The 219,558-nt window shown below is 42.5% G+C and overlaps 3 protein-coding genes across 9 annotated transcripts; 1 reads left to right on the forward strand and 2 right to left on the reverse strand.

Annotated features, from left to right (window-relative positions):
* The first annotated feature begins 21,273 nt into the window (after positions 1 to 21,273).
* On the forward strand, positions 21,274 to 79,798 carry LOC134322991 (SH3 and multiple ankyrin repeat domains protein 2-like). The gene is made up of 22 exons (XM_063004395.1): positions 21,274 to 21,477; positions 22,614 to 22,817; positions 24,009 to 24,080; positions 25,483 to 25,591; positions 27,274 to 27,425; positions 27,921 to 28,088; positions 33,384 to 33,500; positions 35,317 to 35,394; positions 37,109 to 37,175; positions 39,772 to 40,030; positions 41,680 to 41,819; positions 42,976 to 43,089; positions 44,432 to 44,513; positions 50,720 to 50,802; positions 56,077 to 56,201; positions 67,608 to 67,743; positions 68,326 to 68,406; positions 70,387 to 70,511; positions 72,020 to 72,131; positions 74,492 to 75,301; positions 75,341 to 76,826; positions 79,288 to 79,798. The coding sequence occupies exons 1-22, from the start codon at positions 21,274 to 21,276 to the stop codon at positions 79,760 to 79,762; spliced, it is 5,199 nt and encodes a 1,732-aa protein (XP_062860465.1). The 3' UTR covers positions 79,763 to 79,798.
* Positions 79,799 to 95,086: 15,288 nt separating this feature from the next.
* LOC134322992 (src substrate cortactin-like) lies at positions 95,087 to 113,402 on the reverse strand. Of its 2 annotated transcripts, XM_063004396.1 has the most exons (18): positions 113,321 to 113,402; positions 111,290 to 111,373; positions 110,560 to 110,633; positions 110,014 to 110,143; positions 108,331 to 108,441; positions 106,563 to 106,617; positions 105,717 to 105,827; positions 103,796 to 103,906; positions 103,093 to 103,203; positions 102,431 to 102,541; positions 101,132 to 101,187; positions 100,972 to 101,041; positions 100,093 to 100,241; positions 99,924 to 99,989; positions 98,796 to 98,861; positions 98,219 to 98,396; positions 96,620 to 96,688; positions 95,087 to 96,268 (listed from the first exon to the last, which is right to left on the reverse strand). In XM_063004396.1, the coding sequence occupies exons 2-18, from the start codon at positions 111,371 to 111,373 to the stop codon at positions 96,132 to 96,134; spliced, it is 1,689 nt and encodes a 562-aa protein (XP_062860466.1). In that variant the 5' UTR covers positions 113,321 to 113,402; the 3' UTR covers positions 95,087 to 96,131. The 2 variants fall into 2 exon arrangements, with proteins under 2 accessions (XP_062860466.1, XP_062860467.1); XM_063004397.1 differs by lacking the exon at positions 102,431 to 102,541.
* A 1,714-nt stretch (positions 113,403 to 115,116) lies between these two features.
* ppfia1 (PTPRF interacting protein alpha 1) lies at positions 115,117 to 212,118 on the reverse strand. 6 transcript variants are annotated; one of them, XM_063005059.1, is made up of 30 exons: positions 211,988 to 212,118; positions 196,692 to 196,952; positions 178,946 to 179,047; positions 175,668 to 175,832; positions 175,453 to 175,527; positions 173,529 to 173,621; positions 172,404 to 172,625; positions 167,578 to 167,724; positions 161,910 to 162,044; positions 160,834 to 160,863; positions 156,876 to 156,959; positions 156,600 to 156,731; positions 154,806 to 154,868; positions 152,681 to 152,763; positions 152,091 to 152,241; positions 148,357 to 148,580; positions 147,705 to 147,942; positions 143,014 to 143,043; positions 141,469 to 141,581; positions 139,823 to 139,995; positions 138,350 to 138,437; positions 134,789 to 134,870; positions 133,013 to 133,213; positions 129,670 to 129,845; positions 128,588 to 128,685; positions 128,267 to 128,442; positions 127,369 to 127,437; positions 125,856 to 126,015; positions 119,945 to 120,015; positions 115,117 to 117,582 (listed from the first exon to the last, which is right to left on the reverse strand). In XM_063005059.1, exons 2-29 carry the CDS (start codon positions 196,950 to 196,952, stop codon positions 119,957 to 119,959), a joined length of 3,630 nt encoding a protein of 1,209 aa, XP_062861129.1. In that variant the 5' UTR covers positions 211,988 to 212,118; the 3' UTR covers positions 115,117 to 117,582; positions 119,945 to 119,956. The 6 variants fall into 6 exon arrangements, with proteins under 6 accessions (XP_062861129.1, XP_062861127.1, XP_062861126.1 ...); XM_063005057.1 differs by having other exon boundaries at positions 115,117 to 117,560; positions 160,834 to 160,893; XM_063005056.1 differs by having other exon boundaries at positions 160,834 to 160,893.
* Between the last annotated feature and the right edge of the window lie 7,440 nt (positions 212,119 to 219,558).

The raw sequence follows: 219,558 nt of genomic DNA on the forward strand, positions 1-219,558 counted from the left end.
TGACCAGGCACTTGTTGGACGTCTTTCACAAGGATTTCCACAAGATCTGTGGGAATTTTAGCCCATTTAGTCAAAAAATCATTTGCAGGTTGAGGCGCTGAAGTCGTAGAAGAAGGCCTCGCTCAAATACAGGGTTCCAATTTATCCCAAACGTGATCAGTAGAGTTTAGGGCTCTGTGCAACCATCAAACAAACTGGTCAAACTGGTCAAACTGGTCATGTCTTTCCAGATCTCATTTTGTACAAAGCGGAACAATCATGCTGGAACATCTAAAGAACTTCCCCAAACTGTTGTCACAAAGATGGAAGCATATTTAAATGATATAATTGATTGTATACACCTGTAAGCTGGGTGTGGCTAAAACACCTGAAGTTTATAATTAGAAGAGGTGTCCACATACAGCTTGAAAGGTTCTCATGGCACTGACGGTAGGTTCTGATAGTACTGATGTTTCTCATGGTTCTGATGCTTCTCGTGGTTTTGATGGTTCTGATGGTACTGATGTTTCTCATGGTTCTGATGGTTCTGATGCTTTTCGTGGTTCTGATGGTTCTGATGGTACTGATGTTTCTCATGGTTCTTATGGTTCTGATGGTACTGATGTTTCTCATGGTTCTTATGGTTCTGATGGTACTGATGTTTCTCATGGTTCTTATGGTTCTGATGGTACTGATGTTTCTCATGGTTCTGATGGTTCTGATGCTTCTCGTGGTTCTGATGGTTCTGATGGTACTGATGTTTCTCATGGTCCTAATGCTTCTTGTGGTTCTGATGGTACTGACCGGTGGTTCTAATGATACTGATGTTTCTCGTGTTTCTGATGGTTCTGATGGTACTGACAGTACTGAATGGTGGTTCTGATGGTTTTGATGGTACTGACAATACTGAATGGTGGTTCTAATGGTTCTGATGTTTCTTGTGTTTCTGATGGTTCTAATGGTACTGACAGTACTGAATGGTGGTTCTGATGGTTCTGATGTTTCTCGTGGTTCTGATGGTTCTGATGGTACTGACGGTACTGCTGGTGGTTCTAATGATACTGATGTTTCTCATGGTTCTGATGGTTCTGATGTTTCTCGTGGTTCTGATGGTTCAGATGGTACTGACGGTACTGACGGTGGTTCTAATGATACGGATGCTTCTCGTGGTTCTAATGGTTCTGATGCCACTGACAATACTGACCGGTGGTTCTATTGATACTGATGTTTCTCATGCTTCTGATGGTTCTGATGTTTCTGATGGTACCAATTATTCTAATGGTTCTGATGTTTTTGATGTTTCTGATGGCACTGATGGTACTAAACAGTGGTTCCGGTGGTTCTGATGTTTCTGATGCCACTGACGGTACTTACCGGTGGTTCTATTGATACTGATGTTTCTTGTGGTTCTGATGGTTCTGATGTTTCTGATGGTACTAATTATTCTAATGGTTCTGATGTTTTTCATGCTTCTGATGTTACTGATGTTTCTTATGGTTCCTTATGGTTCTGATGTTACTGATGTTTCTTATGGTTCTGATGTTACTGATGTTTCTTATGGTTCTGATGTTACTGATGTTTCTTATGGTTCTGATGTTACTGATGTTTCTTATGGTTCTGATGTTACTGATGTTTCTTATGGTTCTGATGTTACTGATGTTTCTTATGGTTCTGATGTTTTTCATGCTTCTGATGTTACTGATGTTTCTTATGGTTCTGATGTTACTGATGTTTCTTATGGTTCTGATGTTACTGATGTTTCTTATGGTTCTGATGGCACTGACGCTACTGACCAAATGTTTTGATGGTACTGATGTTTTTTCTTGGTTTTGATGGTTCTGATGTTTTTGATGCCTCTGATGGTTGCAATGGCTGATGGTACTGATAATCCTGTACTGAAGGTTCTGAAGAGTTTGATGGTACTGATTGTTCTGATTGTACTAATAACACTGATGTTTCTAATTGTTCTGATGGTACTGATTATTTTAATGGTACTGACTGTACTGATGGTGATTCCAATTGTTCAGATAATTCTGATGCTACTAATGCTACTGTTGACTTCTATGGTTCTGATTATTCTGATGGTACTAAAGTCTGTGTTTCTAGTGAACTGGATGTAAAATGTGATGATCTTTTATAAAACCGTTAGTAGAATACTGTTATTTATTCTAGAGATCTAATTATTTACTAAAATGAACTTTTCTGTAGTCTGTAGTGCTTAACATGTTGGTCTCACGTTCGGATTCATGTAGCAGCACAACGTCAACACTTAGGCTATAAATAACCGTGTTATTAGCGTATGAACACCAACAGTTAGTGAACATTAATGCTGGCATAAAAAAGAATTTCAAACTCAAAACAAGTTTTGCTTTCCCAAAATAATTTGGGATTGTTTTCCAGCATCACCAGAAGAGGGGAACCACCGTGCTTTTATGTTCTAGAACTTCTAACATTTAATATTTCCTTTGCATTTCTGCAAAACCATGGAACCTGGAACCATTTGGCAGATATAACAGTCTTAGCTTTTTTGGGAGGATTTTCACAAGATTTTGGCTCGTTTGGTACTGAAAACATTTCCAGGCACTGATGTTGGACGAGAAGTTTTCGCTGTCAGTCAGGGTTCCTGTTCATCCAACACGTCTTTTTTGGGGTTGAGTTCGAGGTTCCGTGCAGGTCACTGAGGTTCTTTCACACCAGACTTGTCCAACCAAATCATTTAATTATGGACAGACATATGGAACAGGAAAGGACCTTCCCCAAACTGCTACAAAACTAGAAGCAAATTATTTGATTTACTGGTGTGGATGAAAATCATGAACACTTCTCACTGGCTTTTTTCTACACATTCTGGTGACCTCTGCTTGCCCCAGGAACCTCCTGCTGACCAAGAGGGCAACAGACTGGCACCCGGTCCTGGACTAGTACAACAACCAGCTGTGGATACGCACAGTGAGCACAGTGAGTACAGAGGAACACGCTTTACTTTGTATTCCTCCACCGCTTGTGACAGCACTTTGACCAGACAGTAGGGGTCACTGTTGCTGCTTAAAGGAGATAAATACCACGTCTGGCCTCCTCTGCCTCAGACGTCACCAGTTGTGTCTGTTGAAGACCCGTCCACTTCTTTCTGAAGTGAGGCAGATGCTGAGATTAGTACTAAATCTTCTGATGTCTTTTTACTTTCTGGATGGTAGTTTTGGGGGCAGATGGACGTTGAGATGAAGGAACGTTGCTCGAGGAGCAGCAGCAGGATCTCGGATTAGCTGAGCGACAGAGAAATCGTAAAAGCAAAGATAACGTAAGAATGAAAGAGAGTAGAACGAGTGATGCCACCCAGCTACCAATCAGAATTTACCTGGTTATACCCATGAAGCTGTGCCAGTGTGAGTGCCAGTGTGGGTCAAACAGAGAAAAGCACTTCTGTTTTGGGAATAACTGGAATGTCTGACGATCTACTGTGGCATTTGATTTTTTTCTCTCTGGCATTATGAGACATTTTCAGAACGGGGCGGCATGGTGGTGCAGCTGGTAGAGCCTTGGGAACATAGGCTCAATCCTTGTGGTCAAACTATGGAGTTTAGCATGTTCTTCTCGTGACTGAGCAGGTTTTTTTTTTCTCCAGGTATTCATTCCAGTTTCCTTCCAAAATATGCAGAAGGTAGATTGATGGATAAATTACCCTTAAGTGAGTAAGTGTAGCACTGTGATTAGTTGGCATCATGTCCAATGTGTATCCCTGGCTTCTAGATGTTCTCTTGGAATGTGTTTCAAAAAGGTTTTGGAGTATGTCTGTGGGAATTTGTAGCCATATAGTCAAAAGTGCATTTGCTCTTTTGGTCAGACACTTATGTTAGATGAAAAGGACTGGCTTGTGGCTTGCAGTCAACATTCTAATTCACTCCCACACTGTCTTAACCACTTATCCAATTAGGGTCGTGGGGGTGTGTGTGTGTGTGCTGGAGCCTATCCCAGCTTTTCAATGGGCGCAAGGCACACAGTAACACCCTGGACGGGACGCCAGTCCATCGCAGGGCAGACACACACACACACACACATACACACCCGCTCACCTATAGCGCAAATCGAACCCAGGACCTTCTTGCTGTGAGGCGACAGTGCTACCCACCGAGCCACCGTGCCGCCCCTTTCCGATTCATTTTCTGGACCTTGGTTTTGTTCATCATGCTGTAACAGAAAACCTAAAGGACACCTAAAGTTAATAAATACGAGGGGTATCCATATATTTTTGCTCTTATAATTTATCGTGTTTGCTGATCTACTTCTGGTTTCTCATGTTTTTGCATGTTTGGTTCTGAGGTGTGAAATCATTAGGAGCAGTTAGCTACAACATAATGAGCCACTGGACTTTTAATCAAGCTAATTATCCTTAATGAGCTACATGGTTGTCGTTTGATCTCTGGATTTAACGTAGGAATAAAAAACTGTACCAGGCGCTTATTCATGAACCCAACAGGAAAAATGTTTCATGTTTTTAAATAACGTTCCTGCCCCTCGGAAAACTCATTTTACGCCCTGAAACCTTCAGATGCTCCTGCGCCTCGTTTCCTTTTCTTTCTTGATCAGGAACCGTTTGTTAAATTAGGAACTGTGATTCGGTGAGAACATTTTGTGAGGAACCTATTAAGGTCTAAAGGGTTTGTCAGGTAGTCGAGGTGCTCATGAGTCGAGGTGTGATTTGTTTCTTTAGAGAAGGTGGATGAAAATGGATGACATGGACACAGATGTAATATAAATGCTAATGCTGGAGGTGTGATGGTCAGTCAGCGTGCTGGACGGAATAATGAAGGTGAGGACGAACCGCGTCTCCTGAGACGTTGATTAAAACGTAGTGTTGGGGTTGAGGTGTGCAGTCGGTTCCTGGATACAGTACAGAGAAACGTTCTCTAATTAGAGATTAATGATTAGCTGGATAGTTGATAGGATTACACCCAGAGTCATGAGCTTGTTGGACATCTCATTTTAAAAACAGGTATTAAACGAGACTGACCTCTATATCTGTTGAAGCATGTCTGTGGGAATTCATGCCTATTTAGTCAAAATAGCATTTGTATGGCTGGACACTAAGCCTCAGTTCATGTTCCAGTTTATTCCAGAGCAGCTCAGTAGGGCTGTGGTCAGGACTCTGTGCAGGACACTGGAGTTTCTTTACACCGAGATTTTCTTCATGTCTTTATAGAACTTGCTTTGTGCACAGTCATGCTGGAACAGGAAAGGACCTTCCCTAAACTGTTGCTGCAAAGATGGAAGCTTTTATTTTCATTTATATAATTAATTTAATATACATATTAGCAGATATTGTGTCTAAAACACATGAATTCAGTCATTAGAAGGGGTGTCCCAATACTTTTGTCTAAATTTTCAAATAAATTCCCTAAATATGCTGTATGGCCAAAAGTATGTGGACACCTTTTCAACTCAAGGACATTCACAGACTTTCTCCAAAGCCACTCCTTTGTTCTCTTGGTTCTGTGCTTAGGGTCGTTGTCATGTTGGAAGGTAAACCTTCACCACAGTCTGGGGTCCAGAGCGCTCTGAAGCAGGTTTTCTTCAAGGATCTCGGTGTACTTAGCTGCATTCATCTTTCCTTCTATCAGGACTAGTCACCCCAGTCCCGCCGCTAAAAAACATCCCCATATCATGATGCTGCCACCGCCATGCTTCACTGTAGGGATGACATTAGCCAGGTGATGAGCGGTGCCTGGTTTTCTTCTAGACCAGAGAATCTTGTTTCTCATGGTTTGAGTAAGTCCACTAGGACTTTTGGCTAACTTGGCAAACTCCAGTTGGGCTGTCATGTGCCTTTTACTGAGGAGTGGTTTGTTGAGTGCTGCCTGGATGGTTGATCTTCTGATCTTCTGGTTCTCCCATCTCCACAAGGATACGCTGGAGCTCTGTCAGAGTGACCCTCGGGTTCCTGCTCACCTCCCTGGCCAAGGCCCGTCTTCCCCGATCGCTCAGGAAGAGTCCTGGTGGTTCCAATCAAGTTGTAGAAACATCTGAAGGATGATCAGTGGAAACAGGAAGCACCTGAGCTCAATTTTGGGGCCAGTGATAGCTCAGTGGTTAAGGTACTGGACTAGTAAACAGAAGGTTGCCGGTTCAAGCCCTGCCACCACCAAGTTGCCACTGTTGGGTCCCTGAGCAAGGCCCTTAACCCTCAATTGCTCATCGTGTTCAGCTCATTGTGTAAGTCACTTTGGATAAAAGCGTCCGCTAAATGCTGAAAATGTAAATGTAATTTTGAGTGTCATGGCAAAGGCTCTGAAAACTTATGTACGTTATAGTTTTGTGTTTTATTTTTAATACATTTACAAAAATTTCAAACAAACTTTCTTCACTTTGTCATCACGGGGTTTTGTGTGTGTGTGTGTGTGTGTGTGTGTGTAGAATTTTGACAGAAAAAATAACTTTAATCCATTTTGGAATAAGGCTGTAACATAACAAAATGTGGAAAAAAAGTGCTGTGAATACTTAACGGATGCACTGAACACTGACAAATAAAGGCATTGAAGTCTATTCTAGAAAAGAAATTACATGCTTTCAAATTTGTGCCACCAGTTTGGGGAAGGCCCTTTTCAGTTCCAGCACGACAGTCCCTGTCGTTACCTTCATTACACTGGGATGAACTGGAACGTTAATTCTTAAACACGCCTTCTCACATATGTGCTGACTAAATGGACACAAATTCCCACAGACACACTTGACAAATCTTGTGTAAAGCCCTCACAGAATGTTAAAGGAGTGTGTGTGTGTGTGTGTGTGTGTGTGCGTGTGCGTGTGCGTGTGCGTGTGCGTGCGTGTGCGTGTGCGTGTGTGTGTGTGTGTGTGTGTGTGTGTGTGTGTGTGTGTGTGTGATTAACAGAAGCTGTTGGATGGGTTTTGTGCTGCTTCATTGTGACCACTGATGGATGCAGGAGGTTTTCTTATCAGGAAACTGTGAGGGAGTCAAAAGACAGAAGCTCAGGAGATGGTGAATACAAGACTTTATCATTTATCAACACACACACACACACACACATGAATGATTCAGAAATAGGTTTATTGTTTGATTCAGTTCTCTGAAGAGTTTCTGAACTTCATGGTGATGAATGAAGCTGTTCATTCATTTAAAAGCAGATTTACTGGGTCTGTATTCACCACGTCATTCTCATCATTCACCACGTCATTCTCATCATTCACCACGTCATCCTCATCATTCACCACTTCATCCTCATCATTCACCACGTCATCCTCATCATTCACCACGTCATCCTCATCATTCACCATGTCATCCTCATCATTCACCACGTCATCCTCATCATTCACCACGTCATCCTCATCATTCACCACGCCATCCTCATCATTCACCACGTCATCACTTCATCCTCACCATTCACCACTTCATACTCACCATTCACCGCCTTATACAAACTATTCACCACTTCATCCTCACCATTCACCACGTCATCCTCATCATTCACCACTTCATCCTCACCATTCACCACTTCATCCTCACCATTCACCACTTCATCCTCACCATTCACCACTTCATCCTCATCATTCACCACTTCATCCTCACCATTCACCACTTCATCCTCACCATTCACCACTTTATACTCACCATTCACCACATCATCATCATCATTCACCACGTCATCCTCATCATTCACCACGTCATCCTCACCATTCACCACGTCATCCTCATCATTCACCACTTCATCCTCACCATTCACCACTTTATACTCACCATTCACCACGTCATCATCATCATTCACCACGTCATCATCATCATTCACCACGTCATCCTCATCATTCACCACGTCATCCTCATCATTCACCACGTCATCCTCACCATTCACCACTTCATCCTCATCATTCACCACTTTATACTCACCATTCACCACTTCATCATCCTCATCATTCACCACGTCATCCTCATCATTCAGCACTTCATCCTCACCATTCACCACTTCATACTCACCATTCACCGCCTTACACAAACTATTCACCACTTCATCCTCACCATTCACCACGTCATCCTTATCATTCACCACTTCATCCTCATCATTCACCACTTCATCCTCATCATTTACCACTTCACTCTCACCATCAGTCACTCTAGATAGATGTCCATGGTTTTTTGAGAAGTGATGTCCAACAACCTAATGGTCAGTTTTACAGGTGGTCACGGTGTAGGTTAGCTGATGGTGTGATTATTTTTCGGAGTCATGATCCTTTATTCTCAGTAAGAACTGGAATCAGGATTTGATGTGGTTGGAGGTAAAAGGAAAGAAGGAGGATGGGGAGGAGCAGTGCAGTGTTCCATTTAGACGCTCTTTATTTAGCATGTGTCCTAAATTGTCTGACCACAGAGCTGAGTTTAACCTGAACGTGTAGAGAGTTCCAATTATTTTTTACGTTTACTACAATTCGTTTTGGTTATGCATAAGGTCACTAGAAATGTGGGGTCCGTGTAGCAGAAGGGCAAAGAGGTGTGTACACACACCAGGGGTACCAAAGTGCACCAGCCTTAGTTTTTGGAACAGGAGAGTGCTAGAACCTCTGGATGAATGACACACTCCCTTGAATATAATTGCATAGTTACTTTTTGTAACACCGCTTTGGCAGCGAAATTTGAAATTGCTTGTGGGAGTGATTTTATTTTAGAAATAAAATTAAAGTTTGCTGCTATTAACCAGGTTTTTTTTTTTGCCTGGTACCATTTTTGAACCATTAGCTGACACTTGTCATTCATTTTTTCAGCCTCTCAAAGATGGAAAACAAGTTCATAACACTTCTGATAAGCACGTCTTGAGTTGATGTCATACCAGAATCATTTAGTATTTGAGGAAGTGTCATTTTTAGCCTTTGCTGTGCGTTCCAGCACACAGGGTCCTGTTGTTAAAGCTTGTGATGTTTCGTGGCTGAGCTGTTTTTGCCCCTAAATGATCCACTTGACAATAACAGGACTTAGATTAGCTCAGCAGGGCACAAGTTCAATCAGTTGATTACACAAAAAGGAGACGTCTTAAAACACGGCCATGCTGAATCTCTCTGCACTCTTTAATACGACTCATTATAATGCAGCAACGTCTACAGAGCTAAAAGTGTGGCTGAAATAGAAGCCAAAGAGAGAGTGTCCACATACTTTTGAACCTGTAGTTATTTGTTTGATTGATCATCACACTGATCTTTCCTTCTCGTTTTATCATTTTCAGAAAATCTACCCAATCTCATCCTAATGTATAGAGCTAAATTATAACTAGGTCCTACAGTAAATGTCTAATGAAAAAAGTATTTTTACACACAGTAAGTGCACTTTTTGAATAGAAGTTTGTAGATGTGTGAAGAGAATATCAAGTGAACATGATAGCTGTTATTTTTCATTATATCCCAGTGTAATAGACCCACCACCTCCCTCTGATTCTGTATTATAAGAAATTTTCTCCCTTTGACCTGGTTAGGTTCAGTAGTTCTGTGGGGTCTGTGTGATCTTCAGATCTTTCAGTTTATGAGCCGGCTCTGAGATATAATCTCTATAGAGTGTGTGTTCGAATACCTAGTGATCTCTGGACATAGATGCATTTTACATAATTTTACACTCTCCCGAGAAGAAGGCATGTCTAAATTCTTAGATGCCTTAAAATGCTCCTACTGAGGCACCTTAATTCTAAGCGATAATCTGACTGAATAAGGAGGGAGCGTCCGATGCTGCCTTAGCGGTGAAGGCAATCCCAGCATTCAGTGCGGCACAACTTTTCTCACAAAAAATGACAAACATGGCGGACAATGCAGAGAAACGAACAAGTTATTTTCAAACATAAATAAATTATTATTGATTTTTAAATTGAATAAACATGCACAAGGGTCATTTATTTGCGAATTCTGGCTTGTCAGCGAATTTAACCGTTTTTAGTACACGGAGGGAGACGTTCCTACAGCAGGGGTGTCCAGTCTAATCCACAAAGTGCGAGTGTGACCACAGCTTTTTATACCGGTCAGGAAGGAGCTTCACTTGATCGAAAGGTTAGGTGTTTAGAGACCAGAACTGATTTTACAGGTGGAATCAGGTGTGCTTGCTTTTGGCTGGTATGAAAACCTGCGGCCACACAGACACTTTGTGAATGAGATTGGGCGCCCCTGTTCTACACTCCCAGAAAGTGAGGAACCAAAATGTTACTTAAGGGATCGTCTGTGAAATTCCTGGATTTTGGATGCAAATGGATGTTCCAGCAGGATAATGAGCCACAACCCACAAAAAACCCCAAGTGTGTGTATTTAATTTTGACCACAGAAGAATGCAGCTGCAGCAAATTAAATTCCCAATTACAAAATAAAGGTCCAGTTCAGTACTTTATTTATTTGTTGCACATTTCACCTTTTCCTCCCAGTTTAGATATATCCGATTCCCCTGCGCATTCTGTGCCACTTGCACAACAGCCTTACGCATTTATGTTTACATTTCTGGCATTTAGCAGATCCAAAGCGACTTACAGAACTGTGACTGTATACAGTCTAAGCAATCGAGGGTTAAGGGCCTCGCTCAAGGACTTAACAGTGGCAACCTGGCAGTGGTGGGGCTTGAACCGGCAGGCTTTTGATTACTAGTCCAGTACCTTAACCACTAACTGCCCTACACACTCAGCACGTGTGTAAACCTGACAGCTTCTGATTTTAATAGAGCGTTAGGAGATCCACGCTGTCTTGACTCTCTGTATTCTTACATTTCCTGGGTCTGCATGAGAACTTGACAGAGGAACTTGCTACATAAAACAAATCTAAACTTGCTGACATTCAATCCCTCCCTCAGACACAGCACTTGTTACTTGCTCCTCTGAGTCTGGAACTCGGGTCTCTGCAGTGGTGAGATTGTATGTTAGACCTCTGTGCCACATTTTTAGCATCAAAGGTACAAATAAAAACACAGTAAATAAAACCACGCTGGTTTTAGGGGGGTGGATGTTTTAATCGTTCCAACTCTGTGTTTGACGGGAACGTTACTTATTAAATATCTATAGCTGAAATGCAGTCCGGGAGTGAGCACGATGCTCTGGTAGACTTCAGCTTTATCGAGGGTTCCTCAGAGCGTCTGTGGTAGGATCTGGAGTTTGCAGAGTTAATCTGGGAGCGGCTGGGAGCTTCAGTGCAGATAAAATCAGAATCTCACCGATTACACTTCATTTTCTCTTCTGCCACTGTCCTAAATCTTAAAATTCATTTCTGTCTGATATGATACACAACATGATCAGTAGCTTGTAGGGCAGCACTTGTGTGTAGGATGCGACCTGAAACCTTTCGAGCTACACAATATGGTCAAAAGTATGAAGACATCTGAGCGTCTTCTTAAATCACTTCATTCCAAAACCAAAGCTATGGAGTTGCACAAACATTGGGGTTATAACAGCCTCCATTCTTTTAGAAAGGCTTTCCACAAGATTTTGTCGTGTATGTGTGGGGATTTGTGTCCATTCAGTCAGAAGAGAATTTAAAAGGTTCCAATTCATCCCAAAGTTGTTCAGTAGTGTTGAGGCTAAGGCTTTGTGCAATCTATCGGAGTTTCTCTACACCAAACCATGTCACATTTATGCTGGAAGGTGGCTTCCCCAAACTTTAAGTTGTATATAAAAAGTTGAAAGCATTATTAATACACCTGTGGGAATTACAGTCTGAAATGTTCATTCATATATGTACAACACACAAACTGATTCAAGGTGTGTTGTGTAAAATGTAGCTCTTACATAGTAAAACTTCACTTTGAATCCTATAATGCTGGTTTTATAGCCCAGAAGTCTGTCATGTTTGGGTTTGAGAAAAGCAGGGCACTTTCAGGGGTTGTCCACATCATGACTTTGTTGGAGGAATCGTAAACAAAGCAAAAAGTAAGACCCGGACGGTGTACAATGCACTTGGTTTGATCAAAAAGTTTCAACAAGTATATTTTATTGTTCTTCAGATTTTTCTATAAAAATATTGACCAGATCAGCAAACCTCTGATTTTGGGTCAAACCGAGATGTAATCCGAGAACCTCCAATTGTCCCTCCAGCAGACAGGTGTCATGGAAAAATGTTCTCCGTGCTATTAACCATTAAGAACCAGACCTGACCAGTTCGCCTTAGGAATGAAGAACACCCTTTATTCTAAATAACGTCAAGCAAGCGGGAAGGCCTTTCCCGAAATGTTAACTGTCTCTTTTTATACCCCCAGAAGCACGTTTCCCCATGAAATGCACACAGTTCATGAGGTATGTGACCTGTCCCATGAAGTAATCTTATTGCAACTAGTATCTGAGTGCCCCAACCCATACACCTCACAAAACACAAAAATAAAAGGTCATGACAAATAACATGAGTTAAAGCTTAACAAACATGAAATGAAACATACGTATATATATACAGTGTATCACAAAAGTGAGTACACCCCTCACATTTCTGCAGATATTTAAGTATATCTTTTCATGGGACAACACTGACAAAATGACACTTTGACACAATGAAAAGTAGTCTGTGTGCAGCTTATATAACAGTGTAAATTTATTCTTCCCTCAAAATAACTCAATATACAGCCATTAATGTCTAAACCACCGGCAACAAAAGTGAGTACACCCCTTAGTGAAAGTTCCTGAAGTGTCAATATTTTGTGTGGCCACCATTATTTCCCAGAACTGCCTTAACTCTCCTGGGCATGGAGTTTACCAGAGCTTCACAGGTTGCCACTGGAATGCTTTTCCACTCCTCCATGACGACATCACGGAGCTGGCGGATATTCGAGACTTTGCGCTCCTCCACCTTCCGCTTGAGGATGCCCCAAAGATGTTCTATTGGGTTTAGGTCTGGAGACATGCTTGGCCAGTCTATCACCTTTACCCTCAGCCTCTTCAATAAAGCAGTGGTCGTCTTAGAGGTGTGTTTGGGGTCATTATCATGCTGGAACACTGCCCTGCGACCCAGTTTCCGGAGGGAGGGGATCATGCTCTGCTTCAGTATTTCACAGTACATATTGGAGTTCATGTGTCCCTCAATGAAATGTAACTCCCCAACACCTGCTGCACTCATGCAGCCCCAGACCATGGCATTCCCACCACCATGCTTGACTGTAGGCATGACACACTTATCTTTGTACTCCTCACCTGATTGCCGCCACACATGCTTGAGACCATCTGAACCAAACAAATTAATCTTGGTCTCATCAGACCATAGGACATGGTTCCAGTAATCCATGTCCTTTGTTGACATGTCTTCAGCAAACTGTTTGCGGGCTTTCTTTTGTAGAGACTTCAGAAGAGGCTTCCTTCTGGGGTGACAGCTATGCAGACCAATTTGATGTAGTGTGCGGCGTATGGTCTGAGCACTGACAGGCTGACCCCCCACCTTTTCAATCTCTGCAGCAATGCTGACAGCACTCCTGCGCCTATCTTTCAAAGACAGCAGTTGGATGTGACGCTGAGCACGTGCGCTCAGCTTCTTTGGACGACCGACGCGAGGTCTGTTCTGAGTGGACCCTGCTCTTTTAAAACGCTGGATGATCTTGGCCACTGTGCTGCAGCTCAGTTTCAGGGTGTTGGCAATCTTCTTGTAGCCTTGGCCATCTTCATGTAGCGCAACAATTCGTCTTTTAAGATCCTCAGAGAGTTCTTTGCCATGAGGTGCCATGTTGGAACTTTCAGTGACCAGTATGAGAGAGTGTGAGAGCTGTACTACTAAATTGAACACACCTGCTCCCTATGCACACCTGAGACCTAGTAACACTAACAAATCACATGACATTTTGGAGGGAAAATGACAAGCAGTGCTCAATTTGGACATTTAGGGGTGTAGTCTCTTAGGGGTGTACTCACTTTTGTTGCCGGTGGTTTAGACATTAATGGCTGTATATTGAGTTATTTTGAGGGAAGAATAAATTTACACTGTTATATAAGCTGCACACAGACTACTTTTCATTGTGTCAAAGTGTCATTTTGTCAGTGTTGTCCCATGAAAAGATATACTTAAATATCTGCAGAAATGTAAGGGGTGTACTCACTTTTGTGATACACTGTATATATATATATATATATATATATATATATATATACTGATCAGCCATAATATTAAAACCACCTCCTTGTTTCTACACTCACTGTCCATTTTATCAGCTCCACTTACCATATAGAAGCACTTTGTAGTTCTACAATTACTGACTGTAGTCCATCTGTTTCTCTACATGCCTTTTTAGCCTGCTTTCACCCTGTTCTTCAATGGTCAGGACCCCCACAGGACCACTACAGAGCAGGTATTATTTAGGTGGTGGATCATTCTCAGCACTGCAGTGACACTGACATGGTGGTGGTGTGTTAGTGTGTGTTGTGCTGGTATGAGTGGATCAGACACAGCAGCGCTGCTGGAGTTTTTAAATACCGTGTCCACTTACTGTCCACTCTATTAGACACTCCCACCTAGCTGGTCCACCTTGTAGATACGATCCCTCATCTATTGCAGCTGTTTGAGTTGGTCATCTTCTAGACCTTCATCAGTGGTCACAGGACGCTGCCCACGGGGCGTTGTTAGCTGGATATTTTTGGTTGGTGGACTATTCTCAGTCCAGCAGTAACAGTGAGGTGTTTAAAAACTCCATCAGCGCTGCTGTGTCTGATCCACTCATACCAGCACAACACACACTAACACACCACCACCATGTCAGTGTCACTGCAGTGCTGAGAATGATCCACCACCTAAATAATACCTGCTCTGTAGTGGTCCTGTGGGGGTCCTGACCATTGAAAAACAGGGTGAAAGCAGGTTAAAAAGTATGTAGAGAAACATATGGACTATAGTCAGTAATTGTAAAACTACAAAGTGCTTCTTGATAGTAAGTGGAGCTGATAAAATGGACAGTGAGTGTAAAAACAAGGAGGTACGAGGGGTAAATTTTCACCCTTCCCAAAGTTTGTCTTCATCCTCTCGTGTGATTAATGTAAACACATCATGAGAGCAGGCCAGGCAACAAGTTTCATTTTTGGGTTTTTGATGCAAAGTGACACATTCAGACTCATCATAGAATAACAACCCCCCCTGCGGTGCAAAGCATTGTGGGATGCCACCCTCTGAGCTCTTGACTAATCAGTGAGTTACCGACAACACTCGAGTTTTTCTTCTTTAGCTCAAACTTTCTGCTCTTTTTATATCTTCTGCACTGAAACTGAAATTTTTACCAGTCACATCCTGGTCAGTTTGTGGGTCAGGTGGGTCTGTTCCAACTTTTTTAAGTGAATTGCAGGCAAAATATGTTTGTTATTTTTTACAGATTCATTACAGATGAATTACTGTTTATTTTTAATGCATTTTACATCCCGACTTTTCTTATAACGGGTTTTGTAAGTAAAACTCATGTCTTTATACTTTTGTCCGTATGGTGAATACGCTTGTAAGATTTGGTCAGGTGTTTTTTTTTTTTTCCATCTCATTCGTTCATGTTTAAGGTGGAACTGAGTCGGCTCTTGTCCTGATTGAAGAACACGGGGTGTACGGGTGGAATCAGGATTGTTGTCGGGGGGTGAGGGGACTGAAGAAGCTCTGATTAAATGGGACACAGTGTGATTGTTTTTTTTGTCTCGGTCTGGTTTGATTGGGAAGCTCAGATAAAAGAGCAGCCAAAAATAGACAAAGAACGTTTTTAAAGAAGGATGTTAGAACCTGGTGCAAGTAGGTGGACGTTATACATTGTACATTGTGATGCATAACATTATGACCACCTCCTTGTTTCTACACTTACTGTCCATTTTATCAGCTCCACTTTGTAGTTCTACAATTACTGACTGTAGTCCATCTGTTTCTCTGCATGCTTTGTTAGCCCCCTTTCATGCTGTTATTCGATGTTCAGGACCCCCACAGAGCAGGTATTATTTAGGTGGTGGATCATTCTCAGCACTGCAGTGACACTGACATGGTGGTGGTGTGTTAGTGTGTGTTGTGCTGGTATGAGTGGATCAGACACAGCAGCGCTGCTGGAGTTTTTAAATACCGTGTCCACTCACTGTCCACTCTATTAGACACTCCTACCTAGTTGGTTCACCTTGTAGATGTAAAGTCAGTCAACTACGAAGTGCTTCTATATGGTAAGTGGAGCTGACAAAATGGACAGTGAGTGTAGAAACAAGGAGGTGGTCATAATGTTATGCCTAATCGGTGTAAAGTGCATGAAGTTGTTGATTTATTATCACACCTGGGGCCAACCCACCTCCTGCATGTTTTTAAGTGTAAACTAGAGTGCTTAAGAGAAACTCACATTGACATGAAAAGATCAGTCATGGACGTGAGAGGAGCAACAGTTTAAATACACAGTTCAATCTAATAATATCATTTTCTTAATCAATCTAATTTTTATGTACCACTGCCAGTTTATCGTGGTCAGGGCTGCAGAGGGTCCATTTCCCCAGAATCATTAGATTTTATGTCCTGGTTGTCCTTGTTGATTCATTGGCATGGACCTGAATTCCAGAAGATTCCACGTGTTCTTTACAGGGTCAGTAAAATGTGATCATTTGACTTTAACTGCACACACACATACACACATTTAATATGGGTGTAAAGTACACCAACAGTGGACTCTGGAGCAATGGAAACATTGTTTTAAACATTTAGACTTTACTATCGTACCATGGCAGCCTGACTGATTAATCTGATTTTGGTGAATCCCAGGAGGTTTGAATACATATTGCCAGCTCTGAAGTTTGGTGAAGGAGGAAAAATGATCTAGAGATGTTTATAAGCACATGTGAACATACACTATATGGCCAAAAGTATTTGGACACCTGATCATGAGCTTGTCAGACATCCCATTTCAAAAACCTATGACTTAGAGCAGCGGTAGCTCAGTGGTTAGGGTACTAGACTAGTAATAAGAAGGTCGCTGGTTCAAACCCCACCTTCTCCATATTGCCACTGTTGGGCCCCTGAGCAAGACCCCTAAGACTCAATTGCTCAAATTGTGTTCAGTCATAATTGAAAGTCGCTTTAGATAAAAGTGTCTGCCAAATGCAGCAAATGTAAATGTATTACAAACAAATGGTAGTATTTTTCAGCTATAACAACAGCCACTCTTCTGAGAAGGCTGCTCACAAGGCTTTGAAGTATGTCTGTGGGAATTTGTGCCCATTTAGTCAAAAAAGCATGTATGGCTGGACGCTAAGCCTCAGTTGATGTTCCAGTTAATTCCAAAGCTGTTCAGTGAGGCTGAGGTCAGGACTCTGTGCAGGATACTGGAGTTTCTTTGAACTGATCTTTTCTTGTCATGCTGGAACAGGAAAGGTCCTTCCCTAAACTAATACTGCAAAGTTGGAAGCATAGAAATTCCTTTATATAATTTATGTATTACACCTGTTACCAATTAATAATTAGAAGTAATTAGAAGGAGTGTCTAATACGTTTGACTGTTTACAGGTTGGTTTTTGGAGACTCACTGTCATCTCTCCATCCGCCCCTCCTCTGTCTCTGCAGGGTCACTAAAGTAAAGTTTTAGCATTTACAGTAACCGCTCTACCTCAGACAGTTTTGTTTCAGCCACTGATTAAAAGTCACGTGGTGTAAAAGGAAACAATCGTCTGTGTTTGTAAAACCTGCTGAATGGAATGAACAGAAGCCGCAGACCTCCGGACGCCGTTTACGGTCCTCTATAAACACACGTTGCCTAGCAATCCCAAAACCGAATGTCAGACAGTGACCTGTGACCTTTGTTCAGACGTCTTAGTCACAGATTCACCCAGCAGGACGTCCAGAAGTATGTGGACGCCTGACCAAGCGCCTGTTGGACATCCCGTTCTGAAATCATGAAAGGAGAACGGGATTCTGTGACTATTACAGCCTTTCTGTGGGAATTTGTGCCCATTTAGTTAAATTAGCATCTGTAAGATTGGACACTGGTTCACAGTAGATGTTCCAATTCCTTCCAAGAGTGTCTTAATGTGACTTTATACACCCTGTTGGGACTGGGTCTGGCTGAAACACCTAAACTCAGTAATTATTAGGGGTGTCCACATAATTTAGGCCACAGATCAGAAATGACCAGGGTGTAAAATTATTAGATTTTTTGTTTATCTTTAGTAACTGCTTCATCTTGATCAAGGTCACAGTGGGTATGAAGCCAACCCACATGTTAAAGGTTTAAGGATTGAAATGAAATGTTCACACTGGTCAGGTTGGGTTTATGGATTCCTTCTGATTATGCCAAATTCTTATCAAAAACTTATCATCTTCATCTCACAGCAGAAATCAAGATTCTCCAAGAAAGGTTTTTCTTTTAGGTCAAAGTCACTCAGATCAGATTTTCTGTCCATTCTGATGTCTGATGTAAAGATGAACTGAAGTTCTTCATCCATGCTTGTATGATTTTATACTTTGTGCTGTACAGGTGTACAGGTGTCCCTAATAAAGTGGTTAGTGGATACTTTATTAATCTCAAAGGAAATTAAGGAGTAGATATGATCATTTTTTCTTTAAATACATTTTATGAAACAGTCGTATTGAGACACAGTAAGAGGCTGTAAGCTCCACATTCATCTTTATCCGTTTACATTTTCAGCATTTAACAGACACCTGATAGTGGTGACCAGGAAACCTAATTACTAGTCCAGTACCTTAACCACTAGGCTACAACTGCCTTCAGTTATCCTCAGTTTCATTCATCACTCCATCATCATTCTCTTCTTTCAATTTCACCATTTAAATCATATCAGTGATGATGAGAACAGAGAGAAAATGAGATTTTTTTCCAGCTAAAAATAGTCCAGATGTGAACCTAAACTAATCTGATCCATTTAGTTTTGGTGTCTACAGTTCACCTGTACAGAGGATCTCAAGCTTGTGGTCGGGACTCCATGTGTGGTTGCATGATATACAGATGAGCTTTAAAGAGCTCAGGAGATTTTTACTAAATGTTTGTATAAAGTTTAACGCTAAGAAATCCAACTTAATTAAATTATCATTATTAATAATAATAATGATAATAACAATAATAATTACTATAATAATAATAATAATAATAGTTTAACAGTAATAATAATTATAATAATAAAAATAATAATAAAAACAGTACCAACAACAATAATAATTACTGTATAATAATAATACAACAATATTAATAATTACTATAATAATAATAATAACATTAATAATAAAAATAACAATAGTAATAATAATATTAGAAATAATAATAACAGTAATAGTTATATCAATACTACTAATAATAATTTAATATGATAAAAAGTTAAAGTAGTTACAATAATAATAACAGTTATAACAATAATAATAGAACTAATACTTTTAAAATTAATATAATATAATAATACTTTTTTGACATTTTAAATCCGTTAAATTGTAAAAAAAAATAAAAAGGCTGAGAATCACTGACTGATAAATAAAACAAACATGAACATTTTATTTGCAGAATAAAAGCACTCATCTGTATAAACGACTGATCGGCGTGTTTAAGTGTTTTTACATAATTTCTATCCTGGTTCCACCATTTATGAGGTTTGTTTTCAGGATGTTTGTGTTTGTGTATTTCTGTTAATCAGCAGCTCCGTGTTGTTCATCACTGACGAGCAGATTTAATCAGAGCTCATTGTTTTAATTCAATTTCCTGCTCATAAAGTTTTGTATCTTTCATCAAATAACTGGCATGAATCGGTACCCTGTTCAGGCTGTGTGTTACAGCAATTAATTCATCATATGGCCAAAAATATATAGACATCTGACCATGAGCTTTTGGACATCACATTTTAATAACAATGATGAACATTAATATGGAGTTTAACAGGCTCCACTTTATTAGAAAATCTTCCCATGAGATTTTGGTGTGTGTCTGTGGGGATTTGTGCTCATTTAGTCAAAACAGCACTTGTGAGGTCAGGCACAAGAACAAAAGAAGACGAGAAGGCCTGGCCTGCAATCAAACCAGGCTTTTATGGATCTTGCTTTGTGTATGGTGGCACAGATATGTTGAAACATGAAAGGACCTTCCCTAAACTGTCACCGCAATGTTTAAGCATTTCATTGATTTATCTCGTCTCGGTATCTGCATCCATGTAAAAGCTCTTATGGGGTGTTGACGCGTTGTAAAAGTGTGATGAATCAGCCGTGTGAGGATCAGAATAGATGCCGGTGCTGGTCATGGTGGTGGTGGTCTCAGGTGCTGCTGCAGGACAGATGTGGACATCTGGACACTTCATTAACCCAGGCTGATTGATGTTTTGTCTGAGCTGAATGATCTGGGACTGGATGACCCTGTGCATCATCATTTCCCATGAGTCTGTGCTGCGTGCGTACTACCTGCTGCGGCTAGTTTGGGCTTTCAGAGTCGTGCTACATGATCAGATTAAAGTGGCGAGTCTTTGAGGACTCCAGTTAGTTGTTTTAACTTCTTGTGGGTCTTGCTCGAAGTCAGCATTCTAATTCATCTCGACTGTGGTTGAGCTTAAGGTTCTGCGCACACTAGTAAAGCTTCATGATAAAATGTTGGCGTGTGAGTGTATGAATCCCAGTGTGAGTGTATGAATCCCTAGCTCCCCGCCCAGGGTTCATTTCTGCCCAGTCACTCTAAAAGTGGGTTGGCTGCATTAAAATATACTACATGGCCGGAAATATGTGGACACCCCTGCAGGAGTATATGTGCTTTTAATTTTGTGGCAACTGTTTGGGGAAGGACCTTTCCTGTTCCAGCATGACTGTTCCCCTGTGCACAAAGTAAGGTTTACATTTACATCTTTGGCATTTAGCAGATGCTTTTATCCAAAGTGACTTACAGTACTGTGACAGTATACAATCTAAGCAATCAAGGGTTAGGGGCCTTGCTCAAGGGCCCAACAGTGGCAACCTGGCAGTGTAGGGCTTGAACCAGCGACCTTTCTATTACTATTCCAGTACCTTAACCACTAGGCTACAACTAGATAAGTTTGGTGTAAAGGATTTCCAGTGGCCTGCACAGAGCCCTGATCTCCACCCTGCCCAGAGGAGTGGACGCTCCAAAGAGTATGGTGGGAGTGTCCACATTGTTTCGGCCAGATAGTGTACCACCTGTTTGTGAGCCGTGTGATTGTCCATGGTATATTTCTGCCTTTCAGTGTGGCCCACCTGGACCCTGATCAGGATTTAATGGTTAAAAAAATGAATAAACACATGAATGTAAATTCTGTTTTGATTATTTTTTTCTCTTCTGATTATGAAGCCTGGAGCAACCCCCCCCCCCCCCCCCCCCATACATACTAAAACCCCACTGTGTTGTGTTTAACCCTCAGGTGACTCAGAGTGTGAGCGGTGTATACTATGCCCCGGAGTCCAACGTCAAGTGAGGATGAAATGGCTCAAAGTTTTTCGGAGTATTCGGACGAGTCGGTTTCCGAGAGCTCTAAGGAGGAAGCTGTGTACGAGAGTATAAAACTGATGAACGATCGACCGTTGAGCTTCATGGACGATCTTCAGGCCAACACCATCGTCATCCGGGTCGTCATTCCAGACCTGCAGCAGACGGTGCGATTGATTTTTCTTTTCATTAAATATTCACCCAATTAAACTGAGGTTTGTATGTACAAACATGCTTTTTGGTGCTAAGTTGGATTTTACATTGTGTACATTACATTACTTTGCATCACCTGACCAGCTGAAGCCTGCACCCTTGTCAACTAGGGATTTGAGGACCCCTCTGGTAGAAATGTGTTACTGCAAGTGGTTCATAGAACAACAACTGCAAAATTTTCTTGTTAGAGTGATAAATTTTTTACCAGCTACATTAGAGATTTAGATCAGAATCATGTCGTTGTAGAACATTTATCACCACCTGACCAATCAGAATTGAGAATTTGTCAGCATATAAGGTATAATGCTAGTTATTCATGATGTGTAAAGCAGAAAGCCTAGACCGGGTATGGACACACATACTAATTTTAATACTTAGCCACTTAATGGGGTAAAACAGCTAATCCACCTTTGCATGATTTTGGGTGGTAAAAGTACCTGGAAGAAACACGAATGCAGGAGTGTTAGTCATCGTAAGATAAACTGGCACCTGGTCTGTGGGTTCTTCCTTCCTTCTGAATTTCTTTCCTTCCCTTTTCCCTCCTTCCTTTTTCCTGAACGTCCTTCTGAATTTCCTTCCTTCCTTCAGAACTTCCCTCCCTTCTTCCTTCCTTACTTCTCTCCTTCCTTTTTTCCTTTTTCCTGAACTTCCTTCTGAACTTCCTTCCTTTCTTTTTTCATTCTTTCCTTCTGAACTTCCTTCCTTTCTGTTTTCATTCTTTCCTTCTGAACTTCCTTCCCACCTTCTGAACTTCCTTCCTTCTGAACTTCTGAACTTCTCTCCTTCCCTCTGAACTTCCTTCTGAACTTCCCTCCTTCTTTCTGAACTTCTCTCCTTCCCTCCTTTCTTCCTTCCTTCCTTCCTTCCTTCCTTCCTTCCTTCCTTCCTTCCTTCTGAACTTCCCTCCCTCCTTCCTTTCTTTCTTCCTTCCTTTTTTCTGAACTTCCAAAACACACTATGGTTTAATTTGTAACGTGTTCTTATTTACAAAAAATAAAAGTCTGAATTCTACTGAGAGAGAGGGAGAGAGAGAAATAGTAAATATTTATTAGTGCTAGATTATAGAAACCTTTTCTTTGTTTTTTTGTAGAAATGTATGAGTTTCGATGGAGACTTGACCATTTGGGAGGTGAAACAGATGATCCTGTGCACTCTCAATCAAAGCTTGAAGGACGTACTGAACTACGGACTCTTCCAGCCGGCCAACAACGGCAGAGACGGAAAGTTCCTGGATGAAGAACGTCAGCTCAGTGATTATCCACAACCTCTCAGTAAAGGTGTCCCATCTCTGGAGGTGAACACTCAATTTCCTGTTTCAGCAAACTAATCACTCTGAAAGAACAGTGAGAGACCAACATCATGTTTTTGTACCTGTTATAGTTTCATTCAGTTTTTAATTCATGTGTTTCAGCTACAACAGTTGCAAACAAGTGTTAAAGTAATTATATATGACAAGTGCAAATTAATTTTGACTAAATGGGCACAAATTCCCACAGACATAATTCAACATCTTGTTAGAAGCTTTCTCAGAAGAGTGCACTCAATTTGTCTTCTGCTGCTGAGGAATACCCGATTGCATCCACGGAGGGCATGTCACTGCCCACGCCTCTTCCGACACATGCATTTTGCACAGGCGTCTCTTCTGCCAATCGGGGTCCTTACACAGCGTATGAAGACCCACCCACAAATGGTCCGGTCGTCCCACCCTAGCAGATGCGGTGGCCAATTAGTATCTGCTGCAGGCACTGCCAGTTATGCCCGCCAGATGGCGCCCAGCAGACCGATGGCAACGCAGTTTCAAAACAAGGAGTTCAGAATCGTGGCGCTGGTACGCCACCTGGGTGTTCCGTGCAATTTATTTTTGAAATGGAATGTCCAACAAGCTCATGGTCAGGTGTCAATTGCCTGTGGGAATTTATGGCCATTCTGACAAAAGTGCATTTGTTTGGCTGGGCACTGATGTTGGTCAAGAGAGTCTCAGTAGATGTTCCAATTCATTCCAGAGCTGTTCAGTGAGGCTGAGTTTCTTTAAACCGAGCTTTACTTCATGTCTTCATGTTCAGATGCTGGAACAGGAAAGGGACTTCCCTAAACTGCAAAGTTGAACCATATAATTTCTTTAATATAATTGATTTATTACACCTGTTAGCAATTATTGTGGCTGAAACACATGACTTTAATAATTAGATGGTGTGTCTCAATACTTTTGTTCATTTAGTGTATAGTGCAGGGTTCTCTACAGCTGTTTTATATCATCAGTTTTATGTTAAATAAGGCTGAAGCTTTTCTTGTAGTTGGACTATAAAGAGCAAATGAGACTAAATGATGTCACTAACGCTTACATGTAAAAACATTGTAATAAAATGTTAGAGTTTATATTAATAAAGACCTCTTCATTGATCCCTTATTTAAAAGAATAGTAGAACTGTTCTGTAGATAAACTGTTTTTATTAAACCTATAAAACATTTTTCTTTTCTTTTATAGTTCCGCTATAAAAGCCGAGTGTACAAACAACCCAATACAGACGAGAAACAAATCACCAAATTACACACAAAGGTAAGAAAACTAACCTGTTTTATTCTAATGTAAGATTTAGATCTACCTTCACTGTCTGTAAACTTTGTTCTGCTGAGGTTCGGACATCACTCTGTTGATTTCCTAAAGAGAAAAAGAACTAAAATTAATTCTCTTTGGGGGTGGCACCTAACAAGCAAAAGTGGAGTTTGCATGTTCTCCCTGTGTCTGTGTGGGTTTGCTTCAAAAAGTCCAAAGACATGCAGTTAGGTCAATTAAGGTTACTTAAAATTCGCCCTAAGTGTGTGTGTGTGTGTGTGTGTGTGCGTGCGTGTGTGTGTGTGTGGAGCAGTCTGGGTCCTTTCTGTGTGGAGTCTGCACGTTCCTCCTGTGTGTGTGTGGACCGTGTCAATATGTGTGTGTGTATATGTGTGTGTCTGTGTGTGTGTGTGTGGAGCAGTCCTATCTGTGTGGAGTTTGCATGTTCTCCCTGTTTGTGTGTGGATTTCCTACCACGGTCTAAAGACGTGTCAAAATGTGTGTGTGTGTGTGTGTGTGTGTGTGTGTGTGTGTGTGTGTGCATATGCCCTGTGATTGACTGGCAACCTGTCCCAGGTGTTTCCTACCTTTTGCCCAATGAATCAGACCCACCATGACCCTGACCATGATAGAGCAGTGGCAAAACACACAGTGAATGAATGAATGAATTTACTTTGATGAATTATTGCACACATTAATGCATAATTACTCTTAATGTACCGAACTCAACATATTATTGTATATATTTTTTAAATAAATAATAAATAAAGTATCAGGATCCACTTGTCAGGGTCTCAGTGGATCCGGTTCTCCCAATCCATCGCGGGGCCTCGGCCAGTCCAGCCCTGAGACATAGCCAAGCATGTCCTTATGTAGATGCACCTGAGCACCTAATTTCACATATTTTAATTACACATAAACAATATACACTTTAATGTTTGATTTACGGGTGTCTAAACTTTTGCTGTGTTATCTATTACATTTACAACAAAAACTACATTATTTTGGGGTGATTAAAGCTCACTAGGGTGAAATGTCAAAACTTGAACTACCTACTACTACAGAGCGTTCGTTTTACTATTGAGGCTGCTAACAAGCTAGTGTAAGTGATTTTTCAGTAGAGAGGTGGTAATGTAACTATATGTTTAGCTAAATTATGTATAAAAATATGATTTAGAAAGAATACAGTGAATCATATGTGCTATAGCTGTAAATCTGTGCTGATAAATGACCTTCCTGACCTTCATCTGCTCTCCCTTTTTCAGCTTTTGCTCATTTTTATAAATGTGTACGGGGAGCTGCTCTGTTACCTATTAATAACTGACCTGAAAATGCTGGATCTCTCTCTCCTTCTCTCTCTCTCTCTCTCTCTCTCTCTCTTTCTCTCTCTCTCTCTCTCTCCCAGGCTAATCTGAGAAAGTTTATGGAGTACATCCAAAATCACCAGGTAGAGAAAATCTCCAAGATGTTAGATAAAGGACTCGACCCAAACTACCACGATCTAGACACAGGGGGTATAAACACAAAAACACGTGCACATGCCAAAAACATACAGGAACCGAACAAATGCTTCATACGTTTACTATCATGAGACATTGAGGTATTCAGCCATGTCCTTGTTCATTACGACTGTGACCTTCAATGTATTACATATCCCATCATCCTCTTTTTCCAGGGCGGTGTAGAGGGGGCAGTTTGTTTCAATTACACTGCATGCTACCCAGTATATACTGCATACTACATACTGTCATAGTATATACTACATATTGCACAATACATATTGCATACTACATACTGTCCTAGCATACACTCCATACCACATACTGCATACTACATACTACATGCTGTCCTACTACTGTATATACTACATACTACATACTGCATACTACATACTGTCCTAGCATATACTCCATACTACATACTGCCACTGTATATAAAGCACACAACATACTGCAAACTATATGCTGTTCTAGTATATACTCCATACCCCGTACTACATACTGCACAATACAAACTGCCACTGTATATAATGCACACTACATACTGCCTTAGTATATACTCAATACTTCATACTAAACAGTGTACTAGTATATAATCCATACTCCATATGGCATACTATATACTGTCCTAGTATATACTCCATGCTACATACTGGACAATACATACTGCCACTGTATGTAATCACACTACATACTGCATAATGTCCTGGTATATACCCCATACTGCATACTACATACTGCACAATACACACTGCCACTGTATATAATGCACACTACATACTGCATACTCTATAATGTCCTAGTATATACTCCATACTACATATCGCACAATACATACTGCCACTGTATATAATGCACACTACATACTCTATACTGTCCTGGTATATACTGCATACTACATACTGCACAATACATACTGCCACTGTATATAATGCACAATACATACTGCATACTATTTAGTGTCCTAGTATATACTCCATACTGCATACTACATACTGCACAATACATACTGCCACTGTATGTAATCACACTACATACTGTCCTAGCGTATACTACCTACTACATACTGCACAATACAAACTGCCACTTTATATCATTCACACTACATACTGCATACTACATACTGTCCTAGCATATACTCCATATTACATATTGCACAATGCACACTGCCACTGTATATAATGCACAATACATGCTGCATACTATAGTGTCCTAGTATATACTACATACTGCACAATACATACTGCATACTACATTCTGTGTACTAAATACTGCATACGACATACTCTCCTAGTATATAAAGTATGACATAACTCATACTACATACAGTCCCAGTATATACTGCATATTACATACTGCATACTACCTACTGTCCCTGTATACACAGCATATTACATACTGCATTCGACCTACTGTCCCAGTATATACTGCACATTACATGCTGCATACTACATGCTGTAGCAGTATATGAAGCACAACATAACTCATACTACATACTGTCCAAGTACATACTACATGCTGTCGCAGTATATACTGCATTCTACATACTTCATATACTACACACTGTCCCAGTTTATACTACAGTTTTACATACAGTATAAACATTTAATGTGGACGCGTCTGAGTGCCTCTGATTGTTTCATGCAGCGTTAGTCAGAATTTAGCTTAATTAAAGTGCATTTCTGTTTTTCCTCCAGAGACACCACTAACGTCCGCTGCTAAACTGGAGAACGTAGCTGAGATCATTAAGGTGTTGAAGAACGGAGGAGCTCATCTGGACTTCAGGGCTAAAGACGGAATGACAGCCTTACACAGAGCAGCCTGCGCTAACAACAAACACTCACTGAAGGTAAGAGGAGCGGGCGGGGACCAGGAGGAGCTGAGAATGTACTGAATACAAAAGGAAGGAGAATTTTTGTTAAATATTGTTAAATACACTACATGGCCAAAAGTATTGGGACAACTGACCATGAGTTTCAAAAACAAATAGAATTATAAATAGAGCCACTCTTCTGAGAAAGCTTCTCACACGATATTGACGTTTGTCTGTGGGGATTCGTGCCCATTCAGTCAAAAGAGCATTTGTATGGCTGGGCATTGATATTGGTTAGGAAAGCCTCAATTGCTTTGTGCACAGGGGCACAGTCATGCTGGAACAAGAGAAGGGACTTCCCTAAAGTGTTCCTGAAAAGTTGGAAGTGGCAATTGTTGTGGCTGAATTAAAAAAATAAACTAAAGACTAAAAATAAAGGAGTGTCCCAATACTTTTGTCCCTATAGTGTATAAATCATGGCATACATTTTTTTTTTATGAACCACCTGGCATTGTGATATTTTCCCATCAGACTTTGCTTGACTTGGGGGCGTCGCCAGACTATAAGGACAGTCGTGGTTTGACGTCGCTGTATCACACAACCATGGTGGGCGGAGACTCTGGCTGCTGTGAGCTTCTCCTCCACGAACACGCCAGTATCAGCTGCCAGGATGAAAACGGCTGGCACGAAATTCATCAGGTGACCTTTTAACCTCTGGTACAGTCCAACCCCAAATCAGAAAATGTTGGGACAGTATAAAAAAAATGTTTCTTACATTTATTTTGACTTTTATTTTACTACAGACAGGATGAACCTGAGATATTTCATGTTTTGTCTGGTCAACTTTATTTCATTTTTTAATATGCATCCATACCTACATTTTAGCCTGAAACACATTTCAAAAAGTTGGAACTGGGGCAATTTAGGGCTAGTAATAAAAAAACTAAATAATGATGTGATTTCAAACAGGTGTTTCCTCCTGCAGACACACAAGTCTCAGCTCGCATCTCAGCATGTCTGCGAGATATCTCACTATGGATGTTAGTGCATCATCTAAAACTCAAACCTAGTAAGACAGAGCTGTTACTCTTCCAAAATGCAATCTTTACTAAACACTTAAGCTGACATGTACTTACTAACGCTCTTATTTATTTCTTGAAAAAAAAACCCACCTTTGGTTTTAACAGGTTTTCAGCAGATTTGTGTTGTCTTCTTAAATTAGAGTAAGGTAATGTTTACTATGGAAGCTCTTCTGTAGGTCGCTCTGGATAAGAGCATCTGCTAAATGCCGAATATGTAAATGTAAACAGGTGATTGTAAGCACAACAAATAAAAATTTGACCAGACAAAACATGAAATATCTTGGGTTTATACAGTCAGCGATGAAACAAAAGTCAGTGTCCCAACTGTTTTTGATTTGAGTTTGTAGTACCAAGCTCTGTTTTTATGAAGTTACCAATAATGAATGTCAAATAACCAGTTCTAATATATATTTTTACTAAACATCTTGCTAAAGCACCTAATTAGGTCCAAGATTGAAGAATTCAGATAGCAAGACATGCAAATAATCTACAACAAGGAGGTTGGGATCGACCCACATGCAGTATCAACCCAAACACCAACCTAATCCCATCTGGGTTTGAGAGATTTTCATGACCTTACTTTTCACCCTAATTCTGAATATATCCAAATATGTACCGGTCAACGAGGAACTCTGTTTCAGCCACTGTCCCTCCCCTACAAAAGCTATTTTTACCCTTGTGTTCTGTTGACATTTACTTTACTGCCTCATTCTTTCGGGTCCCAGAGACCCCAGTGTTGTGTGGGTCAAATACAATTACATTGAGTTCAAAGTTAAACCAATTAATAAAGCAAATCAACTGGGGAAGAGGGAGAGGCAGCTCCCGCTTCACCTTTGTAAAGGTTTGTGTATATAGGTGTGTGTGTCTAGTTGTGTGTAAGAGAGTCAGCTGTGCCCCTAACAGACCTTCATAAAGAAACTACACACACATAGAAATCAGTTTTCTTTAATCTTGTATTCTAGTGGTGGGTCTCTGAGACCCCAAACAGAAGTGGAACACAATGCCAGTATTAAAATGTTGTTTATTTGCATTTTCTTTTTATATATACAGTGTATCACAAAAGTGAGTACACCCCTCACATTTCTGCAGATATTTAAGTATATCTTTTCATGGGACAACACTGACAAAATGACACTTTGACACAATGAAAAGTAGTCTGTGTGCAGCTTATATAACAGTGTAAATTTATTCTTCCCTCAAAATAACTCAATATACAGCCATTAATGTCTAAACAACCGGCAACAAAAGTGAGTACACCCCTTAGTGAAAGTTCCTGAAGTGTCAATATTTTGTGTGGCCACCATGATTTCCCAGAACTGCCTTAACTCTCCTGGGCATGGAGTTTACCAGAGCTTCACAGGTTGCCACTGGAATGCTTTTCCACTCCTCCATGACGACATCACAGAGCTGGCGGATATTCGAGACTTTGCGCTCCTCCACCTTCCGCTTGAGGATGCCCCAAAGATGTTCTATTGGGTTTAGGTCTGGAGACATGCTTGGCCAGTCCATCACCTTTACCCTCAGCCTCTTCAATAAAGCAGTGGTCGTCTTAGAGGTGTGTTTGGGGTCATTATCATGCTGGAACACTGCCCTGCGACCCAGTTTCCGGAGGGAGGGGATCATGCTCTGCTTCAGTATTTCACAGTACATATTGGAGTTCATGTGTCCCTCAATGAAATGTAACTCCCCAACACCTGCTGCACTCATGCAGCCCCAGACCATGGCATTCCCACCACCATGCTTGACTGTAGGCATGACACACTTATCTTTGTACTCCTCACCTGATTGCCGCCACACATGCTTGAGACCATCTGAACCAAACAAATTAATCTTGGTCTCATCAGACTATAGGACATGGTTCCAGTAATCCATGTCCTTTGTTGACATGTCTTCAGCAAACTGCTTGCAGGCTTTCTTGTGTAGAGACTTCAGAAGAGGCTTCCTTCTGGGGTGACAGCCATGCAGACCAATTTGATGTAGTGTGCGGCGTATGGTCTGAGCACTGACAGACTGACCCCCCACCTTTTCAATCTCTGCAGCAATGCTGACAGCACTCCTGCGCCTATCTTTCAAAGACAGCAGTTGGATGTGACGCTGAGCACGTGCACTCAGCTTCTTTGGACGACCAACGCGAGGTCTGTTCTGAGTGGACCCTGCTCTTTTAAAACGCTGGATGATCTTGGCCACTGTGCTGAAGCTCAGTTTCAGGGTGTTGGCAATCTTCTTGTAGCCTTGGCCATCTTCATGTAGCGCAACAATTCGTCTTTTAAGATCCTCAGAGAGTTCTTTGCCATGAGGTGCCATGTTGGAACTTTCAGTGACCAGTATGAGAGAGTGTGAGAGCTGTACTACTAAATTGAACACACCTGCTCCCTATGCACACCTGAGACCTAGTAACACTAACGAGTCACATGACATTTTGGAGGGAAAATGACAAGCAGTGCTCAATTTGGACATTTAGGGGTGTAGTCTCTTAGGGGTGTACTCACTTTTGTTGCCGGTGGTTTAGACATTAATGGCTGTATATTGAGTTATTTTGAGGGAAGAATAAATTTACACTGTTATATAAGCTGCACACAGACTACTTTTCATTGTGTCAAAGTGTCATTTTGTCAGTGTTGTCCCATGAAAAGATATACTTAAATATCTGCAGAAATGTGAGGGGTGTACTCACTTTTGTGATACACTGTATATATATTTTTTGTTTATGCATTTTCTCCCCTTTTCCAATTGCCCAATTGCGTCATGCTTCCTCTCCACCAATGCCGATCATACACTTATACACTTTGACGAGTGCATATGTGGATCAGCGTTGTGTACGGAGAGACTCACCCTGACAGCACTCTTTTCCCGTCTCTGTGCAGGCGCCATCAATCAACCAGCAGAGGTCGTAATTGGATTAGTTATGAGAGAGTCCCTATCCAGCTTAATATCCCACCCCTAACTGAACAACAGGCCGATCGTTGTTCATGCGGCTGCTCAGCCCAGCCAGCAGGCAGAGCTGAGACTCGATACGATGTATTCGAGATTCCAGCTCTGGTTCCAGTGTGTGTTTTTACCGCTGCGCCACCTGAGCGGCCTTTCTTTGCATTTTCCATAAAATTAGGAAATGTCATGAAGTATCGAGCTGATTTAAAAGGGTCAGCATATTTTGTGATCTGTTGAGGAGGCGCTGGGGTCTGAGGTATGCCAAACAGAACACAAGGGTGAACCTCCCTGGTTCCTTCTCCCCTGGTGTTGATAACCTTTTGCTGTGAGATACCAGCTGTCTTCCATGTCTACTGTCTGACTTCAATTAAGTGTGTGTGTGTGTGTGTGTGTGTGTGTGTGTGTAAGAGAGCTCCATAAACATTCATACCCAGACTGACATTTATAGATGCTCCTTTGTGATTACCGACACTTTGCAGCTCATTGTCCAAATACAAAAGATGTACATTAATGACTACACTCCATTAACATCAACAGCACCAACACACCTACCAGAATTAGGGATACACTGCTCCTTTGTTAAAAAAATTACTTTATTTAATTAGATTTTCTCTCCACTTTCCATTATCTCAAAGTCTGTACCTACTCTTATTACCCTGTGCACTTTGTCGACCTCTGCTGGTTCTGAGACGCTATTGCTGGCCAAACAGGGCTGCAAACTACTACCCACCTCCTTTTTTCTTGAGCTTTAATACCTGTGGACGGGTGGCACGGTGGCTTGGTGGGTAGCACTGTCACCTCACAGCAAGAAGGTTCTGTGTTTTTGAATCCCAGGTGGGGTGGTCCAGGTCCTTTCTGTGTGGAGTTTGCATGTTCTCCCCGTGTCTGTGTGTGTTTCCTCCGGGAGCACCGTTTTCCCCCACAGTCCAAAGACACACAAGTGAGGTGAATTAGAGATACAAAACTGTCCATGACTGTGTTTATCATTAAACTTGTGAACTGATGAATCTTGTACTGAGTAACTACCGTTTCTGTCATGAATGTAACCAAAGTGTGTAAAACATGAGGTTACAATCCTAATAAATAAATAATACCTGTGGTGGACCACACTCCTGTTTTAATATTCCTCACTATAACTTAAAGTGGAGACTCGGGTCTTAGAGCGATGCACTGGTTTTCCACTAAGGAAGATCAGGGTCCATACTGGCCTAAAAAACTGGAGTAGTGTCTAATTTAATTTCACACATGGCAGTGGAAGCTCAGTGGTTCGAGTACTAGACTAGTAATTGAATGGTCGCTGGTTTGAGCGCCAGGTTGCCACTGCTGGGCCCTTAACCCTCAATTACTCGGATTATATTTGATTATTGGTGTAAATGTAAACATCCGTTTATCACCAGTAGTTTGATATTCGTGTGTAGCCAACATTCATTCAATCATTCACTGTCTGTTTAATCACTGCTTTATCCTGGTCAGGGTCACAGTGGGTCCGGAAAGTTAGGGGGAGAGATCTTTGTGTTTGAATTTGGTTTGACAAGTTTGGTGTGGAGGAACTTCAGTGACCTGCACAGAGCCCTGACCTCGTCTGCACTGAACAGATTTGGGATGAATTGGAACACTGACTGTGTACCAGGCCTTCTTGACTATCATTAGAATCTGACCTCACAAATGCTCCTTAGATGGAATGTGCACAAATTCCTTCAGACATGCTCCCAAATCTAGAATATTTTATATTGTAAATTTTTGTGTTTTGCTTTTGAAATGGGAGGTCCAATTGTAGCCTAGTGGTTAAGGTACTGGACTAGTAATCAAAACGCTGGTTCAAGCCTAACCACTGCCAAGTTACCACCTTGAGCGAGGCCCTTAACCCTTAATTGCTTAGACAATATACTGTCACAGTACTGTAAGTCGCTTTGGATAAATGTCCGACACGCTCATGTTCAGGTGTTCAGGTGTTCTAATCGTGTGTGTGTGTGTGTGTGTGTAGGCATGTCGACATGGTCACGTCCAGCATCTTGAGCACCTGCTGTTTTATGGAGCTGATATGAGCGCCCAAAACGCATCAGGGAACACGGCGCTGCACATCTGCGCTCTCTACAACCAGGTGAGTGGATGTGAAGCTACAGTCCAGGTAAACGTTTACACACACACACGTGTGGGACCTGTGTGTGCTCTATGAGAGGAATCGGGATTATTTCTGCATCTGTTCTTTTTCTGTGACTGAATGATAAAAGTGTAACCTAATTAAAAGTTTTCTTATAGATGTATTGTTTATTTACCACCGCTTTATCCTGATCAGGGTCACAGTGGGTCTGATTCACTGGGTGAAAGAAATGTAGGAAACACCCCGGACAGGTCACCAGTCTATATTGACACACACAGGGCATCTTTGGTATCTCCAGTTCACTTCACTTAAATGTCTTTGGACTGCCACACACAAGGGGAGAACATGCAAACTCCACACTGGACCACCTGGGAATCGAACCCAGAACCTTCTTGGTGTGAGATGTACAGTGCTACCCACTGTGCTGCTCTGTTTTCAAATAAATTGCTGCCTCAGAATATACAGACAGCAACTTGCATTAACAATTTGGTTTAATAGAAATTCCTAGAATTTTCTTAAACTTTACAGGACTAGTTTTACTGCACCTGTTATAAAGCATGTGGAACAGTGGTCTGTTGCCAAGGTTGCAAAGAAAACCCATACACTCACCTTATGCAGGGACGGTCATGTGTAATTCTAAAACTTCCAAAGAACACCGGGTCTTTCATGACTACTATGCAGCTGTACCATGGCCCAGACTTTCCACAGTCAAGCAAGCTTTACATTTCCATGGGACTAGATGTTGCCTAGCAAGAAACCAAAACCTGCTTTAGAATCAGCACATGAAAGCTTGACTGTGGTTAGTTTTTGAAGCTTGCTTGACTGTGACAGTGTCATCTGTGCATTAGCAGCTTGTAATTTGTAGCAGACCTTTTTAATAGTGCTTAGATTACACCCAACCATACAAATATAGATTGCATACAACCTTGCCCAAGGACTACTGTTCCACGTGAAAGTGTGAGGAGTGTGTGTTCAGTCACAGAAAAAGAACAGTTGCAGAAATCATTGCAATTTCACTCACTCGCTTTCTTAACCGCTTATCCAATCAGGAGCCTATCCCAGCTTTTTAATGGGTGCAAGGCACACAGTAACACCCTGGACGGGGCGCCAGTCCATCGCAGGGCAGACACACTTACACACACACACACTCACACACACCTATAGGGCAATTCAGTGTCTCCAATTAGCCTGGCTGCATGTTTTAGGATTGTGGGAGGAAACCGGAGCTCCCGGAGGAAACCCACACAGACACAGGGAGAACATGCAAACTCCACACAGAAAGGAGCCGGACCACCCCACTTTTAGACTGAACCCAGGACCTTTTTGTTGTGAGGCGACAGTGCTACCTACCGAGCCTCCTTGCCACCCTCATTGCAATCTCAAGACATGAAATGAAGCCATTAAATACACGCCTTCTACAAGTGTAAGGTTTTAACTCTGACAATACTCATCTTTTCCACAAGGTGGCACTGTGGTACAGCTGGTAGAGCAGGTGCATTATGAATTCAACATCGGTCCTCGATCTTCGTTAGTGTCTGTAAAGAGTTTTGCATGTTCTCTTCATATCCATTTGGGCTTCCTTTGGGTACTCTGGATTCCTGCAGAAGACTGATTGGCTGCTTTAAGATGCCCCCTAGTTGTGATGAGGGAGTAAAATGTGTGTGTGTGATAGATAACTTGTTGCACCCATTGTTATTGGGTGGTACTGGACCCACCCCGAGTCTGACCAGGACAAAATGTGCCATGCAATTGCATAAGTGGATGTCCTTCCCTCTTTTATCAGCGGCTCTTTGAACTTTGATGTGTGTTTTTGCAGGATAAATGTGCTCATGTGCTGCTGGTTCGTGGAGCTGATAAAGAAGTGAAGAACTACAACAGCCAGAGTTCATATCAGGTAAATCTACTTCCTGTTCCTCTAGCATGAGCTCTGCAGAAGAAAGGGGGTGCTCAAAGTAAATTAGGGGTCACACACCATCAGGATGCATCCATATTTACATTTTCGGCCAGAAGCGACTTACAGTACTGTGACAGTGTACAGTCTAAGCAATTAAGGGTTAAGGGCCTTGCTCATGGGCCCAACAGGGGCAGCCTGGGAGTTGTGGTGGGGCTTGAACCAGTGATGTTTTGATTACTAGTCCAGCATTTTAACAGCTGGGCTACAACTGTCTATATCATAAACAACCTTGCAAGTTTTAAACCAAATCACGTTTATGAATTAAATCCAAAGCTTCAAATGGTCGACTTTTCTTTTTCTTTCCCTTTTGCTTCCAATTTAGACAAAACCAATTCCCCACTGTACTCTCCACCTCTGCAGCGTACACAATCCCAGTGCTGGTCTAGGAGGGCTGCAAGCTAGCAGCCGCTGGTCTTTAGTTTCACTAGTCTTGCACTTTTTCTAAGTACGAGGGATCTTCAAACGGTTTCTGCACTGTTATATTTTGGTTGGGAGTGGTGAGGGTGGGAGGAGGAGGAATCGGTCGTGTCTTATAGTCCGGATGTAGCGCCATCTGATTTCCACCTTTGTGGACGCTCAAAGAAGCTTTAAGGGGAAGAAGATTTTCATGTGATGATGATGTGAAAGCAGCAGTGCATCAGTGACTACACGCTCAACCAAAAACGTTTTTTTGCTGATGGCATTAAAACTTTGGTACGATGCTGGAAAAATGCATCGGAAGGCGACTGTATGTAAGTGATGTTGATGAATAAATGAATAAATAGAGTTTTAAAAGTGTGGAAACTTTTTGAAGAACGCTCGTAGAATAGACGTAGAGTAGCACACAATGCTCTCTATATGCCTGTTCCTGTACACCAAAAGGTACGCCAGTTACGCCTGCAGAGCACCTGACCTGACCAGTGGTGCCACATGAGCGCTCATATATAATTCGTGTACACAGCTAATTCATTAAAATTATGGTAATAATGACGCCTGTTCCAAACCTCACTTGTGCTGTCAACCTCACAACTTCTTCTTATAGGAGAGCCTCACAGACACAGGGAGAACATGCAAACTCACTCACTAACTTTCTTAACCGCTTATCCAGTTAGGGTTGCGGGGGGGTGCTGGAGGCTATCCCAGCTTTTCAATGGGCTCAAGGGACACAGTAACACCCTGGACGGGGCACCAGTCCATCACAGGGCAGACACACATACACACACACACACATTCACCTATAGGGCGATTTAGTGTCTGCAATTACCCTGAATGCATGTTTTTGTACTGTGGGAGGAAACCGGAGCTCCCGGAGGAAACCCACGCAGACACGGGGAGAACCCTGCAAACCCTGCACAGAAAATACCACTCCCAGGCGGTTCCACCTGGGGATCAAATCTAGGACATTCCTGCTGTGAGGCAACAGTGCTACCCACCGTGTTGCCCCCATTTTTATTCAGTTCAGTACATCTGCTGGTGTGACATACAATGCTGCATAAAAATGGCTCTGGCAACCACAGTCTGGTGGAACATTTGAAGCTTCTATCTGTATACATTTAGTAAAATTACAGAACTTTGTTTATGTGTCTTCTCTGTATTTGTAAGTAAATGTGAAGTATAATCATACATCACTACTGGTATGAATCTAAAGCAGCTTTACTGTGGTTGTGTGTGTCAGGTGGCCATCATTGCAGGAAACTTTGAGCTTGCTGAGCTGATCAAGAACCACAGAGAGAGTGACGTAGGTGAGACCTGCTGATTTATTTCATTAATCATGTCTCAATTCAGTGGTTTTCCAAGTACACTACATGGTCAAAATTATATGTACACCTGACCATGAGCATGTTGGACATCCAATTTTAAAAACAAATAGTATTAAAATAGAGTGACCTCTATGAAACAAGAACCACTCTTCTGAGAAGGCTTTAAAGTGTGTCTGTGGGAATTTGTGCCCATTCCATCAAAAGAGCTGACTTGTATGACACAAAAAGGGCACTGATGTTAGTCAAGAAAGCCTCAGTTGACGTTCCAGTTCATTCCAAAGCTGTTCATTGGGGTTGAGGTCAGGGCTCTGTACAGGTCACTGGAGTTTCGTTAAACTGATCTTTTCTTCATGTATTTATAGATAGATACGTACATGTATTTATTATCACTGTCCACTCTATTAGACACTCCTACCTAGTTGATCCACCTTGTAGATGTAAAGTCAGAGACGATCGCTCATCTATTGCTGCTGTTTGAGTCGGTCATCTTCTAGACCTTCATCAGTGGTCACAGGACGCTGCCCACGGGGCGCTGTTGGCTGGATATTTTTGGTTGGTGGACTACAGTCAGTAATTGTAGAACTACAAAGTGCTTCTATATGGTAAGTGGAGCTGATAACATAGACAGTGAGTGTAGAAACAAAGAGGTGGTTTTAATGTTATGGCTGATCGGTGTGATTTCTCTTTGATTTTATAAACCTGTCAGCAATCGTGTGGAAACGTGAATACAAAAATCAGAAGAGGCGTCCCAATACTTTTGTCCACACTGTGTACACAGACCGAGGGAGAAGAAATAAATAAGTCTGAGTTAATCCGAGCTCCACAGCTGTGCTGCGGGTGAAATTAAACCAAACCACAGCGTAAGAGATTTAAATTCTGATCATGCTGTCCATCAGGACGTCCATCTCCATCAGGGCTGCACTTCTACCTCTCGGTTTGTCCTCATTCTCTTTACTTCCCTACTTTCCTACCCTTAAATTCTACTGCTGTCTATAGATATTGGCTAATCTGCCATGAGAATTTACAGTAATCGCGATGGGCTCTGCCTGCTGCACGGACAAAGGTGCGTTCACTGACTCTTATTGCCAGATTATGTTTCAGATGATTATATTATATGATGTGTAGGTGAGTGTAGTGACGGAGTGAATATCAGGTGTTCAGAGTGATCATGTGTTTTTGTTACAGCTTCATTGTGAATCTTTGGTGAATGTTTAGTGTCTCTTAAGAGGCCGTAGCCATGAACTGAACATTAAAATCAGTCTTGTCATCTTAACAACTGATAAGAACACTGTCAGATCCAAATATTATTCAAAGCTATTGAGTGGAATGTGTTTATTTATTATTTTTATACCAGTATATGTGATTACAGCCTCGGCTTCTTTAAATCAGGGGTGTCAGACTCATTTTCACCGAGGGCCACATCTGCATTATGGTGGCCCTCAAAGGGCTGATTGTAACGTATCCTGCTGTGATTGCAGTCGCCTTTTAAGTCTTGGACAATTTGTTGTTTTTCTTGGAGGCTAAATTCTGTGTTTGGTGTCAAAATACCAAATTCATACCTATATGTATATTTACAATGTATATCTACATTTATATTGTTCTCCTTTACCACAGACACGGCCTCATAACACAAGAGACGTACCGGTTTCTCTTCTTGAAGCACAAACTTGTTTTCACTTTCCCAACTTTCATTAAATTTCCTCTTTCTGCTTCAATTTTCTCTTCTTGTACATTTTGGGATTATTTGTAAATATTTCTCAACATCAGTTGTTGGAAAACTGCCTCAGTTAAACGCTGATGTGGAAACACTGCCATCTAGTGGTGGGATGCGGTCACAAAATCTGCACAAAATGGGTAACAAAATCAGCATGCATTGTGGAAGATGCAGTTTATGTATGATTTTACAGTGTATTTTAAGACAATCATACGTCTTCTAAGCTCTCGCCCACGGGCCTTGAGTTTGACACGTGCTTTAAATGATTCTTCATTAATAATCATAACACACATCAGCTCTACTTGACTAATATGCCTTCAGATCAGATCTAATCCCCCAAGACATGAACTCCATAACACGTTATCAGCAGGTCCTTCAGATGAGGTCATGAGTTGATAGTGAGCTAGGCTTTCTTGACCAACATCAATGCCGGTGTCTTCAATTCACCTGACTACATGTTTTTGGACTGTGGGAAGAAACCGGAGCTCCCGGAGGAAACCCACGCAGACACGGGGAGAACATGCAAACTCCGCACAGAAAGGACCCGGACCACTTCACCTGGGAATCGAACCCAGGACCTTCTTGCTGTGAGGCGACAGTGTTACCCACTTAGCCGGTACAGATACAGTTCAGTTAAAAAATTTGCTAAATCCGCATTAAAAGTCATAATACGGCTCTGCTCACAGTTAGTGTTCCAATTCATTCCTAAGGTGTTCAGTAGTTAGCTATAGGTGTGGCTGAAACTCCTGAACTGGATGATTAGGAGGGGTGTCCACATACATTTGACCATATAGTGTTCAAGTCAGAAACACAGATGAATATAATAATAATAATTCATCTTTATTCTGTGTGTGTGTGTGTCAGTGCCTTTTTGTGAGACCCCTGCGTACTCTAGACGGCGACGCCCTCCTCATCACTTGACGCCTCCACGTGTGCTGCTTCGCTCCAACAGCGATAACAACCTCCAACTGCCTCTACAACAAACACACACCAACACAAACACACAACCCTACACACAGACCCACACCAGTCCCAACGGCCGGGTGAGGAACAGAACCACGCCCCGGAGTCGCTCACCCTCACTCGGTCACCTCGGAGAGGAACATCAACGACTACAGCACAGGTAACACCAACCAACTACCCTTTATAATCTTATAATCTTAGTCTGTGCCTGGAGGGGGTTTGAGGGGCCGCTGGATTTACATGCTGCTTTTTAGAACTGCATGGGTTAGAATTTGAACTCTGGTACTGCGAATAGGAACTACAGCTTAATTTGTTATCATAGGAACAAATTAAATCAAATATTGATCAGTACAAATTAATAGTACTAATTGATTTTTAATGTTACCTCCCCACCCATTTTTTCCTCCCAATCTAGTCGTGTCCAATTACTCGACTGCATTTCGCTTCCTCTACTGCTTCAGAACTCCACTCCTGACCAAGGAGAGTCGTGACTGACACACACCCACTACTGTAGCAGAGTCACACACTGATCTCCATTATCCCCCGTGCCATCAATCAGCCAGCAGAGGTCGTAAAAGACGCCCAGCCTGCCGGTAGCAGAGCTGAGATTCGAACCTTACTAAATCATGAGCTGCACTTCCAAAGCTAAATAATCTTTACCATGTTTTGACTCTTTCGTACCATTTGTATGAAGTGCAGAGGTGCAGCTTTCATCCCGTCATAAGTGTGGCATGGAAAGTTCACGTTAAATAACACAAACAGTTTTTGTTTTCTTCAGAATACGACTGAATTGCACAGCTTAGTACATCTGACCCACTGTTTGTGTGTGTGTGTGTGTGTGTAATACTTGAGTAACGATGTCAGATCAACCTGAACTCTGTATACGTCATTATTCAAGAGGATTACAATTCAAGTGTGTGTGTGTGTGTGTGTGTGTGTGTGTGTGTGTGTGTCGATATGAAGGGCTTTATGTACTGATGATGCCTCAGAAGTGATTAAGACTTGACTTTCTGATCTCCATGTAGATTAAAAACAGACATATGGTGCTGTTTCACACACACACACACACACACACAGAGAGCAGCAAAAAGTTACAGTAAGTAATAAACTGCACCATCTGCAATCATGTCTGTTTATTCACCCCAGACAAAACTGCTCTGTATAAAAAAAACACAAAGATGCTAAAACATCTAACGTTTGCACAGTGTCTGGGGGGTGACTGGGGTCTTGCGATGGATTGGCGTCCTCTACCACTGTAACCCTGACAAGTATATAGTTCACTTATTTATATGTTTATAGGTTTTGGAGCGCAGGTGGCACAGCGGCCTAGTATGTCAGTGCACTGTGTCTACACAGACACAGACATCACTGCCCACGACTGTTGTTTGGCCAAAGCCCTGTAATGGATTGGTGTTCTGTCCTGCACACATTTTCCCAGTGGAACTGGACCCGCTGAGACCCTAACCAGAATGACACGGCTCATGAAAATGAATTGATTGGGTTATCTTTATATTATTTGGTATAAAATAAAAAAGACAAATTGATTGTAAAGGATGTATGTCAAGTGCCTTTCAGGGCAACCTGGCAGTGAACCAGCTAGTCCTGTACCCAAAAGTGTGTTTACAGATGAGTTCCATGAGATGGCGCTGTTGCATCTTTTTCCAATACAAATAAATTCAAACCGTGTGAACCGTGTGAGTTCTGTCCAAAACTGTTTGTTACCCAGTAAACATGCGTGCACATTATTTATATACATTTATAATAGAATTAATTTTATAATCAAATTTCATCTTTTTTTCTCTGCCTCAGACCCACAGTGAGTTTTGATGTTTCTGGACCGAGGAGGAAGCTTTACAGTGCTGTGCCCGGCCGGCATTTTGTGGCAGTGCGTCCTTATCAGCCCCAAGCAGAGGGAGAAATCACACTGTACAAAAATGACAGGGTCAAAGGTACACACACACACACACACACACACACACACACACACACACACACACACACACACACACTGAAAACCTGGCCTGCAGCTTCTAGTCATTTTGAAGTCTGGGAATGGTCAGGCACATCATAACCCTCATCATCAAAGTGCCAAAACTTGCTCCGGTCAACTTCCAGATCATCCACCAGCCTGACTGACCCACAACAGTGGTTTTGTTTACTTCAGAATTAAGTCAGCTGTTTCTTGATGATTCAACTACTAGTAGTGCATGGAAATACAAAAAATCCAAGTTTTGAAGGTTTTGAAGGTGCTTTCGAAAGGCTTTTGTAATAACAGGCACATGTTAGAAGACAAAAGCAAAATTTTTGAGGGCTTTACTGTTCCAAATGCTGCTATCAAGCAATGCTAACAAAAACACAATAATAAACTACATGAACACAACTTTATCATCTTCTTGTGACTACTGACTGTGAAGCGTTACACCGTGGGATCCACACTTACATATTCTCATTGGAAACGGTGAGGGTGGGAGGAGTAGTAATCGGTCGTGTCTGAGAGACTGAGAGACGCTTATAGTCCGGATTTAGCTCCATCTGATTTCCACCTTTTTGGACGCTCAAAGAAACTTTATGGGGAAGAAGATTTTTATGTGATGATGATGTGAAAGCAGCATTGCATCAGTGGCTACGCGTTCAACCTATGCGCTTTTGCTATGTAGATGGTGGGTAATATTGTAAACAATCTCAGACACGCCTTCCTGCACCTCTGCATTGTAGTTCCACTGCCTCAACCAGACAGTAGGATTCGCTGTTGCAGCAACTGAGGTGTGACTCCTATTCTGGCCTGTCTTTTCTCCTGCTTTCCTTTCATTCGAACCAGGATTACTGCAGACATTATACCACTGTTACACTCAAGCGCTCTCTTACATAGTTACACTGACCAGCACACAATCATGTGAGGTTTATCAGGATGATTTGTAATGTACGTTGTTCATTATGTTTCTCGGCAAACACAGTAAAAAAGTCACATTGTAGTGGACTAGCCGTTTGTATTTACGATCTTACTGTGATCATAAGAGTGTAAGAATAAAACGCCGTGCTAGTAGTGCACATGGTTCAACAATAGGGGATGAGAATAAATGTTGGCTTGGCTCTTGTGTCTCTCAGTGCTCAGTATTGGTGAGGGTGGATACTGGGAAGGCAGCGCTCGAGGTCGTGTCGGCTGGTTCCCTTCAAACTGTGTGGAGGAAATTCCTGGCAAAGCCAATGAGGGCCGACCACGTAAGTCCATAAACATGGAAGAGAGACTGTGTGTGTGCGGGGAGTTTAAAATAGGGATTGATGTCTAATTAGGGAGTAAATGAAGTCAAATGTGTAATAAACGTAAAAACAGAAACAAGGTCGCGTCACACTGAGCTGTCACAGCATGTGTCATAAATAGGATGAATGTTCATACCAAGTCTCACTGTACTCCTGTATTTTTAACAAATACAATCCAAGCAATTAGGGTTAAGGGCCTTGCACAAGGGCCCAACAGTAACAATCTGACAATGGTGAGGCGACTACCAGTAACCTGGTGCAGCCACTAATCTATAACAGATAGACAGGAGGGTGGCACGGTGGCTCGGTGGGTAGCACTGTTGCCTCACAGCAGAAAGGTCCTGGGTTCGATCCCCAGGTGAAGCGGTCCGGGTCCTTTCTGTGTGGAGTTTGCATGTTCTCCCCATGTCTGTGTGGGTTTCCTCTGGGAGCTCCAGTTTTCTCCCACAGTCCAAAGATGTGCAAGTGAGGTGAACTAGAGATACTAAATTGTCCTTGACTGTCAATATAACCTTGTGAACTGATGAATCTTGTGTAACCAGTAACTACCGTTCTTGTCATGAATGTAACCAAAGTGTAAAACATGACGGTAACATCTTAATAAACAAACAAACAAAACACTCATAAATTGAACCATAAAATAAATTGAAGCTACAATACACTGCACAGCCACCTTAATAGTTGAATGTAAACCTACAACATTCAGCGACGGTGCGAGGCTTCATGTTCTGTCTCAAAAAGGAAAATTATTCCCCATGAGTCCACAGATTTGGTTGGAGGTTTTTCAAACTCAGTTACCCAAGTCGTGTTTTTTGCTGCTTTACACTTCGACATCTTGGACATTTGGACTAACCGATTGCTAACTGAATTGCCGTAGGATTGCTAGGACACCTCATAGTGCAGATTAACCAGAAAATGTGAGGCATTTGAAACCTACATGAATGTAAAATCACTAAACCTTAATTCGTAGCTCAATTCACAGTTTGTGGCGTGATTTTCACGGCCGTGAATCAGGTAGGGCCTTATTTATGGATGAATATGTAGGGAGTTCCCCCCACACGGCTGGCTGAAAGATTTCGGAGCGGTCCACAAGATAGAAAATGGTTAACACAACGTAAACATAAACTGTATCATTCATAACCTTTCTTTCATATTTGTTACTGTACAGGCTGTAATCACTAAAATGAAACCCTTTTGTCTTATAGTGATTTAATCGAATATGTGGCTTACTGTTCTGTTTGTGATGATGAAGTGCTTTTTTTAATGGTTCCCTGATAATTTGACCTGGTTGTATTTTCTCCAGAGAGCCGAGCAGATCGTAAAGATAAGAAGAAACTGTTCAGGCATTACACAGTGGGATCATACGACAGCTTCGACGCCTCCAGGTGAGCGTTACGGTCTTGTACAGAAAACAACAGTCTGTCATGTATTAGATAAATCATACATACAATACATACATACAAAAGTATTGGGACACCTGACCATGAGCTGGTTGAACATCTCACTCATTCCTTTTCTTAACTTTCTTAACCGCTTATCCAATCAGGGTCACGGGGGGGTGCTGGAGTCTATCCCAGCTTTTCAATGGGCACAAGGCACACAGTAACACCCTGGACGGGGCACAAGTCCATCGTAGGGCGGACACACATACACATACCCATTCACCTATAGGGCAATTCAGTGTCTTCAATGAACCTGACAGCATGTTTTTGGACTGTGGGAGGAAACCGACGCAGACACGGGGAGAACATGCAAACTCCACAAAGAAAGGACCCGGACCACCCCACCTTGGGATCGAACCCAGGACCTTCTTGCTGTGAGGCGACAGTGCTACCCTTTTAGCCACCGTGCCGCCCCTGGTTAAACATCAAATTTTAAAAACATGGGTGTTTATATACTGAATTGCGCACTCTTTTTGTATGTTTAATATCATCCACTATTCTAGGGGGGCTTCCTACAAGACTTTGGAGTGTTTCTGTGGGACTTTGTGCTTTTTCGATCAAGAGTCAGTGAGATCAGGCATTGATTTTGGGAGAGCACGCTCTGTTAGCAACGGATATCGTAGAAACAACTAAATTTAATCGTTATATGGAGTGTCCACATACTTTTGGCCTTGGAGTATCTACATCCACTGAGCACTTTATTAGGAACACATATGCCGTCGTCCCGCTGCAGAAAACAGACGAGCGACGTGAGGATTTGAAAACGCTGAGGAGCCGGCGTGGCATCTCTGATGCAGACGCTCCTGATGTTTCTTCCTCTGCAGCGCTGACCTGAATGTGCTGCTGCAGTGAGATTGGATTTTAATGAGATAATTCAGCCTGCTTTCTCTCAAACTCCCGCTGAATTTCCCCCGGGGGGCTGAAACACCACGAGTCCTCGCCGCCGTGAAACATTCAGCGGGTTTTTCTCCTGCTTTCCACCCCGACAGAAGCTGCTGAACGTTCTGTATGAACTGCAAACTGCTCACGACTCCAGTGAGAGTGGAAACGGAGACACCTGAGAACGAATCGAATACACTTACAGGCAAGAAGTGTCTGGACACGCCTACAGTCATTCACTTCAGTGGTTTTAACCACAGGGTGGCACGGTGGCATAGTGGGTAGTTCAGTTGTTTTAGCCACGGGGCGGCACGGTGGCGCAGTAAGTAGCGCTGTCACCTCACAGCAAGACGGACATGGGTTTGATTCTCTGGCCGGGCAGCTAGAGTCTATTCTGTGTGGAGTTTGCATGTTCTCCCTGTATCCATGTTGGTTTCCTCCAGGTGCTCTGGTTGTCTTTTATCGTGCAAACACATGCAGAGGCTGTTTGGCTGCACTTTTATTGCTCCCGGGTGTGAGTGATTGAATGATTGAATAAATAACTGAGTGATTGAATGATTACATGAATGAGTGACTGAATGAGTGAGTGACTGAATGAGTGAGTGAGTGAAGAGTGATTGAAATAGTGACTGAATGAGTGAGTGAGTGATTGAATGAATGAATAAGTGAGTGAGTGATTGAATGAGTGACTAAATGAATGAATAAGTGAGTGAATGATTAAATGAATGAGTGATTGAATGAATGAATAAGTGAGTGAATGATTAAATGAATGAGTGATTGAATGAATGAATAAATGAGTGATTGGATGATTACCTGAATGAGTTAATGAATGAATAGGTGAATGAGCAATTGAATGTTTAAATGAATGAGTGAATGGATGAGTGATTGAATGAATGAGTGAGTGAGTGATTAAATGAATGAATGAGTGATTGAATGAATGATTGAACGAGTGTTAGGATGAATACATGAATGAATTAATGAATGAATAGATGAGTGAGCAATTGAATGTTTAAATGAATGAGTGAATGGATGAGTGATTGAATGAGTGAGTGAGTGATTAAATGAATGAATGAGTGATTGAATGATTAAATAAATGAGTGATTGAATGAATGAATAAATGAGTGATTGAATGAATGAATAAATGAGTGATTGGATGAATAGATTGAGTGAGCAATTGAATGTTTAAATGAATAAGTGAAGGGATGAGTGATTGAATGAATGAGTGATTGAATGAATGAGCCAGTAATTGAATAAATAATTGTACGAGTGAGTTAATGAATGAGTGATTGAACGAATAAATGAGTAAGAGAGAGTGCTTGAACCCAGTGCGTGATTAAGAGAGTGCGTAATTAATTGAATGAATGAATGAATAATTGGGTGAGTGCGTGATTAATTGAATGAATGAGTGATTAAATGATTAAATTAATGAATTAATGAATGAATGAGTAACTGAGTGATTAAATAAATGAATGAGGGAGGGAGTGTGCAAGTAATTAAATGATTAAATGAATGAGTGATTGAATGAATGAGTGAGTGATTGTGCCCTGCCTTGTACCCAGTGTTTTTGGATGGCACTGGGCACCACACAGTGTCCTGAAGACCTGGGTTCAAATCTTATCACTAATTGCTGTGAGTGAGTGAGGGAATGAATGAATGAATGAATGAGACGTACCTGCAGAATTTACCTGTGCACTCGTTTCACCTGTGTGTGTCAGTTGAGATCACATGATCACCTGCTCTTTAATCAGCACATTCTCTTCAAATACAGACTCGGTTACCAAGGCAACTAAGCATCCGCTGTGCTGTTGCTAGGACTGCAGAAGTCTTTCATTTACACTCATACACACACAATGACACACACACACGCACACGTCACAACACACACACGCATCACAACACACACACACACACACACACATTACAACACAGACACAGCATACAGACATCCCAAATACACACACACACACATAGACACATAACATACACATCACAACACACTCATTACGACACAATATACGCACAACACACATCACAACAGTGATGAGACAGTAGAGAGAGAGAATAATAGAGAGGAAGTGAGAGAGTAGTAGAGAGAGAGAATAATAGAGAGGAAGTGAGAGAGTCGTAGAGAGAGAGAATGTTCTTTATTTGCTGTGTTTTATTTGATGTTGTTTATTATAGTTTGTAACTGCTTTGTTAATAATGCACCATCATCATTCATGCCAGGAAAGTTCTTTTGAGCTTGAACCTGAGTGGTAGAGCGAGAGGGAGAGAGAGAGAGATTATTATTGTTATTATTATTATTATTATTATTATTAGTGATGGAGATAGTGGAACAGGTAATAAAGATTATTTGAGTATTGCTGTTGCAGTATACTGTATTTTATTGCTGTAGAGGTATTAGTGCTGTTGTTATTTATTTTTATATTATCTTTTGTTTACCATGTTAATATTTCTATCAGAGCTTTGGCAATACAAGCATAAATATTTGTCATGCCAATAAAGCACCATTCAATTGAAATTGAGTGCTAGAGAGAGTGGGAGAGAGAGAGAGTGGTAGAGAGAGAGAGAAAGAGAGAGAGAGAGATCTTCCAAAAGAAAGCCAGATCTCAGGATAGCAGATACGCTTTCAATCTAGGAGACACCGCCCTAGACCACACCCTTTCATATGATTACCTGGGGCTCAAAATAAGCGCCTCAGGAGGCTTCAGTCTGGCAGTGGATGCACTGAAAGAGAATCCACAAAGTTGAATCAGTTCATCTGGACACAAGTTTGTTGTAGAGATACGTTTCGTCACTCAATCCGAATGACTTCTTCAGTCTGAGCTGGTGGTGGATACCCCAACCTTATATGCAGTTGATTTGCATAACGACCGATCACCGCCCATTGCATAACAATGGAACTGGTGATATGGTCTATATGAAATTCACAATGACCATTAATTACAATGGCCATGTGTGTCTTTCACACATGATTGGGGTAATGCTCCAATGACGGCGTTGTATGATGGTGAGAGATGTACTCTCAGGCCCCCTCCCCGGTTCAGAGATGGTCGTTCCCTCTTCACGTAAATGGCCTCTTTGACTCCACGTTCAAACCAGCGTTCCTCCTTGTCAAGGATCTGCACAGCTTCATCATTAAATGAGTGGCCGCTGGCTTGCAGGTGAGTGTAAACCGCAGAGTCCTGGCCAGAAGAGGTCGATCTTCTATGTTGGGCCATCCGTTTCGCCAGTGGCTGTTTAGTTTCCCCGATGTACAGCATTTTCCCCGCTTTTACGAATGCCCAGTTGGGATAACCACATTCACCCAGGGCCTTCTTGACATGAGATTTCTCTCTATCCTTGGCCGTAGTGTCTGTGGGGATGCTGTTCGCCCGGTGGTGCAGCGTCCTGATGACTCCTAGTTTGTGCTCCAAAGGATGATGGGAGTCAAACCTTAAGTACTGGTCCGTGTGCGTTGGTTTGCGGTAAACATTTACTTTCAACCGTCCCCCATCTTTACTAGCAATTTCACAGTCTAAGAAGGCTAAAACGTTGTTGCTTGCATCCTCCCTTGTGAACTTGATGTGTTTGTCCACCGAGTTGATGTGGTCCGTGAAATGTGGTACTTCCTCTGATATTATTTTCACCCAGGTGTCGTCCACATATCTGAACCAATGACTCGGTGGTGTCCCTGAGTAGGTCCTTAGTGACTTCCTTCTAGTGGCCAAAATACACAACAATCAGAAACAAATATTTTAATTAGATTGAAAGAGAAGTGAGCGGCTTCAGAACACTGACAGAGTATCTCTCTCTACCACTCTCTCTAGCACTCAATTTCAATTGAATGGTGCTTTATTGGCATGACAAATATTTACGCTTGTATTGCCAAATACAAGATAATATATATATGAATGCTTTGACAATACAAATATGTGAATTTGTCATGTCAGTAAAGCTAATTGAATTGAATTGAATTGACAGAGAGAAAGTGTTATAGATAGAAACCAGTGAGGCAGACCACAAATTATTATTGATTATTATTGGTATTACAGTGTTTTTTTTTATTTATTTATTTATTTATTTATTTTTTCTTTGACCCTCTTTATTGATCACTAATAATCCTATAAAGAACTTAAATTCTAAAGTTGTATTCTAATCTGTTTTATTTATTTACTTTTTATATATATTTATATTTATTTATTATTATTTATTTTTTTAAATCTTCTTTTCTCATTTCTGTTTATTGTTTACTGCTTTGGCAACAGTGTATCTAATTACATTCATGCCAATAAAGCACCACTGAACTAAACTGAACTACAAAGTGATAAAGGTATAGATAGAGTGGTAGAGAGAGTGAGAGAGAGTGGTAGAGAGCGAGTGGTTGAGAGAGAAAGTGGTATAGAAAAATAGAGAGGGAGAGAGAGGTAGAGAGAGTGAAAGTGAGTGGTTGCGAGAGAGAGAGACTGGTATAGATAAAGAGGTTTTGAAGATAGAAAGTGGTATAAGGAAATAGAGAGAGTGAGTGGTAGAAAGAGAGAGAGAGAGAAATGTAGAGAGAGTGGTTGAGAAAGAGAGTGGTAGAGAGAGAGTGGTTTTGAGAGAGTGGTAGAGAGAGAGTAGTTTTGAGGGAGAGTGGTAGAGTAGTTTTGAGAGAGTGGTTTTGAGAGAGAATAGTATAGATAGAAAGTGGTATAAGAAAATCGAGAGAGTGAGTGATAGAAAGAGAGAGAGAAATATAGAGAGAGTGTGGTGAAGAGAGTGGTTGAGAGAGAGAGTGGTTGAGAGAGTGTTAGCGGCTCTTGCACACATTTTTTTTCTCGCTGCCAAAGCCATTGGAGGAATGAAAATGTCACTCCTGCTTCTTGGCCGCCGATGACACTGGCACACACGCACTCGCACACATAATCCTGGCTCTCGCGTGCTGCTACCGCTGGCTCTCTGCACTCGCGTCTCGCGTCTCGGCTTTCTCTGGCTCCCGCGCTGCCGCTCTTCATCGTTTGTTTCATCATTTATTCATCGAGTCAGTGATGGTTGTTTTTAGCGACGAGGTCTCGGCGGGCGACTCGCTCTCCGAGGCACGGAGAGAAAAAGGGGATGCATTCACCCCTCCATTAATTTGAGAGAGCCCCACTTCCATTCATCCCTCCTCTCTTCCCGTCCCTTCTCTCCATCCGTCCTCCGTCTCGATCCGCCACCATGATGAACGCGCACTCGGGCCGGAAGGCGGTGGCCATGATGAGGATGATGGGATGCAATAACGGACGATATGTTCGCAATTTCCTCCGCAGCGACTGCGCCATCGATGAAAAGACGGTGGTGCTGCACAAGAAGGAGAACGAGGGCTTCGGCTTCGTGCTGCGAGGAGCCAAAGGTAAGCAAAAAAGTTCTCACCATCCTCCTCCTCCTCATCATCATCATCACTGTCCTCATCGTCCATCTCAAACACCTACACTGATACCCTGATCTAGATCATGTTATCCTAATTTATACCATCAGCATCTTCTTCTTTATCCTCTGTCTCACTAATGTGTTTTAGAAACCCACATGATCTCCGCCATCCAGATCTTCTCAGCCCTGCTCATTAGTGTGGTCCTCAGATCTCATCCACTGGTCATCAAGTTCATCTATTAATGTAATTTCACTTCTAACTTCCAACATCATCACCATCGCTATCATAGAAAATCTGCTCCCAAATCCACATGATCTCTTTCATCCAGATCTTCTCAGCCCTGTATATTAGTGTGGTCCTCAAAGCTCATGGTCTAGCCATGAAGTTTATTTATTAATGTAATTTCACTTCTAACTTCATCATCACCATCGCTATTATAGAATATCTTCTCCCAATCCCACATGATCTCCTCGATCCAGATCTTCTCAGTCCCGCTCATTAGTGTGGTCCTCAGATCTCATGTTCTGGTCATCAAGTTTATTTATTAATGTCATTTTACTTCTAACTTTGAACATCATTATCAATCATCACAATCGCTGTAAAAGATCTGCTTCCAAACTCCCAAACCATCTTCCCAATCCAGATGTGTTTAGCCCCGCTCATTAGTGTGGTCCTCAGATCTCATCCACTGGTCATCAAGTTCATCTGTTAATATCATTGCACTTCTAACTTCCAACATCATCACCATCGCTATCATAGAAAATCTGCTCCCAAACCCACATGATCTCCTCCATCCAGATCTTCTCAGTCCCGCTCATTAGTGTGGTCCTCAGATCTCATGGACTGGACATCAAGTTTATTTATTAATGTCATTTCACTTCTAACTTCATCATCACCACCACTATCACAGAAGATCTGCTCCCAAACCCACATAATCTCCTCCATCCAGATCTTCTTAACCCTGCTCATTAGTGTGGTCCTCAGATTTCATGGACTGGTCGTCAAGTTCATCTGTTGATGTAATTGCACTTCTAACTTCCAACATCATCACCATCGCTATCATAGAAAATCTGCTCCCAAACCCTCACCATCTCCTCCATCCAGATCTTCTCAGTCCCGCTCATTAGTGTGGTCCTCAGATCTCATCCACTGGTCATCAAGTTCATCTATTAATGTCATTTCACCTCTAACTTCATCATTACCATCACTGTGGAAGATCTGCTCCCAAACTCCACCATCTCCTCAATCCAGATCTTCTCAGCCCTGTATATTAGTGTGGTCCTCAAAGCTCATGGTCCGGTCATCAAGTTCATTTGTTTATGTCATTTCACTTCAAATTCATCATCACTATCGCTGTAAAAGCTTTGCTCCCAAACCATCTCCCCAATCCAGATTTTCTCAGCCCTCCTTATAAGTGTGGTCCTCATATCTTATCCACTGGTCATCAAGTTCATCTATTAATCTCATTTCACTTCTAACTTCCAACATCATTACCATCGCTATCACAGAAGATCTGCTCCCAAACCCACATGATCTCCTCCATCCAGATCTTCTCAGACCTGCTCATTAGTGTGGTCCATGAATCTCATGGTCTAGTCATCAAGTTCATGAAGTTCAACTTCATCATCACCATCGCTATCACAGAAGATCTTCTCCCAAACTCCCAAACCATCTCCCCAAAGCAGATCCAGTACCGCCAATACACACCATTATCACCACCATGACCAGAACCAAACACTTCAGAGTGTAAGATCATGTTTTAGGCACCTTGATGGTGATGCTGATGAACATATAATGATGAGCATCAAACACAACAAACTACAACTATCAACTTTTTACTAGCCTCCAAGCTTCAATGGCTTCACATCCATTTACCCCATCACACCCAACACACCTCATCTGTCCAGGGCTGCTCAAACTTTTGCACACGACTGTACGTCATTAATCGAGTTCTTGGTGGCACGTGGGCTCGGTGAATAGCACTATCGGCTCACAACAAGATGGTCCTGGGTTTGCTTCCCAAGTGGAGCAATTCAGGTCCGTTCTGTGCGGAGTTTGCATGTTCTCCCCGTGTCTGCGGGGGTTTTCTTCGGTTTCCTCCCACAGTCCATGATGTTCATAATCAAGTTCTTTATCTAGTTCTCAGAAACCTATGTCCATGTTTTCATTTCACTTCACCGTGTCCTGCTCTCAAACATCTAAATGTCTTCACCTGTTCTCAGTCCAGCATTTACAGAGCCTGAAACCAGTCAGTACAATCATCATCATCATCATCCTTGCCATCATCAGAGATCGAGATCTGGATTAACAGACTGTATTAAGATTGTTTGCCAATCCAGTCTTTAGTTGTGCTCTATTTTTGGTCCAGTTTCATCATCATCATCACTATGCTAATAATTAGCACCAAAACTCTATCCAGAGATTAAGATATTAGAGTGGATTAGTAATCAAACCAGGATCATATGTTCATCCAGTCTAGTCTTATAGTCTGTCTTAACCTGCCACTTTATCCTTCCACACGTAAAACCTTCAGTCTTGTCCAAATTTTTATTTATTTTGTTGACGTTCACACCTTCATTGTCGTCCTCACATCTGCTCATATGCACCACAACACCCAGATTATTCCATTAATCCACACAGATTCCGGATTAATAACCTGGATTGAAATAAGGTTAATCCAGTCCACATGTTCATTCTATGACATTCTATCCTTTACCAATTCCCATCATCCTTCTTTCCCTACATCACCTTATGATGTCACTTTCTCAATTTCAGTCCTGTGTGTGTATCTATAGAACAATCCCCGCTGGCTACGTAGCCAAATCCACTCAGATTCATTTATTTTTTCTCCTTGATTTTACACTGCACATCAGCGCACAAACTTTGATCGCTCGCTACTTGTTGACGTGCATTTTTGGACGTGGTATCATTAAACCCCTCGTCACTTCTCACGTTTGTTTTCATGTAGTGTAGTGTGAACTGTACAGCGACCTGACGACTTGGAAAGTCATGTAGTGTGAACTTGGCATGAGTGGTGTTCAGGTTCAGTCACCATCAATCACATAGCCATGAACAGCCAGGAGTCCAGGAGAGATTCAAAAAGCACCAGCATTCCTGTGCCCTTACTAACCCAAACGACACCAGGCAGCCTCAGGCATCAGTGAGTCCACGTGTACGTGTACAGGAGGGGGCCGTTAGCGCCTCCTCCAGATGTGATCATCTGTGCTGACCTCACATCAGCTACAGTAGGAAGACTTGGTGGCATCAGTTCTTGTTGTGGAAGCACCAGTTTGTTTTGTCTAAATAAGATTATTGTGTCCACTCTAGTCCACTGGAGTTACCTTCACCAATTCCCATCATCCTTTTTTCCCTACATCCCCTCATGATGTCACTTTCTCAATTCCAGTCCTGTGTGTGTATCAGACATCATTATTAAACATTCCTGTGTCTTTACTAATCCAAACGACACCAGGCAGCCTCATGCATCAGTGAGTCCACAGGTACGTGTACAGAAGGGGGCCGTTAGCGCCTCCTCCAGATGTGATCATCTGTGCTTACCTCACATGTACTACAGATGCCGTATTGAATGCTGTACAGAATTGAGTAAAATAAAACCAAGAACAGATCTGCATCACTCCAGTCCACTGTTTCATTCCACTTCAGCTTCTACTTTTATCAGAGTCGCTGATATCACCATGAGATCTGGAACACCAGACACGCCAAAATACCAACATTTGGTCAGTAACCTAGAGATTAGAGATGACAGAAGTCTGGATTAGAGATCTGGATTAATATCATGTGTCAGTCTAGTCTACATCCACCATTATTACATCCCACCAAAACCAGTTTTTCTTTTTTCTCTTATTTCTACAGACTCTCAATCCAGTCCATTTTCAGTTCTTCTTCACCATCATCATCATCATCAACACCATCATCGTTTTGCTTATTTTAATCCAAACAGCGACTCTGTTTTGGGACTTTTTATGATTTCAGTCTAGAGCTCAAATCTCTGTGGTGTTCATTAAATTGGTGCTAATTACTAGAGATGAAATGTGTTGATTACAACATAGATGATGATGATGATGATGATGATAATGATAATGATGACCCAGAAAGGGTCTGACTGTGCTCCAGTACACAAAATGGTTTAACCAGTTTGGTGTGGAAACACTCCAGTGACCTGCACAAACACTATTCTATACACTATACACTCCACATACATTATATAGACAAAAGTATTGGGACACCCAGTCTAATTTTTTGTTAATTTATGTGTTTTAGCCCCAACAATTGCTAACAGGTGTAATAAGGCAATGATATAAGGGAAATTAGGCTTTTATCTTTGCAGCAACAGTTTAGGGAAGGTCCTTTCCTGTTTCAGCATGACTATAAAGACGTGAAGAAAAGTTAAGTTTAGTACTGCACGGAGCCCTGACCTCAACAGCTTTGAAATGAACTGGAACTTCGACTGAGGCTTTCTTGACTAACATCAGTGCCCATCCATATTAAGTCTCTTTTGACTGAATGAGCTTAAATGCCTACATGGTGGCACAGAGGCTCAGTGGTTAGCACTGTCACCTCACAGCAAGAAGGTCCTTGGTTCGTTCCCCAGGTGAAGCAGTGTCTGCGTGGGTTTCCTCCGGGAGCTCCGGTTTCCTCCCACAGTTTAAAGACATGCAAGTGAGGTGAATTGGAGATATAAAATTGTCCATGACTTTTTGAGATTACGAACTTGATCTGATGAATCTTGTGTAACCAGTAACTACCTGTCCTGTCATGAATGTAATAAATTCATGCACACAGATATATTTCAAAGTCTTGTGAGAAGCCTACTTAAAAGAGTGCCTGTTGTTATAGCTGAAAGAATCACATAGAGGTCACCTTTTGAAATAGGATGCCCACCAAGCTCATGGTCAGGTGTCCAAATAATTTTGGCCATATAGTGTACTTAACTAAACTTAATAACAAGGAGTGTCTACAAACGTTTTGCTAAACAGGGTACCTATCAAGGATTTTGCATACTGTGACACTGTTAAACTTCACAGACGCTTTTATCCAAAGCAACTTATAACAGGGACTAAATACAATGTGAGCAACTGAGGGTTAAGGGCCTTGCTAAGGGACCCAATAGTGGCAACCTGGCTGGCAGTGGTAGGGCCTAAACCGTGCCCTTCTGATTACTAGTACATTACCTTAACCACTCAGCTACCTCTGCTTCTGACTTAAATTGTCTCATCTCTTTTCCATGCACGAAAGCGGACACGCCCATCGAGGAGTTCACGCCCACTCCTGCTTTTCCTGCCCTTCAGTATCTGGAGTCTGTGGACGAGGGCGGAGTCGCATGGGAGGCGGGGCTTCGGACTGGAGATTTTCTCATTGAGGTAAGATGCGTTTCCAGCGTTTCTGCAGACTTTTGTGTCTAGAATGTGTTTCTGTTGGAACCTCAGCCGATTAGACTCGTTCTGTGGTACAACACACACACCCACAGTCCTAAAGTGCAGCGTCCACGTGGTACCGAGTGTTCTCCTCTGTGTTTGTAGTAAGAAGAAATTGGAATAAAACTCAACATTGTGTTACAAGTGCAGGGGGAAAATGTCACACACACACACACACACCAGCCACACACACACCAGCCATGCTGGAGAAACAGGGTCACACGTCTAACACTGATGATGAACGACCAGGTTTCATCCCCACCATCACCCAGCTGCCACTGTTGGACCCTTGAGCAAGGAACTGTACACAGTCACAGCTGTAGGTGTGGCACTATGTGGCCAAAAGTATTTGGACACCCGACCATGAGCCTGTTGGTCATCTGACTTCAATAACAAACCATATTAAAATAGAGTGACCGCTAAGCGATCCTTTCAGCTATGACAACAGCCACTCTTCTGAGAAGGCTTCTTACAAGACTTTGAATTATGTCTGTGGGAATTTATGCTCATTCAGTCAAAAGAGGATTTGTATGGCTGGGCACTGATGTTGGTCAAGAAAGCCTCAGTTGATGTTTCAGTTCAATCTAGAGCTGTTCAGTGAGGCTGAGGTCAGGACTCTGTGAAGGACACTGGAGTTTCTTTCATGTCTTTAGAGGGACACAGTCATGCTAGAAGAGGAAATGACCTTCCCTAAACTGTTGCTGCATAGCTGGAGGCATATCATTTCCTTTATATGATTGATTTGTTACACCTGTTAGCAATTGTTTTGGCTGAAACACAAGAATTCAATAGTTAGAAGAGGTGTCCCAATACTTTTGTCCATATTAGTGTAAAGACACACTTTGGCTGGCACCTGGATCAGACAGTAGAAGACACCCATCACCATTCGTCCTCTCCTCCCTCAGACATGGCAAATCATACCCGGTGAGGGCCCAACCAGGCCGGTGGCACCACTAAGACTCCACGTTGGTGGTGGAGTAGCTGCTCCACAACCCCGAGCGCCCTATACTGATGTATTATTGATGGAAAATATGATTTAATTATAATACAGAATTAGTGTTTGAACACTTACATGAGTGTTTGAGGACCAGCTGTGTTTGTGCTACGCGAAGTTCGTTTCCTTTAACCTCTCAGACACACAAACACACACACACACACACTCAGTGTTGGGCTGCAGTGTTTATCTCTGGTCTCATTAGCCAAATGGAGCAATAAATGAGACGAAGCCGGAGCTTTCTCCTCACGATTGTTCTCTTCATCTTTCTGACGTTCTCCATCTGTCCATCCTTTATACTCTGATCTCAGAACTCTCTCTGTTCTTCTCACCCTCCTTCACTCTCAGTCTGGCTGTCCGGCTCCTGTATGCATTCCATTATTTTATCTAAGCTTTGTGTTCGTCATATACACCGATCAGCCATAACATTAAAGCCACCTCCTTGTTTCTACACTCACTGTCCATTTTATCAGCTCCACTTACTATATAAAAGCACTTTGTGGTTCTACAATTACTGACTGTAGTCCATCTGTTTCTGTTCATGCTTTGTTAGCCCCCTTTCATGCTGTTCTTCAATGGTCAGGACCCCCACAGGACCACTACAGAGCAGGTATTATTTAGGTGGTGGATCATTCTCAGCACTGCAGTGACACTGACATGGTGGTGGTGTGTTAGTGTGTGTTGTGCTGGTATGAGTGGATCAGACACAGCAGCGCTGCTGTAGTTTTTAAACACCTCACTGTCACTGCTGGACTGAGAATAGTCCACCAACCAAAAACATCCAGCCAACAGCGCCCCGTGGGCAGCGTCCTGTGACCACTGATGAAGGTCTAGAAGATGACCAACTCAAACAGCAGCAATAGATGAGCGATCATCTCTGACTTTACGTCTACAAGGTGGACCAACTAGGTAGGAGTGTCTAATAGAGTGGACAGTGAGTGGACGCGCTATTTAAAAACTCCAGCAGCACTGTTGTGTCTGATCCACTCATACCAGCACAACACACACTAACGCACCACCACCATGTCAGTGTCACTGCAGTGCTGAGAATGATCCACCACCTAAATAATACCTGCTCTGTGGTGGTCCTGTGGGGGTTCTGACCATTGAAGAACAGGGTGAAAGCAGGCTAGCAAAGCATTCAGAGAAACAGATGGACTACAGTCAGTAATTGTAGAACTACAAAGTGCTTCTATATGGTAAGTGAAGCTGATAAAATGGACAGTGAGTGTAAAAAAAAAGGAGGTGGTTTTAATGTTATGACTGATCGGTGTAATTTCCATCCATCCGTTCGTCCGTGTATCTATCCATACCCACCCAGAACATCAGGACCACCCGCCTAATTTGCTGTCAAAACATCTCTGACCTGCCGAGACATCTGAAGGAGTCCTGTGTTGTGTCCATCCTGGTGCCTCTGTTGGAGAAAACAGAATTTGTCTGACCAGTTGACCTCCATTGCTCCGATGCTTATGTTCTTCTGTGACTGTGCAGCCCTTATCTTAGTTTTTCAGGTCTTTATGCTGATCAGATCTGCTGCATTAGCCTGAGATCTACTAGATCCCTCACCCTCACATGCACCAGCGCTATAGAATAGGTGTTACCGTGCTCATTTTGGGTGGAGGGTGGTCCTAATGATTTGGCTCATGAGTGAATATTCCACTGTCTGTATGTCAATAAGTTAGATCTTGCTGAACTTCCAAACTATATTCCAAAACCATGGGCATTAACATAGCCACACCTTGCAGCTATAACAGTCTCCACTCTTCCATTCTGTTCACATTAATTCAAAAAAGAAGGTGGTTAGGGTGCTCTGTGTAGTTCTTCCACACTAAAAGGGGCGATGGAATAAGAAAGGCCCCCCATTCTTACTGTAACACCCCCCATAATACTCTACATAATGCACATGAGTTTTACTCTTGTTGTCTAGCTGTGCTTTTGTTCTCTCTCATCTCTCTCATCTGTCCGGTGTAATCTTTCTCTCACTGACTGTTTTCTCCCTCAAGCCTCTCCACTGTCACTTTCACTCATTTGTATGTTCAGGCCATTCCTTATAGTCACACACACACACACACACAGGGTTGCATGCGAATGTGATGATACTGCAGTTCAGATCATGGCACTTTTGTGGTCTCGAACATTTTCAACTTTTTGCGTGTGTGTGTGTGTGTGTGTGTGTGACCTGCAGTGTCGACTGCATGCATGATTTAAGACCTCCCACAGCTTAGCATAAAACTTTCATGATTAGACCATGTGTGTGTGTGTGTGTGTGTGTGTGTGTGTGTGTGTGTGTGTTTGTGTGTGTGTGTGTGTATGTAATTGTGTGTGTTTATGCAAATTCAACAAATATTAACAATCCAACTTCCAAATTTTCTGCAGTTGCTGCTCTACACTCACATAGAAATAATCTTACTCTTACTGTAGACATTCAGATAAAGTGTACAACCCACAATTCCAAAAAATATTGGGACAGGATGTGAAATGCTAATGAAACAGAAAACAGTCATTCGTAAATTCAATATAAATTCTCATTCCAAATACGAGGCCTTTAACATGATGCAAAAAAAGTTGGGACAGGATCATGTTTACCACTGTGTTGCGACACTCTTCCTTTTAACGACACCAAAACCAAAAATAAAGGTTTTGGAACTGAAGGCATTTGAAGTGATTCCATAAAAATCCTCGACTAGATACAGAAAGAACAAAGTTTTAGTTGTGGATACATGTTGTATTATTTATTTATTTATTAGGATTTTAACATCATGGTTACATTCATTTCAATGATTGCAGCGTGTTTTCTCTGGTTCCTTCTGTGTTTTTATTTTTATTTTGGACTAATATGAAGAAGTGCATGTCCAGAATCCCATCAAGACATGGCAGTCCAAACTGCTGAATAAAAATATAATACAATAGTCATATAATAACAGTCCAGTCAGTTGTTGTGATATAAACATGTAATATCTGCATTCAGATCATGCTATATCTATCTATCTATCTATCTATCTATCTAGTGGTGGCACGGTGGGTAGCACTGTCACCTCACAGCAAGAGGATCCTGAGTTCGATCCCCAGGTGGAGCAGCCCAGGCCCTTTCTGTGCGGAGTTTGCATGTTCTCCCCATGTTTGTGTGGGTTTCCTCTGGGTGCGCCGGTTTCCTCCCGCAGTCCAAAGACATGCAAGTGAGGTGAACTGGAGATACAAAATTGTCCGTGTTTGATATTAAACCTGAACTGATGAATCTTGTGTAATGAGTAACTATAGTTTCTGTCATGAATGTAACCAAAGTGTGTAAAACATGACGTTAAAATCCTAATAAATAAATAACACAAAAATTTAATTAATCTTATGCTATCAACCTTATGGCACCATGACTGTGCTCCTACGCATAAAGGATGATTCAATGATTCAATTCATAAAAAAATGATTCAATTTCCCTCGGGATAAATAAAGTATCTATTTGTGAAGAACACTGAAGTTCCTCCACACCACACTTGAAAATAGATGGATGGATGGATGGATAGACAGACAGACAGACAGGTAGGTAGGTAGACAGACAGACAGACAGACAGACAGACAGACAGACAGACAGACAGACAGACAGATAGATAGATAGATAGATAGGCAGGCAGGCAGGCAGACAGACAGACAGATAGACAGAGAGACAGACAGGTAGATAGATACACACACACATGCACATACACACACACATATACACACACACTGCTGTTCTTTACAATGGTATGTAGCGTATCAGTGACATCAGTCTCCCGGCCTGTTGCCTTGGTTACGCAGGACTGTGATTCCACTGCTTAGCTCATACACACACACACAATCACACACACACACACACACACACACAATCACACACAATCACACATTCATCATCATGTGAAGCACTCCGTCTGCTAACCCAGTTTTGTGCAGCTGAAGGGCAGCAGAGCATTTGTGTGTGTGTGTGTGTGTGTGTGTGCGTGCGTGTGTGTGTGCAGCCCTTATGTCACAATGCATTCTGGGCCATCCTCATGCTGCAAATACTGCAGGCATTTTTTGCACTAAAGCACTTTTGGTTCATTCATGCACCAGTTAATAGATGAAGCTTTTGATTCGTCTTCCTCTCCCTTCATCTTCCTTTGTCACCACATATTTATACCCCAAAAGGTGATACCACCCTGATACTGTATTACCAGGGTAAATCAGAGCTAAACAATCCCATAGCATCACTTTATTAGAAACCTCTGTCTGCTACCTACATTCATTGATTGTTTTATAAGCTACACCTGCCATACAGATAAACCTTATGGGTGTACAATTACTAACAGTAGCCCATCTGCTTTTCTGTACACTTTCTTACCCCCTGTACCTTGTTCATCAATCGCTTTGGCCCCCTAGGACCCCACTGACCAGATGATGTTTGACTGGTGGATCATTCTCAGCACTTGGTTGTGTGTGTTGTTCTGGTATGAGTGTAGCATGTGCAGCAGTGTTGTTGGGATTTTTTAAAAATGCATTTTCTCCCAATTTTCCTCCTGATGCTACCAGAGATACCAGATTGCATCCGAGGAGAGCACGTCTCTGTACACACCTCTTCCGACACGTGCACAGCCCTCCTCTTCTTGCCCATGCACTCTGCACAGGCGTCTCTTCTGCCAGTCAGGGTCCTTACACAACGTATGAAGACCCACCCACCCACCCAGACGTAGTCCGGCCCCCACCCTGCAGATATAATGGCCAGTTAGTATCTGCTGCAGGCACTGCCAATTACGCCGCTGTAGATGCCCGCTAGATGGTGCCCAGCTGACCGGAGACCGGAGAGTTTCGAACCGAGGAGTTCAGAATCTCGGTGTTGGTGTGCTAGCGGAATATCCCGCTGCGCCACCTGGGCGCCTGTGTTGTTGGGATTTTAACCAAAAATATAAAGCCAGCAGCGTCCTGTGATCAAAAAGTGTCCACTAAGAATGGTTCACCACTCAAACATCAATCATCTGGTCACCATCATCATATGAGGTTTCTTTCTACTGATGAATGGGGTGGGGTGGGGGTGACGAATAAACTTCTAGGTGGGATTATTATAGGACATGTTCTGTCAAAATCATACATTTATTTCTGGATTTGATGTAACCAGGGCTTTTTCTAGAAGATCTACTAGATTGAAGACCTAAACAGAAACCTTCTGCTAGCTGTCGTTCTACTTAGTTAAACATACTGGTGCATGGTAAGATGTGGTTTGAAACACAGCCTGTTCCCGTCACTGCTTTGAGTCAAAATCTCTCACAAGTTTCTCCAGACTTTTAATCTTACACTGTAGGTTCTAAATTATGTGGACACCCTATAATAAGCTTGTTGGACATCCTGAACTAAAGCCATGGGCATAAATATGGATTTTTGCCCCGTTTTTTGCATTTATAACAGCCTCCACTCTTTTGAGAAGGCTTTCCATAAGATTTGGTGGTTTGTCTGTGGGAATTTCACTTACTCACTCACTTTCTTAACTGCTTGTCAAATTAGTCATGTGGGGGTGCTGGAGCCTATCCCAGCTTTTCAATGGGCGCAAGGCACACAGTAACACCCTGGACGGGGCGCCAGTCCATCGCAGGGCAGACACACATACACATTCACCTATAGGGCAATTCAGTGTCTTCAGTTAACATTACTGCATGTTTTTGGACTGTGGGAGGAAACCGGAGCTCCCGGAGGGAACCCACGCAGACACAGGGAGAAGATGCAAACTCTGCACAGAAAGGACCCGGACCTTCTTGCTGTGAGGTGACAGTGCTACCCACCGAGCCACCGTGCTGCCCCTGTGGGAATTTGCGCTTGTTAATTTGTGAGGTCAGGCATTAGCATTGTAAAAGAAGGGTTAGCTTGGGTTAGGGTTAAAGCTCAAGGTCAGGGCTTTGTGAGGGCCACATCTTCTCAAACTGTGTCCACATACTTTTGGCCAAATAATGAATATTTTAAGTCACACACACATTGTCAGTAGTACAAAGTCTTGCTTGTTTTGTGTTTTTTGTTATCGAGGGTTTGAGCAGTCATTAGCTCTACTGCAGTGTGTGTGTGTGTGTGTGTGTGTGTGTGTGTGTTATAGCTAGCAGTAATGATTCATGCTACTGCAGACGTCACTGAGATAGAAAGGACACTAGACACTACAAAGCAGAAACATCAACACACACACACCATCAGCTCATATGGCTTATCTGACTATAGAAACTACACACCATACACACTGCTGTCTTCACTCTATAGCCAAAAGTATGTGGACACCTGACCATGAGCTTGTTGGACATGGGAGCTGCAGCACATTTGCAGCTATAAAATCATTTACATATCTAAGAAGGCTTTCAAACAGATTTTAGAGCGTGTCTGTGTCTGGGTCTCGGTTCAGGGGGACTTGCCTGAAACACCTCCGATGGGATTCGACCAGGGAGTGTTCTTGTGAGCTGCTTCTGTTGATTCAGAAGAGCAACAGCTCTAGTCAGAGGTTTTCTAGGAGGATTAAAGTTATCCAGCTGGAAAAGGAACCTTATTTATGTCCCTTGTACCCACGACCTTATTTTAGCAAGGCTTCACCTGCAGACTAGGTTCCTGATACGAAACCACGAAATGATCCAGTGATCACAAAACTGCTGCCACTGATCCGATCCACGTTGATCTAGTGCTTTCTTTTTATATCAAACAGATTTAATAGCGTGTCTGTGTCTGGACTCATTAACTAAAAGCAGTGTCCACATACTTCTGGCCAAACAGTGTATATGGTTTCTAAAGTCCAGGCACAGACACGATTCAAAATTTATTGCAGATCTTTTCTGGATATTGGAGGATTTTACAGCTGCTTATTCGCATGGATTTGGAATGGTATTTGGAATGGTATCTCCAACAAGCTCATTGTCACATATCCACATATTGATTGCAGTTTATTCTGGGGGTCCCATCTCTCCAGTGGCTCCTGGGTCTTGGTTCAGTTGAACTTGCCTGAAACATCTCCGATGGGATTCGACCAGGGTATGTTCTTGTGTTCTGGCTTCTTTTGATTCAGAGGAGGATTAAAGTTAGCCAGCTGGGAAAGGAACCTTATTTATGTCCCCTTGCATCCACGACCTTATTTTATCCGTTATTACTCACAGGCCGTGATTATAGATGAAGAAATTGACTGGTGCACAGAAGGCTTTACCTGCAAATTAGGTTCCTGACATGAAACGAAACCACAAAATGATCCAGTGATCGCAAAACTGCTGCCACTGATCCGATCCACGTTGATCTAGTGCTTTATTTTTATATCAAACAGATTTTAGAGCGTGTCTGTGTCTGGACTCATTAACTTAAAGCATACTTCTGGCCAAACAGTGTATATGGTTTCTAAAGTCCAGGCACAGACACGATTCAAAATTTATTGCAAAGCTTTCCTAGACATTTTCCCATGGATTTGGAATGGTATCTCCAACAAGCTCATTGTGACATGTCCACATACTTTTGACACATAGGTCTAGTGTACTAATATTTACATAGTACACAAACACATGCTAGAGAAGCACACTTATGCTTTCATACCCATTTTCATACTTTTCACACCTGTGGGGCTGAAACTCCTGAATCCAGTCAATGGGAGGGCTGTCCAAATACTTTTGGTCAGATAGTGTAGGTCTAGTGTCTGTCAGATGGTCTGTCGATATCAGTTCAAATGTACAAAGTTGTAGCCTAGCGGGTAAGTACTGGTACTGGACTAGTAATCGAAAGGTTGCTGGTTCAAGCCCCACCACTGCCAGGTTGCCACTGTTGGACCCTTGAGCAAGACCCTTAACCCTCAATTGCTTAGCCAGTATACTGTCTCCGTACTGTAAGTCACTTTGGATAAAAGCGTCCACTAAATGCTGAAAATGTAAATGTAAATTTACATCTCATCTTCATCAGAATGCTGATGCTGTGTGCGTTGATACCAAACGTGTTCCTTGCGTTAGCTGCGTTAGCCTTATAGCTTTGTACACTAACAGAATCCTGGCAGATTGACTACCAGGTACGAATCAGACTCTCCACGTCTCAGATCTAGTGTCTGTATGTGTGATGCTCGTTGCCATGGTGACTGTTGCATGTATCCCAGAGGAGGCGGGAGGAAAGAGGTTGCAGCCTCTGTGTTTACAGGCGGTTCCATCAGTCACATCCCAGCTCAGTTGTGTTGATATAAACTGTACAGGAAATACATTTAGCTCTGCGTAACACACACGTTGGGGCGGGAGTGGGAATGCCAGTGGTGGTGAAGAGGGCGGGCAGAGGGTAGAAACTACACATTTACATACGTCATGTCTTTTTAACTTTGTACCTGAGAATATACACCGGTCAGGCATAACATTATGACCATAATATTGTGTCGGTCCCCCTTTTGCTGCCAAAACAGCCCTGGCTCGTTGAGACATGGACTCCACTAGACCTCTGAAGGTGTGCTGTGGTATCTGGCACCAAGATGTCAGCAGCAGATCCTTTAACTCCTGTAAGTTGTGAGGTGGGGCCTCCATGGATCAGACTTGTTTGTCCAGCACATCCTACAGACGCTTGATTGGATTGAGATCTAGGAAATTTGGAGGCCAAGTTGACACCTCAAACTGGTTATTGTGCTCCTCAAACCGTTCCTGAAGCATTTTTGCTTTGTGGCAGGGAGCATCATCCTGCTGAAAGAGGCCACAGCCATCAGGGAATACCGTTAACATGAAAGGGTGCACATGGTCTGCAACAATGCTTAGGTAGGTGCTACGTGTCAAAGTAACATCCACATGGATGGCAGGACCCAAGGTTTCCCAGCAGAACATCGCCCAAAGCATCACACTGCCTCCGCCAGCTTGCTTTCTTCCCATAGTGCATCCTGGTGCCATGTGTTCCCCAGGTAAGCGACGCACACGCACCTGGCCGTCCACGTGATGTAAAAGAAAACGTGATTCATCAGACCAGGCCACCTTCTTCCATTGCTCCATGGTCCAGTTCAGAACCAGCATTAATTCCTTCAGCAATCTGAGCTACAGTAGCTCGTCTGTTGGATCGGACCACACAGGCCAGTCTTCTCTCCCCACCTACATCAATGAGCCTTGGCTGCCCATGACCCTGTCGCTGGTTTATCACTGTTCCCTCCTTGGATCACTTTTGATAGATACTGACCACTGCAGACCGGGACCACCCCACAAGAGCTGCAGTTTTGGAGATGCTCTGACCCAGTCGTCTAGCCATCACCATTTTTCCTGCTTCTAACATCAACTTTGAGGATAAAATGTTCACCTGCTGCCTAATATATCCCCCCCACTAACAGGTGCCGTGATAAAGAGATAATCAGTGTCACCTATCAGTGCTCATAATGTTATGCCTGGTCGATGTATGCTGTCAGTAATAAATAAGGTCCCAACGTACTTGAAAACCTTCACTTCGAGAAAATTCTCCCTTCTACCTCTATTGCAGAAAATCATTCACTCAGAACTTAAAGATGCTAATTTATTGACTCGCTCTTCTGTTTTCACTAGTGTGTGTGTGTAGCTACTACATCAAAGCCTCTTTGAACAAAAGTGACTCCATAAAGGGCAGCTCTCGAGCACACACACTCTTTCATCATTTCATAAAACACACTAGCCCACCAGTGTTGAGATCAGTGCTGCGCTCTCCAGTTTAAATCTCAGCTCTGCTATCAGCCAGCTGGGCGTCTACACAGACACGCGATTGGCTGTGTGTCTGTAGCGGGCGGGACGATAGCTGAAACGTTGGTACAACGAACAGTAGACCAATAGCACACAATGGGGCGGGACTACCGGAACACACGAGAACATCTCAAACTCAACACACAGGAGAAAGCACGTGCAGACAATGCTGACAGCATGCATACACTGTTGTACTACACTATATGGCCAACAGTATTCAGACACCTGATCATGAGCTTGTTCAGCTGTAACAACAGCTACTCTTCTGAGAAAGCTTCTCACGAGGCTTTGAAGTATGTCTGTGGGAATTTGTGCCATTCAGTCAAAAGAGCGTTTGACTGATCTGGGCACTGATGTTGGTCCACAAAGCCTCAACTGATGTTCCAGTTCATTCCAAAGCTGTTCAGCGTGACTGAGGTCAGCTTGGCATCTAAACAGACATTGTTGACTGTGTCTGAAGGGAAGGTAACTGAAGCCCTGCGATTTATTGATGCCCTATCCAGGGTATTTCTGCCCAGTGTTTCCCAGTCAAACCAGACCCGCCACAGCCAGACCCCTGACCAGGATAAAGAGGTTGATAAAAAAGAAACAAAAATAACATGAATATTGTCTAGACTGCACAAAGAGGATGGGCATTTTGGGTCTTGTTTGACCTAATGTTGATCTAGTGTGTGTGTGTGTGTGTGTGTGTTACAGGTGAACCAGGAGAACGTAGTGAAGGTGGGTCACAGGCAGGTGGTGAACATGATCCGACAGGGAGGAAACAGACTCGTCATTAAAGTGGTGACCGTCACCAGGAACCTGGATCAGGACGATTCAGCCAGGAAAAAAGGTACAGCGCCACCAACAGGACACACCCACCACCACCAACTGTATTTTATCAGCGGTTTTATGTGAGGTGGATTTAGACACCAAGTAGCGTCCTGTGTTTTTGGATTTTGGACTTTTGGCTGCTCCCGTTTACATATTAGGCATCACCACAGTGGATCATGGATCATTCTGGTCTGCATACCTGATCTGGCAACATTTTCAGTGTGGAATCCCTTCCTGGTGTGACCCTTCGTACTTTATCCGAGCTTGGGACCAGCACTGAGCAAACTGACAAGTGCACCTCCCAATGGTTGAGCTGTTCAGCCACCCAATCATATCAGCTTCCCAATCATAGCCAATCCTGTCAGTCTGAGGCCTAACTGGCTAATAGCACTACTGAGATTCAAACCCCAGATCTCAGCAATAGTGGGCTTATGCAATTTACTACTGTGCCACCCGGGCATTGTTTATATTCAATTTGTTTGGACATTCACTATATGACTAAAAAGAATGTGATTACATTCTAAAATGATTCTGTTTACTCACAGAAAATCTAATTTGTGTGTGTGTGTGTGTGTGTGTGTGTGTGTGTGTGTGTGTTTAGCCCCGCCCCCTCCAAAGCGAGCACCAACCACAGCCCTCTCCATGCGCTCCAAATCAATGACATCAGAACTGGAGGACATGGGTAAGACACACACACACACACACACATTGACACACGTACACACAATCATACACACGACGGGTGGGGTGTTTTCTCTTTCTTTTGTTTCGGACCATTTGATCCTGATTTCTGGTCTGAATGAAAACGAGAGTCAAGGATTCAACATAAGCAAACTTAGGACTGCACTAAATGTTACATTATATGGGCAAAAGTATGTAGACGCCTGACCATAAACTTGTTGGCCACCCAATACCAAATCTACAGGCGTTATTATAGAGTTTAAGTTTGACATTAGAGTTTGTTAGGTGTGTCAAAGTCCTATACACACATAGTGTGTGTGTGTGGTGTGTGTATAAACTAAACTTTGTGCATTGTTTGTGTTTAGTGATATTTAATTGTCTATTGTGTTTGTAAATGTGTGTTTGAATGTATACTGTGAGTTTGATTGGGCACATGGAACAGGAAATGGCATAATCGTTGTTTTATAATTAATTTATTACATTATTTTGTCCATATACTGTGTGATAAATGTAGTATTGTATATACTGTGTGTGTTTGTTCTGTATGTGTGTATCTGTGTATCTGTGTTTTGTATAGTGTGTGTGTTGTGTGTATCTGTGTATTTGTATAGTGTGTGTGTTATGTGCATGTGTGTATCTGTGTATTGTGTGTGTTTGTTGTGCATGTGTGTATCTGTGTATTGTGTGTGTTGTGTGCATGTGTGTATTGTGTTGTGTGTGTTTGTTGTGTGTTTATTGCACATGTGTGTATTTGTATAACGTGTTGTGTGTGTTTATTGCACATGTGTGTATTTGTATAACGTGTTGTGTGTGTTGTGCATGTGTGTATTTGTATAACGTGTTGTGTGTTGTGCATGTGTGTATTTGTATAACGTGTTGTGTGTGTTGTGCATGTATGTATTTGTATAACGTGTTGTGTGTGTTGTGCATGTGTGTATTTGTATAACGTGTTGTGTGTGTTGTGCATGTGTGTATTTGTATAACGTGTTGTGTGTGTTGTGCATGTGTGTATTTGTATAACGTGTTGTGTGTGTTTATTGCACATGTGTGTATTTGTATAACGTGTTGTGTGTGTTGTGCATGTGTGTATTTGTATAACGTGTTGTGTGTGTTGTGCATGTGTGTATTTGTATAACGTGTTGTGTGTGTTGTGCATGTGTGTATTTGTATAACGTGTTGTGTGTGTTGTGCATGTGTGTATTTGTATAACGTGTTGTGTGTGTTGTGCATGTGTGTATTTGTATAACGTGTTGTGTGTGTTGTGCATGTGTGTATTTGTATAACGTGTGTTTATTGTACATGTGTGTATTTGTATAGTGTGTTGTGTGTGTGCTGTTTTGCATATGTGTATCTGTGTGTTGTATAGTGTGTATGTTGTATGTGTTTATTGAACATGTGTGTATTTGTATCTTCGTATCCGTGTTTTGCACAGTGTGTTTATTGTACGTGTGTATTTGTAGTGTGTGTTTATTGTATGTGTGTATTTGTATATTGTGTTGTGTATTTGTGTTGTGTGTTAAGTGTGTATAGAAAGCGTAGAGTGTTTTGGTGTGTTAGGGTGCTAAATGCTTCTCTCTCGTCTCTGTGTAGATGCTCACTCTTCTAATGTCGGTCTGAAGAAGAGGATTGTTTTTCAAGTCACACTAAGTAATCACTCAGAAATGCATGAAGAACAAAAATACGATCATTAGAACAAACAAAGCAGATACAGAAGAACATTTAATCATCAGCCAATCGCTCGCATGCAGCTCTCGCACCGCTGCCTGAAGCATAGACAGATAACTGCTGCTGTTTGCACGGCTTTGACGGCTGAACCTTTTCTTATTTCATTTATATATAGATGTATAATTTCCTCCTGAATCTCATCATGAGCTTTTTATTCTATGATGAGAAGGAAGATTGAATTTATATGAACGTAATTAGCTGCCTCGTAATAACCTCGTCCTGCTCTTCACTGTGTAATCTCTTTATATTTGTACAGATAAAGTGGATGAAGCGTCTCCGTCCCAGAAACACGTCAGAGACAACGGAGCGCCGGACATGAAAGTGGCTACGATAAAGCCCCGCCCCTCCAGTCGCGGCATGGTCGTGCCCAGCGATTATAATGTAACTTTTCTTCTTTATTTCCACCACTGAGCTGCTTTATCATGAATAAGTTTGTGCAGATATACGAGGGTTCTGTTTTAACTTATTTATTAAGAATTTTAAACATAAATCACATCACTTTTCTCCATAGTCGCCTTCGGATCCATTTTTTCAGCATTGTACCAACTCTAATGCCATCAGCAAAAAAATTTTTTGGTTAAGCTTGTAGCAACTGATGCAGCGCTGCTTTCACATCATCATCACATGAAAATCTTCCTCCCCTTAAAGCTTCTCTGAGCATCCAAAAAGGTGGAAATCAGATGGCGCTAAATCCGGACTATAAGCGTCTCTCATTCTCTTAGACACGACCGATTACGTCTCCTCCCACCCTCACCGCTTCCAAGCAAAATATAAAAGTGTGGAAACTTTATGAAGATCCCTCATAGAATCGGATCAGTGGGTGCTCTGGTGGCACAGCTGTAAAACAAGCCAGCCCACCACTGCTGAGATTTTAAGCTCTCAAGTTTCAATCTCAGATCTGATGGGCTGGGGTTGATTGGCTGTGTCTGTAGGGGGAGGGACAATGATTGAAACAGAGTTTCTCATCGCTGAGGCAATTGGGGTGAAAAAAGAATAAATAAAACTTTAAAATGAAATTAGGTCAGCAATCAGATAATTCAGTGGTTGTAACGTATTGTAATGGTTGTAATGAAGCGCTGCTGGTTTGCTTTGGGCTGCAATTAATCCAGTTTTATGTAGAGCACTATACAGTGCATATAATATGTATAAGATGTGGCAAATTTACTGACACACTGCATAGTGCATTACTATGTGATTTCGGATGCAGCATCAGCTTCAAAATTAAAAAAGCTTTAACATTATGCATCAGCAGGAATGTAACGATACATTCTACCCACAGTGTGATGCGATTTACGATACTGGGTTCCCGATTTTTTTAAACAAAATTAAATTGAAGACAAATGATGACAAAGTTTCCTTTTATTATTTACCTTTAAAACAATAAAATAAAATAAAATACTGTATTTGTGCTTATCTTTAATTTATGTAAATAATGAATGTTCTTTTATTTCTGAGGTAGGTACAAACTGCGAAACAATGCTGCACATTTCCCTTTTTGTGTAAAAAAACTGAAATGAAATTTTAAAACAAATCCCACATTAAATAAATTAATGAATGATACAAATAAAGAAAGTATTCTCACATCAATAAATTTGGCTGGAAAATTCCGAACCTGGCAACCCTGTAGACGTCAACCAGGCGAGGTGAATAGCACCAGCGCCCTCTGCTGTTTAAAGTGAATATCGATTGATTATACATGTAAACCAATTTGAATTGTTTCACATGTGAACCGATTTGTAATTGTCTTGTGGTGCATCATTACATTTCTAATCAACAGTGGCACCATTAATGTAAAAAAAACAGACAATTAAACATCAATTATATAAGATGAAAATGAAAGAATTTGTTTCACCAATCATTGAGTGTTTTGTATACTCTGTATTTTGCAGTCCATGTACGAGCGACAAGGTGTAGCAATCGTTCCTCCCACTGTTCCCAGTGGCCCACAGGGGCCGTACCTGGGCATACCCAAGGGCACAATGAAGAGACAGAAGTCCATAGGTAAGCAAAACAATGATTGTCTAACCTTTTATTGTGGTGGTCTATATGCATGCCTGCTTCATGGCCTGCTTCCTTAGCAGTTTGGAACGGTCTTGTGGAAGCTGATTTTAACATGCTGCTCTATTTTTACGCTCGTGTGATGGCTATTCCCAGTGTCCATTACGCTTTCATTATACAGCAAGTTCTGACTCGCCAGCTGAGCCCAGTTCATTAAGTTACTAATAAATTAGGACAGTCAGCTTGCCCATCCAAAATCCTCTGCCGGAACCATTAGGAGTAATTGAACATTAAATGCAGCAATTAAATTACTGCATTTATGACATTATTATTTAATTATTTATAGGCATTAAAGTGCTTTTTGCTGCTCTGTCCTCATGGTCTGTGGCAGGGAAATTTGGGATTGATGGATTGATGACCAGACTCATTCAGTCTAAGCCAAGAGCAGATGTGTATTTGGACACGACTCACAAAACAGAACCTAACTAGATTGAGTTCCACTTACCCTTAATTAATTCTGTGCCTGAATCAAGCTGGATGTTTGAGTGGTCTTATTATAAATTTGGGCTTTCCCTGTGGTCAGTTGAAGCAGAGGTCTAATACAGTAGCTCACTACTGTGGAGGGCTCAAGCTCTTAAGTATAAATCTCAGCTGGGCGTCCAACAGGCACAACTGGCTGTGTCTTGGGGAGGTAGGTTGGTAGGGTTTCATTGACACTGCAGAATTGCCACCTCTGCTGTCTGGTTGAGGCATGTGCACTTGTGTTAAATGATTTGTGTAGCTCATGGCTTGACCTTCTGTGAGACCCCACCACTGGCAGGTGAAAAAGATGCTTCTGGTGACTACACATGTGACAGTCTCAGTTTTCCTCAGCCAGCGTGGGGTTGATGCAAGCGGTGAGATGTACTATGGGTGTGTTCGAAAACCTAGTGAGCTCTCTACATAGACGCATTTTACATCATCCTACACACGCTCCCGAGAAGAAGGCTGTTCGAAATCCTAGATGCCCTAATATGCTCACTAGTAAGGTACCTTAAAATTTCAACGCTATTTTGACTCAAGAACGAGTGAGCAACCGATGCTGCCTTAGCGGTGAAGGGAATCCCAGCAGTCAGTGCGGCACAACTTTTCTCACAGAAAAATACAAAATTATTGTCAAACGTAAATAAATAATTATTGATTTTTAATTTGTATAAAGGTGCACAAGTGTATTTATTTGCAAATTCAGGCTTGTCAGCAAATGTAACCGTTTTCGGTACACGGAGGGAGATGTTAGTTGACATGCTAGCGCGTTGTGCCACCCCATCCCATTGGCTTGAATGGCATGATGTTAACTGTATTAACTTAGTAAGCAAAAACTGATGGAATCGCTGTCTGAGTAGTGCATTCGAATAAACCTGCCTTATAAGACGATGACTTATTAGAATCCTCTCTACTTAGTAGCTGCCTATGTAGGCAGTAAGACAGCAAGGCAGCTCATTAGGTTTTCGAACACACCCTATATGACCAAAAGTATTTGGACACCTGACCATAAGCTCACTGGACATTTCATTAAAAAACAAGTGGTATTAGAATAAAGTGATCTTTTCAGCTAGAACAATAGCAACTTTTCTAAGAAAGGCTTCTCACAAGATGTTGAAATATGTCTGTGGGAGTTTGTGCCCATTCAATCAAATGGCTGAGCACTGATGTTGGTCATGAAAACTTCAGTTGATGTTCCAGTTCATTCCAGAGCTGTTCAGTTGGGCTGAGGTCAGGGCCCTTTGCAGGACGCTGGGGTTTCTTTAAATGAAGCTTTTCTTCATGTCTTTAGGACAGGAATGGAATGGCCTTCAGTTAACTGTTGCTGCAACTGTGGCTGAAACACATGAATTTAATAATTACAAGAGGTGTCCTAATACTTTTGTCCATATAGTGTATTTGCTATAGGTAAATTGGAAATTGATTCCACTGGCACCATCTAGCGGGCACAATTGGCAGTGCCTGCAGCAGACACTGATTGGCCACCGTGTCTGCTTGGGGGCGGGATGACCGGACTATGTGGGTGGGGTCTTCAAACTGTGCAAAGACCCTGGATAGCAGATAGAGGCGCCTGTGTAGAATGCATGGGTGAAAAGAAGGGGTCCATTAGGACTGCGCATGTGTCGGAGGAGCCTTGAGCAGCAATATACACTCCTCGACTGCAATCAGGGATCCCCAGCAGCGGAAGACAAATTGACTACACTAAATTAGGAGACAATGCATATATATATATATATATATATATATATATATATATATATATATATATATATATATATATATATATATATATATATGTGGTGGACTACTTTATCAATAATCTAAAGCTTTGCTCTGTGTAGGAATCACAGAGGAGGAGAAGCAGTTCCTGACTCCTCCATTATTAAAATTCACCCGCAGCCTTTCTATGCCTGATACATCAGAAGACATCCCACCTCCACCTGGCGTCTCTCCTCCATCGCCACCTTTTAGCCCTAATGCCCCCAGAACCTACAGCAACAACCAGCCTGGCCTTCCCCAAGCAGGCCGAGGATACGCGAACACAGGCACCATCCACAGAGTCGGCTTCCTGTGTCAAAACTCGGATCAGTACGACCCTCAGAACTCTATAGTGACCCAGCAGAATTCTCGAACTCGAAACAGAGCCCCGGTTCCTGAGAACCCGTATTCTGAGGTCGGAAACAAGGCACTGTACGTCCCGGCTAAACCAGCGCGGAGGAAGGGAGTTTTAGTGAAGCAGCCGAATGTTGAGGACAGTCCCGAAAAGACCTGCTCAATCCCCATCCCTACCATAATCATAAAGGAACCTTCGACTAGTAGCAGTGGGAAAAGTAGCCAGGGAAGCAGCATGGAGATTGACACAAGCACTCCTGATCATCCTGGTCAGCTGAGGCCTGAGGACAGCTTTAGTGTTAATAATCCCTTCGCTGCAGCGATCGCCGGGGCGGTAAGAGATCGAGAGAAGCGACTCGAGGCACGGAGAAACTCGCCCGCCTTTATTTCCACAGATTTAGGAGATGAGGACGTACCCATATGCGCTCCAACTCCTCGCTTGCGACAATCAAAGTCTATTGATGAAGGAATGTTTGCTAATGATCAAGGTCTTCGAACATTTATGGCACCCCCTTCTTCGCTGCTAAAACTGTCACAAGGTGGTAAAGATGAGGGTGGTGATAGTAGTGATGGTGGAGGTGGGGGCAACGTGAATGACTCCGAAGAACTCATGATTGTACGTGAACCTCTTAACACAAGAACAAGAAACTGCCCCGATCTGGATAGTCCAGTCAGCCTCCCAACAACAATGAAGACCTTCATCTCTAATGGTGCAGAGTACCTACACCCGGTTACAGGAAAAGCTCTTGATCCTAATTCCCCATTAGCCCTGGCGCTGGCTGCCCGAGACAGAGCAATCAAAGAGCAAGCACAGCCTCCTCAACCACCGCCAAAGGTGGAACCCCAAAAACCAGACATTAATCAACCCCTTTTTATTGATACCAAGCTCCGTTCAAGTATCGAGGCCAGCTTTAACGCCTCTGTGAGAGCAGGACGTGTTGGTCTTCAGAGGCAGAAGACAGAGTCCAAATATGAACCAGAGAGTATTAAAGAGGTCAAGCAAGTTGAGGAGAAGAAGAACATGGTGATTGATATTGTTGATACATCGCAGCAGAAGCCTGCAGGATTGTTAATGGTGCACACGCTGGATGGGGTAAAGCTTGAGGAAAATAACGTGGATGGAAGTAAGGATGAAACGGGGCATTCACAGGACACAAAACTGAGAGACTCTGAGCCTCCTTTGGCCCTTCACTCACAGACCTCTGTGCCATGCCGGACAAAAAGCATCACTGCAGGCGGATCTGTAGATGAACCTATCAAACTGCCTTTCCGTATCCCGCCTCCACCTTTCGCCTCGGTGGATATCGATGAGGAATTTGTATTTGCAGAGCCTTTACCTCCTCCGCTGGAATTTGCCAATAGTATTGACATTCCTGAAGACCAGGTAGCAGAGATTCTTAAGCAGAGAAAAAACAGCATACCAGGAGGACTTTTGCCTCCGTACCACCCCCACGCTCCTCCACCCATTAACGCAGAACATATACGTCCTGTCAGAATCTCGAACTGCATCCCTCTCCCCAGCTACCCTCCACCACCTCCTGAAAACTTCGAGCCAATCTTAGACTCTGGAATCGAAATGGACAGTCGGAGTAGCGGAGACCCCCACCTAGAGACCACCAGCACCATCTCCACAGTGTCCAGCATCTCGACTCTGTCTTCAGAGGGCAGCGAGCCCTTGGACACCTGCACAGTCTATGCAGATGGGCAGGTCTTCCTGGTGGATCGGCCCCCTGTGCCACCCAAGCCAAAAATGAAGCCTATTATCAACAAAAGCAATGCACTTTACAGGGACCCCCTGATTGAGGAAAGCCCCGAATCCTTCAGTCAACCCCCACCTGCACCTCCTCCACCCCAGTCCGAGTCCCACAAAACACCCACTCAAAGAGGTTCTAAACTCTGGAGGGAGTCTCCTGAGCTCCGGAGTCCGCCCTCGTCCATTCCGGATCCTAAGGCCAATGTGATTAGCGAGTTGAGCTCCATCCTGCAGCACATGAACCGGGAAAAGTACCCGAAACAGGGGGATTCTCTGGATTCTCCCACAGGGCCGAGGAGCTTCACTAACAGGTGAGCATCTGTAGTCCAGAACTGACTGTAGATGAAGTGCTATTCAGTGTTGGGGAACATTTAATGAAGGAAGTGCTTTTGCTTGGTTGAATTTACTAAAGTAGAGAAATCCATAAGGAAAGCACTCAGGAATAAGCACAAGTGTATCTCCAGTGTACTCAAGCAACTGTTTGTTTATTTGTTTGTTGTATTTGGTGCTGTGTTAGTCAGGCGTCCATATATTTTGCCCATGGGTGTACAGTATAATGTTGGCTGTCATTGAGTCAAGCCGAAACACGTTGTAGCAGCTCCCTCTAGTGCTTACTAGTGCAAATTACAACTGAGGGACCTCAATTTAATTTTTTTAGTTATTAGGATTTTAACGTCATGTTTTACACTATGGTTTCATTCATGCCAGGACCGGTAGTTACTGCTTACACAAGATTCATCAGTCCAAGTTTAATATTAAACACAGACATGAACAATTTTGCATCTCCAATTCATCTCACCTGCACGTCTTTGTACTGTGGGAGGAAACCGGAGCTCCCAGAGGAAACCCACACAGACATGGAGAGAACATGCAAACTCCACACACTTGGATTGCTCCATCTGGAAATCGAACCCAGGACCTTCTTGCTGTGAGGCAACAGTGCTACCCAGTGCTAATCTCTGGCTGCCCGAAGTAGCAGTATTACAATAACTCATGAGGGATCTACATCAGCGCTGTGAAAAAGTATTTGTTGTGTTTGCTGTATTTGCCGTTGTTTTAGTCAGGTGTCCACATATACACCGATCAACCATAACATTAAAACCACCTCCTTGTTTCTACACTCACTGTCCATTTTATCAGCTCCACTTACCATATAGAAGCACTTTGTAGTTCTACAATTACTGACTGTAGTCCATCTGTTTCTCTTCATGCTTTGTTAGCCCTCTTTCATGCTGTTCTTCAATGGTCAGGACCCCCACAGGACCACCACAGAGCAGTTATTATTTAGGTGGTGGATCATTCTCAGCACTGCAGTGACACTGACATGGTGGTGGTGTGTTAGTGTGTGTTGTGCTGGTATGAGTGGATCAGACACAGCAGCGCTGCTGGAGTTTTTAAACGCCTCACTGTCACTGCTGGACTGAGAATAGTCCACCAACCAAAAATATATCCAGCCAACAGCGCCCCGTGGGCAGCGTCCTGTGACCACTGATGAAGGTCTAGAAGATGACCGACTCAAACAGCAGCAATAGATGAGCGATCGTCTCTGACTTTACATCTACAAGGTGGACCAACTAGGTAGGAGTGTCTAATAGAGTGGACAGTGAGTGGACACGGTATTTAAAAACTCCAGCAGCGCTGCTGTGTCTGATCCACTCATACCAGCACAACTCACACTAACACACCACCACCATGTCAGTGTCACTGCAGTGCTGAGAATGATCCACCACCTAAATAATAACTGCTCTGTGGGGGTCCTGACCATTGAAGAACCGGGTGAAAGCAGGCCAAAAAAGTATGTAGAGAAACAGATGGACTACAGTCAGTAATTGTAGAACTTCAAAGTGCTTCTATAGGGTAAGTGGAGCTGATAAAATGGACAGTGAGTGTAGAAACAAGGAGGTGGTTTTAATGTAATGGCTGATCGGTGTATGTTGGCTGCATGTGAGTGAGTCAGTGGAAACATGTTATAGCGGCCCCCTCTAGTGCCTATTGGTGGAAATTACAACTCAGAATGTCTCAACTATCAGGATGTAAAATTCGAATAAAAAACAGAAATCAAGGATTTATTAAGTTGAAAACCATAAAAATATGCACTTACCAGAAATATCTTACTTGCAACTTGTTCCAAAAAAGTTGGAAAATGGGTTATGTTTACCACTTTATTACATCAATGTTCATTTTAACAATGAGGCCCCACACAGAGTGTAACTGCATCATGCCCAGTGATTCCGAGGAAACCGGACCCACCATGACCCTGACCAGGATAAAACTGTGATGAAAAACAAAAATTAAATAAAACACACAAACACACACACAAACTGACACATATAACATGTACACTATGAGGACAGCAGTATCGGGACACCCCTTCTAATTTTTGAATTCATGTGTTTAAGCCACAACAGTTACTAACAGCTGTAATAAATGAATTATATAGGAAATCATATGCTTCTTTTGACTGAATGGGCACAAACTCTTACAGACATACTTCAAAGTCTAGTGAAGCCTTCCTAGAAGAGTGGCTGTTGTTATAGCTGAAAACATCACACAGAGATCACTGTTTTAATACCATTTGTTTTTAGAATGGGCTGTCCAACCATCTCATGGTCAGGTGTCCAAATACTTTAGGCCTCATGGTGTAAAATGATTGAGATGAACGTTAAAGATAGTGTAACCAGTTCAGTTAAGGGGGCAAATACTTTTTCACAACAATGACGCTGGTGTCAGTGAATGAATATGAATTAATGTTGTTTCCTTCTGATCCTTTAGGGACTCTGTGGTTCCCTCTGTCTCAGGTACCCCCCGCTCCACCTCTCTGACCTTCACCACACCGTCCACTCCTCCCTCCATCCTCCCCTCGTCCATCACCTCTCCTCCTGCATCCAGCCCCACGCCCTTCACGCCGGGCCCCGTCTCTTCTCCGGCCCCGACTCCGCCCCTCTGCTCGTTCGGCAGCCGCTCGGCGTCTCCTTCGTCCTTGCTGCACTCGTCCTCGTCGTCCTCGTCTTCGTCCAACGCCAAGCCGTTCTCCGGCAAACCCGTGCTGCTGTGGACCAAGCACGACGTGGCGGACTGGCTGGAGAGCCTGAACATGGCCGAGCACAGGGACGCCTTCATGGAGAACGAGATCGAGGGCTCTCACCTGCCTAACCTGCAGAAAGACGACCTGATCGACCTGGGCGTGACCCGAGTCGGACATCGCATGAACATCGAGCGGGCGCTCAAGCTGTTGATGGACAGATAAAGGAGGGACGAGTCACTTCCTCCGTCGCCTTCGTTCCTGAACAGTTGGAGGAATTCCGGCTCTTCGCTGACTTCTCTTCTGACCCGGCGTGTGAGCTGGACAAAACGATTTCGGACAATTTAGACTTTTTTTCAGATCGCCAGCTGAGCTGGAGGCTCCTTTTGTAATCTTTGCTAGAAAAAATATTTCTTCACTACAAAAAATATTCGGAGGTTTTTGTTTGGGACGCAGCCAACACAAGAGCAACTGTCAGAGTGTCACTTTGTGTTTTCCTTTTCTTTACTCTGTGTGTGTGTGAGACCCATATCAAAAACTTTCACACACAAAAGTAAGTCACGATTAGGTACGGTTGTATGCAAAAGTTTGTGCACCCCTGACCAAATAACATATACAGTGTATCACAAAAGTGAGTACACCCCTCACATTTCTGCAAATATTTCATTATATCTTTTCATGGGACAACACTATAGAAATAAAACTTGGATATAACTTAGAGTAGTCAGTGTACAACTTGTATAGCAGTGTAGATTTACTGTCTTCTGAAAATAACTCAACACACAGCCATTAATGTCTAAATGGCTGGCAACATAAGTGAGTACACCCCACAGTGAACATGTCCAAATTGTGCCCAAAGTGTCAATATTTTGTGTGATCACCATTATTTTCCAGCACTGCCTTAACCCTCCTGGGCATGGAATTCACCAGAGCTGCACAGGTTGCTACTGGAATCCTCTTCCACTCCTCCATGATGACATCACGGAGCTGGTGGATGTTAGACACCTTGAACTCCTCCACCTTCCACTTGAGGATGCGCCACAGGTGCTCAATTGGGTTTAGTCCATCACCTTTACCTTCAGCTTCCTCAGCAAGGCAGTTGTCATCTTGGAGGTTGTGTTTGGGGTCGTTGTCCTGTTGGAAAACTGCCATGAGGCCCAGTTTTCGAAGGGAGGGGATCATGCTCTGTTTCAGAATGTCACAGTACATGTTGAAATTCATGTTTCCCTCAATGAACTGCAGCTCCCCAGTGCCAGCAACACTCATGCAGCCCAAGACCATGATGCTACCACCACCATGCTTGACTGTAGGCAAGATACAGTTGTCTTGGTACTTCTCACCAGGGCGCCGCCACACATGCTGGACACCATCTGAGCCAAACAAGTTTATCTTGGTCACGTCAGACCACAGGGCATTCCAGTAATCCATGTTCTTGGACTGCTTGTCTTCAGCAAACTGTTTGCTGGCTTTCTTGTGCGTCAGCTTCCTTCTGGGATGACGACCATGCAGACCGAGTTGATGCAGTGTGCGGCGTATGGTCTGAGCACTGACAGGCTGACCTCCCACGTCTTCAACCTCTGCAGCAATGCTGGCAGCACTCATGTGTCTATTTTTTAAAGCCAACCTCTGGATATGACGCCGAACACGTGGACTCAACTTCTTTGGTCGACCCTGGCGAAGCCTGTTCCGAGTGGAACCTGTCCTGGAAAACCGCTGTATGACCTTGGCCACCATGCTGTAGCTCAGTTTCAGGGTGTTAGCAATCTTCTTATAGCCCAGGCCATCTTTGTGGAGTGCAACAATTCTATTTCTCACATCCTCAGAGAGTTCTTTGCCATGAGGTGCCATGTTGAATATCCAGTGGCCAGTATGAGAGAATTGTACCCAAAACACCAAATTTAACAGCCCTGCTCCCCATTTACACCTGGGACCTTGACACATGACACCAGGGAGGGACAACGACACATTTGGGCACAATTTGGACATGTTCACTGTGGGGTGTACTCACTTATGTTGCCATCTATTTAGACATTAATGGCTGTGTGTTGAGTTATTTTCAGAAGACAGTAAATCTACACTGCTATACAAGCTGTACACTGACTACTCTAAGTTATATCCAAGTTTCATGTCTATAGTGTTGTCCCATGAAAAGATATAATGAAATATTTGCAGAAATGTGAGGGGTGTACTCACTTTTGTGATACACTGTATATAAAATATAATATTTTGTTGATTGAAAAATACATGTCCACTGCTCGGCTGGGCGCCATCTAGTGGGCACAATTGACAGTGCCTGCTGCAGACACTGATTGGCCACCATGGCTGCTAGGGTGGGATGACCGGACTATGTAGGTAGGGTCTTGTGCGCTGTGCAAGGACCCTGATTAGCAGATAGAGGTGAAAACAGGGGTCCGCTAGGACTGCGCACATGTCGGAGGAGGCGCCAGAAAAATACCCTCCTCAAACGCAATCGGGGATCCACCAGCAGTGGAAGACAAATTGACTACGCTAAACTGGGAAAAATGGGAGAAAATGCATAAACATATAGGAAAAAACCCATGACATCACACTGGTTCCACTGGTGTAACTTCCTCCACTTCAGATCTAAACCCTGACTGAGCGGAGTCGAGCAAAGTCTCTTCACTGTTCAAAGATAAAATCTGACAGTGAGCAGTATCACGTACAGAGATTTTTCCCCATCCCTCCTGCGGGCACCACTATTAATCAGCCAGTAGAGGTCGCTATTACAGCTGCTCTGAGGAAACCTATTGGACCCTCCTTCCCGCCCCTCCCTCAGACGCAGCCATTCATCGACGGCACAGCCGAGATTCAAACCCAGATTAGGTTGCAGCTAGGAGTTGTTTTCTCCCGCTCTTCCTTTAAGAACGCTTCTGGTTCTTTTTCTCTCTTTTTATATTTTCTATTTTTCCAACCGTTTTCCCACAATTTTCTCCCCTAATCTAGTCGTGTCCAATCACCCTGATTACATCCTCCACTGATTCAACCCTCCACTGCTGACTGAGGACGCCCCTTCCAACACGTGCTCAGTACAGACTGCATTTTTCACCTGCACAAGTCGAGTTCATATATACTGATCAGCACTGTGCATGGAGAGCCACACCCTGATCAGCATTATTCCTCAGCCCTGTGCAGGTGCCATCAATCAGCTAGCAGGGGTCGAAATTGCACCAGATATAAGGACCCATGATCTGGCCGGGTGGTAGAGCTGAGTTTTGATACGATGTATTCAAGATCCCAGCTCTGGTGTGCTAGCTCTCCTGAGCGGCTATCGCTTCTGGTTCTTATGTCGTCTTTCATGCTGAGCATGTTTATGGACCTACGGATTTCTGGTGATGCTCAGCGCGGTCCTGTGAGGACCTTCCCACTGCCATTTCTTAATGACATTCCGAACAGTGGAAATTCCCAGTTGGAAGCTGGAACATTCCTCAGGTTTGTGGGCATCAGGTAGCTGCTTAAAGGAGCCCATGGTTGTTGAACAAGAGTTTACAATTCCGATAGACAATCCCCAACCTGCATAATGAGGACTAACGGGTTCATTAATGACTAATTAGCACATACATTATCGATTTTGGCATTTAGCGGACACTTTTATCCATACAATCCAAGCAATGGAGGGTCAAGGGCCTTGCTCAAGGGTCCAAACTAACGTGATGGGGACTGAGCCCACAATTGCTAATTAACCGCTGAGCAGAACGTTTGTGTTTTATTCAACAAATGATGTCATTTGGCTTTGGGGTGCAAACAACATGTTCATGATGCAGTAGCTCCCAAATATTCCGTCATGGTTCACAACATCACGTTGCACTTGTAGTGTAGTTTGAAGTCTGTTTTGTAGATAAGGCAGCATTTTTGTGTCGCATTAGTGCTCCTGGATCAGTTCTGTACTACTCGAAAGGCAGCTGCTTTTTAGATGTGTCCATTTCCCCTATGCAATGTGACGGTGGCAAATTCCTACAGATGAGGAACACACTACTCTCTTGTGTTTTTCCACCAGTCAGACTAAAACCTCTACTAGTCAGTAGGGGGCACTGCTGCAGCTGCAATGAGGTTATTCCCAATTCAGCCTGTGCTTGCATATCAGACAGCTGCTTGTGTGTGTGTGTGTGTGTGTGTGTGTGTCCATCATCATCGTCTTCCTCGTGACTACAGGGTGGAATCATCAAAACTTGTATTTATATAGTGCCACACCCTTTTGCCATTCCTCACTCATGTTTTTCTTGTTACTAGCATGACCTCTCTCACTCACAAAAGTATTTGGATGCCTCATTCATACCAGCAGGGATTTTTTTGACCTTATTGAGATGATCAGTAACATGTTAGACGAATCGTACCCACACCAAGCCTTCATTACACATTCATCAGCATGAAGCATGTACACAACAGGGCCAAATGTATGTGGACACCCCTCTTAATAATTGAGTTCAAGTGCTTCAGTCACACCTGTTGCTAACAGGTAAACTTCTAACTTTCTAGCAACAGTTTAGGGAAGTTCTGTTTCAGTGTGACTCTGTGCACAAAGCTGGTGTGGAGGAAATCCAGTGACCTGCACAAAGCCCTGACCTCAATACCTGTGGGATGAATTAGAACGTTTAATGTGGTTCCACGAGAAAAAACTGATTACCATCACTGACATCCACTTAATGTGCTGTGTCTCAAACTACATAATCAAGTGCTGACACTTTACATCGTTACCAATCTGACACTGTGGTTTACTTTTGGTGGGATTGAGACACAGTCATGATGCTTTAAGAGAACTACGCTACATGGCCAAATGTACGTGGACGCCTGACTGATGCTGTGAATGTGTTTTTTCTTCGACATCTTCCATTTGTCTTTGTTTATTGTTTCTCATCTCTATTAGTCCCATATTTGATTTCTCCTTTTCTCTACATTTGTCTCGACTTCTCTCTCAGATATTTCAAACTGATTGTATTTTTGGAAATTGTAAGAGTGAGAGAAATGCACTTGATCACATACTGAAGAGATTATAGAGGGTCCGGGAGGGCTTATATTCAGATACTTTTAACAGTGGAACTATATTTACTTTAGAAATGTTTTACAAAGAGATGATTATGCCGAATATAAACAGAAAACATATTTATAAGATATTAATTAGAGCAAATGTAGATCTTTATTTCTTCTGATGTGTAAAAAGATGTGCTGATAATCAGTTTCAGATCAGTCTGACCGCCTAAAATGTTACTCATGAGTATCTCATGTTGCTAATGATGAGCAGCCTTCAGAAACACGTTGCCTACACAGGCAGCCCCATCCTGAACATGGACAGAATGAGTTTCCGACACATACACTCGTGCTGATTATCACGATACACGGTGTGACTGATTATCGACACAGATATAATCCAGAGTCCAGCCATGAGGAGACGAACCACTAGAGCACTTCTTCCTTTTTAATTCAGATTTTAACCTATTTAATACTTTTGTATTTGTATTTTTCTTTCTGCAGTTGTTCTGACCTGGTAACCTGACAAGGCTACTGTGTGTGTGTGTGTGTGTGTGTGTGTGTGTGTGGAGAGAGATTTCTGATTATTATTCATTATGATATAATGATATTATGAATTATTATTGTTATTATTAGATGAGAGTTGGATGCTGCCCGAGACTCGCTGCTTGGTGTCGACCCTTTTTAAATAAGAGATTATTTTACACTATAGAGGAGCGCCAGAAAAAATAAATAAATAAAGCACAGTATTTTTAACGATCTATATAATTGTATTGAATTTTATAAATATACAGGACTGAACATGAAGCAGTTTGCCAAATATAGTTTTAGTAACATTTAAAGCAGATAAAATGTCCATATTTATTAGATTCCTTAAGAAGCAATATTTATATTATATATCTCTTTGGTTTCACTGATACAAAAAGAATTTAATTTTATAAATTCTTATTTTTTTCTGATCCCCCCCCCCCATTTTCTCCCCTAATCCAGTCGTATCCAATTACTGATTGTGTTACGCTTCACCTCTGCTGATACAACCCTCCACTGCTGACTGAGGAGCTTTGCCACTAACACACGCCTCCGACACGTGTGCAGTAGCCGACCTCATTTTTTCACCTGCACAAGGCAAGTTCATGAGAATCAGCCTTGTGCATGGAGAGCCACACCCTGATCAGCATTATTCTCTCTGCACAGGTGCCATCAATCAACCAGCAGAGGTCATAATTGCACCAGTTATGAGGAACCCTGGTCGGCTCCTCCCACCCTATGAACAACAGCCAATCGCTGTTCATGTAGCTGCCCAGCCAGTTGGCAGTTTGTTTGTTTGTTTATTAGGATTTTAACATCATGTTTTACACACTGTGGTTACATTCATGACAGGAACGGTAGTTACTCATTACACAAGATTCATCAGTTCACAAGGTTATATCGAACACAGTCATGGACAATTTAGTGTCTCCAATTCACCTCACTTGCACGTCTTTGTACTGTGGGAGGAAACCGGAGCACCCGGAGGAAACCCACTCAGACACAGGGAGAACATGCAAACACCACACAGAAAGGACCCGGACCGCCCCACCTGGGGATCGAACCCAGGACCTTCTTCGTGCTACTGACTCAGCCACCCGTGCCCAAGTTCGTGTAGAATAACGTGGCCGTCATATTGTAAATGTTTACACACATACGGCCACTTCAACACCACTTTCTATCTATTGGGTGACCATATGTCCTCTTTTTCCCGGACATGTCCTCTTTTTTTGACCTAAAAAATGTATCCTGCTGGGATTTTTAAATCACCAAAAATGTCCAGGATTCAGCTTTTGTAGTCTGTGTGCTTTTGCACTGATTTCACTTTTCTCTTTAGGTCCCACCTTCTTGCACTTCTTTTAAAAATGCCCAAGCGTAAAAGATAATTCAAAGACGAATTACAGAAAAAAAATCTGTGTTTTTGTCTCGGTTGGGATCCTTGCAAAGATAGAGATTAATGTAACACCATGATAGTGCCATATTCTGTTGAAATAGCTATAGTGAGGAGCTATTTTGTGTGTTGTTTTTAATGTTTAGGGCTAAACGCTGATTTAAAAGGAATAAGATTATCTGACCATAAATACATTTGTTAGTTGTCTTGTTAAAAAGTAGCTGTTTATTTATTAAAGTTCAATAACACAGTTGCATTATTGATGCATTCGTCAAATATTTAAACCTCTACTTTACACACATGGTGCCACCAAATACACGAAATTACTTTGCCAATCCAACCTCCAAAGCGTCCTCTTTTTTTGAAACCCATAATATGGTCACCCTAGTATTTAGGAAAGTTGAAAATCTAGATTATTAAACAAAACACCGAGACCTCACATCCCTGATATTCAGCCACTGATACTGAGATGAAGCCGTTGCGCTTTCTACTCTGTGTCCATGTCCTCTACGTTGCTGTTATTGTGCAGATTTATTTAGAAATTAACGGATTTATTCGAACACAAACACGCACAGAAATATACAAGAGGTTCCCGTGACTGCACTCCACCCAAAAACGCTCTTGTAAGGCGACCGAAACTGTAATAAATGAATGAATTCAGACCAACGTTTCCATGCGTGTTCACTAACTAGTTTGTCTATCATACAGGGTTGCCAGGTCCAGCAAAAATATTCGGTCGAAAGTCTGTCCTTCAGAAGAAATTAGCACACATTTTTTACAGTAGTGTGCTTTTCTGTATATTGTTTTCATTCTTGCTGCTAAACAGTGGCGGCTCCTGCCAAATCTCTCAGGGGGGCAACTGTTGCGATGATGGCCAAGGTGACCCGTTCAATGGGTAAATTAAAGCTTAAATAATTAACATCTTAAGTCATCTGTCAGTTTGCCCTTACAAATAACTTTGAACATGGAGAGAAAGCAGCTTACCATTAATCATAAAATGAAGTAAAGCCTTCACACCAACAATTTAATTTAGTCTTCATCAGATAGCATTTTATTTTAGGTGCAGCAGATCCAGATTAAAGATTGGCATCGGGGCTGATGTGCAATGAAGTACAATTAAACAATTGGGGAGATAAAATAAGTGCAATCACAATTCACAATTTAAAAATTACTTTACTTACTTGTAATTTACTTGTTACTTATATGATTTTCCCCCCTTTGTTGATACTTGCTTGATGTTTAAACCAGGTTACATGTGACGCAAGCACGTAAGTGCAAGCCCTCCTGGAACCCATTCAGGTTGTATTGCAGTGCCTCCAGTTCCAAAAAAAGAGCCTTAACATGATAGTCTATGAGAGCAATCCGGGGCGATTTTCAGTTAGACTGAAATCGCCCAAAAAGGGGCGGTACTGTACGGAACACAACTCGACGCTGATTGGACTACGATATTCGCAGGCAAGACAGACTGTCCAGAACAGTCACAGCTGTGACTATGGTGGTGCGTCGCCCGATCGCCCTAAGGAACGAGCCGCCCCTGCTGCTAAAACAATGCAAATCACCCGTTGTGGGATAATAAAAGACTATCTTATCTTAAACCCGACCTTCAAAAGCTAAAACTAGCCCAAAATTTAAGGTGTCCCAGATGTTCGAAAAAAAAGGCTATAAATGGCAAAAGAACGACCAGTGTACTACTCCTAAATCTGTCAATCTTACTTTGTTTTCTTATTTTATGGTATTATTATATTATATTATATTAATATATTATATTATATTAATGTCATTTTATCATTATAATAATAATAATAATAATATAATATTTTATAATAATTTATTTTTTTTACAAAAGTTCAGAGAGGACGTGTTATTGTTTTCTATCTCATAATCTCAAAATATCAAACGTTGTTTTCTTGTGATCAAACTTTTCTGCTGATCAAATACATAATCTGCCTCCGTTTTATACATCAGCGATACCAAACCAGCTGCACCACGGACAGGTTTCATAAAAATGTTTAATTTTCTTATACAACCAGCATAGATGTATATGGTGGCTCAGTGGGTAGCACTGTCGCCTCACAGCAAGAAGGTCCTGGGTTAGATCCCCAGGTCCGGGTCCTTTCTGTGTGGAGTTTGCATGTTCTCCCCGTGTCTGCGTGGGTTTCCTCCGGGAGCTCTGGTTTCCTTCCACAGTACAAAGATGTGAAAGTTAAGTGAATTGGAGATGCAAAATTGTCCATGACTGTGTTTGATATTAAACTTGTGAACTGATAAATCTTGTGTAACCAGTAGCTACCTGTCCTGTCATGAATGTCACCAAAGTGTGTAAAACATGACGTTAATCCTAATAAATAAAATTATACGACCAGCATAATAAAAAAAACACAGTGCATAACAATACTACTCACCAATGATGGAAAATCAGTGGGAATCCTGAGCTCTCCCACCTAGGGGATCTCTAACCATTTATTCTTTCTGTGCAGCCCGGTAATAAATAACCCACAGACCGGTACCAGTCCATGGCCCACTGGTTGGGGACCACTGCTATATCATCACATCATGGATTCGTACAGAAGTCCAGAAAGGCCACGATTTGTTATTGTGAAAACAAATGTTGCGTTACCAAAGCTGGCAAATGCTATTAAGTGATGAACACTAATTTGGAAATGGTCTAATACTGATAAACAAGGTTATTTACTCGTGTCAGTCCCTGATCAATTATATATTTTATTTATTTATTAGGATTTTAACGTCATGTTTTACACTTTGGTTACATTTATGACAGGACAGGTAAATACTGGTTACAAAGATTTATCAGTTCACAGTCATGGACAATTTTGTATCTCCAATTCACCTCACTTGCGTGTCTTTGGACTGTGGGAGGAAACCAGAGCACCTGGAGGAAACCCACGCAGACAAGGGGAGAACATGCAAACTCCACACAGAAAGGACCCAGACTGCTCTACCTGGGAATCGAACCCAATACCTTTTTGCTGTGAGGTGACAGTGCTACCCACCGAGCCACCGTCCCACCCCCCAGTCCCTGATCAAAGTAAAAATGAATGTGTGGATCCATGATGTGATGATGTACAAAACAGAGGCAGCCAATGCTTTTGATTACCAGAAAAGTTGTGATCACAGGAAAACAACTTTTGTAGTCTTTGGATCACAAGATAAAAAATAACAGATTCTCTTTCTGGACTTAAAATTTCAGATCCTAGTCAAGAACATCTAATAGAAACACAAGACTAATAGGACTGAATTAGACTCGTACCAATTGTAATTCATCTTCTCTAGTGTTGACTTACACAGGTTTGCCCAACTTCCAAATTAAGCAAAAACTCATGATAAAGATAGATTTTATTTGCGAGTGGTTACGTCTTCGTGTTTCTGAGCTAAAAACAGAACCTGAACCTTTTTTTAACAGACGAATAAATGAAAATGAAATCAAGCATCACTAAGATCAAATCTGTCCAGAAACAGAGTGACAGACGCAAATAAAAAATAATAATACGTTTCATAGATGAATACAAAAACAAAAATATGAATTAATGTAAACCCACAAACACACTGCCAAACATAACACTAAAATTATGAAGAACCATCAGCCAGGATGTGGACAATATAAGGACTTGATATCCAATCCACCCACTTTCTCTCTCCTCTCCTTCTATCAGCTGTAGCTTACTAAATATATTTTACAGTGGGGCCAAAAAGTATTTAGTCAGCCACTGATTGTGCAGGCTCTCCTACTTAGAAAGATGAGAGAGGTCTGTAATTTTCATCATAGGTACACTTCAACTATGAGAGACAAAATGAGAAAAAAAAATCCAGGAAATCACATTGCAGGATTTTTAAAGAATTTTTTTGTAAATTATGGTGGAAAATAAGTATTTGGTCAATAACAAAAGTTCAACTCAATACTTTGTAACATAACCTTTGTTGGCAATGACAGAGGTCAAACGTTTCCTGTAAGTCTTCACCAGGTTTGCACACACTGTAGCTGGTATTTTGGCCCATTCCTCCATGCAGATCTCCTCTAGAGCAGTGATGTTTTGGGGCTGTCGCTGGGCAACACGGACTCCACAAATTTTCTATGGGGTTGAGGTCTGGAGACTGGCTAGGCCACTCCAGGACCTTGAAATGCTTTTTACGGAGCCACTCCTTCGTTGCCCGAGCGGTGTGTTTGGGATCATTGTCATGCTGGAAGACCCAGCCACGTTCCATCTTCAATGCTCTCACTGATGGAAGGAGGTTTTGGCTTAAAATCTCATGATACATGGCCCTGTTCATTCTTCCCTTAACACGGATCAGTCGTCCTGTCCCCTTTGCAGAAAAACAGCCCCAAAGCATGATGTTTCCACCCCCATGCTTCACAGTAGGTATGGTGTTCTTGGGTTTTTCTTCTTCCTCCAAACACGACTAGTTGAGTTTTTACCAAAAAGTTCCATTTTGGTTTCATCTGACCACATGATATTCTCCCAATCCTCTTCTGGATCATCCATATGCTCTCTGGCAAACATCAGACGGGCCTGGACATGTACTGGTTTAAGCAGGGGGACACGCCTGGCACTGCAGGATTTGAGTCCCTCTCGGCGTAGTGTGTTACTGATGGTAGCCTTTGTTACTTTGGTCCCAGCTCTCTGCAGGTCATTCATCAGGTTCCTCCGTGTAGTTCTGGGATTTTTGCTCACCGTTCTCATGATCATTTTGACCCCACGGGATGAGATCTTGACCCCAAAGGGAGATTATCAATGGTCTTGTATGTCTTCCATTTTCTTACAATTGTTCCCACAGTGGATTTATTCACACCAACCTGGTTGCCTATTGTAGATTTACTCTTCCCAGCCTGGTGCAGGTCTACAATTTTCTTCCTGGTGTCCTTCGACAGCTCTTTGGTCTTGGCCATGGTTGAGTTTGGAGTCTGACTGTTTGAGGCTGTGGACAGGTGTCTTTTATACAGATAACGATGTCAAACAGGTGCCATTAATACAGGTAACGAGTGGAGGACAGAAGAGCTTCTTAAAGAAGAAGTTACAGGTCTGTGAGAGCCAGAAATCTTGCTTGTTTGTTATTGACCAAATACTTATTTTCCACCATAATTTACGAATAAATTCTTTAAAAATCCTACAATGTGATCTCTGTGCACCGCTGATGAACTGGAACCCTAAAATGCCCGTGAGCCTATCCTTGACCTCATTTATGTTCTTATGGGTTAATAAAAGTAAATTACAGCAGTCATGTATGTTTCAAAACCAAGTGGAGAGCTGTGTAATGTTTATTATTCAGGTGTCTCCTTTGTCTATTTAATTTATTAGGATTTTAACGTCATGTTTTACACACTTTGGTTACATTCATGACAGGACAGGTTCATCAGTTCAAGGTTTTAATGTCAAACAGTCATGGACAATTTTGTATCTCCAATTCACCTGTGGGAGGAAACCGACACGAGAGAACATGCAAACTCCACACAGACCGTTCCACCTGGGAATTGAACCCAGGACCTTCTTGCTGTGAGGCGACAGTGCTACCCACGGGGCCACCGCGCCGCCCTCTTCGTCTATTAATCCACCGCTTTTCACTTCACCTTGTGAATTCAGTAAAAATTTTAAGCTCTTTTACAAACAAACCACAAACATCCAGCCCGTTACTTTCAACTATTCATGGTTTATTAATAGAAACTTTATTTAATAAAAAAGACACATGTGATGAGATCAAAGCTAGAAACATAAAAATAATCATCAGATCTGAAAAGGACACTTATAAAAAACCCAAACCCAAAAAAAGCCGTGATTAGCCGGTGCTACTTAGCCGTACAAGCTTCGGTCTTCGCTAATGAATCCCCATGTGGTATAACAACAGCTCCGTAAAGCGGCCTTGTCCCAAACCACCTTACTGTCATTGTTCTAACATCAAGACATTTCTCTGAGTGCAGATGAATAATACTGAGAAGCAGATGAAGCTTTTAGTGTTTCTGTGCCACGTGACTACTAGAATCTTTATACTGTAGTGTTTAGCCATTTATATAATGTAAAGAAGATACATAACGTTATACATTAAAAATCTTTTTTTAGATGTACAATAAGGGTGGGGATCAAGTTATATGGTCAGCCAATCACAGGCTACGTCATATGACATCACGTTAGGTAGTTTGTGAGCCTACACAGATGCTGGTTTTAATTCCATGATATAATAATGATTACCTTAACGTCGCTAGCAAATTAGATTTATAGCATAGCTGCGGTTAGCTAGCTTGACTACCTTCTTGTTCCTTGTTACACAAGATAAAGCGATAATGCCACGTTTTAGCTAGTAGACTAACTCAACTCTGTGTTGTATTGCTCAATCACGTGTTTCACATTAAATGAGTGGCTAGACCTATAGTGTTAGCATTATTACACAAGCAACATAACTTCCTAATGCTTTTGAATAATGGATACTATTCATTCAATTGAAAAGCAAATTGACATGATTAGAGATGGACGATCATAACGTGCGTTTGGGACAGAGCCGATACTAAACCAATAGTGCGGTTGTTCCAACAGTTTAACGTCGTGTTGGTCATGATGAACATTGCAATGGCCCAAATTTTATGATTATACACAGCGACACAGACACACGAACAACAAAAACACGACACACAGTTGAACATGCGTTTAATCTACACGTGATGAAGCTCGTCTGATTACGGCAAAACTCCGGATTCTTTTTCATACGCGGCGCACAGTAAGAACTGCTAGCGCTCGATGGTTGATGGTATTTTAGTGTTCTGGTTTTTGGTTGATACACTGGCATGTTCATTTAGTGTTAAGTGCAGTGTAGCAATGCTGCGCTAAATATTTATTACAGCGAACATTTCAGACGAGGATTGAATAAGCAAAAGAAAAAAATGTGAATAAACGTTCAGCAACGTAGCGAATCGAAATTTTAGGAATATTTATCATCAGATTTCAGCCTCAAGTTACATCTTTAAAAGCTTCTCAGAGTGTAATTTAACCGTGATGAGCAAAAACGTATAATGATTCATATATACAGTATATATATATTTATATATACAGTGTATCACAAAAGTGAGTACACCCCTCACATTTCTGCAAATATTTCATTATATCTTTTCATGGGACAACACTATAGACATGAAACTTGGATATAACTTAGAGTAGTCAGTGTACAGCTTGTATAGCAGTGTAGATTTACTGTCTTCTGAAAATAACTCAACACACAGCCATTAATGTCTAAATAGCTGGCAACATAAGTGAGTACACCCCACAGTGAACATGTCCAAATTGTGCCCAAATGTGTCGTTGTCCCTCCCTGGTGTCATGTGTCAAGGTCCCAGGTGTAAATGGGGAGCAGGGCTGTTAAATTTGGTGTTTTGGGTACAATTCTCTCATACTGGCCACTGGATATTCAACATGGCACCTCATGGCAAAGAACTCTCTGAGGATGTGAGAAATAGAATTGTTGCTCTCCACAAAGATGGCCTGGGCTATAAGAAGATTGCTAACACCCTGAAACTGAGCTACAGCATGGTGGCCAAGGTCATACAGCGGTTTTCCAGGACAGGTTCCACTCGGAACAGGCTTCGCCAGGGTCGACCAAAGAAGTTGAGTCCACGTGTTCGGCGTCATATCCAGAGGTTGGCTTTAAAAAATAGACACATGAGTGCTGCCAGCATTGCTGCAGAGGTTGAAGACGTGGGAGGTCAGCCTGTCAGTGCTCAGACCATACGCCGCACACTGCATCAACTCGGTCTGCATGGTCGTCATCCCAGAAGGAAGCTGACGCACAAGAAAGCCCGCAAACAGTTTGCTGAAGACAAGCAGTCCAAGAACATGGATTACTGGAATGCCCTGTGGTCTGACGAGACCAAGATAAACTTGTTTGGCTCAGATGGTGTCCAGCATGTGTGGCGGCGCCCTGGTGAGAAGTACCAAGACAACTGTATCTTGCCTACAGTCAAGCATGGTGGTGGTAGCATCATGGTCTTGGGCTGCATGAGTGTTGCTGGCACTGGGGAGCTGCAGTTCATTGAGGGAAACATGAATTCCAACATGTACTGTGACATTCTGAAACAGAGCATGATCCCCTCCCTTCGAAAACTGGGCCTCATGGCAGTTTTCCAACAGGATAACGACCCCAAACACAACCTCCAAGATGACAACTGCCTTGCTGAGGAAGCTGAAGGTAAAGGTGATGGACTAAACCCAATTGAGCACCTGTGGCGCATCCTCAAGTGGAAGGTGGAGGAGTTCAAGGTGTCTAACATCCACCAGCTCCGTGATGTCATCATGGAGGAGTGGAAGAGGATTCCAGTAGCAACCTGTGCAGCTCTGGTGAATTCCATGCCCAGGAGGGTTAAGGCAGTGCTGGATAATAATGGTGCTCACACAAAATATTGACACTTTGGGCACAATTTGGACATGTTCACTGTGGGGTGTACTCACTTATGTTGCCAGCCATTTAGACAATAATGGCTGTGTGTTGAGTTATTTTCAGAAGACAGTAAATCTACACTGCTATACAAGCTGTACACTGACTACTCTAAGTTATATCCAAGTTTCATGTCTATAGTGTTGTCCCATGAAAAGATATAATGAAATATTTGCAGAAATGTGAGGGGTGTACTCACTTTTGTGATACACTGTATATATATATATATATTATACATTTTCTCACATTTTTCTCCCAATTTATTGTAGTCAATTTGTCTTCTGGGGATCCCCGATTTTTTGCAGTTGAGGACAGTATACTGCTGCTCACGCTTCCTCCTACCCACACGTAGCCCTTAATGGAACCCCACCCACATATTCCGGTCATCCTTCCAGTCATCCCAATTATGCGCGCTAGATGGCGCCCAGCCGACTTGTGGCAACGCCGAGTTTCGACCCGAGGAGTTCAGAATCTCAGCGCTGGTGTGCTAGCGGAATATCCCGTCGTGCCACCTGGGCGCCCCAATAATGATTAATTTTATTTGTGAGCGGTTACGTCTTCGTATATCTGAGCTAAAAACAAAACCTGAAGCTTTTTCTTTAACTGATGAATAAATAAAACTGAAATCGAGCATCGCTACGATCAAACCAACAAATACAGTGCAGAAGCGATTAGAAACAGATGAGCGACAGATGCAAACAAAAATAATAATACATTTTATAGATGAATACAAAAACAGGAATTAATGTAAACCCACAAACCCACCGCTGAATATTACACTTACAAATGGAAATAAAAAATAAACATACAAAAACAAGATGAGTGCGAGTGATGATCTAATAATAATTGGTTACTGCCATTTTTAACTTTAACCTTTTACTCCTTTTATATATATTTGATATATTTGTAATCGCAGATCTAAATGATTAAAATCAGATTAATTTTTATAATTTTTCTGTTTCATGCATTTCTTTCTTTCTAATCGTGATTTTAATTTTCTGTCTCCGAATGTACGAAGCCCATCTTCTGTCGTCTCACTAAATCATCCTTTAATTGTCCCTACTGCGCTAACCTAATCTAGGATTTAGCTCTATGCTAAAGCTAATGCTAACACGAAGTAACGCTGAAGAGAGCGATGTAGAGACCTGAGAACGCCGAAAGCACCGCCAAGAGGGAAACAAAAGAACGGACAAGAAAAATGTGCAAAAGAAAACGAAACAGCCTCTCTTCTCCTCCTGGACCGTAGGCATGGCCAGTGGGAGTGGCCTATTGCCGGACTTCGACATAATTGGCGGGGAAAAGTCCGTAAGCGCCCCTGCACACGCCCCTCCACCAGCCCTCATCGATCATCTCGATGTTGGTGATGATGTCATCAGGATCGAAGGAGATCTCGTCGTCACCGGCTGTAAAAGTGATTTATTTATTTATTAGGATTTTAACATCATGTTTTACACTCTGGTTACATTCATGACAGAACAGGTAGTTACTGCTTACACAAGATTCATCAGTTCAAGTTTTATATCAAACACAGTCATGGACAATTTAGTGTCTCCACTTCACCTCACTTGCACGTCTTTGGACTGTGGGAGGAAACCAGAGCTCCCATAAGAAACCCACACAGACACGGGGAGAACATGCAAACTCCACACAGAAAGGACCCGGACCGCCCCACCTGGGGATCGAACCCAGGACCTTCTTGCTGTGAGGCGACAGCTGTGTGAAAAGTTTGTGCACCCCACAACCCTTTTACTTACCGGCCTGGTAATCGTACAGAGCCACCGCGGTCACTCCCAAATCCTCCCCGTAATCATAGGACTGAGTATCTATACACACACACACACACACACACACACAAACACACATGCAGCATTATAAATCAACTACAAACCTCTAAAAAGTGAAAAGTGATGCACAATCTGCAGTTGATGATACAATTAATGTGATTATAGATGCGGATTCTTGTCCTGGTGGCCTACAGAGATTTTAACAGTGCAGGAACCCCGCTCTCCCGCAACGCTGTCCCAATACAGAGCGCCTGCATGAAACCTTGCGTAATCCAAGAACCAATTATCATTAATACATATAACAGTGGTACCTAGTAACCCAACGTCCCCTAAACTCAAAATCTTTGAAACTCAACACCCTCCGTCAAGAAATTTGTACCCCATTTTTTTTTCGTTTTTATTTATTTAATTTCAAATAAACAATGAACAGCCGCTTTGTTCAGCGCTCGGCTTGAGCGGTGCGGTAAAACGTCATCAAAATGTGAATATGAGACGAATCTGCATTTGTGTGGAATAACCATCAGATTCAGTCTGAAAGCTCCACATGTATCTGTGTTTATCTGGATTTTCCTCACTGTTTCACTTTTAAACTTGTTACAGATCGAGGTTCTGAGAAATTGTAAGAATCAGCTGTTTTTTTCATATTATATTTGCGTTTTTTTCAGTGTATAAGTGTCATAAACAACATTATTTTACATCAGCCTAAAATATATGCAGTTCCACAGGACCACGGAACGCATTAACAGGTTTCCCAAACATCCTTAAAACTCAACACCTTTTAAAATTAACGCCACTCCCAGAACCAACTGACGTTGAGTTTCAAGGTACCGCTGTATGAAAAAAATTGGAGCATTTACAGACCCAAAGAGTAAAAAAAAAAAATTTCAGGCAGGTTTACATAGGAACCAGTATTATGTACAGAGTCACACACCGACCTCCATTATTCACCATCTCTGTGTAGAGGCTGCAATTGCAGCAGTAATAAGGAATCCCTTCATCCGGTCCACCCTCAGACACAGCCAATCGTGTCTGTGTAAGCATCTGCCCGGCCAACAGCAGAGCATTGCATACATTTCGCTAATATTTTTTTGTATTTATCTTTTACTGATGGTTTTTTTTTTTTATGTGAAACTGAAATACTGTTTGGGCTTTCAATCAAATGGACGGACGGACAGACGGATACTTTTTTTATCCCGAAGAAAATCATTGAAGGCGGAGGACTTGCACTCTTCATTAACATCAGATGATGCAACCCAGGACATGTAACCAATGTCATAAATCACTTACGACATCCGTACTTTCCCAGACTCCTCCCAAATAAACCCACAAAAAGTCTGGGAATACACCCCAAAAAAGTTCTCAGTTCTCTGGGAAGACGATTCTTGATTGATTGTTGGAATTTGTTCCAGTTTGAGATCAGTATTGTATTTGTAAGAACAGCAATCACAATCAACGTTCCAATTCATCCCAATGTACTGAGTATGACTTTACGGATCTCACACTGAATAAACCACGAGTATTCACTGAAAGTAGAAGAAATCTAATCACTATTGATACGTTTGTGTTTACCTGCAGCCTGGTACTGGTTCTTTGGTTCCTTTTCTTCGCTCTGATAGAGATCCTCCTCCTCCTCCACAGTCGATTCCACCTCGTACACGCTTTCTGCTTTCTTCTCGGCCTTCTCATACACGTTTTTTGCTTTCTCCTCGGCCTTCTCATACACGTTTTTTGCTTTCTCCTCGGCCTTCTGATACACGAACATGATAAAATAGAGCCGTTACACACACAGAACCAATCACAAAGTTCTGTTTACAAATATGTTCCTCAAAATGAGAACATGATGGAGGAGGGGGAAAGATTTCAGACTATGTAAGAACCTATCAGACCATTTAAGAACACATCAGAACATATCAGACTATGTAGGAATCTATCAGAATTTAAGAACACATTAGAAAATATCAGACTGTAAGAATCTATCAGAACATTTCAGAACATATTAAACTATGTAAGAACCTATCAGAACATATCAGACTATGTAAGAATCTATCAGAACACATCAGACTATCTTAGAATCTATCAGAACATTTAAGAACACATCAGAACATATCAGACTACACTGGAATCTATCAGACCATTTCAAAGTTACCTGGTAGCGTGGAGCAGTGGTGGTGGGGCTCGGTTCAGGGGACGGGGCTTGAGCTCTGGTCCTCTCCTAAAAATATATCAGACCATTTAAGAACACATTAGAACATATCTGACTATGAAAGAAATTATCAGACAATTTAAGAACACATCAGAACATATCTGACTATGTAAGAACCTATCAGACCATTTAAGAACACATCAGAACATATCAGACTATGTAAGAACCTATCAGACTATGTAAGAACCTATCAGACTATGTAAGAACACATCAAAACAGATCAGACTTTAAAAGAATCTATCAGATCATTCAAGAACACATCAGAACAGATCAGACTTTGTAAGAATATATCAGACCATTTAAGAACGCATAACATATCAGACTATGTAAGAACACATCAGAATATATCAGACTATGTAAGAACACATCAGAACATATCAGACTATGTAAGAATCTATCAGAACATTTAAGAACACATAAGAACATGTCAGACTACACTAGAATCTATCAGAACACATCAAACATATCAGACTATGTAAGAATCTATCAGAACACATCAGAACGTATCAGACTATGTAAGAATCTATCAGAACATTTAAGAACACATAAGAACATATCAGACTACACTAGAATCGATCAGAACACATCAAACATATCAGACTATGTAAGAATCTATCAGAACACATCAGAACATATTAGACTATGTAAGAACCTATCAGAACACATCAGAACGTATCAGAAAATATCAGACTATGTAAGAATCTATCAGAACATTTAAGAACACATAACACATAAGAACATGTCAGACTACACTAGAATCTATCAGAACACATCAGAACATATCAGACTATGTAAGAACCTATCAGAACACATCAGAACGTATCAGAAAATATCAGAACACATCAGAACATATCAGACTAAGTAAGAATTTATCAGAACATTTAAGAACACATAAGAACATGTCAGACTACACTAGAATCTATCAGAACACATCAAACATATCAGACTATGTAAGAATCTATCAGAACACATCAGAACGTATCAGACTATGTAAGAATCTATCAGAACATTTAAGAACACATCAGAACATATCAGACTACACTGGAATCTATCAGACCATTTCAAAGTTACCTGGTAGCGTGGAGCAGCGGTGGTGCGGCTCGGTTCAGGGGACGGGGCTTGAGCTCTGGTCCTCTCCTAAAACCAATTAAAGACAACATGTTTACATATGCGGCACACACACACGTACACACACACGCACACATATACATATACATATACATATATATATATTACCCACCTCAGCTTTTATACGAGCTTCCTCCTGCTCCTGTTTCTCCTTGGTTTGTCGTCGAGCTCTCTCCTCCTGTGCTCGTTTCTTATCCTCTTCTTCATTCTGCTTCGCCAGGTTCTCAAAGCGAGCTTTAATATTTCCTGTTCCACTTCCAACTAAACACACGGTCAGATCTCAGTCATACAGAACACTTCAGAACACTGCGGCATCTGATCTCAGTCATAAAGAACACTATAGAACACTGGGGCGTCTGATCTCCGTCATAAAGAACACTATAGAACACTGGGGCGTCTGATCTCAGTCATAAAGAACACTACAGAACACTGGGGCGTCTGATCTCAGTCATACAGAACACTATAGAACACTGGGGCGTCTGATCTCAGTCATACCGAACACTACAGAACACTGGGGCGTCTGATCTCAGTCATAAAGAACACTACAGAACACTGGGGCGTCTGATCTCAGTCATACAGAACACTATAGAACACTGGGGCGTCTGATCTCAGTCATAAAGAACACTATAGAACACTGGGGCGTCTGATCTCAGTCATAAAGAACACTATAGAACACTGGGGCGTCTGATCTCAGTCATACAGAACACTATAGAACACTGGGGCGTCTGATCTCAGTCATAAAGAACACTATAGAACACTGGGGCGTCTGATCTCAGTCATAAAGAACACTACAGAACACTGGGGCGTCTGATCTCAGTCATACAGAACACTATAGAACACTGGGGCGTCTGATCTCAGTCATACCGAACACTACAGAACACTGGGGCGTCTGATCTCAGTCATACAGAACACTAGAACACTGGGGCGTCTGATCTCAGTCATACCGAACACTACAGAACACTGGGTTTCATCTGTGTTGAATTGTTCGTACCTGCTTCGACAGGTTTGGTCCTCTGATAAGTAGTGCTGGGCCTCTCCACCTCATCAAACGTTCCAGCGCTCTGAAACACACCGACACCAGTTACTAACACCAACGACAAAACTAATCCAGCACACAAACAAAACACAGAAGGTGTCACAGCAGGACACACCTTGTCCATTCGGTCCTTCTGCACTCCAAACTTTCCTCCAAACCCTTTTGCGTAATCTAGAACATCAGAACAGAGCAAAATATAAAAGATCAGTGAACTGGTCACAGCGTGGCATTTTGGGTAAAATACGCCGGTCAGCAACTCAAAAAAGCAAGCTGAAGCTGAACATGAAGAACATCAGCCATGTTCATCCATCAGAGAGTTTCTACACATCTGCAGCATTCAGACAGGAACAGGTGGAGCTCTGCACTGTGTGTGTGTGTGAGTGGAGTGTGTAAGTATTGTGTGTAGTTTCTGCACTGTGTGTATATTGTGGGTGAAGTGTGTATATTGTGTATGTTGTGTTTTATATTGTGTGTGTAGTGTCTTTATTATGTGTGTGGTGTGTGTATATTGTGTGTTTTATATTGGATGTGTGTAGTGTGTGTATATTGTGTGTTTTATATTGTATGTGTAGTGTGTGTATATTATGTTTTATATTGTGTCTGTGTGTATATTGTGTATGTTTGTGTGTACTGTGTGTTTTATATTGTCTGTGTGTATATTGTGTGTGCATATTGTGTATTTTACATTGTATGTGTGTACTGTGTGTATATTGTGTGTGTATGAGTGAAGTGTGAAGGTATTTCAGTGTTTCTGCACTGAGTGTATATTGTGTGTGAAGTGTGTATGTTGTGTGTTTTATATTGTGTGTGTAGTGTCTTTATTATGTGTGTGGTGTGTGTATATTGTGTGTTTTATATTGTATGTGTAGTGTGTGTACATTATGTTTTATATTGTGTCTGTGTGTATATTGTGTGTGTATATTGTGTATGTTTGTGTGTGTACTGTGTGTTTTATATTGTGTCTGTGTGTATATTGTGTGTGCATATTGTGTATTTTACATTGTATGTGTGTACTGTGTGTATATTGTGTTTTATATTGTGTCTGTGTGTAAAATCTGTGTGTTTGTGTGTATATTGTGTTTGTGTCTGTGTGTATATTAAGTATGTTTGTGTGTGTATTGTGTGTTTTATATTGTGTGTGTGTGTTTATTGTGTATGTGTATATTGTGTGTGTGTGTGTGTGTGTGTTTGAAGGTTTGAAGCGGAACATGCAGACTGAAGCATCAGTTGTGTGTAAAAAGGCTGCATGGTGATGCAGACGCTCAGCTTGTTTGGGTTGGGGGGGTCGGTGTGGGGTTGGGGTTTCGAGGGAGTTGAGCAGAACAGCAGGAGAAACACTGAAAATTAAATCAACATAAAAGAGCAAAGAGCAAAAATAAAAGCTGAGGAGGGAGAAGATGGTGGAGACGTTTGCCTTGTTGAGACTCGTGCTTAGCCAGACTCTCTTTGTGGTCAAAGCCAAGTGCGGATTTATCCTGCTTCTCAGCCTCCACCCCGTATTTCCCTCCAAACCCACGCTTATAATCTGTAACAAACATACACACAACATGACAGAACAGATGACACACGACACGGTTCACAGCGTTCAGAAAAAGCCCTCTCACCCAGCAGGAAACACCGGGAAGCTGCAGATACACCAACATTAAAGCTACAGTGCTTAACCCATCGCCTCCGCCCCTAAACGTTACCGTTTTCACAACGGTCAGACAAAATCTTACAGAGGAATCATCAACAGGTCATGTGACTGCAACCATTACAGGTGGTGGGTTTGCAGGTTCATTAGAAACATGGTTTAACTGGTTTGCTGTGAAGAATTTTAATTATTTCAGAGTAGTTAAAAGTTCAGAAAAATAATTTCTCACACACACACTCACACACATTCACACACACAAGCATGTGGTTCTGCTGTTAGAAACTATGATCATGTTTCAAATCCTCACATTGACTTCAACTTCCACCTTTAATCCAGAGGAACTGTATAAAAGGAAAAGGTGTGTGAGTGTGTGTGTGTGTGTGTGAGTGTGTGTGTGTGTGTGTGTGAGTGTGTAGGTGTGTGAGTGTGTGATTGTGCGTTACCCTTCTGAGATTCATGAAGCTGCAGTTTCTCCTGATGGTCCCAACCCATAGCAGATTTATCCTGACGATCCGCCTGCACCCCGAACTTCCCTCCGAATCCCTTGACATAGTCTACAACACACACACGCACACGCGCGCGCACGCACGCACGCACGCACACACACTTTTAAACTCTCTGTTTTCACTTCAGGACAGTCTAATGAATCCTGATGCAGCGTCTTCAAAAACCTGCTGAAACACAACAGAGCCTGCATCTCCACCACAGCTCACAGTTAAGCGGACGGACATCATGGTGTGGGAACTGGTGAGCTGCTTCATGGTAAAAAGTTCATGTCATTAAATGATGGAAGCGATACCGTAATTAGAAGATACTAAGGTTATTTTTTAAATATATTTTATGCTGTTTTTTTCCCATTTTAGTGTAGTAAATTTGTCTTCCGCTGCTGTCTTTGTCTGCAAAAGAGACAGGATGCTTGTTGTCATGGTAACATGTACACTAAAAGCAGTACTCTACACATGTGCATCATTTTGGATGGGATTACATGTAGCGTGCAACTAAACTGAGATTCTGATCAGACTGGATAAAATATTTGGATATAAACTGAGCCAGTGAAAATTTAACACCAAACACGAATGACGTGGGCATGCACCGCCCCCCAAAATACTTTCTATATACTGGTATGGAAAGATGAAGCGAACAAACCTTTCTGTGACTCGTGTTTCTCGGTTTTGCCCTGATACTCAAATCCCACCGCACTTTTATCCACTTTATCAGTTTCAACTCCGAACTTTCCACCGAATCCTTTGGTGTAATCTGGAAATAAACACGTAGAGAAACACAGATGAATAGTTCTGCTAAAATAAAAGCTGTTTAGGGCTCACACACCCACATCCTAAAAGCACACAGGTACAGTAAAGCTCCCTGAACAATAAACAACCCAGTAATTACTCATATAGAAGAACGACTTTATCTGTCATCTATACATATACAGGTGTATAGTTCAACAGATTTTTTTCCCACAGGTCAGAGCGCAGGGTCAGCTATCGTACGGCACCCCTGGAGTGGACAGGGTAAAGGGCCTTGCTCAAGAGTCCAACAGTGGATACATAACAGAGATGGGATTTAAACTCTCAATTGATGGCCCAAAGCTCTACCCACTAGGCTACAACTGGCCCTAATATGTGGGCGTATCAGGAACGTACCGATACCACTTCCTCTTCCCCCAGTATTGATAACGATACCAGATTCTCAAGCATCATCCCACACTGGGGAACGCAGTTCTCGCTCAGCTGGTGTAATCCAACCCCCAAATAGTCACTCATTACATTTTAACCTGGTCAGGTTCATAATAAGTCCAGTATTATAATACAGGGTAATTTACAGCATGCCTTTAAAAGAATAACCATGCAGATATAACAAGACAGGAGGTGACCGACTGGACCCAGGTCTCTGGGACCTGCTGCTGCACCCTCTCCAGATCATCTAATGTAATACATGCATAGAGAAATTATGACTATCAGACAATATGTCAGAATTGGCATCAGATGCCAGTATTAACAGAGTGTTAATGCAAATTTGTATTTGTTTTATTTGTTGTTTAACGCCATGTTTACACATTGGTCATTCTCATGGCAAGATAGGTGTCTAGATTATGTACAGGTTATTAATTCATGTTCTTTGTCTAGTGTCCTTTCTGTGTTTAGTTCTAGATGTGTATCATCAGTCTTGTATTTTTCAAAAAATTTATCAGTCTCTGTTTTGGTTTTGTTAAAAATGTTAACCGTTGTATTTGGTATTGCAAGTTTTTGACTTTCTATGTTTTATTTTGTGCACTTTGTTAATAAATGTTCAATGGTCATTTGTGTATTACAGTGGTCACGTATCGGTGGGCACTCTCCCTTCACCAGGTGTGTATGCGTTAGGCGAGAGTGCCCAATACGACATCTTGTATATGTCGTCCGTTCCAATCGCTTTCCAGTCAGGAGTTTTGGTCGTGCTTGGATGTTGGGATGGATGTTGGGGTGGATGTTGTAGAGTTTGTTCTGTGTTTGCTTTTTCCATTCTTTCTTGTTAATGCAAATAGTCCAATTATTTTTGGAATGCAGGTCACTCTGCAAATTAATTCTGAAATGTGATGGTGGTTTTTCTTTTGTCAGTTCAAAGCCATCAGAAGGACATGGATGTGTCACTAAGCAATGGCTTTTAGTCAGAAGTCCTTGTCTATCTGGAGCTGGACACAAATTATGGACCTGTTGTCAAATTTGGCAATTTCGTTACATTACTTTCGAGCGGTGCAGGCGCCTCTACTTGCCAGCAGAGGTCGTAATTGCAGCTGCAATGAGAAACCCTGCTTTGACCACTGTCCCCCACCCTCACAGACACACATCATGGTGCCCGGCCGGTTGACAGCACCTCTAGAATTCAAGCAAGGTAACTGCTGTGCCACCCCGAACGCCGTAAGACGCTGATCTTTGTGCAGGGAGCTTAAATTAAATTGCTTATCAACATGATTAACACAAGCATGCAGTTTAAACACAAACCTGAGCAGCTAAAAAAAAAAAGAAAAAACAATACAATACAATCACCAGTGGAAGCAGGGCATCATGGGAAATGGGGAACAAACCTTTTTGGGATTCGTGTTTCTCAGTTTTGCCCTGATAATCAAAGCCTACAGCGCTCTCGTCCACGCGGTCAGTCTGTACACCGTAACGACCCCCAAACCCGGTGGTGTAATCTACACACACACACACACACACACCCGTAGCCAAACACGTGGACCATGGGGGTTGTGTGCAGGGGGGAAAAACAAACAGAAATGACACAGAGCAGAAAACAGCTGGAAGAAGAAGGTGGTTTCCATCCAGACACTGATACTGATTCTCCTCATCATCAGAACAGCAGCAGTAATGAGATGATGAGTAATGAGAAGTCTGGATGGAAACAATCAAACAAGAGAAAGAGCAGTGCAACACCCACACAGCTCCAGCTCAGAGCCATTAATACAGGCTTAAGTTTGAAAAAGCTGTTGAAATGACAGGTTTTGTTAATAATCAGTAAAAATGTACAGCCATGGAGTCTTTCAGAGAGCTTTAACACATTCGGAGGAGCACACTACACTCTGTATTCCTCCATCATTCATAATAATACATCAGTCAGTCAGCAGGAGGCACTGTTGCAGCAGCAAGGAGGAGATTCGATTTAGGGCAGCCAATCCATAATATGCAACCGCTCTGACATGCTAGCCCTCCACCGCTGAGATCTGAAGCTCTCGGGTTTAAATCCCAGGCGGTCCGGTCAGGGCGACTCTCTTCGTGACCGCATGCACATCGGAGGATTGATAGCCTCAGCTCTCCTCAGCCAGTGTGGGTGGTGAAAGCGGCAACAGAAATTACCAGTAACACCACAGTGGCATCCTCTCCAGACAATGTATAATAAAAGGAAGAGTGAAGATGAATGAGAGGTACCGTACCCTTCTGGGAGGCGTGTTTCTCCGTCCGCCCTGCATACTCGAACCCTACAGCCGACTGAAAACAACAACAAAATCAAGAAAAAACGTCAATCAGAACACAAACGTTCATCATCGTATGTTATATATGATATAAAATTGGGTAGGACTGTTGGAACACATTTCAGTACAAATCTTCACTTAACATTTACACACACAATGCAATTTAATTTTTCTTCAACAGATCAGGGTCACTGTGTATCAGGTTCCACCAGGAAACACTGGGCGCAAAGCAAGAATACCTTAGGGCTTACAGGGCTTTTGCCACCACCCCCAGACATTTTTTTTAAGGCAAACTGTCTTCCATAATCTTCCATAAATTTAACAGTAATGAAGTCAGAAAGCAGTTCTAGGTTATAGTGGGTTGTTGTCTTGCTGAAACGTCCAGAATTCATTTTTTTCCTTTAATATGTCCCAATACTGTCGCTCCATTAACGGTTCTGACCATAACGTAAAACTCTCCAGTAGCATTTACAAAGGAGCAGATCCATATTATAATTCTCCCACCATCATACTTCACTGTGGGTTTGGTGTTCCTGGGATCACATTCCTCCAAACAAGCAGTAGGTCTGAAATCCTAGTGAGCTGCCTTGCTGCCTACCTGGGAAGCTGCCTCAGTACAGAGGATTCTAATAAGACATCGAACTCATAACTCAGATTATTTAGACGCACTACTTAGACAGAGATTACGGCGATTACGTCACTGCAGGTTTTGCTTATCAAGTTAACACGTCTAGCCTCAGGCCATTCAAACCAATAGGCTGAGGCGGCACAACCCTCTAGCATGCCGGCTAACATCTCCCTCCGTGTACCGACAACGGTTAAATTGTCACTGGGGAGCGTGAATTTGCAAATAAACGACACTAAAAATCTATCAGAATTTATTCACATTTAAAAATAAATCGTTCGTTTCTCCACATTCGTCCATCATATTTGTAATTTTTTGTGAGAAAAGGTGTGCTGCACTGAATGCTGGGATTGCCTTCACCGCTAAAAAAGCATTGGATGCTCCCTCGCTATTCAGTCAGAATATCGCTTAGAATTAAGGCACCTCAGTAGGAGCATTTTAAGGTATCTAAGAATTTAGACATGCCTTCTTCTCAGGAGTGTAGGATGATGTAAATAATGCATCTATATAGAGAGATCAGTAGGTTTTCAGACAGACCCCTCTTATTGTATTTTGGTTTCATCTGGACGTTGTTCTGATTGGTCTAAATGCTGACATGGTAATTTTAGCTGTGTTAGCATAGCTTAGCATGGGCTGTAGAAACAGAGGCGATTGTAGATGGTTCAGTTCATTGCTTAGGGATCTCTGTGTAACTGTTGTTCCTGCTGCTTTCAGCTCATCCTATCGGACTTTCCTCACGAGTCTGAGGAGCACGGTGTGGAATCTCGTGTGGTGCTCCTGTCCGGGGACGACTTGTGGTTCTATGAACTTTCTATTTGTGGATGATGGGACCGGTTGTACTGACAGAGATGTTGAAGGTGTTTGGTTGGGAAGATTCCACACAGCGAGAATCCATCATACTGAAGGTGAAGGAGCTTCCTAATGAAAAAAGTTACAGAGCCGCAGCAATCACAGAGCACCGATCCCTTTTCCTCCGGTCACTTTGGTCTTAAGGTCATATAAGCTTATAAAGACAAGCGTATCAGCACAGAGATGAAAGTCGTGTGTGGAAATGTGGAGTGGAGATTATCTGTACAGATGATTAATGAGGTTTGGAAGATGTACCTCGTCGACACGGTCAGTCTGAACTCCAAATTTCCCTCCGAATCCCTTGGACGTGTCGGTCTGGGAGCAGTGCTTCGATAGTTTACTCTGATACTCGTGACCCACAGCAGACTGAAACACAACAAAAATAATACATGAAAACATTCAACATCTGGCCACAAACAACCAAACAAAACACACACACACATCGATCAGTCATAACATTAAAACCACCTCCTTGTTTCTACACTCACTGTCCATTTTATCAGCTCCACTTATCATATAGAAGCACTTTGTAGTTCTACAATTACTGACTGTAGTCTATCTGTTTCTCTGCATACTTTTTTAGCCCCCTTTCACCCTGTTCTTCAATAGTCAGGACCCCCACAGAGCAGGTATTATTTAGGTGGTGGATCATTCTCAGCACTGCAGTGACACTGACATGGTGGTGGTGTGTTAGTGTGTGTTGTGCTGGTATGAGTGGATCAGACACAGCAGCGCTGCTGGAGTTTTTAAACACTGTGTCCACTCACTGTCCACTCTATTAGACACTCCTACCTAGTTGGTCCACCTTGTAGATGTAAAGTCAGAGACGATCGCTCATCTATTGCTGCTGTTTGAGTCGGTCATCTTCTAGACCTTCATCAGTGGTCACAGGACACTGCCCACATGGTGTTGTTAGCTGGATATTTTTGGTTGGTGGACTATTCGCAGTCCACCAGTGACAGTGAGGTGTTTAAAAACTCCAGCAGCGCTGCTGTGTCTGATCCACTCATACGAGCACAACACACACTAACACACCACCACCATATCAGTGTCACTGCAGTGCTGAGAATGGTCCACCACCTAAATAATACCTGCTCTGTGGTGGTCCTGACCATTGAAGAACAGGGTGAATGCAGGCTAAAAAAGTATGTAGAGAAACAGATGGAATACAGTCAGTAATTGTAGAACTACAAAGTGCTTCTATATGGTAAGTGGAGCTGATAAAATGGACAGTGAGTGCAGAAACAAGGAGGTGGTTTTAATGTTATGCCTGATCTGTGTATATATGTGTCTCTGTTGCTCTGATGTCCAGTTCTTACGCCTGCGTCTCCATTGTAGGAGCTTTGGGACGGTGGACATGAGTTAGCATGGGCACTTTGACTGGCACAGACGGGTTCGATGCCCTGCGTGTTGTGACACAATCACATCATCACCAGGATTAAAACCATCTACAGTTTGGTCCACAGTAGATCTTCTGTTAGTCAGTACTAGACACCACAGCCTTCATGTCCTCAGCCATCAGTGAGACTCGGACGCCCAACAACCTGTCGGCGGATTGTACTCACCACGGCTGGCTGTGACACCCCTTGCTTTCCGGGAGACACTTCAACCCAGTCGTCTGATCATAACAATCTGGTCCTTAACAAAGTCCCTCAGGTCTTTATGCTGATCAGATCTGCTGAGGACCCACCATCAGCCTGAGATCTAATATTTTTGGGTCATGGTTCTTCTGTTTTGGCTCATTAGTGTATATAATCCATATCAAAAACTAACAACAATTTGGATACATATTTTCTCTAGTCAGACTTTGCATAATTGTGTACATTTTTATCATCACCAGTATAAATAATCCACATCCCCTCCCACTGTGTGAGAAATGAGGAACCGGAGAAGAGGAAGTGGATCAGAGAGAGCCGAAAAGGATGCGAGCATTCTCACCTTGTCCATTCTGTCCTGCTGAACTCCAAATTTGCCCCCGTAGCCATGTGAAGCCTTGGGCATGTCATCCAGCTCCTTCTGCTTCAGATCACTGTGCTCAGTCGACACCGTCTCTCTCAGCTTGTGGATACTGATGATACAAAAAACACCCCACACTCTTCACTTCATCAATATTAATGCTTTCATTCCAAAAATATGTGGACACCGCTCCAATGTTCAAGTGTTTTAGCCACACTCATTTAACAGGTGAATAAAGTTTGAATTATATAGATATCAAATAGATGATATGCTTCTAACTTTCTGACCATAGTTAAGGGAAGGACCGTTCCTGTTTCAGCCTGACATGCTTTGGTTTGAAACTCCAGAGCCCTCCACTGAACCGTTTTGGGATGAACTGGAATGCAGCTTGTGAGCCAAACCTTCTCATTCAACAAAAGACACTCCAAATTCTTGTGGAAAGCCTTACAATAGGACTGTGTGACCAACAAGCTAATGGTCATGTGTCCACATAATTTTGGCCATTTAAAAAAAAGGTGTCGGACTTACTTGATGTGCTCCTGATGTCCTGAACCTTGCACTGTTTTGGCACCCCAGCGCTGCTCCTTCTCTGTCACATCATTCTGCACAAAATAGGAGAAGGAAGCCGGTCAGTGTGAGTATGAGGCCGGTCAGTGTGAGTATGAAGCCGGCCGGTCGGTGTGAGTATGAAGCTGATCGGTCAGTGTGAGTATAAAGCTGGTCAGTGTGAGTATGAAGCCGGTCGGTCAGTGTGACTGTGAAGCCGGTCAGTGTGAGTATGAAGCTGGTCGGTCAGTGTATGAAGCCGGTTGGTCAGTATGAGTATGAAGCTGGTCAGTCAGTGTGAGTATGAAGCCGGTTGGTCAGTGTGAGTATGAAGCCAGTTGGTCAGTGTGAGTATGAAGCCGGTTGGTGTGAGTATGAAACCGGTCAGTTAGTGTGAGTATGAAGCTGGTCGGTCAGCGTGAGTATGAAGCTGGTCGGTCATTGTGAGTATGAAGCCAGTTGGTCAGTGTGAGTATGAAGCTGGTCAGTCAGTGTGAGTATGAAGTTGGTCAGTGTGAGTATAAAGCCGGTCAGTGTGAGTATGAAGCTGGTCAGTCAGTGTGAGTATGATCTGGTCAGTCAGTGTGAGTATGATCTGGTCAGTCAGTGTGAGTATGATCTGGTCAGTGTGAGTATGAAGCCGGTCAGTGTGAGTATAAGCCGGTCAGTGTGAGTATGAGTTTATATTCTAATGAAGAAGGTTTTTTTTTACCTCGAAGTCGGGATCAGTTTCCCAGTCATCAGTGTTCTCATCCACAGTGACGGAGACAGAACGACCTGCTGCTGCTTTCCACATCTGACAAACACACCAAAACCATCAGGACACGAATATTTCAGGCAGTTCTGATACAAAACACTCATGTAATGATGCACTGGGGATGATAAATGTGCATCAAGTCTTTTTAATTCCACTGTTCAAACACTAGGTCACAATCATTGTAATTGGCCTAATTGAAAAATAAATTCCTACTTCCTACAGACAACCAAGGTCAGATGTTTACACACATCTGGAATTGTGAGGTTTTAACACGTACTCATAAGTAAACACAGAGCTCCATCTGACACGTCTGATAACCATCAACAAGCTTTTAATACAATTCTGGTTAAATTCTGACCCACTTGGTACATTTCAACCAAATTTGTTGGCTTTTTGGAACAGGTCATGCCCAAACTTGAGGTAATTTAAAAACACCTGATCCACTTTTTCACAAGTTTTTTTTTTACTCTTCAACCTTAGTCATAATGTAAAAACATGTTTTCACTATTAGACAGAAGTCTGCACTGCAGGCAGGTCAGTCTAGCACATGATCAACATGCTGTTGGAACACGAGCGGCGAGTGGCCTGGCAATATCATGCTGAAATCAGCAAGCCTCTGAAAAGGTATGCATGTTTCAGAGTTAATGATGCCCTTACAAACATCCATGAGCACTATCACACACCCATTCCATGACAGGCTTTCCTCTCCACCAATGCCGATCCCTGCTCTGACTGAGGAGAACGAAGCTGACCCACGCCCCCTCCGACACGTGGGCAGCATGCCGTATGCATCTTATCACCTACACTTTGATGAGTGCAGTGCAGCTCAGCGTTGTGTACAGAGAGACACACCCTGAGAGCACTCTTGTCTCCTTATATTAAAAAATTTATGTTCTTCTATTTCTATGTGTGTGTATTTGTACTGGAGTAAGGAAATGTTTATTGAAGAAGCTCTTCTGGATAAGAGCGTCTGCTAAATGCTAGAAACCTAAAAAAAAAAAAAAGTTATATTAAAATGAGACCTGTTCTGACCTCTAGAAGCCATGTTGTACACATCAACTACAGATTAAACATAAATACAACACATACAAGAAAAGATTAGTACAAATTAGTAAGATCCATTACATTTATATACTTAATCTTGTTACTCATTGTGGATTTACAAATTACTGCTTCCTGTTTAAAATGCATTTCACATCATGTTCCAACATTTTCTGGGATTGATGTTTAGACTTCAGTTGTATGTCCAGAAACTTTATTCATCAAATGGAGAATCAACAAAACACTTCCAAATTAATTTTGTAAAATGCTTTTTGTTTTGTTTTTCTGCTCTGTATTCCAATCTCTTAATCCTGAACCACACCCAGTCTATTGCAAACTGCTTTATCCAGTAATCACCTAGTATTTCTAACACCTAGCAAACAAATCACACATTCATTTTTCTGTTCATGCATTCACACCTCACAGGATCCTTCATTCATTCATTCATTCATCCATTCATTACATCAGGACAATACTATTACAACAGGCCAGCTGAGTTCTGATATGATTTAAAGCTTTATTAAAGCTGATAAAACACGTTTATGCAATGATAATTTTATTTATTGATTGGAAATATTAATAAAATGTAAGAATGATGAAAATATATGAATATTATTATGATTAATGTTATTTCTAATACTAATACATTCAAGTCTACATGAGTCTTAAAGCTAAATCCTGCATTACAGATGAAAAAACACTTATATTACATTATAAAGAACAAAACCTTTAAACTGAGGCTTTATTTATAACCCAGCTGCTCTTATTTAATAAATGCAAATATTAAATCAGGTGAAAAGACACATTTTGAGACCCTGTGCGTGTAAATACTGACATTATTTCCTGCTCTGCTTTACTGACTCGTTTTATTTCCATCTTTTCCCCAAATTCCACCCAGTGCATCACAAAAACCCCCCGTTTACATCCAGCTCGTCTTTAACTCACCGTTACGCTTCACTTCCCTGCAGATCTGAGCGAAGACGAAATAAAAACAAATCTGATAAAACCCTGAAAATGGTCGAAGCCTCAGTCTAGTAGACCTGATAATTTTCCCTACCTGTATTCAGTACAAGTCCCGCCTTACTGACATACGATTGGTGAAAGTGTCTGACTTTCAGAGCTACTATTGGTTAATAACTATAACACACCAACATTTGTCTAATTAGACAGCTGACTCAGCCAATAGCAATGTATGAAGAGTTGGCAATCCGAAAACGGGTAGGGAAAAAAATAACGCCTGCTTGGAAACATTCCCGCAGTTTCGGCTCTTCCGGTTTTCCCACTTTAATTCCAGAGTTGTTCAACAGCGCCACCAGCGGTCAAAACGTGTAATTACAACAATCACACGTTATAACTTATTATTTTTGTTTAATTAAAAACATATTTGTTTTAATGAAAACCTGTTTTATGTTTTTATATATTTTATTATTATTATTTAGTATTTTTATTAATATAAATGCTCAAAAGTGTTTAACTATACACAAAAAGCACACACATACACCCCTCCTCAGGAAACACGTTAGCAAGAGTGCTAAGTCAGTTGACTTATTTTTTATTAGGATTTTAACGTCATGTTTTACACTTTGGTTACATTCATGACAGAAACGGTAGTTACTCATTACACAAGATTCATTAGTTATATTCACAAGTTTATATCAAACACAGTCATGGACAATTTTGTATCTCCAATTCACCTCATTTGCATGTCTTTGGACTGTGGGAGGAAACCGGAGCACCCGGAGGAAACCCACAGACACGGGGAGAACATGCAAACTCCACACAGAAAGGACTAGGACCGCCCCACCTGGAAATCGAACCCAGGACCTTCTTGCTGTAAGGTGACAGTGCTATCCACTGAGCCGCCCAAATAAGTAGTACATGCTACACTGGCTACCCACTGTGAGAGAAAGGGATAAACTAGGGAATAAACTTTTTCAAACCACAGGGGAGGGAAACGGTCGTGCTGGAACAGGAAAGAGCCTTCCCTAAACTGTTGTTACAAAGATGAAAGCATATTATTTTATTTGAATGATTTTTTTTTTTTACACCTGTTTGTTTATTAGGATTTTAACGTCATGTTTTACACTTTGGTTACATTCATGACAGAAACAGTAGCCACTCGTTACATAAGATTCATCAGTTCACAAGTTTAATATCAAACACAGTCCTGGACAATTTTGTATCTCCAATTAACCTCACTTGCACGTCTTTGGACTGTGGGAGGAAGCCAGAGCTCCCAGAGGAAACCCATGCAGACACAGGGAAAACATGCAAACTACCCAAACTGCCCCACCTGGGGATCGAACCCAGCCCCTGTGCCACCCCCTCAATCAGTCTTTCTAATCCCACAGAGCACAAATAAGTAGTACAAGCTATTATACCACACTGGCCATAGTGGCTACCCACTGTGAGAGACAGGGATAACCTAAGGTCTTTTTTAAACCACAGCCTAGATTTGTGCTCAAGGAAAGTGCTGAAACAGGAAAGAGCCTTCCCTAAACTGTTATCACAAAGATGAAAGCATATTTTATTTATAAAATAAAATTTATTTATATATATATATATATATATATATATATATATATATATATATATATATAAATAAATAAAACACCTTTTAGAAACAAGTGTGAAACTAAAACTGAACTCACACAGGATGATAAATGGATGTTCAGGCCCTTCAAAAAGTATCTGGACTGATTAGCAAAACATTAAATAAAAGAAGACAGAAGGACACACTGCAGTGTTTAAACACAAAGACTTAGTCTTTTTATTGGCAGTGAAAAATAAGGATCAGTATTTTTATTGAAAGGAAGCAATAAATAATACTGTGATATAAAATAGTTATAAGTATTCAGACTGTACAGCTTTTTAATATAAGATCAGCAAAATAAGGAAGAAAGAAAGAGAACAAGATTGGAATTGTGCATTGAGACTGAAATAAAATCGAGATAAAAGAAAAAAAACAGGCCGTAGCCGAGAGTCTCGGGTCAAAAATACGACATTAAAATAATAATAATAACAATAACAATAATAATACAGTCCAGCTTTAATTTCTGACTCCATTCTTTAAAACCATGTGATTCATAAAATCAAGCAGAGATCAAAGAATACCGAATAAATAAAAACACAGAGTGTGTTTGTGTGTGAGGGTGGGGGGTCAGTGTGACGTTTCAAATTGAAGCTATCGGAAGCAGAATTTCTTTACTCTCATATATACAGCCATCATACGCCGCCAGTCAGGCTTCAAACCCCCAACTTTACCACTGATGGTTTGAATTCCAGCAACTGTTGGGCCCTTGAACAAAGTTGTTTTGTAAAAGCAAGAACATGAAATGTTTTCTTATTTTTCTAAACAAGCTTCTTGCTTGTGTTAGTCTTATAGCTCCAGTATAAAACCTATACAGCATTTAGGCTCCAGTTTAGCATCATGAACAGTCAGTGCGGGTCTCAATCACACAGCCGCTTTATTACAGAATTCGCTCAAATTCATGTTTTTCCTGTGTTTTCCAATTTCCTTTAGATCAGTTTTATTGTTTTAAAGTTTTGAAATAGCTTTGAAATATTTTGTGCTTCTGTTTTTACATTTCAATTCTATGTATTTTAATATTTGAATGTTGTTTTATAGGTAAAGTTTAAGTGAAAATGTGATCAGACTGAGGACCTGGGTTTAATTCTTCCCACCGGTCCACATGGGCCACCATGAGGTTACTCCAGTTTTATACCAGCTCCCAGGTGTGGCGGGATAACGTACTGGATTGGTGGAATAGAGGTGGTCTCAGGCCAACTGTGATCCTGACCAGAATAAAAAAAAACTGACTCTGATAAAAACAGTCACTGGAATTAAAAACTGATTTATTGTTTTTGTTGTTTTGAACTTAATCAGTACATATGATTCAAATGTTTAAACTGAAGCTGAGGAACTCAAAGCTGTTGGCCTGAAAATATCAACATGGATCTACAAGCGCTTCCAACTTCCAGCTTTTGTGTTTGAAATGTATTAAGAAATCAGATGCATTTAGAGTCGCCTAATGCGCTAGCACAACACTGCAACGTGTTGGAACTCACAGGGGCCATCGACCTGACCGGGTGTCCACACAAACACAATTGCCCACGTTTCTCATTCTGCTGCCGTCGGGATATATGATCTCCGGACTGGTCCGGGAGCCTCCGTATTCAATACAGCTCTGTGTGGGAACCAAACACTAGCAGGTGATAAGAAGCGGCAGCAGATTAGACACGTGTCAGGGGGGATATGTGGTGTTCCACCTCTATTTAGTGAAATGGGGGGTTGTGCAAACACAGCGTATATTTAGCATTAAATGTAATAATCCTGGCGTGATGAGTCTGACGTTCATTATTATGATGGCATGATGCTAAACTGACACATTAGCCAACTGGTTTGTCTCCGCTGTTAAAATACATCTAAAGAACGTGGCGATTATAAATGTCATTTTCTTCATTGAATGCCGCTTCAGGTTATCTGGGATTAAAATCGTGGCAATTTTGAGGTGAAGGCCACAGTGGGGTTGGTCCAGCGAAGCAACATACCACACACACACACAAACACACATCATACACTCGTTATCAAACACGTTCCACACGTCACTGATGTGCCTGACGTGCAGAATAACAGGAATGAAGGGTTTCAGCACATGGAAAGACGGGCTGAAAGATGCGTCCGGCGGTAGCCCTCGTCATCGCTACGTTATGGCTTATGGACAGTCTGGTATCACAGAGCATGAGGACAACGGAAGGGGAAACATTAATATATACGCAAAAGAAATAAAAGCTCTGTATGATACGCACCAGTTCTGATATTCACATAATACGTCATGAAACGGACAGCGAGACGCGTCCGGCCAAATTAAATCACAAGTCAGTCACGCCAGCTCACGTCTCGCCGTCACACAAACACTCCGAAGATAAAAGATTATAAAAGGGATTAGATAGAAATGTACAAACTTGAGATCTGTAATACATTCAGTCTGACCTGAAAGATTAAACATGATACGTAAGAAGAGAGAAGAAAAAAAACAGCTCAACGATACGTCAACTAATTACTGAAAAGTCCCATAAATAGATGAGATCTAAAACGGCGTCCGGCGGATCAGACGGCGGCTGGATCCTCAGAGTTCTGCTGGATTCCACTGGCAGCCTGGAGGGGGCGCTGCGTCTTCTTCACCTATAGAGATAATGAGCATAAACTGAGAGAATGGAGAACAGATGAGTGATGGAGAGAAAAGTGGATAAAAAAAGAAAGAAAAGTAACACGTTCATTCATCACATCAGCACTGAAGCATCAACGTAGTCATGAGCACGTGAATGAGCAATTAGTCGTGAGTCCAGCAAACATTAAGAATTACACAGATCAGCCAGAACATTAAAACCACCTCCTTGATTCTACACTCACTGTCCATTTTATCAGCTCCACTTACCATATAGAAGCACTTTGTAGTTCTACAATTACTGACTGTAGTCCATCTGTTTCTCTGCATGCTTTGTTAGCCCCCTTTCATGCTGTTCTTCAATGGTCAGGACCCCCACAGGACCCCCACAGAGCAGGTATTATTTAGGTGGTGGATCATTCTCAGCACTGCAGTGACACTGACATGGTGGTGGTGTGTTAGTGTGTGTTGTGCTGGTATGAGTGGATCAGACACAGCAGCGCTGCTGGAGTTTTTAAACACCTCACTGTCACTGCTGGACTGAGAATAGTCCACCAACCAAAAATATCCAGCCAACAGCACTCCATGGGCAGCGTCCTGTGACCACTGATGAAGGTCTAGAAGATGACCGACTCAAACAGCAGCAATAGATGAGCGATCGTCTCTGACTTTACATCTACAAGGTGGACCGACTAGATAGGAGTGTCTAATAGAGTGGACAGTGAGTGGACACGGTATTTAAAAACTCCAGCAGCGCTGCTGTGTCTGATCCACTCATACCAGCACAACACACACTAACACACCACCACCATGTCGTTGTCACTGCAGTGCTGAGAATGATCCGCCACCTAAATAATACCTGCTCTGTGGGGGTCCTGTGGGGGTCCTGACCATTGAAGAACAGGGTGAAAGAAGGCTAACAAAGCATGCAGAGAAACAGATGGACTACAGTCAGTAATTGTAGGACTACAAAGTGCTTCTATATGGTAAGTGGAGCTGATAAAATGGACAGTGAGTGTAGAAACCAGGAGGTGGTTTTAATGTTATGGCTGATCGGTGTACGGCCAAAAGTATGTGGACACCTGACCGTAAGTTTGTGTGCCATTTCAAAACTATGGGTATTAATATAAACAGCCTCCACTTATTCAGTTCCTCTGTTCAGTTATGCCAGCCCATCACCACTGAGGACTGGGTTTAAGTCTCGGTGGTGCCACCAGACGGGTTGGGCACTCTTGGCTGTGTTAAGTCATAAATACTTGAGTATAGCGAGTTTATCTGTGGGTTATGTGAATTCGTACATAAATTATAAAGACTCAAATTATGTACGAGTCGGACGGGGCGTGTGCTACTCTGGGGTCCTTCCTGACCAGTTGGGATATTGTGCATTAGGACGAGGTTGACTGAACAGCAGTGGCGATTTCTCTAAAACTGCAAGGGAAGCTCAGCTTCCCCTAAAATGTCAAAAATTAAATGGTCAAATATGTACAGTTGTGTTAACATTTCATTGTTTACAAATGCGTTAGAACACGTTCATCTCGAAGACGAGTTCGTTCAGAATCAGCTACTTATCACAAATCGACTGACTCGATTTTGTTAACTCCCGTAGCGCCGATGCATTTGCCCGCAGAAGCTGAGCGTCTATTCACTTCAATGGGGCTGCATGGAAAAGTTTTTTTTCATTGCTTCGAAACTCGCCGGTCATTGGATAAATGCCACGATTTTGTCCCGCCCCCGGACGCTGAGCGTCTCTGGGGGTGAATGGAGCTGTGGGCGGGTCTGGACGCGGAGCTTCTGCAAGATGATTGGAGGATCAGTCGAAAGGCTGAATCCCGTTTTGATTGACAGCTATTTTGAGATCTACACCATCACTTAATCACTGGGAGCTTCAGTCCCATCGCGGATTTTACGAGTGAAGTCGAAAGACAAACTGCTGCAACCCATTTCTTGGTATTTGCTTGGTGAAATTACTCGACCATTTCCATTGTTCACTGTGTAAATAAAACACACTCATAGTATTTGTTTCAGGACACTGGTCAAGTCCCTGGAAAAGACGCCTACTTGGTACGATAGGATCACAGGCCAAATTCTTGAAAAGGAACGGAGGGCAGAATTTATGAATAAATAAATTGACAAATTTTATGACGTAAGCCGACAATGAGCTTCCCCTCTTTGAAAGACCAGCAGCCGCCACTGCTGAACATGTCTAAATGATGTATGTAGATGCATGTGACAGCTTCATGCTAGTAATGAGGTTTTTGGCTCTATTCCGCCCCCTAGCGAGAGCTAACTGAAATCCTGCAGATGTACAGAAGGAAAGCATGTGAGTGCCGTCGACACTAAAGCTGCATGCACGTGGTATAACCCAGACCTGAGTGTTTGATGTCGGGGTGTTATAACTCACCCTGGCGTTGGGTTAGCAGGAGTACGTTCTGATAGTAGCAGAGTCGAGTCTCTGTGAACCACTCACACTCCCTACAGCGCCAACACATGCACAAGCAAGAACACACACACACACACACACACACACACACACAAACACACATACATTACATTCACATTGCAAGCGTTTAGCTGTAAGATTCAGTCAGTTAATAGTGAGCAGATGTTAGATGTTAATTGAAGGTCATTCTTAACAAACATCTCACAGCTAGCATAGAGCAAGTAATTAGCATGCATGTCATGTCCAGATATTTACAAATTGCTTATATTTGCAGTAAAAAAAAAAAAAAAAAAAGCAAACATGCACTTCGTTGGACGGAGAATGCTGGTGTTGGACAGAGAACGCTGGTGTTGGATGGTGAACGCTGGTGTTGGATGGAGAATGCTGGTGTTGGATGGTGAACGCTGGTGTTGGATGGAGAATGCTGGTGTTGGATGGTGAACGCTGGTGTTGGATGGAGAATGCTGGTGTTGGATGGTGTTGGATGGTGAACGCTGGTGTTGGATGGAGAATGCTGGTGTTGGATGGTGTTGGATGGTGAACGCTGGTGTTGGATGGAGAACACTGGTGTAGGATGGAGAGCGCTGGTGTTGGATGGTGTTGGATGGTAAACGCTGGTGTTGGATGGAGAATGCTGATGTTGGATGGTGTTGGATGGTGAACGCTGGTGTTGGATGGTGTTGGATGGAGAATGCTGGTGTTGGATGGTGTTGGATGGTGAACGCTGGTGTTGGATGGTGAACGCTGGTGTTGGATGGAGAATGCTGATGTTGGATGGTGTTGGATGGTGAACGCTGGTGTTGGATGGTGTTGGATGGAGAATGCTGGTGTTGGATGGTGTTGGATGGTGAACGCTGGTGTTGGATGGTGAACGCTGGTGTTGGATGGAGAATGCTGGTGTTGGATGGAGAATGCTGGTGTTGGATGGAGTTGGATGGAGAATGCTGGTGTTGGATGGTGTTGGATGGAGAATGCTGATGTTGGATGGAGAATGCTGATGTTGGATGGTGTTGGATGGAGAATGCTGGTGTTGGATGGTGTTGGATGGAGAATGCTGATGTTGGATGGAGAATGCTGGTGTTGGATGGTGAACGCTGGTGTTGGATGGAGAATGCTGATGTTGGATGGAGAATGCTGGTGTAGAATGGAGAATGCTGGTGTTGGATGGTGTTGGATGGAGAATGCTGGTGTTGGATGGTGTTGGATGGAGAATGCTGGTGTTGGATGGAGAATGCTGGTGTTGGATGGTGTTGGATGGAGAATGCTGGTGTTGGATGGTGTTGGATGGAGAATGCTGGTGTTGGATGGAGAATGCTGGTGTTGGATGGTGTTGGATGGAGAATGCTGGTGTTGGATGGTGTTGGATGGAGAATGCTGGTGTTGGATGGAGAATGCTGGTGTTGGATGGTGTTGGATGGAGAATGCTGGTGTTGGATGGAGAATGCTGGTGTTGGATGGAGTTGGATGGAGAATGCTGGTGTTGGATGGAGTTGGATGGAGAATGCTGGTGTTGGATAGAGAGTGCTGGTGTTGGATGGTGTTGGATGGAGAATGCTGGTGTTGGATGGAGAATGCTGGTGTTGGATGGTGTTGGATGGAGAATGCTGGTGTTGGATGGTGTTGGATGGAGAATGCTGGTGTTGGATGGTGTTGGATAGAGAGTGCTGGTGTTGGATGGAGAATGCTGGTGTTGGATGGAGAATGCTGGTGTTGGATGGAGAATGCTGGTGTTGGATGGAGAATGCTGGTGTTGGATGGTGTTGGATGGAGAATGCTGGTGTTGGATGGAGAATGCTGGTGTTGGATGGAGAACACTGGTGTAGGATGGAGAGCGCTGGTGTTGGATGGTGTAGGATGGAGAGCACTGGTGTTGGATGGAGAGCGCTGGTGTTGGATGGTGTTGGATAGAGAATGCTGGTGTTGGATGGAGTTGGACGGAGAATGCTGGTGTTGGATGGAGAATGCTGGTGTTGGATGGAGAGCGCTGGTGTTGGATGGAGAATGCTGGTGTTGGATGGTGTTGGATGGAGAATGCTGGTGTTGGATGGTGTTGGATGGAGAGTGCTGGTGTTGGATGGAGAATGCTGGTGTTGGATGGAGAACACTGGTGTAGGATGGAGAGCGCTGGTGTTGGATAGTGTAGGATGGAGAACACTGGTGTTGGATGGAGAGTGCTGGTGTTGGATGGAGAATGCTGGTGTTGGATGGAGAACACTGGTGTTGGATGGAGAGCGCTGGTGTTGGATAGTGTAGGATGGAGAACACTGGTGTTGGATGGAGAGTGCTGGTGTTGGATGGAGAATGCTGGTGTTGGATGGAGAACACTGGTGTAGGATGGAGAGCGCTGGTGTTGGATAGTGTAGGATGGAGAACACTGGTGTTGGATGGAGAGTGCTGGTGTTGGATGGAGAATGCTGGTGTTGGATGGAGAACACTGGTGTTGGATGGAGAGCGCTGGTGTTGGATAGTGTAGGATGGAGAACACTGGTGTTGGATGGTGTAGGATGGAGAACACTGGTGTTGGATGGAGAGCGCTGGTGTTGGATGGAGAGCGCTGGTGTTGGATGGTGAATGCTGGTGTTGGATGGAGAGCGCTGGTGTTGGGTGGAGAGCGCTGGTGTTGGGTGGTGTTGGATGGAGAGCGCTGGTGTTGGATGGAGAGCGCTGGTGTTGGATGGTGTTGGATGGTGAATGCTGGTGTTGGATGGAGAGCGCTGGTGTTGGATGGTGTTGGATGGTGAATGCTGGTGTTGGATGGAGAGTGCTGGTGTTGGATGGAGAGCGCTGGTGTTGGATGGAGAGCGCTGGTGTTGGATGGTGTTGGATGGTGAATGCTTGTGTTGGATGGAGAGCGCTGGTGTTGGATGGAGAGCGCTGGTGTTGGATGGAGAGCGCTGGTGTTGGATGGAGAGCGCTGGTGTTGGGTGGTGTTGGATGGAGAACGCTGGTGTTGGATGGAGAGCGCTGGTGTTGGGTGGTGTTGGATGGAGAATGCTGGTGTTGGATGGAGAGCGCTGGTGTTGGGTGGTGTTGGATGGAGAGCGCTGGTGTTGGATGTAGAGCGCTGGTGTTGGGTGGTGTTGGATGGAGAGCGCTGGTGTTGGGTGGTGTTGGATGGAGAATGCTGGTGTTGGATGGTGTTGGATGGAGAATGCTGGTGTTGGATGGAGAGCGCTGGTGTTGGATGGAGAGCGCTGGTGTTGGGTGGTGTTGGATGGAGAGCGCTGGTGTTGGGTGGTGTTGGATGGAGAGCGCTGGTGTTGGATGGAGAGCGCTGGTGTTGGATGGAGAGCGCTGGTGTTGGGTGGTGTTGGATGGTGTTGGATGGAGAATGCTGGTGTTGGATGGAGAGCGCTGGTGTTGGGTGGTGTTGGATGGAGAGCGCTGGTGTTGGATGGAGAGCGCTGGTGTTGGGTGGTGTTGGATGGAGAGCGCTGGTGTTGGATGGAGAATGCTGGTGTTGGATGGAGAGCGCTGGTGTTGGGTGGTGTTGGATGGAGAGCGCTGGTGTTGGGTGGTGTTGGATGGAGAATGCTGGTGTTGGATGGAGAGCGCTGGTGTTGGATGGAGAGCGCTGGTGTTGGGTGGTGTTGGATGGAGAGCGCTGGTGTTGGATGGAGAGCGCTGGTGTTGGGTGGTGTTGGATGGAGAGCGCTGGTGTTGGATGGAGAGCGCTGGTGTTGGGTGGTGTTGGATGGAGAATGCTGGTGTTGGATGGAGAGCGCTGGTGTTGGGTGGTGTTGGATGGAGAATGCTGGTGTTGGATGGAGAATGCTGGTGTTGGATGGAGAGCGCTGGTGTTAGGTGGTGTTGGATGGAGAATGCTGGTGTTGGATGGAGAATGCTGGTGTTGGATGGAGAGCGCTGGTGTTGGGTGGTGTTGGATGGAGAACACTGGTGTTGGATGGAGAGCGCTGGTGTTGAATGGAGAGCGCTGGTGTTGAATGGAGAGCGCTGGTGTTGGGTGGTGTTGGATGGAGAACACTGGTGTTGGATGGAGAGCGCTGGTGTTGGGTGGTGTTGGATGGAGAACACTGGTGTTGGATGGAGAGCGCTGGTGTTGGATGGAGAGCGCTGGTGTTGGATGGAGAGCGCTGGAGTTGGATGGAGAGCGCTGGTGTTGGGTGGTGTTGGATGGAGAGCGCTGGTGTTGGATGGAGAGCGCTGGTGTTGGATGGAGAACACTGGTGTTGGATGGAGAGCGCTGGTGTTGGGTGGTGTTGGATGGAGAACACTGGTGTTGGATGGAGAGCGCTGGTGTTGGATGGAGTATGCTGGTGTTGGATGGAGAGCGCTGGTGTTGGGTGGAGAGCGCTGGTGTTGGATGGAGAGCGCTGGTGTTGGATGGAGAGCGCTGGTGTTGGATGGAGAATGCTGGTGTTGGATGGAGAGCGCTGGTGTTGGGTGGAGAGCGCTGGTGTTGGGTGGTGTTGGATGGAGAATGCTGGTGTTGGATGGAGAGCGCTGGTGTTGGGTGGTGTTGGATGGACAGCGCTGGTGTTGGATGGAGAATGCTGGTGTTGGGTGGTGTTGGATGGAGAGCGCTGGTGTTGGATGGAGAGCGCTGGTGTTGGGTGGTGTTGGATGGAGAATGCTGGTGTTGGATGGAGAGCGCTGGTGTTGGGTGGTGTTGGATGGAGAGCGCTGGTGTTGGGTGGTGTTGGATGGAGAGCGCTGGTGTTGGGTGGAGAGCGCTGGTGTTGGGTGGAGAGCGCTGGTGTTGGGTGGTGTTGGATGGAGAATGCTGGTGTTGGATGGAGAGCGCTGGTGTTGGGTGGTGTTGGATGGACAGCGCTGTTGTTGGATGGAGAATGCTGGTGTTGGATGGTGTTGGATAGAGAATGCTGGTGTTGGATGGTGTTGGATGGAGAGCGCTGGTGTTGGATGGTGTTGGATAGAGAATGCTGGTGTTGGATGGTGTTGGATGGAGAGCGCTGGTGTTGGATGGTGTTGGATGGAGAATGCTGGTGTTGGATGGTGTTGGATGGACAGCGCTGGTGTTGGATGGTGTTGGATAGAGAATGCTGGTGTTGGATGGTGTTGGATGGAGAGCGCTGGTGTTGGATGGTGTTGGATGGAGAATGCTGGTGTTGGATGGTGTTGGATGGACAGCGCTGGTGTTGGATGGTGTTGGATGGAGAATGCTGGTGTTGGATGGTGTTGGATGGACAGCGCTGGTGTTGGATGGAGAATGCTGGTGTTGGATGGTGTTGGATGGAGAATGCTGGTGTTGGATGGTGTTGGATGGAGAGCGCTGGTGTTGGATGGTGTTGGATGGAGAATGCTGGTGTTGGATGGTGTTGGATGGAGAGCGCTGGTGTTGGATGGTGTTGGATGGAGAATGCTGGTGTTGGATGGTGTTGGATGGACAGCGCTGGTGTTGGATGGTGTTGGATGGAGAATGCTGGTGTTGGATGGTGTTGGATGGAGAGCGCTGGTGTTGGATGGTGTTGGATGGAGAATGCTGGTGTTGGATGGTGTTGGATGGACAGCGCTGGTGTTGGATGGTGTTGGATGGAGAATGCTGGTGTTGGATGGTGTTGGATAGAGAATGCTGGTGTTGGATGGTGTTGGATGGAGAGCGCTGGTGTTGGATGGTGTTGGATAGAGAATGCTGGTGTTGGATGGTGTTGGATGGAGAGCGCTGGTGTTGGATGGTGTTGGATGGAGAATGCTGGTGTTGGATGGTGTTGGATGGACAGCGCTGGTGTTGGATGGTGTTGGATGGAGAATGCTGGTGTTGGATGGTGTTGGATGGACAGCGCTGGTGTTGGATGGAGAATGCTGGTGTTGGATGGTGTTGGATGGAGAGCGCTGGTGTTTGCTATATAAAGTCAGCATGTCCTATATTAAACCCTGAGGATTTACGTACCGTCCAGCTGGTGTTTCTTTGGCTGCATGGCCGGAGAAGCAGACGTGCTGTTGGACACTCTGAATTCAGCAGGGAGGGTATCGGCGCTGTAACCACGGACGTCTTTGGGTCGAAACTTCTTCCTCCAAGACGGAGCTCTGCGAAAGTTCTTATCATCGTCCTGCAGGAGAGGAAGAGGAGAGGTGAAGAGAACCTACAGGAACAGACCTTGTGTGTTTGGGTTTTTTATTCTGTATAGGAGCTTATGCTAGCTCATCCCAGAGAATGGTGAGATGCATTAATGTGCTTAACTCAAACCGGTGTGGAAACAAATGTTCATTTATACTAGAAGTATTAATACATACTCAGGTACTACTGTGAAGGAGTGTGGTAGGTTTTTACCAAGTGTTGGAGGCTTGTAAGGAGGACAACAACCAAGTCCAAGTTTTATAGTTTTATTCACACACACAAGAAATATTGACACAATGAGTCGAAAACCCTACTGACTACAGTCAATAAAAGGCCGTGACTCATAAGATGAGACCATGGCAGCCTCACGAATAGGCGGTAGCTGTGAAGCTACAGAAGACTTTCCGCCATCCTTTTTTTTTGTTCCCTCCTCACTCCCTCCTGCTTTAACTATGAGGCCCCTCCCCTCTAGGACCTGGCGGCCAATCCTCAAGCAGGAGAGACTAGAGCGGGCATTCAAACACACACAACAAGATACATTCCTATGGCCATAACATTCAGTCTACACCTTCCCCACATAATTCATAATGCATATACAGCATTCAGCTAGCTTTATTCCTTACTGTGTTCTTTTCTGGTATCTTCAGGTACCTTACCCACAACGGAGTCCCGGACCAACTCCGACCTCCGCCGACACCGGGATCATCTCCCAACAACAGGTAAGTACTTATTTATTTATTTACACTACTTCCATTGGATACTTAAATCTAGTCTTTGTGATGTGTAAGGAGTACAATAGTACTTACATCATCACAACTACTTAGAATGTGTAGATATGCTTAGGGAATGATTGCCAGTAATCCTATTCCAATATTCCAGGTATACTGCTACAATGGAATGTTACTGGTGTACGTGAAAAGAAGTGCGTCAATGACATTGTATGACGCCCAAAATCCAGTTCTAGCTGGTTTACACCAGTTCCTGTGTTCTAGCTAAGAAATCTTAGTTAACGGTGGAATCTTCCAGTCCTACAGGGTCAGTGATGGAGGTATAAAAGGTGATTCTTTTGTTTATGTTTTATAGCATTTGCAGAGCTTCCATGTGAGACTCTGTCGGTTTGATCCAAGTTATTTCATTATGGGTTCTTCCAACACACTGGGTACCAACATGACATAATGCAGAGCACTGTGCATAAGTTTAGACACCCCAAATGTACTGCCCAGGGTACCAGATACCAAAGACTCCTCCTAATGTCTTCTGAATTCTAGGTCTGTGGGGTGAGATCTGTTTTGACAGAACATTATCAAGAATAAGAACAAAGTAAATGAAGAAACGTGAATCTGACCTCCTCTAGTCTCCTCTCTGTTCCCGAAGCTAGCAGGTTGTTGTACTCTCTCTCCAGAACTGATCGAGCCTACAGAGGAGGAAATACACAGAATAAGATCAAACATTTCATGACAAAAAAGTGAATACTGATAATATACAGAAGGCTGAACAACAGCTATGTGAACACATGACCATGAGCTTGCTGGGGGCATTAATAATGAGTCGCCAACCTCTACACCCCCGTCACAAGATTTTAGTCAAAAGAGAATTCTTATGGTCAGACACTTTGCCAAAATGTTTCATTTATTAGGATTTTAACGTCATGTTTTACACATGCTTTGGTTACATTCATAACAGGAACGGTAGTTACTGCTTACACAAGATTCATCAGTTCAAGTTCAATATCAAACACAGTCATGGACAATTTAGTATCGCCAGTTCACCTCACTTGCACATCTTTGTACTGTGGGAGGAAACCGGAGCTCCCGGAGGAAATCCACGCAAACACGGGGAGAACATGCAAACTCCCACACAGAAAGGACCCCGACCGCTCCACCTGGGGATAGAACCAAGGACCTTCTTGCTGTATGGCGACAGTGCTACCCACTGAGCCACCTTGGCGCCCGCCAAAATGTTTCAACCGAAGATTATTTGTGTACAAAACTGTAGCCACAAACTGGAGTCTTGCCATTCTAAAACCTTCATTTCAATAACTGATAGGAACACTGATGGATCTATAAAATTATTATAATTCTATAAATTATAAGTTAGTGGAATACGTTCATAATTTTTACATTGTCAGCATATCTGAACATTGGCAGGACATTTCCCTTCACCCGACCAAATACATATATAGTGATTATGGCCCTGTTGGTGTAGAAGATTAGAGCAGGTGAGAGCGGGTTGAAGGACCTGACCTGTGTGTTCTGAGTTGGGATCTGCAGCAGCAGGGCGAGGGTGTTGTAATCGAAGGTTTCGTCGAGAGCCATCATCGCTCCGTGGATGCCGTTCTCCAGCAGGTTATGAGCGTACTCTTTCAACCCGATGGACTCCACCCATTTAATCACTCGCTCGTTACTCCACACCAGAACATCTGGACAGAGTGAAGACGGGAGAACAATCAAATTCTATCGTTAATAACCACGGCTTGTGAGAAAACGTTTTCTCTCGTTAATACTTTTCAGAATACTTTCGGCCATATAGTGTATTTGGGCGCTGGTGTTTGATTCCACGCTGACCTTTACCCTCGCTCTGGGATTCCTCTCGCCTTTTCTCCAGCTCTTTCCTGTCGTAGTTCAGCCGCCTCAAGCACATCATGCCGCACTGGAAACTGTTTCTGTTACACAACACAAACAAACACCACCATGTTCAATATCGGGCACTTAAAAACACCAAATGCATTACGCATTTTACATCATCCTACGCCTATCTAAATTCTTAGATACCTTAAAATGCTCCAACTGAGGTGCCTTATTTCTAAACTACAATCTGACTGAATAATGAGGGAGCATTCGATGCTTCCTTAGCAGTGAAGGCAATTCCAGCATTCAGTGTGGCACAACTTTTCTTGCCAAAGATTTCAAATATGGCGGAAGAATGTGGAGCTCTTCTCAATGTAAATAAATTCTCATTGATGTTTAATCTGTATAAAGGTGTAATTGCAATTGCAAATTCAGGCTTGTCAGGGACAATTTAAACGTTTTCGGTACACGGAGAGAGACGTTAGCTGGCGTGTTAGCGGGCTATGCCGTTTTAGCCCATTGGTTTGAACGGCCTGAGGCTAACTGTGCTAGCTAAGTAAACAAAAACTGCAGAGACACAATCACCATAATCGCTGTCAAAGTCGTGCATCTAAACAATCTGCCCTATGAGTTACGTGTCTTATTAGAATCCTCTCTACTTAGGCAGCTGCCCATGTAAGATGTAGACAGCAAAGCAGCTCACTAGGTTTAATTATATTACACACCGAGGAGGGTAAAATACCAACAATCCCTGTGATCACTCATGTAAAGAATGTAGGTTTTAAACTTGTTTAAACTCATGTTTATACAATTTTTCTAGTGTTGAATTGCTCCTGTCCCAACTTTTCTGGAGTTCAGGTTTGTATTTTGTAGTTTCCTTATGTACCTGCTCACTAGGTTTAATTATATTACACACCGAGGAGGGTAAAATACCAACAATCCCTGTGATCACTCATGTCAAGAATGTAGGTTTTAAACTGTTGTTTAAAATCATGTTTATACAATTTTTCTAGTGTTGAATTGCTCCTGTCCCAACTTTTCTGGAGTTCAGGTTTGTATTTTGTAGTGTCCTAGTGTACCTGTGGAAGCTGTCCACCATCTTTAGCTGGCCACGCAGGTCCTTCTTGGTCAGATGGTCCAGCATCCGAGCATCAACCAGAGACTCCATGAAGTAACTGCGGTACTGAGGTAAACCCAAACTGGGCAGCCACTCGTTCCCAATCCACTCATGGTTCATGTCTCCATATGCTAAAGTCTAGACACACAGAGCAATTGCATTTATGTATTTATAAACACTATCACAATGACTGACCCCATAATATTCCTGGAATCCAAATGCAACAGAGGCATGAGCAGCCTCTGCCTAAAACAACGATTTTGTTTTACTGGGGTATGAATATGAGGTGACCGAGCAAATCCTCTTAGTCATTCATCAACAAGGGGAAGATCAGCTTCATTCACTGGGAAACTGGGTTCATATTACTGCTTACCGCTGCATTTACATGATTCACAGCAGACGGTCTCTCTATAATCGGTACCACGGAGCTCTGGGCTTGAAAACAATCCACACTCATGACTCACAATATGGACGGTTAATTTATGAGCAGTTTGGCATGAAATATATGGATATTTTTAGATAATACATAAAACAGGAATGCTCTGCAGCATTGTCATTAAAAGATGTGTGAAAATAATAAAGCGGACATGTGTTCATAAGCCTTTATTGCTTCATTAAAACGCAGCATTTAATCTCATCAAAGAGCTACGAAGCTACAACCAGCCACTCCAGGATCAGGAAACGTGCGACTGCTACCTATAATGCAAACCCGCTCTCACTGTTTCTCACCGTCCATGGGATTTTGTTCTGGGTTTTTTGTGCAGCAGTGGCGACACTTTTAAAAAGTCAGCGGCAAACTGGGTCAAAGTTCAATCTATAGCAAAGTGGAGACACCTTATCCCACCCTCCCTCCCACAGACATGTCCGACCATGCCTGTTGAGTACCCGGCCAGCCCATTAGTTACACAGGAACCTGAACTGGAGGTGAGTTTCTTCTATATTAGTTTTGCTTTCAGACGAGGGAAAAAGAAGCAAGAGGTTCAAACCTGAGCCCAGCTACCCTCGTCATCCTCCTGGTGTTAGCATGGTTAGCGTTAGCGTGAGAGAAAGCCAGAGAGCAAGTAAGGTATTAACAGTGTTTAACAGGTTAAGTTTGAGACAACAGTCACAAGTTGTCAAGGGAACACAATACCACAATAAAAAAAAAAATACTAAAGTGATGCATGCACACAGACATGCAACGTGCAATTCAGCACTCAAACAAAACAAACGAAAGACGTTCTCATTTCTCACGAAAGGAACAGTCGGATATTATTTAAAATTAGAATCGTTTGTTTGACGTCATAGCCTACATTTCTTTCCATCAGAACCATTTTTTGAGAAAACAACCAGAGCAATGACATGATCGTTTCTAGGGATGTAACGATGCACCACAAGACAGTTAAACATCGGTGCACACGTGCCACGATTCGAATCGGTTATTTATTTAAGATGAATCGATATTCACTTTAAACAGCAGAGGGCGCTGAAACTATTCACCTCACCTGGTTGACGGCACTTCACTAAGCTGCCAGGTAGGGGATCTTCCAGCCAAATTTATTTATGTGAGGATACTTTCTGTATTTGTATTATTTATTTATTTATTTATTTGTTTTAAATTTTCATTTCAGTTTTTTTTACACAATAAGCATTATTTGGCATAGTTTGTACCTATCTCAGAAATAAAAGGGCATTCATTATTTTATTTTAAAAAGTCGTGAGCACAGTATCGTGAATCGTATCACATCGTGGGTAGAGTGTATCATTACATCCCTAATCGTTTCTGTAGTGAGCAGGAGGACGACTCGACTTCCAGGAATCAACGTGGCAGCAAAAGCTAGCAGGAGGAACCCAGTCACGTTCTCTCACTATTCTCAGAAATGGTGAAGAAGAAAATGTAAACCGGACTGTTCCCCTTTAATCACTCATGTACTTTTTCTGCTCATTTTTTTTCTCTCTCACAAATAAAAAAATAAACACGAAAAACAAGAAACTAAAAACAGGAAACAAATCTAGACAAAGTTTGGGGCGAACTGTTCCGGATCGGATGACTAACCGTGGGTGGCGTAGCTGCCAGGCTCTCCATCTCCTCATGCGTAACCCATACATTCCCCGTGGACTAACCACACCCGATCACATGACCCAGCACGAGTGAATCCGTGAGTGAGGAAGGCATTAAGTGAACAGATCAGAAAATTATTATTCATGCACCAAGCATCCTGGTTATTAGTACATTTACATTAATGTGTGTGTGTGTGTGTGTGTGTGTGTGTGTGTGTGTGTGTGTGTGTGTGTGTGTGTGGAGAGAAAGAGGAACATGCTCCAATGAGATGAGAAACAGTGCAGCAGGACAGAAACTGAAATGCTTTGCTCATTGAGAAAAGTTAATTATAAATGTCAGTGATGCAAATGCTGTGTCCTAAATCACATCATGTTCACCACCATAGAGCACTACTTAGAGGAGCATTATTTTGTAGTCATATCTTAAATAACATTTAGACTCCCAACGGACTGAGAACGATGTTCTCGTGCACTATGTAGTAAACAGAGCGTTTGGTTTGGAACACAACCATGGTGGACTAATGCTGGTGTTTAGGTACACCATGCAATAAACAGGCTGTGTGGTTTGTGACACAACCAAGGTGGACTAAAGATATTTATGTGCACTTTGAAGTGAATAGTGTGTTTGGTTTGGAACACATCCATAGTGGACCAACGATATTCATGATGTTTATGTGCACTTTGTAGTAATTGTGTGGTTTGGGACACGTCCATAGTATACTGATGATTTACATTTACATTTGTAATGATGTTTATGTGCACTTTGTAGTGAATAAAGTGTGTGGTTTGGGACACATCCATAGTGGACTGATAATATTTATGTGCACTTTGTAGTAATTAAAGTGTATGTGGTTTGGGACACATCCATATATGACTGATGATGTTTATGTACACTTTGTAGTGTACATGCTGTGTAATTTGAGACAAGCCCACAGAGGACTGATAGCGCTTACAAGCACTTTGTAGTGAACAGTGTGTGAGGTTTGGGACAAGCCCATAAAGGACTGATGCAGTGTGTGATACACTATGTAGTTAGTCAGTTAGGCATGATTTGAGACATGTCCACAGTAAATTGCTGACTTGATTATATGCACCATGTAGTGAATAGGTTGTGTGGTTTGGGACACACCCATATTGGAATTCTGCATGTAATTATTGTGAAAACATACTCAGCATAAACCAAGATAAACAATATAAAGCTCTGTGTGTGTGTGTGTGTGTGTGTGTGTGTGTGTGTGTGTGTGTGTGTGTGTGTGTGTGTGTACCGTTCTGGAAGTGGGCGGGGCTGAAGGGCTGGTTAATGACATGATTTCCTGGATGGCGAGGCGCAGTTTGAGTCGATGGAGGGGGTTACTGATGCCGATCTCTCTCTGGATCTCCGTGTCTGATAAAGCCGACATGATGGCTCCACTCTTCACGTTGGCACGGCACGCTGCCACGTACCACGCGGGCATCCCCACCCACAGCTGCAACAGGGAGAGCAAATTAAAGATTACAGTTATTTTGGGGTTTTTTTTCCTGTAAGGCTACAAATATAATTTTGTTTCTTTAATCTGTAAGTAGGGAAGGCTTCAGAACAGTCCCGTCCGATAGGTTCGACCTGGCCTGGCTCGGTCCCAGGGGTGGATCCTGGTAACCGTAATTCAGCAGGGTGGTTCTGGTCTGTACTTTTCATGTTTTTTTTGTTGTTTTTTTTTATCATACTCTTTTTATTTCCTCTCAGAACTGTTCAAGGCTCTGAGGACCACTGATTCACATAAGCAGGTAGCTTGGAAAGGTCTGGGGACCCCCAAGAGGAGCTGGAATGTGTGGCTGGGGATGTGACCTGACTATCACCAGGAAAAAGCGAATAGACACTGATTCAATGTTTAAAATCTCAAATTCATGACAGCAACAGCAAGTGGAACAGCGGGTGCAACAGTGGGACGCTTACTGACAGTAACAGGCACTTTATAGGGTCGTTACTGAATTCATCCAGTAAACACACTGAAGGAGCAGCTCTATGGGTCTGTCTGAAAATCTAGATCTCTCTACATAGACCATTTTACGTTGTCCTACATTCGCTGTCTAAATTCTTAGATCCCTTAAATGCTGCCTAGATCCCATCCAATGCTTCTTTAGCGGTAAAGGCAATCCCAGCATTCAATGTGGCACAACATTTCTTACAAAAATTACAATCTCATTTATTTTTAATGTGTATAAAGGTGCACAAGTGTCGTTTATTTGCAAATTCAGACTCGTCAGGGACAGTTTAACAGTTTTCAGTGCACGGAGGGAGATGTTAGCTGGTGTGCTAGCAGGTTGTGTCTCGTCATCCCATTGGATTGAATGGCCTGAGGCTAGATGTGTTAGTTTAGTAATCTAAAACTGCTGTGATGTAATCACAGTCTAAGTAGTGCGTCTAAATAATCTGCCTTATGAGTTCCATGTCTTATTAGAATCCTCTCTACTGTGGCAGCTGCCCAGGTAGGCAGTAGACAGCAAGGCAGCTCACTAGGTTTTTAGACAGACCCAATGATCCAGTCTCTACAAAAACTGGGCATGGTGGAGCTTCACAAGACTAGCAGCGTCTCCATACAAAAGGTTTGAATCAAAGGCTAATGTGCGTAAAAACCTGGACCCCTCAGTGATGCCAAAAATACTACGGTGTGATACATGAACTTTAACCAAATTGTCTCTGGCTGGGTGGGTTTTCGTTTGCTATCAGCTGATGGAAATGATTCAGCCTAATAATTGCTTTGTAGAACTTGGTGCACCCTGTGGTGCAAAGACTCTTTCCTGCTTAAAATTGATGACTGAAGCTTTATAGGACTTTCTGACAGACTGTAAAGTAGATCTGCAACATCAACCCTCAAAGAACTGAAATACTTTTTTCTTTACAGAAGCTCCTACAAGCCAGCACAAACCCTCCAGGACCTGAATGAGAACATTTTAGAAAGGAATAAAGCTGAATCCAGTCCTAATCAGCTCTGTGAACTGAATCTGTTGTTATCGCCTGTATACAGAAGCAGTGAATTTAAAGGACTGCCGTGCGTTTGTACCTCCAGCCAGACGACAACAGTAGGACCGTCCCACTGGGCGAAGGGAAGCCCCTGCCGACGAGCCTCCTCCAGCAGCTCATGCCTAAAGCACACAATCACAATTATATCATACACACACACTCAAATGTACCCCCTGTACCTTACACACACACACACACACACACACACACACACACACACACACACACACACACACCCACACACACCCACACACACACCCACACACACACCCACACACACACCCAGAAACACCCCACACATGCCTACACACTAGAGAGGTGAAACACACAACCATCATTCATCCACACATGCTGCTGCAGAAGTTTATTTGAACAGGCGCTTCCAAGAAAACCAGATCATGCACGAAAACCAAATTCAGCATCAGATCCAGAAACCACAGCAGGACAGAAAGCAAAGGGAAAATACTCCTAGCAACAAGAGTCCACAAACAATCTGATCTAATCTGATCTATAATCTGTAATCTTTACCTTAGAATTACCTTCAATTCTTTTAAACTTCTAACGTTCCTTGTTTACACCAGGGTTTTTCCTTTTTTATTAAGCGACCCAGGCAACACAAACAATGCACCTTAATCTTTCTGCTCTGTAATCTGGTCCCACTGGGGTTTACAAGATGTAACATAAAGCTTCCAAAAAAGGGCGTTCACGTACAAGTGGGCGTTTGTGTACAAGTTGACCATGTATGTGACAAATAAACCTTGACTTGAAGTTGTTTATTTAATTATAATTCTTTTTTTTGTGACCTATTTTTTTGGCTTGCGACCCATCTATGGGTTGCGACCCAGGGTTTCTTCCTGTGCCCATGTGGGTTTCCTCCGGGTGCTCCGGTTTCTTCCCACAAGTCCAAAGACGTGCAGTCAGGTTAACTGGAGCTACTTATTTATTTATTAGGATTTTTACGTCAAGTTTTACACACTTTGGTTACATGCATGACAGAAACGGTAGTTAAGGTTAATGTCAAACACAGTCATGGACAATTCTGTGTCTCCACTTCACCTCACTTGCACGTATTTGGACTGTGGGAGGAAACCAGAGCTCCCGGAGGAAAACCCACACAGGCACGGAAAGAACATGCAAACTCCACACAGAAAGGACCCGGACCGTTCCACCTGGGAATCAAACCCAGGACCTTCTTGCTGTGAGGCGACACTGCTACCCACCAAAGCCGCCCCCAATTGGAGCTACTAGAAATTGCCCTGTACTGGACTAGCAACCTGTCTGGGGTGTTTCCTGCTCTTTGCTCAATGAATAAAACCCTCTGCGACACCGACCAGGGTAAAAGATAAAACAGACAATGAATGAATGACCGAATGTCCCGTTTGGTTAAATACGGACCCCACTGAAACTCAAACGCTGGACATGCTGTGTTTATGTCTGAGTGAGATAAGGTGTTTTATTTATTTTTTTATTTGGGTTTTTACACCATGTTTAACACATAGCTGAGGTTAGTTTGTTTGTGTATTAGGATTTTACCATCATGTTTTACACTTTTTGGTTAGATTCATGACAGGAACAGTAGTTACTCATTACACAAGATTCATCAGTCCACAAACTTATATCGAACACAGTCATGGACAATTTCGTATCTCCAGTTCACCTCACTTGCACGTCTTTGGACGGTGGGAGGAAACCGGAAGCTGAGGTTAGTAAAAGCACAGGCAGGTGAAAAGTTCTGGTCAGCGTGCAAAACCTCAGAACTTCCGTGCTCATAACACTGGGATGAAACTGAAGTGAGAAAGAGAATGAAACCAAATTAAAAAAAGAAGCCACTTACCCTGTTTTCAGACTAAAATTATGATGGAACGAGAAAAACGGAGAAACAAAATGAGCAACTGAAGTGTGACGTGAAGCAAAAATCAAAGAAGGTGAGCCAGACAAACACAAATCAAGCTTCAAAATGATCAACACATTCTGATGTGGTGCAGGTGGACACAGCAGCATTAAAAGAGATGATCACAAATACAGAACAGAGTGGAGAAGCGATGATGGATGCACGTGATGATCTGAATGGTGCTTTATTTTGCTGCGCTGTCAATGCCGGAGCCGTTCAGATTCCACACACCTGTACAGGTGAGGATCAGGTTCTACCTGCAGCCTATCAGGTTCCTGTATCGTCTATTGTTTATTCATGCTACAGCAGATACGGACTCGAATTACAGCCAGTAACACTAACAGATTTCTCACCATACAACATTGTGCAACACACACTCTGTAGCCAGAAGTATGTGGACGCCTGACCTGACCGGGAGCTACTGGACATCTCGATACGCAGCTATAAAAGGTTTCTTCTTGTTGTACAAGAAGGCCTGAGGTGTTCTTATTCATCTTAAAAGTTTCACACTGGGCACCCAGGTGGTGCAGCGGGATATTCCGCTAGCACACCAGCGCAGAGATTCTGAACTCCTCGGTTCGAAACTCGGCGTTGTCACCAGTCATCTGGGCGTTATCGAACGGGCATAATTGCCAGTGCCTGCAGGGCGGGATGGCCGGACTATGTAGGTGGGGTCTTCAAATGCTGTGTAAGGACTCTGATTAGCAGATAGAGAGGAGTCTGTGCAGAATGCATGGGTGAAAAAGGGTTCCGCTAGGGCTGCACGTGGATCAGAGGAGGCGTGAGCAGCAATATACCCACCTTGACTGCAATCTGGGATCCTCCTGCAGCATAAGACAAACTGACTTACGCTAAAATGGGAGAGAATAGGAAATCCCTTTTCCTCCTGATTTTAGCATAGTCAATTTGTCCTCTGCTGGGGATCCCTGATTGCATTCGAGGAGGTTATACCGCTGCTCACGTGCCCTCTAATGCGTGTGCAGTACTAGCAGATTCCTTCTTTATGGAGCCTTTATCCGCTAAGGGTCCTTACATAGCGTCTGAAAACCCCACCCACTTAGTCCGGTCATTTCCCCACTCAGCAGACACAGTGGCCAATATGTGTCTGCTGCAGGCAGTGCCAATTGTGCCCGCTAGATGGTGCTCAGTCAACCGGTAGAGCAGAGATTCGAACCGAGGTGTTCAGAATATCCTGCTGCACCACCTGGGCACCCAGACAACATTTTTGAATATATTTTCCTATATCTTTACATTTCTGTTTTTTAATATTATGTATAAGCACTTTTGTATCTCTATATTATTAAAAGCTGATGTAACGTTGTAAACGCTATCTTATCCTAAAAAGGCCCAAAACTCTTGCCACATAGTTGGATTTTATACCCCTGTTAATAATGGGTTGTGGGGTACACAGGGGTCCAAATACTTCTATACTGTATATTTAGGCCAGGGGTTCACAGCCTGACCTATTTTAAGGTCTTTATATAGCGTCTTTATTTAGACTCATTTGAGAACAGCATTACTCCTTCCTATATTACTCCTGTGCTGTGCCGCCGTGTGTCATGAGCGGTATTAGGACGCAGACGTTTCCGTCTCAGCCGTCACGCTCACGTCTCATCTATCAAATCCAGCAGCATCGAAATCCTTCGGCATTTGATCAACACAAACCGAGGAGTAAAGTCACGCCTCATTATCGCAGTGAGATTAACTTACTTTTTCTGCAGCTTCCGGTTCTTCTCACCATGACTGCCGAGTTTACCAAGCCCCATTGCATCCTGGGAAGCATCTCCCTCTGAAGCACCTGCCATAGGCATAACATAGCATAGCAATCATGAAATAAAGCACGAAAAGAAACACAATCAATATTGCTTCAGTTTATTTTCTGTTAAAAATATTCCTTGTGTCTAATTTTGGGCGTTGCACCAATTTGGATCTACTCGATTTCCCTGAGCACTCTGGCGACCTCTTCTGGCAGATGAGGGCCACAGGAGCTTTAACTCAGAGAGAGAACCACGCTACTCTGTCTGTATTCTGAATACGTTTTGTACCCGTGTCCTCAAGGATCTGATTGTAATTACACAATGTGTTCCCCCCATAAGGAATGACCAGGCAGGTGGAATCCAGCTCATGACTTGGATCCTGGCAGTGATGGGCTGGCATACAGACTGCTACCCGGTCAGAATGAGCAGTAACCTTTACAGCCCGTCGTATCTGTCTAGTATTGGGCCCGCTGCACCACCGGAGCGTCCAGACAGGAGGACCTGGCCTGGGTGGTAAGCAGACCTGGACTCAGTGTATGCTGGCTGCCTCCAAAAGAAAGCCAGCAACATCACTACAGATCCCACCCACCCAGGGGACAGACGGTTTGTCCCTCTGCCTTCAAGATGGAGATACAGGACAATACAGACTCAGACTAGCAGGCTTAGGAACAGCTTCTTCCCCAGAGCTGTGACCTCTATCACTCCCTGTGTACACCCCCACCCAAACACTCACATATTGTTGCACCTCATTTTTGCCACTTTGTACCTCAATCTTTATATGATGCTATGATTATTGACTGTATGGTTTTATGTCTGTGTGTCATCAAGTGTTGTTTTCCCTTGTTGCTGTTGTTTTTCTTTCTTTGTACGATATATTTATGTTGAGAAGTACCGCACAGTATTACGTTGTAACATGTACAATGACAAAGTTTCTATTCTATTCTATTCTGTGTCGAGCACATTTGATTATATTAAGCAAGAAAATACACTTTGCGTTCGGGTGGAGCAGCGGTCAAACATGCTTTTCCACCAGCGCTGAGACTTTGGTTTGAATCTCAGCTCTGCTATTAGCAGTCCAGTGCCTACACAGACACGCTATTGGCTGTGTGGCTGTAATGAAACCAGTGGCTGAAACCATGTTGCTGGTACAAGTGTGTCATCTGACCAGTCGAGGTGCCTGCTTGGGATACTGCTCTCTGTAAGACCCCGCCCTGGCAGGTGAAAAGAAGCGATCAAAGGGGACATGTTTCGGGGGGGCACGTGGCAGCCTTAACCCCCCTGAACAGCAGTAAGAGAGAGAGAGATAGGGTCCAATTGGTCACAACTAGTTTGGGTGCAAAAAAGATAAAAAAATTTAAAAATGCATATATAAAACAGAAATGAATTAAGTGACTTGAAATATTAAGAATGAAACAGAATTTGAAACCTTGGCTGGAAGAATCTTTTCCCGGGAGGCTCGGTCGTCCTTTCTCCTTTTTACCGAAGAACCTTCCGATGGAAGACTTGATGCTTTTCTTCTTGGCGGTTTTATTAAGGGAATCCTGACTGCTGTTACTACTGCTGGGATTACTGCCCTGTCCGTCTTGTAACGCCGAGATACTAGCACACACACACACACACATTTTCATTAATATAGATCCAATCAGACTGACAACCGAGGAATTTCTCATTTTGTTCATATATCAGAGAAAGTGTCAAATGTACTCTGTTTACAATCATACACCATGGCCATAAGTATGTGGACAGCCTTTCTTACTATTGACCAGGTATTTTAGACACATTCATGGCTAACATGTACAAAATCAACTACATCAATTAAAAAATATATATAATTTTTATTATATATATATATATATATATATATATACAGTACAGGCCAAAAGTTTGGACACACCTTCTCATTCCTGTGGTTTTTCTTAATTTTTTTTAAATTTTCTACATTGTAGATTAATACTAAAGACGTCCAAACTATGAAGGAACACATATGGAATTATGTAGTAAACAAAAAAGTGTTAAACAAACCAGAATATGTTTTATATTTTTGATTCTTCAAAGTAGCCATATCTTTTGCTTTAATGACAGATTTGCACACTCTTTGAAATTTTCTCAACCAGCTTTATTAGGTTTCCACCTGGAATGGTTTTCAATGAATGTTTGTGCCTTGTCTAGAGTGAATTTTTGGAATTTGTTGCTTTTTTAATGTGTTTGAGACCATCAGTTGGGTTGTGCAGAGGTAGAGTTGGTAAAATATAAAACATATTCTGGTTTGTTTAACACTTTTTGGTTCACTACATAATTCTTCATAGTTTGGATGTCTTCAGTATTAATCTACAATGTAGAAAATAAAAATAATCAAGAAAAAACATTGAAGAGAAGGTGTGTCCAAACTTTTGGCTGGTGTGTCCAAACTTTTGGCCTGTACTGTATATATATATAAAACTTGTTCCAGAGGCCTCTCAGGTGGCACAGCGGTAAAATACGCTAGCACACCAGAGCTGGTATTTCGAATACATTGTTCATCATAACGTGATGTGAAATTACGACCTCTGCTGGCTGATTGATGGTGCCGGCACAGAGTTGGGGAATAATGAGGATCAGGGTGTGGCTCTCCGTACACAAAGCTGATCTGCATATGAACTCGCCTCGTGCAGGTGAAAAGAGGCAGTCGGTACTGCACACGTGTCGGAGGGGACGTGTGTCAGTTGTGAAGCTCCTCAGGAAGCAGTGGAGGGTTGTGTCGGTAAAGGTGAAGCGTAACGCAATCAGGGTAATTGGATACGACTAGATTAGGGTTGAAAATTAGGTGGGGAAAATCTGAGAAAAAACTTTGTGTTCCATGCCTGCCTTCAAACCCATTAAACATATTCGGTTTGAACTGGAACGCTGAATACTCTGAAATCTTGTAAAAAGCCTTTATAGAAAGTGAGTTGAGACTGTTACAGCCCATGACTTTGGAACAGAATGTTCCAGCAACTCAAGATCAGATGTCCTAATACTTTTGGCCATTTAGTGTTCGTTCTTGTCTGGAGATGTTTTACTATTATTAAAGTTCACGTTCACATTGGACTCTACCTTTGTATATCTCGGATGTCGTCGTGACTGGCAGCATGTCCTCCTTTACTGAGGCGAGCAGATCGAGGTGTAGAAGGAGGGGACGTCTCACATATGACTGATGTTTTGTCCTCCTGTGCCGTAACGTACACAAAATATAAAATACATCAGCTGCAACAACTGGGCAGAAGCATCTGAACACTGGACGTGTGAACACTGAAGGATTGGTACAGAAGTTACCTAACGGGAAGTTACCTGTTACAGTTTCACTATTTCTATTTTTTAAATGAGAAAGAATAGAATAAATGTGATGGATCAGATCTGAATAAAACCCTTTGATTTAAAAACAGTTTTAATTAAATTCCTGTCCTTTTTTGTGTTACATCTATGATGGAAATAAAAACGAGTATTAAAGTAATTGTTGAAAATGATTATAAAGTTCAACATTATTTTGAGTCTAATCTTTGAGTCTAATCTTCAAATTTATTAAATCACTGAACTTTCACAGTTCTAAAGAAACGCTGCATGTGCTGATGTTTGTGCTGTTACAGTTATTATACTAGCCTGAATATAAACGTGCTAAATATTTTAACAGTATAAGATACTTTAATGAGGAGGGTTTATATAGTTTTAAAAATAAAATAAACACATGTTAATAAATAAATGCAGATTATTGTAAAAGCTGTTAAACTGGCATGAATGATGAACAAGTTTAAAATAGTAGAAAATCAAAAGTGATTCCTCGTTCTGGATGTGCAGTTTGGCCAGACAGCCAACTCTAGGAAGGTATTTTATTTTAAAATGATTGAGGCCACTGTGGTTCTGTGATGCTTTAAGCCTTAGATATTGTTTTATACCGATCAGTCATAACATTAAAACCACCTCCTTGTTTCTACACTCACTGTCCATGTTATCAGCTCCACTTACCATATAGAAGCACTTTGTAGTTCTACAATTACTGACTGTAGTCCATCTGTTTCTCTGCATGCTTTGTTACCCCCTTTCATGCTGTTCATCAGTGGTCAGGACCCCCACAGGACCCCCACAGAGCAGGTATTATTTAGGTGGTGGATCATTATCAGCACTGCAGTGACACTGACATGGTGGTGGTGTGTTAGTGTGTGTTGTGCTGGTATGAGTGTATCATACACAGCAGTGCTGCTGGAGTTTTTAAACACCTCACTGTCACTGCTGGACTGAGAATAGTCCACCAACCAAAAAAATCCAGCCAACAGCGCCCCATGGGCAGCGTCCTGTGACCACTGATGAAGGTCTAGAAGATGACCGACTCAAACAGCAGCAATAGATGAGCGATCGTCTCTGACTTCACATCTACAAGGTGGACCGACTAGGTAGGAGTGTCTAATAGAGTGGACAGTGAGTGGATGTGCTTTTCCAAACTCTCATCGATTTACCCTGCAAGTCTCAGAGATGGGTGAATTACTGTAGAACTTTCTAAATCCACTGTGTTAAACTTTTGTACGGGTGGGTTACACACATTAAATATTACAAGAAGAAAAGAAAGAAAGGATGGGGTAAATCCCAGCAGCTGGTGTTCTAAATTACCTTCCTACGATGCTTCCGTAAATCACTAGGCTGTCGGAAGCATGCACAGCAAACAAGGGAACAAAAAAGAGGAAGAGTTAGTGGCACAACAAACCAGAGAGAACTGGCCAAAGCTCAGCACACCACAGGAGCTGATGGAGGATGGAAGATGGAGAACACACAAACACACACAGACACACACACACAAATGCTAACCATAAGCATGCACCAACACTACAGTTCAAACTCACAAGCTCGCTAGATGTTAATTAGCTACTGGCAAATATGCTTATTTAATTTCATCTCGTGCATGTAGGACCAAAAGATCTTCTGTGTGGAATAAGCAGGGGCAATTTTTTTGCTTTTTTGACTGAAATTAGTTTCAGGGGTCCGATAAGATCCAGAATAGTACTTTTTTTGCACGAACACGAGATGGGTTTGATGTTAAAAGAAGGATGAAGCTACAGTAATGACCTTGATGTCCGCTGTAGGTACGGTGGAGATTTTATGACGTTTTGGGGTTGTTTAAACTTCAAAGGTCTTGTTGGGATGCATGGCATTAACGCTTTAATGGTCTCAATGGTTTAAAAAAATCATTTCTGTGCATTTCTTAGTTTCTTGGGACTAAACCAACAACAAAAATTTACATTTTTACTAGTGAACACAGTATTTTTAATGAGCCTCAACCAAAGAGTTGAGATGGTCACAAAAATGCTGCTTTCATGAATGAATTGCCCGCTTCAATGTTGACATATATGTTAAAAAGGCTGTTTTCGGCGCCCAGGTGGCGCAGTGGGATATGCCGCTAGCACACCAGCATCGAGTTTCTGAGTTTGTTGCCACCGATCGGCTAGGCACCATCTAGCGGGCATAATTGGCAGTGCCTGCAGCAGATACTAATGGGCCACCATATCTGCGAGGGGGGGGGACCAGACAATGTGTGGGTGGGTGGGTCTTCATACACTGTGTAAGGACCCTGATTAGCGCAAGAGACGCCTGTGCAGAATGCATGGGCGAGAAGAGGAGGGCTGTACACGTGTCGGAAGAGGCGTGTACAGTGACGTGCTCTTTTTGGATGCAATCTGGCATCTCTCAGCAGCAGAAGACAAAAATTGAGTGTGCTAAATCGGAAGGGGAAAAAAAGCTGTTCGCTTAAAACCATCCATCAATATTTTTGAGTTTAACACGTCAACCAAGGAGTAGATACGGCCCAAACAAGATCATCTCAATACAGCTTATTTTTACCCAAGTATTTAGACTCAAAGTAAATTCAATCAAATGGTTGAGGAGATCATTAAAAGGTTAAGGACTCTGCAAAGTACCAGAAGATTTTAAATGATATCTGACTGGCTCTGGTCAGAAGAATGATCATCCAAAGTCTCCAGACCTAAAGCCTCTTGAGAAGCCATAGGTGAAGCTGAAGAACGGAGTCAACAAGAAAGAATCTAGAAGCCTGGAGGATCCAGAGAAGTTCTGGACTGAGGAGTGGCTCTCAGATTATTTACTGTGTTCTTCATCACAATATAGAAGAAGACTTATGTTGTGACTTATGGTGTTATTACACTGCCATAGGGATAAGTCGTTAATACTAAACGCTAGGGTACTTTCATTTTGATCATGGTCTGGGTTCCAGTGGGTCCAGTTTCCCTGGTATCACTGGGTGCAACACAGTTACAAACCCTGGACAGGACGGCATATCAGAGTTAGCAATGGGTGTGACTACAACAGCTGAACTCGGTTATTTAAAGGAAGTGTCTACATTCTTTTGAACACCACTGCATGAGAAGAAGAGAGAGGCGAGTTCAGCAGCTCATGCTGTAGAAAGAACGAGGGAGTGAAGGAAATGAAATCACATCAAACCGAAATGATGAAGGTTTCTGATCTTTCACTCTGAGGATGTGAACATTTATCAGGGACACCAGTATCCACAGTAACACCAGTATAGCTAGTAACACCAGTATCCACAGGAACACCAGTTTCATCAGGATCACCAGTATCCTCAGGAACACCAGTATTATCAGGTTCACGAGTAACACCAGTATCATCAGGATCACCAGTATCCACAGGAACACCAGTTTCATCAGGAACACCAGTATAGCCAGTAACACCAGTATTATCAGGATCACCAGTATCCCCAATAACACCAGTATTATCAGGATCACCAGTAACACCAGTTTGACTAGGATCACCAGTATCCCCAATAACACCAGTATTATCAGGATCACCAGTATCACCAATAACACCAGTATTATCAGGATCACCAGTATCACCAATAACACCAGTATTATCAGGATCACCAGTATCCCCAATAACACCAGTATTATCAGGATCACTAGTAACACCTGTATTACTAGGTTCACCAGTATCCCCAATGACACCAGTATTATCAGGATCACCAGTATCCCTAATGACACCAGTATTATCAGGATCACCAGTATCCCTAATAACACCAGTATTATCAGGATCACCAGTATCCCTAATAACACCAGTATTATCAGGATCACCAGTATCCCTAATAACACCAGTATTATCAGGATCACCAGTATCCCTAATAACACCAGTATTATCAGGATCACCAGTATAGCCAGTGTCAAAATCCACAGACAGACTAAACATGGTAAACTGGTGTTCACACTGGTATTGATTTAACCAGTTTCAGATCAGGTGAGTGTTTCTCTTCTTGTGTTTTGGTTTCTCGACACACATGTCTAGAGTGAACAGTTGATGGGAATGTGTACTTCCCTAACTGTTTATTCCCTCTTTAAGCTCCTCCCACAGGATTCAATCACAACCATCAATTTAATGACATCAATTATTTCATTTCTGATTATTGTTGTCTTAAGAGCAAAACCTTTATTCTTATTTTCAATGATCTAATTTATTGTTATTATTATTTAATGATGTACTAATGTGTTCCATCCTTAGAGTCAGAGGACACACGGGGGGTGCAGTGATGCTACCTGCACTCTGAATGATGGAGGGTTAAACAGGGGGGTGAGGTTAGAACCCAAATACGGTGCGTAAGCTACAGTCTGATGGGAGAGTGAGGTCTGGATCACACACGGCTCATAACAGTACTGCTGTGATACACACACACACACACACACACACACACACACAACGTTACTACATACAGACACACCTCGTTCATACACACACCTCATTACTACACACAACGTGAGAATATAAAGACACATGACACAGAGAGATGATGGCATGAAGCGACAGTGATGAATATATGCTCATGTGAAGGTCTGAGTGCATTACAGGAACTCTTTATCTACACATATATACACACCCAGAAAATAATGCAGATTATTTCATGATTTTGAATGAAATGATTTTCATTATTCAATATGAAAGAGTAAGAAAGATCCAGATCCCTAAAATAACACAGATTAATTTATAATCCTGTACAGATAACTGAGAAAGATCCAGATCCCTAAAATAATCTAGATTATTTCATAATCCTGTACAGAGGAACGAGAAAGATCCAGATCCCTAAAATAATCCATATTATTTTAAAATCTAGTATGAAAGAGCGAGAAAGATCCAGGTCCATAAAATAATCCAGATTATTTTATAATCCTGTACAGAGAAGACAGAACAATCAAGATCCCTAAAATAATCCAGATTATTTCAGAAAAAAATTAGAAGGCTCCAGATCCCTAAAATAATCCAGATTAGTTCCTAATCCTGTACAGAGGAACGAGAAAGATCCAGATCCCTAAAATAATCCATATTATTTTAAAATCTAGTATGAAAGAGCGAGAAAGATCCAGGTCCATAAAATAATCCATATTATTTTAAAATCTAGTATGGAAAATCAAGAAAGATCCAGATGCCTAAAATAATCCAGATTATTTTATAATCCTGTACAGAGAAGACAGAACAATCAAGATCCCTAAAATAATCCAGATTATTTCAGAAAAAAATTAGAAGGCTCCAGATCCCTAAAATAATCCAGATTAGTTCCTAATCCTGTACAGAGGAACGAGAAAGATCCAGATCCCTAAAATAATCCATATTATTTTAAAATCTAGTATGAAAGAGCGAGAAAGATCCAGGTCCATAAAATAATCCAGATTATTTCAGAATCTAGTATGGAAAATCAAGAAAGATCCAGATGCCTAAAATAATCCAGATTATTTTATAATCCTGTACAGAGAAGACAGAACAATCAAGATCCCTAAAATAATCCAGATTATTTCAGAAAAAAAACGAGAAAGCTCCAGATCCCTAAAATAATCCAGATTAGTTCCTACTCCTGTACAGAGAAGAACAATTAAGATCCCTAAAATAATCCAGATTATTTCAGAATCTAGTATGGAAGAGCAAAAAAAGATCCAGATCTACAAAATAATCTAGATTATTTCATAATCTAGTTCAGAAAAGCAAGAAAGCCCCCAGATGCCTAAAATAATCCAGATTATTTCATAACCTGTGAACATGTGAAAGAGCAAGAAAGATCCAGATCCAGTGTTTATCTGATTCAATCCAAACACCAAAACCTAATTCTGATATTATCATGAATAAAGAGCTAACACAAGATCCCTAAAAGATTCAGATACACTAAAATAATCCAGAACACTGTTCCCTGAAGATGACGTGTTCATTTATTCTCATGTAAAAAATCCTTTTTGCTGTTACTGTGCGGTTGAACTGATGCGCAGACCTACAGCCTCAGTTAGAGCAGTTCGGAGTTAACTCACCAGGGTCATGACCCCCATCCGGTCCATCTCTCTACTCGCCACTCGGCGAGGGGTGGAGTGGCCAGAACCTGGAGGGGAGGAGCCCGAATGGGTGGAACTGGGAAGGGTGGAGCTGTACGAGGGCGGAGGGATCGAGCTCATAGAGCGGAAACGAGGTCCGAGACTCTCGCCGCTACCGACTCTGGATTCGATCTCTTCAGCTTTCATGGCCGTGTTTTCCTTCTCCTCCTGAATCATTCTGAATCAAAACACAAACACATGCAGTCAGGAAACATACACCGTACAGCCAAAAGTATGTGGACGCCCCTAACAGGTGTACTAAATCAATTCAACACTATAAATGGTTTACGGCAACAGTCTGGGGGACAAAATCAGGTCCTACATTTAGACTTTCTGATCATCTCCTTCAGGCTCCTACATAATATCAGTCGCTACGCCGCTATATGTAGCATGTAAAGCTCCACCCCTCCAGAAGTGATCATAATGGATATTGATCTGTATCGCATTTCACTTCCAATCTGATCTAAAGCTGCAAATCACATCAAAAAGAATAAATTCACCCTAGCTAGTGCAACCGAACTTTGGGCGAGCCCTTGACCACCTTCGATCCCGGTATCAGAACACATCCTACCGTACACACTCTGATCGGTACCTGATCTCGTTGTTGATGGCGTCCAGCTGTTCCTGCAGCATCAGCGCCAGCGTCTGTGCGTCCGTCTGTCCGGCGGGGGAAAGCAGGTCCACCGAACTGAAAATGGTCTCTCGGTCATCCTCCAAATCGGACACGTCCATGTCGCTCTCGAACGCGTACGCCACTTTAGCCAGGACGTTAGCCTGCTGCACGCGCTCCCACTCCTGCTCGTTCAGAGTCTGAACCTGCGCAAAGAGAAACAACGTCTACCAACAAATCCAAAAAATATATAAACCAATAAATATGAAGGTAATTATTAGTAAACTTTATTTATTAAGTCAATCACTCTGTAGTTAAAGATTATTTTTAGCATACAGGTATGTGTATCCGGACGTTACAAAAGAAGACGGACAATGAACTAGTATTTTTTGGCATGCTGTAGTGTACTTGTCTACCTAAATACCTACCTAACTAGCTAAGAGTGTTCAGGAAGCTGTTGTTTTTGCTAAAAGTATGTACCAGGCATAACATTATAACCACTGACAGGTGAAGTGAATAACACTGATTATCTCTTCATCACGGCACCTGTTAGTGGGGGGATATATTATTATATTAGGCAGCAAGTGAACATTTTATCCTTAAAGTTGATGTTAAAAGCAGGAAAGCGAGCGTGAGGATTTGAGCGAGTAAAGACTAATTGTGACGGCTAGACGACTGGGTCAGAGTATCTCCAAAACTGCCGCTCTTGTGGGGTGTTCTCGGTCTGCAGTGGTCAGTATCGATTAAAAGTGGTCCAAGGAAGGAACAGTGGTAAACCGCCGACAGGGTCATGGGCGGCCAAGGCTCACTGATGCACGTGGGGAGTGAAGGCTGGCTTGTGTGGCTCAAAATGCTGAAGAAGTTCATGCTGGTTCTGATAGAAAGGTGTCAGAATACACAGAGCATCACAGCTGCAGCAAAAGGGGGACCAACACAATATTAGGAAGGTGGTCATAATGTTATGCCTAGTCGGTGTATGTTTTGTCAGAACCTGTACATTCAAATGGTTTCTTGTTTTATTCCCACTTGCTGTTGCAATCTAAGTGTTTGAGAGATAAAAATTTGGACATTTCCAGCCCCTTTTATAATGCCCCACCCCCACATTAGCCGCTTCTTTATACCAGCCAGCGGTGGATTCTCACAGAGCGGTTTGAGAATGTGTTAAACAGCCTATTCAGATATTAAAATACCTAAATATGACCGTTCCCCTTTATTTACGTCTACCTAAGCGTAAAACCTCTACATATCTGTATATACACACAGAGGGAAATATACAACGAGTTACTCTATATAGCCAAAATTATGTAGACTTCGACCATGAGCTTGTTGGACATCCCGTTCTAGAACCACTACAGCCAGATTAGGTACAGATGGTGGATGAGAAGGTCTGGCTCGCAGTCTCGGTTCCAATTCATTTTGTTTCATGGGGTCAGGGCTCTGTGTAGGCCACTGGAGAGCCTCCTAACTAAACTTGTCTTCACAAACTTCAGCCATACACAGGGTCACAGTCACGCTGGAATCAAATGGAGCCTTATACAAACTATTGCCACAATATTGGAAGCACATATATTATCCTAAAGTAAACTAATGAGCCAAAACATTACGGTCACCACCCCAATATACTGGCAAAACAGCTTTGACCCACCAACAGTTGGACTCCACAAGATCTCAGAAGGCGTTCTGTGGGCAGTTGTAGCCTAGTGGTTAAGGTACTTAACTAGTAATCGAAGAGTCACTGGTTCAAGCCCCACCACTGCCAGGTTGGCACTGTTAGGCCCTTAAACAAGGCCCTTAATCCTTAACACTTAGACAATATACTGTCACAGTACTGTAAGTCGATTTGGATAAAAGCGTCTGCTAAATGCTTTAAATATAAATGTAACATATCTGGATATTCTGACGTGACCATCAGCTCCTTTAGCTTGTGAGGTGGATCGTCCCACTGTTCATCCTAGTCCTGTATCTTTTATGGATAAACAATGCAAACAAATGCCCGGATTTGTCAACTGCCTGACTTTTTTTTTCATTGCTCCTATCAGATGACTGCATCCCCATCGTAGGAGTTAGAACTAGCACTTTGACTGGTCTGCGACTACGCAGCCTCATGTACGTTTTTTGTAGAGGTACTCATAATGTTTTGGCTCATCGGTGTATCACTGCATGCAGAAGTTTGAAAATACGACTTATTCAAATGTAAATAATCACAATTGGTGTCCACATACTTTTGGCTATAAAGTGTATTTTGAGAAAGAGTAGAGGTGGCTGATCCAGTCTCGGTGCACTTACATGCCTCTGAAGTCCACACAGGAGGCAGAAACAGGACGAATGAAGAAGGAAAACACAAACAAGTTCATTCTGACAGAAGCACTGGATCATTTCACCACACATACACTGAGCTCATGCATCATCTGGTCAGTGGGGGTCATATCAGGGTCTCTTTCCATTAATCAATGGGGTATGGGGGGAAACAAAGTGTACAGAGCAACAGACGGGCTACAGCAGTAATTGTATACCAACAAAGTTTGTCTTCATGGAAGTTGTAGCATAGGGTTTTTAAACACAGTGATCAAGGCAACACGAACGATGCATCAAAACGTAATATACTTATTAATAAGAATAGCGCCAATCTGGTCCCACTGTGGTTTACAAGATGAGGTAAAGCCTCCACAAGAGGGCGTTTGTGTACAAGTTCATTTCATGTTTATGTGCCTGTTAAAATTAGTTTATTTTTTATTATTATTATTACCCTAGTGTAGGTTATACACTCTCCTGCAATACTCTTTATTAACACTAGAGAGAGATGAGACACTCATCACTTCATGTTGATAATAAAGAGCCTTTTTTTATCAGACAGTTTCACACTTGAATGATACACAAGAAACCAAATATTCCCTCCTGAAAAATAAGGAGTTAGTCTGAGCCAGCACGCTGCTCTGAGTGAAAATGTTCAAAATTCAACGTCTGACACTGGTGGCAAAAAAACAAGACCACGTCTGGCTAAATATTCACTAACAATCCTGCATCTAATCATGGCACAGTTTAAGTTCATGCACTGGTAACCACAAACTCGTTCTTCTACGTGTTAATCATCACACATCAGTCCCACAGGTCTCTGTACACACCTGGTCAAACTATTTTATACACAATTTGTTTTTATTTGCTGTATTTAACATGGTTAAATGCACAGACAGGCACATCCGCACCTTTAGTACATCAATCTGCACATTTTCTTATATTTGCACTGTGGTTCACTTTATAATTTACTTTATAATTGATATTTTACAGTTGTTACTTATAATCTATACCAGTCTTACGATGTAAACCGAAATAACACCTCCATATGTACCCTCAGGTCCTGATGCTGTAGTGTGTTGTCTGAGTGTTTGATTATACAGATACTTGATTGTATAATGTGAATCTCTGTAGTGTGTACTTATGTACGTTGCTACTGAGGCCTTAATTTCTTTCAGGTTTAATAAAGTGTCTGTCTGTCTGTCTGTCTGTCTGTCTGTCTGTCTGTCTGTCTGTCTGTCTGTCTGTCTGTCTGTCTGTCTCTCTCTCTCTCTCTCTCTCTCTCTCTCTCTCTCTATCTCTATCTCTATCTCTATCTATAAACTTTTGCAGCTTTTTCACTAATCAGATATCACAAGTTCCTGTCAGGGATCTACGAAGATTAAAAATGTAAACCAGGGAATGAAACAGTTTTAAGGTCTCACCTTGGAAGGCTCGTCTCGCAGAGCGGCGGCCCGTCCCTTCTGCGGCCGTCTCAGCACCAGTGAGCTGCTGTACTGGTCGGAATGGTTGTCGATCATGGACGAGGCGGAGACCGGGTACCTGAAGTCTGGAGTGCTGCCCATGTGAGAGCGTCTGTACAAAAAATGATTAAAAAACACTGACAATCTTACTGTAGATAGACTGACTGTAGGGCCAAAAGTATATGGACACCACTCTCAATTATTGTGTTCAGGTAAATCAGCCAGGCCTGCACAAAGCCCCAACCTCAACTCCAATGAAAACCTTAGGGATGTATTGGAACGCTGATTGCAATCCAGGTCACTCTGTTAAATGAACTGTGCACAATCCAAAATCTTGTCGAAAGCCTTTCCAGACACAGCAGTGGAGGAGGAGCCAAACGCCATATTAATGCAGGCGGTTTTGCAATCAGGTGTCAAAGAAACTGATGGTCAGGTGTCCACATACTTATGGCTATAAATATCATCCGTTCTAGGACCACGTCTCAGCTCAGCAGTGTCTGTGTGGGACCAGAATGTTTTGAGTTTTAAATGAATCGTGGAGTGAATCTCACCCCTGGTGGACGACGGAGTTGCTCCTGCTGCGATCCTGATCACTCTCCGATCTCATCGTCTCTATCTGGATCAGCAGCTGCTCCTAAGTAACACAAAACAATAATAACCTTAAAAGAATGTCAAAAAAAAGTTGGGACACTATAAAGAAAATCAACACACTGGGTGTTTCTGGGTGCTGTTGATATTTGGCTACTGGTTTGTGTATTAGAGTCTTGACTTGCAAGATGCAGAGATGAACTGTATTCATTGACAAGGGATATCCAAAGTATTTCAGACTCCATGTGGTTCTACACACACATATATATACAGGGGTTGGACAAAATAACTGAAACACCTGGTTTTAGACCACAATAATTTATTAGTATGGTGTAGGGCCTCCTTTTGTGGCCAATACAGCGTCAATTCGTCTTGGAAATGACATATACAAGTCCTGCACAGTGGTCAGAGGGATTTTAAGCCATTCTTCTTGCAGGATAGTGGCCAGGTCACTACGTGATGCTGGTGGAGGAAAACGTTTCCTGACTCGCTTCTCCAAAACACCCCAAAGTGGCTCAATAATATTTAGATCTGGTGACTGTGCAGGCCATGGGAGATGTTCAACTTCACTTTCATGTTCATCAAACCAATCTTTCACCAGTCTTGCTGTGTGTATTGGTGCATTGTCATCCTGATACACGGCACCGCCATTGGATGCACATGGTCCTCCAGAATGGTTCGGTAGTCCTTGGCAGTGACGCGCCCATCTAGCACAAGTATTGGGCCAAGGGAATGCCATGATATGGCAGCCCAAACCATCACTGATCCACCCCCATGCTTCACTCTGGGCATGCAACAGTCTGGGTGGTACGCTTCTTTGGGGCTTCTCCACACCGTAACTCTCCCGGATGTGGGGAAAACAGTAAAGGTGGACTCATCAGAGAACAATACATGTTTCACATTGTCCACAGCCCAAGATTTGCGCTCCTTGCACCATTGAAACCGACGTTTGGCATCGGCACGAGTGACCAAAGGTTTGGCTATAGCAGCCCGGCCGTGTATATTGACCCTGTGGAGCTCCCGACGGACAGTTCTGGTGGAAACAGGAGAGTTGAGGTGCACATTTAATTCTGCCGTGATTTGGGCAGCCGTGGTTTTATGTTTTTTGGATACAATCCGGGTTAGCACCCGAACATCCCTTTCAGACAGCTTCCTCTTGCGTCCACAGTTAATCCTGTTGGATGTGGTTTGTCCTTCTTGGTGGTATGCTGACATTACCCTGGATACCGTGGCTCTTGATACATCACAAAGACTTGCTGTCTTGGTCACAGATGCGCCAGCAAGACGTGCACCAACAATTTGTCCTCTTTTGAACTCTGGTAATAATGTTGTGTGCATTGCAATATTTTGAGCAAAACTGTGCTCTTACCCTGCTAATTGAACCTTCACACTCTGCTCTTACTGGTGCAATGTGCAATTAATGAAGATTGGCCACCAGACTGGTCCAATTTAGCCATGAAACCTCCCACACTAAAATGACAGGTGTTTCAGTTATTTTGTCCAACCCCTGTACATACCAGTAGATTGTCTGTTTTTAATGCACTGCTGTCTGATGGATCAAACATCAGGGGGCGCAGAACATGCAAACTCAGAAAGGACCCAGATCACTCCACCTGGGAATTAAACTCAGGACCTTCCTGCTATGAGGCAACGGTGCTTTTTTTCCTTAATCTTTTTATAACCTTATGGACTGTAGATGATGAAAAATGGTTACACTTGTATGCCGCTGCAGCAGCGCCTCCTACAGACTGACTAAACAATCCTCCAAACATGTTTAAGCATCCACCATCCACCATCACTGTCTAGAAAACAGTGTCCGAGGCGACGGGTGCTAATCACTGGTGTGCTGCGTGTGGCAGACTGAGTCCGCATTGCTGGATTGGATACTTATTGGAACTGAATTGGAAATGTCAGATTTAACATCAACGTTGCTGTTCTTATCCTCATAAACAGGCAAATGTGGGACTTATGAGGAGAAAGATCTGATTCGGGTCACTTTTAACTACAGCGTTATCATTGTATTAACGTGTACAGTTGAAGGAACAACCAGAACAACAAAACAGAGAAACAGTACAGAGATGTACATACTTTTTCATGATGAGCATCTTCGATCAGTTTCTTGGTGTGCTCTAACTCTCGGATGAGGGCGTTCTACACACACACACATTAAAAAAATAAAGACCACATGAAAAGTACAAAAATGAAGGTGTGATGATTATAACCAGTGACTTACATCTCTATCTTTCATGGAAATAAATGTTTTCTGTTCTAACAGGGTTCCAGCACATGTGGGTTCTTAGACTGGTGTCTATTTGTACTGGATTAAGGAAACGTTTACTGTGGAAGCTCTTCTGTGTGTCACTCTGGATAAGAATGTCTGCTAAATGCTGGAAACATTAACCGAATGTTTAATCTTTGTTTAATCGTTAACTCTTATGTTTTCGATTAAAAATGTAATTTTAAGCCGCTCAGGTGGCGCAGCGGTAAAAACATGCACTAGAACACCAGAGCTGGGATCTCGAATACATCGTGTTGAATCTCAGCTCTGCCTGCCGGCTGGACTAAGCATGCACATGAACAACGATTGGCCTGTTGTTCAGATAGGGGTGGGATATTGAGTCGGATTTGGACTCTCTCATGACTAATGCAATTACGACCTCTGCTGGCTGATTGATGACGCCTGCACAGAGATGAGAAAAGAGTGCCGTCAGGGTGTGTCTCTCCATACACAGTGCTGATCCGCACTGCACTCGTCAAGTGTAGGTGACAAAATGTACACGGCTGCTGCCCACGTGTCGGAGGGGGCGCGGGTTAGCTTTGTTCTCCTCAATCAGAGCCAGGGTCGGTATTAGTTGAGAGGAACCATGACGCAATCGGGCAATTGGACGCGCTAAAGTCAGGAGAAAAATGGAGAAAATTCATAAACAAACGTAATTTAATGTAACATAAAAATGTTATTTTAATCCAAATGGGGTGCAGCGTCCTGCAGGAGTGACGCTTGCTGTCTAGTGTCATTAAAATGTCACTTATATTCATTCAAGGATGAGAAAAGAGTGCCGATTAGAAAAGCACTCTCGCTAGCACACCAGCACCGAGATTCTTAACTCCTTGGTTCGAAACTCGACGTTACCACCAGTCAGCTGGGCACCATCTGGCGGGCATAATTGGCAGTGCCTGCAGCAGATACTAATTGGCCACCGTATCTGCGGGTGGGGACCAGACTATGTGGGGGTGGGAGGGATCTTCATACGCTGTGTAAAGGACCCTGATTGGCAGATACATAAAAAAAAAGCCGCCTTATACTCTAGCCAAAAACCGCCCAGAAACAAGTCTGGGGTTCAAGTCTAAGCTGTACCACCAGCCTGGTCAAGTGCTTAACAAACACCATTGGGTGTGTCTGTGAGAGGGACGATCGAATGGGGTGCAGTGTACTGCAACACTGACTCCTGCTGTCTGGTTAAAGCCGTAGCACAAGTGTTAGAAGAGTACAGAAAGAATGGCTCTCTGCAGAAGGAATCCAGGGCTGGTCGGTGTAAAGGAGAGGCCTCAGGTTCACACTGTCAGGGGCCCTCCTTAGCCAGCAAGGGAGTCTTGCGACCAGCAGGGGTCGCCAGAAATCACAGAGACCCGAACACCTGAGATTAACTGGACCATTGATTCAGAGCCAGAACTCCAGAATAATCGCTAAGGTTTAGGAATGGAATGTCCAAGCCAGCTCAAGGTCAGGCGTCCACATACTTTCTGTGCTTACATGGATCATTTGGGTCAAATAAATCAAAATGACACACATTCATGGCAATACAAATTAAAAGTAATCATCCAAAAATCTGAGCCAGTATTCAACATTCGGTTTCGGGCGTGGCACTGTGTGATCAGCAGTACCTTGTCCTCCAGAGCAGCCATTCTCTCCTTCAGGTGCAGCTGCAGTCTCTCATTAGATTCGGAGAGAAGTTTATCTACAGTATCAGATAAACGCTTATTGTGCTCCTCGTTCATCTTCTCCCGCTGACGAGCCTTCACACACACACACACACACACACACACACACACACACACACACACACACAATTAAAACATCCAGTCTTGAGGTCTAAGCTACATCCAAATGTGCAGAAACAAACAGAGTTTGGAATCTGGTTGACCACTTTGCTCTCTCACCCTGAGCAGCTCCTGGTTTTTCTCCTCCAGCTGAGCCTCCAACTGCCGCAGTCGCTCCTCAACATTACCGTGCCTTTCTTCAGCCTAGGAGAAGTTCAAGTACATAATCAAACATTTCAAAAAAGCTCAGCTGGTAAGACCAGACCCATTCCTAAAAAAAATACAGAACCATTTCAGATGCTCATGAACCAAAAGGAGAAAAAAAAAGTCCAGACGTTTCATGCAACAAGTAGCTAAAGATAGAGGTGCACCATCAGAATCATCCTAATTTGCTCCAAATGTGTGATTGGCGGATTTATTTATTTTAATGAGTATAAATAATACGAGCAGGTTAGTGAATCAGAGTACCAACATCAGGACCACCCGCCTAACACGCTGTCAAACCAGCTCTGACCCACCGAGACATCAGAAGGACTCCTGTGGTAACCGGTACCAGGTTGTTACCAGCAGTTCCTTGAGCTTCTGTACACTGTGAGTTGGATGGTCCTAGAGAAAACAGGATTCGTCTGACCACTCGACCTTCTTACATTGCACCAAGTCCAGTTCTAATACCTGCTTTCCCACTGTAGGTGCCTCCTGTGACCACCCAGCCCACAGTAGATCTTCTGCTGGTCCGTACCAGGCCCAACAGTCTTCAAATCATCTGGCATCACCGACAACCTGTCGGCGGTTTGTGGCTTGACCCTCCTCTGACCACTGTGAGTGGGTACTCACCACGACTGCCTGTGACACCCCTTACAGAAATTGTTCTAGTGGGCCTAACGGGGCAGTTAGTGCCTCATGTCTTCTGACATCAGTGAGTCACGCTATGCTCTACGTGTTCCTCCACTTCCAGTGCCAACACCTCGACCAGACAGCAGGAGTCGCTGTTGCTGAAGCATCAGTGAGTCTCGGCCACCCAACAACCCGTCATCGGTTGGCGGCTCGTCCCTCCTCGGACCACTGTGGGTGGGTACTCACATCGGCACCCCTTACTGTTTGGGAGATACTTCAACCCAGTCGTCTAACCGTTACAATCTGGTCTTTATCAAAGTCCCTCAGGCCTTTATATTTTCCAGTGAACGTTTTGCTTTTTTAATCACTTGTACTTTTGTTCTGGACCCCGCCCAAGAGGACTAGACACAGACTAGCATGCGCGCCCTCTGAGCCAGTTGCGGATTCTCACAGACAACTATAACGAGTCACGCTGTGCTCTCTGAGTTCCTTCACTTCTAGTGCCAACACCTCGACCAGACAGCAGGAGTCGCTGTTGCAGAAGCATCAATGAGTCTCGGCCACCCAACAACCCGTCAGCGGTTGGTGGCTCGTCCCTCCTCGGACCACTGTGGGTGGGTACTCACCACGGCACCCCTTACTGTTTGGGAGATACTTTAACCCAGTCGTCTAACCATAACAACCTGGTCCTCATCAAAGTTCCTCAAGTCAATATTTTTCAGTGAACGTTTTGCTGTTTTAACCACTTGTACTTTTGTTCTGGACCCCGCCCAAGAGGAGCACAGACTAGCATGCGCGCCCTCTGACACGTGTGAAGCCAGCGGCGGATTCTCACAGACAGCTATAACGAGAGAGTCACGCTATGCTCTCTGTATTCCTCCAATTTTAGTGCCAACACCTCAATCAGACAGCAGGAGTCACTGTTGCAGAAGCATCAACGAGTCTCGGTCACTCAACAACCCGTCAGCGGTTGGTGGCTCGTCCCTCCTCGGACCACGGCACCCCTTACTATTTGGGAGATACTTCAACCCAGCCGCCTAGCCATAACAGCCTCAGGCCTTTATGCTGATCAGATCTGCTGCATTCAACACAAGAACTATGGGGAACCACCATCAGCCCATCACAAGCACCAACGCTACAGAACAGGTGTTATTGTTCATGTTTTCCAGGATGGTCCTAATGTTTTGGCTGATCAGTGTGCAGTTCCACTGTATGTGACTTATTGTGCTTCGGAAAAGTATTAACGATCAATGCACCTCTAGATTGAAACAGAAAACACAAACATGGATGAAGGAGGGTCTGAGGGAGATCTCTTCACTGCCAGATACTTTAAACAATCAAATTTTAAGAATGAAAAAGTAAAAAGAGAAAATAAGTCGTGCAGACTGATGCCAATGCTAATGCTAACGATGATCACTGGGTGACTGAAGCGTCGTGTTTGTGTGTTGTCAGTGACAGTACCAGACTGGCACCAGTTCCATACAAAGCATGACTCCAGTGAACTTCCTGTTGGGGTTAGAATGTGTTAGTAGTGAACAGGAAGAGGGGCGGGGTAGGAACAGCCAGGTGGGGTAAATCAGGCAGGTAACAGGCAGTGTTGGGCGGAAGAGCCGCTACAAGTAGCAAAGCTGTTAGTTTAACTACATTTTCCAGTGAACGGAGGACTTTTGTTCTGGACCCCTTCCAAGAGTACCACAGACTAGCATGCGCGCCCTCCGACACGTGTGCGGCCAGCGGCGGATTCTCACAGACAGCCATTAACCATTTAGAGAGTCACGCTATGCTCTGTGTGTTCCTCCACTACTCATGCCAACACCCTGAACAGCCAGCAGGAGTCGCTGTTGTAGCGTCAAAGCAAAGTAACCCTGTCCTACCAAATGTGTCTGTTATATGTAAGAAGGGCAAGGCCGATAGCATCACCATGGCTTGAACAGTTAGCTGGCATATTGGACTACCGAGCCACATTAGCACCTATTTTCAATTTTCTCCCAATTTAGTGATCATTGAGGTCATGCTGGCCAAAAAGGACCACAGGCTAGCACCCCCAGCTGTATCTTTACACCAGCCAGCGGTGGAATCCTACAGAGAGCTTCAATATGTACGGAGGAGCACAGTACACACTCTGTATTCCTCCACCACTCCTACTCCTACTACCTCAACCAGCCAGTAGGAGCCATCGTTGCAGTAGCAATTAGACGATTCTCCTTCCAGGCTTCCAGTTGTTCCATTTAATCATTTGTGGGGTCACTCTTTATTTATTATTTATTAGGATTTTAAACTCATGTTTTACACACTTTGGTTACATTCATGACAGGAACTGGTTACACACGATTCATCAGTTCATGTTTTTTTAGAATGCATTTTCTTCCTTTTTCTCCCGATTTTAGCGCGTCCAGTTTTCTCATGGTGCTGACCCCCACCCCGATTGAAGAGAGCGAACTGACACACGCCCCCTCCGATACGTGCAGTAGCCGACTGCATCTTTTCACCTGCACGAGACGAGTTCATATGTGGATCAGCTTTGTGCATGGAGAGCCACACCCTGATCAAAGCATTATTCCTCGACTCTGTGCAGACGCCATCGATCAGCCAGCAGAGGTCGTAATTGCATCAGTTTTGAGGAGTCCCTATCTGGCTCCCTCCCTGGATAAACAACAAGCCAATCGTTGTTTATGCTGGATGGCAGAGCTGAGATTCAATACGATGTGTTCAAAATCCCAGCTCTGGTGTGCTAGCGTATTTTACCCCTGCCCCACCTGAAGCGGCATCAGTTCATGTTTAATTTCAAACACAGTCCTGGACAATTTTGTATCTCCAATTCACCTCCCTTGCACGTCTTTGGACTTTGGGAGGAAAACGGAGCTCCCGAAGGAAACCCACACAGACACGAGAAGAACATGCAAACTCCACACAGAAAGGACCCAAACCGCTCCACCTGGGATCGAACCCAGGACCTGCCTGCTGTGAGGCGACAGTGCTCATTTGTGGGGTCAGATATATATGATAAATTAGAAGGTTTAGATTGCTTCACAATCTCGGTTCTAATTCATCCCAAACGAAAAACGACGATGACTAAATGGTTTTATAATTATCAGACGAGACGATATCAAGCATGGATGAAGGTTTAATGTAGTTAAGCTGCTCGTAGCTTAGCTGGCTACATGTATACGTAGCTCGCCCAACACGGGTGACGGGGATGTGAATATGGTTTGGGGGTTTTTTTGGTTTCTCGTTGGTCGTGTACCTTCCTCTGTGCTTTAGAGTCCTTAGTGTCCTTAGAGGCAGAGCATACAGAACGATCAGACTACAGGACAGACAGGAGTCACGTCAGAGGTCGAGACAGAGAGGAAAGATTTTAAGAAGTTCAGAAACCACAAAGACAAACGAGAGGAGATAATAAGAGGGGAAAAAAGAAAGGGACAGAGAATGAGAGAGCAAAGAAGAAAGCAAGCGAGAGAGAGAGAGAAAAAAAACACAGCAGAGAGACTTTCAGACAGACTTTAACAGATCCAGCTGAGCCCGGCTGCAGAATCTGGCTTCATCTGCTATGCCAGTTATGGCCATCAGAGGGAGCACGGAGGCGCAAAAGATTGCCATGTCGGTTCCTTCTAACTGACAGTCACCTGCTGCCATGTGGTTAATGTTAATTCGCTCCAGGTGAACGTTTTTCTATTTAACACGGTTTCTCCATCACATATTTGGCAGCTCCTTTATTTGGCAATCTGTTCTTTCTCAGAGACCAGCTGGTTTATGATGCCCAAAATGTACAGCGACACATTATCACGATGGAACCACCCTGGATGAGCGAGGTGCTGCAGAAATGCCGTGAAAGCCCTTTTCCGAAGTAGACCCCACTTTTAAATCCACGTTGCTTAATGGGGGTTGGAGTGTCACTCATGTACTGCTGTCACAACTTGTCTAAGCTTTTAACTTTTTGCATTTATTTCAGTTTTGAAGCTTCATACATTTAAACTTAGTGCCACTTCTTAAATGTTAGCAGATTGTTTGATGTCAATTGGATGATTGATAGTCAATGATGGTCTGACACGAAGCTCCGAAGTGCACTTGCAAATCAAAGTTCAGACTGTGGATATTTAAACTACTTCGGACGAAGCTGTGCACACACCGGAAGCTGGCGCTATGGAAGCAATATTCATGTTAGATTTCTTGGTGTAACGACGTCTTTAGTGCTTCGCAGCAAGAAAAGTAAACAAATTTAAAGTTAAAAATAAATGAATATTAACAACACATCACACAAGCTTGTTGAAGACCAGTAAGTGAAGCAAGAGAAGCTGTAGTGAAACAGGGGGCGGGGCTTACCTTGCTAAGGGCGGCGACTCTCTGAGCGAGCTCCGCCTCCACCTCGGGAAGCGTTTCGGCTTTACGGATGGTCTGCTGGAGTTTCTGCTCGGCCAGTTCCAGACGTTCCTGGAGCTGCCGGTTCTTCTCCTCCGTCTGGTATAGAAATAAAACAGATCAGAACATAGAACATCAGTCAGTGGATGGATGGCTGGATGGATGGATAGATCCAGTAGGAAATTACTGAGGCACTACCGGAAAGAAAGACGTTTTAACGGAGCCTAGTACATATTTCTATTAAAATTTAACATCCAGGTAACACAGCAAATGTATCACACTAGATCTTTGCGTCAGAGCTCTCATTTTGCTGCATTTTGTATTGGTTCCTTTATCTTTTTCTTTAAGACTGTAAATATTTTTTTTATGTTTCGTCCTCTGGGTCACATTATATTCTTTATAACTGATCAAAGACAATCAGCTTTTTTGTATTAGTGTTTCAGTGGTTAAAATTTTACAGCATGACGCCGCTCAGGTGGCGCAGCGGTAAAATATGCTAGTACACCAGAGCTGGGTTTTCGAATACATCGTATCGAATCTCAGCTCGGCCATCTGCACAAACAATGATTGGCTGTTGTTCATAGGGTTGGGGGCAAGCCGGATCATAAGTACTAATAACTGGTGCAATTACGACCCCTGCTGGCTGACTGATGGCACCTGCACGGGACTGAGGAATAATGCTGATCAGGGTGTGGCTCTCCGTGCACAGTGCTGATCGGTATAAATGAACTCGACTCGTGCAGGTGAAAAATGCCGTCTGTACTGAGCACGTGTCGGAGGGACATGTGTAAGTTGAGAAGCGTCCTCAGTCAGCGGTGGAGGGTTGAATCAGTGGAGGATGTAATCAGGGTAAATGGACACGACTAGATTAGGGGAGAAAATAGAGGGAAAAGGTTGGAAAAATAGAAAATGATATAAAAAAAATGTTTACAGTATGTGGGTTGGCTATGTCTTAGGAGGGAGAGGGGGGCTGAGGGCCAGTGATAAATTGGCATCCTGTCTACACTGAGCTTAGTGATTCCGGACCCACCAATACCCTGACCAAAATAAAGTGTCCATAAATATGAATGAATGAAAAAATGAATGAATAAATAAAAAAGAAAACTAATATTTTAGCTCTAACAGACATGTGCACATTTGCTTTATTGTGGGAAATACTTTAAACTAAAAAAATTTTAATAATTAATGGCAAAACAACAATAATGGCAAAAATGACTTAATTGCTGAAATCTGTAGTTGCAGCCCTACATTCATCCATCAGCTAAAATTATCCATATATAAAAAAAATAATAATGAAAAAAACACTGCAAGATCGATGAAAAACGTTTATTTTAACGGTTGATCATGGACATTCGGTCACGCGCCCCGTCTGTCGTGTTTCTAAATCAGTGTGTGTATTTGAGGTTCTGCATGGTTCACCCGCTGTGTTCTGTTTGGCTGGGATGAGCAATCTCACTGATGAGAGTCTGAACTCTGCCAACACACTGCAGGCTATTCCGCCAACAACAGCATGGCAGAGGAAAAAAAATCCAGGCCTGCATCTACCTACACGGGTTCAGATTCAGAATAAAGAAGCTTCAGCGTTAAATTCCACCTGGAACAGAAGCTGCCTGAGCTGAACGTTCTTCACAACCACCAGGAGCAGAGAATCAATGTTTAATGTCAGTAGGTTGGGCACCTGGAGGACTGTATGACAGGCACTGTGTGGGTGAGGAGGTGTGTGTGTGTGTACACCAATCAGCCATAACATTAAAACCACCTCCTTGTTTCTACACTCACTGTCCATTTTATCAGCTCCACTTACCATATAGAAGCACTTTGTAGTTCTACAATTACTGACTGTAGTCCATCTATTTCTCTACATACTTTTTTTAACCTGCTTTCACCCTGTTCTTCAATGGTCAGGACCCCCACAGGACCACCACAGAGCAGGTATTATTTAGGCGGTGGATCATTCTCAGCAGTGCAGCGACACTGACATGGTGGTGGTGTGTTAGTGTGTGTTGTGCTGGTATGAGTGGATCAGACACAGCAGCGCTGCTGGAGTTTTTAAATACCGTGTCCACTCACTGTCCACTCTATTAGACACTCCTACCTAGTTGGTCCACCTTGTAGATATAAAGTCAGAGACGATCGCTCATCTATTGCTGCTGTTTGAGTCGGTCATCTTCTAGACCTTCATCAGTGGTCACAGGACGCTGCCCACGGGGCGCTGTTGGCTGGATATTTTTGGTTGGTAGACTATTCTCAGTCCAGCAGGGACAGTGAGGTGTTTAAAAACTCCAGCAGCATTGCTGTGTCTGATCCACTCATACCAGCACAACACACACTAACACACCACCACCATGTCAGTGTCACTGCAGTGCTGATAATGATCCACCACCTAAATAATACCTGCTCTGTGGTGGTCCTGTGGGGGTCCTGACCATTGAAGAACAGCATGAAAAGGGGCTAACAAAGCATGCAGAGTAACAGATGGACTACAGTCAGTAATTGTAGAACTACAAAGTGCTTCTATATGGTAAGTAAAGCTGATAGAATGGACAGTGAGTGTAGAAACAAGGAGGTGGTTTTAATGTTATGGCTGATCGGTGTATACAATGCAGAACTTAACTGCTTTCACCTGAATAATTTTCATTATTTAATGTTAGTGAGTGATGGGAGGGTTGGTTGGATTGGCTGTGATCGTAATCGGGGGATTCCTGGCTAAAATATGCGGTCACACCACGGGGTGTGTGGGTGCAGAGAGAGATATTTGGTTTTTAAAAAGAAGCCAGTCTGTTCCTGTAATGCGGTGGTTCAGAGCAACAGCGAACGTTGGATCCAAATGCAACAACTGAACAGAATCAGAAGAATCCCGAAGCCAAAATATCTTTTCTTTTAAAATAATGAGGTTTAATTATTAAATGGAAATAATTAAATACACTGAATGTGTGCATTACAGGCAGAGACTCAACCTCCCGTGGTGGGTTCGGGTTTGGCAGGATTCAGAATGAGTCTCTACAGAGCAAACCAGCCGGTAATCTGGCGAACAAAAGGATCGGACAAATCTAAACGCGACGCCGCTGCCCAGGTGGGTAGCGGTAAAATACACTAGCACACCAGAGCTGGGACTTCGAATACATCATATCAAATCTCAGCTCTGCCATCCGGCTGGGCTGGGCGGCTACGTAAACAACGATTGGCTGTTGTTCCCAGGGTGGGATGAGCCGGACCAGGGTTCCTCATAACTGATGCGATTACGACCTCTGCTGGCTTATTGATGGCGCTTGCACAGAGTAGAGGGCGGATCAGGGTGTGGCTCTCCGTGCACAAAGCTGATCCGCATATGAACCTCGCCTCAGGCAGGTGAAAAGATGCAGTCGGTACTGCACACGTGTGTCAGTTGCGAAGCTCCTCAGTCAGCAGTGGAAAGTTGTATCAGTAGAGGGGTAGCGTATAGCAATCAGGGCAATTGGATACGACTAGATTAGGAGAGAAAATTGGGGGGGGGGGGGGGGGGGGGTCGACTCAGTTCTAGAGATAAATAAAACAAAAGGCTAGACAACAAGAAACTATGAGGCAAGAGTGATATGTAGAACTGGGACTGGGGTCAGTATGTTATCTACCCCGTCCACCAACATCCAGTCACATGATCACAGCCCCAGTGCTTCCCCTTCAGCCCTAAACAGGTACTGATTTTTGGCTGGTGTGGCTATACACAGTAAGAAAAAGACAGCAGTGGGTCAGAGGATGAAAAGTCTAGTGATGATTAGTGTCTCACAGTTTGAAAGAACATCATTCACATGCATCAACCAAAAACAGACGTGAAGTGAATCTCAAACAAAAGCAGCTGTTTGTTAAGATTTCCAATTTTATTGCAATTTATTCAATCTATACCACAGCTGTTTTTATAAACATCTGCACTAAAAAGTGTACTGACGCCTACAGCTAAAGAGATGCACTCAAACTCCAAACCCCTCTATACTTCTGTAGGAATAAAAGAAAGTACACGTAAAAAACTCTCTGGGACTCTCTGTAGGCGGTTCAGTTCCTGTAGCTCAACCAAATGTGCCATAACCGTCAAAAATCTATCATGTTTGATATCTTAAATTTAGCAAATAAGGAATATAATTGTGTATTACACTGTTTTCTGTGTTAAACTGTTGCATACGTAAGTAAGAAACACAATTGTTTGCTTTCCAGTGCTATTTCCAGGGCTGCTTTTATAGCATTTGTAGAGGTAGCAGTGCCCCTTCATGACAGGTTTTAGGTTTGTTTCCCTTATTTCTTAAAGTCAATATGGACAAACTGTCCTTATTTATATATATACTGTACATCTCCCGACTTTTTAGCACGTCCAGTTGCCAGATTGCGTCACGCTTCCTTTCCACCAATGCCGATCCCTGCTCTGATTAAGGAGAACTTAGCTAACCCACGCCCCCTCCGACACGTGGGCAGCAGCCGTATGCATCTTTTCACCCACACTAGGCGAGTGCATATATGCCTCAGCAGAGGTCGCAGTTGCATCAGTCACGAGGAGTCCCTATCCGGCTTAATGTCCCACCCCTATATGAACAACAGGCCAATGTGGCCGCTCAGCCCAGCCGGATGGCAGAGCCGAGATTCGATACGATGAGCGGCCTGTCCTTTTTCAAAAAAGTTTGGACACCCCTGGCCTAACCTGAAGCGTCATGTAAGCTTACTGTGATGAAAACATTTAAGAGCAATGATTTACCACTGTACATAAAATACTTGATTAGCTCTCGGACAAAGAAACCCAGCCTATCAGAAACATTAACTACAAAGATGTTAATTACATTCTCTATACTGCTTTAACAGTTTAAATCTGTACCACAGCTGTTTTATAAACATCTGCACTGAAACATGTACTGACGCCTACAGCTAAAGAGATAGACTTAGTCCCAAACCCGTATCCTTCAGTAGGAATACAAGTAAGTATACACAGGAAACACAAGAACTTTGGGACTTTCTGAAGGAGGTTCAGTTCCTGTAGCTGAACTGAATTTGAGATATGTTAGCAAATGCAATACAGGGGCGCCACAGAAGGGTGCTGGCTACTAATGCTATAAAAGCAGCCCTGAAAAGAAATAACTCTGGAGGACAAACACATGATTTTTTATCTGTTTCCCTATTAGTTGGACAAACTCCTGCCCTCCTTCAAAAAAGTTTGGACACCCCTGGCCTAACCTGAAGCGTCATTTAAGCTTATTGTCATGAAAACATTTGAGAGCAATGATTTAAAACTCTACATAAAATATCTGACTAGATCTAAAACAAAGGAACCCAGCCAATCAGAAACAGGAAATATAATTAAATCTGTACTGCAGCTGTTTCATAAACATCTGCACTGAAATACGTACTGACGCCTACAGTTAAAGAGATGGACTCTTTAACTCCCAAATCCGTATACTTCTGTAGGAATAAAAGTAAGTATACGCAAGAATAAAACTCTCTGGGACTCCTGTAGGCGGGAAGCTTATTGTCTTGAAAACATTTAAGAGCGATGATTTCATCTCTACATAAAGTATTTGACTAGATCTAAATCAAAGGAACCCAGCCAATCAAAAACATGAAATGAAAAGACATAAATGACGTTCTCTATTCGACTATAAAAAAATAAACAACGTACCTGTCGAAACAGGGAATCCTTGTTCGCGAGTTCGTTCTCCAGTTTGTCGTTCAGGTCGTGAACGGACGTCGCTTCTCTCTGAGCCGCCAGGTACCGTTTCTCCAAGGTTGTGATCCTCTCCTCCATGTCCTCCTTCTGAGCAAGAGACTGCATAACAAAACACGTATGTAATTACGGACGGGAGAGTGAAACTATCGTCACTGGAGCTCTATAGAACATTTAACAACACCGTAACAGCCTCACAAACTCTCCGTTTGTCAAAGACCCCCAAAATGAACCTGGGGCACAAAATCAGGTCCCGCATTTACACAGAGTTTGTTTATGACCAACCATAGACACGTTTACAAATTCTCATAATCAAATTTGGACAAACTTGCATTTTCCAAAATTCTGCTGAATTTCTCTGGAGAATTTAATTAAATGTTTGTCAAGTTGGCATAGCAAAAATCACTCACTGCCATTAATTCTATTGAAATGAACGCGAACGTGTCATTTTGTGAGTAGGTGTGACCAGCCAGGCCTTCACTAAAAGAAGAAGCTTGCAGTCCACAGTTTGGAGAACTCGTATGGAATACAAGATCAGAAATATTGTCTAACACTAGCGTACGTGTGTGTGTTTCGCTCTGTGTGCCGGTTTTGTTTGTTTGTTCGTTTATCGGTTTAACACATTGGTTACATGCTTTTATCACGTGTCGTCTTGACTATTGCAACTCACTACGGCATTCCCAACAGATCCATCCGTTCAATTCTGTAAGTTCAAAACTCTGCTGCCAGAATTCTATTACAGGTTAAGAAATCGTCCCACATCACTTCTATTCTGTATTAGTTACACTGGTAACCTATCGCACAACCCATTCAGTTCAAACTCCTCCTGCTCACCTACAATTCTTTGCACGGTCTTGCACCCCCTTACTTAGCTGAGTTTATACTTTCTATACTGCCCTGCCCATACACTTAGGTCCACTGATGCTGGCCTCCTTGCCATCCCGAGTTGTTCAGATTCGTTAAACCCTCCACCTTACCTTATGTGAATAAGATGTAATTATGTTAAGATACTGTTTGTTTGAAATCTCCTCGTTAATATAAAACGGTTGCTTGAAAGTCCTCTTCCCTCCATAAAAACTGGTGCGAAGACGTCCCTCTGGAGCGCATGCACAGAAGTTTCCTCATTCCCACTGTTGCTCACCCAAATCAGTGTTTTTAATTGGACTTGAAATGTTGACTGAAAACTTTACTGAACATAAGTTTAATAGTAAAACTACTACAGCTGACCCCACAACACATTTTTAGTTTTTGGACCAAATATTTCCATAATTCATGTTGTGCCAACATTTATTTTTACATTCTCAGAACATAACCAAACAAGGATTTTTTACAGTGTACTTTTCAGACTGGTCTCGGCAGGGGGACGATATTTCAGTGTCATGGCCCCTAAACTCTGAAACTCTTTACCACAATCTCTCCGCTTCTGTTCATCACTTCATCCTTTAAAACTTAACTTAAAACATACCTGTTTTCTGACTATGTTCATCGATTCCCTTCTGTAAAAACTGCTAATAATGTTTTCTTGTAAAGCGACCTTGAGTATAAGAAAGGTGCTATATAAATCCAACTTATTTTTATTATTACTCATGCCAGGATTGTTCAGTCTTAGGGTTGGGCGGTATGACGATATTACCGTATACCGCGGTATTCAAAAATGGTGACGGTATTTTTTAAATGTGAAGCGCCAAATTTCTGCTTCAGGTTTACCTTGAAAACTGAGACTTTAGGACATGCGCGCATCCACAGTGAGGGAGGGGTGGGAGGGGTGGGCGGTTGGAGCTCGCTGATTGGCTGTGGGGTGCTCACACAGAGAGACGAGTGAAGAGCCACACTGGCTAGCATTAGCTGTGAGCTAACAAGCAGAAACTGAATAACGGCTCGTCTTTAAATTTTTCAAAATCAACATTTTTTATCAGTTCAACCGGAAATGAACACGAGCGCGTGCATGCGCGGACATGTACTTATTTACTTATTTACTAAATATATCTTCAGTGTAAATCGAGCACAAGTGTTGAGAAAAAGGAGCAAACAGTGATAATAACGTTACGCCCAATCCGCTGTTCTGACTCTTGTCTGCCATAGATTTTCCTGCCTATGTAAGAACTATTTTTTCCTAAATAAAAGCGCTATATTAAGAAAAAAAGAACGTCTCACCTGTCGTGTAATGTAATTATAAAATATATTGTCTGGCCCTTTAAGAAAGTTAAGCGCACTATAGGGCGTAGGGAGCGAGTGTGTAGGGAATAGATCGGATTTGTACCGTTTCTGTGCTCGAGTTGTTTTGCACTGAGCTTGTGTGACATGTAAAGTAGCGTTCTCGTTAACCACTCAAATGTTTGGACTTTGAATTATTTTAACATTACTTTACATCACCGTCATCACAACATGAACATTTACATTCATATTTTTTGTTACGGTATAGAACTTAATTCTGGATTACAGGCAGAACTAATCGTACACGTTCATACACTTTTAAGAAATATCTGTAACTATAAACTAAGCAGTTAACTTTTGAAATATATTGAAGTGTGTAGCTGCTATTATTCTGTTTTGTGTGGGCAGAGAGAGATTACAATGCCAAAATGTTATGTGTTAATGTTTGTGTTAAAGTGTAATTGATACACGTGCATTTATACTTATGCGTATTTATTATAGATCAGACAAGATAAGCAATGTTTGACGTTCAGATTGTTAAATCTTTTTATAATAAAACATTGAAATATTGTAATTACACTCAAGTGTGTACACTGTAAAGTTTGTCCGCGACACAACCCCCCCCGCCGCGGTAATACCGTATACCGCGGTATTTCCTGAAGACGGTATGACGGTATGAAAATCGGCAATATCGCCCAACCCTATTCAGTCTTTTCTTTTTTATTATATAAAAGACCAGACCAGAGTCTTTCTTGTTTAGTTTTTGTTTTGTCTGTCTTCATGTGTGTGCTTTCAGTTTTGTTTAATTTTTGTTTTGTCTGTCTTCATGTGTGTACTTTCAGTTTTGTTTAGTTTTTGTTTTGTCTGTCTTCATGTGTGTGCTTTCAGTTTTGTTTAGTTTTTGTTTTGTCTGTCTTCATGTGTGTCTTCATGTGTGTACTTTCAGTTTTGTTTAGTTTTTGTTTTGTCTGTCTTCATGTGTGTGCTTTCAGTTTTGTTTAGTTTTTGTTTTGTCTGTCTTCATGTGTGTACTTTCAGTTTTGTTTAATTTTTGTTTTGTCTGTCTTCATGTGTGTGCTTTCAGTTTTGTTTAGTTTTTGTTTTGTCTGTCTTCATGTGTGTACTTTCAGTTTTGTTTAATTTTTGTTTTGTCTGTCTTCATGTGTGTGCTTTCAGTTTTGTTTAGTTTTTGTTTTGTCTGTCTTCATGTGTGTACTTTCAGTTTTGTTTAATTTTTGTTTTGTCTGTCTTCATGTGTGTGCTTTCAGTTTTGTTTAATTTTTGTTTTGTCTGTCTTCATGTGTGTACTTTCAGTTTTGTTTAATTTTTGTTTTGTCTGTCTTCATGTGTGTGCTTTCAGTTTTGTTTAGTTTTTGTTTTGTCTGTCTTCATGTGTGTACTTTCAGTTTTGTTTAATTTTTGTTTTGTCTGTCTTCATGTGTGTGCTTTCAGTTTTGTTTAGTTTTTGTTTTGTCTGTCTTCATGTGTGTACTTTCAGTTTTGTTTAATTTTTGTTTTGTCTGTCTTCATGTGTGTGCTTTCAGTTTTGTTTAGTTTTTGTTTTGTCTGTCTTCATGTGTGTACTTTCAGTTTTGTTTAATTTTTGTTTTGTCTGTCTTCATGTGTGTGCTTTCAGTTTTGTTTAGTTTTTGTTTTGTCTGTCTTCATGTGTGTACTTTCAGTTTTGTTTAATTTTTGTTTTGTCTGTCTTCATGTGTGTGCTTTCAGTTTTGTTTAATTTTTGTTTTGTCTGTCTTCATGTGTGTACTTTCAGTTTTGTTTAGTTTTTGTTTTGTCTGTCTTCATGTGTGTGCTTTCAGTTTTGTTTAATTTTTGTTTTGTCTGTCTTCATGTGTGTGCTTTCAGTTTTGTTTAGTTTTTGTTTTGTCTGTCTTCATGTGTGTACTTTCAGTTTTGTTTAGTTTTTGTTTTGTCTGTCTTCATGTGTGTGCTTTCAGTTTTGTTTAGTTTTTGTTTTGTCTGTCTTCATGTGTGTACTTTCAGTTTTGTGTTTTTGTTTTGTCTGTCTTCATGTGTGTACTTTCAGTTTTGTTTAGTTTTTGTTTTGTCTGTCTTCATGTGTGTACTTTCAGTTTTGTTTAGTTTTTGTTTTGTCTGTCTTCATGTGTGTACTTTCAGTTTTGTTTAGTTTTTGTTTTGTTTTAGTTTAGTTTTTGTTTTGTCTGTCTTCATGTGTGTGCTTTCAGTTTTGTTTAATTTTTGTTTTGTCTGTCTTCATGTGTGTGCTTTCAGTTTTGTTTAATTTTTGTTTTGTCTGTCTTCATGTGTGTGCTTTCAGTTTTGTGTTTTTGAAGAGTTTGAGTTCTGTTCCAGCTTTAATTTGTTGAAGATTTCTTTCATGGTTTGATGGAAAGCAAGTCTTCACCGCTCTTGTAAATACTTGACAGTCAGTTAGGATATGCCTGACGGAGACAGGTACATGGCAGGTGTCGCATAATAGCGCTTTTCTCCTCTTATTAAGTGGGAGTGTGTTAAAAAAGTATATCCGATTCGGCACCTAGTGTATGCCACCTGATCACTGCGTTTTTCTAATTGGAAGTTTTATTGGGAGTTAACGTTCGAGCATATTTTATGGAGTTTGTTCTGTTCCCGTGTACATGTGGTACCTCTCGAATGTCCCTCTGCAGGCGAGTGTTGATGTCCTCCGATTTGATCAGATCTTTTCGGGCTGTGTCCAGATCCTCCTCCAGTTCGCTCACTCTGTTGCTGAGAGCCACGACCCGTTCCTTCATCTGCAGCAGTTCTTTACTCTGTCTGTCCATCACCTCCTGCAGCTCCAGCACCTTCCCCACGTCCTCCTCCGGCCCTGAGGAACCGTCCGAGGACCTCTGTACACAACAAAAATGGAAGTGTCCAGTTTCATCTAAAAACTTCTAAGCGCTGTCCAGTCTTTTTAGAACATTTTACACTCTTGCAGGAAAAGCTTCTAACAGGAACAAATCATTTCAGAGCAAATTTGGCGAGGGGGTTCTTTACTGAAGAATGGTTCCTCTTTTTAAGCCAGTGTCTATTTTTTTTCCTATTTTGTTTATGCATTTATTCCCAATTTTAGCACAGTCTATTTGTCTTCCGCTGCTGGGGATTCCTGATTGCAGTCGAGGTGGGTATGTTGCTGCTCACACCTCCTCTGCCCCACTCACAGCCCTTAGCGGAACCCTTTTTCACCCATGCATTCTGCACAGGCGTCTCTATCTGCTATTCAGGGTCCTTACACAGTGTTTGAAGACCCCACGCACATAGTCCGGTCATCCTGCCCTAGCAGAAACGTGTCTGCTGCAGGCACTGACAATTATACCCGTTAGATGGCGCCCAGCCGACCAGTCGCAACGCCAACGCAAGTTCAGGATCTCGGAGCTGGTGTGGTAGCGGAATATCCCGCTGTGCCAACTAGGCACCGTCCACCCTCAGTGTTTGTTAGCCACAAAATCTGGTTCCAGGGTTACAGCAGTGTTTAGTGACCCTGAGGTATTTTATTTACCCCCATGTTTAGATGAAAAAGTCCACAACAGAAAAAAAGCCTGTTGATGTGGATGCCATGTACAGTTGTTTTTGTTTGTTTGTTTTTATAATGCTATGTTGTCATGTCTATGAAATACATGGAAGGAATCAATGTTTTATGCTAGTTTTACTTATTTTGTATATATATGCCTTGTACAGTTGGAGATTTGAGGCTATTATTTATTTTGCAAACAATGTATTCACACTGTATGACTTGTTATGTTCATGTTTACCTTGCCGTTGGTGCTTTCAGAGTTGTGGTTGATTTCTGCTGTGCCGTCGATGAGCATCTTCTTCTGATTATTCTGCTCTCGCAGTAAAGTCATCTGAAATGTAAACAAAACATCATTAGATCTGAGCACTGTGACCAGAAACACACAGAATCTCCCTCAGGATTCGGGTTCTGTGACCCTGCATAATGTGCGCTCAGCTTCTAACACCATAACTGGAGCCCAACTAACTAAATACACGAGAAAATGTGCTTAATTTCACTGAACTCGTTTTTTTTAAATCACAGATTTCACTGATTTTTTTAGAAAAGTGCCACATTTCAACTTAACTCAAATCCTTCATAAATTACATCCTACACCAAAGTATTTTATTTATTCCTCATTTTACTTCATCATTTACATTTCTTCTTATTTTTTCCCTTTTCCTCTCAATCAAGTCCTTTCCAATTCCCCCCACCGTTAACCCCAACCCTGATGAAGGAAGGCCCCCTCTTCCGAGTCTGGCAGTGTGCTTTATCTCGTACAGAAACACAAGCTATGTGATTCAATAAGTTCCTTACAGCTCATGGAGGCAGCAGCAATGAGGAACCTAGTCAACCTCCTACCCTCCCTCAGGCATGGCCAATTGTGCCTCTGTGCTTGCCCAACCAGGTCAATAGCACAGCTAAGCACATTTCGCAGCATGCATTAAATTACACTCATAAATTGAATGATACAATACACAGCACAGCTACCTTAACAGTTCAGTGTAAATCTAGAACACACAGCGACGGTGCGAGGCTTCATGTTCTGTCTCAAATACGAAAATTCTCATCCGTGTTTTGACACACCCCCTTCCCCAGCATCCACAGAATTAGTTACCTAAGTCGTGTTTTTAGCTGCTTTACACTTCCACATCTTGGTCATTGTGACTGAGCGATTTTGCCGTAGGATTTCTAGAACTGCTTTATTAACAAGTGCAAATTAACAAGTAAATGTGAGACACTTAAACGCTATGTGAATGAAAAAACGTTACATCGCTAAACACAATTCCACAGCAAATTGCATATTACAAGGTTGTATATTAGACAGGGCCTGACCATAACTAACGTGGAATTGTTTGGAACGTGATAAACGTGCACGGCAGAGTGAAGACACTAATGTTTTCTAGCTCTGTAATAGATTCAAAAGAGCTAAATGGTTTAGCTTAGCATGTCGCTGAACCTAGAAAGAGGCCGAAGTGTAACTGACACACACACACACACACACACACACACACACACACAAATGTAGGTCACTAGGAGTTAATGCCGCTGGCCTATTGTCAATCTTAATCCTCTGCGTGTGTGTGTGTGTGTGTGTGTGTGAGTGTTTGTGTGTGTGACTGTGTGAGTATAACCATGTGTGACTGTGTGTGTGTGTATAAATGTGTGTCAGTCACTGATTTAGATGAGAAGGCCTGCTTCACAACTGATGTTCCAGTTCATCCCAAAGGTGTTTGGTGGGGTTAAAGTCTGACCAGGGCGTCTAAAACAGGGTAGAAATCTGATAAAGTAACACACTGGTAAGGTGGCATCCTGTACGAGTGGCAGGTGAAAGTCTGGGAGCTTTCCGTGGAATCTGTTGTACTGATTTTATGCTCCTGTCTGGAATTTGGGCGTCTTTTATTGAGGGAGGGAAACATTTAACTACATTGTCCTACTTGTTATTATTTCACTTTAATTTTGTAATCACTTCCTTGTTCATGTTGGCACACGGGCACCAAAACTCTACCTGACCAACTTTAGTGAGCGAGGGAATGAGTAAGTGAACTGGTTAATCCTGTAGAGCTGTCAGATTAATGACACACAGGATTCTGGGAATGTTCTTCCACACCTGGTGAAGTTACAACGGACAGCGTGAGTGTTTGTATGGGAGGGACGTTCAGGGGTGTGTGTGATGGTTCTACCTCTTTATGGGAAGCTGTTAACTGCTCCTCCAGAGCGCTGCACCGTTCCAGAGCGACACGCAGCCTCTCTCTCACCTACAAACATCATAATCATCATCAGAAACTCTCGTCAAACAACACAGAATCACATGCAGTCAGATAAACGCTCAGAGAGCACTAAGCAATTTCATCGGTCACAATAGTCACTACAGAGCCGGACATTTTTCTACCAGTACCTTTTCATCCAGAGCTTTATGGTGCTCGAACAGAGACTTGAGGGCTTTGAGAACCTCCACTTCACTGGAGACTCCGGCCGGACTCTGAGCCTGTCTCTTCACCACCGTCATCCTGAGAGAGCGCTCGTGCCGAGAAACCAAACACTCCAGATGTTCCAGCAGCAGCTGAGAAAGGAAAAACAACCATCAAATAAAACTCAAATCCTTCATAAGCAACATCTGAAAGCAAAGCATTTTATTTATCATTTTACTTTCATCCTCATTTCTTCTTAGTCTTTCTACTTTTCCTCTCAATCTAGTCCTTTCCAATTCCCTCAGCCGTTTGCACCACCCCTACCCTGATGAAGGACGGCCCCTTCTTCTGAGTCTGGCAGTGTGCTGTATCTCGTACAGAAACACAAGCTTTGTGATTCAATAAGTTCCTTACGGCTCATGGAGTCAGAAGCGATGAGGAACCTTGTCAACCTCCTACCCTCCGTAAGGCACGGCCAATTGTGCCTCTGTGCTTGCCCAACCAGGTCAATAGCAGAGCCAAGATTTGAACCCTAGTGCTCCAGATCTCAGGGGTGGTGGACGGTGCATTAGACTCTACAGCAGGGGTGTCCAAATTTTTCTTGGTGAGGGCCAGGCGAAGTAAAAAAAATATGCAAACACGGGGGAAACAAACTCTTTTGTAATAAAACAAATAAAACTATAACAGACCTATCTGATTACTAACGTTTCCACTTTCCTTTTCACTTGAGTGACTATCTATCTGACGATCTATATTTGACAGTGCCGTGTAAACTAAGATTCTACTCACTTGTTTATAATCCTAATGGGAAGATCATTATACTTCTTTTAATGAAACGTATCCACTTCCCTCTGAACTCAGTGTAAAAATATTCATTTTCCCAGCACCAGAAATCTTCTGCAGTCACGGTCTAGTTTTTGTTTCTTTGGAGCCGCCACATTTCTCCAAAAACTCGGGAATGTTAATGTAAGTGTAACGTTAATGTTTTGAGTTGGGAAAAGAAGACGGGGAGAGTTTTATGTATAGAATTTGTTTTATGTGAGAGCGACAAGCAGTTTGTTTTTTAAAACCAGCTTTATAGCGGGCCAAATGTAATGTTATTTCAAAAACACATTGCAAGCCGTTAAAAAAAAAAAAAAAAAGGGCCACAACGCTAGATTCACGTTTATCCACTGAATTGAAAATTTGGTGGAAATGAGGGGAAATTTGGCATGAGCAAAAGTTTTGTGCAAAAAAAATCAGCAAATAAACAAAAAAACAAATTGACAGCAAAAAGGTTTGTTTGCTGTAGAGAAAAGAGGTGTTTAAACTTCCACATAAAAACGTGGAATTTATTTTAATTAAAGGTGAGAGAGCATGTCAATCCAAGGCTGCTTTTATAGCATTAGTGAACCCCAATAACCATCAGTTCTTTCACTAAAAGAAATTGCTTGGTGTTGTATGACGTGTATCAATACATAACACTTGGAAAATCACCTTATTTCAATTCCTGCAGTCACCGTTAATCACAGAAACTCAATAAAGAGTCAAATATGCAAACACACACACATACCAACAAAACACGAGCTGCAGGCGTAAACAAAACAAGTCAATGAAGATTTTACACAAGTGTGTTTGCATATTAGCAAGCTGAAGGCGAATGATTAACTGTCACCAAGCAAGATGTGCACGAACACAAATTACAATAAATTATGAGACACAAATATGGTTATGCATATAATATAAACACACACTAACAAAGCAGGACAGAGAGCATGTAGGCAGGAGAACAGATCTGTGCAAGACTTTCGACACCCCCAGTGAAAGTTCATGCTTTGTAAGTATGAATAAATAAATAAATACATCCTCATTATTAACAAAAACAATTAAGTCTTGTTTTGTGCATGGTAACTTTTGCACATGCCTCATTTTATGCCCCCCCCCCCCCCCCCCCCCCCACGTAAAATTGGGTAAATAAACAGTTATTGTTTATTTATTAGGATTTTAAAGCCCTGTTTTAAACACTTTGTTTACATTCATGACAGGACAGGTAAGTTACTGGTTACACAAGATTCATCAGATCAAGTTTTTAATGTGAACACACGGTCATGGACAATTTAGCGTCTCCAGTTCACCTCACTTGAACGTCGTTGGACTGTGGGAGGAAACCGGAGCTCCTGGAGGAAACCCACACAGACACGGGAAGAACATGCAAACTCCACACAGAAAGGACCCGGACCGCTTCACCTAGGAATCGAACCCAGGACCTTCTTGCTGTGAAGCGACAGTGCTACCCACCGAGCCACCGTGCTGCCCAGACTGTAAATAAAATGTGCAAACATTTGTTCCCTGTACATGCCGTGTTCAGATCAATAAAGCTTGGAAATTGACGAGAGGTGCACAAACTTTTACATAAGAAGTGTAGAGTCACTGGGTGCTCTGTAGTGGTGAAAACGAGCGTGTGAGTGGACATCCTGCCCACACTTAGCAGGACTCCTACACGGCGTCGGTTTAACAAAGCCCACACTCATCATCACTGCCTGGTACTAATCACACACACACACACACACACACACACACACACACACACACACACACACACACACACACACACACACACACACACACACACACACACACACACACACACAGGCCAAACTCCAAGTGTGTCAGGCGGCTCCATCGTCAGAGGGATGAGATGGTCCACATACTTCATAAGAACGCATGAGAGGTGAAACTTCTCTCTTCTTGTTTAGATGTTTCTGACGTTCATATGATTTGTGACTAGCGAGCTGTGAGTCTGTAGCAATCCCACGGTTCCTGATTCTGAACGGAATCAGAATTCTACCTTGTGGAACTATAATCCAATGTTCTCTGGATTTTATTACTTAAACATTACCAATTCCACTACTGCATTTCTCTCCGAGAAAGGCCAAGACTATCCTGCACCCTTTCAACAAGCGTTCTAGTTTATCCCCAAGTTGTGCATGAATGTTAAAGACAGGGCTCTGTGTGGAGCTCTAGACAGGGGCAGTAAAGGAGGTGTGAGTGCAGTGATCAGATATGCACTAATACCATTTCTTCCCTCTTAGAGCCTTGGTTCGAACAGGGTTTCAGCAGATTTGTATCCTTACACTGTTGTCCACTAAAACTAAATTAAAGTAATGTTTACACCTCCGTAAGTCGCTCTGGATAGGGAATAAAAAAGGGATTAGTGAAAAAATCAGTGAAAGATTTTGGTGCTCCGTTATCAGTGTTCATTACAGAGGAATGAGAACGCTCGTACCCTCGTGTTGTTCCTCTCAGCTTTCAGCTCGGCGATTTCTTCTTCTCTCTCCAGCAGCTGCTCCCTGTACATGTTCACCTCTTTGGTCAGAGCTGCAAACTCCTGATACACACAAACACAAACAGAAACGTCACACATGTGGAATTTATTGGATTGGACATTTGGTATTTAATTGGAGTCTTAATCATTTCTGATTCAACGTACGCCACATCAACACTGGCTGAGCTAGCACACGCCCGCTTCGACAGGTCAAGCATGAAGTCACTGGCTGCACCTTTAATTCTGACCTGGAGCAACACGCTTTGCTCGTTATTCCTCCACCACGGTGATTAGCGTTAATTAAACCTCCCATAATAATAAAGACTAGCCCAACGGTGTTTTGATTTCAGCATGATTATGCCCCTGAGCACAAAGCGAGCTCTTTTAAAGACCGGGTTTGACTAGTTTTGTGCCAGGAAGCTCCAGTTGCCCAAACAGAGCCCTGGTCTCAACCAGAGGTGGAAAGTAATTACATTTACTCGTGTTTCTGTAATTGAGTCGTTTTTTGTGTACTTGTACTTTTTAAAGTAGATTTTACAGCCTGTAATTTAACTTTTACTTAAGTATGTTTTCTATTAAGAATTGTAATTTGCTACATTTTAAATAACATCCATTACTGAGTAAAAATGCTTAAAAAAAATCGCGTCTGGAAAACTGCTGCAGTGAATTCTGCGATGGGGAGTCAGATCTTTTGGCTCGGTTCCTTTTAAAGAGCCGTATTTATATATATTTAACGTCTCCCAGAATCACGACTCGGTTCCTTTATTTCAGTTTAAAGGGTCGTTCAATAGAATCGAATCATTCTACGACACATCACTAGTGGTTATACAGTTTGAAAAAGTTTTATGTGACTAAAATGACATTACACATCCCTAAATGTTTTAAATAATGTATCAACATGTTTTTTCTATTATATTTTAATTAAAAACAACTATTGTGAGATTTATATCCACTTGTACTGTTTGCATTACACAGGACAGACACCCACCCCCCCCGTAAAAGTAACGTTTACTCTGAGTACATTTTAAATGAGTTACTTTTTACTTTAGTAGATTTTTAGACTAGTAACTTTACTTGTACTTAAGTAAAAATTCATTAAAGTAGTAGTACTTTTACTTAAGTACAATATTTTAGTACTCTTTCCACCTCTGGTCTCAACCCAACTCGACACTTTTGGAATGAATTAAACTTTGATTGGAGTGCTTGACCTCAGTGACTCCACTGACTGAATGAGAAGAAACTTCCGATAGAGCCACTGAAAGACTTTCCAAAGAGTGGATTACAAAGAAAAGAAGCATTTAAAATAAATGCCCAAGGTTTTGAAATTGGCCAATATATACTTTTATCCATTTAAAGTATGTGTGTGCTTGATCCAGTGCACTGAAATCAGCTAAACAGAACTACTGAAGTACTACTGACTTCAGCACATTAATCTAATGGCTTCCTTCCTTCCTCCGCCTGGCTCTGAGCTAAACTGAGTAAAAGCCAAATTCTTTACTGTGTGAGTCTGAAGTCTCGGGCCATTTTTCCTCGAGTGCTGAACGTTCCTATAAGAAAGGGGTTCGTGTAACAACTGAACTGGTGGAAGTGATACCAGGAGGTTTTTTCACCACATCTTTATGACTCTTGTTTTATTCTATGTCTGAATTTCCCCCTTTTTCCAAATCTAGTCGTATCCCCTTCACTGCTGCAGGCTTCGACCATGATGAGAAGTGCCGTACCTAGCACACCCTCCGCCCAACACGTGTGCAGTACCCAAGCGCTTCTTTAAGCTGCCCGAGGCGGTTCACACAGGGATCAGTATCACTTAGGGTGTCACTCGCTGCTCTCCATTATTCACCATTCCTGTGCAGTGCCTTGACCAACCAGCAGAGGCTACAATAGCAGCAGTGATGAGGAATCCCTTCGACCTGCCCACCTTCAGACACAGCCTATAATGTCTAAGTAGGCACCCAGCTGGCAGGATCTGTGCTTGGAAGAAGCACACATTAGTCTTGATAGATATGTTCAATTTCTCTCACAATCAGCACTCGAGCAAGGTGAAGGCTGCAGTGATCTGACCGATCCTGCTGAACCCAGTGAGCTGCCTTGCTGCCTACTGCTGACCTGGGCAGCTGCCTCAGTAGAAAGGCACTACTTAGACAGAGATTACAGAGTTTACGTCATCAAAGTTTGGCTTACTAAGCTAACACAGTTAGCCTCAGGTCATTCAAACCAATGGGGTGAGGCAGCACAACCCGCCAGCATGCCTGCTAACATCTCCCTCCGTGTACAGAAAGCGGTTAAATTGTCACTGACAAACCGAATTTACAAATAAATGACATTTATTTACATTTAAAAGGAACTTTAGCTGCTCGGGTGGCGCAGCGGTAAAAACACATGCTGGAACCAGAGCTGGGATCTCGAATACATCGTATCGAATCTTAGCTCTGCCTTGCCGGCTGAGGATGAGCGGCCACACGAACAACGATTGGCCTGTTGTTCAGATGGGCGGGACTAAGCCGGATATGGGTCTCTCTCTCATGACTGGTGCAATTACGACCTCTGCTGGCTGATTAGAGGCACCTACACAGATGAGGAAAGAGTGCTCTTAGGGTGTGTCTCTCCGTACACAACGCTAGATGGCACAACACTCGTCAATGTGTGGGTGATAAGATGCATACGGCTTGCTGCCCACATGTCGGAGGGGGCGTGGGTTAGCTTCGATCTCCTCGGTCAGAGCAGGGATCGGCAGAGGCAGAGAGGAAGCATGATGCAATTGGGCAATTGGACGTGCTAAAGGGGCAGAATAAGGGGAGAAAATGCATTAAAAAAAAAAAAGCTCCGCACTTGTCCGTCATATTTGTCATTTTTGTAAGAAAATTCGTGCCGCACTGAATGCTGGGATTGCTTTCACAGCCGAGGAAGCGGCAGATGCTCCCTCGTTATTCGGTCAGATTACCGCTTAGAATTAAGGCATCTTACTATGCAGCATTTTTATTTTTATTTTTTTTACCCCATTTTCTCCCACTTTAGCACGTCCAATTTCTACCCGTCAGTCATTCTCTCACCAGTGCTGGTCCCCGCTCCTGATTGGGGCTGACGAAGCTGCTCCACGCCTCCTCCGACACGTGCACAGCAATCGACCGTCTTATCACCTACACTTGACGAGTGTAGCGTGGCGAAGCACTGCGTACGGAGGATCACACCCTTCCACCGCACTCCTTCCCATCTCCATGCAGGCGCCACCAACCAGCCAGCAGAGGGCATAATCGCACTAGACTGAGAGAGAGTCCCGCCCCCCATCTGAACAACCGGCCAATCGTTGTTCAAGCAGCCGCCCAGCCTTCAGCCGGCAAGGCAGAGCTGAGTTTCGATACCATGTATCCGGGATCTCAGCTCTGGTGAAGAGCGTGTGTTTTACCGCTGCTTCACCTGAGCGGCCTACTAGGCAGCATTTTAAGGGATCGAAGAATTTAGACACGCCTTCTTCTCGGGAGCGTAGGATGACGTAAAATGTATCTATATAGAGAGATCACTAGGTTTTCACACAGACCCAAAGTGCACCAAACTGTTGCCACAAGGTTTTACTGGGTGTGGCTCACACACCTGATCATAGAAGGGATTAGGGCTGGGCGGTATGACCAAAAATGTGCCCATATCCAGAGCGGTAAAGAATATTTATATGAGTTGCTGCCTATTGAAGCCTACAGCTGTTGTATTAACTGTGCTACGGTATGGTGGTATATGAAAAATCCATACCGTACAAGGAATCAAAGTCTTTATACCGAATGTACTGTCATATCACCCAGCTCTAGAAGGGGTGTCTACATACTTTTGGCCACATACTGTACCTGCTTTGTACAGTCATTGTTCGATATGAGACAGCGATACGCATCCCCGTTCACTGTCGGTGTGAAATCCGAGACCTAACGAGACACGTTTAGCCGATTACGGTACTGGATCTTCAGCCTCTGCGCTGGATCACTTTCACACACGGTATGATCACTCGCATCTGGGAAAAGCTCAGGGGTTCGAAATGTGCTTCAGATTTGTCCACATGCACTGAAGGAAGTGCAGGCAGAAGAAGCAGGTGAAGGAAGCAAACTTCATTTAGCCTGAACTAGAACACTGCAGGTCTCCATGATGTCTCCATGACGTCTCCATGGACGTCTCCATGAGGTCAATGCAGCAGATCTCGGGCAGAGTGAGAGCAGAACACACAGTGTGATTAACGTCACTGGTGGAAAAAGCGGCTCTGTATTGTTTGCTAAAGATCTCGGCTCTGAAGTGTACGACGTTCCCCATGACTCACGTGATGGGTGGGATCGAAGATCAGACCGCAGTCGGTTGATCATTGCAACACCGACACTTACATAACACACGGCTGAAACTGCTCAACCAGCCGTACGATTTTAGTGTGTGTGTGTGTGTGTGTGTGTGTGTGTGTGAAAATAGGAACACTTACTGAGCATTGTATTAGGAACACCTGTCTGCTACATACTTATTGTTTATTTTAAAAGCTACACCTGCTATTTAGACAATGGTCAGGACCCCCCACACAGGACCACCACAGAGCAGGTATTATTTAGGTGGTGGATCATTCTCAGCACTGCAGTGACACTGACATGGTGGTGGTGTGTTAGTGTGTGTTGTGCTGGTATGAGTGGATCAGACACAGCAGCGCTGCTGGAGATTTTAAATACCGTGTCCACTCACTGTCCACTCTATTAGACACTCCTACCTAGTGTGTCCACCTTGTAGATGTAAAGTCAGAGACGATCGCTCATCTATTGCTGCTGTTTGAGTCGGTCATCTTCTAGACCTTTATTAGTGGTCACAGGACGCTGCCCACAGGCGCTGTTGGCTGGACAAATTTGGACTAACTTTGTGAGTATACAATTACTGACAGTAGCCCAGCTGTTGCTTTGTACACTTTGTCAACACCGTGACCTTCTTTAGGACACTCACTGAACACATGATGTTTGGCTGGTGGATTATTCTCACTGTACTGCCACTAACATGGTGACGACCTGGTAGTGTGTGTTATTCTGGTATGAGTGTAGCAGGTGCAGCAGTGTTGTTGGGCGCACACACATATGCAGGTGCACACACACACACACACACACACAGGCACACTCAAGCGCACAAGATCATGAAGTATTCAGGACGTACATGTTCGCTAAGCAGATGTCCAGCAGGTAAAAGCAAATGGGATGAAGTTACTACAGAGCAGCTCATCTAGCAGCAGCCCCCTTCAACAGAGGGTCACACACACACACACACACACAGACGCACGCGCACACACACACGCACACACGCACACACGCACACGCACGCACACACACACACACACACACACACACACACACACGTTAACTAGTTCCTCACAAAAGAAACAATAATGCAACAGAAACGAGAAACTATGATTCAATAACAAACATCTGGGTTACTATATTATACTGGCCAAAAGTATGTGGACATCCCATGCACTGGGCATTAACTAGGGCTGCCGTGATTGGTCAACCTAGTCAATATTTTAAGTGGCTGCATCGTTTTTAAAACCGTTTGTTTTTTTATTTCTACAATGTTTCCACTCATATAACCATTCATATGATTCCCTCAGCACTACTTGCTGCGTACATGACCTAAGTCGTATTTGGTCCAGTCACTGGTTGGCCGCATTAAGCACCGTCTTAAAAAACGCCGTCTGCAGCCGAGTCAGAGGCCGATTGTAGAGAGCTTTCAACCCAAGACCCAAATCATCAATAGTCTGGGAATACTTAAAACTGGCACAAAACAAAAAGGTGGTTTGTACACTGTGCCGAGCTTTGATGGTACCGCAGAAGCACTAGCGCCATGTTGCACGTCTATATTGTTTCATTAAGCTTCTTAATCGCGGAGATCTTGGAATACCGTATTTCTTAGCGAGTTCAGTTAGGACGCATGAGACGCAGCAAAACCTTTACTTCTATATTGTTTCATTAAGCTTCTTTTTTTTTTTTCCTTTTTTTCCCACTTTAGCGCATCCAATTTCTGCCCATCAATCATCCTCTCACTGATGCTGGTCCCTGCTCCTGATTGGGGAGGACGAGGCTGCTCCACGCCCCTCCGACACGTGCACAGCAATCGAACATCTTATCACCCACACTTGACGAGAGCAGTGCAGTACAGCGTTGTGCACGGAGGGCCACACCCTCTACCGCACTCCTTTCCCATCTCCGTGCAGGCGCCACCAACCAGCCAGCAGAGGTCGTAATCGCACTAGTCTCTGAGAGAGAGTCCGCATCCGGCTTAATCCCGCCCCTATCTGAACAATAGGCCAACCGTTGTTCATGTGGCCGCTCAGCCGGCAAGGCAGAGCCGAGATTCGATACGATGTATTCGAGATCTCAGCTCTGGTGAACAGCGTTTTTACCGCTGCACAACCTGAGCGGCCCTTCATTAAGCTTCTTAATCACGAAGATCTTGGAATACCGTATTCCTTAGCGAGTTCAGTTAGACCGCCGCGCATTTTGCTGCGTTGGATTTTTTTGGTTGCCGCAGCGCTCAAATGTTTACATGGCTTAGAATGTGAAGTAAGTTTTGAGTGAATGTGTAGGTTAGGATCTGGGCTCATTCTGTCGTTACTGTACGTTGGACTTAATGAGACGTGCCCACTTCTAACTGTTTTATTTCTGCTATAAGTTGAAGCACTTTGCTTTGTGTACAGAATGCCATAAACACGTGTTACACTATTTAATATGGAGTACTTGAGAATTTGATAATATGGACATAAACCCTGTTTACATTTAGTTTTGTGTTATATTATTATGCCATACAGTTAAATAAAAAAAGCTTAAATTAAATTCTGAAATAAATTTGGAGGAAAATTAATCATTTAGAACAGGGGTGTCAAACTCATTTTCACCGAGGGCCACATCAGCATTATGGTGGCCCTCAAAGGGCCGATTGTAACGTATCCTGCTGTGATTGCAGTCACATTGCTGTTTTTCTTGGAGGCTGAATTCTGCATTTATATTGTCCTACTTTACCACAGACACGGCCTCATAACACAAGAGACGCACCGGTTTCTCTTCCTGAAGCACAAACTTGTTTTCACTTTCATTATATTTCCTCCTTATGCTTAATTTTCTTAATTATCTTCTTGTACATTTTGGGATTGTGTGTAAATATGTGTAACATCATCTACTGGCAGGCTGTGTCACTTTGCAGGTCACAAAATCAGCCTGCATTTTGAAAGATGCAGTTTATTGAGGATTTTACAGTGTATTTTTAAGACAATCATTCTGCCCTTACTAATAGTTTATCCCCCTTTCTCAGCTAGACAGACAGACAGACAGACAGACAGACAGACAGACAGACAGACAGACAGACAGCTCCCTTCAGAATACAGTCGGTTTTATTTGCTCCCCAGCTGTGTGATACACTGTGTGCATCAAAATGAAGTAAAAATACAAACAATAAAAACAATAAAGAACCTAATACAGTAAAAGCACACAGCTGTAGTCAAGTGTTACATCTGGTACAATATGAGATTTAACCAAACGTAAAATAAGGAGTTAAAATTGTGTGTAAAGATACTAATTGCTATAGTAACGTAACAACAGTATTTAATTACGGTAAATTTGTAACTAAAACGCTGTGATATACTCACTAAACATTTACTAACAACTGAGAATATAAACGTCACTACTTACAGACGATGCTTGGGTATTATACTGCAAGATAATTATTTGTATTTATTTATTATTGTTTACATTACTGACTACGCTACCCCGCGTTCTTTTGCCGTAAAAGTCACATGGCTTCTTAGCGAAGGTTAAAGTTAGTTGCCATGACTACGATGTCACGTTGTCTCTTAAAGGCGCAGGAGCGCATTAAATTATAAGCGCGTCTCTGTAACGACTCGAACCATCACAACAATCATACAGTCGTTTAAGCTCTCGCGGGCCGGATCAAATGACGCGGCGGGCCGGATCTGGCCCGCGGGCCTCGAGTTCGACACCCCTGGTTTAGATTAATCGACTAATCGATAAAATAGTCTATAGATTAATCGATATAAAAATAGTCGTTAGTGGCAGCCCTAGCATTAACATGACGTCCGTCTGAAAACCAAGTGATCTCTCTACACAGACGCATTTTACATCACACTACACGCGAACCTGAGAAGAAGGCATGTCTAAATTTTTATATACCTTAAAATGCTGCCTACCAAGGTGCCTTAATTCTAAGTGATAATCTGACTAACAAGAAGCATTCGGCGCTTCCTAAGCAGTGAAGGCAATCCCAGCATTCAGTTTCATGCATCCAGTTTCGTTCACCAAGATTGTGATTCTTCACCTCCACCATTTATTATTTTCTTATTACGGAGCAGGTGGGTACGTAGACCTGGATCACGCAGCTCTATTTTAATCCTCCTACATAAACTCACATCTGGCATTGACCTGCTTCTGCAGCTCAAACAAACCAGCCTTTGTGTGTGTGTGTGTGCGTGTGTGTGTGTGTGTGTGTGTGTGTGTGTGAGAGAGAGAGAGAGAGAGAGAGAGAGAGAGAGAGAGAGAGAGAGAGAGAGAAAGAGAGGAGTTGACAACATTCCAGGACATAAAAGGCGTGTTCGAGGCTTTAAAGACGGTGGTGTAATTTTGCTGCTCTTGTAAAACAACGCTGAGCTTTTGGTGCTGCTCTGGTTTCTACCATCACAGAGAAAAAAGCAAATCCGAACAAAAGAAAACACCGACCACAATTGTGCAGCATCTATTTAAACGTTCACAAAGTCCTGACTGGAAAAAAACAAATCTGATTAAAAGCCTCTCCTGCAGTAACGTACATACACTGATCAGCCATAACATTAAAACCACCTCCTTGTTGTTTCTACACTCACTGTCCATTTTATCAGCTCCACTTACCATATAGAAGCACTTTGTAGTTCTACAATTACTGACTGTAGTCCATCTGTTTCTGTTCATGCTTTGTTAGCCCCCTTTCATGCTGTTCTTCAATGGTCAGGACCCCCACAGGACCACTACAGAGCAGGTATTATTTAGGTGGTGGATCATTCTCAGCACTGCAGTGACACTGACATGGTGGTGGTGTGTTAGTGTGTGTTGTGCTGGTATGAGTGGATCAGACACAGCAGCGCTGCTGGAGTTTGTAAACACCTCACTGTCACTGCTGGACTGAGAATAGTCCACCAACCAAAAATATCCAGCCAACAGCGCCCCGTGGGCAGCGTCCTGTGACCGCTGATGAAGGTCTAGAAGATGACCAACTCAAACAGCAGCAATAGATGAGCGATCGTCTCTGACTTTACATCTACAAGGTGGACCAACTAGGTAGGAGTGGACAGTGAGTGGACACGGTATTTTAAAACTCCAGCAGCGCTGCTGTGTCTGATCCACTCATACCAGCACAATGCACACTAACACACCACCACCATGTCAGTGTCACTGCAGTGCTGAGAATGATCCACCACCTAAATAATACCTGCTCTGTGGGGGTCCTGTGGGGGTCCTGACCATTGAAGAACAGGGTGAAAGCAGGTTAAAAAAGTATGTAAAGAAACAGATGGACTACAGTCAGTAATTGTAGAACTACAAAGTGCTTCTATATGGTAAGTGGGGCTGATAAAATGGACAGTGAGTGTAGAAACAAGGAGGTGGTTTTAATGTTATGGCTGATCTGTGTATGTTCATTTAGTCATTTCAATCAGCTGCTTTATCCTGGTCAGGGTCACAGCAGGCCCAGTTCCACTGGCAAGCACTGAACACAACGCAGGATTACCCTGGACATGCCAATCTATCGCAGGTGAACTGGCTTGAGACAAAGACAGACAATCATTTTTTTATTTGTAGACACCAACCCGGCACTGCTAAGATTTGAACCAAGATCCCAGTGGGCGAGCATGATGGATCACTGCGCCATCTAAACCCCCTTTCATTTACACATTTACATTTTTGGCATTTATTAGACGCTTTTATCCAAAGCGACTTACAGTTATGACAGTATACAATCTAAGCAATTGTGGGTTAAGGGCCTTGCTCAAGGGCCCAACAGAGTTAACCTGGCAGAGGTGGGGCTTGAACCGCCAACGTTCTGATTTTCTGATTTGAACATTAACCACTAGGCTACAACTGCGCACACATGGTGGCTACACATGGTGGGAGCCAAAAGTCTTAGGCCACTAGTGAAAATGCTTTTATTTTGTTTTAAATTTAACAATGTTTTTTCAAGACAGATGATACAATCAAAAGAACAAGACCCTGGAGTTCACATTTCAGATCAGGTTTTTTCTAATCAGGGATGCAACATGATGCTGCCTCAACTTTTGCTTCTTTTAATATTTGTACACCATAAAGCCAAAATTTTCCCAAATGCAGAAGAAAGGAAAGGTCATTTCACTCCAAATCAGCATCAATAAACTTGATTGTTCATTTTAGAATACTTATAATGGAAATAAAGAAAAAACTGTAATATTTGAGATGGTTACTAGATTTTGTGGGTCTCTAAAGAAACATAAAGGTAATTTTGGAGGAACTGGCAACCCCGAGCAGCTCTGATTTCTGTACAAAAACAATGAGAGTAAAAGTTTCTTCATTTATTCATTAATTGTCGTCCTTTTGTTTATTAAACTCTAGATCTCACTGTTCTGCTTCACAGCTTTTGATGAACTCTGATCACAAGGCTGAATAATCCGTCTCTCATTCACTCACTCACTCACCCGCCCATTAATTCACTCATTTACTCATTTACTCACTCATTCATTGACTAACTCACCTAATCACACCTTTATTCATTCACTAACTCACCCAATCATTTACTCACTCATTCACTCACTTAATCGCCCTTTCATTCACGTACCCACTCATTCATTCATTTACTAATTCACCCAATCACTCACTCACTCCTTCACTTACCCACCCGTTCATTCATTCACTTACTCACTTATTCACTCACCAACTCATTCATCCACTCACTCACCCATTCATTCACTCCCCACTCACCCTTTCATTTAGTGACCGACTCACTCTCCCACTCACTCACCCTGTCATTCACGTACCCGCTCACTCAATCACTCACTAACTCACCCACCCACTCATTTACTCACTCAGTCCCACATTTACTCACACACCCCCACTTACCTATTTATTCAACGCACCCACACTCACACAATCACTCATTTACTCACACACTCAGCAATTCATTCATTCCCACTCACTTACCCTTTCATTTAGTGACCGACTCACTCTCCCACTCACTCACCCTGTCATTCACGTACCCGCTCACTCAATCACTCCTTCACTCACCCACTCACTCATTCATTTAGCCACTTAGACATTCATTCACTCACTTACTCATCCACTCACTCAATCACTCTGTCCCACACATTCACTCACACACACACACTTACAGTGGGGGAAATAAGTATTTGATCCACTGCTGATTTTGTAGTTTGCAGATCATTGACAAGCTCCTCCCGTGTAATTCTGGACTGACCTCACCTTTCTCAGAATCATTCTTACCCCACCAGGTGAGATCTTGCATGGAGCTCCAGAGTGAGGGTGATTGACTGTGATCTTGTATTTCTTCAATTTTTGAATGATCGCGCCAACAGTGGTCTCTTTCTCACCAAGCTTCTTGCTGATGGTCTTGTAGCCCATTCCAGCCTTGTGCAGGTCTACAATCTTGTCCCTGACGTCCTTTGATAGCTCTTTGGTCTTGCCCATGGTGGTCGAGAGATTTGAACGGAAGAAACTGATTCTGTGACAGGAGTCTTTTATACAGGGACAGGACTAATTTGTGTGCCTCATGGGCACATAACCGGTCTGTGGGGGTCAGAATTCTTGCTGGTTGGTAGGGGATCAAATACTTATTTCCCTTAATTAAATACAAATTAATTTATAACTTTTATTTAATGTATTTTTTCTGGATTTTTTGTTGATATTCTGTCTCTCTCTGTTAAAATAAACCTTCCATAAAAATTATAGACTGTTCAAGTCTTTGTAAGGGGGTAAACTTACAAAATCAGCAGGGGATCAATTACTTATTTCCCCCACTGTACCTATATATTCAACTCACCCACACTCACACAATCACTCATTTACTCACACACTCCCAGTAAACCATATCACATGATCCTGCTTTAACATTTCCCACAACACAAAGCACCCAGTGTAATGAGCTGAGGTTCAATACTAAAGAGCAGAGCTGTAACACACACACACACACACACACACACACACACACACACACACACACACACACACACACACACACACACACACACACACAGACACACACACACAGACACAGACACACACAGACACACACAGACACACACAGACACACACAGAGATCTGATTTAACCCCTTGACATTGGAAAAGTTGGTTGGTTTTAACCCTCCGTAGACACTGTAATGTTCTTATTTAGGGACGGTGGTAGCATTGTGGGTAGAGTTTTGAGCTATCAAACTGAAAGGTTGAGAGTTCGAATCCCAGCTCTGTTGGGCCCTTGAGCAAGGCCCTTAACCCTCTCTGCTCCAGGGGCGCTGTATGATGGCTGAACCTGCGCTGACCCCAACTTCCAAACAAGCTGGGATATGCAAAGAAAGAATTTCATTGTACTGTACACATGTATATGTATAAATGGCAAATAAAGGCGTTCTATTCCATCTATGGCTTTATAGAAGATACACTATATATGGTCAATAGTATGTGTACACCACTTCTAACTCTTAAGATCAGGTGTTTCTGGATAAAATAATAGTAATAATCTTTGCAGCAGCAGTCTGAGGAAGAACATTATAGATTAAATGTTTGCTTTGTGCAGCCAAAAGGTGTAACATCTGAAACATCGACATTTTATTACACTTCACACAAATATCAGGTCGCCAGCCAAACCCAGATTAATGCCTTCTTTTCTCAACGCAAACTTGGAGTGTCCGAATATTTCTGGTAATGATATATACACGGCTGTGCAGAGTGCAGCGATGTGACCGACTTCAACACAATGAGGAACAGAAGAGCAGGGCGGCATTTCCGAACCACCGAGACTTCAGGGCGATGAAAATAAAAGCGTCCACGTGTCTGCATGAGGTGTTCCTACGTCCCAGTGAGTCCCGAACTCAGGAATGTAAGTGAATTCCTCAGGACGGAGGGAGGGGGGACTGAAGAACGCCCTCGAGGCCGAGCTGTCCCAGTACGGAAAAGGAAAAGAACAAAAGGAGAACGAGGAAGGAACGACGTTTTCTATTTTAAAAGCTCTAGTGGCGAGACAGGAAGGAAGTGGGTCATTTAACCAGGACTGTTCGCCCACGGCTCAAAGACTGAGGGGCAAAACCATCGGCATCAGGGGTAAAAACATTTAACTCACATCCATTCAGGCTGACACGATATTGTTCCATCTTGATTCTTTAATGATGTTTCTTGGGGACCACGAGTTTATTTTAATATTGTACTTACACTCTATGGCAAAAGTATTTGGACACCTGACCATGAGCTTGTTGGGCATCCCATTTAAAGATCTTTTCAACTAGAACAACCACCCCTCCCTCTGACAAGGCTTCTCACTATACTTCGAAGGCCTATAATTAGGGCCCTACTAAATGCAAGGGAAAATGTGCTTAAATTCACAGACCTCGTTTTTCAAAAATCAAGAAGAAAAGAGCCACATTTCACAGCGGCCATTAAATTACACTCATAAACTGAATGACAGAATAAATGGAATAAATATATACACAGTATTTAGCGATTGCATCACGCTTCCTTCTCCACCAATGCCGATCCCCGCTCTGATCGAGGAGAACGAAGCTAACCCACCCCACCTCCGACACGTGGGCAGCTGCCGTATGCATTTTGTCACCTGCACTAGGCGAGTGCAATGCGGATCAGCACAGTGTACGGAGAGACACACCCTGACAGCACTCTGTTCCCGTCTCTGTGCAGGCGCCATCGATCAGCCAGCAGAGGTCGTAATTGCATCAGTTAAGAGAGAGTCCCTATCCAGCTTAATATCCCACCCCTGTATGAACAACAGGCCGATCGTTGTTCATGTGGCTGCTCAGCCCAGCCGGCAGGCAGAGCTGAGATTCCAAACGATGTATTCGAGATCCCAGCTCTGGTGTGTGTTTACCGCTGCGCCACCTGAGCGGTCTCAAATACAAAAAATCTCGTCCATGTTTTGACACACCCTATCTGCATCCACAGAATTGGTTGAGAGTTTTCCTAACTTAGTTACCCGTTGTGTTTTTACACTTCGACATCTTGACTAACCGATTGCTAACTGAATTGCCGTAGGATTGCAAGGACGCCTCATAATGCAAATTAACCAGTAAACGTTAGGCACTTGGGTGTGTTTGAAAACCTAGTGAGCTGCCTTGCTGTCTCACTGTCTACATAGGCAGCTGCCTCAGTAGAGAGGATTCTAATAAAGCAGCTTATTCGAACGCGCTACTTAGAAAGCGATAACATCGGGTTTCGCTTACTAAGCTAACACAGTTAGCATCATGCCATTTAAACCAATAGGACGGGGTGGCACAGCGCGCTAACATGTCAAATAACGTCTCCCTCCGTGTACCGAAAATGGTTAAACTGAATCGAATCAAATCTCAGCTCTGCCTTCCGACTGGGCTGCGCGGCTGCATGAACAACGATTGGCTGTTCAGGGTTAGAGGGTAAGAAAGTCGGATCATAGGTCCTCATAACTGGTGCAGCTGCGGCCCCTGCTGGCTGTCTGCACGGGGCTGAGGAATAATACTGATGGGGGTGTGGCCCTCCGTACACAGTGCCCGTCAGTGTATGAACTCGACTCGTGCAGGTGAAAAATGCAGTCTGTACTGACTGTACGTGCCGGAGGGGGCACACGTCAGTTGAGAGGCGCCCTCAGTCAGCGGTCGAATAAGTATAGAGGACGCAATCAGACTAGACTAGACTGGGGGATAAAAATTTGGGAAAAAATATAAATTAAATGTTGTTGGTCGACAACATTTTAAGGCATCTAGGATTTCGAACAGCCTCCTTCGCGAAAGATGATGTAAAATGCGTCTATGTAGAGAGCTCACTAGGTTTTCAAACACACCTTATGTGAATAAAAAAACCTTAAATCTGTAAACACTAGGGATGCATCGATACCATTTTTTCCCAACCGAGTACGAGTACATGTATTTTTGAACTTGCCGATACCGATACCTATTTAAAATACTGGGTTTTTTATTTTTAAACAAAAACACACGTGAGAAGTGACGAGAACTTTAATGATACCACGTCCAAAAATGCACGTCAACAAGTAGCGAGTGATCAAAGTGTTTGTGCGCTGACGTAGGGCTGTCGCGCTAACCGCAATTTTGAAATATCGCGGTATAGACCAGGCAACCGCAGGGCATGCCAAGCAACCGCATCACCGCGATATTCACGTTTTTTTCTTTCTTCCTTCTCTTTTTTTTTTTTTTTTTTTATTGGTGCAGGGTCCATCTTGTTTTATACTCTTACAATCGGGCGTAATAAATGTTAAATAAATTCATAATGAAAATGAGCTAAGAGCGACATTTTCCCAACAACTGTTTCCATCCGTTGCTGCTGAGTGTCAGGCTTTGTGTTTTAAAATGTAAATAATCGCAACATTAATTATAGGCAAGTTTATTAATGATCAAATTGAGTTCACACTCAATAAAATACTTGTAATTTAGACTATATTCAAACAGCCTCGGCGTACTAAAACACTTAATGACGGTTAATATGGCAAATATTCTCTTGCTGGAATGATTTAAATGTATTTTTTCGTTGAATAAAAATGTATTGAAATGAATAATAACTTAAAATGTCGTATACATTTTTATGATAATTACACCTACTAAATAGATGGTTAATAGTGGCGCGATAACCAGGCTAGATTTCCTCTGCTGTGTAAAGTTGCATGTAAGTACAGTACACGTGTGTATTAGTGTAACGAGCCCCATCAGAGAGAGTTTTAGTACCGAGGGGAACATCGCTACCCCACTCAGATCCTCTCTAAACCACATCAGGTGAATGTGTTGGTTCTTCTAGCGCGCATGATAACGCAGGTTTAAACTCTTACAGACTTTATTCTTTATTCTATTTTTTTTAACCATATTTTGATTAGATGTGCATTTAAAATATTTAGCCTAAACACTTTTTTTTCGTTTCACACTGTATATCTAGCCTAGGCTAGAAGCTAAATTTAAACCTTTTTTAATAGAGAAAAGACGTGCATCCCTGCTCTTTTCTGTATTTAACATTAAACACGCATTTCATTGGTCTTAAAGCTGTCTCATCTTTGTCATTATAAAGCAATAATATACCGAATCATAGCCTAACAATAAAGCTTGTTTATATAGCTCTAAAATCCAGATCAATTAAGTAATTTTCAAAAACAAAAAAATGGCGATATCACCGCATACCGCGATATTGAGACAGTCTGAATATCGCAAGGGGAAATTCTTTCACCGCGACAGCCCTACGCTGACGTGATGAAATCAAGGAGGAAAAATAAATGAATCTGAGTGGATTTGGCAACACGAACAGCATGGATTGTTCAGTAGTGAGTTGGAGGTTAATAAATATTTTTGCAATGTTGGTGTTTTGTTGTTATGTTTTGTAGAGAACGATCAGGTCAGAAATACTGTAAAATGTGTGTGTGCTAATGTATTCTGATATAAACTATATTACCCCCTGTCCCACCTGTTTACACTCCTCTCCTGCGTTTCCCCTCACACCGTATCCTGCGTTCTCATTGGCTGTTCGACGTGTCACTCATTCCCAGTCGCACATCTCAGATCAGATATCTGACGTGCTAGACGAGCGCTCGGCGAGCCGGTCGGGTCGAGTTGTTGGATAGTTACGCCGAGTTGCTCCCGAGCCGGCAAATCTAGCGCCGACCGGCCGCCGAGCGAAAATCAGGGCAAAAATCGTGTAGTGTGAACCAGGCATAACGCAGCAACGTGCACTAGGCACACGGTATCGGATGTTTAGTATCGGAGCCTCATTTGCGAGTACGAGTTAATGAGCGCGGTATCGGGCCAATACCCGATACCAGTATCGGTACTCATGCGTCTCTAGTAAACACAAACATTAAAGTTTGAATTTCACAGCAAATTCTATATTACACGGAAAAAGGCTCACGATTTTTACAATCCGTGAATTAGATCTATGATTCAATCCATAGGCCGGTCACCATGTGATTGGCTGACCTTGTCAGATTTCAATTCTACACTTACGATGAACCGGCCGGCTGAAAGTAATAAGCAGGACATTTTTCTTATCTCTGTTTGCCCAGTTACTGTTACAGACTTCATTATTGCTTCACCAGCGCATTCAGCCAGTTAGATCCAGCTCAGGACAAAACCACAAACAAAAACGTTCTGTAACGACTATTGAGACACTTCAGAGATTTTAGTTCATGATCATCCTTGAGCATCCCAACAACCACATCCACACCTACCACACACAGATCAAAGCATACATGCTGGCTCAAACCCCTAATCAGACCCTAAACCTACAGGATTGGACCCGGACCGCTTCATCTGGGAATCGAACCCAGGACCTTCTTGCTGTGAGGCGACAGTGCTACCCTCCGTGCCACCCTGGCTCCTGAATTAAACGTTATAAGCTGCACAATAAAACAACCAACCAGCTGGTGGTGAACGAATGTTAGGGTGTGGAGCAGACCAAGAGGTGTTAAACCAGCGTGAAACTGGTGTGAAACCGGTGTTACCTGAGGCAGGGCGGAGTTGAGCTGTCTCTGCAGGGCGTCTCGTTCGTGGCTGACCTCGTGCAGCTTGCCCTGGGTCAGTCCCAGGTTCTCCTGTGTTTCTCTCAGCGTGTCCAGCAGCCTGTCCCTCTCCTCCAGCATGGAAACCATCAGAGACTCGAAATGTCCCTCAGAGTCCGACTGCAGGGGCGAGCCGGACCCCCGTCCACCTCCGTTACTCCCCACCTCCGCCTCGCTGATGGTGGGCATCACCTCGCACATCATCTGCAGGAGAGAAGGAGAGTGACAGGAATGTGAATCAGGATTATTTCACATTTAGACATGTCCAGTTTCCTTCACTTCACCGTCAACAACATCCATGATGGTTAAAGAGGAGCAAACACTAACACACGTTTTATTTCACTAAGGAAATGAAATGATGAATTGTAAAAGATTTAATACATTTTATGAACGTTATGAGGGTCAGAAGAATAAAAAATTCATCATCTACAAATAATCTGAACACTTCTGGTTTAGATGCTCCAAGCAAAACTAATTTAATAAGAGTTTAAAAATCTTAAAGGTAAAATAAAACCAGAATATTATGGATAGATGGATAGATGGATGGACTGGACTGGACTGGACTGGGATGGACTGGGATGGACTGGGATGGACTGGGATGGATGAATGGATGGATGGATGAATGGATGGATGGATGGATGGATTGGACTGGGATGAATGGATGGACTGGACTGGACTGGACTGGAATGGTATGGATGGATGGATGGATGGATGGATGGATGGATGGATGGATGGATGGATGGATGGACTGGACTGGACTGGACTGGACTGGACTGGACTGGCATGGATGGATGGACTGGGATGGATGGACTGGACTGGACTGGTATGGACTGGACTGGACTGGAATGGTATGGATGGATGGACTGGACTGGCATGGATAGATGGACTGGACTGGACTGGTATGGATGGATGGATGGATGGATGGATGGACTGGACTGGGATGAATGGATGGACTGGACTGGACTGGACTGGTATGGATGGACTGGACTGGACTGGACTGGGATGGATGGATGGACTGGGATGGATGGACTGGACTGGTATGGATGGATGGATGGGATGGACTGGACTGGAATGGTATGGATGGATGGACTGGCATGGATAGATGGACTGGACTGGACTGGACTGGGATGGATGGACTGGACTGGTATGGATGGATGGATGGACTGGACTGGACTGGCATGGATGGATGGATGGGATGGACTGGACTGGAATGGTATGGATGGATGGACTGGCATGGATAGATGGACTGGACTGGACTGGACTGGGATGGATGGACTGGACTGGACTGGTATGGATGGATGGATGGACTGGACTGGACTGGCATGGATGGATGGACTGGGATGGATGGATAGATGGACGGATAGATGGACTGGACTGGTATGGATGGATTGGACTGGGATGGATGGATGGACTGGACTGGACTGGACTGGTATGGATGGATGGACTGGACTGAACTGGACTGGGATGGATGGACTTGACTTGACTGGATGGATGGACGGTACTGGACTGGGATGGATGGATGGATGGGATTGGATTGGATTGGATTGGACTGGACTGGTATGGATGGATGGATTGGATTGGACTGGACTGGGATGGATTGATAGAAAGATAGTCCTTAGACTGTGAGAGGAAACCGGAGCTCCTGGAGGAAACCCAGGCAGACACAAGGAGAACATGCAATTCCACACAGAAAGGACCTGGACCACTCCCTCTGGGAATTAAACCCTGGATCTTCTTGCTGTAAGGCGACAGCGCTACCCACCGAACCACTGTGGCACCCAGATAGATAGATACTAGGGATGTAACGGATACATTCTACCCACGATACAATGCGATTGACGATACTGAGTTCATGATACAATTTTTTAAACTGAAATTAAAGACAAATTATGACAAAGTTTCCTTTTATTATTTCTCTTAACAAAATAAAATAAAAAACTGTATTTGTGATTATCTTTTATTTGTCTAAATAATGAACGCCCTTTTATTTCTAGGTAGGTACAAACTATGCAAAACAATTTTGAATTAAGCCCAATTTGGCTGAAAAACTCCGAATCTGGCAACCAGGCGTATAGCGCCAGTGACGTCAACCAGGCGAGGTGTATAGCGTCAGTGCCCTCTGCTGTTTAAAGTGAATATTGATTCATCTTACATTCAAATCGATTTGAATCGTGGAATTTTTGACTCGGTTATTAACTGTCTTGTGGTGCATCGTTACATCCTAACAGATACTGTGTTGATCTCGAAGAAAATTGTTGAATTTGCCGGTGTTACAACAGCCAAACAAACAGTCGGTAGCTTCATAACTAGCTTTTTTTTATTTCAATATTTGGACATACCCGTTTCAGATCAACACTGTAAGGAAAGTTGATGATCTGTTACGGCTGGTACAAAGTACATCCACATTCCAGCGAGCAGCAGATCAGTGATGACATAACAAAGCTCTCTGAACAGGATTAACCTACTGAACATGTCAATCAGCCCAGGAACGTTCAGAGTCTGAAGGTTGCTTCTATCAATCTACAACACTAACACTGCTAACAGATGAACGCATGAACGATTCGGTTTGGCTGCTCCCGTTATGCCTAGTCCACACTACACGATTTTTGCCCTGATTTTCGCTCGCCGACTGGTTGCCACTAGATTTGCCGGCTCGGGAGCAACTCGGCGTTCTAAGCGAGATTTCTAGCATGTCAGATATCTGAATCCGAGTTGCCCGACTGGCAATGAGTGCCATGTCGAACAGCCAATGAGAACGTAAGACACGTGGTGAGGGGAAACGCAGGGGAGAAGTGTAAACAGGTGGGAGAGGGACATAATATAGTCTATATCAGAATACATCAGCACACACACAAGTTTTACAGTATTTCTGACCTGATCGTTCTCTACAAAACGTAACATCAACGTTACATTGCAAAAATATTTATTAACCTCCAACTCACTACAGAACAATCCAAGCTGCTCGCGTAGCCAAATCCACTCAGATTCATCTATTTTTTCTCCTTGATTTTACGCTGCACATCAGCACACAAACTTTGATCTCTCGCTACTTGTCGACGTGTATTTTTGGACGTGGTATCATTAAACCTTTCGTCACATCTCGTGTTTGTTTTCGTGACAGAACGTAGTTTGGGAGACCAGAGAAGCTCGCCTGCGATTCCAGTTGGTGATAGATCGTTTAGTGTGAAACCCCCTATCACCCATCAGTCGTGTAGTGTGAAATACACACCGACTTGAAAGACTCCCGATTACAAGAGATCCAGTAGTGTAGTGTGAACTGTACAGAGACCTGACGACCTGGAAAGTCGTGTAGTGTGAACCTGACATAAGGTGTCGTCACACCAGCTCACTAACAAACTTCATGATCAAGCAAAGCTCAGACACCAAACGTGTTCACTGATCAGTTAATACAGGGTGATTCTGTACACAAAATTACTCTGATATTACACGAGGAATTCCCGACAATACCTGAACTCTAATACCACAAGAGTATATTTATTTAATTGGACTTTGGACTGTGGGAGGAAACACACACGGACACAGGGAGAACATGCAAACTCCACACAGAAAGGACCCGGAGCTCTCCACCTGGGAATCAAACCCAGGACATTTTTGCTGTGAGGCGACAGTGCTACCCACTGAGCCACCCATACCACAAGAGTAAGCCACAAACAGTCGCCCAGAGGTTGTTGGGCGGCCAAGACTCATTAACGCCAGAGGACATGAAGTCTGTGGTGTCTGGTTCGGACCAACAGAAGATCTGCTGAGGATCCTGGTGATGAGATGATTGTATTACACCACAGTGCATCAAATTATTTTGTGCCAGTCAAAGCACCCACGCTAACTTCTGTCCACTGTTTACCTACAATTGGCAGGCAGGTATCAGAACTGGACATAAGAGTGATGGAAAACGGTCGACTGGTCTGACAAGCTCCAGGATGCACTGTATGATGATCCAACTCACAACATACAGAAGCTGAAGGAGTTGCTGGTGACGTCAGATGTCTCAATGGTTCTAATGTTCTTGTTCATTGGTGAATATTTATTTATTAGGATTTTAACATCAACTAACGGTAGTTAGTCATTATACAAGATTCATCAGTTCACAAGTTTAATGTCAAACACAGTCATGAACAATTTTGTATCTCCAATTCACCTCACTTGCACGTCTTTGGACTGTGGGAGGAAAACGGAGCTCTCAAAGGAAACCCACAGAGCCACAGGGAGAACATGCAAACTCCACAGAGAAAGGACCCGGAGCGCTCCATTTTCGCTGTGAGGCGATAGTGCTACCCACCGAGCCACTGTGCCTACACAAAGGCTACACAAACAGTCGGTAGCTTTTTTAGTTCAATGTCCACAGGTTGTTGGGCGGCCAAGACTCATTAACGCCAGAGGACATGCAGGCTGTGGCGTCTGGTACGAACCAACAGGAGATCTACTGTGGATCAAACTGCAGATGATTTTAATCTTGAGATGAATGTACCTCAAGATGATAACTTATGTCAACGGTCCAAAGCACCAACAATTGGCACACAGGCATCAGAACTGGACATCAAAGTGACGAGAAAAGGGTCGACTGGTCCGACAAGCTCCGTTTTCTCCAAGATCATGCACCAGGATGCACTGTAGGATAATCCAACCCACAATATACAGAAGTTAAAGGAGCTGCTGGTAACGTCCTGGTACCAGATACAACAGGAGTCATTCTGATGTCTCAGTGGTTCTAAAGTTCTGGCTCACTGGTGTAGAACATTTGTCTGTCAGGAACATTGTTTGTTTGTTTGTTTATTAGGATTTTAACGTCATGTTTTACACTATGGTTACATTCATGACAGGAACGGTAGTTACTCATTACACAAGATTCATCAGTTCACAAGTTTAATGTCAAACTCAGTCATGGACAATTTATGCCAAGTTCACACTACACGACGTTCCAAGTCATCATGTCGCTGTACAGTTCACACTACACGACTGGATCTCTTGTAATCGGGAGTCTTTCAAGTCGGTGTGTATTTCACACTACACCATCTATCACCAACTGGAATCACAGACGAGCTTCTCTGGTCTCCCAAACTACGTTCTGTCACTAAAACAAACGCAAGAAGTGACGAGGGGGTTTATTGATACCACGTCCAAAAATGCACGTCAACAAGTAGCGAGCGATCAAAGTCGTTTGTCCGCTGATGTGCAGCGTAAAATCAAAGAGAAAAATAAATGAATCTGAGTGGATTTGGCAACGCGACCAGTTGGAGGTTAATAAATATTTTTTTGTAATGCAGTGTTGGTATTATGGTTCGGCGTGGACGATAAGTTCACTTGTGTGCCCATGTATTCTGATAGAAACTATATTATCCCCCTCACAACACTCATTGCCAGTCGCAACCGACTGATCCAGATATTCAACCTGCTAGAGCGCTCGGTGAGCGGCTCAGATTGGGTCGAGTAGTTCTGCCCTGGAACATTGGTTATTGTTTTTTTTATTGTTCACAGAGAACAAACATATAGGACCAGATTTGGGGCCCAAACTGGTGGCATTAATATGGCATTAACATGGCATTAATGAAGCTGCAAAATTCCAAGTAAGGCAAAGCTAAAATCCTAAAATCAGGACTTCATTTTAAACTGAAAACACAAAGCAGGACCATTTCTGGCTAAAACCTTCTCATCTCAGTCCGACCACACCCACTTCACACAGTAATGACAGGTTTCTGAGGAACATGTTTTTGGTTAAACTGGTTATTTAAACAAAATCCTCTCATCACAATTCTCGTTTCCTTTTAGATTTAGATACGTTTGTTTTAACTCTGAACTCTGAGGAGCGAGAAGCTCAATCTACACCCATCAGCCCCCCATCAAACCCGGCATGTGTCAGCGAGGTAAAGATTAAACTGACGGGAGCAGAAGGAGAGAAGATTCTAACCTCATTTTGCTTCACCTAATGGACTGTATGCTCATAAGGAGGTCAAACACTGAGAGATTTACAATAAGCACTCAGCGGAGGCGCAGGACGAGGGGGATGGGATCCGGTTTTCAGCTCAGATTCCAACAGAAAGGAGCGGCAGATGGGTACCCGCGGGATACACGGGTACAGATAGCGCTCTGAAATGACCGATCGGCATCGGTGACGCTCACCTGTGTGTGGATCTGGTCCACACTGATTTGTAGCCAAACCTGTAGTGCTGCTTCTCCAGGTGTGCAGTGGTTATAATAAGCAGCTGAACACACAGTTCAGACCTGTAAGAAGATCCGAGCACCTCCAGAGCGTCGCATCAACCAATAAACAACCAAACATGGCGTGCGTGATGAGTCCACATCCATTGTCTGAGATGTTTATTAGTAAATATGTGTCAGTTCCATTAACGTCAACTAAAAAGTCAGACAAGCTTTAATATTCACCGATGAGCCAAAACATTATGTTTGTTTATTAGGATTTTAATGTGATGTTTTACACTTTGGTTACATTCATGACAGGAACGGTAGTTACTCATTACACAAGATTCATCAGTTCACAAGTTTAATATCAAACACAGTCATGGACAATTTAGCATCTTCAATTCCCCTCACTTGCACGTCTTTGGACTGTGGGAGGAAACCGGAGCTCCTTCTAAAAACGCGATGGATCTATTACGATCAGGGTTGAAGCATCATCCAAACAGCAAGGGGTGTCACTGTGGCGAGTACCCACGACAGTGGACTGAGGAGGGACGAGCCACCAACCACAGACAGGTTGATGCACGACCGAGACTTGAAGACAGAGGACATGAGGACAAGACTCTGGTGTCTGGTACAGACCAGGATCTAGGGGAGTTGTAGCCTAGTGGTTAAGGTACTGGACTAGTAATCAGAAGGTCGAAATATATAGAGTCCCTTACTCACTTATTTTGGGATTGCTCATTTTGCTCAATTTTTTGGACTGATTTAAATAATTTTATTAATAGAAAAATTAACTATAACTTTAAAATGAAAACTGAATGTATTTTATTTGGAATAACTAAAAGTGACATATTGAATTCAGATGAGACTTATATTGTCAACCTTCTCTTAATATTATCCAAATATCACATTCATTGTTGTAAATTTATGAATAATAGACCAAACTTCAACATTTTTAAGGCATCCTTTATATCGTACATTAATACATTAAAACAAGACGTACTTCAACGCTGTAGGAAAACTTGTATTCTTTTGTAATATATTTGTTGTTCAATAAAGTTCATTCGAAAAAAAAAAAGCGTCTGCTAAATGCTGAAAATATAAACGTAAATGTAAACTGAGGATGATTTTAATCCTGGTGATGAGGTGAATGTGTCACAACACACAGAGCATCGAACCCTTCTGTGCCAGTCAAAGTACCCATGCGACTCCCGTGCACTTGTGCAAACCACCTACAACAGGGATGCTGGTATCTGAACTGGAGATCAGGGTAATGGAAGAATGTTGACCGGTCCAGTGAACCCTGTTTTCTCCAACATCATGTGGACGACCAGCACATGTGCTATGTTTCATAATAATATATAATAAACAAAGTACATCACTGTCTGTATTTATGTTCCATTTAACATAAAGTTCTCTCTTGTACTGCTGTAACAAGTTACCTCCCTAAAAGGAGATTAATAAAGTCTTATCTTATCTAACACATGAAAGAGATGCAGCAGGCTGCACTGTAGGACGATCCAGCTCACAACATACAGAAGTTGAAGAACATCCCGGTACCGTCTTGGTGTCAGACACAACACGACTCCTTCAGATGTCTCAACGGGCAAACTATCTGAATCAAGCTTTCGCCACATGACAGAGGTTTTACTTGCAACCAAATACACTGTAGTAGCTTTGGACTATGTGCCAACAGGTTGAGGAAAGACCTGTCCGGTTCCAGTACGACTCTGCTCAAGGTTTTGTGTTGAGGAACTACAGTGGCCTGCGCAGAGCCTTTGGTTCAACCCAGCTTAACACTTTCGGGATGAATGAGCGTTGATTGTGAGCCAGGTCTTCTTATATCCAACATCAGTGGCTGGTCTTGGGCCCTACCACCATGTAAACCCTGGTTCAAATCTCAGACATGCCGCCAGCCTGGTCAGACATTCTGCAACAGCAACTCCAACAGTCTGGGTCTGTTCAAAAACCCTAGTGAGCTGCCTTGCTGCCTACTGCCTACCTGGGCAGCGGCCTAAGTAGAGAGCATTCTAATAATCCTAGGCTATTCTAGGAGCATTCTAGGCTACGGGGCAAGCCGTAGCCTAGTGGTTAAGGTACTGGACTAGTAATCAGAAGGTCGCTGGTTCAAGCCTGATCACTGCCAGGTTGCTGCTGTTGGGCCCTTGAGCAAGGCCCTTAACCCTCAATTGCTCAGACTGTATACTGTCACAGTACTGTAAGTCACTTTGGATAAATGCTAAAAATGAAAATGAAAATAACATGACATCGAACTCATAAGGCAGATTATTTAGACGCACTACTTAGACGGCAATTACGTCACCACAGTTTTACACAGTTAGCCTGAGGCAATTCAAACCAACGGGCTGAGGTGACACAACCCGCTAGCATGCCAGCCAACATCTCCCTCTGTGTATCGTAGGATGACGTAAAATGCGTCTATGTAGAGAGATCACTAGGTTTTTCGGACAGACCCATCGTCTAAGGAACCAGCACAAGTGGTGGAGAAATACAGAGAGTGTAGCGTTTTACTCCAAATTAATTGATTCTCTGTTAGATTGTAAGGCTGTTTGCTGCATGAGGTGATTGGTGGCTTCACGTCTGCTAGCCTGCAGTTCTCCTAAGGCAACCGGTTTGGACTCTTCAGTCATAAATGTGGTGGGATTCGCAAGTGCAATGGGAAATTTAACAGGGCGAAAAACTGGGAGGCCAAATGTGAATAAAAAGTGCAGAAAATGACCCTAATATGACCAAGAAGCCCAAGAGCAATCCAACGGTGGAGAAAAACATCTAGCACTGATCTCCAAAAGCTGTGTTCCATATAGACCTGCTGCATATAGTAAACACTCGATCAAGAATAAACTTTGGAGAGGAGCCAAGTCATGTTGCAACTCCAACAAGTCCGGATTTACACCACGATGTGTACGAGGCAGAGTTCAGAGCAACTGATTCACTAATTAGCCAACACGACAGCATCTATCGTGGATACAGACTAAAATTAGGGCTAAAATAATTGTTTGTTTATTAGAATTTTAACGTCATGTTTTACACTCCTGGGTTACATTCAGGACAGGAAACAGTAGTTACTCATCACACAAGATTCATCAGTTCACAAGGTTATATCGAACACAGTCATGGACAATTTAGTGTCTCCAATTCACCTCACTTGCACGTCTTTGGACTGTGGGAGGAAACCGGAGCACCCGGAGGAAACCCACGCAGACACGGGGAGAACATGCAAAGTCCACACAGAAAGGACCCGGACCTGCCCCACCTGGGGATCGAACCCAGGACCTTCTTGCTGTGAGGCGACAGTGCTACCCACCGAGCCACCGTGCCGCCACATCTACTACATGTAAATTTTACAGACCCTGAAAACCACACAACACTGTTCATGTGCTTAAGCTACTGCAGTAAAATTAGGCTCCGCTTTCTTTTCCAGACCAGCTACCCGTAAAAAAACTAGACGTTGACGTAATTAGTCAAACACAGTTCAGAAGGAAAAAAGCTCAGCAGAATGTTTATAATGCAGTGAAAATCTCATGTCTGGCACAAATAGAGATTTTAATCATTTTAATCGCCGCTGGACCTCAACAGTTCATTAGAGCTCTTTGTTTTATCTGTGCGTTTGGAGATTTTAATCTTCTCTACGTCGTAAACGCGGTGCTGTTTGTAATAAAGACCAAAGAACATCTAACAGAACTTCTGGTTTATTTGTTCAAAGCAGGAATAAACCTCGCTTGATTTTCAGTGGTTGAAGTAGGGCTGAGTGGTATATCGTGAAGATCGATATATTCCATATTGCTTTTTACACGATGTTAAAAACGGCCATATTCGATATAGAGTATGTCTAGGATACACAGGTTACCATTTGAGAACATTTAAAACAGAGCACAAGCGCTGCGCATAACGTTTTTCACACAAATGGATCACTGAGTAAAGAGTCAGAAACGACTCTTTTCAAACGAATTATTCATTGGAATCGAATCAGGGAGCTGTGCTCTTATCTATGGTAAAGATTCATTCGTTTTGCTCACACAGATGAATCAGTTCTTTTGCGAAAGAGATTCAAGCCTCGATAAACAGCTGTATAAACCAATCAGAGCTTCCGAATTCAGATTTTGGGCGGAATTTCAAGCTCTCTCTTGATTGGTTTCAGCTTTTTACCTTATAGGAGGATAAACACAGTAGAAAATGTATTAATATATTCTGGAAATATTCTGGAAACATATAAGGTGGCCTTCAAGAAGAAAAACAAGGTGATTTTATCTTTAATGGAACAACACACGGAAATAAAGTTGTTTCGCAATTTGAGGAAGAGAAGCTCAGGTAAGCAGCGGTTATGATTTTATGCTGCTGTGTGGTTGATCTGGGTCGGGGTGCTGTTGTTTAACGAGCGCTTTGATTTTGCAATGATAGCAGAGCATTATCAAATATTTTTTTATGCTTTTTTTTTATGCTCATTTATTTGAAGTAAAACGGACAACATAAATGTGATTGTGAGATTCTGCTGGTTTGTTTGGTGTCCCAAAATTCACGCAAGATTTGAATTTGGCGCCATTTGTGCGGTAAAGTGTTGCCAACGAAAAAAAGACAGCGTGACAGCTCACAGTTCAGGGTTATTAAAAATGGAGCGCTACACGAAAGAACAACGCGTTTTCATTGTTGAGCAATATTTTAAAAATAATGAAGGTTTGGCAGCTACAGTTCGCAATTCTCGTACAAAATATGGTCAGAATAGTAATTTAACTTCATTTCGACAAAAGAGTGCGTATGTGCCAGCAAAGCCGTGGAGGCCATTTACCCGATATGCTATTCCATACATAACCCTATACTGTATACCTTATGAATCAATTAAAAATTTACAATTTTTCATTAAAAACCCGTGTTCTCTATCAAAATTACTTCTTGCGTGAATTTTGGGACACCCTATATCAGCGATTCTCAACTGGTGGGTAAAAAAATTAAAAATAATTAATGCTCATCTGATTTTGTACTCGTCTTTTATCTGGAAAAAAAAGAGACAGAGAGAAGCACGCATCAGACGCGCACAGCATTCTCGTTGCCATGGTAACCACCATACCGGTTACCCTTCTCTTTAAATTTGTGTAAATTTGAGGCAAGATGGCGAAACGCAAATACAACCCGGAGTATTTGAAATGTGGATTTTCGTTCATTGAGGACAAACACGGACAGAAACCCCAGTGTGTTATTTGTAATGCTCTCATGCTGGCACATGAAAGCATGAAACTATCCAAACTAATGCAACATTTACAAACGAAACATCCCGCATGTAAAGACAAGCCGGTGGAGTTTTTTCAAAGACGACTTCATGAGCTGAAGGTATCACAGAAGTGTCTGACAGCATCTTGCTCCAAACAAGAACATGCACTCCGGGCGTCTTACCTATCTTTGTGAAAGTGGCTTTTCTACCTTGGTCCAGCTCAAGTCAAAGCAGAGAAACAGGTTGAACACTGAGCATGATCTGAGAGTAACTCTGTCTACTGTCACCCCAGACTTTGAAACTCTGATCAGAAGTAAAGTACATGCCCAACTGTCTCACTGACTTCCACAAAAGACAGGTTAGGTGAAAGCATCTTGTTTTGTAGCCTTATTTATTTTATGCAGTTTTGATATTTAAATTTATTGTAGTAACTTTTATACATGCAGTTGGCATGGTCCTCCTCAGTTTCTTTAAAAACTTGCTCTTAAATTCACTTTGCATGCATATGTATGTTTAAATGTGTTTTTGAAGGCTATTTTTCAAAAATAAATTTGTTTGGTTTGTATTCTATAAAAGTGGGTCGCGACTTAATGACCATGAGAAAATGTGGGTCCCGGGCTGAGACCAGTTGAGAACCCCTGCCCTATATATATATAATATAGATTTAATATTAATATTGTCAATATGAATACAAATACAGCCTTACAATAATACAAAATAAAAATGTAATTCTGTCAGAATTTATCAGAACTACAGTATTTTGTGTTTTTAAGATAACTCATAAACAAAATAAGCTAAAACACGGGCAGTGCCACAAGTTTACATTATATTGTATCATATATCGCCACTTCTCAAAAGCATATCGCGATACAGTAGACCCTTGGGTTACGAACGGTTTACTAAACGAACATTCTGGGTTACGAGCGATCTTTTTCAACTTAACGTACAAACTAATTTCGGATTACGAACAGAAATTCGCGACACACGTGACATCACGAACAAGTTAACTCCGACCGTCTCTCTCTCTATATATATATATACCGTGAGCGAACATACGGACAGCAGACGGTGTTTTTCCGGTGTTTTCTTTATATTTTGTAAAATTCGATATTAAAATGTCCCCAGAGAAGGTGCAGAGGAAGCGTAGTGGTGAGAAAATGAAAAAATCACTATTTGTTGTTGTACTGTATAATTACTCCTGCCAGTAGGTGTCACTGTGTATCAGACAGAGGGGACAGTGAGTGAGAGAGAAGAAGGAGGTCGGCTCAGTAAAGTATTCTTTCTTTCGTGCAATTACACTTACAAAATACAACACTACTGAAATAAAGAAGGAGATAATAGAGAAATATGAGAGTTATTGTTGTTTCTGGTAGATACATTTTATATAAAAAAAGAAGGAAATGTATTATGGTGTATGGTACAGCACACGTACTGTACTGAAATGTGATGCGTGTTTATGTACAGTACAGTACTACTGTGTATTGTTTATTATTGTTTATTACAGAAGTGTCTACTCTATAATTTAAGATTAATGGAAAATATACTTGTATTTATAACAAAAAAGAGCATTTAAGACATTAGAGAGGTTAGGTAAGGGGGGGTTTGGGAGGTCTGGCACAGATTAATTCTGTTTACATGATTTCTTATGGGAAAAATAGGTTTAACTAACGAACATTTTGACTTAAGAACAGAACTTCAGAACCAATTACATTCGTAAGTCAAGAGTCGACTGTATTAAGTTTTTTAGTCATATCGCACAGCCCTAAATTCTGAGCAGATGATTAAATGTAGGTGTAGAGCGTCACTGTAGATTCGAAGACGGTGTTACTGATGTCAGCGCTCGAGCCACCGTGCCCCCCCCCCCCCCCCCTCCTCCCGGAGAATTCAATCAAAAATCTGAAGACCTCAACAGTTTCAGTTCAGCCTTGTTTGCTTGTCTGGCGGCCACATTTCCACATTTCGCTCTAAACATTCAAAATAATGCTGATCCAGCACTGATACCACTTCCACAGTGCCTACATATCACTAGATTCTACGAGGCAAAACGATATATCGGTCGAGCACTTATGGCTCCTGACAGACACTGGACAAATCGAACTGAATCCAAAAGGTCAGAAATGAACCTGATTCACCCGTTTACTGAATATTCTACAAATTCTGACGTTACTGATGCAGAAGTGCCAAAATGTTTCCTCTTTTTTAAATCCTTTTCAGGAAAACAGAAGTAGAATGTAGATTAACTGAAAGAGAAAATCACTTCACACATACAGATTTTCTTTCTACACCTTCAGTCCACCGAGCCGCCGCCGGGTGCACGTTTCATCACACTGTTTATGTAAAAGCATATCTGGAGATCTACAGGTCATGTTTCCACCTCAGACTGCATAGCATACAACCACCTTGTGACTGTTCCTTTATTCACAATAAGAAAATAAACAGTAATAAAATATTATAAGTACAAATGACTACTGAGTGGATTTACAGTCTAATAAGCGAGCACACCACCGCTGTATTCAGTTCCGATTGTACGTCATAAAACATGTCACTTTTGTAAGGCAGCTGTAGCCTAGTGGTTAAGGTGCTGGTCTAGTAATCAGAGGGCTGCCAGTTCAAGCCCCACCACTTCTAGGCTGCCACTGTTGGACCCTTGAGCAAAACCCTTAAGCCTCAATTGCTAAGACTGTACTGTATACTCTCACGCTTTAGATTAAGGCGTCTGCTAAATGCTGAAAGTGTAAATGTTTGTAGGCAGCTGTAGCCTAGCGGTTAAGGTACTGGACTATTAATCAAAGGGTCGCTGTTTATCAAAATCCAGGGGTGCAGTGTTTAAATCAGGGTTCGAGTCTCAACACCCCCCACACAGACCAAAAATCAGCCTACATAATCAACACAGCAACCGACAAGCAATAAATATACAGTATGAACACATATATATACACCGATCAGCCATAACATTAAAACCACCTCCTTGTTTATACACTCACTGTCCATTTTATCAGCTCCACTTACCATATAGAAGCACTTTGTAGTTCTACAATTACTGACTGTAGTCCATATATTTCTCTGCATGCTTTGTTAGCCCCCTTTCACCCTGTTCTTCAATGGTCAGGACCCCCACAGGACCCCCACAGAGCAGGTATTATTTAGGTGGTGGATCATTCTCAGCACTGCAGTGACACTGACATGGTGGTGGTGTGTTAGTGTGTGTTGTGCTGGTATGAGTGGATCAGACACAGCAGCGCTGCTGGAGTTTTTAACTACCGTGTCCACTCACTGTCCACTCACTGTCCACTCTATTAGACACTCCTACCTAGTTGGTCCACCTTGTAGATGTAAAGTCAGAGACGATCGCTCATCTATTGCTGCTGTTTGAGTCGGTCATCTTCTAGACCTTCATCAGTGGTCACAGGACGCTGCCCACGGGGCGCTGTTGGCTGGATTTTTTTGGTTGGTGGACTATTCTCAGTCCAGCAGTGACAGTGAGATGTTTAAAAACTCCAGCAGCGCTGCTGTGTCTGATCCACTCATACCAGCACAACACACACTAACACACCACCACCATGTCAGTGTCACTGCAGTGCTGAGAATGATCCACCACCTAAATAATACCTGCTCTGTGGTGGTCCTGTGGGGGTCCTGACCATTGAAGAACAGCATGAATGCAGGCTAAAAAAGTATGTAGAGAAACAGATGAACTACAGTCAGTAATTGTAGAACTACAAAGTGCTTCTATATGGTAAGTGGAGCTGATAAAATGGACAGTGAGTGTAAAAACAAGGAGGTGGTTTTAATGTTATGGCTGATCAGTGTATATATATATATATATATATTTCTACATGTAATAATTTATTATATTTACCTTTGCAGCTCTGATGTGAATTTCTCAACCAGAGTTTGTGAGAAATGCTTCAGATTTCAGGTTGAATGTATGATGCAGCTTCAGTTGCAGATTGTCATGGTCCAATCCATCAAAAAAAAAAATCACAAATATCCACCAACTGGAGGATTTTGGGCCAAATTGATCCAGAAGTAGAAAAATAGAAATATATTATTTTAAAAGGCCTCAATCACAATAATGACATAATTATTATCATCCAAGTACTAAAATATTGTCCACTTTTACAGGAATGCACACAAACCTGTAGTTTATATCATTAATCATGTAAAATCATGGTTATTTATATAAATATAAGCAGAAATGTGATGAAACTGAAAGAGAAATGTAAAGACTCTACAGGAGCAGCTCAGCCAGTGTAACGTTACTAGCTTAGCCAGTTAGCTCAGTCACTCCAGCCTGAACAAACACCGGCTCCAGGCCTTTAAAAGTAATTCTCTTCTAATAAGAGCTTCTTAAAAGACTGATTTAAGGCACAAAACCCCCAAATAAAAGCAAAACTAATAAGTTATATAAATATTTCTCTATAGAATCCACGGGTTAACAGAGATTAGGAGCTGAACCACATCACTGATCACTGCAGGAGAAGAAAAGCTCGAATGATCCAGGAGGAACCGTCGGTAAAAACACCATTAAACCTGTTAAAAATCCCAGTTTAAATACAAAATCACACCGTATCCCGGAATTACGTGGCTCCTGCTGGAGTTTTAACCCATTAATCCGATATGAAATGGTTAAAATAATCCAGTTTGGTGACTTTAAAAACTAAATGTTGCTCCTTTTCCCGGTCCGTGTTCTGGTTAGTGATGTATCGTTTCCAACGAATCGGCTCTTTGGATCGGCTCTTTGAGTCGGTTCTTTGAAGAGCTTCTTTTAAGTGAACTTTTGGAGTCGATTCACTTTAAATAAACAAGTACAAAGCAAAGCAAAACTTCATGCATCCTCGGTTGACCCCCCCACCCCGACCCTGACCAGAAGGAGGTGTTAAGTGACAATGTATGAATGAATGAATGATAGATAGATAGATAGATAGATAGATAGATAGATAGATAGATAGACAGACAGACAGACAGACAGACAGACAGACAGACAGACAGACAGACAACTTTTTTAATCCCATAGGGAAAGTCAGTTATTACAGCAGCTCCAGGTACATTAAAGCAAAAAGTATTAAAGTACAAAGAATTAAAAGTACACAAGTAATGTTGTACACACTATGTAATTGAATAAATAGAATAAAATAAAATTTAAAAAAAGTAGTATGTCATATAAAAAACTTAAGAAGTCTTCTAGAATTAAAATTGTAGATGAGATATGTAATATGTGATATACTAAACTGTTGTAAGTGTTAAATAATAACAGATATGTAGTACAGCCTTTATGAAGTGCTAGAACATGCTCCATGAGTCTGTCCTGATAGTAGTTTAGTAGTTTAGAATGATGTGTGATGTGTATTTTTTTTAATCAACTACTCCAGTCCTTGTTTTATATGGAATTGTGTCATAAAAAAGTTATAAGTGAAAGTTTGATCTCCTCAGAAAAATGAAGATTTTGATGATTGATGAGTAGGACAGTGATGCAGTAAGTAGCACTTGTGCCTCACAGCAAGAAGGGTCTGGGTTTGATTCCCCAGGCTGTGTGGAGTTTGCATGTTCTCACAGTGTCCTTGTGATTTTCCTCCTAAAAGTCCAAAGACATGCAGTCAGGTTAACTGGATCTACTCAAAATTGCCCTAAGAGTGTGTTTGAGTGTATGTGTGTGAATGTGGCAGTTGTAGCCTAGTGGTTAAGGTGCTGGACTAGTAACCGAAAGGTTGCCAGTTCAAGCCCCACCACTGCCAGGTTGCCACTGTTGGGCCCTTGAGCGAGGCCCTTAACCCTCAATTGCTCAGACTGTATACTGTCACAATACTGTAAGTCGCTTTGGATAAAAGCGTCTGCCAAATGCAGAAAATGTAAATACTGTATAAAATGTGTCTGTCTGTCCTGTGATGGATTGGTGACCTGTACGAGGTGTTTTCTACTTTTCACCCAGAAAATCAGACCAACTGTGACCCTGACCAGAATAAAACCGACAATCAATGAATGATTTATAAAGTATAGTAAGTACTATACTATACTATACTATAGTATTATAGTATACTATAGTACTATACTATACTATAGTATAGTATAGTATAGTATAGACACAACATTATTCTGTAAATATTGATGTACATCTACTCTATATTTGATGTAACTGGGGCATTTGCACAAGGTAAAGCACCCTACTAAGTATTTGGCTGATCTGGCAGCTTGCAAATAGTGTTTTTTTTAGCTAGCCGGAGGTCTTCATGTTCTTGTTTACACATTTTCATTGACTACTTCTTGAGAACTGTTCTGTATCCTAAATTTTTTTAAGTCATCTTGCATGTCGGGCATATTTAAGATCTACCAACAGATTGTGTTTAAGTCATGGGACTAAACGAGTCATACTATAAGCTTCACCATGATTAAACATACAAACAAGGAAACAAGTTTATGTTGTGCCAATATACTGTTTCTGCCCCATCCATTACTAACGTGTAAAAAAATCATATAAGGTAAATAATATGCTTTAACATTGTAGAAACAGTTTGGGGAATTCCTCTTTCTTCCTCCTTTTAGCATGATTATACCACTGAGCACAAATGGTTTCAACCCAACTGAACACATTTGAGATTAATAAACCTTGGATTGTGAGCCAGGCCTTCTCTCCCAACATCACTGCCTAACCTCACTGACTCTATTGACTTAATGGGCACAAATTCCCAAAGACACACTCCAAAATCTATTAAAAAGGCATCAGAGAAAAGTGGATGATTTTACAGTTAAAAATAAAAAGGGGGCAATTCAATATAAATGAGCATGGTTTTGGACTGAGACGTCCAATAAGCTCATGGTCAGGTGTTCCAATTCTTTTGTCCATATTGTGTGTATTCACAGTGATTGTATAAGGTACAACATTTTAATTCAAAAGAGTGTAAACATTGTAGTACCACAAACAACATCTCATTTTATTGCATTGCTACAGCAGGAGGAGCCGTTAGGAAATCGATTCTTAGTTTACAACTGAGCCGAGTAATATGACTCACTAAGAGAAGTCCGAATGCCCATCAGCAGCGAAAGCACAGGCTGGGTTGCCACATCCAGAATTTTTGTCGTGTTGACGTCACACCAGTGGGAACTAAATTCCTACATAAATTTGTGTCCTGGGGTTGAACGACAGGTGGGTTTTGTGCTGCTCAGCACTGGGGTCTTTAGTTCAATCCAAGCCTTTGTATACAGTATATGAGAAGTTTGGCATATTCTCCATGCATCCGTGTGAGTTTCCTCTACTGTTTTAAAAGCATTTGCTGCTATGATTTGACCATAGATCTATAAACACATTATAAATGTGTTTATATTTATAAAATACAATGAAATTGATCATTAAAAATATTGGAAATCTTTTTTTCTACTTTTCTTAGCTTAGTTAAATAAAGATAAAATAATTAATAAATTACATTATTCTGTTTACTACATTTTACAAGATATCCCAACTTTTACTTTGTGATGATGATAATTGCTATAATAGTAATAATAATAATTATTTTTATTTTTATGTTCTACCACTTCATCCGCTTCCTCCTGGTTGGGGTCGCAGTGGATCCGCTTTCAATGGAATAACTCACCCTGGACAGGACAACATTTCATTGTGGAAAACAATAATATTAATAAAAATAAAATTATGGCACAGTAGGTAGCACTGTTTCCTCACAGCAACAATGGTCTGGGTTCGATTACCAGAGTTCTTTCTGTGATAGTTTGCATGTTCTCCCTGTGTCCCTATGCATTTTCCTCTGGATGTTCCAGTTTCCTGCTACAATTCAAAGACAAGCAGTCAGCTACTAAAAATTACTCTGTCTGTGTGTGTTTGTCCAGTGATGGACTGGTGACCTGTCCAGGATGTTTCCTATCTTTTGTTTTCAATTAATCAGACCCACCGCGACCCTGACCAGAATGAAACTGTGGTATGTGGGTCATACCGCCATGTCAAACCTACATATAATTCCTTGATAATTCTTTGATATTTTTTTTATCTTTTATATTTATAATTATTATATATATATATATATATATGTATATTTTCATAATGTGTATTGTAATACATATATTTGTATATATTGTTAATAAGAATATATAGACTACTGCTGCTTTTTTTAGTTATATTTCTTTTGCATTTATTTGCATATTGTATATTGTATACATGCACATTGTACATTTGTATTAGTTATTCTTTTTTCTTTTGTTCTTGTTCAGCTACTGGAGACCAATAATTTCCTTCAGGATAAATAAAGTATCTGTCTGTCTGTCTATCTAATCTATCTATCTAAAACAAAGAATTAAAGGTTTATTTTCTACATAAAGAGGGGAAAAATCTGGCAACCCCAACCTCCAGTTTTTTCCAGAGTTACGCTAGCCAGCAACGTCAATGCGTGATGACGTCGGCTACGTGGCTACTACGGACAGCACGTACTGCACAGGCCCCGCCCACAGATAAAATCCGTATAAACTATCCTGCACGTAGCGCAGTGCAGCACGAACATCCAGCAATTAGCTTCGTACTTATGAACCTCAGTATAAAAGTGTTGTTTTATTATTATAAACATCTCATTTGTTTAAAACGTTGGCAGGGAAAGTATTTACAAAGTTTTAGAATCAGTGAATGTTAAGATTGCATAAGTTTTACATACGTTTTAGATGTTAATGCTGCAAGAAGGTCCTGGGTTCGATTCCCAGGCGGGGCGGTCTGGGTCCTTTCTGTGTGGAGTTTGCATGTTCTCCCTGTGTCTGCGTGGGTTTCCTGCGGGAGCTCCGGTTTCCTCCCACAGTCCAAAAATATGCAGTCAGGTTAATTGGAGACACTGAATTGCCCTATAGGTGAATGGGTGTGTGTTTGTGTGTGTATGCGTGTATGCGTGTGTGTGCCCTGCGATGGACTGGCGCCACATCCAGGGTGTTACTGTGTGCCTTGCGCCCATTGAAAAGCTAGGATAGGCTCCAGCTTTTATAAAGTTGCTTTGAGACGTGGTCTGTTGTAAAAAGCGCTATACAAATAAACTTGACTTGACTAAACTTTGAATTTTCGTACAAAGGAACTGACATGGTCATTTTCACTGTCAATCTCACAATAACTCATCATTCATAAACAAGACCCCAAGATGAATTCCTTCACGTGGGGTAGGTTCTTGCCCCCTACCCGAAAGGAGCATACCATCTTTTTCCAGAAGATAACCATAGCCTCAGAACTGGAGGTGCTGATCTGCATACCAGCAGCTTCACACTCTAAAATGATTTAGGTACAATTCTTTTACTTTAAAAAAGTAATTCTTTATATTCCAATCCTATTAAATAGATATATCTTCCTCACAAATGTCATCAATTTTCTACACACTACAGTAGTATGCAAAAGTTTGGGTACCATCAGCTGTACTGTAAGTCTCTTGTTCATTGGTGGAGTGAAAATAAGTAAACACAACCTTTGCAGCAAACTATTTTCAAAAAATATTTTCTTTTCTGCAAATGTTGATGCACACCATGCCAAGCCAGTCACAGTTCAGTTTCTGCTTTATCAGTAACTTCCACACTTTCCTCTAACTGCCATGAATCGATGATATTTCTCACAGTGAAAACTGCAAGTCGAAAGCTCTTTACTATCATTTTATGGTGGCTAAGTGGGTGGAACTGTCACCTCACAGCAAGAAGGTCCTGGGTTCGATCTCCAGGTGGGGCAGTCTGGGTCCTTTCTGTGTGGAGTTTGCATGTTCTCCCTGTGTCCGCGTGGGTTTCCTCCGGGTGCTCCGGTTTCCTCCCACAGTCCAAAGACGTGCAAGTGAGGTGAATTGGAGATACAAAATTGTATATAACCTTGTGAACTGATGAATCTTGTGTAATGAGTAACTACTGTTCCTGTCATGAATGTAACCAACGTGTAAAACATGACGTTAAAATCCGAATAAACAAACAAACTATCATTTTATAGCCTTTATCTTGCTTGGAAGGCATCTGTTACATAATTTTCATCATTACATCATGTGTCATGATTAGAGAAACCCATGGTTGCTGAGTGTTAGCACAAGGACATTTATTAATCTCTGGTATTATTTGCTAATGAATTTTACTGAAAATTCTTGACCTGCCTATGACTCAATTAAAGCCTAATAAGGAAATTAAAATTAGGTCCTAAACTTAGAATGGTTTGATGCAGAGTTCTGTGTTTTGGTCAGGGGTGCCAAAACCTTTTTTGAATACAAACGTATCTGATGTTGCTGTAGCACCAAGCAACTGTAAAACAGGCAATTTTCCTTTTCCTACCCGTATTCCTAAAGTCCCGCCCCGTTCTACTGCGATTGGCCTAGTTTAGTCTATCGTATTTTTTATTGGTTAAAACGACAATCACGTAACCCGCCAATAGGTCGATTGTTGCAGAAAATGGGTGGGTAAAACTAGAAACAAGCGTCAAGCACTTGTGAATCTATAAAACGTAAACAAATTGTGATAACTGTGATATAACATTTGTAAAGCACTTTCATTACTAATACAAAATGCAACACACTTTTTTGACTGAGTCGTAAACACTAACGGAAAACCAGGACAGAGGATTTGCGATTCCAGATTTTTTTCTACTCCTGTTTAAAGTGAACTTTGGGATTGGGAATAGATGAGTCGATTCTAAGAATCGAGTCAAAATACTGATTCACTCGACTCTCTGTTTTCGGAATAAACCACAGCGCAATAGAGAACTGTTTAACTTATAATTAATAAAATGGTACGCAAACAATTACGTTGTCTTTATACTTTTGACGATAATATATATTTTTGAGCATTTTGTGAGCCATTTTGAGCTATCTAGATACACTCAATGACCACTTTATTAGGTACATCCAACTCTTACCTATATTCATTGATTATTTATAAGCTACACCTCCAATATAGAAATTTTGTGGGTATACAATTACTGTCTGAAGCCCATCTGCTGCTCTCTACATGGCCAAATGTATGTGCACACCCATCTACCCCCTTTTATAATAATTAAAAAAACAATCTTGTAAAAAGCCTCGCCAAAAGAGTGGAGGCTGTTACAGCTGCAAAGGATTTGGGACAACTTCATAATAATGCCCATGATCCCATACCTGCTTTCAGGTACCATCTGTGAGGAATTTGGCAGATTTTCTCATGTCCTATTTTACTTTGGCTACTGTGGTTTCCTCCCAAACATGCAGAAGGGGGTTTGGCTGCACTGAAATTCCCCTTGGTGTAAGTTTGTTTGTTTATTAGGATTTTTACGTCATGTTTTACACTTTGGTTACACTCATTACACAAGGTTCATCAGTTCACAAGGTTATATCGAACACAGGTCAACACAGGACAATTTTAGTGTCTCCAGTTCACCTCACTTGCACGTCTTTGGACTGTGGGAGGAAACCGGAGCACCCGGAGGAAACCCACACAGACACGGGGAGAACATGCAAACTC

The sequence above is a fragment of the Trichomycterus rosablanca genome, chromosome 11, assembly GCF_030014385.1.
Source record: "Trichomycterus rosablanca isolate fTriRos1 chromosome 11, fTriRos1.hap1, whole genome shotgun sequence".
Taxonomy (NCBI): Eukaryota; Metazoa; Chordata; class Actinopteri; order Siluriformes; family Trichomycteridae; genus Trichomycterus; species Trichomycterus rosablanca.

What these genes read in the sequence shown, in the direction of transcription:
- ppfia1 (XM_063005057.1), bottom strand. Translation starts at nt 196,952, where the DNA reads ATGATGTGCGAGGTGATGCCCACCATCAGCGAGGCGGAGGTGGGGAGT. An exon ending in AACTCCGTCGTCCACCAGGG is followed by an intron (nt 152,242 to 152,680) that starts GTGAGATTCACT and finishes TTTTTTGTACAG; the next exon opens with ACGCTCTCACATGGGCAGCA. An exon ending in AACCGGAAGCTGCAGAAAAA is followed by an intron (nt 134,871 to 138,349) that starts GTAAGTTAATCT and finishes TGTGTGCTTTAG; the next exon opens with GCATGAGCTGCTGGAGGAGG.
- LOC134322991 (XM_063004395.1), top strand. Translation starts at nt 21,274, where the DNA reads ATGCCCCGGAGTCCAACGTCAAGTGAGGATGAAATGGCTCAAAGTTTT. An exon ending in TCTGCGCTCTCTACAACCAG is followed by an intron (nt 33,501 to 35,316) that starts GTGAGTGGATGT and finishes GTGTTTTTGCAG; the next exon opens with GATAAATGTGCTCATGTGCT. An exon ending in ACAGCCAGAGTTCATATCAG is followed by an intron (nt 35,395 to 37,108) that starts GTAAATCTACTT and finishes TGTGTGTGTCAG; the next exon opens with GTGGCCATCATTGCAGGAAA.
- LOC134322992 (XM_063004396.1), bottom strand. Translation starts at nt 111,373, where the DNA reads ATGTGGAAAGCAGCAGCAGGTCGTTCTGTCTCCGTCACTGTGGATGAG. An exon ending in GAAACACGAATCCCAAAAAG is followed by an intron (nt 103,907 to 105,716) that starts GTTTGTTCCCCA and finishes GTTTATTTCCAG; the next exon opens with ATTACACCAAAGGATTCGGT. An exon ending in AGAAGGACCGAATGGACAAG is followed by an intron (nt 101,042 to 101,131) that starts GTGTGTCCTGCT and finishes GGTGTGTTTCAG; the next exon opens with AGCGCTGGAACGTTTGATGA.